General features: G+C 50.0%; 6 protein-coding genes, 2 long non-coding RNA genes and 2 pseudogenes across 27 annotated transcripts; 5 read left to right on the forward strand and 5 right to left on the reverse strand.

Moving 5' to 3' along the window:
* The first annotated feature begins 44,544 nt into the window (after positions 1–44,544).
* LOC147997052 (uncharacterized) lies at positions 44,545–53,515 on the forward strand. Its single transcript, XR_015655409.1, has 3 exons — positions 44,545–44,678; positions 46,044–46,186; positions 53,136–53,515. It is a non-coding gene; the product is annotated as an uncharacterized LOC147997052 (long non-coding RNA).
* A 20,385-nt stretch (positions 53,516–73,900) lies between these two features.
* On the forward strand, positions 73,901–74,768 carry LOC134483969 (S-formylglutathione hydrolase-like; annotated as a pseudogene).
* Positions 74,769–77,644: 2,876 nt separating this feature from the next.
* Positions 77,645–92,591, forward strand: Fads1 (fatty acid desaturase 1). 2 transcript variants are annotated; one of them, XM_087595266.1, is made up of 12 exons: positions 77,645–77,976; positions 79,617–79,727; positions 80,626–80,895; positions 81,480–81,581; positions 81,862–81,990; positions 86,939–86,999; positions 88,547–88,623; positions 89,511–89,608; positions 89,778–89,874; positions 90,069–90,148; positions 90,233–90,358; positions 90,603–92,591. In XM_087595266.1, the coding sequence occupies exons 1-12, from the start codon at positions 77,764–77,766 to the stop codon at positions 90,652–90,654; spliced, it is 1,416 nt and encodes a 471-aa protein (XP_087451392.1). In that variant the 5' UTR covers positions 77,645–77,763; the 3' UTR covers positions 90,655–92,591.
* A 2,397-nt stretch (positions 92,592–94,988) lies between these two features.
* Fen1 (flap structure-specific endonuclease 1) lies at positions 94,989–100,143 on the reverse strand. Of its 7 annotated transcripts, XM_087595126.1 has the most exons (3): positions 99,552–99,601; positions 99,403–99,476; positions 94,989–96,926 (listed from the first exon to the last, which is right to left on the reverse strand). In XM_087595126.1, the coding sequence occupies exon 3, from the start codon at positions 96,905–96,907 to the stop codon at positions 95,765–95,767; it is 1,143 nt and encodes a 380-aa protein (XP_087451252.1). In that variant the 5' UTR covers positions 96,908–96,926; positions 99,403–99,476; positions 99,552–99,601; the 3' UTR covers positions 94,989–95,764.
* On the forward strand, positions 99,589–103,497 carry Tmem258 (transmembrane protein 258). 2 transcript variants are annotated; one of them, NM_001401078.1, is given in 4 exon segments: positions 99,589–99,719; positions 101,899–102,008; positions 102,783–102,919; positions 103,396–103,494. In NM_001401078.1, coding segments are annotated over 3 exon segments (345 nt in total). In that variant the 5' UTR covers positions 99,589–99,611; the 3' UTR covers positions 102,910–102,919; positions 103,396–103,494.
* Positions 103,498–104,048: 551 nt separating this feature from the next.
* On the reverse strand, positions 104,049–136,069 carry Myrf (myelin regulatory factor). 11 transcript variants are annotated; one of them, XM_087548940.1, is made up of 27 exons: positions 135,860–136,069; positions 124,182–124,269; positions 123,814–124,077; positions 120,332–120,393; positions 119,265–119,544; positions 118,255–118,502; positions 118,050–118,173; positions 116,217–116,412; positions 114,889–114,965; positions 114,608–114,718; positions 114,141–114,231; positions 113,569–113,769; positions 113,252–113,363; positions 112,689–112,798; positions 111,893–112,053; positions 111,740–111,812; positions 111,385–111,473; positions 111,057–111,125; positions 110,563–110,643; positions 110,307–110,392; positions 110,037–110,216; positions 109,580–109,831; positions 107,941–108,028; positions 107,647–107,721; positions 107,211–107,316; positions 106,326–106,400; positions 104,049–106,231 (listed from the first exon to the last, which is right to left on the reverse strand). In XM_087548940.1, the coding sequence occupies exons 1-27, from the start codon at positions 135,903–135,905 to the stop codon at positions 106,151–106,153; spliced, it is 3,426 nt and encodes a 1,141-aa protein (XP_087405066.1). In that variant the 5' UTR covers positions 135,906–136,069; the 3' UTR covers positions 104,049–106,150.
* Positions 136,070–140,444: 4,375 nt separating this feature from the next.
* Positions 140,445–197,116, reverse strand: Dagla (diacylglycerol lipase, alpha). Of its 2 annotated transcripts, none has more exons than XM_087563570.1 (20): positions 168,757–168,822; positions 165,303–165,440; positions 164,669–164,880; positions 163,389–163,490; positions 162,859–162,997; positions 159,321–159,408; positions 157,426–157,560; positions 156,836–156,913; positions 155,034–155,158; positions 151,910–152,063; positions 151,363–151,446; positions 151,189–151,266; positions 150,522–150,602; positions 149,656–149,798; positions 149,287–149,355; positions 148,934–149,006; positions 147,422–147,621; positions 146,239–146,368; positions 145,575–145,762; positions 140,445–143,745 (listed from the first exon to the last, which is right to left on the reverse strand). In XM_087563570.1, exons 2-20 carry the CDS (start codon positions 165,395–165,397, stop codon positions 142,785–142,787), a joined length of 3,135 nt encoding a protein of 1,044 aa, XP_087419696.1. In that variant the 5' UTR covers positions 165,398–165,440; positions 168,757–168,822; the 3' UTR covers positions 140,445–142,784.
* Positions 182,172–190,805, forward strand: LOC148007860 (uncharacterized). Its single transcript, XR_015647858.1, has 4 exons — positions 182,172–182,708; positions 183,494–183,567; positions 184,890–185,090; positions 186,271–190,805. It is a non-coding gene; the product is annotated as an uncharacterized LOC148007860 (long non-coding RNA).
* Positions 197,117–203,441: 6,325 nt separating the features above from the next.
* LOC148007861 (large ribosomal subunit protein uL16-like) lies at positions 203,442–204,339 on the reverse strand (annotated as a pseudogene).
* Positions 204,340–204,434: 95 nt separating this feature from the next.
* On the reverse strand, positions 204,435–205,446 carry H3f3bl2 (H3.3 histone B like 2). Its single transcript, XM_087601586.1, has 2 exons — positions 205,179–205,446; positions 204,435–205,094 (listed from the first exon to the last, which is right to left on the reverse strand). The coding sequence occupies exons 1-2, from the start codon at positions 205,342–205,344 to the stop codon at positions 204,850–204,852; spliced, it is 411 nt and encodes a 136-aa protein (XP_087457712.1). The 5' UTR covers positions 205,345–205,446; the 3' UTR covers positions 204,435–204,849.
* Between the last annotated feature and the right edge of the window lie 73,978 nt (positions 205,447–279,424).

Here is a 279,424-nt window from a genome sequence, read left to right on the forward strand (position 1 = left end):
AGTAAAGAGAAAGCTCAGAGGAGAGCATTCGGCTGTGTTCTATCGCTTCTTTCCATTGTTGGTCAATATGGCCACAACAGCCCAGTCTTTAAAATTCTCCCTCACGTTGCCTGTTTCTCACATTCTCAACCCCCAACTCTGAAAGCTCACGTGTTATCTGATCTGCTGACTAGTTAACCCATGCTTGCTTTACCTCCTATCCCTTCTCAGGTCATGGCGCACTTTCCAATTCTAAAATATGTTGGTCAGCTTCCAGTGACAGTAACAAACCCCATCAGATCAACCTAAACCTGGACAGGGTTGGTCTGGACTCAACAGTTTTAGAAGCTTTGGCCCATGTCAGTTGATCTTGTTGTTTGTGGTTTAGCAACAGGACAGAATATGTGCAAGAAAAAGATAAGGGTTAGGAAGGGTTCCAGGGCTGAAAGATGGCCCAGTCCGTAAAGTGTCTGTCACACAAGCAAAGGACTTGAGCTCCGATCCCCAGTACCCACATGGAAGCTGGGGTAATGGTGTGTGTCTGCAATCCACTTCTGGGGTTAGGGGTAGAGAGGAAGATCTTCAGAGCTGGTAGCAGACTACCCAGTTGGTGAGCTCTGGGTTCGGTTAGAGGCTGTCTTAAAAGATAAACTGGAGAGCTATAACTGGTGCTAATCTCTGTTCTCCACATGCACACACATCCACACATATATGTATGCACATGTGCACCTATACACATGCACTCTGACACACACACACACATACAGAGAGAGAGAGAGAGAGAGATAAAAGAGAGAGAGAGAGAAGAGAGAGAGAAGAGAGAGAGGGGGGGGGTTAGGATTCTACTGTTTCCTTCAAGGGCATTATCTCCAATAATCAGAAGATAGTCCCATTAGGTTTCACCTCTTAAAGGCCTCATTGTCTCCCAATACTGCCACATCAGGCACTCTGAGGTCAGCATGGACTACAAGAACTTATCTAGATGCTGGGAGTGCTACCACACACCTTAATCCCAGGACTCAGGAGACAGAAGAGGGCAGATAGATCTCTGTGAGCTTATAGGTGATACACTCAAGATTTTGGGAAGAAGTGACTTTATTTTTATGTAAATTATGGTGGGATGCTCTGCTCCTACACAACAAAAAAAAATTGCACCTCTTAGTTTGAAGATTGTTGTGGTGCTAGAAGATGCTATACAAGCATCCGAGGGAGGGAATCAATCAACAGTCCTACCCAGCTGCAGCATTGTGAGCCAATGGTTATCCAATACAAGCCACTTAGCCCTGAAATCATAAACACACACACACACACACACACCCAAAACAGAGACTTAAGGTTGCATGTATATATATTTTCGTATACATACTTGTATATATGTTAACAATAGTAACTAAAGAAAAGCTATCAATTTGATAGGGAGCATGGGGGAGGGAACGTGGCTGGGTTGGGGGAAGAGGAAGGAGGAAAGTGATATAATTATATTTTTATTAAAACATAAAAGTATTTCAATCTAAAAAAATTTTTTTAAAGGAAGAGGAACAAAAATAATGAGCGAGTAACTGGGTACTAAATCCTGGAGTGCCAAGCTTGAAGAGGCCTAAGGAGAGAATCAGACGGACTGCATAGGCTTAGAGAGGCATCCTTTATCCGTGAGTGAGCACATCAAAGCATGATGGATAATGGCTGCACTACACACTCAGAGAGCCCCGGTGGGGGGATCCATACCTCGTCTGCAGTTCTCACATCAGACAAGATTGTTGCTTTTACATGGCCCGATGTCTTTGTCATGGGACAACATTGACATGATGGGCAGGCCACCGGTACCAGAGAATCAGACCCCTGTCTACATTCTGGGCCTTGTCCGACACATCATTCTGGACCAGATCACTTGATCTATCCGAGCCTCAGTCTTTTCAACTGGAAAGTGGGTGTAAAGCCTCTCTCATAGGATTATGAAGATAAAAATCAGACAATTAAGATGAGAATTGAAAACACCGAGAAGTCTACAGAGAACGCCATCGCTCACCTTGCTGCTGTTGCTTCCGTAGTCCTTGGCAGCAGGGTGTTAATGTTGGTGCTAATGTTTGCTTCTCTCATTAAGATTCCTTGGAACATTCACTATGCACCAAGGACTGTGTTCACAGCTCTAAAACACTCATCTATTTCCCTCAGAATAGTGCTGAAAGGCAGGACCCACCATTCTCATTTCATCAATGATGAAATAAGGCTCAGAGAGGCTGCATAGCTTGCTCAAGGTCACATAATTTCTAAGCATCGAGGGGATTTATAATCTACGCCATTTCTACCAAACCGTACTGCCCGAATGAATGTATGGGTCTAAACAGTAGGCAAATGGTTAAGCTTGAAGCTACTGTTTCAAGCACTCAAGGACATTTACTGCATTTCCAGCACTTCCAAGGGCAGAGTAAATAAAGGCAAGCAGCGTCTGTGGATGTAGCAGCCTTTGCTGGGAGAGAGCATGGCCCCAGAGACCTCTGGTTTTCATTTCAAGTGCATTAAGTTCACACAAATTTGCTCATGTCCAAATATCATAGCTTTTAGATCTAGAAGAACCTCATTTTAAGATGGCTAAGGGCCAGCACAGATGACAGGATTATCCAAGGCTAGATAGAGATAAAGACCTGGACAAGGACTAGAAAGTCTGAGTCAGAAATCCTGACTTAAAGGTCAATGTCAGGGGCTGGGGATTTAGCTCAGTGGTAGAGCACTTACCTAGGAAGCGCAAGGCCCCGGGTTCGGTCCCCAGCTCCGAAAAAAAAAGAACCAAAAAAAAAAAAGGTCAATGTCTTTGTATGAGTAGCGGGTGTGTGTGTGTGTGTGTGTGTGTGTGTGTGTGTGTGTGTGTGTGTGTGTGCGTGAGCTCACACACACATTCGTGTGTACGTGGAGGCCAGAGGTCTACATAACTTGTCTTGTTCGAGCAATTTCCATCTTCATTTTTTGAGACAAAGTCTCTCATTGAACAGCAAGCTTGCCATTTTGTCTAACCTGACAAATACGTGATATGTGGTCCAGAAGTCGTGACCCACAGGCTGAGAACCACTGGTTTAACAGGAGTTGCTGATACATCCTGGTGCTTCCAAAAGCCTCTGCGACAACTGTGTGACATAATGTACAATTATGTAAGACACATAGGGGGGCTGGGGATTTAGCTCAGTGGTAGAGCGCTTACCTAGGAAGCGCAAGGCCCTGGGTTCGGTCCCCAGCTCCGAAAAAAAAAAAAAAAAAAAGAACCAAAAAAAAAATGTAAGACACATAGTACGTACACATCTAGATAACAATACGTCCTGTGCACACAGCCAGCATGTTGGAGCTAGTAGCATTTTTAGCATCTAATCTAATCATTTGATTGATCAGATAGGAAACTGGTTTCAGGAAACCAGGCAACTGAGAATGAAAACCAGGACTTGGCTTTTAGTCCAGGGCTCTTTTCCCAATGAAACTTTGAGGAATGCAAAGGGTTAGGCACAAATATCACCCCCATGCTTCTGTGGCTCCTTTTTTCCACATATTTTATGAGACGGGACAGATGAGTTCTGGTACGGGGCCAACTTTGTGAGGCTCAGAGGTACTAAGGGAGCTGCAGGGGCAGAGCTAAAGCAGGGAGCTGTGGTCACAGACCTGGGGCAAGAACCTGCAAGGGTACACAGTGCAGCCAGGGCCAAAAAAGGCATGGTCATGGAAACTTAGACATTTACAACAGAGACTGGGGATATATTCAGTTGGTAAAGTGCCTTGCCATGCAAACAGGAAGACCCAAGTTTGGATCCCTCCTACCCACACATGATGTAATGGTGACACACACATCTGTAATCTTATGGCAGAGGACAGGAGGAAAGCAGGGCGATTCTTGGGGCTTGCTGGCCAGCCAGTCTACATAACTGGTGATTTCCATGTCCAGTGAGAGATCCTGTCTCAAGAAATAAGATGTGTGTGGGAAGGAGGGTGGGGTTGCTAGAGAGATGGCTCAGTCGTTAAGAGTACTTACTGCTCCTGAAGAGGACTAGAGTTCAGGTCTCAGCTCCCACATCTGAAAGCTCACAGCTTCCTGTAACTCCAGTACATCCATCCAATATTACATATATATATTCCTACAGAGAACGCCATCGCTCACCTTGCTGCTGTTGCTACTGTAGTCCTTGGCAGCAGGGTGTTAATGTTGGTGCTAATGTTTGCTTCTCTCATTAAGATTCCTTGGAACACTCACAACGCACCAAGGACTATGTTCACAGCTCTAAAACATTCATCTATTTCCCTCAGAATAGTGCTGAAAGGCAGGCAAAATGACTCATTTGGCAAAGGCATTTGCCACCAAGCCTGATGACCTGAGTTTCGATCCTCAGAACTCACACAGTAGAGGGAGAGAACTGACCCATGAAAGCTGTCCTCTGACTTTCACATGTATGTATCTGCACACGCACAGTAATAATAATAACAATAAGGTGGAGAATTGATTAAGGAAGACATGTGTTGGCCTTGGCCTCCATACCCATGTGCACTCCTGTATACATTCACTCACAGTCATATGCACGCAGACACAGACACAGACACACACACACAGACAGACAGACAGACAGAAAAAGAGACAGAGACAGGCAGATCATGGATCTAGTGTCTACAGCAGTTAGAAAATTAGAGAGGTTTTCCATGTCTAAGAACAGAATGATCTATTCTGAAGAGAAGAGGCTGGTGAGAAACAAAATAAGGATAAAATGGGGCAGGGACCTTCAGCCACTACTCTCTTACTGAAGAGAGATATGGATCCTGGGTAAAATACACAAATGCTGCAACATGCATCAGGTGCCAACTGATTCCGTGGCACAAAGGCCTTGTCAGATCTGATGACCTGTCCAGATCCCCATAGAGCCAGCTGCACTGCTCAGCTTCAGATCGCACCCCGAGAGGTGACAGCATCCTATCCTGGCCCAGCCATTTAATATCGTAGGTCATCTTCATCTGGAAGCCAAGTGGAGCTGCTGACAGTGAGGAGACCAGGGTGCTGTTTTAAGATGCCCAATGGAGGCGCCTCCAACCAGGCTCCTCACCTTCACTGTGCCTCTCTTTGCCCTTCCCTCTTTTGTAAACATAGTGGTGTTGAGTGGGTTACCTCTAATCTCCCTTCCCATCTGTGATTCTACTGGTGGCTTCAAATTCTCTCTCTCACCCCAAGCTCCCCACCCCCAGCATCTGCACCCTCCCTCCTTGGGTTATACATTCTACGTTGAACACTCACTGCCTGGTGCCCACCTCACTTCCATGGCTCCTTATTTCTTCTATTCCAATGCTCACCCTCCGGGCACATGGAGCTTCTCAAGTTCCACAGACATGGCTATGACCTCTTAGTCCTTAGTCTTACTCCTCCTGGCTTTGAAATCCAGTTCCTCCCCTGGCTATAGCACTCTGAATTACGGACCACATTACAAGCCTGAGGAATCCACTGGGGAATCGCCTCTATTAGATAAGTCCAGAGTTCCCTCTTGGGATCCCCTAATATATCACATGTGTGTGTATGTGTGTGTGTGTGTGTGTGTGTGTGTGTGTGTATAGTGTATATAAAGATGTATGGGTACACATGCATGTACATGCGTATATGTGTGGAGGTCAGAGGTTGATCATTCTAATGTCTTAATTTATCTATATCTATCTGTCTGTCTGTCCGTCTATCTATCTATCTATCTATCTATCTATCTATCTATCTATCTATCTATCTATTTCTCTGTCTGTCCATCTATCTCCATCTAATTTTTTTGAGACAAGGCCTTTTACCACCTTCCTGGCTGCCCCTTCAAGAACTGAGGTTACAGACATGCACTCCAGCATCTAGCTTTTATATGGGTGCTGGGGTTCCAACTCCTGTCCTCACATTTGAGTGGCAGGCACTTTGCCAATTGGATCATGTCCCCAGCCCTAGAATAACAAAACCTTTCTGTATATGGTATCAAGATAGCTTCCACATGTTCACAATCCACCTGTAAGTTCCTCGTGGGTAGAGGCTAAGTCTGACCCAGGGTTAAATTCTGGATGAGGATGCTTGTTAAATATTTGTAGAACTTGAGTGCAAAGAAAACCCTTGGAAAGAAACTGAAGCCATGCGTCTGGCACAGCAGCTGGGATGCCCTGGCTTGGAGGGATGTGTTTCCAGGCCCTCAGAAGTACATATAGTAAAAAGTCACACTGTTGGTTAAAAACATTCACAGACCAGACTCACCTGTCAGTTGCTGTGTGTTGCATGTTTATGCATGTTGGCATGTGTACAGGCACATAACCCACATGTGTGTCTATGCATTTGGGTCTGTGTGTCAGATAGTGATGTCAGGCGTCTCCCTTGATTGGTCTCTACCTTATATACTGAGGCAGGGTCTTTCACTGGAACCCAGAGTTCATTTCTTCTGCTTGTCTAGCTAGCCATCTTGTTTCAAGGGTCCCATGCCTCGGCCTCCTGAGTGCCGGGGTTGTATGAGAGCCACTGCATGTGTGCCTGGTCCACATATGTGAGCCAGAGGAGAAGAAAGCATTTATCACATAGCCAGGTCACCTCAAAGGTGGGAGCTGGCTTCTCGGTCTATACAAGGGCTTGTCTCTGTGTGTCAGCTGGGCTGCTGAGATAAAGAGCAAACTGGAGGATACCATGCCTCGGCCTCCTCAGTGCTGGGGCTATGTGTGAGTCACTGCATGTGCCCGTGGGTTTGGGGATCCGAGCCGTCTTCCCAGCTTCTATCCTTCTTACACACCCTTGGACAATGCTTCACTCTCATTCATTCACACGGCATTTGAGAGGCACCATGGTGGCTCTGGGATATGTCACTTTAGGTGATGTGACCTACATTTCTCAGAATTCCCTTGCTTGTAGAGTCCTGGGTTAGGGCTAGTTGTGCAGACATACGTGTAAGATTTGGAAGGCAGAAGTGAAGTCCAGCCATTTTGTTGAGCTCCGTAGGTTGTGCTGAACAGATGTTAAGAGGCATCCTATGAATGTCTACTTTGCAGGCCTGGAGCAGCTACTGGACCTACAGGTAATCTAGTGCCAGAACCATGTAAATGGGGCTCTGAGGTAAAGGACAAAGTTTACCTCATAGGTCATCTAAATTACTGAGATTGCAGGGTCTGGGGCCAGATATGTTATTACAGCTTTTAGGGTCAAGACTTAAGGCTATAGAAACCCTCAAAAGCCAGATTCAGTCACCCATCCCCAGTGCACCAATTAAAGAGACAGGCAGAAGTAAAAGCAGAGAAAGGAGATTTATTCAATGTGGTCACACTGAGAAGAGGAACTATAAGAGGGTCCAGCAACCCCCAGGTCGGTCTTCAGTGAGGTTTTGGCTTAAATGGAAGTCAAGAGGTAAGTATACTAACTAAACAATCTTGGTAAAGATGTGGCCCCACCCACTGCTGACCTAGCACTGTCTCTCCTGCAAAGTGGTCTGATAAGTTGTCAAACTGTGACAGAAAAGTTTCCGCTTGGCTGGCACCAGCCCTCAGCCATTCCCTACCCTCAGCATGAGATTTCTGTGGAATTTTAATTCTTTGGGGTTCATTGTTTCAACATACTGATAGCAGAAAGGCGGGGCACGATGCTCTTCCCTCTGTCCTGCCAGGGGTGTGACAGATGCAGCCCCAGTTTGCTCGTTACCTCAGCAGCCCACCTGACTCCAGGCCCAGCAGACACGAATATAAACCTTCGTATAGGCCAGGTAGCCAGCTCCCAGCTTCAAGGTGACTTGGCCATGGGACAAAAGCTTTACTTTACACTTGCCTTGTTGATGGACCTGTCTGTGTATATTCTCTGACAGGCACCAACTAAGTCCTGGGCATAAGATATAATTTTCTTGGAACTCATATTCCTGACTACTGAACCAAGCATGGCATAAGCCTAGAATTCCAAAACTCGATGGGTGCAGTTGTGAGAATCACAAGTTGGAGGTTAAGGTCATTTAGCAAGAGTCTGTCTTTCAAAGAACCACTGCCACAAGAAAAGAAAGAAGAAAACCCCAGCCTGGAGATATAGCTCAGACGGTGGAGTGCTTGCCTAGGACATGTAAAGTCCCAGGTTCCACCCCCAACACCCCATAACACACACACGGTACCACATGCCTATTATCCTAGCACCGGAGAGACTGAGACAGGACGATCAGGAGTTGAAAGCCAACGTGTATGGCACAGAAATTCTGATGTCAGCCCAGGCTTCGTGAGACTCTGTGCCCCCAAAATAAATAAATAAATAAATTCTGGGCAGGTGAAATGGCTCAGTAGGTAAAGGTTGCTTGCCACCAAGCCTGACAACCTGAGTTCAATCCCTGAACCCACATGGTAGGAAGAGATTTCTACGTGTGTGCTTTGTTACGCATATGTCCTGCCTTTCTAATAAATAAAGGTATATAAAATTTGTTGCTGTTTTAATTCCTGATTGCTCTGTCGGGTTTAATGAGAACCCCACGTGCAGCGCACAGAGCCTGTTTCTTTGTGCACTGACAGGCTGAGGTAGCTAGTCCTCTCATGGCGCAGTGAGCTGGCTGGCTACTGAGAGGATAAAGGGGACAGACAGGAGGACAGGGCAGGGACACTGGGGTGGGGAAGGAGTTATGAGCCACAGAAACAATGTTTGAAGTCTCAGTGAAACCCACTACTTTATATGTTAATTGGAAATAACAACAAAGCCACTTGATTGCCTGGGCCTTGGGGCTGTGTCTGCTCAGGTCTAAACCATAGACCTTTGTGCTCTGCGCACCAGTTGGCTCAGCCAATCAACTGAAAGTTATTTTTCTCTGTGTTAATTCTGAGGCCAAAGACCTATGATTGGCACAGGAGGTGAGAGGTCACGGCCATGAGAGTGTGCTGCTCCAACTGTCCTGGGAGAAAACGACAGCCATTTGAGTTTTAGTTTCTGATCCACCACAGAATGAGACTTTCTGAAATACGACACAAATTGTTGGTGCAATGTCATAGAAAATGGGACAGAAAAATGTCAGAAGAGACTTCAAGAGTGGAGAGGGGTAACACAGAGATTAGAGCACAGTTAGAGGGCTGGAGAGATGGCTCAGCTGTGAAGAGCACTGGATGCTCTTCCAGAGGACCTGGGTTCAGCTCCCAATAGGCATACCCACATGAGCGAGCATGTGCACACACAGACACAGACACACACACACGTGCACACGCATGCACACACACAGACACAGACACACACACGCACACACGCACGCACACACACAGACACAGACACACACACGCGCACACGCACGCACACACACAGACACAGACACACACACACGCACACACACACACACAGACACACACACACGCACACACACACACAGACACACACACACGCGCACACGCACGCACACACACAGACACAGACACACACACACACGCACGCACACACACACAGACACAGACACACACACACAGACACACACACACGCGCACACGCACGCACACACACAGACACAGACACACACACACGCACACACACACACACAGACACAGACACACACAGACACACACACACGCGCACACGCACGCACACACACAGACACACACACACGCACGCACACACACAGACACAGACACACACACACGCACACGCATGCACACACACAGACACAGACACACACACACACGCACGCACACACACAGACACAGACACACACACACACACGCACACGCACGCACACACACACCTGTAACTCCAGTCCCAGGGTATCTGACACTCTCTTCTGACCTCTTTGAGGTGCCAGGCATGCTCAAGGTATACGGACATACATAACCAAAGCAAAAAAAGAAAGAAAGAAAAGGAAGGAAGGGAGGGAGGGAAGGAAGGAAGGAAGGAAGGAAGGAAGAAAGGGAATAGCTGTTAAGGAGGGATTGATTCTCTCTGGAGCTCTAAGCACGGAATATAACCTGCATTTATCATATTCATCAAAATAATTAAACAAGAGCCTACAAGAGGACTTAGCAGGTAAACACACTTGCCACCAAGCCTGATGGCTTGAGTTCAATCTCCAGAACTCATGGTAAAGGAGAGATCCGACTCCCACAAATAGTCCTCTGGCCCCCACAGGCCTGCACTAACACATGCAGGACAGGAACACACACACAGTAGTAACGTAACACTATAGAAGATGTTGAAAGACAACCCTGAGAGTCCAAAGGCTCATAGTCTATAATGCTAATTGCCGTGATCTGATCATTACATACTCACACATATAGCATGCTGTCATATTGCATGTCGTACATGTATGCAAATACTGTATCAACTTAAAAAATTGTTGGTGTTTTGGGCAGAGCTTTTTGTAGCCCAGGATGGCCTCAAACTTGATATGTAGCCAAAGATGGCGTTGAACTCCTGGTCTCCTGTCTCCATGTCCTGAGTACTGGGATTAGAGGTGAACCACCACATTCGGCAAGTTAAGACATTTTTAAAAAAGAAAATGGAATGCAGAACCAATTCAGTATCTGAGCCCAGATTTTATTTGCATTCAGGTGTAAAATGAGTTCACCACATTGCTAGAAGCATTCCTAAACGCTGACTCCCAATTATAGCACTTTTCTAGTCTCAGACTGGCAACCAGCAATTTGTGGGAGGTGTATCGTGCAGACCACACTTTGAGGATGCCTGCCCATGCTGCCGCCCAAGACCTCGGGCTTCTGCCTTCAGCCTGCTACTTAGGTACTGCCACAGAGGGTCCTGCGTCTTTTGGTGCAAGACAAAGAAAAAAAAAACAAGCCACTGAACCACTCACTCAGTGACTTTGCTTCCAGACCAAGCCTCTCCAAGTCTCAGGCTGTCCATCTGTGGGGAGGAGCGCAGGCAGGACAGTTAGATAATCTAAATGACTCTAAGTGTTTTCCCATGATGCCTGGTCTCAGCCAAAGGACTTGTCAAGGAGCGCATTTTGGCCATGTGGAAATAGAGACAGAACTAATGGTGTTGTGTTGGGCTCAGCCTCAGCCAAAGGACTCCTGAGGTTTGTCTGACCCTAAGAACACCCACGCTGTCTCTGGCCTCAAGACACAGAAAGACACAGAGGGAGAAAGACTGGTCTCTTTTCTGGGAGACACAGTGCAGACCGGAGGCAGTGGGGTCTGCAGAAAGCACAGGGCCTTTCCTTTAGTCTCTCAAGGCTTCTGGGACAGGGTAGGGCTTAGACCTTTGGACATTTAGACTCCTTTGAAGTACTCAGCAGCAGGGCCAATGGTGTGTCCTGTTTGGCAAAGCAAAAGTAGATTTAAAAAAAAAAAAACCATTTGTTTATTTAGTGTCGGGGGCATGCACGTGCCACAGCATTCACATGGAGGTCAGAGGACAGCTTTTAAGTCAGGTCTTGGGATCTGGAGAGATGACTCAGCAGCACTGGCTACTCTTCCAGAGGCTCTGGGCTCAACTCTCAGAGGACACACAGCAGCTGACAATTGTCTATAATTCCAGCTCCAGGGAGATCCGGCACCCTCACGCAGATATGCATGTAGGCGAAACACCACTGCACATGAAATAAAAATAAATAAATCATTTTTTAACAAAAGGGTCAGTTCTGTCCTTCTACCATGTGGGATCTGGGGATTGAACTCAGGTCGTCAGGCTTTCGGGCAAGCATCTTTATCGCCTGAGCCATCTCGTCCACCCAAGACCACAGTGAAGAGGCTTTCTATGGGTCCCCTTTATAGCACGGGGAGTATCTTATCTATTAAATGAATTTCTAACCCCCAGAGGGAACAAAGAGTGTCCTATTTATAAATAAAGCACACATGTGGGCACACTATGCGAGCAGATAGGAAACAGATCTGATTCTTTTCCTTGTCTGTTAGTCCACTCACCTAGCTGGAAAATTCTAGAAATAAATGATCCACACATTTTAAATACACTTTATTGTAGGATGTCGACATACTCTCTCCATTTCATTATTAATTGTCATTGTTAGCCTATTACTGAGCCTAATTTATAAATTAAACATCACCCAAGTATATACATACAAGAACGATCACTAATAGGGCCCTGCACTATTGGTCGGGTCGGGCATCTGCGGAATGGATTGGTATGTATTCGCCAATGATCAGGGGGGCCTCTGCAGTGTATCTGTATAGGCTTGTGATTTAAAAAAAAGGGGGGGATATCTTTACGATGTTCCTTCAGGTTGTAATAATGGAAACAGCCTGAGACACACTGACTAGGGGCTCTCTGGTCCTGCCTTTATGCAGCTGGATGCCACAAGCCACTGCAGTTTGGGCACTGTGGACCGCTTCCACCTCTAGGCTCATGAGCCCTGGTCGGCCCACATGTTGCTCCTTGGCACACCGTGATCTCAGAGTTGTGGTGGGAAGCTGCCAGCATACCTTGGGCACCGCATGAGAAAGCCTGGGAGGTCTGGGGGAGGCTGTGGTTAGTCCACATAAACCAGCCTCTGCCCTGTAAGAGCTCCAAGACAGGATCTCAACCCTATGGCTATTTTGGACCCATTAGTTAAATGGAAGAAACTCCTCCCTTCTTGCTCCTGGAGCCAACCTCTCAGAGACCCTGGTGGCAGCGGCACCTCAGCGGTTCCCCTCACCCGACTCCAGCACCCCAAACATCTCCTCGCTCCCCATCCCAAGCCCACCCTAGCCTGAGCTGGCCCACTCTCTAGGAGCTTCCTCACAGGGAGCTGCTTTCCTCAACTTAAGAGATCTGAAAATGCAGGCTTGGTCCTGTTGCTGCTAAAGGCTGCTCTCATATTAAGAGTAATATAAACTCCTCACGGCAATCTATCCTGTGGGTTTAGAAAGTCGAGTTCATTCCTGCCTCATGGACTTGGCCTAGACCACCACCTGTGCCCAAAGTATTCCTCTTTGGCCCCTGCCCACGTTTGGCTCAAAAGTCATACACTGTAGCTTCCCCTCCCCACCCCGCCCTAGGCCACCCTGATTCCCTCTTATACTGCACATAGCTGTCGTGCTTTGAAATGGCTGGTCTGCTGGTTTATTATTATCTTTCTTTCTCCCAGAATCTTAATTCCTCAGGGTGGGGACCAGGTCCATCTTACCTACTGGTATATACTCAACCTAGCAAGAGCCTGGCACATGCTTGGCATCCATGTTGTTTGTTGGTAGAGTGAATGTGTGACAGGAGAGAGTGGGGACCAAGATTAACATGTGAAGGAAGGAAGGAAGATTCTAGTGGGGACTAGAAAGGCACCAAGATTAACATGTGAAGGAAGCCAGTTGACAGAGAACTGGAAGCCCTGTCTTTCCTGGGCTACAGTGTACAGGATGTGTGGGGAAAGCCTGAGATGTATAAGATGGGCAGGGGCAGGTGGCAGGTAAATGACGTGTAAAGGGTCATTAGATTCTCAGACAAGTACTTTTGGATATGTGCCTTTCACCAGCGCACTCGTTTTCTCAGGAATGCCTTTCTCTTTCCTCATGCACTGTCTCTGTTTTTATTTCCTTACCTTGTGTCTCTAGAGCCATCCTTTGTCCTTCGACACAGGAACTTGGAAATCTCAAGTGCCTCCTGGACTCTGACCCCTGCCTGTAATACATCCACACACGAGCTAATGCCATTAGGCAGAAAGGGCCAGGCTGGTGGCGACATGCATGTCAGGGGTCAAGGGGTCCAGAATGCTCCCCATGGGCCTCCCAGGTCAGACTGTCATTAAGGATCCTCATGGGTGGGTGATAAGAAGGGACTGAGGGTGTTGCCCAGTGTTCTCCAGGGGACAGGCCTTTCTCTTCTTGGTCACCTGTCTGTGGTAGCAGTTAAATAGAGGGATAGGGTTAAGCTTACACCTACTCCTCAGGCAGCCTGTTCCCAGAGCCAGAAGGACAGGTAATGGCAGGAGGGCAGGAGGCTTAGTCACCCTCCCTAATGTACCGGAAGTGTTGGAGGCACTGATGGGTTCCTGTCTACCCCTTATGATCAGGGTACTATCATAACTTCTGGATAATTTCCATGAAAAAAATGCATTTCCCACACACCTGATCCAGCACTAACATAAACTCCCGTGGGTTTTCATCTGCATGGAAATTTTGCGTTTTCAGTCTTCCTAACTCAGGCAAAGTAATCATACAGAGTGTGTTCTGGGGAAGAAAGTGTAAACAGTTCCAGAGACCCAGCATGTACTGGCCTGTGCTGGGTACTGCAGACCTCTCATCTCACCAATGAGCCACTGCCTGCAGAGTAAGCTTATCCCAATTTCACAGACTAGGAAGTCACTCAGAGGCAGCTGTTCACCTCACCCCACACTGCGGTTATTAAACGGAAACTCAACAGAGCAGCTCACATCTTCTCAGTCATACAGGTATGCACTGAAGGACCTGTCGTTGGATTACATAGAAATGTCCACTGTTCAATCCACCAGCAAGACAGGTTTCTGTGTGTCAGGGAGTCCTGGTTAACAAAGCCAAAGGGCAGTGGCAGGATAGCAGGAGGTCTGGGTTGTAAGAAAGCAAACTAGAAGAATTTCAGTGACTGAGCACTAAAACCTCACAGCCAGAGGGCCAGAGCTCTGATGCAGTTCATGCTCTGCCTGGGAACCTACAGGCAGTTCACTCTCCCCTCCAGACCTCAGTGTTCACAATGGCAAGGGAGAAAAGTTAAACACCCTCCAGGCTGAGCAGCCTTAATCCAAACCGTGTGGTATGGCTACTGTTGATCATTCACTTGAGATTTGGAACCACCTCGAAGACTCATCTGGGTGTCTGTGAAGGTGTTTCCTGAGAGGTTTAGGTGAGGGGGAAGACCCACACTTATGTGGGCAGCCCTGAACAGGCTGGAACCCAGGACTGGATACAGGGGAGAAATGGCCAAGCACCAGCATTCACAGCTCTCTGACTGGACTCCACATGGCCAGCACCATGGTCCTCCCTCACAGCCAGAGCCACCCTCACCGTCAAGCCTTCCCTGTCAAGATGGAGTGTGTCCACAAACTGGGAGCCCAAATATAACTTTCCTTCCTTCCTCCTTCCTTCCTTCTTCCTTCCCTCTTCCTTCCTTCCTTCTTCCTTCCCTCTTCCTTCCTTCCTTCCTTCCTTCCTTCCTTCCTTCCTTCCTTCTTTGGGTGGCTTCTGTCATATATTTAGTGATTGCAGCAAGAAGAGTAAGCACTGATGTGACCCTCACAAGCCTCCGGGTTTTAAAGCTGGGCGTGGTTCTGCATACCTGTAATGTCCTACTCAGAAGACTGAGACAGGAGGATTGTGAGTTTGAGGCCAGCCTGTCTCAAAGAAAGAAAAGAAAGAAAGAAGGCTAGATAAAAGGAAAGGAGAAAAGAGGAGAGGAGGGGAGGGGGAGGGGAGGGAGGGAATGAGGGAAAGGGATGGGAGGGGAGGAGAAGGGAGGGGAGAAGAGGAGAGGAGAGGAGGGGGGGGGAGGGGGAGGGGAGGGGAGGAGAGCAGAGGAGAGGAGAGGAGAGGAGAGGAGAGGAGAGGAGAGGAGAGGAGAGGAGAGGAGAGGAGAGGAGAGGAGAGGAGAGGAGAGGAGAGGAGAAGAATCTCCAGGTTTGGGAGCAGTTTGGATTTTGAATTTTCTGATTTCCTGACTTGGTACACAGCATTCTAAAATTCCCATAATCCAAAACCTGAAGCACTCGTGCTCGGAGCACTTTGGGTAAGGGAGATTCGACTTGTCTTACTTACAAAGGCCTTCCAAGTGCAGCTGTTTTGTGGCTCAGTCACTGTCTAGAGTGCAGTTAACTCTCTGGACATGCTAGCGTCGTTTTCTTGAATTCTCTTGTGACTGCCTACCACACTTTGGGCTTCAAGCCATGGAAGGTGAAGCCGTCCGTTCCCTGCTTTATCACATGCCCTGTGTTCTTTCACATCGTTTGAATTTCCTTCATCCAGCCTTTCCTGCCTCCCCCTTTCTGCCAGCAGCATGGTGACTCTGCTTGGAGCTGCTTTCCAACTCATCCCTCAGACTCAGTTCTGCCCCATCCCATGGATGCTACCAGAACCATCTTATTACAAGAGCATGAAGCTATTCTCTCTTCCAAGCCCTCAGTGGCCCCAACACTTAAAGACACCCATCACTCTATCCTCTACAGCCTCCTGGTCCTGGTCCCAACAGGCTCCCTGCCTTCCCTTATCATCCACACCTGCCCATGGATCTCTGTGTAGGTAAACAACCTGGAAGGCTCCAGAAGGACCGGCAGGACAGCCAAGAGTGACCGGATGTAACCAGATGTAGACCAGAATACCATAGAGTTCTCTGCCCTTTGGATGGTGACTTAATCTCTGTAAAACAATCCTACTGACTTTGTGTAAGATTTTTCCAATCCCTTGTGACCACCAGCCAGCCTGCTACCTCTTGTTCCGTAAGTCCCAGAGATGAGATTACTTTATGATGATCCAACAAGAATTACAACTGAGGTCCTCTCAGGCTCAAATGTCTTTTTCCTCTTATGTATTCTTAAGATGTCTCCTAAGATCTCCCCAAAGGAAACGCCCTTTCCCTGAAAGCCCTGCCCCTCCTCCTGAACACATACTTTGAGATAGTCTCACGTAGCCTGGACTTGCCTCACATTCACTCAATATGTGGTCAAGACTGACTGAACTTCTGGTCCTCTTGCCTTCGTTTCCAGAGTTCTAGGATCACAGGTGTGCATCTCTGTGACGGACTTTTTGTGGTGCTAGCGATAAAACCCAGGGCTCCATGCATGCTCAGTAAATACTTTACCAGCAACATTTTTAGCTTATCAAAGGGCTTTTTATATTAATGCTGAAGAGCCTGGGGCAAGGCTGCAGCAATGACTAGTTACAGTTCTGGAAGTTTCCAAACTAATATGCCTTTGACCTTGGAAAGACCAAAGGTCACCGTCCCCTGGACACAGGTCTTCCAAAGTGCTCTTTGTGAGTAAGGAGCAAGTGGGCAGTTTAACCTCCCTCTGCTCCACGCCTACCCAAGTCACCAGGCTCCTCATGCAAGATATCTCACAAGGACAGTGGTATTTCATTCTGGTGTGAGCCCCCCCCCCCCCGGGCTGCAGCATAGACCCTCCCTACAGCTCCAACTGCCAAGTTGCAGATGGGCTTGATCCTTCCAAGGTAGTTGAGGTCTAGGAGGACAATGCCAAGGGCATCTAAATGACATCAGCGAATCAGACACTGCCCTTCACTTGAAATGGCCTAGGAGCCTCTTAAAGAGGACCCTACAGCTGTGCCTTTGCCCTTGGCCCTACCTGGCACAGAAAGTGCCAACCTGGAAGAAGACTGCCCGCCCCCACTGTTTGCAAGTCTAGATGTTCTGTGGATTTACCACATAAACATAAAGGTCAGAGGTGAGAGGTTGTGGGTTTACTCAGGGAGAAGCTACAGGTTTCTGCTAATTACTAGGCTCATGTGTCCTGTGCCATGGAGCATGAAGCCTCAGAGGGAATGGCACTTTCTCTCCTTTGTGGCCCTAGCATGTGCCGGTAGCCAGTTAAAGCTCAGTGTAGAGGGTATTCTGACATTACGGCCAGTAGGGCTCCTGTAACCCAAAGTGGACTCTTTTCCCTGGGAGCCACGGTGTCTCTATCGGAGCACTGAGTTGCTTGGGACCTTTCTCATCTTTGGAACTCTCCAGCCCAGCTTCAGGGATGTGAGCATGAGTTCTGGGAGATAGTCAACATTACACACACACACACACACACACACACACACACAGAGAGAGAGAGAGAGAGAGAGAGAGAGAGAGAGAGAGAGAGAGAGAGAGAAAGGAGAAAGGGGGAAGAAAGGAGAGAGGGAGAGAGGGAGAGAAAGGGAGAGAGAGAGAGAGAAAGGAGAAAGGGGGGAAGAAAGGAGAGAGGGAGAGAGGGAGAGAGGGAGAGAAAGGGAGAGAGAGAGAGAGAGAGAGAGAGAGAGAGAGAGAGAGAGAGAGAAGTTGTACCCATAGCTTGGCTATTCCTGCTCCCAGCTTTTTTTTTTTTTTTTTTTTTTTTTTGGAAAAAAACCCAGGGAAGGGAGTGCAATGTGCTACCAGAAGTCTTGAGGACCCACTTCAAGCAGACTTTGCCAGTGTCATCTGTACACAGTAGGGACAGACCTGGGTTATCACTCATCCTGGATTCTGTCACCCCCTGGATCACAAAAATACACCTGCCTCCTCCTGGGCTTAATGATTAGCGTCAGGGGAGGGGGTCAACAGCCCTGGACTCATAGTCCAGGGGAAGCTAGCCAGGCCCTTATTTACAAAGTGCCTCCCCTATGTCATCTCTACATCAAAGCTTTGAGGGTAGCATTAGCTTGAGTTTGATGAAGTATTGGATAAGTGGTCTGAGGCCACGTAGCCAAGGTTCGGTAGGTCTGGCTCTGCCTCAGAGCTTTTCTATAGCTGCCAACATCAGTCCCTGGGCCTGTGCTGGGCTTGCTACGAATGGAATCAAGGTCCTTGTTCCCAAAGATGCTGGTTCAAAAACACAGGAATATACCATTTAAACGAAAGACTTCTTTCCTATGAAGACTCTTAACTTGTCCTCACCATTCAATTTTGGCTGTCACCAATGAAGACTTACATGTCAAATGAGTCCCATCTCATAGGAGAGTCTTAGGACTGTTTTGTATTAAGATGCATTGTATTGCACTGTATTGTGTTGTGTTGTGTTGTACTGTACTGTACTGTATTGTATTGTATTGTATTGTATTGTATTGTATTGTATTGTATTGTATTGTATGTGTGTTTGCATGCATGCGCATATAGTGCCCAAGGAGGCCAGGAAAGAACATAAGATCCCCATGAACTGAGTTTTTAATATTTGTGAGCTGCCATATGTGCTTGGAACCAAACCTAGGTCCTCTGCAAAAGCAGTAAGTACTCTTAACTGTGAAACCATGAGAGTCTGCGTTCTCAGACCCTAGCCATACCCATGCTCTCTGTGACAACTGTACCTTGAACTGCTGAAGTCAAGATCCTCCCCAAACACACTCTCCTGTCTTCTCCAGTTCTTCAACCACCCACCTTGTCTTTGCCTATGCTCACCACATTAAACTCACAGGTATAAGGGGTTGGGGATTTAGCTCAGTGGTAGAGCGCTTGCCTAGCAAACGCAAAGCCCTGGGTTCGGTCCTCAACTCCGAAAAAAAAAAAAACCTCACAGGTATATTAATAAATCATATTTTTCCAAGTCAGGCCTCACATTCATAATCCTCCTGCCTTTTGAATGTTAAAATTACAGGTGCATACCACCCCATTTGACTCAGCCAAGTTTTTAAAAAAAATCTATTTATCCATATCTGCTTTTTTTGTAGTTCTATAAGACAATCTTTACAAGTAAGAAAATATGCTATAATATAAAACAGAACTAACCACAGGTCTGCACAGGAGACTGGTGCCCACATAGATCTGGGAGCTGCTACAGTATGCCATAGGTCTCAAATATCCTGCTCTCAACACCAGGCCATTTCTACTTGATGACTGCCGGTTGGCCCAGCCTTCTCTGCTTTTGCCTCATTTTGCCCCTGGGGCATGTCGTATACTTTTGTCTATTCTGATTACGCAGACTATAGCATGACTTCCCCATCCCAACAGAAAGGCAGAAGTTGTGCTGGAACACTGAAGCTCTTAAATGGTAGAATCCACCTCCTCATTATCTCAGACGTAATCCTCAGGGCTTCTCCCTTTATCCAAGACCCAGTCTTTCACTTGTGCCCAGGATTCAGAGCTAGATGCCTGCAGAACTGATTCATCTCGATCCCTCAGGGCTGTGGCTGAAAGGGGGATCCCAGGGAAAATAGTTTCTGCTGGAAGAAGAACAGGGTGCTGCCTCTTGGCTATGTCTAGGAGGCCAGCAGAAAGAACCTAAGGGAGCAGAGCTTAGTGTTACTTCCACTGCTTGGGCACTGAGTCTGGGGTTTGTGCTGCTGTATTCTGAGACCCTGAGAAGCAAAGCTTCCAACAACTCTTGGGCTTGATGGTCTCAAGCTCAATGACACTAACTTCTCCTTTCCTCCCATCTGCTGGCTCACAAGAAGGCTGGCATGTGGGTAATGACTGGGGTCCTCGGGAATTCTGAGACCAGCCAAGAAGACAGACACTGTCAACCCATGTAGAGCACACGGAGGTGGAGCAATTGGAACCCCACGCACTGCTGATGGGAACGGGTGCTGTGAGTAACGATATTCCTCGAAGCTTTAAAAGCAGAACTACCGTATGGTCAGCAGCTCTACTTCCGGACATATTCAAAAGAAGTGAAGTCAGGATCTTGAATATATATACATATATATATATATATATATATTCATAGCAGTGTGCTGGAAATAGTTAAGAGATGGAAGCGGGCCAGGTGTGCATCAACAAATGACTGGGAGAGTGAAATGAGGCGCATGCACACAGTGGAAGCCTTAGCACTTACTCAGCCTGGAAAGGCATCGGGCTCCGCGGCACACACAGTAGCTCCAGCACTTAGGAGACTGAAGTAGAATTGTGGCTACATAGTAAAACCCTGTCTCAAAGTGTTTTAAAAAATATTATTTTATGTGCATGTGTGCGTGCCTGAGTTTATGCGTATGCACCACACTTCTGAAGGAGCGGCTAGAAGTCAGAACTGAGATGCAGGTGGTTGTAAGCCACTGTGTGTGTAGACTTGAACTTGGGTCCTCTGGAAGAGCAGTAAGCATTCTCAGCAGATAAGCCATTCCTGCAGCCTTGGGAAGATTTTTGAACTAAAGTGGGAGTGGTGTGCTGGGGAGGTGGTGCAGAGATGTTTGTCATGCATGAGAGAGGAACTGAGCTCAATGTAACAATTCAGCCATGGTTTTTCACATGCCTATAACCTCCAGTGCCCAGGCATGCACAAACGGGATGATCTTAGGGCTTCACTAGCTGCTAGTCTCGTTCTAGATTCAAGGAGAGATCCTATCTCAAGGAAATAAGACAGAGAGTAGAGCAGGACACTATAAAAGGCCATATCCTTCCTTCTCTGCTTTCTACATGTGTGCATACACATTTGCGCACACACCAAGGAAAGGGAAGAAAACTGACATATGGCCATAGCTACACATGGTTGAGCCTTGAGGATATTGTACTAAAATAAGCCAGGCACAAAAAGACAGATGCTACATGTTGTCATTTAGTGTGTGAGGTGCTTAGTCAAACTCATCCAGGGAGAAAATGAATGGTCGTTGCTAGGGGCTCTGGGAGGAAACAGGAGCTGAGTTACCTCATGAACAGATTTTCGGTTTTGCAGGAGTGATAGTCTTATACAATACCAACGTATCTCATGCTATTGAACAGTATTTTTTAATGTAAACAAAATGGTAAAGTATATGTTCTATTTTTTACAATTTTAAAAAAAAGTGGGGGGTTGGGGATTTAGCTCAGTGGTAGAGCACTTGCCTAGCAAGCGCAAGGCCCTGGGTTCGGTCCCCAGCTCCGAAAAAAAAATAGAAAAAAATAAAAAAAGTGGATGGTGCTGGAGAAATGGCTCATTAGGTAAGCATTTGTTGGACATGTTGAGGACCTGAATTTGTTCTTTGTTTGTTTATTGTATTAATCTATATTTTTAATTTTTAAAATTTATTTATTTTACATCCCAATATCAGTCCCTCCTCTCCTCCCAATACCCAGCTCTTCTTCCCATTCCCCCTCCCCAACACACACACACACACACACACACACACACACACACACACACACACACACACACGGCACATCAAGTCACTGCAGGACTAGGCAAAGAGGACCTGAATTTGGATCCTCAGAACCCAACTGAAAGCAGGGCGGGTATGATGGCCCCCTGTAATCCTAGTATGAGAGACAGAATCCTAGAGTAAGCTGGCTAGCCAGACAAACCAATTGGTTCAACTGAGAGACCCTGCCTCAACATATAAGGTGAAGAGCAATTGAAGAAGAAACAGATGTCAATCTTGGGCTTTCAGCTGTGCTCTCAGCACCTCAGGTTGCACAGCCCCAACTGCTGCTAATGACTCTGCCAGCGGGGCTCGAAAGCAGCTGTAAATGATGAACACCCATTTTCTCCTGGCTGTTTCCAATAAAACTTTATTAGTAGAAGCAAATGGAAAGGGAGCTTGGCTTGCTGGGATGTCTAGAAGCTGATGACTTGGGCTTCTTGGGTCTGTGGAGTGGGTTCTATGTTAATTTTTTCTGAAATATGATAATCTCAAAAGGTCATTTTTCCCTGGAAGACCATGCCAATTTTGAGACTTATTCTAATATTGATTTCTTTTTCTTTCCTTCTCTTGTCATCGTTTTGAGGCAGTCTTGAGGCAAGGCTTGCCTGGGACTCACTACGTAGCTAAGGATGACTTTGAACTTCTAATCCTCCTGCATCCACCTTTCCAGTACTGGGATGGCCGGTGCTCACCACCATACTCAGCGTCAATAACACGAAAACTCCTCTGTCAATGCTCTTCCTAGAATCCCCTCCAAGAGCTGTTCTTACTGTCTGGGTTCTCGTTCGCAGATCAAATAAACCCACAGTGCTTCTTTTTCTCATTAAAGGGGGCCTGAAGACTGGTGTGCGTAAAGGCTGCGCACAGTCAGGCCACAGCTGGAAGAGTGGCTTGGGGCTGTAATGGGAAGCCAACGCACAGGCCAGACTCACGTAAGGTGGTCCCCAGTGCAGGGATCTCCGACCCCATTCCCAAGGGCTGATATCTTCTGCAGCAAAGTCAGTCTCCAGTAGTACTGACAGAGAGATGATGGAAAGAGGTCCAAGTTGGTGAGCCCAGGCAGGAGGGAAGGCCCCTCTGCTGCTGCTGGTTGCTTGGTGCTGAGACTCCTGGGTACACGCCTTACTTCTGAACATGCTGCCATACTCCATCCCTCACACCCTTGCGCCATCATGGGCTTACACTATTACCGCTTTCTGCCTCAGCAGGGCCAATGGGTCCCAGGAAAGGACATGTCCTAGCTGGGCAGCCCTAGTATAGACAGGGTTGGTCCCGTTGTACTGATGATGCACAGTGCCAGAGGGAGTGACTTACACAGCACTTGGGTGTCACTGCAGGCTTGATCCTCCACTTCCTCCTGTTGCCCTTGGATCAGGACAAGGGGTCGTTCTTGGTGCTACTAGACTGATCAGGTACGTCAAACAGGCTTTGAATCGTTGACGTCTCGTTCCAACAACGTGTGTGGTTGTAAAAGGGCCATTTTGAATAGACTGCAGAATGTGTAGTGAAACTCCAGCCCCTTAGCCCTGCCTCAGCCCTCCTGTAAGCACAAACCTGACCTCATTACTTGGGGATTTCTGTGCCCTCTGTACTTGGATTCTGATTTGCTGGCCGCGGTGGTGCCACTAGCTAAGCGCGTATCTTGCTGGGACAAGGTCTTGTGGATTTGGTCCTGGCTTCCTGCTAATCACAGTTCATGCTCAACAAAGCCCCAAAGTCCTCCTCTCCACAGGCACAGCCCCTGGCCTGAGTTGAATGAGCCTGTCTGCAACCACGAGGGTGTGAATTCACTCTGGGGACAAGCCACAGTCTCAAATAAACAAGGAGGTCATTGACACGCCAGCCTGGAAATGCACCGTTCAGTGGCCCATGCTTAGAGCTCTTCAGGTCACTTCTGACTGCCGTCCCCTCCAGAGGGAGACTATCTGCTCGGTGGCTGACGCGATCCTCCACAAACACTCCACAGCTCCTGTGACTGCCTCTACAGCCATGGTCAGACAACTCCCTACAGGCTTTTCCCAATCCACCCTTAAGGAACAAGCCGTCAGCACCTTAAGGAACATGTCTATTTGCCCTGCACTTAGGAGACAGAGGCAGGAGGGTGAGGACTTCAGGGCCAGAGTGGGCTACATGACGCTCTATCTCAAATAATAGCAGCAGCAGCAGCAGCAGCAGCAGCAGCAGCAGCAGCAGCAGCAGCAGCAGCAGCAACAATAACCAGAAATTCCACTCCTACATTTGTCCATAAGAGAAATTCGTACAGGTGTCCACCAAAAATATGCCCAAGAAGGATCTGCCTGCTTTAGCCACAGTGTCCCCATATTGGAAGCGTACCAAAGGTCTGTCAAAAGTAGACAGCACAGGGGCTGGTGAGACGGCTCAGTGGGTATCACCGTTGCCACTAAGCTTCAGGGGATATCCCTGATAGCTACCTGGTGGAAGGGGAGACCTGACTTTCACAAATTGTCTTCTGATTCTGTTTGTGTATAGTGGCAGGGGTGCTCACCCCACCCCCACTCCCACATATTCATACACAAGTATAGATAGATAAATGTAATCAAATCTTCATTGGGGTGGTGAAGCTGGGGACAGAGATATGGGGAGGCATTTGCCTGAGAAAACACATGTATCCTCAAGTGAGCCTCTGCTTACCTGGATACCTGGATCTTCCTCTCTCTCTCTCTCTCTCTCTCTCAATCTCTCTCTCTCTCTCTCTCTCTCTCTCTCTCTCTCTCTCTCTCTCTCTGTGTGTGTGTGTGTGTGTGTGTGTGTGTGTGTGTGTGTGTGTGTGTGTGTACTGGCAAGTATGTTTGTGGACCATGTGAATGCCTGCAGGGAGTTACATCTCCTGGTCGCTTGTGGTTGTGAGCCACCGTGTGAACAGTGAGAATCAAACCAGGGTCCCTTGAAAGAGCAGTCAGTGCTCCTAACCCCTGAGCCATCTCTCCAGGCTCTGGAACTGGATTTGTATCAGACCCAGCCTGGAGTTCTGGTAGAGTGCACTCGGCTGCTGCTGTGTGTTTTAATCTACTTCCCGTAGTCTCCAACAAACAGATTCTCAGCCTTCTACACACAGTACAGGTATCTTTTTGATAGGGTTTGGACGTGGTCTTTACAAACCTCCACTGTTAGAAGTTAATAATCAAGATGAAAGCATTAAGAGGCAATGAGACGGTGAGTTCCTCCCTTACAAATGGAGTTAACGAGGATCCAACAGTCTCCACAGCTGTAAGAGATGCATCTTTGTCCCTTACGGTACCCAGCCCCAAGTGTCCTGATGTGACAGCACAGAATGGACAAAGACACAGTCAAATGTGTTTTGAGTGTTTATGATATGTGGTTTTTAGAAAATAAATCTCTGTTAAGTTGAACATCAACCTGAGGCAAACATTAACTTTAAAATAACATTAACATTCAATTGTACAGTTCAGTCTGAAAAGAGATTTTAAAAATTATAATGCAGAAATGGAATTTGTTCTTTAAAAATCAGAATCAGGGCTGGGTATGCAGCTGAGTTGGTTGGATGCTTGCCTAGCATTCATAAAGCCCTGGGCTCAGTCCCCAGCTCCTCATAAGCCCGGCATGGTGGCACACACCTGAAATCCCAACAGTCTGGAGTAGAGGCCGGAGAATTGAAAGTTCAAGCTTACGTTTGGCCAGATTGTAAGTCTAAGACCAGCTTATGACACATAAGACCTTGTCTCAAAAGCAAGACAAAAAAAAAAGCCCCAAGAAACAAAAAAAACTACAAAACATCTTCAGGGCTAGCTCTGTGGACACTATGGGTGCCATGTGCCTCTGCTGGCACAGAATCCTTGTCTATTGTGCCCTTCAGGACTCCTCCCAGGTCCTTCATACCACATGGATGGAAACATTGCACCTAAATAAGAGTGTCTACCCTGGTCAGAGTGCCTGGGGCAGGCTGGGGCAGACAGCCAGGTAAGTTTTCAGAGAAGGTAGGACACAGACCAAACCTCTTGGGCAGCTGAAGGTCTCTAACCCTGCAGAGAAATAGACTCATCCAGGTAGTTTTTCCAATGGTGCGCAGGGTGGTGGCACGAAGCCAGAGAGTGTAGGGCGCCTTGCTCCCGGCCCTGCCCACAGACCCAATGGCTACAGTGAGTGCTGACAAATGTTCAGAAGGTTAAGCACCTGGCTGGGGGTTGGCGTAGCCAATCAGAGTTAGAAAGCAGATCTTCCATCTGGGCAGCGTGGTGTACATGTGTAATAATCCCGGCATTCAAGAGGAGGCTGAGGCAGGAGGATTGCGGTCAGTCTCAGAATGAAGTCTAGGCTGTGTATAGAGATTCTGTCTCAAAACATAAAAAACTAAACAACAAAAATTCTACAGTAGGAATCTACTATGGTTGTGTGTGTGGTGTGTGTGTGTGTGTGTGGTGTGTGTGTGTGGTGTGTGTGTGTGTGGTGTGTGGTGTGTGTGTGTTTGTGTGTGTGGTGTGTGGTGTGTGTGTGTTTGTGTGTGTGGTGTGTGTGTTTGTGTGTGGTGTGTGTGTGTGTGTTTGTGTGTGTGGTGTGTGTGTGTGTGTTTGTGTGTGGTGTGTGTGTGTGTGGTGTGTGGTGTGTGTGTGTTTGTGTGGTGTGTGTGTGTGTGTGTGTGTGTGTCTGTGTGCATGTGTGTATGTGCATGTATGTGTGTTCATGGGCACACATGCACATAAGCCAGAGGAAGATATCAGTGGTCCTGCTTTATCATTCTCTGTCTTATTCCATTGAGACAGGCTCTCTCATTGAACCCAGAACTAGGCTGGTAGTCAGCAAACATGAGCAATTCTCCCGGCTAACAAGACAAAGCAAGACTCAGGCTGGAATTTGAACTCAGGTCCAAATTCTTTGTGTTTGTTTGTTTGTTTGTTTGTGTGTTTGTTTGTTTGTTATTGAGACAGGGTTTCTCTGTGTAGCCATGGCTGTTCTGTGACTTACTTACTCTGTAGACCAGTCGGCCTCGAACTCTGAGATCTGCCTGCCTCTGCCTCCTGAGTGCTGGGTGTGAACCGGGGCTGGGGATTTAGCTCAGTGGTAGAGCATTTACCTAGGAAGTGCAAGGCCCTGGGTTCGGTCCCCAGCTCCGGAAAAAAAAGAACCAAAAAAAAAAAAAAAAAAAGGTGTGAACCATCACTGCCTGGTCTGGGGCCACATTCTCGTTTACCCACTGAAGCATTTCCCCAGCCCCTACCCATACTATGTTTAATCTCCTTTGCTTACTGTTCTTTAGGTTTGATAACGGTCTTGGGTTTTTTTTTTTTTTTTAAGTCCTGTTTTCTTAAAGCTGCACAATGACATACTAACAGATGAAGGGATGCTATCTGGGAACTGCTTCAAGATACAACAGAGGAGTCATGGGTGGAGTGTGGGTGATACAGAATTCCCATGTGTTCAAAACCTGGTTCATGAGCTCAGGAGACTCAGCCAACTGTCTTCTCCACTCCATTTAGAGATTTTTTTTTAATAACAAGGAAAACAAAACTCTTCTTAGCCATCACTAATCTCCTATATAATTTCCCTCCAGCAAAGACATCCCATTTCTAGCCACATCTAATCTCATCTGTAAGCCAAGCACTGAAGTTACAGAAGGATGACTGAGAAAGGAAAGCAACTGAGAAACACCAAGGGGCCACAGGGACACCTGACAGGTAGCTCCTATGACTTCCTCTTCCTGCATAGCCAGAGGGCAAAACTGACATAAAACTTCAGCTTCTCTCATTTCTCATGACACTGCCCAGTGTCATGGTTTAGATGTGGTGCGTTGTTCAAAAGGTCTGTGTCTAGACACTTAATTCTCACATGTGGCAGTTTGATTGAGAATGTTCCCCTGCATAGGCATGGGTATATATGTATACATACATACATACATACATACATACACACACACACACATACATACATACATACATACACACACATACACATACATACATACATACATACATACATACATACATACATACATACATGGATGCCTGGTATGAAATTGATAGAACTGTTTGAGAAGGATTAGGAGGTGTGGCCTTGTTAGAGGAGATGTGTCACTAGGGTAGGCTTTGAGTTGTCAAAAGTCAACACCATTCCCAGTTAGCTCTCTCTGCCTTCTGCTTGTAGATAGAGATATAAGCTGTCTGCCATTGCTCCTGAGCCATGCCTGCCTGCCTGCTGCCAGGCTCCCTACTCACCCTCTGGAAGCCCCAAATAAACTCTTTCTTCTATACATTGTCTTGGTCAGAGTTATTGTTGTAGCAATTGAAAAGTAATTAAGACATCAGGTAGATTCAAGAGATGACCTCAGTAGGGTGGTCCTGGGTGGGTGCTGCTTTAAGAAGGAAATATTCTTCTGAAGGAAGTTGTTACACAGGGCTGAGTGTGACTCCAGTTTCCTTTTTTGAGACATGATCTCTCATTTCTACATGTTCTCACCATTGCTACCAACCATAAGGAGACACAGTCAAGTGGGAAGTCCTCACTACAGTCTGTGAAATCCTATTTAGACTTTCAGTATATAAAACTATGTGTCAAATAAACCTTCTTTCTTTATAAATTAGACTGCCCTTCAGGTATTTTGTTATAGCAACAGAAAGTAATACATACACATACATGCACACACACACACACACACACACACACACAGAGTAGCTAAACAATATAGGTGGAAGTCGAGGTGAGGGGATCACAGAGAGGTAGCCCTTTCTTGGGGGCTGGCTAAGAACAATTTTAGAACTTCTGAAAAGTTCCTGAAAGGATTAGAAATGGTTCAGTGCTGGGACCTCACCCTGATGGCTGATTGCCCCATGTTTGTCTGGTGTGTCTATAGAGGTTATCCAACCAAAGCCAGGAAGAACACTGAGAGTCTGTCTACTCACCCTAGAAGGTGTTCATAGTCGCCAAGGGAAAGAGAACAAAGTAATGTTTCTTTAGTCTGTAAAAAACTGTGGATTCGGATTAGGCTTCAAAAGAAGAGAAATGTGAATTAAGAGAAGGGAGGGGAAATCGGAATGAGGAATAGTGGCACACTCTTGTCACTCAGGGCCGTGTGCTGCACCCTTGGTGACTCCCGACAGTGGGCACATTAACACAACACTCATTACTTTCGGTTCTTGGGGGTTCTGTCCGTATCCTCCCAGCTTCCTGTTGGATGGGGTTCCCATTTCACTAACTCGTAAGCACACTACACTAAGTGTTAATTGCAACACGGTCAGGAGGATTGAGTGTCTGAGGCCTAAACTTCATACTGAGGCCTGCCTCAGAAAGGAGAGAGGCAGAGAATCAAAGAGAGATCAACCTAGCTTGGAAAATGTTGTAAGCAGAGCTGGCAAGATGGCTCCGTGGCTAAAGGAATTTGCCTTGCAAGCCTGGTGATCTGAATTTGATTTCTGGCACCCACTTGAAAGTGGAAAGAGAGAACCAACTCCTCGAAGTCGTCCTCTGACTTTCACAGGTACATTGTGGCATGTGCCCCACCGTGAATACACAATAGTAATAAATTTACTAAAAGAAAAATATCGTCAAGGAAGCTCAGTGACAAACAGCCAGAAGATAAAAGGTGTTACATTTATATTTAGTACAGAGCACCTATGAAAGGAGACTCTCGTCTCAGCAGAAAGCTGAAGGGATCTGACCAGATGATTCAAAAACTAGATGGAGTGAGCCATGTGCAAACTCACCCTCTGTCACAGGCCGTAAGCAAAGCCCTGCAGAGCGGTGGCCACGGCCAAGCGTATCCTTCCACAGTCTTAGACCTTGGCCAAGCACAGTCTGAGACTATGAGATGGAAATACGAAATTCTAGAAATAAACAAGTTCCGTGTTTTAAGTGTTGAGTGTCCCAGTGACGTTTCACGTCTGGCCCGTTCAGTCTCACCCACAATGTGAGTCACCCCACTGTCCGTCCTGCCCATGCTGTATTCACACCTTCTGGTCACGTGGTAGCCATGTGATTATCACACCAACTCTTCACTCTTCAAGTGACCCTAACAAAGTGACCTGATGCTCTGTCACTGTCGCTCACCTCTGAAGATTTCGTCACTCGAGTGACCCTCATCACAGCCACCATCAGAGACTAGAGACCATGAGTACATGCTCACTTGGTTCTGTGGCTATATTAACATTAGCCTGCTGCCTCTGAGAGAGCACCAAGCACTTTTAACTGACTGAGCCATCTCTCTAGCCCCCTACTCTACTATCACCAGCTATTGTTCAAGCTCTGACTGTGCCCCATGCATAATGAGGCTTTGTCAAGATGCCTATGTAGAAGAAACAAGGCCTATGTGGTATCTGGTACCATCTATGGCTTTAGGCATCCAGTGGCATAGAATGTGTCCTTCACGGGTAAGGGTAGAGAGCCATAAAGCATCAGTGAGAAATGTGTTTGGTCATTCACCCTGACCATCATCTCAGAAATGGATAATATTTAGAATGAGGAGTCGGCTCAGGGAGGGAAGCACTGACTGTGCAAGTGTAAGGAACTGAGTTCAAATGTCCAGATTGCTTATGTCTGTAATCCTAGATGAGAAACAGGTACAAGAGACTCCCCAGAAGCTCGCCAGCCAGCTAGTGCAATGCCCCAGCAGCAAAAGAGGAACCCTGTCTAAAATAAGGATGAGGAACTGACACCAGAGGCTGTCCTCTGACCTGTACATGTGCGTCATGGCATTCACATATCTGCATTCACATTGATAAACACACATACGTGCACATATATCATAAATACATATACACATGCACACACAAAAGAATAATATTCAAAGTCTGCAAGGATGCCATTAGCACTAACCAGTTGTCTAAACTTGTCAAAGACGGGGATTTGATAAGAGATCAATTAATCTAAAGTAAGTGGAGTATTGGATCCACTTATTTTGCTTCTAGGAAGTCATTCTCAGGAAGTGACAGGACAAAGGCCCAAGGGCTGTTTGTAGAAGTCACTCTATTATGGAGCACGTCTTAGGGTTCCTCCCACAGTGATGAAACATCATGACCAAAGAAACTTGAGGAGGAAAGGGTTTATTTGGCTTACGCTTCCCATTGAAGGAAGTTGGAGAGGATCTCAAACAGGGTAGGATCTGGAGGCAGGAGCTGATGCAGAGGCCACGGAGGAGTAAGGCTTATGGACTTGCTCCCCATGGCTTGCTCAGCCAAGACCACCAACCCAGGGATGCCACCACCCACCATGGGCTGGACCCTCTGACATCAATCATTAATTAAGAGACTGTCCTACCACGGGATGTACGGAGGCATTTTCTCAGTTTAGGTTCTCTCCCTTCAGATAACTCTAGCCTGTGAAGTTGACACAGAACTAGTCAGATAGAATAAAATGAGAAATTCTTAGGCCTCTGCCCCAAGTTCATGCACAGAGTTCATGTTAGAGTCAAATATTGCAAAGGTTTCCCTCTGTGTCCTCAGCTCACTACATCTGCATTCACCACCTGTCAGGCTCAGGTCACTAAAGTACAGGTTTGGATTCCACGTCCCCCACCACATGTAGGGGGAGAGAGAGAGAGAGAGAGAGAGAGAGAGAGAGAGAGAGAGAGACAGAGAGAGAAAGAGAGAGAGAGAGAGAGAGAGAGAGAGAGAGAGAGAGAGAGAGAGAGGTGGATGCATTGCAGTGGTCCTTTACTGCAAAATCCAGTAGATCCGTTCACAGCCTCTAAGAAGCCAAGAAATGTATTGCATTCACTGTTTGTTTATTCGAATGTGTGTGCGCATCATGCCACATGCATCATGGCACATGCGTCATGCCACACGCACATGTTTATGTTAGAAGGAAAACCCGCAGGAGCTGGTTCTCTCTTTCTGCTATATGGATCCCAGGAGTCAAACTCAGGTCGTCAGGCTTGGTGATAAGTGCCCACCTCACAGGCCCTCTAAGAAGCTTTTAACTCTCGTTCATATCCTCCTTGTCCCTTTACCCTGGCTGCCATGACCCGTTGTCCCCAGGTTGCCCTTCCCTTCCCATCTGTGCTTTCCTGGCTGTCTCTTTCCTCTCACTGTGAACTCTGCCTGGGGCTTGTCCCCGAGATTTCCTTCTCACTCTCCCATTTCCTTGTTTGGCTCTTTGCTCCTCAGCTTCTGGGCAAAGTGCTCTCTCCAGCTGTTGTTGCCTGGACAGCTCTGCTGGACAACATATGCCCTTAGAATACTAAAACCTTAACCATAATGTCCTCTCTGCCTGCCCTGCACCCCCTTCCTGCTGGTCAGGACCACTGCCTAAAGCAGAAGCCACCATTGCTTTCTCTGTGCATCTGTCACTCTGCATCCAAGGGACCCTTTTTAGCAAACCCGGGTCATAAAGCCCCAGACTTCTCACTCAGCTTAGGGTGACGACGGCCTGGTTTGGCTTCTTTTTAGTGGCTTCCTCTCTTTTCACCGAATGAGCTATTCACAAAACAGAAGAATGCTTGCATAGTTTGCAGAAAGTCCTGGGTTCAGTCTCCACTATTACACAAACAGTACAGTGGTTTATGCCTATGACCCCAGTGCTTGGAGTTAGGGATAGGAGAGTCAGGGGTTCATGAGATTCTGTCTCAAAACAAAGAGGGTCCAGAAAAATGGCTCAGAGGGTAAGGTGCAGACTGCTCCAAGGTAAGGAGCAGAGGTTGGATCCCTGACACCCACATATAGGACAAATGGGCACAGTGGTCTGCCTGTAAAGTCAGTGTTTAGAAGGCATAGTCAGGTAACCATAGGAGCAAGCTGCCTTGCTAGCCTAGCCAGCTCTAGTTCAAATGAGAGACCCTGATTCAATGAATAAGTGGAGAGCAATCAAGGAAGACTCCGAAAACCAGCCTCAGACATTCACAAGCATGTCCACACACATAGACCAAGTATTCACATACACCCATATACACGCAAACATGCATATACGCCAAGCACAGATACAGCAAAAATAGTGTCTAAAGAACGGAGTGAGTAGTTCGGAGTACTAGTTGTTTTTTGTAGAGGACCCAAGTTCAATTCCCACACCCCCATGGCAGCTAAAACCCATCTGTAACTCTAGTTCCAGTGGATCTGATGCCCTCTCCGAGTCTCCTTGAGCACTGCATGTACATAACACATGGACATACATGCAAGTTAAACATTCATATACATAAAGTAAAAATAAATCTCAAAGAGAACAATGTCATTCCCACCCATCCTTGGACGGTTCTAACAAACCTCATTTTCTAGAAACCTCTGAAGGAGAGAGACAGAGATTGAGATGGTCAGGGAAAAGGCCCCTCCCTAGCAGAAATCCTAGGCTATTTTTCTGAATGAGTGAAAATCGGGACTCCTGACTCTTTTCTGATTGCTAGAGATGGTTCTAAGGCTTGGGAAGGGGTCCAGAGTTGGGGATGACATCATCCTTCAGGCCTATTCATTTTGTAGTGTTCAGAGCCACTGCCATAGCCAGGGAAATGAGGAGCTAAGGTCTCCAGTCCAAGAACCACAGCAACTGTGTGGTTGCTAAGTTTCCCAAGTTCAATTACTCACAGTAGGCTTTCTCACTTACCAGCTATAGCTGCTTCATTTCCACTGCCGTGATGAAACACTTGAACTTTAAGCAGCACATCCATGGTCGGAAGGAGGGAGGGCTGAGCTCACCCATGTCAATCACTAACTTGGTATGTGTTCTCATCCAGGTTCTGCCACTCTTACACAGGTCAAGACCCAGCCCATGAAATGGTGCTATCCACAGTCTGGGTGAGTCTTCCCACCTCAAATTAACAGTCAAGACAATCACCCACAGAAATGCCCACAGGTCTGTCTACATAACTCTTCACTAAGAGCCCTTCTCCATGTTACTGTAGGTTGTACCAAGTTGACAGTTAAAACTAGCCAGCAACCCATCTAGATGGATTAGAAAGACCCACAGCAACCGTGAACCTCTTGAGTCCAAGGACAGAGTCTGTGTTTCCCAGTGGAGAGACTTTCAAGAATCCCCAGAGAGCAGGCTAATGGTAAAGCCTTGGCAACCCCTGGAGCTCCTCTGGGTGGGTGCAGGCCTGGTCGTTCTCCAGGGCCCTCTGGAACAGTGCTGAGTCACAGGAAAAGACTCCTGAGAGCAATACCACCTGGTCCAAGGGTCAGTGAGCCAGAACCAACATGATGAAACAAGTCTGACCCAAGGGTGGTGTCCGGTTTCCGGAGGAGCTGGGACACATTGCTCAAATGATGGTTAAGTTCAAGAATGTAGCTCTAGGGCCTAGGAGAGCCTCAGCTCAGAAGAGTGGTGAGCTATTCAGACCACCAGCTTTGCTTAGCTTGCCAGGGCCTACGGGTCTCAGAGAGGAAGTGGTGTGGCTGACTTGGCTTGAGCAGGCACAGTGTTAGTTTTAGAACTCTTCTTCCTCTAGGGCTCCTTGGAATCCTGTTAAAATTCATGGATGGCCTCTCTGCTATTTCCTGGCAGGGAAGCTCAGCCCTAAGATGGCTCTTTACACAGAAGAGTGAATAAGGGCCCCCACTTTACTAGCTGTGTGGATGGTAAATGAGTGTGTCCCTCATTCTCCCTGGCCATCTGGTGCTTACACATAAGAGTAAGAGAGAAAGTGGCTCTTTAAATTACAGAATGAATAGCTCCAAAGGGCAGTGTCATCCCCAACTCTGGACCCCTCCAAGCCCTGGAACTAACTCTGGAGATCAGAAAGGAGCTGATGACGAGTGGGTGCCAGTTGTATGAGGGAAAAACCAAAACCAAAACCAAAAAAACACTGCCTAGAATTTCTGTTAGAGAGGGGGCCTCTCCATGCCTGGCTCTATCTCTGTCTCTCTACGTGAGCTTCTGAGGAAATAATTTTTTTTTTTTAGGGATGGATGAGATTTTGGTTCTTTTTTTCATCTTAGAATTTCTATGTCATCCATAGCCATGGGATGAACTTGGCCCTTGAAGGAGAGGGGCTCTCCCTCATTCTCCCTGGCCATCTGGTGCTTACACATAAGAGTAAGAGTCTAAGAGGTGGTCACTACAGAGCTCCTAACAGGTAATATTCTTGTTAACCCCAAAAGCTATTCCCAGTGCTTCAGGGAGGCTTTGGTACTCACTGACCGATAACTGCAACCTCTGAGTTACTCAGAGTCAGATGTCAGCACATCTCTAGAATGGTCTGAATGGGTGATATTTCTTTCATTCACTTACTTTCAAGTGTTTGTGAGTTAGTAGTTTTAGAAATAGTGGTTAATGTCTTGAAACAGACTTGAGCAAGTGCTTCAAGGCTTCTCTGTTGCTATAGACTAGTGGAGGGAGACATCAGGACCATATATATGTTTCCCAGAGACTTCCAGAAGCTCAGGAAAAATCAAACACTGTGGTTACAGCATTTGGGAGGCAGAAGCAGGAAGATAATGAGTTTGAAATCAGGAAATAGGAAGAACCTGTCTCAACAAAAAAAGAAGAAGGGAAGGAGAGGGAGGAGGAAGGAAAGGGGAAACAGACGAAAGAAAGAAATGAAGAAAAGAGGGAAGAAGGGGAGACCCCAGAGAATAAAGGACTATAGCCATTTACAGTTCCAAAGCCAGAGCCACCATTCCTGGATTTCCATTCTCAGATTTTTTTTGGAGACAGAGTCTTGCTTTGGTGCCTAAGCTAGCTTCAAATCCATGATCCCCCTGCCTCATCTTCCTGAGTACTAGGATTATGAGCATGCAGCACAATGCCAGGCTGAGCTTTAATAAATTTATTTATTCATGTATTTCCTTTTAAGACAGGGTTTCAGTGTGCAGCTCTGGCTGGCCTAGAAATCACTATGTAGATCTTCAGGCTGCCATGGAACTCAGGTCCAACTGCTTCTGTCTCCTAAGTGCTAGAATTAAAGGTGTATGTCACCATGCCCACAGAGCTTTAATTTCTAAGCAAGACTCCACCCCAGGTATTTCCGAACTGAATATGAAATAGTTAGGACCTTAATTTGAGACTACAAAAAGAGTAAGCGCCTAGCCCAGGGTCACACGGATGACTGACAAGGATATCTTGGGTACCAACCTGTCCGACTAGAGGTTTCTGTCTCAGAGCCCTTGAAACACAAAGAAACACTGCCTCTTGACTTCTCTAGGGGTTTGGGGAGGGTGATCGTTGAGTTTCCTTTTGGGGTGACCAGATGCATGGGAACACAGAGGTTGCACAACACCGTGGATCCACCAAGAACCTCTGATTCTCGTATACTTTTCAACCCCAGCCTTCATGGGACACACTTTTTTTCTTGAGTAGACAAGAACTGAGGCAGCTTCTTTCCCTTTACCAGGCAGGTGGTGAAGCTCCTCCCTGCCCCTCATTGCCAAGATCCTGGATCCTTTACTAAGACAGCCTGGGCTTTGGATTTCTAGGACAAGAACCTCTCTGTTAATTTCCCCCAATAATCTCTGGAAATTGTCGATGAATGAGTCATGAACCTCAGGCCCAGATTTGTGGGGTTCTGGAGGCTGTAATGGGGCCCAGTTTGTATTGCTGTTAGTAGTGAGTTGGGGGGGGGTGGACTCAGACCCTCTCTGAAAAGTTTGTTTCAAAATAAAATACTCATTTGTACTCATGGGACTGAATTCCATGGATTTTATTCAGGATAAATCAGAAAAGCAAATTTTCCACTGCACAGGCAGACAGAGGATCAGACAGAGCGCTGCTTACAGATCCTGGTTCTTGGTTTAGGGAAGCATCCCAGGACCTTCAGAGGAGATGATGCCTTGTCGAAGGGGTGGAGGGGGAGGAAGCTTTGTGTAGCTTTGAGATAAAAGGACATAAGTCAGCTATGAGGTTCTCATCTGGTGACACCTCTTACTCCATTGGGTTCTTTGAGAAGGTAGGGGCTTGGGGGGAGAGGCTCATTTGGGAAAGTGCTTCCCAAATAAGCATGAGGTCCTGTGTTTGACACCAGTATCTATCTAAAAGCCAGGTGTAGCATGTATGTGTAATCTCAGTGCTGGGGGAGGGTTGGGGTGGGATGTGGAGACAGGAGGAGGATCCCTTGGCCTAGCTGGCTAGCCAGTTTACATAAATCTTTGAATATTCAAGTTCCAGGTTCAGTGAGAAACACTGTCTCAGAAAATAAGAGTTTCGAGAGCTGGTTCAGTAAGTAAATGTCCTTGCTGTGCAACCCTGACTCCAAGAGGTGTCCTTTAACTTCCACACACACACTCTGTGGCATGCAGAAACTTGCACACACATGCTAATAACACAGGATAAATTTAAATTAAAAAGTAAGGGGGAAAGTGTTGGAGAAAGACACCTGCTGTTGAGCTCTGGTCTCGCATACGTGGATACACACCTGCACACACACTTGCACACATCCACGGGAACATACACATTCTTCACATTCATGTGTGCCCACACAAACAGAAGAAATGTATTTGAAGCCAGGAGGTGAGGCTGGGGATCTTTCTGATCGCAGTGTCACCTTGGCAGTGAGGGTTTCCCTCCCAGGAGAAAGAAGGGTTAAAGGAGGCTGAGAAGTGAGTCTCCTTCCAGGGAGGGAATCGGATGGAATTTCAGGTTCTGGAGCTGGAGGAGTCACTTGGCCACACAGTACTTATCCAGCGGGCAGAAGGCCCAAGGTTTGATCCCCAGAACTACACACTGATGATGCAAATTCTCTGTCTGCGGGGTGCTTCTACCGGAAGCTGCTTTTTTATCTCAGAGAATTATGAAGATTGTTTATTTGTTTTAAATATGCAAGTATCTTGTCTGCACATACATCTGCACCCCACATGCATGCCTAGTGTTCACTGAGGTCAGAAGAGGTCACCAGATCCCCTCGGAACTGAAATTATGGTTGATTGTGACCCACCATGTCAGTGCTTGGAACTGAACCTGAATCTTCTGCAAGAACAGCCAGTGCTCTTAACTGCCAGGTCATCTTTCTAATCCCTGTGTTTCTGGTTTGGCTAATGATTCCGTTTGGGCAATCATGATCCAGGTGAAAGGGAGCTGTCCCTCTTCTGACCCTCACCTGCTCTCTAACCCTGTTCTGTTAGCTGAAGGATTGTCTTCAACTTCATCTTCCTGTGGGGGGAGGGTAGGGAGAGGGAGAAGGAGGGAGAGGGACAAGGAGAGGGAGAGGGAGGAGAGGAAAGAAAGAGGAGAGAGTCATCTTCACAAGCATCTGCTGTGGTTGATTTAAAAATGAAACAGAACGGGGCTGGGGATTTAGCTCAGTGGTAGAGCGCTTACCTAGGAAGCGCAAAGCCCTGGGTTCGGTCCCCAGCTCAAAAAAAAAACAAAACAAAAAAAAAAAAAAATGAAACAGAAGCTGGCAAGATGGCTTAGCAGGTAAACATGTCTGCTGTGCAAACCCAGGAGTTTCAATCTCTACGCTCCGTGTAAAGGTGGAGGGAAATGAGGATTCCATACAAGTTGACTTCCACACATGCGCCGTAGCACATAAGTGCCCACACACACCAACATGCACGCACACAGAATACAACAGTAATAAATAAACAAAAAGCTATTTTAATTTTATTTTGTTTGTGAGTGTTTAGCCTGCACATGTGTATGTGCAGCATATGCATACAGTGCCAGCGCCAGCAGAGGCCAGAAAAGAACATTTGATCTCCTGGAACTGGAGTTACAAATAGTTGTGAGCCACCATGTTAATGCTGGGAATCGAACCCAGGTCCTCTGGGAGAGCAGCTAGTGCTCTAAACTGCTGAGCTCTCCCTCCAGCCCAAACTAGAACCATTCTACAAATTCCTTCTCATACCTGTATGCATCTCACCCCCTTTTGCAGTGCGACCATACAACTCTCCATTGAGATGTACAATGTGTTTCTCTGCTGCTTAAAACTGGAGCGGCCGTGCGATTTGCTTTGACCAAAGGTTCATTAGCAAAGATGATGAAATCAGAGGTGTGGGGTTACTGCACTGGAGTGCAGCCCCTCTTATGCTGGTTGCTCCTCTACCATCGCCTGAGACTGGGGCGCTTGCTGGGAAGTATGTGGCAGTCACTCCACCTGACAGTGAGCCAGCATCTAGACATGTGAGGACCCCCTACTCCAACCAGCTTACAGGCAGCTGGTCAGGCCATCCTAGAGCATCCAGTCCCTGCTGAACAAACCCAGACCAGAACTGCTCAGCTGTCCCTTGAGCTGGTCTTGAGCAAATAAAGATGCTTGTTGCTGTCGGCCACTCTGTCTTGCAAAAGTCAACACACACATGCAGAGAATATCTCTGGAAAGACTTTGTTAATATTCTACATAGTTTCTCTGAAGGTAGAAAGCTTAGGTCAATGGCAAGAATTAGGGAATTTTCCTACTGTATTTCTCGGAGACAGACGGGGGTGGGGGTGTTTTCTTAAACAAAGTTCATGTAGCCCAGGCTGGCCTCTAGCCCATGACGAAGTTGAGGATAACCGTGAACTCTGATCCTCCCAAGTGCCAAGACTATAGGTGTGAGGCAACATGCCCTGCCTTTCTGTCCATCTTTAACCACATAAATGAATCTGCTCTAAAAAAATAAAGTTCAAATAATCGAAATCGTGAACGTCATGAAGAATGACTTGTAGAGAAAGGTAGATTTAGTTCACAAATCACACTTGTTATACTTCAGAAAATAACAACCGGACGACATGAATGTATGGGCCTCTTGTTCAGTTTCCTTGTCTCAGAATGATGCGAAGCCCTTTGTTCTCTAGCACAATGAAAGCTCAGTGTGGTATTTAGTGTCTGAGACAGCAGCCCAGTCTCCGGTCCACTCCACTGTACAGGCTGATGAAAGTGCTTGAGAGCTCACCAACCAGTTATAGCACGAGAGGCATTGTGCCACTGCCTTCCTGCTGTGATCTGACTGACGTTCTCTTCTTTGTGCGTGCGTGCATGCGTGCGTGTGAGCTTTTTTAAAATTTAATTTTTTTTTTGGTTCTTTTTTTCGGAGCTGGGGACCGAACCCAGGGCCTTGCGCTTCCTAGGTAAGCGCTCTACCACTGAGCTAAATCCCCAGCCCCTTAAAATTTAATTTTATGTTTTACTTATTCACTTTACATCCCACTTGCTATCCTCCTCCCAGTTACCCCTTCCCACAGTCCTTACCCTCATCTCCTTCTCCTTTGAGTGGGTGGGGGCCACGGGCTGGACCTAGGCCCCCCACATATGTAGCAGTTGTGCAGCTTTGTCTTCATGTGGGTCCCAACAATTGGACCAGGGGTTTTCCAGCACCGTTGCCTGTGTGTGGGATATGTTCTTCTAGCTGGGCTGCCTTGTCTGGCCACAGTGGGAGAGGAAGTGCCTAGCCTTGCAGAGACTTGAAGTTCTTGTCCTTTTATTGTGATGTCCTGCAACACTCATGTGTGTGCTCCCCAGTCTTTGATAAGATTCAAGTGGACTTACAAGGAGGAAAAGCTTCTAAAGGGTTGAGCAATCTAATTGTGGGGGTATGGGGGTGGAGGGGACCTCAACCGCCTTGTGGTGAATGGAAAAAACGCTGAGCCTCAGAGTTCCCAGCTTGCCTGGTGGCAGGGCTTTCTAATCCTTTGGAATGTGGACTTTTGCCACCTGCGATAGGTGCTGCCTTCTTCAGGATGTCTCCTGTCTCTTGACCGGAAGCTGACCTTAAAGACGTCCAACCACAAGTTTTCAGCAGAAGTTTTCTTCTGCTTCCAGAAAAAGAGCATATGCTAGGCACACACTGGAATTCCAGTGGTGGTGGTAGTGGATAAGGGGGAGGAGGGGGGGGAGGGAGGAGGAGAAGGAAGAAGAAGAGGAGGGGAAGGAGGAGGAGGAAGAAGAGGAGGAGGAGAAGGAGGAGGAGGGGGAAAGGAGGAGAGGAAGGAGGGGAGGGGAGGGAAAGGGGAGGAAGAGGAGGAGGAGTGAGATGGGGAGGGGGAGAGGAGGAGGAAGAAGAGGAGGTGGAAGAAGAGGAGGAGGAGGAAGAGGAAAACAGGTTTTAGAAATAAGACAGGCCTGGATCTAGGTCCTGGGGTTGCCATCATGATTGTGGAACCCCATCTTTCCAAGCCTCCATTTTGTCTTGCACTCCAGCTACCTGGCAGTGCTATTACAGATTCGAGGTGTGCCTGTGAGCATCGTCGATGTGGGCTCCCAGCTGAAGGCTGTTCATCGCAGTTCTTCTTGGAGAAACTGCGTGCCTTTCTGTCATACAAAACTTGTGGATAGAGCTGTGCTGTAGTTCAACCAAGGGCATTTCCTACCATGCATAAGGCCCTGAGTTCAAACCTCAACAGTGGGAAAAAGGCATTTGAACATAGAGTTTCTGCTATTTAGATACGCATTCATCAAAACACTGTGTGCTGAAGACTTGGGCCTCTGTCTATGGCACTATTAAGGAAAGCTAGAACCTTTCAAAGGTGGGGCCTAGTGGAAGGAAACTTGGTCACTGGAGGTATGCCTTCAGAAGTCTTTTGGGAGCTGGCAAGATAGCTCCGAAGACAAGGGTGCTTGCTGCCAAGCCTGATAACTTAACTTCTATTCACCAATCTCACATGGGAGGGGAGAAAACTGACTCCTACAAGTCCTTTTTCTACCACACATGTGCTCTAATCACACATGAATACATGTTTTAAGAAAGGCAGATATTGGGACCTCAGCCCTCACTCTTTCTCTTTTTCCTTGTTTACCAGCCTCACCCACCACGTGCCTTCTGCCATGATGATCTGCCTTACCACAGGAGCAAAGACAGCAGGGTCAAACGCCAGACACTAAATGCCTGAAGCTATGAACTAGAGCAAACCCTTCTTCCTTTTCACAGGAGTACCTCCAGTAGTTTGTCCTAGAACTGAAAACTGACTGATGCCTGCCGTCTCAGAATATGAAGGAATGGAGGAGACTTTAGATATGATTTACTCACTCCCAAGTCCTAGACTATAAACTGGTTATGTTCTCAACAACTAACAGACAAATGGGAGAAAAGGAAGGGAAGGGGAGGGAAGGGAAGGGAAGGGAAGGGAAGGGAAGGGAAGGGAAGGGGGGGAAGGGAAGAGGCTGGCAAGGTGGCTCAGGCAATGGCACTTGCTGTCAAGTCTGATGGCCCTAGGTCTCACAATGGTGGGAGTTATCATCCAGCCTCATAGAATGCCTGCCCATATGGTAAGTAAATAAAATGTAACTTTAAAAACTTAAAGAAAGCATTTTCCATAAAGTTAAGGTATTAAATGTAAAAATGTAAGTATTTATTAATGCCTTTTATTTTAAAATCAGGTCCTTATTTTCATGTACAAAATATTTTTTATAATAAGTTGGGGAGAGTAGACGGTACAGTAGGTGGCATGTTTGACACAATGACAAGGTAACCATGTTACATTGATTTCCATTTCTCATTTCTCCATGAAAAACACCTAGCTCCTCATTTTCCATGTACACATGTAAGTGTACACTTGTTCACGCATGGGGGTACGTGTGTGTGTGTGTGTGTGTGTGTGTGTGTGTGTGTGTAGGTCAGAGGTCAGCATTGGCTGTCTTCCTTATTTGTTTGCCTTCTTAGTTTTTGAGATGGAGTCTTGGGTACTTCTGCTCCATGTCTGGATATATGTGGGTCCTGGGATTCAAACTTAGGTCTTCGCATTTTCGCAGGAAGTGTTCTTACCCACCGAGCAATCGCACTAACCCTGCATGTCTGTGGCGTGTCCTCTCGTTCTTTCAACAGTATCTTTCACAGAACAGGATCATTTTTGGTCAGGGATTGTTTTTGCTTTGGTTTTGTTTTCTTAAGACAGTTTCAATGCATAATAAAGTCAGACCTGATTTTAAACTCATGATCCTCCCGCCAGTCTCTCAAGTGCTAGAATCGCAGACTCATAGCACCATAGCTATTGTAAAGTTTAAATTTTAATAAGGTTCATTTTATCAATTATTTTATGACTCACATCATTGGCTTTGTATCAAAAAGGCCAGCGTGTTCCCATGTTATCTTACAGGAGTTCTAGAGTTTGGTGTTTTATATTTTTGTATCTAATTCATTTTTATTTCAATTTATTAAAGACTTAAGACCTTGGCCTCTTTTTTTCATATGCAAAGCCAGTTTTTGTAGCACCACTTGTTGAAAAGATTAGCTCTCCTCTGCTGAGTTGCCTGGGATCTTTCATGGATGTTCAGTTGGCCGTGATTCTGTGCATCTGTCCAGAGCTCTGTGTTCCAGAGCACTGACCTATTACTTTCCTCTTTTCACTAACACCAGAGTCTTCATTACTGCAGTCTTATCGGATGCTTGAAGTCGTCGTTATTATTTTTTGTTTGTAGAAAAACAGGGATGCTTTCAAAACCAGAAAATATATATGAGCTAAACTATTAAAAAATGTTTTTACCTTACCTACACAGAAATAACTGCCTTTACTAGAGTTGGGTCTGCCCTTCAGGATCTCTGTGTGTCTCCGAGTCAGCAGAGGAAGCAGTTAATGCATAGCCATGTGTGCAAGACAGTAAGTTTGGTGGAGCAGAGGTCTAAGGGTAAAGGAGAAGCAGGGGTCATGGAGGGAAAAGGCAGGCTGGAGGGTTGCATGGACTGGAGGCTAAAGAATGAGGATGGTGCAAATGCTCCCACAGGAGAATCTAGGTGAGCAGGAGTACAGAAATCAGAAAGACCTGGGCAGCTTTTCAGATCTTTGAGGATCTGAAAAGTGTGCAGGAAGTCTGGAATGCAGAACCAGGAGGCTGCGGTGGGTTTGTGGAAGGGAAAGTGTAGGCGAGAGTGAGTGTGGGATGTAGCTCAGTTTAGGTATGTTATTTGTCCAGAGTGCTCAAAGCCCTGGGTCCAATTCCTAGCATCTCATAAGCCAATTGTATCTCTCAGAGCTCAGGAGGCAAAGGCAGGAGGATCAGAAGTTCAAGGACATGCTTGGTTATAGGTCAAGTTTGAGGCCAGCCTAGGATATATGAGATCCTGTCGTGGGGAGGAGGAGGATGGTGATGAGGAGAAGTAGGAACTGTTGACACAGGAGGAAGAATCAAGTACATATGGTCCAGAAGGAGTCAAGCAAGCTACTCTAAGGAGTTAGACTTTAGCCTAAGGTTGCTGAGAGGCCAAGAGATTGTTAAGTTACATTATGCACTCACTCATTTAGCAAGTATTTTATCTGTTGTACATCAAGCACCGTTCTACCCACTGGAAGTACTGTTGGTACTAGAAAGAAAAACTTCTTTTTTTTTTAACTTATTTTATTTATATGAGTACATTGTTGCTGTCTTCATGCACACCAGAAGAGGGCATCAGATCTCATTACAGATGGTTGTGAGCTACCATGTGGATGCTGGGATTTGAACTCAGGACCTCTGGAAGAGTAGTCAGTGCTCTTAACCGCTGAGCCATCTCTCCAGCCCTTCTTTTTTTCTCTCTCTCTTTTTCTTTTTTCTTTTTCTTTTTTTTTTTTTTTTTTCGGAGCTGGAGACCGAACCCAGGGCCTTGCACTTGCTAGGCAAGCGCTCTACCACTGAGCTAAATCCCCAACCCCGAAAGAAAAACTTCTTGATCCCCTAATACTTACATTTTATGTTGTAAATTTTATTTTCTTTATCATCACTGGGCATTGAAGCCAGACAGGGCTTCTCAGAGTCTAAGCAAGCACTTGGGTAACCACTGAGTTACCCAACCCCATAGTCGAATCCTAGCTGGGGAGATAGATTCGAAGATTGTGAAGAAAGAAAAATAGGGTTATAGAAAATGACAGAAAACAGGAAGAATTGAACTGTGTGAAGATACAGGTTGTGGGCTACGTGAGTAGAGTGGAAGCCAAGCACAGTTCACCTCCCCCAGATGAACATGGAGTCTTTCCCATGTCAAACACAGCTAAGAAGCGGCAGGGCTTGGTATTTATAAAGTTGCCCTTAAATGGAAGTAGCCAGGACTGCTAGTCCCACTCGGTGACGTAAACCTGCATTTTAAAAAGCAACGAGTGCTGTAGCCAGGATTTGGCTTTTTTCTTCTCAGTTCTGGCAGGACCTTCCTTTGTACCGAGGGACCAGAGAGCAGGGTAGGAGCCAAGTTAAATGGGCAGTTCTGCTTGGGTCAGGTCACACTCCCCAAGTCCTGTATCATTAGCTGCATTAGTCAGAAACCCACAGTAGGAGCTGTGCCTCGGATGGAGCGAGTACATCTTCTCCTTTCCGATCTCTAGTCTGATGTTTAACACCGGCACTAAGAAACCAATGGCCTCTCTGAAACAAGGGCATTTATTTCAGCTGATAACTAATGGTAAGAAGGAGCCAGAAGATAGGCGTTCTAAGACGACACAGTGAGGAGAGAGTGATTCACAGAGCATGTACCACACAGAAGGGCAGCACAGCTGGGCCGTGCAGTGAGCCGGTCATTTGCCGGTGTGAGCTGTCAGAGGGAAACAGCAGTTAGGTCACTCGAGATCTTAAAAGTCTTTTGAGATGTTTGGAATTATATCCAGAAACCACAGAGGGGTCAGCAGTATGACACAACTGTGTGTTGTCCACAGAGACTTGGCAGATTCAGGGCAATTCCTTCTGTTCCTGTGTCACGGGAGCTCTCAGGAGGAAGTCAACCAAATGCTTATCCTGAATGGGTTATGAAATAATCACAAGGCTTTTCTCCTTTGTTGCAGTAATCTGTTGACTAACTGCTGATTGATTTCCAATACCAGTCTTAGGTTCTTAGGATCAAGACTACCTCCCCATATATTGTTAATTTATTTTGTGTGGGTGTGTGTTTTATTCCTGTATTCTTGCACATGTGTGTGTACATCTGTGCATACAGATGTCCATGTGTACATACAGGTGTTCATGTGTATATACAGATGTTCATGTGTACGTGGAAACATAGATATACTGGGTGTCTTCCTCTGTTACACTACTGCCTTATTTTTTTTAACAGAAGGGTATTTATTTATTTATTTATTTATTTATTTAGTGAATGAATGAGTGGGTGTGTGGTGTGTGTGTGTGTGCTTGTGTGTGCTCATGTGTGCACATGTGTGGGCGTGCAGGTGTGTGTGCATGTGCATGTGCATGTTTCCTTATGGACCTGAATGTTGTTTTTTTCAATTTCTGTGAAGAACTATGTTATAATTGATAGGGGTTGCACTGAGACTATAGATAGTTTTTGATTGGAGTGTCATTTTCACAATATTAATCAAATCCATGAGCATGGAAGGTCTTTCTATCTTCTGGTGTCATCTTAAATTTCTTTTGTGTCTAAAGTCTTTCACTTGCTTAGTTAAAGCTAGCCCAAAACGCTTTCTTGAGGCTATTGTGAAAGGCACTATTTTCTTGGTTTCTTTATCTATTTGTCTTTGTATATAGAAAGGAAACTTATTTTCGTGTGTTTATTTTGTATCCTGTTACTTTGATGAAAGTGTTTATTACTTGTAGACGTTTCCTGGTGGAATTTTAAGGTCTTTTGTATATAAAATCACATCATCTGCAAATAATGATACTTTGACTTCTTCCTTTTCTATTTATTTCCCCTTGTTCTTCTTCAGTTGCCTTATTGCTCTAGCTAAGAATTTAAGTACTATATTGAATAGGTGAAGAGAGAGTGGACATCTTGTCTTGTTTCTAATTTTAGAAATTCTTTGTGTTTCTCTCTGTTTAGGTTGATGTTGGCTCTGGACTTGCTGCAAATTATTTTGAAGTATGTCCCTTATATCTTTAAGGACTTTTATTATAAGGGAATGTTGGGTTTTCTCGAAGGCCTTTCTGCATCTAATGAGATGGGATGAAGCCAACTTGATCATGGTGAATAAACATATTGATATAGTATTGGATTTGGTTTGCAAGTACTTTATTGGGAATTTTAGGGTCTATGTTCATAAATGACAGATGCCAAACCATATTACTATACCCAGGAAAATTATCATAATAGGTGGAGAAAGAAAACATTCCATGATTAAAAAAAAACAAATTTAAACAGGACTATCTACAAAACCAACTCTATAGAAAGTGTTAGAAGGAAGATTTAAATCTGAAGAGTAACCACACCCAAGAAAACACAAGGAATAAATAATCCCAGACCAGCAAGTCAAAAAAGGGAGAAAAACCCACATCATAACAACAAAACAACAGGACGCCTTTGTGTTTAGTGTATAAATAATCAGAATTGTAGTATCACCCTGAAAGACTTTTCTTTTAATGAGTATATAGAGTACTTGTCTGTTTCTTCTGATTAGTTTTGGTTTGAGTTTACTTATCAGATATTAAAATAGCGATACCTTAAAAAAAGGGGGGGGAAATACCTGCTTTCTTCTTGGGACTTTTAATACATTTCTCATCATTTTATCCAGAGGATAGACATCCTCAGATGTGAAATGTGTTCCTTGGATGCCGCAGAAAAATAGATCCTTTTTCCTTTTCTTTCTTTTTTTTTTTTTTTTTTTCAGAGCTGGGGACCGAACCCAGGGCCTTGTGCTTGCTAGGCAAGCGCTCTACCACTGAGCTAAATCCCCAACCCCTAGATCCTTTTTCCTAATCTAATCTATTAGCTTGTGTGTTCTTAAACTGATTAATATTAAGAGTTATACATAAGCAACGTTTATTGATTCCTTTTTTGTTGTTATAATGTAAGTTTTCCCCTCCTTTGATTTACTGGTCTCAGATTATTTATTATTTGTGTTTTCTTGTGTGTGATTACTCTTCAGATTTAAATTTTCCTTTTAACACCATCTGTAGAACTGGTTTTGTGGCTAGTACTGCTTAAATTTAGTTTTATCATGGAATATAATTTTCTTTCTCCATCTATTGTGATAGTTTTGCTGGGTATAGTAATCTGGGCTGGCATCTGTGATCTCTTAGAGTCTGTGGAACATCTATAAAGGCCATTAGAGCCTCCATTGAAAAGTCAGGTATTATTCTCTTTTTTTCATTAACTAATTATTTACATTCTGCTCTTCCTTTACCTCATTTCCTCCCAGTCCCTCCCTCTCATCTCTCTTCCCTCCATCCTCCCTCCCTTTCACCTCCTAGAAGGAAAGGCCTCTCATAGATATCAACTCACCTTGGTGTATCAAGAAGGACTAGGTTCATCTTCTTCTACTGAGGCTAGACAAGGTAGCCCAGTTAGGGGAAAGGAAACCAAAGGCAGGCCGCAGATTCAGAGACAGCCCCTGCTCCTGCCATTAGGGCTCCACGTGAAGAGTAAGCTGCATATCAGTTACATATGTGTAGGAGTTGTAGGTCCATCCCCCGTGCATGCTCTCTGGTTGGTGGCTCAGTCTCAGTGCGTCTCTGAGGGCCTAGGTTAGTTGATTCTGTAGGTTTTCTTATGGTGTCCTTGACCTCTTTGGCTCCGTCAATCCTTCCTCCCCATCTTCCACAAGAGTCCCCGAACTCTGCCTAATGTTTGGTTGTGGGTCTCTGCATCTATTTCCATCAGCTGCTGGGTGAAACCTCTTAAATGACAGTTATGCTAGGCTTCTGCCTGCAAGTATTGCAGAATATCATTAATAGTATTGGGGGTGGGCTCTCACAGGATGGGTCTCAAGTTGGGTCAATCATGGGTTAGCCATTCCCCCAGTTTCTGCTCCATCTTTATCCCTGAGAATCTTATAGGCAGGAGAAATTGTGGGTCGACAGTTTTGTGGGTAGGCTGATGTCCCCATTTCTCAATTGGAAGTCTTCCCTGGCTTACAAGAGGCAGCCATCAGGTTCCGTATACCCTATAGCTAAGAATCTTAGCTCGGGTCACCCTCACAGATTTCTGGGAGTTTCCATTGTCCAATGTTTCTAGCTCATCCCAGAGATAACCCCCCAAGAATTATCCCAGTTTTCTCTCCAAGTTCTCTTTCCCGACATTCTCTCAACACTCAATCCCTCCTGTTTATCTTCCCACCCTCTATCCTACCCAGTTCCCTCCATCCACACACCCCTGATGTGTATTTTATTTCTCCTTCTCACTGAGATTCAAGCATCCTTCCTTGGGCCCTCTTTGTTACTTAGCTTCTTTGGAACAATGGACTGTAGCACGGTTATCCTGTACTTTATGGCTAATATCCACTGGGTCTGGGTTATCTCACTCAGGGGGATCGTTTCTAGATCTTTCCATTTGTCTGCAAATTTCATGACATCATTGCTTTTAATAGCTGAATGATATTCCATTGTGTAAATGTATCACACCTTCTTTATCCATTCTTCAGTTGGGGGACATCTAGGTTGTTTCCAGTTTCTGGCTATTACGAATAAAGCTCCTATGTTAATTCTACCGATCCATGAGCATGGAAGATCTCTCCATCTTCTGATACCTTCTTCAGTTTCTTTCTTCAAAGACTTGAGGGTTTTTTTTTAATTTAACCTTTTACACTCCAGATTTTGTTCCCCTCCCAGTTCACCCTCTAACTGTTCTACATCCCATACCTCCTCCCCATTCCCCTATCTCCACACCAATGTCCCCACCCCCAACCCCAGACCTCTAAACTCCCTGGGGCCTCCAGTCTCCTGAGGGTTAGAGGCATCTTCTCTGACTGAACCCAGACCCGGCAGTCCTCTGCTGTAAATGTGTTGGGGGCCTCATCTCAGCTGGTCTATGCTGCCTGGTTGGTGGTCCAGTGTCTGAGAGATCTTGGGGGTCCAGGTTAATTGAGGCTGCTGGTCCTCCTACAGGGTCACTCTCCTCAACTTCTTCCAGCTTTTCCCTAATTCAACCACTGGGGTCAGCAGCTTCTGTCTGCATCTGACTCAGCTGTTTGTTGGGTATTTCCGAGGGCAGTCATGATAGGTCCCTTTATGTGAGCACTCTATAGCCCCAGTAATAGTGCCAAGCATTGGGGCCTCCCCTTGAGCTGGATCCCACTTTGGGCTTGTCGCTGAACCTATTTTTACTCAGGTTCGCCTCTGTTTTTTGTCCCTGAAGTTCTTTCAGATAGGGACAATTATGGGTCAATTTTGGCTATAGGATAGCAACCCCATCACTCACTTGATGCTGTCTTTCTGCTAGACGTGGGCTTTGCAAGTTCCCTCTCCCCACTGTAGGGCATTTCATCTAAGGTTCCCCCCACCCTTGAGTCCTGAGAGTCTCTCACCCCCCAGGTCTCTGGTACATTCTGGTGACGTCACCCCACTTCTACCGAGGTTGCCTATTTCCATTCTTTCTGCTGGCCCTAAGGGCTTCAGTCCTTTTCTATCACCCAATACCTGATCATGTTCTTCTCTTCCCCTCCCTGTCTCCTTTCCCACCCATGTCCCTCCATCCCCTCTTGTGATTCCTTTCTTCTCCCTCCCAAGTGGGATTGAGGCGTCCTTCCTCACTTGGGCCCTTTGGATTACTGACCTTTTTGAGTTCTGTGGACTGTATCTTGGGTATTCTGTACTTTTTGTTTGGGGGGGGGGCTATATCCACTTATTCTTGTCATACAGATCTTTCACTTGTTTGGTTAGAGTTACACCAAGATATTTCATATTATTTGTGGCTATTTTTAAGGGTAATACTTCCCTAATTTCTTTGTAGCATTTGTATGAAGGAGGGCTACTGATTTTTTTAAAAGTAATTTTGTATCCAGCTACTTTGCTGAAGGTGTTTATCAACTGTAGGAGTTCTCTGGTAGAATTTTGAGGGTCACTTATATATACTACCATATCATGTTATCTATGAGTAGCAATACTTTGACTTCTTCCTTTCCAATTGTATCCCCTTGATCTTTAGTTGTTTTATTGTTCTAGCTACAATTTCAAGTATTATATTGAAGAGCTATGGAGAGAGTAAACAGCCTAGTTGTGTCCCTGATCTTAGTGGAATTGCTTTAAGTTTCTCTCTATTTAATTAGATGTTAGCTTGTGTCATTCTGAGTCTGTCTTTGCATGTTATTTGGTCTTTTATCTTTGTAGCATTGTTTTTTTGTTTGTTTGTTTGTTTTTTCAAGGCAGGTTTCCTGGCTGTCCTGGAACTCACATTGTAGACCAGACTGGCCTTGAACTCAGAGATCTGACTGCCTTTGCCTCCTGACTATGGCGGTTAAGGGTCTATGCTACCACCACCCAGCTTCCTTGCAACTTTTAACATCCTGTCTTGCTTCTATACATTTAATATCCTTTCTTTGTTCCATTTGTTTAGTGCTTTGATTATTATGTGTAATGTGCACTTTCTTTTCTGGTCTATTTGGTGTTCTGTACACTTTTTGTACCTTGATAGAGTCATCCTTTAGGTTAGAGAAGGTTTTTCACTATGATTTTGTTGAAAACATTTCTGTGCATTTGACCTTGGTTTCTTGTTCTATTTCTTTTCTCTCTCTTTTTTTTTTCTTTTTTTCGGAGCTGGGGACCGAACCCAGGGCCTTGCGCTTGCTAGGCAAGCACTGTACCACTGAGCTAAATTCACAACCCCTCTTGTCATATTTCTAATCCCTATTATTAGTCTCAGATTTCCTGAATGTTTTGTGCCTGCATTTCCTTAGATTTAATATTTTCTCTGACTTCTACCTTGTCTTAGATTCTTGCAGGCTTGTAATCTGTTGGCGAGGTTACCTCTGGGGTTTTGTTTGATGTCTTAAATTCTTCATTTTCAGTTTTGTCTCAGTTTGGATTTTCTTTAGTGATTCTCTTTTCGCTTTCATGTCTTGAAATATTTTCAATATTTTATCCAACTGTTTCTTTGTGTTTCCATGGTCTTTGTTAAAAGATTTATTCCCAACTTTTCTAAGGTCCCTGAACCCATTCATAATCGCTGTTTTGAAGTCCTCATCTTGGCGCTTCAGCTGTATTGCGTTCCTCAGGCTCTACTGTAATGGGATTACTGGGTTCTGGAGGGGGCATGCTGTCCTGGTTATTCCTATTTTATTCTTGTTCTTGTGCTGTTGCCTAGGCATCTGGAGTTAGGTTTGAGGTGTTTCTCGGTGTTGATACCTAGTCTTGTCTTTACTAGATGTGTCTTGTGTTCTTTGGTGGTGGTCTCCCAGGATACTAAGATAAGTGAGGTGCCTAGACGTCTAGGTTTTGTGGATTGCTATCTTCTTCCACCTCATTTGGGAGACTATGGGCTTGCTTTGTCTTGTACATTCCTTTTTGGACAGTCTGGTCTCCAACGCAATATGTAGTCCAGAGTGGTCTTGAGGTGTTGCTGTATGCCTATAATCCTACCATACCTGGCTTATGTGGTGCTGGAAACTAAATTCTCTGCTCCTTGCTTTCTAAGTGAGCATTTTGTCACCAGAGCTATATCTCCAGTTCTGGTCATAGTTGCTATAGATTTTTTCTACCCTAATCCTTCCCTCCTCATGTTTTTGAGATTGCAAGTGCTTGCATACTAAAATACCTGATGGCGTCCAATGCTTACTTCCTTTTCCCAGCCTTTTCTGTGCACCCATGTGCATCTGTTGCAGTAAAAAAATAAAATAAAAATAAAAAAGCGGCGGAACCGGTTCCCGCGAGTTCTCACTCGGAGAGGATCCGTGGGAGCCACGTGCTCCGGCTGTTTCTCTGCCAGCTGCTTTCACACACTGTCCCCTTGGCGGGTTGTTACCACACTTGACACACACATCGTGTTCCTTGGGTTGTTCTAGAGTGGCACCATGACACGCTAGCCCAGGCATTCTATAGCCTAGCACAGCTTTCAGAAATGAGACAGGTTGTCTCTGCCCGCCGGGAACTTTGCTCACATCCTCTTGGCCCGGTAAATCAAAGTTCTAGAAACTCGTAGTTTAACAATTAGATGTATATGTTAAATTCTCAATCTATGATACATTCACAGAATAAATTCACTGCCAGTTAATAAAGATAGAAACCGCCCACACAGACAAGATAAAATTGACCTAGACCACCTGGATAGGAATCATCCTCCTCTGCTCCACCTTCCTCTGCTTGCTCCTCCTCCTCTCTCCTTTCTAGACTTTTCCCTGCCTACCCTTCCTTCTCATCCAATGATAAGCTCCACCTTATCCTGGACCCGCCCTGCTGCATAATGACATCATCCTACAAGCATCAGTCTAAACAATGTCATCTTCTCACGTTCACTGGTTTTCTGTATATTCCATTCTCCTGTTAAATCCCACCCACTGAGTTTTATTCCAGGCGTAGGATTACCAGTCTAGAATTGACTTTGTTTCTTCATTATTGACAGTGAGTGGTTACAGCTCACCATGGGAACTCGTTTACTCCATGTGCTAACTTACCCTTACTTTCTATTCTCACAACAGCCACTTAGAACTCACTGTGTGCCCTGGGTCAGTTAGTGTTGTTTCATAAATCTGTTTATAAATCCTATTTTTCTGTTCTTTCTGATACCTAAGTTTACATGTCATGGTAGACATTCTGATTACTAAAGTCTTTGGTGTCAAGATTTGGTCATGATTCAGAATCAACTCACCTGAGCCCATAGGGGCTCACAGAGACTGACCCACCAACCAGGGAACCTGCATGGGATTGAACGTGGCCCTTTGCACATATGATGCAGTTGTGTGGCTTGATCTTCTTCTGGGAAGCTAACAGTGGGAGCAGTAGTTGCCTCTGACTCAGTTGCCTGCCTTTGAGACCCTTCCCCTGTACTGGGCTGCCTTAGCCAGCCTTAATAGAAGAGGAGGTGCCTAGTCTTACCGCAACTTGATGTGCCATGGCTGGATGATAGCCACTGAAGTCAGTCCTTTTCTGAAGAGAAATGAGGAGTGGATGAGGGTGGGGAATGGGGAGGGTCTGGGAGAAGAGGAGGGAGGGGAAACTGCAGTTGTGATATAAAATAAATAAAGTTTTGGTTGTGATTTTTTTTCAGGCAGGCAGTGATTTGCTACTCCGGAGTCTTTTGAGCTTATTTTTAAGTTTCCTGGGAAGATCTATTTAGTCCACATTTTAGGACCAGAACAACTCTACTTCTGATACATGGCTTTTCTTCTATGTTTTTTTTAGGTTTGTTTATTTTAAATTTTATTATATTTGTTCAATGTGTTTTATGTGTGTTTTGCCTTCATGCATGTACATGCCGTGGGCTCAATGAGGTCACAAGAGGGCACGGAATCCCTTGGAACTGCAATTAAAACTAGTTGTGTGCTACCACGGAGATACTGGGACTTGAACCTGAGTGATCTGTAAGAGCAACAAGTGCTCCGGACTGCTAAGCTAACTTCCCAAGCCCAATAAAAGGTTTTACATCAATCGATCGATTGCGTGTGTGTGTGTGTGTGTGTGTGTGTGTGTGTGTGTGTGTGTGTGTGTGTGTGTGTGTGTAAAGTACATGTACCACAGCATGCACTCAGAGCTCAGAAGACAACTTGCAAGAGTCACTTCTCTCCTTCCACCATGGGGTCCTCAAAGATGAAAGTTAGGTTGTCTCGCTTGGTGGCAAGTACCTTTACTCACTTAGCCAATTCACCAGCCCAAGGCACGTGTTTTTTTCTAGAGTTCCAGTTGAATGATAATATAGTAAGGTCTTTTCACCCCAGCTAACAGAGGTTTCTAGATCACCCCCAGCATGGTGAGGCCCATAGCTACTCTCTGTTAGGCTTACAGAGTTTCACCTCAAACCAGCTTAAAAGTTTAGCATTGGCTGAATACTTAAGAACCCTATGGTACTGTGTCTCCATGAACCCTCCTTTCTCACTCACCCACCCTCAAGTCCCAGCCATGTGCCAGCCTTTGCAAGCTCTGCTTGGATTCCCTGTCACCGCAGCACCAGAAGGTGTGTTCAGGAGAAAGCCAGTGGGACAGTGGGATTCACTTTTCTGCTTCCGTTCTACCAAGGCTCACAGTTTCTCCCAGTTTATGTACGATGGCCGTCAATCGCGTCATACAGTTCGTCCAGTTTGATGGTGGTTCTGACTCTGAGACTCTGGGGAAGTTGTCAGCCATGAGAAAAGGATGTAGGGTGACAGCTACTTCCTCACAGAGTTGCCTTAGGAAGCACATGAGATGCTGTATATGAAATGCTTAGGAATCTCTTTGGGACATGATAAGTACTCAAAGTTGTGAGGGCTTACACTTATTTATTTATGATATCCTTACTGTTACAAAGAGCACAATAGTGAGCAGTCTAGAATATAATTTGTTTGCAATTTTTGTGTGAGCTTGTCTTTGGAGAGCTTGACGTATTGACTATAGGCCTTTTTGTTTATTTTGCTTTGTGAGTATTTTTTTTAATTGCCATGGATGTATGATGTGTGTGGCTGTGCACATGGATGTTAGATGACAACTCTGTAGAGTTAATCCTTTCCATTTGCTTTATATGTTTATATGTGACGTTGGGCTGGAACTCAGTTCATATGCATGTAAAGCAAGTGCTTTACCAGCCGTGAAGTCTTGCCAACCTTTGTTGTTATTGCTTCTTGTTCATTCATTCCTTTAGATCTATCCTTCTGAGACAAGGTCTCCTGTAGCCCGGGCTGGCCTCATATTCACTGTATAGTCAAGGAGGACAACCATGACTCCTAATCCTCCTGCCTCTACTTCTCAAGTGTTGAGTTTACAGGCACACATGACCACAACTGGATTGGTTCTTGACCTCTTACCAAATCTTTCTTTCAGCCCCAGTACATTTTAATGTCCCTGTTTTATGAGGAATGGTTTTTGTATTCTATGAGTTATGAATACTATCTGACAAGGAAGTGTGTTCATGCTTCAGTCACCAAGCTGGCGTAATAACTCGGGAACTGCCAAAGCCCAAAGAAGGACACTGTTCATGCCTGAGTACATTTCAGGAACAAAACAGGATATTTAGTCAACCACCAAGCAACCCCATCAAAAGCATCAAGCAGCTGAGTTCGAGTGTGTGGGTAACACACTGTTAGTGGAGTAACGTGTCACCTAACTATTAACTCTGGGTCAATTCATTTTGCTGTTGTATACTAACCAGAGAGACCAAGACAGATGGTCAAGTGACCCCTAAGAGCTCTGCACTTGTTTTCCTTCCATAACCTGCTTGTCAGACTGTTGCCCAGTCTAAGCCCCAACCTGTAAATGCTACCAATCTGATGGGTGTAATGGTACTTTTTAAAATTCCATTTAGCCTTTTTAGGTTACTTAACTTTTTAAAGATAAATCGTTTGAGCAGCCACTTATATCCATCGACTCCTTTGTTATTCCTATGAGCTCCTGTTGTAGTCACTCATTTTAATTTTAAAAAGAATTTTAGGTTTATGTTATTATTTCACGTTCATGGGTGTTTTGTCTGCAAGAATTGTCTATGGACTACATGCGTGCCTGGTGCCTTCAGAACTCAGAAGACAGTATCAGATCCCCTGGGACTGGAGTTACAGCTGTTTATAAACCACTATGCTGGGGGCTGGGAATTGAACCAAGTCTTCCACAAGAACAAGTGATCTTAACCACAGAGCTAACTCTCCAGCCCACTTTTGATTTGTTTTAATTTAATTTTTGTGTATGTACATAGACACCACATGACCCTGTCCTTGTATGGAGACCAGAGGACAACTTTTAGGAGTCAGTACTCCTTGCACAATTGGCTCTAGGACTGAAGTCAAGTCATCAGGATTGGTGACAAGTGCCTTTAGCCAATGAGCCATCTCACTGCCCTTTGTTATGTTTTCATTCCCCAAATCAATTATACTGAGTAGATATCAAAGACACAACAACAAATAAGACCATGCTCATGACATTTCTGGCCCATCTACAGAGACAGAGGACTAAACATGCAGTAAAAACAAAATGGCAATAAAATTATTTCAAATCCATTAAGAAGAAAACAAGGAGTCCAAGCGCCAAGGGCAGCAGGCACAGTGACTGCCACTCTCCCCCAGGAAGAGTGATCTTCAAGGAAGGAGCATCTGAAGAAATGTGGTCCAACTTGTGAGCAAATGGCTGAGAAGGAGACAGAGATCATTTGTTAGGTACAAGGAACTGCCACACACAGATCCAGTTCAGGAACGAGCTTAGGGGCAAGTAAAATGGCTCAGCAGGAAAAAGCACTTGCTGTGAAACTTGGCAATGTAGATCTGATCTCTATGCCCTACACGGTAGAAGGAGAATTGATTTGGGAAAAGAAAAGCCACCGTGGAGGGGGAAAAACACCCAAAAAGGTTGGAAGGTGGACAAGTACCACTGGGTTTAAGTTTTATTCAAATTCAAGATAAAAGAGTGGCATATTTTAAGCAGGAAGCTGATTTGAGTGTTAAAGATCTCTCCAAGGGGCTGAAGAGATAACTTAGTGGTAAAAGTGTGGCGTCTCTGGTCAGAGTTTCAGAGCAGTGCCTGAGAAATGAAACCTATTGTCCTCTGATCTCCACATATGCATACACTCACTCCAGTGAGTCTCTGTATCAGACAGACAGACAGACAGACAGACAGACACACACACACACACACACACAGAGAGAGAGAGAGAGAGAGAGAGAGAGAGAGAGAGAGAGAGAGATGCCTGTCCAACCTCTTTATAGAAAATGGATAAGGTGATTCAAATGTAGATAAAGGCAGGAAGGCTAGAATTAAGACAAGCAAGCCCAGCTTGGGCAGGAACACAGGCTTGCAGTCAGAAGGAAGTGACATTTGTTTCCAGGCGTAGAGCTAGCTGGACTTGGACTTGGTACTGAATCAAAGTGTGTGGTTGGTTTCTTTTTTTTTTTTTAATTTTTTTTAATTTATTCATTTATTATATATAAGTACACTGTAGCTGTCTTCAGATACACCAGAAGAGGGCATCAGATCTCTTTACAGATGGTTGTGAGCCACCATGTGGTTGCTGGGAATTGAACTCATGACCTCTGGAAGAGCAGTCGGGTGCTCTTAACCGCTGAGCCATCTCTCCAGCCCGTGGTTGGTTTCAAAAATGGCTCTTCTCTTCCTTGTGGCCCATACATATACAGCCACCAAACTAGATAAGATGGATGAAGCAAAGAAGTGCAGGCTGACTGGAACCAGATGTAGATCTCTCCTGAGAGACACAGCCAGAATACAGCAAATACATAGGCGAATGCCAGCAGCAAACCACTGAACTGAGAACGGGACCCCCGTTGAAGGAATCTTAGAAAGGACTGGAAGAGCTTGAAGGGGCTTGAGACCCCATATGAACAACAATGCCAACCAACCAGAGCTTCCAGGGACTAAGCCACTACCCAAAGACTATACATGGACTGACCCTGGGCTCCAACCTCATAGGTAGCAATGAATAGCCTAGTAGGGGCATCAGAGGAAGGGGAAGCCCTTGGTCCTGCCAAGACTGAACCCCCAGTGAACGTGATTGTTGGGGGAGGGTGGTAATGGGGGGAGGATAGGGAGGGGAACACCCATAGAGAAGGGGAGGGGGAGGGGTTATGGGGATGTTGGCCCGGAAACCGGGAAAGGGAATAACAATAGAAATGTAAATAAGAAATATCCAAGTTAGGTGTCCTGCAGTAAAGGCTGTTGAGAAGAAAAAAAAAAAAAAAAAGAAATATCCAAGTTAATAAAGATGAAAAAAAAGGCTCTTCTTTGGCTCAGCTTATCAAATCAACAGTGTTTATAACAACGAGGAACTGAGAAAGACAAAGAAAGGAAGGGAGTTTAGGAGCAGGGAGGAGACAGGAAACTCAGGCTTGGACATGTCAATCAGACAAGATATTCCAATGGAAATGGCAAAAAGGCACTGGATACATGAATCAAAGATCAAAGGAGCTTGGTGTAGAAGCATATGTGGCCAGACTTTTGGTTACTTTATGGGTTCCTTTTCCTACTCCTCTCTCTACCCCAATCCCTTTCAACCTCCCAATATTAGGTAGGAGAGCAAGAAGAATAGGAAAGAGGGAAAGGGGGTGTCTATCTCATTAGACTACTTTCTGCTGATTAGGGGTATTGAGTTCCTTGGGGCAAGCTTGATCTTTGTTGTCAGGATATCTCCAGCCAGCAGCCAGCAGCCAGCAGGCAAAAATACTTTTAAAAAAACTCAAAGTATCTAAATGTATGTAATTTTTGTTTTCTCTCTCTCTCTCTCTCTCTCTCTCTCTCTCTCTCTCTCTCTCTCTCTCTCTCTGTGTGTGTGTGTGTGTGTGTGTGTGTGTGTGTGTGTGTGTGTGTGTTCTCATGCCATGCCATGTATGTAGGGATCGGAAGATATCTTGAAAACTTGATTCTCTCCTTCTATCGTGTGGGTCCTGGGAATTGGACTCCAATCGTCAGACTTGGTAGTAAGTGTGACTAATGGCTGAGCCATCTTACTGCCCTGTTTTTGTTTTAAAAACAGCATCTCACATAGCCCAAGCTAGTTTGGAACTCTACATAGCCGACAATGACCTTGAACTCCTGAACCTCTTGACTCCTACCTTGCAAGTGCTAAGATCTAAGCATGGGCTCTATGCTCTGCTTTTGCCTACTGGAGGTCAAACTTGGGGCTTCATCCGTAGGAAGCAATCATTCCATCAACTAAGATATCCCCAGTCCCTAAATATATAAAATTAACTGGGAAGACTCTTAGTACTTTCATCATGAGGTCTGAGAGTATGGGAATGTGTAATAATAAGTTCATAGAGTTTTACATACTGTGGTGGTTTAAGTACGAATGGACCCTATAGGCTCAGATTTGAATGCTCAGTCACCAGAGAGTGGCACTATTTGAGAAGGATTAAGAGGTGTGGCCCTGTTGGAGTGGGTGTGGTTTTGGTGGAGGAAGTGTGTTACTGGGTATAGACTTGGATGTTTTAAAAGCCCACAAATGGCCCAGTGTTTCTCCCTCTGCCTGTCTGCAGATCAGGATGTAAAGCTCTTTAGCAAGCCCCCTGATTAAATGCTTTCTTATGTTAAGAGTTGCCTTGGTCATGGTGTCTCTTCACAGCAATAAAATAGTGATTAAGACTCAGATTCAAAGTAATGAGTCATGAAGCACTAAATGGATGGGAGTGAGGAAGCATTTAGCAGGGAAGGCAGTACTCCACTGCAGGAAAGATGCTGCAGTCTGAGCCTCCCCCATTGTGTGGGGTAGCCGCTATTGGACAGAATCACTCAACCAGTTATGAAAAACAATCCCATTCTCCTCAGTTCTTAAAAGCCCCTGAGAAGGGGCTTCTCTTTTCCAGGACTCCATGTTTAGCCTTTGTAGGTGAGGAGGGCATTAGTCTGAGTGTAGCAAATAAGTAAATGAACAGAAAGTATTAGTCCACTGTCTGTATTGACTGAGCTGCTATGAAACCACAGCCCTACAGAGAGAAGGCATCTGCTTGAAGTTTTAAGCCACTTCTGTCCTAGAACCATGTCTCAAAGGATCCGTATTCTCATGAATCTCATGTTGAACAGGACTTTAAAAATACATAGAAGCAAACAGGAAGGGGAAAAAAAAGAAATTGTGACTAACTCACCCAAGTTGTTTTCCAAGCAAGGTGACTGGCACAGACAAGCTACCTGAATGTCAGGGTTCTTGCTCTTGGTTGCTATAGCAACCCTCAATACTTTTAGGTTAAAAGCCTTGGACCATGTAGGAGGGAAATAGAAACACAAGAAGAAGCTGAATTGTGAAGCTGTAGGTTACTCTGGAGCAAGAGGGAGTCACTGTGGGATGGCGGTGGGCATTTCCTAACTGGACGGTGCCAGTTGTAGTTGTCATTTCGGTATGTCAATGGCTTCTGAAAATTTGACCTAAGTCAAGAGTTTACCTTCATTTCATTCTGGGATGTGCAAAAGCCCCTTTCCACAATGGTTCAATATCCTCTCAGTCTCATCATAACTGATGTGACTCCTTTTTCTCGTGTTCTTTATGAGGGTCCACATCCTCCCTTGTGTGTGTGTGTGTGTGTGTGTGTGTGTGTGTGTGTGTGTTTTGTATGTGTGTGCACCTATGTGTATTCATATGCATGCACAACTATGTTTGTGTGTGAGAGCCAGGGGTTGACATTGGGTGTCTTCCTCAATCACTCATCAATTTATTTTTTAAGACAGGGTCTTTCACTGAGTCTGGAGCTCACTGATTCAACAAGAAGAGCTGCCAGCAGCAGCCATGATCCCACCCATCCACCTCCTGAGTGCTGGCACTACAGTGTCCTGCTTTTTACACAATGTAACTCAGGTACTCAGCTGACCAAGCCATCTCCCCAGCTCTGTGACCCCCTTTTTGATCCCAATCTCATTTTAGGAACATCCTGTGTCAACATTTTTGTCAGTCACTCAAAGTTGGGGAATTTTGGACCTGTGGAGTGATGTCCACGTAGGAGGGACAGAGGAGCATGGGAGAGGAGGCAGAGTCATGAAACTACAGGTTACACTGGAGCAACAGAGGGAGGCCTGCGGGATGGCATGGTGGCCGACATCAAGTGTCGTGGAGTCTGGGCCACCCTAACGTGACAGAAGAAAACTGACAGCATAAGGAGTCTTGCTGAGATAAAACACCATGGCATGAAGCAGAGGAAGGCTGTTTCAGCTCATAGCAAGGGAAAGTAAGACAGGAAGAAGCCAGAGTCCTACCAAGTCTCTCATCCGGGACACGCCTCCAGTGGGCAGAAGGCATCCCACCTCTGATCTGACACATTTAGCTGGAACCTGACGAGTCATCTAATTCAAATGGAATTAGATATTAATCTGCTAATGCGATTATTCAGATATTGCACCGGCAGTTTCCCAAACTCTCACTGTGGAGTACAGAGCTTGTTCCTGAGTGGGGAGGCAGGTGACCAGGGATCTGCAGGGCAGCACTCCCTCTTGCTCTCAGGATCAGCTGCAGGGACGCTAAGGAATGTGCGGTGGGTGCTTTTTAAAAATCACTGAAATTTGCTTAGAAGCGATTTGGCAGCACAAAACAAGAGCCAAAAATGTGTTTTTATATGTGACTCACTCATTGCACATGCAGAATTTATCCTAAGAACATGCTTCAAAATACAAACCAACATCTGTAACAAAAGATGTTCATTATAGAATTGATACAAGCAAAAAGCTCTACCCAAAAGTCCAACAACGGAGAAAAGGTTAAATGCATTGTGTGTGTGTGTGTGTGTGTGTGTGTGAGAGAGAGAGAGAGAGAGAGAGAGAGAGAGAGAGAGAGAGAGAGAGAGAGAGAATATTCTATGAGATTATGGTGCTGCTGAAAGTTTTCTGTGACCTAGTAAGGGACAACAGATAACATTCATCTTTGTGGAGATGCTGGCGTCAGTAAGCCTACTGTGCTGCCCATTGTATCGAACTGTGGTTCATGCAGTTATACATGCTTGATAATAGTGACGTGAATATGTGCTATGGGTCACGTATTGCCTTTTATACCTCCTCCTGTTATTTTAGGATGTATTCTTTCTCTTATAAAAAAGAAAAGCTGGTCTACCACCAACTGAGCCATACATTTTACTTCACCCTTTTTTGCATTGTATGTGACATGTACGCACGCACGTGCGTTTAAATGTGTCTGGATACACATGTAGGTGAGCACATGCATGTGGAGGCCAAATGTTGAAATCAGGGGTCCGCCTTAATCATACTTATTTACCAAACAGGGGTCTCTCATGGAGCCCAGAACTCATCAATTAGTGATAGATTATAAGTGGCCCACAATTCTTACCTGGCTTTTATGTGGGCACTGGAGACCTGAACTCCCATCTGTGCAGCAAACACCTCATCTGTACATCTACTGACAGCCCAAAGAGGCCATGGCAAGTGACTGACCTATCTTGCCTCAGTTGGGTAAGGGTACTCAATGTTTGCACGGTGAGGAAAATGCTTAATTGCTCAGTGAATACATGTGTGTTTGTCTATGTGCCTGTGCGTGCGTGTGTGTGTGTGTGTGCGTGCGTGTGTGTGCATGCAATGATGACATGCTACACTGAAGAATCTCCACATTTTGAAATTCAGCTCGGCCTTCTTGCTTCATTTCTAAGAGATCCTGTGTAATGTTGCATCAAGATCTCTGCAAAAGCCGAATGTAGTAGTCGCCTTTACTCCAAGCACTCTGAGGCAGAGTTCTGTGAGGTCCAGGAAAAACAAAACTGCATAGTGAGATTCATTAGGGGAAAAAAGGCCAGTGGTGGTGGCAATGGCTTTAATCCCAGCACTGGGGAGGCAGAGGCCAGTGGATTTCTGAGTTCCAGACCAGGCTAGTCTTACAGAGTGAGTTCCCGGACAGCAGAGATACACAGAGAAAACCAAACAACAAACAAAAAACCTGTAAAATGTTTTCAATAAGCCTATAGCACTCCAGATCAGTCCCAGGAGCAACCTGAAGGCCTGATTGAACCTTGCTTCCTTCATTTGAGAGAGGCAGATGCACAGCTAGGAACAAGCGGGCAGTCAAAGAAGCCAGAATAGCAAGACTGAACCATCCTCCTCTCTGAACTGGGGGAGGGGAGGTCTTGTACCAAAAGCATACACTGAACCTGATGTCTAAGAAATTCTTCAGAGAGAATCTGAAGGTCTGGAAGGAGTCTGGGGCAGCCCCAGTTGCCAGTTTTCATGGGTGACTCTAGCTCCTAGACTAGACCCTCCATCACATTGTCTCTAAAAGAAAAGGCCAACAGACCTACCTCTTGGTATCTATGCCACAAATAGCAGGAGCTCAGTAGATAGATACCTCTTGGGTATCTATGCTCCATACAACAATAGCCAGAAGACTGTTTAAGGACTTACTCTGACTACTTTTTTCTCCACCAGATCCCTCTCAACCTTCTGCATTACTACAACATAGGAAAACAATCACATCCCTGGTTCTGTCTTTGTGACAGAAAATAGGTTTTGGGACCTCTCTCCTTGGCTGAGCACTGTGTGCCTTCGGGACTTCTCTCCTCAGTTGGAACACTGTGTGGCATGCTTCCCTGATAACAATCTTATTTGATGTTCATCTGTCAAATCATTTAGCTAACTCCTACTCTGTGCTCAGTGCAGGCTGGCAAGCCACCAGAGTTTATAGAAAACCAGATCCCTCTACAATGAATCTGATCTTAGAGATAAGAGGGTCTTGGCCAAGTATCCAGTCCTCCTCAAGTGCTTGTGGACTTTGTAAAGTATATGATGCATTAATGGTCCAGCAACTACAGGTACAACTCTGTCTAAACAGCACCCACCCCAGGCTATCCCAAAGACCTTCAGCAGTTCTATTAGTCCAAGTAGACCGGATTTGAATTGCTAACCAGGAATTAAGCATATGACGTATATCATGAATACTGAGAGTTCATTCAGGATCAACAGAGCCCCAGAAGCAATGGAGTGATTTACCTGGCCCCACACAGGCTTAGAAATAAGATTTATCTTTGTTCATCTGTGTAGGAGGGTGGGGACGTAAAAGTACAATGGGACTTGCAGACCTGTGTTTGTCTGGGTGGAAAGCACTGTACAACACATTCATGTGAGATTCCACACAGAACTCCCAACTAGGATGCCTTGATCACCACAAATGTGCCTCTAGGCAATCCCACCATTACAAGAACATCATAGAACCCACATGGTACAGACATGTGTATGTCTGAAGCATAGACTATCACTCCCAAGGCCATGATGGACAATAGCATGCTAATTAAAACAGGCGTAAGGGAAAGGATGCACTCAGGCCTTGGGTAAACATCAAGAGGCTGTTCCTGGCATAACACTGGGGCATTGTTTGGCAGTAAAACATATTTGAAAGCAAAACAGGGCATTCTAAAACAATAGTAAAGGCCTGCAAAATGGTTTGGTGGGTAGAGGCCACTAAGACTGACCACATGAGGGGCTGGGGATTTAGCTCAGTGGTGGAGCGCTTACCTAGGAAGCGCAAGGCCCTGGGTTCGGTCCCCAGCTCCGAAAAAAAGAACCAAAAAAAAAAAAAAAAAAAGACTGACCACATGAGTTCTGTCCTCCAGACCCACATGGTGGAAGGGACAGTCTGGTCCCCATAGGCTGTCCTCTGTAGGAATGTTATGTATATACAGGCAAGCATGAGCGCGCACGTTCACACGCGCGCGCGCGCGCACACACACACACACACACACACACACGGTGGGAGGGAGAGAGAGGGAGAGAGAGAGAGAGAGAGAGAGAGAGAGAGAGAGAGAGAGAGAGAATATTATAATAAAAGGGAACACAGCCGATACAAAGAAATGGCCAGAAGAAATAATTCGCAGCTCTTTTACTGAACCCCAGACAGTGACTTCCTTGTTTGCCTCACTTCTCTGACTTGACTGATCCTGGCCCACACAGTCTTGGACTGGGTGATAGACATTCCACAAATCTTGAATAAAATAATGATTAATATCTGGTAGGGGGAGTTAGGCAAGAAATCATCCTACTAGTAATATTGCTGTGCAGCTCAGGCTGATTGGGACTAGTAGCAATCCTCCTGCATTAGTTTCTTGAGTGTTGTGATTATAGGCTAGATAGGAACCACTACTCCTGGCTATGTTGGCTTTATTTTTCATTTTTAGAGTAACTTTATAACCCAATTATAAAAGTAATACATTAATTTTTAAAAATTCAGTATGTACTAAAAACTGTATAAATTATCTCTCTCTCCCCCTAGGCAATCACACGTATAATTTCTTTCTAGTTTCTTTCAGTTGAACAATTCATGCCAAAGATGAAATTCCATCATATCATTTTTAATATTCTTTGTCTGCCATTCCTTAAAATAGTGATTAAGGTATTTTTGGAATTTTGATGCTGTCACAATAAACATGTTTTCCTAATAAACATTTTCCTTTAAAAAAAAATACCCATAGAGATGACTCAGTGCAAGTGTGAGGTTGTGAGTTTGGATCCCCAGAAACTACATGAAGCCAGCTGTCGTGCTAACATATCTATAATCCCAGAGTTCCTGTGGCAGATGGGAGGCAGAGACAAGAGAATCCTTTACAGGTCAGTAAACAGCAAGAGATGCTGCCTCACGGAAGGTGAAGGACAAAAACAGACAACCAAGGTTGTCCTCTGACCCCCATTCACATGCTGTAGTGTGCATGCATGTGTTTTTTCCAAACACTAAAAAGGCATCTGCTTATAAATTGGCTATACCACCCTGAGTATTGACCCAGGGGCCTCCAAATCAACAAAGCAAAAAGATATCTGTACACTGCTGTTTACTGCAGCACTGATGGCGGTAGCCATGGTATGCGACCAGCACGGGTGTCTGGATAAAGGAAACGTAGTATGCACACACAAAATGGAATCGTTTTCCAGACATAAAGGACAATGAAGCTGTGCTCTTCTTAGGAAGATGGCTACAGCTGGAGATAATCATTTTAAGTGGCTTAACCATTCTCAGAAACACACGTCAGGTCTTGTTTGCCTCTCCTAAGTTTGATACAGTTGCATAAAATCATCGTTGGCACGGAGGAAACTGGAAAGTAGAGCCAAGGGCTAGGGTGGAGCTTCCATAGTGATGCGCTTGCCATGAAAGCTTGAAGACTGGGGTTAGATCTCTGGCATCACACGAAGCCTGGCCACAGTGGTCTACCCTCTGTAATCCCAGTGCTGGGGTTGGGGGTGAAGACAGAAGGCTCCCTGGGGCTCACTGGCCCACCAGTGTAAATTGGCAAGCTCAGTGAGAGATCCTGTCTCATAGAACAAAGTGGAGAGCTCTGACCCCCCAACCCCCACCAAATAAAGAAAAAGCTAAAGCATCTAGGGAAAGGAAGGGAACTAATTGAGAAGGCAAGGGTGTGCAAAGGGGGGAGGAGGGCTGGCAGAAAGTTGCCCAATGTATAATGTGTTCGTACATGAAAACTTCACAATAACTTAAAAACCTGTGATCCATAGGCTACACTCTTAGGCATGGAGGACATTTGTAAAGTTTTAACTATTTTTTTTCCAAAAACGTTAATCAAGACTGAGGATATAGCTCAGTGGAAGAACACTTGCCTACCGTGTACAACGCATGGGGGTCAATCAACCTCTAGCGTGGAAAGAAAAGGTAAGAACATTTTATCAAGGACTATGTCATCTTATGTCATTGTAACCCTGAAGTCCAGACTCCTCTTACTTCTACTCCTTTTGTACCTGTCAATATAGCTCACAGCCTGGCCAGTTAAACTTGTTCCTCGATTCTCATTATTCGGGCCTGTTCTAGAGAGTGGAGAGATTTTCTTACTGTCAGAACTTGGGGCTGTTTCCAACTTCTGCTATTAAGCATACTAATTTTTGCACCTTTGTGTAGTCTCTCCACCCCCTACTTTCCCAGGAGCACAATTACCCCATCAAAGGATCCCAGACCGATTTACAGCTCTGCCACAGCTGCCAAATTGCTGCTCAACAGTTTTTTGAAAGGTGTGCTGGTCATTCAGAGAGGTAGCTGCAGGGACCATCATTTTTTTTTTTTTTACATTGGTAGAAATCTTTATATTTGATGCAAAATTAAGGTCATACTAGTCACATTGGTACAAAATTTCATATATTGATACTGAAATTAGGTTATTTTTCATACATTGGTATAGGTCATTATATGTTGATACATATTTAAGATTATGTTTGATACATAGTATATATATATTTGAAAACCATATTTATATAATTCTTTTTTTGATTAGATATATTTCTTTTTTCTTCTTTTTTTTTCCTTCGGAGCTGGGGACCGAACCCAGGGCCTTGCGCTTCTAGGCAAGCGCTCTACCACTGAGCTATATATTTCTTTACTTATATTTCAAATGTTATTCCCTTTCCCGGTTTCCTGTCCATAAGCCCCCATCCCCCATCTCCCATCCCTTCCCCCTCCTCCATACGGGTATTCCCCCCATCCATCCCCCTTACTGCCCCCCATATTGCCCTGCACTGGGGGTCCAACCTTGGCAGGATCTAGGGCTTCCCCTTCCACCAACAAGGCTATTCTCTGCTACATATGCAGTTGGAGCCCTGGGTCAGTCCATGTATAGTCTTTCAGTAGTGATTTAGTCCCTGGGAGCTCTGGTTGGTTGGCATTGTTGTTCTTATGGGGTTGCAAGCTCCTTCAACTCTTTCCATCCTTCCTCTAATTCCCCCCAAGGGAATACTATGTTCAGTTCACCTCTAGCATTGACCTCTGTATTGGCCATGCTCTGGATGTGTCTCTCTGGAGACATCTATATCCAGTCCCTTTCAGCACGCAATTTTTAGCTTCATCAATCTTATCTAGTTTGGTGGCTGTATATATATGGGCCACGTGTGGGGCAGAATCTGAATGGCCATTCTTTCAGTCACTGCTCTAAACTTTGCCCATATCCCCTCCTATGGATATTTTTCCCCTTTTAAGAAGAAGTGGCGGGCTGGAGAAATGGCTCAGTGGTTAAGAGCACCGACTGCTCTTCCAGAGGTCCTGAGTTCAAGTCCCAGCAACCACATGGTGGCTCACAACCATCTGTAATGAGATCTGATGCCCTCCTCTGGTGTGTCTGAAGACAGCTACAGTGTACTTACATATAATAAATGAATAAAATCTTTAAAAAAAAAAAAAAAAGAAGAAGTGGCAGCATCCGCATTTTGGTCATCTTCCTTCTTGAGATTCCTGTGGTCTGTGGATTGCATCTTGGGTAATTCGAGCTTTTGGGCTAATATCCACTTTTCAATGAGTGCATACCAAGTGTTTTTCTGTAATTGGGTTACCTCACTCAGGATGATATTTTCTAGTTCACTCCATTTGCCTATGAATTTCATGAAGTTATTGTTTTTAATAGCTGAATAGTACTCCATTGTGTAGATGTACCACATTTTCTGTATCCATTCCTCTGTTGAAGGGCATCTGGGTTCTTTCCAGCTTCTGGCTATTATAAATAAGGTTGCTACGAACATAGTGGAGCATGTGTCTTTGTTGTATGTTAGAGCATATGGGTATATGCCCAGGAGTGGTATAGCTGGGTCCTCAGGTAATGGAATGTCCAATTTTCAGAGGAAACTCCAGACTGATTTCCAGAGTGGTTGTACCAGTTTGGATTCAACAACAATGAAGGAATGTTCCTCTTTCTCCACATCCTTGCCAGCATCTGCTGTCACCTGAGTTTGTTTGTTTGTTTTGTTTTGTTTTGTTTTCATCTTTATTAACTTGGGTATTTCTTATTTACATTTCCATTGTTATTTCCTTTCCTGGTTTCCTGGCCAACATCACCCTAACCCCTCCCCCTCCCCTTCTCTATACGTGTTCCCCTCCCCATCCTCCTCCGAACAATCACGTTCACTGGGGGTTCAGTCTTGGCAGGACCAAGGGCTTCCCCTTCCACTGGTGCTCTTACTAGGCTATTCATTGCTACCTATGAGGTTGGAGCCCAGGGTCAGTCCATGTATAGTTTTTGGGTAGTGGTTTAGTCCCTGGAAACTCTGGTTGGTTGGCATTGTTGTTCATATGGCGTCTCAAGCCCCTTCAAGCTCTTTCAGTCCTTTCTCTGATCCCTTCAACAGGTGTCCCGTTCTCAGTTCTGTGGTTTAATGATGGCGTTCGCCCATCATTCTTTTTTTTTTTTTTTTTTTTTTTGGTTCTTTTTTTCGGAGTTGGGGATCGAACCCAGGGCCTTGCGCTTCCTAGGCAAGCGCTCTACCACTGAGCTAAATCCCCAACCCCACGCCCATCATTCTTAAGCAAAGTGTCCATCTGTGGTATCTTTACAGGAAGTTGGAACATTGAACTTTCCCAAGGGAAGATGGAAAGTCCCCTCCTTGTTCTGAATCTATGATCTCATCAGTAGATAGGAGATGGGCTTGTCTGTGGAGACTGCCAAGCTTCTCCTTAGCCTGTTTTGTGTCCCCCTTTCATGGATGCCAAGGTCTCGGGTTTACATATGGTACTTGACTCAGTCATGTTTCTTCCATTTGGAATTGTTATGAGAGTTTTTACAAGTTGTCCAAGTCAGAGCCTGGGTCCTGGCAGCCCTAAACAAACCAGGCCAGCCATCCTACCTCAACAGGCTTATTAAATATACAACTAATAATGAAAATCAGACAAGGGAAATTGACTCATTGTGACCACACTGGGAAGAGGAAAAAAGAAATGCAGGGAGACCTACCCTCCCACTCACCACCTGCTCATCCCCCCCAACACTGCCAAATCCATCTTGGGGTCTTGACATGTTGTTCAGGTTTAAACAGAAGTAAAATTTATGACAACCAAGCCATCCTGGTCAAGGTGAGGCCTTGCCCATCACTACTGTCCAAACTCTGGTCTCTCTGCAGAATCACATGAAATTTGTTTCTGGAGACAAGCTCCTCCCCTGGATGGCACCAGGCTTCAGCCTTTTCCTTCTCCCAGGATAAGATTCCTGAGGGAGGGCTGGCAGTGGTGCCACACATCTTTAATCTCAGCACTCGGAAGGCAGAGGCAGGTGGAGCTCTGTGGGTTAGAGTCCACAGAGCGAGATCCAGACCAGCCAGGGCTACAAAGAGAAACCCTGTCTTGAAAAAAAATAACTACAACAACAACAGCAACAACAAAGAGGAAACACAATTTCTTAGGGTTAATTGTCTCAACAGTGTGCTAGCCCAGGCATCATTTTAAGACACTAGACACTGGGGTCTGGAGAAGTTGTTTCGTGGTTATGAGCACTTGTCGTTCTTGCAGGGAACTCCCAACACCCACGTGGTGGCTCACAACATCTCTAACTCCAATTCCAAGGGATCTGACACCCTCTTCTGATCTCCTCTGGCAACAGACACACATATGCTGGGTAGACATATGTGCAGTTGAACACATGTGCACATTCTATAGAGTACCTTTTAAGACAGACAGCAGACACTCTTAGGGTACCATCAGAGGACCCCAGAACTAGCAACATCAGAAAGGGTGGCAGCACCGAAGAGTTCTTCAGGTACAAATCCGCACTCGGCCACCTTAGCCCTGCGACACCACGTTCGACCTTACCCCAGCTCAGCTTCTCCCCCTGTAAGGGAGGTTGGGTTAGTTTTTGCCTCTGCAACAGGAAGTAAATGTGTAAAATGCTGAGAACCGTATTTGACGTGTAAGTACTTGTTACCAACAAATACTTTTCCTGGGGACCCACAAGTGTCTGTTCACCCCAGATAGGGCACCAGTGGTGACCAAACAAACAACCACACCCACCTATAGTTTAGCAAGTCAGCGAGCTTCCTGGAGTTACTTAAGGGAGCATGGGTAAGTGGGTGAGGGGTGACTTACAGGCACATGGACAATTCACGTAGCTGTACTACCTAACAGCCCACCCCAAGAGGCTGGAGAGGCGGCTTGGCAGTTAAGAGCACTGTCTGCTCTTCCGGAGGACACGGGTTCAATTCCTCAAGTCTACTTGGCAGTTCACAACCATCTGTAACTCCTGTCCCAAGGAATCCAATCCTTCTTCTGGTCTCTGGGGGGGCATAGACATACACATGCAGACAAAGCAGACATAAATATAAAATATTTCTTTAAATCCACCACAGCGTGGGTGATGACTCAGCAAAGCTGCAGTTACTTGTACTCTACACCACTTGCCAAGAGTCTCCTCTCTCTGGCAATGGCTTACGCTCATGGAATGCTCGAGAGGAACTGAGGATCTGGGAACGTTCTTGTGAATTTTATAAACCCGCTGCCCTGGTCATCTCATGAGGAAATACTTCACTGGGGGGGGGGGGGACAGCTCCACAAGTGTTCCCTAAAGTGCTGGTTAAGGAAATGGGGGTGGGGAGACTGGAGAGATGGCTCAGCGGTTAAGAGCACTGGCAGCTCTTCCAGCACCCACAGGGCGGTTACTGTTTGTAACTCTAGTTCCAGGGACTTCAACCCTCTCACACAGACATGCGAGGAAGCAAAACACCAATGAGCATAAAATACAGAGAAATAAATACCTTTTTAAAGAAAGAAGTGAAAGAATCAGAGCTGGAGACAGTGCCCAGTGGCAGAGCTGCTGCCTTACGGGACCCTAGAACTAAAGAGCCTTGAAAACGACATAAATGAATAAATGGTAAGGAAGAGAATCCAGCACCTCCACACTAGATCTCCTCAGGACAGCACCTTCTGAACTGACACACTCACTACCTGTCGACTGTGTTCCCTCCCTCTCCCTAAGGCCCAGAATTGGAGTTTTAGCTGCTGTTGCAAAATCTCCTGGGGCGGGGCAGTCTCTGGATGGCCTTTCCTTCAGTCTCTGCTCCAAACTTTGTCTCCGTATTTCCTCCTATGAATATTTTTATTCCCCCTTCTAAGAAGGACTGAAGCATCCGCACTTTGATCGTCCTTCTTCTTGAGCTGTGGTCTGTGGATTGTATCCAGCCCATATGCACACAGCCACCAAACCCAGATAATATTACTGATGCCAAGAAGTGCGTGCTGACTATAGCCTGATATAGCTGTCTCCTGAGAGGCTTTGCCAGAACCTGACAAATGCAGAGGCAGATGCTCACAGCCAAACATTGAACTGAGAACAGGGTCTCCACTGGAGGAGTTATAGAAAGGATTGAAGGAGCCAAAGGGGTTTGCAACTCCATAAGAACAATAATACCACCCAACCAGATCTCCCAAGGACTAAACCACCATCCAAAGAGTACATACAGACAGACCGATGGCTTCAGCTGCATATGTAGCAGAGGATGGTCTTGTTGGGCACCAATGGGTAGAGAAGACCTTGGTCCTGCCAAGGATCACTCCACCCACCCACCCCCAGTGTAGGGAAATGTCAGGGCAGGGAGGTGGGAAGGGATGGGTGGATGGGTGAGGGAGTAACTTATAGAAGAAGGGGGAGGGAGATAGGATGGGGGCTTATGGACGGGAAACTGGGAAAGGGGATAATATATGAAGTGAAAATTCTAAAAAATCCAATGAAAAAAAGAAAGTAAAAAAAAAATCTCCTCGGGCTAGAGGACAAAGGTTTGAAGTTCTGGGCTCTTCACTTGAGCTGCCTAAAAGTCAGGAGATCATTAGTTCCATAGGATCTCAATTTATGTAAAAAAAACAAAAGAGAAATGAAGACAAACAAGATTATAAAAACTGTGGGGTATTTTTAATGTTATACTAAGTAAATTACTAGCCACCACCCAATTCAATAAATGATATAGTTCACCAAACTGGCAAAGGCTCTCAGAGAATTCTTTTGAACAGCATAACAAGCCCAATATTTTAGACAGTGAAGCAATGGGGATTTTGATTTATGGAGGCTTGGCCCTGGACAGTGGTGCAAGTTTCCTTGGCTTAGAACTGGCTGTGCTATCCCTCCCTCACTGGAAGCCTTGCCCACAAATAGCCTTGACCCTGGGATGACCTCAGCAGCAGGGGTCGGGCCCCCAAGTCCCATCCCCTCACCATCAGCCCCTAAGCAGACTCTGATCTTCTATTCACCTGTCACCTGACTGAGCCGAAACAGAACTGAATACAGTCATGCACTGAGCCTAAGGGGGTTTATTCGTGTAACAAATAAGAGAATCTCAATCACATCAGCTGAACTTTCAGGCAATCACAGTCTGCAAATTGCCCAGAGATGAATGCAAATACTGAGATGTAAGTAACCAGGTTCTTCCTCTAGATCACTTCCTCTTCCTGTCCATAAATATCCCCAGCCTGCTTTGTTCTTGGAACCTTCTTTCTGAACCTTCTCTTGGCTCAGGCTACTCTCTGATTCCTAAGTCTTTTCTCAGCACAAATAAAGCCTGATAAATTTAATTAGTCTAAAGGTGTTTTCTTTTCTTCTTATATTAACAGATGGGTGTTGACTTAATTGTGTAAACCAAGCTTATGTTATTTTTAAAAAAATATTTATGACTGTCTTACCTGTATGTATGTATGTATGTATGTATGTATGTATGTATGTATGTATGCCATATATGTACCTGGTGGCTGTTGGGGTCAGAAAAGCATATTAGATTCCCTTGGAATTATAGTTAAAGATGTTTGTGAGTCACCATGTGGGTGCTGGAAACCAAACCCCTGGCCCTCTACAAGAGTACCAAGTGCTCTCAACTGCTCAACCTTCTCTCCAGTCTTGGGTTCATATTATCCTATGTAGGTTTACAGATAAAGTGAACTCATGGTCTAAAAATTTTCAGCAAAAAAACCCCACAATGATGGCTAGCGTTTTAACGTACCATCTCTGTAAGCCACGATGATGGTGATTCTTCATCAGTATCAACCTGATGGACCACCATCGCCTAGGAGACACGCCTCTAGGGATGTCTGTGAAGGGTTTCCAGAGAGGACTGCCGGAAGAGAGAAGGACTGCTCTGAAAGTCAGTTCCACAATTCTATGGGATCCTGGACTCAGTGAAGTGGGTAGAGGAGAAAGGCATCCAAATGTGAGCAGTCCTCTTACCTGTCTCCTGGCTCACCTTGCTATGACCAAGCTCGCAATGCTGTTGCTACTGCCTGGCTTCTGCCTACACCTATGCCTACACCTACCCTCACATGAGGAGCCATAATAAATCCCTCCTTCTTAAGCTGTACCCTGCCAGGTGTTTTGGCACAGCCATGAAAAGCAGCCAATGCAGCAATCTAAGCATTAATTGTTCAAACTTTGTGGTAAAGGGCCAGCGAGGCAGGCTAGCAGGTGAAGGTACTCGCTGTAAGCCTGATGGCCTGAGTCCAGTCCCGGGGACCCATGCGGCAGAAGGAAAGGACAGATTCCTGCAAGTCGTCTTCTGACATCTACATATAGGCTGAGGCATGTATGGTATTGCACTGACACATACAGGTAAACGCGTACCCCAAATAAATACATATGATTAAAATTTTCATATAAAATTAATACTTCTTATGCCAGAATGGTAGAGCACTGTTATCAAGAATAGAAAACTGTCACCTCACCAAAGAGAAGAATGGTGCTAAAACGGATTTCCAGCATCAGGTGCTTTGGCGGCCTCCAGAAAGTTTTCGAACACAGCAGCGTTGAGTGAAATGTAAAATGAAAGTGAGGAAAGTGCCCTGCACTGGCTTAACTTGCACAGAACAAAATTTCATATCAAAGTCTGGCTATCAGCAAGCTACCTCAGGACACCGTCTTGTGGTCATTGCTCCTGGAGCAGCACCCCTGACTCCCAAGTGGCTTCGATGTTAAAGGAGAAGATGACATTTGGGACTTTGGCACTGGTGCTGGGTTTTACGTGAATGCCACCGAAGATCCTTGGAACGCTAACTGCAGAATGTAGGCTTACATAACAGAGGAGCTTCCGCAAACTCATAAATGCCAATTTCCCGGTGGACCCACAGAGGTCACTCCGTGGGAGGCCACGGAGCTCTGATTTGTGCTTTGAGAAAAATTCTGGGAAATACAGATCTGTGTCAGCATTTCTTCCAATTTGCAACCCTGTGCTCTGTCCTTGGGGCAAAAAAGCTTTTAATGGATGTTTGGGACCAGATCAAAGTGAACGGAAGGCATAGGAGGCAGCCTGTCTCATGAAGGCCTATTGGGGCTCGCAGACTGACATACTAACTGATCAAGGAAAGATGAAGAGTTTCTCTCAGATGGGCAGTTACTCCCTGACAACTTCATCGCTGCCTGCACAGAAAAGAAAATCCCTGTTGATTTTAGGCTCCAAGAGGGTTATGATCATAGCTACCACCTCATTGCAACCTTCGTCAGTGACCACATCAGGCATCATGCAAAGTACCTGAGTGCATGAAGAGCTTCAGACAAGAGAGCCTCATCAGGATGAGAAAAGTTGGAATCAACAGGATTGCTGACTAAGAGATTTCCTCTCAAACGTCATGCTCCTGCAGTCCCTTTTCTGGATAAATATATCAAACTTTCTGCTTTAAAAAAAAAAAGAATAGAAAACTGAGGCTGAGGAATGCTGGGACAGACAATCTAGCTCTCACACTTAGCCAAAGCAAGAACAAAACCTCCTAGGAGGATAGAGGTGGAGTTCTGCTCCCAGGAAAGTTCCCTATTACAGAAAGGCTAACAATACACGGAATTGTTAGAGAACAGGCCCTGTGCCATTGAGAGGAAGCTTCTCGAATATAGATCGCTAGATTCACCAATCCACACACTGCTGGTGGATACCACCGCTGAGGCTGTGATACAAACTTCATGATTAATCGTGTCCTAGTGTCTCCTGACAATTAAGGCCGCTAAAACTGGATAATTCTGACTAATAACTAGTGACACACAGAGGTGGTGCCTGCCTGTGATTGCAGCACTTGGGAGGCCGAAGCAGGGTGATCAGATTATTACAACTTGGAAGCTAATCCGCTGATCACAGTGAGTTCCAGATCAGCCCGGGCTATGTCTCCAGGGACAAAACTAACCATAGTCAAACACAATATGGATCTAAAATCACTAGAAATAGTAGATGTTAAAACAAAGAAGGCAAGGCCTGCCTTTCTTCATTTTTATTTTTGTCTTTAAAGCTTTTAAAAGCTGTATTTTTCTTTGTTTATTGGTGTGTGTGTGTGTGTGTGTGTGTGTGTGTGTGTGTGTGTGTGTGTAGGTAGGTAGGTAGGTATGTAGGCCAAGATGCATATGTGAAGGCCAGAGGATAATTAACAAGTCAGTTCTCTCCTCGATACATGGGCTCCAGAGATGAACTCACATTGTCAGCCCCCTCACCGGGTGCCATCTTGTCAACCTTTATTTTTCTTCTTTATTCAAAGGTTATTAGAAATAGCATTTACTTTGTGGAGCATTCCTGAAGACATCAACAGCAAACGAGGAAGACTCACTTTCACTGAGCAAGTTGCAAAACGGCTTAAGGTACCACAAACCAAGGCCATCCATCAGACAAAGTGAAGTCAGATGGATCATCTTAATCAATGTTCCTGATGGCGATCACGTCAACTCCCACCGGGAAACACGAATCTGTGAATAAGGACTGAGAGCCATCTCCTAACAACAGAATCACTATAAACTGTCACACAGGTAATATGGAACCAATACCGCAGCATTTTTTTTTTAAACCAGGTACAAGCAGTACTTTGAGATCCAGCAAGTAATAGCACCCAGACCTTACACACGCTAGAACCTGGAGACAGGCACTTTTTAAAAATAACATCAGAAAAAGGCTGACCTTGAACTCCATTGGAAGGACCCTCCATGCAGCAAAATTTCAGAGCCTGTAATCTTAGATCCATATCATTCTATCCCAAAGGATTCCTTGGGTCTGGGAAGATGGCTCACTCGGTAAAGTGCTTGCATTTTCCTTTTAAAATGTTTGATCTGCAGAACCCATGTTTGACATAGTGGCAAAGTGTTTGGAATTGCAGTACTGGTGAGATGGAAATAGGGTCTTTTGGGGATCAGTGGCCAAGCACGTCTAGTCAAGGCTTCAAGCCAGAGACCTTGCCTCAAAGGAGGGGGATGGCATGCCCGTGATTGTTTTCTGACCTCCACACATACATGTATACCTGTGCGTGACCATGGGAACACACACACACACACACACACACACACACACACACACACACACGCTGCTCGCACACATTGTGGATTAAGGTCCCCAGACTCTTGGAATTACCCCTTTTTATCACTGAGTAAAGGTGATCAAGGACTTTGCCTCCTGAAGTAGCAGGCTCCCCAGACACAGACAAGCTTTCCCAAGATCAAAGGTCAGGAGTCCTTTGTCATCCAGAAGACTTTATTTCCCTCCATCTGTTGCTATCCTCAGTACCCCTCTTTCTTTTCGTAGGTGTGTGAGCATGCTTGGAGGTCAGAGGGCAACTTGTAGGAGCTGGTTGGTTTTCTCCTTCTACCATGTGGGTCTCTGGGATTAAACTCAGGTCTTCAGATGTCAAGGGCCTTTATCACACTGACACATCTCCAAGTTCCTAGCACTACTTTCTTGTAAGTCAAAAGTGTTGGCCAATCATAGCAGACAAGCCTTCTGTTAGCCTTGGTTTACAAAGTGAGCAAAACCCCGGAACTGTAGCCAGTCTATTTCTTTAGGTCAATCCCCTTTCTTTCCGCATTTGTGAACTGCCCACCTTGCTAGGAAATGGATCTCTGAACGTCTACTGGGCCAGGGTGCTGTTTTGTTTGTTAAAGCCACTGTGTTTAATTTGTCACGTGTTTCCTTGGGGCAGGAAATTAATAGAACATTTGCCTTAGCACAATGCGCTGCATAAAACAGGACGTGGGTAACTCGTGCCTGTAAATCCAGACCTCAGGAGAGTCAGAAGTTCTAGGTCATTCTCGGCTACACAGTGAGTCCGGGGCCAGCCTGAGCTACATGACAACCTGTTCCGAAACTATTTTCTCTTTTGTATGTCCACACCAAGATTCTATGCGCCCTCGGGGCCTCCGCCTTAGCCACAGCAAGCTGTGACTCACCGGAACCGTTATCCCTACCATTCTCAATAAAACCCCATTCAAAAGTGGAATCGCCTGGAGACCACTTTCAGGCACCCGCGAGGGGGCGCGTCTCTGCCGCCCGCAGTAGCCGGAGTCTCTCCCGGGAAGGGGTGGGGGTGGGGGTCGATTTCTGCTGGCCCCAGAGAGGCGGAGCTCGCTCCCACACCACTCGGCTCAGCCAATGGGAGAGCGCGCCGCGGGGCTTGGAGGTCCGCGCCAACGGTGCTGAAAACCCTGCGCGCGAACGGCGGTCTCCGGGAGCGCGCTCGCGGCAGCCCGACTCTCCCCTAGTTGGCGAGGCTGGCGTGCGCTGCCTCGCAGCCCCGAGCGCGCGCCTCTCCAGCTCCCGCTCCGGCTTCCCCAACCAGGCTTATTATGGCTCCCGACCCGGTGCAGACCCCTGACCCGGCCTCCGCCCAGCTCCGCCAAATGCGCTACTTTACTTGGGAGGAGGTGGCGCAGCGCTCCGGGAGGGAGAAGGAGCGATGGCTCGTGATCGACCGGAAGGTGTACAACATCAGCGACTTCAGTCGCCGCCACCCGGGAGGCTCCCGGGTCATCAGCCACTACGCTGGTCAGGATGCCACGGTGAGCGCGGACAATAGGCGCGTCTGCACCCTTGGGAGGGACACTGGCGAGGGGAGAGGCCTCTAGACCCAGAATGCAAGCGCCAGAGAGACCAGGGCTGCAGGCGGTGGCCAGAGACACGCACATTCAAACAAAGGGCTGGCTGCAGGTCGGTGCTTTGCCTCTGGAGTCTCAGGCACAGGTTGGATCCGGAGCTTGATAGAAGGGAGTGAGCTTTTGAGGTACCCGAACCACGGTGCTTGCAGCCTAGATTAGTGGTAGAAGGAGTCTGAGAAAAGAGTGGGAGTCGGTCTTGTCTGCAGGGCTGGGAGGGTGAACACAGCCTTGTCTGACCTAGAGAGCTAGCCCCAACTCAGGATCCGGAGCGGGAGAGGACCGCAGGCGATGGGGGTAGCACTGAGAACCCCGTGCTTTTGCATCACCTGTACATTGTGAAGACCGGAGGGTAGGGTAGTGAACCTGTGCGGGTCCAAGAAAGCTTGAGGTCGGAGTCGTAAAACTGTTCTCGGATTCTTAGTGCGATGTCACTTGGCGGTAGGCCAAGGAGGTCTTCAACTATTCCGAGAACAGGGCTCCCGCGTGATTAGACACTTCGCGGGATCGCGTCCCTTTTCCGCTGTAGCTTATTGAAGGCAGAGTCGGTCCGCGCCCCCAGCCTCTGTCTAGTAGCCCTGTTTTCTCTTTATAGACCACATCCTCCTGACTTACCCCCTTAGGACCCTAAAGTTGGGGCAGAGCATTCCTTGACATGATTGCCAACTGTTGGATCCCTACATTCGGGTCCATCTACCTTCTAACTACCTAATGCTATCCCTCCTACCTCTTATTCCTTGGCTGCTAGTCTCACTGGCTCCCGGGGTCACTAGGGTTCCTATTAAGTTGTCCACGGAGTTAGAGGTGGAGGGCACTCGGATTAAACACCAGCCTTAGAGACCAGGCTAGAATGAGCCAGTAAATAGAAGTAACCACTCCAGAATCCAAACAGCAGGGCATTCCTATACGGATTTATGAACAGATGGAGCAGACCTGCACCGTCTAGGCTTCCCATTCAGTGTGATTTGGGAGCCTAGGATTTCATAGCAAGGACAGCGATTGGTCTCGATGTGTGGTGCCATGCCCACAGACTCCACCTCCCCTAAGGCCCTCCCACTCACCTTGTATAACCCGTATCAACTCCTCCGGAGCAGGGAATGGTCAGTATTGGGGGAAATGGGGAACCCTGTCCAAAAGAGGAAGCAATGTGAAGAGTTCCCCAGCTCTGGCATAGGGAGTCCAAAGAAGGGACTTGTTGAAAGTGCTATAGGAACAAAAGCCTCATAGCCCCACCTATTCCTGCAAGCTGCTTCTCTCCATGCTAAATTCCTACACGAATGTCTGTAGACATGAAGCCAGCGTCTAAGGTCTTTCTGTGTGGCATTCAGGGGAGTCTTTCCAGTCTTTGGTGTAGTGTCCTTTCAATGAGAACCCAAATTCTGGGTGATCTGAGGATGACAGACAGCTGAAAGCCCAGTAGCCAGAGGAAGGTGGCCTTCGCCTCAGCGTTAATGCAAACCTTGTTGGCCTGGAGGATGATCTTTGATGTGAGGCTCTTGGGAGCCTAGGGGACAGGGGTCCTCACTGTCTTCTCCCTGTATTTTCAGGATCCTTTTGTGGCATTCCACATTAACAAGGGCCTTGTGAGAAAGTATATGAACTCTCTTCTGATTGGAGAGCTAGCTCCGGAGCAGCCCAGCTTTGAACCCACCAAGAATGTGAGAGGCCATGTTTGCTGTTTGGAGACTTGGTTGTGGAGGGAGAGGGGGAAAATGCCTGCATAGGGCATTTCCAAGAACAGGTGACAGTTCTTGGGCGCCTTGACTAGTCATGGGGTAATAGTAAGGCCCTAGGAGCAGGAGCCTATATTTCTTCCAATGCTGCCACCACTGATGCTCCCCACAGTAGTGCTCCCATCAGTAGTGCTCCCGTCATCAGTGCTCCCATCAGTAGTGCTCCCATCATCAGTGCTCCCATCACCAGTGCTCCCATCACCTGGACTCCCATCACTAGTGCTCCCATCAGTAGTGCTCCCATCACCAGTGCTCCCATCACCCGTACTCCCATCACTAGTGCTCCCATCACCAGTGCTCCCATCACCAGTGCTCCCATCACCAGTGCTCCCATCACCAGTATTCCCATCACAGTGCTCCCATCACTAGTGCTCCCATCACCAGTGCTCCCATCACCAGTACTCCCATCAGTAGTGCTCCCATCACCAGTGCTCCCATCACCAGTACTCCCATCAGTAGTGCTCCCATCACCAGTGCTCCCATCACCAGTACTCCCATCAGTAGTGCTCCCATCACCAGTGCTCTCATCACTAGTACTCCCATCACTAGTGCTCCCATAACCAGTGCTCCCATAACCAGTGCTCCCATCATTGACAGCAGACCTAGTTACTGAGCATTGTGCACCAAAGTAAACTCATAAAATAATCTTTACATATGTCTACATAAGAAAATAGGCTCACAGAGGTTAAGCTGCAGAGTCAGAAATCACACAGTGGAGACCCAGAGTAAGTCTGTTTAGCTGCTGGACATGAGGCCGTTTGTAGGCACTTCCTATCCTCTTTCCCTATCAGGGTATCTTTGCCTAAGACTGACCTTCCCACAGCTACCTCCCTGGGAGGTTCTCTTCAAGGGCTGGGGTGCCACTGAGAAGAATTCCAGCCCCTGTCTCCCACAGAAGGCGCTCACTGATGAATTCCGGGAGCTGCGGGCCACAGTGGAGCGAATGGGCCTCATGAAAGCCAACCATCTCTTCTTCCTGTTCTATCTGCTGCACATCCTGCTGCTGGACGTGGCCGCCTGGCTCACTCTTTGGATCTTTGGAACTTCCTTGGTGCCCTTCACCCTCTGTGCAGTGCTGCTCAGTACAGTTCAGGTGAGCGCCCTCGCCTGCTGCCTGTTCTTGGAAGTCCTAGTGAAAACACCAAGCCAAGAAGCCCTCCTGGGATCTGTAGACACACCGGACTCGGCCCGGGGAGAGAACACACACCCCATTGTGTGGCTTTCACCCGCTCTTTACCCACGGGCTTATTTTGGTTCAGTCATAGCCTCTTCAGCTTCACTTCCCTTTCCTCCTCTGAAATTTCAAGTTCAGGTTCTACCACAGGCCAAGTATGCCAAGAACCAACGGCTGGCCCCCTTCCCACCATTGGTGTTACCTAGCATGCTACCAGCCAATCACGGTCCAGCACCAGGATTTGGACTAACAGTCTGTCTACTGAATGTCAGTTTGTCCTAAGTCATGGCACTTCAGAGGAAAGAAGGGAGTGTGGTCTGCCTCAGCTTACCTGTGACTCGGGGACCAAGAGGGATTGGGACCTGGGTCCCATGGCTTATCCCAATGTCCTTCCTTTAGGTAGTGCAGCAGTCCAGTATGGAGAAGCTGAAGGGGCTGCCAAGGTCTGTGAGAAGGACCCTAGCTAGGCACAGGGTGCCCTAAGCCTAACCTTTCTCTTTTAGGCCCAGGCAGGTTGGCTACAGCATGACTTTGGGCACCTGTCCGTCTTCAGCACCTCAACATGGAATCACCTGGTACATCATTTTGTCATTGGCCACCTGAAGGTCAGTGAGATTATCGAGTTCCCCCAAATCCCAGCCATTCACAGTTGTCAGAGGGTGGGAAAAGTGCCTATGACCCTGGGTTTTCTTTCTTTTAAAAAATATATTTATTTATTTTATGTGCACGGGTACCCTGCTTGTGTGTATGCCTGTGTACCATAAGCAAGGGCATCAGATCCCCTGGGAGTAGAGTCATAGACAGTTGCGAGAGGTCGGTCGGTCGTGTGGGTGCTAAGAACTGAAGCAGGGACTCACACTGGGTTTTCGTCTGTACTCTCTGTAGGGGGCCCCAGCCAGCTGGTGGAACCACATGCATTTCCAGCACCACGCCAAGCCCAACTGCTTCCGCAAAGACCCCGACATCAACATGCATCCCCTCTTCTTCGCCCTGGGGAAGGTCCTTTCTGTGGAGGTGAGCTGGGTGTCAGTGCAGAGGGGAATGGAGTAACCTCTTCTGCAGGCTGAAGGGAAAAGTGCTTGTTTGCTCTTATCAGAGAAATAGGAAGGACATCGGAGGCTAAGCTACAGGGCTCTTACTTTCTGGAAGTTGTGGAGGGCAGATTAAACCAGGACTGTTTAAGACCAATCGGTCAGCAAACAGTTACGACATTAAACTAACCCGGGTACTCTGCAAAGGATTCAGTGGGTTACAGGGGAGTCTATGCAAGCCCCTGTTCATCTCTGAAGATGACTAAGATAGCTCTTTGGGGTGCTGTTTGACACCCCTGCTCCAGGAAGGCACCTCACAGCATTTGGTGTTTCCGTCTCTTACCTCTGCTGTGGTACAGCCTGCCTTGCTTAAGACCTCAGTGTCTCACATGTCTGACATCAGGGCCCAGAACACTGCTGAATACAGCTGGCTTCTGTATCTTTAGACTCTGATCAGTGGATTTAACCAGATAATCCGGGAAAAAAACCCACACCCATCCTGAACACGTACAGGCTGGTTTTTTTTTTAACATGATTGTGTGTGGGCACATGTGCTACGGCACATGTGTGGAGGTCAGAGGACAACCTTTGTGGGGTCACTTCTCTCCTTCCACCTTTATGTGGGTCTCAGGGATGAAACTCAAGTCACCAGGTTTGCATGGCAAATACCTTTACCCACTGAGCCATCTCACCAAGCCTAGTGGGATTTTTCACCTTTATTTTTGGTTGGGCGCCTAGCATGTAACAGCTGAACCATCTCTGCAGCCCAACTTTGTTTATTATTATGTGAGAGCACGTGTCAGAGACAACCTAGTGGAGACAGTTCTCCATCCACCTTCCCTTGGGCTCCGGGTTTGAGCTCAGGTCATCAGCTTCATCAAAACTGCTTTATCCTCTGAGCCCTCTCAGGAAGGCTTCTCACCCGGTGGCTCTAGATCTTCTTGATTATTAGTTCCTAAATAACACATTATAATAACTATTTTTATGTAGTGTTGACATTGTATCAGGTATAAGCCATCTGGAGAGGGCTTATTATATGCTGGAAGGAGGCTGGATATAGCTTAGTGGTAGAGCATTTGCCTGGCTTGAGTGAAACCCTGGGTTCCATACACAGCACCAAAAAGAAAGATAGAGAAAGAAAGATCAGGTAGGAGGGAAGGAACGAGGCCAGGCACGTGGCACATACAGGAAGTGGAAGCAGGAGAATTAAGAGTTTGAAGCTAACCTGGGTTACATAGCAAGACCTATCTTAAGGAAGAAAAAAAAAAAAAAAAGACCAAAGTCTCATCTCCCAGCCTTCAGGGTTAGGAGGGCATGTGTCAGTTGTTACATGTATGATGCCACTTTATACAGGGGACTTGGACATCTGTAGACACCTGGAACAAGTCTCTGTGAATACAGCTGTGCTTTCCCCCTCCCTCCTGAGTCCGGCCTGTTGCGATCAGCATTGGCTTGGATTAGTCAGCTGAGGCTGTGAGCTGGAGGAAGAATGTCCCAGGGTGGAGAGCTGGTGAATTGGCCTGGCATGAGCAATAGAAAGTTCCAAATGCCCAGCAGAGTTCCTTGAAAAGTTAATTAAAAACCCTCCCGGAGTTCTGCCAGCTCCCCTCCCCCCACCTAATGGCAGCTGCTTGAATTAAGCTGTTGAACACAGTTCATTTCCAGGCATGAGTTCAAGGTAGTCGTCTCTGGCTGAAATCTATTGTGGAAGAGCCTTGGCAGCTCTGGCTTTGCTGGCACAGGGCACTCAGAGCTCCAGACTTGGGCTCCATCTGTCCCTAAGACTCCCATTTTCACAGTTCCTGAGCACTGGCCTCTGCTGGTCTGTTCTGTGTGTTCTCTTTTGCCCCGTCAGCAGTGCACAGTAGGGAACAGGCCTGTGTCATTCTGAAACAGGGCAGACGGCTCATCAGGAAGAGCACCGGGCTTGAAGCACTTCTCTTGTCTTTAAGGAAAGGAAGGGAGGCCCTTGCTGGTTCTTGGTACTGTGGCTTTCAAGAAACTGTAGTCCACAAATATCAGAAAGAGACAACAGGGGCTAGGGAGATGGGTCCGTGGGTAAAGCGCTTGCCGTGCCAGCAGGAAGACCTGGGGTTTGGATCGTAAGCACCTGAGCACCCAGCAGCTATGTCTAACCCCAACAGCAGGTATAGAAGACAGTGTGAAAATAAGCACATCCTGAGGCCTCATTGGTCAGTCTAGACTAAAAAGAAAAAGGTGAGCTCCAGGTTCAGCAGGAGATTCCAGCCCAAGAAACAGATCAATAGAGACATGCAGAGCTGACCTCCAGTCTTCACCTGCACACGTGCATACACCTCTGCCCCGCCCCCCGCCCCCACCCCCACCCCCCCACCCCCGCCCAGAGACACACAATGAGAATGAATGGAAGTAGGAGGCTTGGCTTGGTCTCTCTGGGGACAGTTTACCTAGTGATGCTTGGCTTCGTGACGTCTGCCCAATGCCTCCTAATACTCTTGGAGTGGTACAGGGAACACTTTGCCCTTAATCCTCGGAACTCTTGAGAATCTAAGCACTGTGCGCAGATCATAATGTACTTGATCTCATTGTCTAAGGGGGATAGCAGGGGACAGGATTCTTTCCCATAGCAGTCCCCACTCACCCCCACCAACCAAGAGGGGTGCTTTCCTTCTATGAAATCTCCCTGGTTAATGTGTTGTATGGCTTCTTTACCTGTCTCCATATTATATGCTAATTTCATCAAATTATCCAGCTCCAGTGCCTCCTCTATCTGGTAACTGTAGATACCACTTCGTGTCACTGTAGCAAAATACCTGAGGCCGGGGACTTTATAAAGAAAATATATCTGCTTAGTTTATTGTTTTCAGAGACGGAAGGTTGAAGATGGAATAACCCCATCAGTTTGCCTCTAGGAAGAGCTCTGGGAGAGAAGCCAGACATTGGTGGGAGTGGCTGTGAAAGCGAGTGGGGTGAGATAGAAGCCAGATTAGTCTTGAAAACAACTCACTCTCAAAGCAAGCTAGGGTCCCATTGGAATCAGAGGAATCCCTTCAGAGGGTGATTTCATTGGCTCGCAGCAAGCTGTGCCTCTTGACATCACTGCATTGGTGACCAAGGATGCAGTGTGTGAATCCCGAGGAAACAAAGCACACTGAACCACACCCCCACGGCAGCACTCAGCCTGACCCATCTTCTGCTTCATTTGCCCCTGTAACTGTATCTGCGGTTCACTTCTGCTCCTCTGGGCAAAGCCACCACACGTAAAACACAGAGAGGGTCGTATGTAAGTGAGTCCAAGGCCCGCAGTACAGAGTAGGTGGCGGTCAGGCTTCCTGAAGGCCTGAGTAACTCTGTGGCCTTCCCTAGCTTTCGAGGGTGAACCTCCAGAACTTCGGTTCCAGCTCTGCCCTGTGCTTCGACCGCCTTTCTTTGGATTTGTGTGCACCTGCCACTCCCCATTATTTAGCTATCAGGTCCCGGGGAGGCCAGGCCTGAGCATCTTTGCCCAAATACTGCCTTTCTGTCTGTCCTGTTCTCCCGTCTGTTATCTGTAAATGATCTTTCTTTTTTCTTTCTTTTTTTTTTTTTTCCTTCGGAGCTGGGGACCGAACCCAGGGCCTTGCGCTTGCTAGGCAAGCGCACTACCACTGAGCTAAATCCCCAACCCCAATCTGTAAATGATCTTGAACTATACATTTATTACCCACTTCATCTCCTCAGTTGATAAGGCCCGTGTGGATGAGAATTTCCCACTGTTCACCTCTGTCCTCTCGGCACCTCAGACAGTAAACAGTGGGGTACTCTCACACCAGGGATGGTTGATTGACTCCATGAATGTAGAAAGATTGTCTCATCCAGCCAAACAGGCTTGCACAGAACACAGCTTTGATGAATGATTTATGGACACGGCTGTAGATATGTGTGAAGATAACTCAGAATGTGCCCTGAATTGAGCACCAAAACTAATTGGGGCAAGAAATGCCAGAGCCATGGAGTGAGCCCACGTGAGTGGCTCTGGACCAGTTGCATGGTCTGGTGACTCCCAGCCAATTTGTTCAGTAGCTTGGCTTTTAAAACAAAACAACAAAAACAAAACAAAACAAAACAAAAAAAAACAAAAAAACAAAAGAAACAAAACCCACCCAGTGGCCAAAGCTTTCCCCAAACCCTCAGATTGCTGGGTTGTTCTTGGTAGTCTTTCTACATATATTACTAAACTTTCAAGGGGGTTATGAAATTCATGTTGAAGAGTCTACAAGAGAGGCTGTAGAGATGGCTCAGTGGTTAAAAGCGCTGGCTTCCCTTCCAGATGACCTGGATTTGGTTCCCTGGAACCAGTTGGGAGCTCAGAACCATCTGTAACTCTGCTGCCCTCTTCTGACCCCCACAAGTATTGCATGTACTTGGCGCATAGACAAGAAAGCAGGCAAAATACATAAGATTTTTTCTTTCTTTCTTTCTTTTTCTTTTCTTTTCTTTTTTTTTCGGAGCTGGGGACCAAACCCAGGGCCTTGTGCTTGCTAGCCAAGCACTCTACCACTGAGCTAAATCCCCAACTCCAAGATTTTTTTTTTTAAAGAGTCCAAAAGATCATGATGGAAAGATTCAGGCTACCTATACAGGGGCAAAAATAGTTTTCTGTGACATCTCCGAGGTCCAAAGCGTACCAGAAGCAGGAGGGGGTTGGGTCTGGAAACCATGTGACAGAGTCTTAAATAGCTATCAGGAATCCTATACACTGCCTAGTGTATACTCTTGTGTGTTCCTTGTCATAGTAGAGTCATAGGTCACCATCCAAGGCCGGCCACTTGCTCCAGGCGTTAAGCCTGACAGAGACTTTCAATGGCAGCAGCAAGCTAAAGGCTCCGGAAGTAGGCCAGGGAAAGCCAGCGACCCGGTGGGACAAATGGCTGTCTGGTCTCCGCTGCTGACTTGCATTTGTTTCTTCACAGCTTGGGAAAGAAAAGAAGAAGCACATGCCATACAACCATCAGCACAAGTACTTCTTCCTGAGTGAGTGGCAGCCACGGGGTGGGGGCCATAGGAGGAGCGGACTCCCCTAGGAGAGGCCTAGGAGGAAGTGCTGTCTGCTGATACCCGTGACCCGGAAGCAGATGGCCGGTCCCCCTTAGTAAAGTCAATGGACTAAGGCTCAGGCAGTCATTTGTATTCAGGGACAAACTCAATCCTCCACTCTTTCCCTTCTTCCAGGAAAGAAGTGGTCAACAGGGGCCTCCTGGTTTAGTTTTAAGCCTTGTCTTAAACCCAGTCATAGAAAGGTGGGGTCCGTTAGGATGACTCCTTGGGCAGTGGGGTCCAGGAAGAAATTTTCTTGACAACTGAGCAGAAGACATTTTGGTTATATACTCCCTACTTTAAAAGCCTGCTGCATACGGCTTTAAAATTCCTTTAAAACCTCAAGTTTTGGGGACCAGTTCCTTTTAATGAGCTTTGAGGGTTCGCTTTTGCGTTTTGAGTGGGGTTTGAGAACTGGCTTCACACTTGCTCTGTAGGCACCTCTATCTATTTCAGGTTTTTAAAGGAAGGCAGGGAAGAATTGGAGGAATTTATCTAACTGCTTATTGCCAACTGCCCCTTCTCGAAAAAGCTGAACATGATAGAAGGCCTGGGTACAAACTTCTATAAGGAATAATTTTAGGCCTAGGGAGATGGCTCAGTTGGTAAAGGCTGGCTGTGATTTTAGATTTCTAAAATACACACACACAAAAAAAATCCAGGGGTGGCAGCACATGCCTGTAACCCCAGCATGGGGGATGGGAAGGGTGGAGAGGCCCAGGGACGGGTGGATCCCTGCAACTCATTGGTCAACCAGAATAGCTTCATATTTAATGAGAGACTGTCTCAAAAGCTAAAGACGGAAGGTCTATGAGATGGCTTAGCCGGTAAAACCCTGACAGTGGTGGAAGGAGAGGAAGCAACTTGTGTAAAGCTGTCCTCTGCCCTCAAAATGTGCGCTCTGGCCCACACAGGCCATACATACATTGTATCTATGTCGGAAGGGAGGGAGGAAGGGAGGGAGAGAGGGAAGGAGGGAAAAGAATTTTAGAGTCTGGGGCATATCAAGATGAAGAAGCTGTGGGTGGGGACTGTCGTGCAGTGGATGGGACAGCATCAGGTGCTCCTCAGGCTGTGATGGGTCAACAGAGTCCTTCCCCTGCCCTTTGACCTACATGGTGGAGCAGTAAGAGTATGACAAGACTGTGGGGGCAGGGCTGTAGTCCAGGCATCGTGGGAGAATTAATGTGCCCTTTTAAAGGCCTGGGAGGACATTCCATGCTTGAGACTTAAGCTCCCACATGCCCTCCTCCAGGAGGAAGGGATACAGCTCCCAGCCCTCCGCTTCCCTGGCATACTTCTGTAGAGTTGGCCTTCTCTAGGCTTGTGTTCCTGCCCAAGCGCCTATAGCTTGTGGCTGATGGAGGAGCAGTGAAGCGGCTAGGGGGTGACAGGAGGCAGTCCTGTGCTGGGGACCATCTCACCATAGCAGCCCTTTCCGACCCCTATCACTCACGCCTCCTCCATCTCCTTTTGTTCCCCAGTTGGACCCCCAGCCTTGCTGCCTCTCTACTTCCAGTGGTACATTTTCTATTTTGTTGTTCAGCGGAAGAAATGGGTGGTGAGTATCTCTGGCCCGCAAGTCTTGTGTGCCGGGTTCTCCAGTACAGAATGAGGAAAGGTGTGGTCTGTGGGGCGTGAAGACTGACTCCAAACCTAACCGAGCAGAGTAGAACCAGGGAGAGAGGCTCTTCTCTAGATGGGTTGAAATGGCTCAGGCTCACCGGTGCTCTGCCTCCTCCTGTCAGGCTTCAGGCGGCTGGGTCTCCTAGGGTTCCCGAGCTACCCAGCACTCCAGGAACTGCAGAGAGCAACGGGGCGGGGCGGGGCGGGGCGGGGCGGGGCAGGGCGGGGTCTGCGGAACACAGCAGCGAATGGTCCCTACCCTCCCGGAATGTAGGATGAAGCTGAAAGTGACAGGCCCATGAAAAGTCATGCAGTCCGAAGAGGCTTTGGGGGTCCTCAAAAAGGGTCTGGCTGGGTCTGCTTTTCCAACTACGTGGGCGTAGGGAAGACAGGCTCTGAGCAGACAAGCTGGGAACTGAGGTGTGAGCTTGGACATTGCTCTCAGTGTAGAGGACTCAAGTATTGGGGGAAGAGTTTAGGGCTTGGTTCACTGCAGAAAAGGACCCGGAGCTTCAATCAGTACAGTGGCATAGACAGAGCCTTGGTGCTGGAATGTTCATCTGGTAACATTTAGCTAGGGTAGGAAGGTGCTGTAGCCAGGGAGACTGCAGGGACCTCTGTGAAGGGACAGGCGGGGGGCTGGGGTACCACTGGGAACAGAAGGGGTGCCGTAGATGTTGAGGACAGGCAGCTAAGAGGAGCTGAGGATCACTGGGTGCCAGACGCCCACAGTGGGGAGGAGGTGCGGACTGCACAGGCAGAGATGGGGAGGGAAAGCAGTCGGAGCTGCTGGGCCAGCCCCCTCTCCCATTCCCACTGCAGGACTTGGCCTGGATGCTCAGCTTCTATGTTCGTGTCTTCTTCACTTACATGCCGCTGCTGGGGCTGAAAGGCCTCCTATGTCTTTTCTTCATTGTCAGGTATGGACGTGTAGTGGTTGGCAGGGAAAGTACAGGTGCTGGCTGGGTCTGGGCTTTGGGGGTCACTTGGGACATTGGCTGGGGAGAGTCACAGGCTGGTGTTGCAGCTAGGGAGTAAGAACTCCATGCTCTGCTTGTACTGTTTATGGCCATACGCCATATTCAACAGGTTCCTGGAGAGCAACTGGTTTGTGTGGGTGACGCAGATGAACCATATCCCCATGCACATTGATCATGACCGGAATGTGGACTGGGTCTCCACCCAGGTAAGGGGCCATCACTCGGAAGACCTAGACATGCCATAGCTACTGAAAAGGGTGGGTGGTGGACAGAAATAGCCAAATTGTTTCTTCAAACAAACCTTGTTAGCTTGAGACACCAGAGATAGGGGGATAGCTCCACACAGCCTCCCTAGGGAAGCCCGAGCCCTCTGACATGGAGACCTGACTTTCTCCCCTAGCTACAGGCAACCTGCAACGTTCACCAGTCAGCCTTCAACAACTGGTTCAGTGGCCACCTCAATTTCCAGATTGAACACCAGTGAGTAGGGAGACCTAGGAAGCAGGGGTGGTGGTGGGGAGTGGTTAGAGAGGCAGAAGCCTAACTACTCTGCTGTCCCTAAAGCCTCTTCCCTACGATGCCACGACACAACTACCACAAGGTGGCACCCCTGGTACAATCTCTGTGCGCCAAGTACGGCATCAAGTATGAGTCCAAGCCCCTGCTCACGGCCTTCGCGGACATTGTTTAGTGAGTATGAGCCCGGGAAGCCAGGAGGAAAGGCACGATGGTGGGCATGGAGTGGGGGTGGGGGAGGCCCCGAGGAAGGGTTCCTGGTCATCAGCAATGACATCACCTCGGGGGTGGCAGGGTGTGTTGGTCTGTGACCAGGCCAACTCCCTCCAAGCAAGGGCGTGAAGCCTCTGAGAGAAGGGGACCTATCTGCAGGTGAGTGGCTCAGCCCCCTCACTATCTGCTCGTACTGTCCCTACAGCTCCCTGAAGGAGTCAGGACAGCTCTGGCTGGATGCTTACCTTCACCAATAGCAGCAGACCTCCACATGGAGGAGGAAAAGGACGACTGGAGCCAAAGCAGGAGTTTGAGGGACAATGCCACTATGAATCTAATGTTTAAAGGGTTAGGGAACGTAGATATTTCTACTCACACCTGCCCCCTTGGCCTTCTAGGTACCAAACTTGAGAGCGGAGAACTGTTGGGGCAGGGATGCAAAATTGTTGTTTCTTCTACTTTGGTAGGGGCAAATGGTGGTACCTACAGAGCCCTGCACGAAGTAGGGACCCCACACTAGATATCCCCTCTTGTAAAGCACGAGCCCAACTCACTGGCTATCTGATTCTCACCCTCCTTTTTAGTCCGAGGAACAGTGTGACCCCTTGGAACGAGATTTAGAAAGAGGGCATTCATGCACAGAATTCTGGGGCCTGGCACAGCTCCCTGCCCAGGAGCTCAGCTTGCTGCTGAGGGCTGGGTGTGACCATGTCTGCCTCCGGCTGCTGGGAGAAGCTGTTTTTCAGTCTCAGAAGCAGGCGGGGCAAAGGCCAGGACTGTGGTTTGGGAGGCATTTGGCCCTGGAAGATCCTGGCACACACAATTCCTGAGTCTCATTCCATTCGGGTTCCAGAGAGAACATTAGATCTTTAGATCTTAGCTCTTGACAAAATGTGATGGCAGAGTTACCGGCCTTTGATTCACCTCTTCTAATCAGTCCCCAAGGAATACATAAACAAAGAACAAGAGAGGTCTTTCCTCCTAATGAAGACTCCCAGAGTTTCCTTTTGCTCCCCAACCTGTAGTTCTAAGTTCAACAAAACAGTCATCAACAAAAGTGACGGAGGCTTCCATCAGTGTCAGGGCTCTGTGCAGACCCAGAATCCCTGTTCTCTATGTCATGTTCCAGCATTGTATAGCACGGTTCCATGTCACAAACAGAAAGGTCAGGAACACTGAGGTCTGTGAATGTCACTGCTGCAGCGAGGTCATGTCACTCCTCTGTCTACTCTGTCAAGTGTCTTACTCTACTGGACGCCAGATAGAAACTTAAGGTAACTTCTGACATGTGTCAGTCTAACAATAAACTAGGGCTTCGTCATCTTCTGGTTGGTAAAAGATGTGGTCCAGAGAACGTAGGAACATGCCTGGAGAGACCTAATGTGCTCTTGTTCTGCAAACCCATGGGCATTATTTCCCTCTCCGCTCAAGAGCTCATACTGGAAGCATGCTGACCACCTGGCTGGAATTCGAAAACCTCAAGCCTGAAGGCAAAGTGCAGCACATGTCTGTGGAGAAATGGCAAGCGGTCGAGATGAGGGTGTAAAGGATATTGGGGTATGGCATAAAGACAGGCAGGTTGCAGAAAAGCTCAGATCTTTCCCCGTGGTTGACTGTGCTAGAAAAACTGTTTGAAGCAGGGCGTAGGGAAAAGCGGGATTAAAGAGTACTACCTTTATTAGCTCCTTCCCTCCAGAATAGGTGCAAATCCCTCCCCATGCCCATTTCCTGCCACCTGGGGTAAGGATGTGGCACTGCCAGTCTGTCAAGCCCACTGACTTTGAGTCTTCAGCTGCCAGTCTGGGCAAATACCAGCGAGCTCTGTTGAACCAAGACCAGGCCTTCAGAGCATCTGAACCACTGTGGCCTTCTCTCCTCAGCCTTCACTGTGGCTTTTGCCTAGCCACGGGGGACATGGAGCAACCAGACTCAGAATGTGACAGTGATGAAATGAGGTATCTCAAATCCACTGACAGATAAGAAAACAGGGTTAGAGGGAAAGTCACCTCTGTCACGTAGAGGCAGAATATATGAACTTAACTCTAGTTTCCATGTCTGTCTTTATTACCTTCATCTTTCTACTTCCTGGCCACAGGCATTTCACTTAATTGAGCCTAATGTCAGTATCTGTGTGTGTCAATGTCGTTACCACATTCTGATGAAGCTAAAAAATAAAATTTAATTTGGGCCAAAAGAATGTTGTTATTCATTTGAAATCTGTGCTGCTTGCTTGCACATGCCTAGCAGATGCCCTGGTGCGGAGAAGGGGAGCCGGCTCAGCTGGGAAGCACTTCCTGTCCAAGCGTGGGGACCTAAGTTCAGATCCCCAGGACTGATGTAAAAGCCAGGTGTGGAGATCTAGAACCCAGCACAAGCAGAGGTGTATCCTTGGAGCTTGCTGGCCAACAACCTTAGGCAAACTGGTAAACTTCAGACTCAGTAAAAACTAAGGTGGAGTGACTAAGGCAGCTGGTAGCTGACCCTCTGGCCTTTTAGACATTCAAACATGCAGGAATATGTACACACATAAATATACACCCGATTCCTTGGTGCTGCTGCTAAGTCCCTTCCCACCTGTGAGCTCAAACCCCCTTGTGTAACCTGGGCAGGACTGTGATTTGCCATGTAAGGACGGTCTGACAAGGCCAGATACCCATTTGTAGGTCAATGTACTCCTGGGGTTCTCCTGCTGGATCTCGTGGATGTCACGGTTTTGTCTTCACCCTCTGGTCCTTCAACGTTTTGAGTCATCTCTCCCTTTGGACCTATTTTGAATTTCAGCATGGTTCTATCTGTCTTGTTTGCCTTTCTCTCTGCCAATACTACCTCAATCACGCTGCAAAGCCAACTACTCTCATCTCTGCATACTTCAACTGCTGAATGAAACATCAGAACATTCACGGGGCCAAGCACAAATCGGTACACTCAGAAAAGGCTGAGCAGTTCAAATTTAAAAGAAGCAAGCCAGACTTCTAAATGCTTGCCGACCACCAGGCACACGCCTCTGAAGGCCACTGAGCTCAGGCAGTGCAGCCTTGGCACTTAGTTTACTGCCTCCGCACGCTTAGAATCAAATTATGGAATCAGGCAGGGGGAAAAGAATTCAAATTTAATCTGGCAAAGTCAGTTCCACTCATCAACTGCTGAGAGCAGAGAACAAACTAAGTGCTCTGCCCTCAGGATAAAACGTAATGTCTACATTCACCTAAGACTTCATTTGGGAAACAGGACGAATTCAAGGCTTCCTGGTCTACTGAGTTCCAGGCCAGGGCTATACATAGTGAGACCCTGTGTGTGTTGGGGGTGGGTGGGGGAGTAGGGGCCAGTGACCAGGGGAGAAATTGAAAACCATTGTGCAATGACATGGCAGGTAAGTTCTGACAACTTGAGTTCCGCCTCCATGGCATGCAGTGAGGAAAATCCCTGAAAGCTGTCCTTTGATGTCCACGCCCCCACCGTATAGTAGAATTCAAAGGACTTGAAAACTCATAGTACTAGTCTAATACTCAATCTGTCAAGGCCTTTTCAACTTACTCGTGTGCTGTTAATAACACAATTGTGAGATCAGAACTCAAACAAGCTAGCTGCCCACTAAGTTTCACCAGTTACAATGGCTTATCAACTTGACCATGCCTGGAATCAACTAGAAGGCAAGCAGCTGGGCCAACCTGTGCGAAGGTTGAAAAACTCACCCTAAATCTGGGCTACACCTTCTAATGGCAGCCCATACAAAGGACGTGGAGGCTTTGTTTCTTCCCTAGGATCCTCTCGCCAAGACATCCCTTCTCTGGTTCAGAGCTTACATCTTTGGCAGTCTTCACGTAGACTGAAGACCAGCTGAGACATCCCCTGAAGACTGAACTACTGAATTCTTGGCTTTTCTGTTAAGATACCAATTGCTAGACTAGCTGACCACACCCCGTAAGCCACTCTAGTGAATCTGCTTTTAACATATACATAACTTATTCCAGCCCTTCTGCTCCTCTGGAGAGCCCTAAGTGTACTAGTACTTAGAAACTTCCAACAGTTCTCCCTGATCACATGAAATCTCAAAAAGAACAAGGCTTCTTTTACTTACTTACTTGTTTTATTGGTTTGTCAAGACAGGATTTGTGTAGCCCTGGCTGTCCTAGAACCTGCTCTGTAGACTAGGCTGACTTGAACTTGGAGACTGACCTGTCTCAGCCACCTGGACGCACTGAAGGCGTGCCCCACCAGCACCTGGTGGGACAAGGTCTCTGAATGGCAAGTGTTTATCAAGTGACCTATCGAAATGCCTGGATGTTATGAGATAGTTTATCTAAGTAACAAGACTGTTCCAGGGGACTCCTTTATCTCAGACTGGTGAACATGTGAAATTCAGCCAAGCTATTCAAACTCCTGAAGTACGAAAGGCTGGTGCTACCACTGCTGCTGTGGCCACATGACATGGGTACAGCGCCACCTTGTGGTCACTCCTAAACAAACACTCGCTACCAGGGCAATCCCAGGCTATTGGGGATTTAAGAGGGGAAAGAAGACCATTCTATTTATTCTACAGGAAACTAAAACACTCAGGGCATTCTCAAACATTCAGAAAGCCACATTCTGATCGCTTTTATAATTTTATTGATTTTTTTTCTTCACATCTTTTAAAATAGAAACAGCCCATGAACAAGTTTTTTCTTCCAAAACCTCAATTAAATTGACTGCCTCAGAAAGGCCATCACTTGGAGCCTCAGAACATCACTTGGAGCTACAGGTCAGTGGTACACTTAATGCCTTTGCCCTGGGTTCAATTCCCAACACTGGAGAGGGGAGGCACAAAACCAAACACTACAAACCTAAACCTAAACACTGTGTTTTCACTCCCCTGAGCAACTACTGGGCTCACCAGACAGCAAGTCCACAAAACAGCCAGTCAGTATTAAATCTGTTGTCGCCAGACTCCTCTGTTTCTCTTTGCGGCTCTCTCATCAGCTAATCCCAGACTGATGGCTGTCTTCCAGGGCACAGTGAAATTAGAAAGAGCAGTCGCCAGCCGCGCTCTAGTCACCTGTCCCCCACCAGCTGGCCAGCTGGGAAATTACCTCCTACTCTCTCCCTGCCTTATCTTCTCCCTTAAAATACTGCTAGCAGTTGCACAGAGCAACGGACAGGGTCCATTAACCTGAGAAGTGGTTTGAGCCTGACATCTTTCCTGAGCTAAAAATGAGGAAAAGCAGAGCTACGGGCTTCCTGACACAGGGTCAAGCGAGGGAAAGCTCTGAAGGGCAGCGCTGGGAAGCAATGAACTTGTCCTCAAGATGCAGGGCGAGAGGGATGTGCTCTAGCTGAGGGTACAAAACACTGTCCTGGGGCCAAGGGACAGTGGAGGGAAGGACACATTTATTTTCCCCTTCTGAACTTTCCTGCTCCCCCAGTCTTTGCTTTCTTCTTGGCAGGCCCCTTGGGCTCTGGCTCCTTGCGCTTGGCTGAGGAGAGTGAGCCTGTCACCTTGAAGAAATCATCTAGGCGTCCCTGGGTGCTGCCTTGGCGGCTCTTATTCAGCCGTTTGACCCCACTACGAATCCGCTCCTCAGAAAACTGCTTTTCACCGCACATAAATTTGACCAACTCTTCTTCGTTTGGCTCACTCCACTTCAGCTCCACAGACTCTGGGTCCAGTACTTCCGGCTCCAGAAAGAGCTGCCGGGCTTCCTTGTGGAGCCAGTTTTCCGGAACAGGGTACTTGCTGGGATCCAGCCGCCTCACGATCTCCTCGATGCTCTTGTGCTTCTGGATGAGGTCCACAGCCCGCTTGGGTCCAATGCCACGGACACTCTCACAGTAGTCGCTACCCAGCAGGATGCACAGATCCACAAACTGCTCCTGGTTCAGACCCAGCTCTTGCAGGACGCGGCTCAGGTGGAACTCTTGGATGGGCAGCTTCTTGGCCTCACTGGCAGTTAAGTGTCGCATTAGCACGGGGCTGCCAAAAGTGAGGCAGTCCATGTCCTCCGTGGCTGCGGCATAGACTTTGCCAGCCTTTGCCAGGGCAGCACAGCTGGCCTCTGCCTCGCTGGGCGCATCAAGGTATGGGATGCCCATGAGGCTCAGCAGGTGTTTGCACTCATCGTTGTGTTGCTTGGTGACCTTCACAAGCCGCTTGGTGAACTTTTCCACCTCCTCCTCTGCCCCCGCCTCCTGAGCCTGCTGCAGCTGCTTCTCGGCCTCTGCGCGCCGCTCACTGCGTTTGGCCAGCTCCCCCGACTTCAGCTGTGGTGGTTTGCCATCAAAGATATACACCGGCTTGATGCCATTCTCCATCATGCGGATGGTACGGTAGAACATGCCCATCAGGTGGCTGGTGGTCTCCCCCTCCTCGTTCTGCAGTACGTCCCCACCCTGACGAACAGCAATCAGGAACTGGTAAATGCTCATGGAGGCATCAATGGCCACTTTGCGACCAAAGTAGCTCTTGATGTCATTCTCACGGATGGCACTGGGGGCCACATCAGCAATTAGTTTGGCAAGGCCTTGAATTCCCATGGTAACACAGGAGCAATGGCTAAAACAAAGAACAAACAACAACAACAACAAAAGACAAGTGAGAGGAGGATCTTGGAGGTACAGAAGGAACAAAAGTTTTAGGGTGCATTTGATTAACCCCATGCTTAATCAAATTTAACATGACACACAACTGGACTCTAAGTCAACAGAGCAGAAGATGCAAAGGGGAACAGAAGCCTCATTCAGGACATCTACAGTGCATCCAACTAACAAGCAGGCCTCCTGAGAACCAGAAGCTGAGCTGGTGCTTCGAGGAATGAGACCCTGGATGCTCTTGAATAACTCAAGGGCTCTGAATAACCCAACAGCACAATCTGTCACACAGAGTGACTTCAACTCTAATCTTCATCACGGACCCTAGAAGGCAAGAGTGCTTGGCTCAGCTTGAAGGGTCCTGAGATCACAAAGGCAGACGTGAGCCCTTAAGAACAGGTTAAGTACCGGCTATGCAAATATGACGTCTGACTTATTGTTTCTCTACTGATGCCTAACTGATGCAGCAGACCTGAGGGATACACCCCTGAACGAGGACCATCTCATATGCTGGTACCCTTCCCATCACCCTTAGTGCCTAAGGGTCTGTTTTTATCAGGATGTCAGGGGAGTTTTAAGTCCTCCTATTGTACTCTCTCTGAACTAAGACTGAAACATAAAGCCCATGACTTCCACCACATATCCTGATTTAAGGGCTGGCATTCTGGATTCACAGAGCCCAGTACTGCACATCTGTGGTTCAAGACTTCCCTCAAATTGTTCCAAGGGAAGCAATTCCAAAACTTCCTCACAATTTTTGGCTCTTCCAACTGAGACATTAATTTTCCTTTTATCTAGCCATTTTTCTTTAAATGGACTTTAAAGAAAAAGAGGTAAACAAATCCAAAACGAAACAAAAAACTAGTTGTGAATGATAGCACATCCCTTTAATCCCAGCATTTGGAAGGCAGAGGCAGGTGGATCTCTTGAGTTCAAAGCCAGCCTATTCTCATAGCAAGTCCCAGGCCAGCCAGGGTTACACAGTAAGACCCTGTCTCAAAAACAAACAAAAAATTAAGTTGGGAAAAGAGAATCAATCTTAAACAAAAATATCTGCATTGTACCAGTTATATCAATGTGTTAAATGTATAAGAAAAGAATTTTCTAATATATAAATTTATTAAGGTCATCATGCTTGCCCAGTGTGCGTCCACGCCATAAGAAAGTCCTGTCAGTTCCTCTTATTTGTTTCCAATCTTACTTCACTGTCTTTTCTGAAGCCCAAGAGGCACTATACATACAGTCCCCTTCCTGACTACAAACACCTCAGCATACACGGCACCATTGCCTAGTAAAAAGGCCCGCCTCTCTCTTGCTAAGCTGTGTCTTCTTCCTGCCATCCTTTCTTACTTCTTCCTGGTCCGGACTACTGTGGTTCCTTTAAGAATACAAACAGCAAACGCTCGGCCTTGGGGCTGAAGATTGTGGCTCTCACTAGTACAGTAGTTTGCCTAGAATGGATGAAGCCCCATGTCGAATCCCTAACTCAGAAGTCAAATAAAACACTCAACCTTGAACCTGGTGTGTTTGTGTGTGCGTGTGTGTACACCAATGGGGATTGACCTAGAGCCCTAGCAAGTGCTCTACATCTTCAGCATTGTAAAACAAGAGTCATTTCTGAGTTGTAAAATAAGAACGTTAATCATTTCTGCCTTGCAGAACTGGTCAACCAAAACACCAGATGGAACACACACATCACCAAATGCTGTGCCATGTTCCCTGGTCAACCACATGGTTCACACCTCACTACTTTGCTAGAATGAATATAGGATATTACCACCCATTAAGTCACACAGGGGGAAACCTGTTCTGTTCTTATAGTCTCGGTCCGGCCTCCACAGGACCTTGCAGATAGCAAAGCCTTAAATGAAATGGCTGTAGGCAGGATAAAAACACACCTAGCTTCCCTGCGCCCCGGTGCCCGAAGGCCAACTTATCAATCACCTTATTAACTGGGCCCCACTGTTCTGACTAATCTTCCAGGCTTCCCTTACCCAGAAATGTCCTTGGGACATTTCCAACACCTGCCTTAGCCAGAAATACAAAAAAGCACACACTGTCTATTGATGTCAGCAATAAATAGGAAAACCTCCCCGTTCCATACTCCTCACAAGGGCCCTAGGAAGAACCCGCTCTGATCTCTTAGTCCTCACGGGCAGGAGGGTATCACCTTCTTCCTACCAGCGAAGAGAGATGTTCGGATCAGTGAGAATAGCCCAAGCCCCGGGCTGCTTGGTGTTGCTCTCGCGGCCCTCGCCGCTCTCGGAGACGCTTCCGCGAGACCTCACTCCGCCTCGAGTGCACGAGGCTTCACCTAGCTAGCAGTGGTTTGGATCCCCAGTGTTCTGTGGACAGCCACAAGCCTGTTCTTACAATGTCGAGCCGAAATCGTTTCCAGCTTCGCCGCCTTCCAAAGCCCGCGCTCTCATCACGTGACCTACCAGGCGCGAACAGCCTCCTGGGAAGTGTAGTGTAGGCCGTGCCACGTCTGATAGCAGATTTCACAGCGGGCATTCTTTCCGGGAAAAAATGAATTAAAAACCTAAACTTTACACCACCCTTTCCCACAGTCCGACCCCATGATACTCACAGTAGGTCCCCAAAGTCCTAGTTTCCGTTACCCTGAAAACATGGGACTACAAGTCCCACAATGCCACGCGCAATGGACCACATCCTTTTCCTGTTGCTCAACGCGCTTGCTCCTGCCGACGTGTTCTTCCGGTGGCGATCGGTGGTTTATCCTGTGCGGGGCAAAATGGTGAGATGATGGGACTTGTGGACAGCGCAGTGGGTCCGGACCTAGGGCTCTTGTGTGCCCGGTCCTCACCGTGTTCTTCTGTAGAGGCCTCAGTATGCAGTGCCCGGTGGGTGGGGCGCCGCTGAAACTCTAGTTTGAGTTAGGGACGGGAAAGCAAACCCCTTACCATGTATTCCTCAGGGTGAGATTTCCATCACAATGCTTATGAAGTCATTGATTATAAGTCTCAAGGTCACAGGGTGCACTTTGAAAACCCTCGTGCTTTTGTTTCTCTTTTTTTATGATCAGTTATCATTATCTGGAAGGCTTCCCTTGCTGAAATCTTACTCATCCCGCAAGGCCCTTGTATAAATGTCATTTCCTGATAAAACACTTAAATCTCTCATAGGTGCTTGTCTGTCTTCTGGGAGCTCTCAGTCTATGCACACCTCTTGCCACGTTTCATGGACTTCTCTTTTTCTCTGCCACGCCTCCTAGTGACCACCATCTGACGTGCATCTAGTTCTGGGATGATGTCTATTCGTCTTTGTATTCCTGTTGCCAAACACTGGGCCTGCATTTGGAGGTTCCATAAATGGCAGCAATTGTCCTTAGCTCTTTTAGTGGGGGAAGGGGGACATAATTGTTTACTGAATTGAATTCCTGTGTCTCTTAGAACAATGGGCTCAGTTTACTTCTCTGGAGTTGTTATGTTCTGGACTTTAGAAACATTGGCTAGGGAGTGACAATGGAAGTTAACATTTGTACAGAACTTTACGTTTATGGCCCTTTCACAGGGATTATCTCATCGTCTTCTCTGCAACTTTAGGAAGGAAACAAATACCTATTGAGGAATTACTCTATGCTGGGCAGTAAGCTAGCTGTGTCAACATTCATCTTTCTCCAATCATGCATCAGCCTTGTGACAAAAATAGTGTTACAACTACTTAACTCAGACGCTGATGATTCACTAGGGCCAGAATTATCCCAATTGTCTTCTGCCAGGAGATCCCTGTGGCTCCCTTCTAAGGCAGTGAAAAAGAATACTCCTGAATTAGAATTTGAGCTGTCTGTGCTAGTCTAGGTTCTTGTTTCCTGCACAAATCAACAGCTTAGAGTGTGGACACAGATTCCATTCCAAAAGCAATGGAAATTGTGAGCAAGCTTTTTCTTTATGCATTTTCTCCCAGGCAGAGCCATGGCTTACGTAGCGATCATTAGCTAGAAAACAACCCTAAGAGCCATTTTCCTCTATCCCTTTATGTGCCTGGGCCTCTGACTCTTAGCCACTCTTATCTCACTGGAAGAAAAGCTGCTGCTGCCATTCTTCATTGTTATTGTCGTTTTGTTTCCCAGTGCTGGGGATCATACTTTAGACTTCATGCATGCTAGGCAAATGCTCTACTACACAGCCTTCCACGTCTCTACTTTAAGATGTGATAGAGGGCTGGGAGATGACTCGTGGGCAAAGGGTTTGCTGTGCAAGCCTGATAACTGAGTTGGATCCCAGAACCCACATTATTTTTTAAAATCCAGATGTGGCCAGGTGATGGTGATGCATGCCTTTAATCTCAGAAGGCAGAGGCACAGATCTCTCTCTGTGAGTTTGAGGCCAACCTGGTCTACAGAGTGAGTTCCAGGACAGCCAAGGTTACCCAGAGAAACCCTGTCTCAAAAAAACAAAACAAAAAAAGCCAGATGTGATAATCCCAGAGTGCACACATGGCAAGATGGAAAATGGATGGAGGAGAAATGCCCAGAAGCCTGAGGGCTAGTCTGGGATATGAGTCACAGTGACCAAAAACCAAGAGAGACCTTGCCTCAATCACAGCAGAAGGCGACTCTCAGAAAGTTGTCCCCTAATTTCCACCCAAATTTAAAAAGAAAGTGGGAAATGGCCTGCAAAATGGCTCGCAGGTAAATGCACCCACTTTCAAGCCTGGTGACCTGAGGTCAATCCCCAGGACCCACACATGGTGGAAGGAGAAAGCCAATTCTTGCAATTTGTCCTCTGACTTTCCCATGCACTCATTGGCACCTTAACCCACACACATACGCAGAGTAAATAAAGGTAATTAAATGTAACACACACAATGATTGTAATTTCTATAGTGACTCACTGGAAGGAGTTCTCAGCAGTACACAGCAGCTCTAAGGCCTCCCCAGATTGAAACTGAGACTGATGTGCTTTCTTCTCTAGGAGCTCGAGGCCATGAGTAGGTATACCAGCCCAGTGAACCCAGCTGTTTTCCCTCACCTGACTGTGGTACTTCTGGCCATCGGCATGTTCTTCACTGCCTGGTTCTTCGTGTATCCTTTATTTGCGCCCGGGGGCAGAATTAGTGACCATAGAACTGAGAGATACCACATTGGATAACTGCTCCTTGTTTCCTTTGGGGTGGGATTGAGACGAAGTGAGTTAGGAGGAGGCTGGTGCTGCCATGGACAAGGACAAGCCATGGCCTTGTTTTCCAACATCAAGTTAGTTCGGTTTGCTTTTCGAACTGAGGTTCGAAAGGTGGTGTGTTGGTATTTGGGTGTTTGGTTTGGTCTGGTTTTGAGACAGGGTCTCACTGTGCAGACATTGCTGATGTGAAACTCATGGTGGTCCACCTGCCTCTGCCTCCAGAGAGTGCAGGGATCCCATGAATGTACCATTACACCCAACAGAAAGCTGATTTAAGGGGTTGGGGATTTAGCTCAGCGGTAGAGCGCTTGCCTAGCAAGCGCAAGGCCCTGGGTTCGGTCCCCAGCTCCGAAAAAAAAAAAAAAAAAAAAAAAGAAAGCTGATTTAAACAGGGGTTTGCTCAGGCGTCAGGAGCTTGGCACATAGTCCTACCTGTACTCTGAGTGATACATGACTAGAGGCGATTGGCCCAAGTACTGTGGGCTTCTTCTCCTCATGGACGTTCAAGGTATGGTGTGGGGCATCAGTCAGTGCCATGTCTTGGGCCCCTCTGCCTGGCTGCATCAAGCCAGACAAACCTCCCAGGAATCCCTTAGCCTCTACGTCCCATGAGGGTTAATCCTAGACAGCTCCTGCACTGTAGCCCATCTTTGCTTCTCCTTAGCGGTCCCACCTAGTTACGAGGTCACCTCTACCAAGTACACGCGCGATGTTTACAAAGAGCTCCTCATCTCCTTGGTGGCCTCCCTCTTCATGGGCTTTGGAGTCCTCTTCCTCCTGCTGTGGGTCGGCATCTACGTATGAGTGTCCAAGGGTAAGCTCTGGGACGAGACGGCGCATGTCTGAAGAAGCCTCAGAGAGCCGCATCAGTGGGTCCCCTCCATGCAAGACTACGGTTCATGGGGACGGAAAGACTGGGGACGATCAGAACTCCCTCCCCACCCTTCATGGGGATTTGAGCCAAGTGACCTGGTGTCTCCACTCTGTGTTCTCCATATACTCAAGGGCTCACTCAAGCTTTGGGGTGTACTTGGTAGGGGTGTGGGTGAAGGCTAACTATGGTCTTAGCTCTGCATTCTTTCAAGTCACACACAGATGACTTAGAAGGGAACTGGGACTCAAAACAGATAATACACCAAACAGGCACTGAAGTCACTTCTGGTGACCCACCCTCAGTGATCGTTCATTCCTGTTGGCTCTTGGATAGCCCTTGCTCAAGGGGCCTAGGGTTACAGGGAGGGAATGCAAAACGTCATTGGACTCATTCTCAATTCTACTTTCCTCTTCCAGGTACCCACCAGGCAGCTCACCAAGTCTCTGCTTTTGTAAATTAATTTTTTACCATTGCTACATGTCCCACCTGCTGTTTACAATAAAGGCAGATGTGTGACAGGCCTGCCTCATGTCCATTCTGAGGGGAGGGAACCAGGGTTCCTTGACTATTGAAGTCCCTTTTCTACTTCCTAGCTGCTTTTCACTAGTACCTGATGCTAGAAATCTGTGTCCTCCCCAAGGGGTCAAGGGCTATGTAGCAGTGTCACCTTGTCATTAGTTTCAGGTTTACCTGTGGATAGGAAAGAAAGGTCCATGCCTACCTCTATGTTGTTTTAGAGCAAACTTCTCCAGGACCTAACAGCAGTCAATTTTCCCCTGGACCAGTCTTCTCTGAAGGCAGCCACTGTCTTTGGGCTGTGGTCCTCTAAGGTCAGCCTGTTCCCTCAAATGGATTCTTTTTGGATGGGCAGTGGCAGGTACATGGGGAAGGTCTTTTGGACGTGTGTGTGTCAGCCCAAGTCCAAGGATGAGGGACATAAAGATATGGAGTAGCTTTCTAATCTTTTTCTGTGGTGGCCAGGAATCCTAAGCCCCTCAGACTAGATTCTAGTCAGCTTGGTCTGAGATGACTCCCACCAGAACGATCTGAAGAAGATGCCAGAGGCAAGTGCAGATACAAAGCCGTATTTATACATTTATTTATATGTCTATTCACTTACGAAGAGGACCATTTGGGGGACAGGAAGCAAGTAGGCTGGGTGGCACCTCCCTGCCTTCCTCAGAGTCAGAGTGAGTACATGATAAATAGGAGTCAGAGCCATGGAGAAAAGGGAGTTAACCAGAAGGGAGACGCTCTATGAACACGCAGGCTGCTAAGGGGTACAGCATGGGCAGGGATCTGTGCTGCGGGCCCTATATACAGCTTAAAGCGAGGGGGAGATTAGCCCAGTGGCTATAGGAACAGCAGAAGGAAGAGAGGAAGGGAGTGCCAGCTAGGCTGTCAGCTTCCAGCCTGTGGCCCTTACACCTTCCCCTAAGCCCTTCTACATTTGGGGCTTAAGGCAACTTTGGTCCAAGGTCGACCCCCTCAAGCAGCTTGGAGCCCAAGTTTGGCCCCAACTCACTGAGGACCTCTTCCCAGGCATGCGAGCAGGCAGCTGCCAGTGGGCCTCGGGCTGGCTGTGTCCAGATGGACTCCAGGGGGTAGAAGAGGGTCACTTTCCAGTTAAGGACTGAGGGGCCACAGTTGAGGAACACTTGCCTCTCTTGTAAGGGAGCCCCAGCATGCCACTAAAGCAGTGAGGCTGGGCACTCTTAAGGTACCGTGGGCAGGACGACCTTGTGGGAGAACAGAACAAGGTCAGAAGGCAAGCGTGACCTGATGTGGGGAGTTGTGATGGCAGAACGGAGGAATGGAGCCAAGCTGGGGAGAAAGCCTGGAGGCAGGGCATCCCTGCTGTGTCCCTACCCTGAGGGTAAGTGCTTTGAGGTCCTTGGCAGGACCCACAGTTCATAGGCTTCCCAAACTCAGCTCCTGATAGAGATGCCTCCCATGTAGAGCTCAGAATGGGAGGCTGGAAAAGTAGGGCCTGGTTTCCCAAGAGCATTATTCCCTTTCCCACTGCTGAACCCAGGGCATGCGGTAAATGATTGGCACACTCCTTCCAGGAGCCTGCATGCAATCGGAATGCTGTAGGTGCTACCAGGAAATGCTGACGTTGCCACTTGAGTAAAATTTCTTAAACCCACCACTCCTTTCCTTGGGGTGGAAGAGGCAGAGATGAGACCCACTGGGCATGGACCCAAGCCAGGAGAGAGGAACTGGGAGTCCTGTCTGCTAGTGTCCTTCCATGCTGAGGCCCACTCGGCTTCCCCGCTCTACCCTGCTCCTTGGTACCGTGCTTTAAGTGCATTCAGTAATTACATCATTAATAAACGTTCTCTGCGTTCACCTTCCAGTGGAAACCTGTCTACTGCTTGCAGGGATTCCTGCTCCTCTGCTCGTCACCCACTCCATCATGAGTGTGGGAAACTCCCAGGAACAGATCTTGGGAGCTCACAGGGAGCCACTCCTTCCAGGGTACTCCAGGTTCAAGGGTCCATGGCCTGTCAGCCCCACTGGTTCAGCCCTACGAGGGTGGGTTCCATCAGGCACTAGTAGACTTAAGGCACAAGGTCAGCTTCTCCAGCTATTCAGGGCAGCCCTGACTACCTCAGGAATTCTTAGGAACTAAGCTGTCCCAGGGAAAACTCCTGAAACCAACCACACTTAAAGCTTAGAAATCCAGGTCTAGTGTAACAGTCAAACCCCAGGAAGTTACTACCAAGCTGTCCCTCCTGGGAACAGCATAAAGGGTGAGTTATTAACTCTGCATGGACTCATGGGGTCCAGCCAGGTGTTAGAGGTCCAGGTCCAACTGCTGTGGGTCTTCGCTCCACCACAGCTCAGAAGGGAAGGCAGGGAGAGTGGGAGTGGGCAAGCCAGCCCTCCAGGAACCATGACTAAACAGCCATGAATTAGTCCTGTGGTGTTCCAAGGAGATAGCCAGAAGGAAAAGCCAGGAGGCTGCCCCCTCTAGCCCTCTCTGTGCTGTGTGAGGGTGAACAGTTGGCCCAGCAACTCCAGTGTAAGGACTTCCAGTCTCCAATCAAGGGAGGCAGTGAAGAGCAGAGAGCTGGCCTGCAGCAGGCTCCAGTGTAACACATTTGTATCCAGTGTTGAGGGCCCAGGGACCCCAGTCCCGGCTGTGGCAGTGCCTTGGGAGGCAGCTCAGTCACACAGGCGGTAGAAGTGGAAGTAGTAGTCTGTGGCCGGCTGAACGGCGGCCTCTGAGCTGCAGTCGGCCTGACCCTGTGTGAAAGGAAAGTGAAGATGGGTAAGGTGGTTGCCCCAAGCCCCACACTGCAGGCGTGCCTCAGCCTCTGTGCTCAGCCTGTGTACTCACCAGCAATGCCACCCGGAAGTGGTATGTGAATTCACGGAAGGACAGGATGGTTACTGGCCACTGGTGAGAGGTGCCCTAGAGAGAGAAGAAAGAGAGGTCAAGGCAGCCTTGTCCTAACCAGCACTCCTCTCAGCGTGGCCGTCGCAGCCCAGCACTTGGAGAGCAGGGGTAGCCACCCTCCACAGACTGCCTCCCCTAGCCGTGGCCTCCCTTTGTCTGTAGCTCCTTACACTCGAGGCCGTGCAAGTATCTCAATATCTGTGCCCACAGCCACAGTGCAGTGCGAGCAAAGGTGCTGCTACCATCTGCAGCTGCTCGACTCCTTCACAAGGCAAACATGGCAGGGGTGGGTTCAACCTCAGGTCTTTACAGCTATCTATCACAGTATGGCGGCAGGGGCGTGGCGGTGGACAGCCACGAACTGCTTGCCTGTCTTACCTGAGGCCTCAACAGAAACTAGAACAAGTAAGTGAGCAGAAACCACCATGAGCAATAGAACCCACACTGGCCTTCCACCTGGAGCCCCGGGCTCCTGTAGCACCATCTGTCAATCACTGCCCCGCCCTGAGTATGAAGGCGCTGGACTTCACACTTGCTTCCTGGGAAGCGGGGTGGGGAGCTCAGCTCCGCCTCCAGTGGGCACTATGCTCATTCCAGATCAGCCCTTATAAGCTCCCCTCCCTGTGCACTGCCACGGGGATGCAGATGCCTCTCAGAGAATGGATGAATAAAGACCGACATGCATGTCCCCTCCCCCAGGCACAGGAGTCCAGCTTTCTGTGCCCCAGCAGACATAACTGCCCTGTGCTTCCCACCATTTGTGATCACTCTCCACAAGAGGAAGGTTAAGACCTGGCCGGCCTACAGCTTCCCACCGGCCCCTACCTGGGTGTCCTGATGGCTGTGGAGCGTCTGCAAAAAGCCTCCCTCCTCACAGGGCTCCTCCTTCGAAATCAGGCTGCACAGTACCACGGACACAGGGGTGGAGGAACTAGGGAATAGGTGGGTTCCCATTTGAGTGGCTGTAGCTCCCCCACATCCTTGTCCCATCCAGCCCCGAGACAAGCTGTATCTTCACACAGCCTGAGAGCCACATAGACTTGTCCAGGGCTTGGGATGAAGGAAACCTCTCATGTAGCCATCCCACGTAGTCCCCATGAAGCAGGGTCTTGTAGCCACTTAACCCCGAACAGCAGTCCCTCTCTAGCCCTTCTCCTGGAGGCCTGGAGCCTCCACATTAATTTAGAAATTTAGCAAACACTTAGCTTTGACTTTTCTGAGCTTCCACCTGGCTCCCTCCCTCCCCCACGCCAGCACTCACTTCATCTGCAGGGTCAGGCTGAGGTGCAGTGGTGTGCTGCTGCTGACAGGGATGTGGTAGGTGAAGTTTCCAAGCCTAAAGGGGCAAAGATGGACCCAAGCAAGGCTACTTTGCCAGTCCCCTCTCTCCTCCTCAGCCTCATTCTATATGGAAGCCCTCGGAAACCAGGAAAGGGGCTGCCCAAACTTATGGGAAAAGTTCCTCCCCAAAGGGCCAAGATCTGAGCATCCAAACTACTTGGGCTCATGGCACCTGAGGGGACCCTCCTCGAAGCAACAAGGGAGCCCACTGTACCTGCAGGCATCCTCTGGCACACAGTACTGGGAGGTGATGGGCATGGAATTCTCCAGCAGCTGGATGGAGGTCAGGGATGGCACTGGGTCTGGAAGAAGAGAGGTTGTTGGGGCGATGAGGAAGGATAAGGTAGAAAACAAATGACACCACACTTGGACTTTCATACCTCAGTGCAAGCGAGAGTTCTTTCTAGACCCTCACTACAGTACCCACCACACCCCTTTCCCAGCAGCCCTAGAACCAGCCAGTTCTCACGAGCTGCCTCTTTCACAAAACCCAGGCACTCAGAAGCAAGCAGAGGTCCTTCTCGGGCCCCTGCTCCTGACCACACACATTTCTTTCCCAGCCTTGGGCTCGGTGGTTGTCGCTGTGGCAGCAGAACAGCAGAAACCGGCCATGAAAGGATAGGACAGAGCACACCACTGGGGCTGCCCCCAGTGACTGTCATAGAGGTGCTGAGGTGCACCATGGGAGATGAGGTTACATGTCCATCTCACTATCTCAGGCCTGCTACTGCCTAGTCCCCCACCCCGGAAGTGTCAAGCTATGGTCACCAGCCTCTCAACATTTGCTTGACCACATACATTTTCAACTCTTTAAGGAACAAACTCAAGGTCTCCAGCAGCACCCAGAACACCCTGTGAAGCTACCTGATACAGAAAAGGTGGCTTTCTTTTTAGGCAGCCCCCCAAATGTCTTTCAAAGATGGCTCAATGTCACCTCTTCTGGGAAGCATATCCTGGTTGCTTCCTTCCTTGGTCCTCCTAGATTAAGTTCCCTTCCTACTCCTGGACCAGTCACTCTGGGCTGTCTTCGCCTGTGCACACTCAGGTAGAGTCATGTGTATCTAGAGCACCCATGGAGCTGAGGCGAGCTTCCACCCCTCGGAGCTGCCCCACCGCTGTGAACATCTGTCTGCACAAACCACACTTTCTAGGTTTCAGTTTGCTAAGCCACAAAGTGGAAGTGAGGAAGCCACACAGAGACACTGGTTACAGCTACCAGAAGGCCAGAGAACACAAGTCAGCCCGGAGAAAACCACAGCCATGCTAAGACGAGTTCTATCTTGGTAAGAACAAAAAGGTTTGAGGCTGAGGTCCTAGTATGTCACCTTCCCCACCCTGGTAGAGAGAGGAATAAATATAATCTGGAATTTGGCAAACTAGAGACAGAATTTTATCTGGACTGCTGCCGGGCTGGCTGTATGACCATCGCCTAAGTCTCCAGTTCCTCTTCTGAACCATGGCAACAGGGCTTTCCCTCTTTTGTCTGAGACAAGGTCTTTCATTAGCTGGAACTTGATCAAGTAAGCGAGGCTAGCTGTCCACCGAGCTCAAAGAATCCGCCTGTCTCCACCTCCATCTTGCTACCACTGGCATCACAAGTGTGTGCCACCATGCCTGATACATTCTGGGAATAGACCATTCTGGCCTTCGTGCTTTCAAAGCAAGTAGTGCCTTCTGAGTGACCTCCCCAGCCAAGTTGTGAGGATTCAATGGCATGATCTACGTGAGGCCTGATCCCTAGTCTCTGCTGACTAGCAATTCTGTGCCCAGAAGGCCCTACAACTGGGCTGAAATGGGACCTAGACAATAGGCCTGGATAGGCTGGGCTATGAAGTGCTGTGAGAGTCAAGTACCTAGCTGGCCCTGGGTCTGAGTGAACTGGGCAGGGCTTGGGCTGGGTTGTGGGGCTCCTCTGCGGGCGCGACTTTGGAGACTGAAGCTGGGGCTGTTTTTGGTCTTGCTCTGCCCTCCAGGAAAGGGGACCACAGGACTGGCTAGAGGTTCCAGGCTCTTGGGATGTTTGGAATAGCTGATGCCATTAGCTGAAATGCCCCAGGATTTGGCTCTGATGTTGGTGACTGGCAGAGGGGCCATCTGGCCAGGGCCTATGGACAGAAACAAGGATAAGCACAGAAAGCCTCCTGGTCCAGGCTTCTGTGAGCCTTCATGTGTTTTCTGGTTCCCGTGGGGGTGACTCCCCAAACTTCCAAACCAGGAGTCCCTCCTGCCCTCTCTCTGGGGCCTTTCTCTGGATGTAAATAATACCAAACACCCCTGCCAACCCTGGTCCTGTCCCCAAAACATCCGTACCTGAGTGCTTGGGGTTAGGGTTGGGGCTAGGGCTGGGACTTGGAGTAGGAGTAACAATGGGGCCAAGGCTGGGGTCTGTAGCAGGACTGGAGACGGGAGTAGAGCAGCAGACAATGGGGCAGGGCTGGCTGGAGCACAGGTCCAAGGCACGGAGAGCGGGACCTGAGGCTGAACTGGTAACTGAGAAAGCCAGAAGCTCTATGAGCTGGAGGGGGACACTGGAGCCCCACACCCAGCCACCTGCTCCACCTCATTCCTCCAGACACGCACCCAGCAGCAAAGACGGCTGTGTGCCTGGTAGTCCAGTGGTCATAGAGGACTGTCGGAGCTGTGTGGTCCCAAAGCTCTGGCTGGACCTGCTAAGAAAGGGCAGGCTGAGCTCAGAGGCACTGGGGGAGCCTTGGAGCTGGGGCTGGGAGTCCCAGAGAAGCAGGGTGGGCAGGAACTGATGGAGAGGAGGAATGTGGAACAAAAGCAGGAAGAAGGGTATAGCAGGAGGTGGGGAGGGATGCTTGGTTAGACATACCATGGGCACATGGCCACACTCCCCCCAGGGTCCTGGGGCCGGAGCAGGGCCAGAAGACAGGAAGTGGACACGGCAAGAGAGCTAGGAGACAACAGAGAAACCAGGAGGGAAACAGACACGGGAGGAGAGAGAAAAAGACACAGTCAGAGGTAACCCCATGAGCTGGGGTGTGACAGTGACAGAGAGAGCCAAAGGTCCTGCTCTGGTCCTCCTTCCCTGTACCACGCCCCTCCCCCCCACCCCTCACCCCCCGCTTCCTACAAGTGTCCTCCAGACAGCTACTGAAGGAATACTGAGCAGGCCATAGGGGCCTGTAGAAAGCACCCACTATCCAGGAGACCCACCCCCACCACCCCTACTATAGGGTGTAGTAGACCGTAAGACTAAGTCTGAACCCTGTTAGAGAGCTTCCCTGGCACCTCTGACCCAAACCACCCTCCCTTAGTCCCACCTGGCCTGAGGGCTTAGCAGTAGCCCAATCTCCACGGACATACCCGTCAGCATCCACCAGGTCCTCTTCAGAGCGCAGGCTCAGCACATACAGTGTGGACATGGACACCACGCTGGGAGCCACAGAAAAGGGTCACTGAATGCAAGCCACCACCCACCACCGTTTCTCTATGAGGTTCTGTGGGCTTCCCAGGTGATACCTGTATATCAGCCTTCCTAGACCGTGGAGGGGTTGACAAGACTAGGCAGCCCACGTTCCCTGATTTCAGCTGCTTGAACCCCAACTCCAAAGCCTAGACCCCAGGCACATCTGATTCACGGGGTAGCTCTATTCTCTAAACCAGCCTCCCCAGAACCTAAGAGACAAGTCACCTGAAGGCCATGACCACCACCAGAGCAATGATAGTTCCTTGCAGAAAGCGCTGACTGATGCAGGCCTGATCTGGGACCACTGGTGATGACTGGGGACCAAGAGGAAAGAACACAGCAGAAGACGCTGGACTTTAGGATGCCTACTTCCTTGCTCAACCCCACCTCCAGTCCCATCCCCATCCCATTCTTCATAGAGGAAGCAGAAGAGGGCTGGAAGGGCTACAAGGTCGAGAGGGGAGAAGGAAGGGGTTAGAGCTGGAGTCAGTGAGGTTGGGGTGGTGCAAGCTGGCAAGGAAAGGCCTGAGAGACGAGGAAGCCCTGGCCCCGTGAGCCTCACGACCCTGCACAGCCTCACCTTATTGGCCAGTTTAGGGGGCCTCTTTTTGTGAGGGACACTGCCTGCCCGGCTAAACTGGCTCCCCGCATGGCTGCAGTTAAGAGGACAAGGATCAGGGTGTTTTCCAGAAGGAGGTCTCTCCGTCCCCCCAGTCCCACCCGGTGCCTGCACCTGAACGCGCCCGAGCTGCCAGTTGACTTGAGGCTGTCGAGACGCCGCAGCTTAGCCAGCTTGTGGCTCCAGCGCTCCAGCTCATCAATGCGAGTCTCCAGGTTGTCTGTCAGCTTGCACAACTCCTTCACAGCCCCCACGTTCTCCATGAAGATCCGCTCCTGCCCCGGGGGAAACAACAGCCTTGAGGGCCGCCATCAGCCCAAGAAGCTTCCAAGCTTCAGTCTGGATCCAGGCAGGAGCAGAATCCCCATTCTCCGCAGCCAACAGAGGCCCTAGAAATAGTCCTGCTTGATCGTGCCCTCTGCTCTAGCCAAACTCTGGTTCACACAGCAGGCGTGCTGCCCTTGGCCTAAGCTGAGTGTCTACCCACACAGCCTTGCCTCCCTCAAGTCAGAGCTCCGTCCCTTGGACCTACTCCCTCAGGTAGGTAAAACTACGTCATGTGTCTGTTTCTAAGTACGTGTATTCAAGGTTCATGTAACTGAGTACAAATGTCACCTTCATAACAAACTACCTCTTTGAGTCTTGAGACAACAAGGTGACACATCTTGTTCCCCTCTTTAATTGATGGGGGTGGAGGGAGTGCAACCTCTGTGGGATTTGCCTTGCCCTGTACCAGCCTCTGGTGGTTAACTTGCCCCTCCATCTTGAATGCTGGCCCCCTTCCTGTATGGTGGGGAGGGGTTCTTGGAGTTACTAGGAGGAAGGCTGTCCCTTCTTCCCTCTCCCAGGCGGGGCCAACAGCTGGCCAGATCCTCTGACCCAGAGCCTCATTCCATTCCCCATAACTGACCTTGTTCACTACAAGGAAGTTCTCTATGGTTTTCCCATTGGCAAAGACTACATCCCCCGTGTCCTTCACAGCTTCCGGCAGGATCTCCTTCACTTCCTGGGCGATGACACCTGGGGAGGGACAAGCCAAGGGTGTGTGTTTGGGGGTCCTGTTCATAGCTTTCTGGAGACGTACCTGAGCATTGAGTTTTATGGAGCCCTGGAATAGGGACTTTCTCAGATAACTGTTCATAGCTTAAAAGTTCCCAGGCTCGAGCTGTGGAATTTGTTGGATGGGTAGGATCCTAGGGGAACCTTGGAGGAGGGAGATGGGGTTCTAAGAGGACACAGAATCTCTGAATGCTGTGTGATAGACTTCAGGTCAAGTGACTCTTAGATGATGAGTCCACGGGTAGAGATCCAGGGACATGAAAAGCATGATATTCCAATAGCGGAGGTGCAGGGTCCCAAAGGGTCAATATTTCAGAGGATGGAGCTCCAAAGGCCAATGCAGGGGTTTCTAGGAACAGGTCCCAGGAGTCAGGACAGACCGGCCAGAGCTTAGGGACACAGGTACATTTCTACCTGTCTCCGGTGCGGTAGCTTCAATGCCTGCACTAGCAGCGAACTCAGGCTTGTATCTGTAGTGTACCAGCCGCATCCGAGAGATCCTCTTCAGCTGTTCAGTGGTGTCCACCTAGCAGGGGATAGGGCCGAGACTGAACCCTCCTCCCCTCCTGCAGTCTTGCAGAGCAGGCCTCACGGGCTGCAGTGGGGAAGGGAGACCCTGATACAGAACCACAAAGCCAGCCTTCCCACCCCTACCCTGGCGTCCTGGTCCTTCCCAGTGGTCCTTCTCAGCACCCCCCAGCACTGCCCCTCAGCCATGACCGTTTCCCTACCTCCTGCACATGCTCCTTGGCCCGCAAATCTGAAGGGTGCATGAGCGACCCCATCACCTTGACGTTCCCGTGGACAACCAGTGCCTCATCTGGCCGGTCGGTGTTGATGCCCACACGGCCATGGTGGAAGACGGTGTCTGGCAGCTGTGCCCGTTGCCATAGCACGTCACTGTCACTTTCAAACTGGCCTGGGTTAGAGGCCTATGGCAAGTTGGGTCTGGATCAGTCTTGGAGGTAGGGGAAACTTTAGGGCCCTGAGCAAAGGGGAAAGCCCCAGAACAACTAGACCAGTCAAGTCTCCTTACCCCACCACGTCCAATAACCCATCCACTGTGACAACAGTGAGTCACCTGTGGGACCCAGGAGGCTTCTAGGTGTGACTGGTCCACCATGTTTTACAGTAAAGAAGGCCCTGCGGCCGAGACAGGGTGACAAAGCCCAAGGCCACACAGCCACTGTCCAGCAAGAGCTGCACAGCGACCCAACCCCATCCTATCGTATTTTTCCTGTAGCTATTTCTTCCAGCCTGGGAGAGGGGGAGGACATTGGCCCTGGGGAGGGATGGCTCTTACCCGAACAATGATGCGCTCTGAGATCTGGGCTGCCAGTGTGTAGTTCTGGTTCTGTGCATGTGCCTGGAGAGCCACCACCAGCATGAAATACCTGGGATACACCGGGGACTCAGTAACACTCAGGGGTGCCCCTAGCCATCCTCCCTGGCCCAGATGTTGGGGTACATAGCCCCACTCTGTCACGGCACAGAGGTGCGAGTTATCACAGTATCCCAGAGGAGAAACACGAGCCTCCACTAGGGGGCAGAATTCCTCCAAGTCCACTAGGAGCCCCAGAACTGTTTCTGATCTTAAAAGCCATTCTTCTGTGCCTGAGTCTCTAAATCTGCCAAATATTTTGAACCTCAGGTTCCTCCTCTGGGAAACAGGCCATCTGTGGACCTTGGGACTGGCACGCTCTGTGGAGGCCCCTTTTTGACCCTGCTCCTCAGAAGGGAGGGCTGCTGTGGCCAGGTTGACCTTCTCACCTCTGGTCAGGGTTGGGCTTGCCCTTCTTCCGCATGTTGTTGGCAGTGGTCTCACTGAAATGGAGTCGCCCCACGGTCACCTTTGTGACCTGCTCAGGGGGAAGATTGACCCTACAGAGAATGGGCAGAGTGCTCAGGAGCAGGAAAGGAAGCTGCCAGGAGCCGTGCTGCAGAGCGACTGCACGCGGAGGGCAGCGGGGGTGCCTGCCTGTCTCCCTAGCTCCCACGCCAGTGCTAAGATGGGCCCTTCCAAGCACCACCCCACAGGGCTGGATACTCACGTGACGGGGTTGAAGGGCCTCTTGCTCCTGTCTGACTGTGACTGCTCGATGTTGATAGACTGGTTCAAGGCCTCTAGCTGGAGAGGAATGGGGCCGAGGGCAACTCAGGACAAGGTTCCCCACCTGGTCTTCCTCCTTTGCCCCTTCACCCTGGTCCACAGCATAATTCTACCTCTACCTCACTTCCTCACAAGCTCAGGGGCCCCCACATCCACACCCCATACTCCCAAGCCATTTCAAGGGCACACACATAGCCTTTGGTCAGCTCACATTCACTGCCTCCCTTACTTCTGTATGGTGACTGTGGTCACCTCTGTGATGGCCTCACATCAGTATCATCTGACTCCATAACTTCTCCATGCACGCCCATGTTTTCCAGTTAGCCTGACCATATCCATACCTGCACGTTTTCTCACTTGCAGACAGCCTACACACCACACACACACACACACACACACACACACACACACTGCACCCCAGACACTCTCACATACCCACAGCCTCTCATCTCTTCAGAAACACTGGCTGAGTCATGCCAACATGCCAGGCCCAGCCTGTGAAGAAATCAGACAGACCAGGTCTTGTCCCCTGGGAGCTCATGAGCTCCAGTGTCTGTGCTATGGAATCCCTCAGTCACAAAGGGCCTCAGGGAAGGCTTCCCAGAGGGGCATCAGAATGGAGCTGGACAAAGTAAAGGGAACAGGATGCTGGGAAGGGACCCTAGGAGGGCATCTCAAGGATTGCAAATGTGGGACACAGCACACACAGAATCGGAGTGAATGGCTGGATTTCTAAGGGCCCTGTAGGTGCCACTTAGAGGACCATGGTGGCTTTGCTGGGAAGGCAATGGAGTCTTGGGAGGAAGGAGTGTACTAGAAAAAACGTGTGTTACAGAGATTGGGAGCAGAATAGAAGGTGATTGAACATTCAGACATGGGATGGGGGTGACTCTGGCCAAGGAAAGGGAGCCAAGTGTATGACAAGCTGAGGGTAGGAGGGCCTTTAGATATGTAGTTTGAGTGGGACAGGGGAGAGGAACGAGTGGTAGGGAGTTTGGTTTGTGTCTGAGAGCTGAGGCATCAGTAAGAGGTCCAGGAGATGGCTCCTGGATTGGAGAGGAAGACTTGAGCATGGGTTGGAGAGGGAAGCAGTGCATAAGGGTGAAGCTGAGGTCTGAGCAACCCTACATCTATGGGGCAGGCACTAGAAGAGGAAGAGGGGCGGGGCAGCCGTGGAATACAGCTTTGGGGTGGGTATTCCCTCATCACTCGAATCTTGGAGAGTCCTGGCCCTCCTGCTCTCCCTTTCAAGCCAACCCCCAAACTTGCCTTCACTCCATGCAGCTTCAGATAGAAGCAGTCCAGGGGCTTGAGGCCTTCCGGCGTCTTGACATACTTGGGCTCGCCCAGCATGCCAATGTACACGGTCACCTGGAAGTGGTTCTTCTTTTGGCACACAAAAGCATCGTCACCCACGGAAAAGTTGAAGCCCTTGTCTGCATCCACACGATAGGTGAGCATAGGCCTGAAGGTGGGGAGGGAGGGAGACTCACCAGTAGTCCCCAGGCTGAAGATGGAGTATTGCTTCCTTCTACAGATCCATACTCTAGTCCCATTACTTATGCTGTATCCCCCAAGACCCCCAGACCCCCAGGGGTCAATCTCTATTCCAGGTACGGACACTTAAACCTCGAAGAGGAACTGCACAGGTTTTCCATTATGTGCCTGAGGCCTCGCATTGTTCTGTGCTGGGATGAAGCAAGACAAGGCTCTGAAGGCCTGGGATGAAGTGAGGGGACTCAGAGGAGGGCCTTCACCATTCTTTAGTATCCTTAACCACTTCCCACACACTCCTTGAAGCCCCCTCCCTTGTGGGAAATGGGATGAGAGGACCTGCATCTGTGGAGACTCACTGTGCCTGACAGCTGGTTGCCATGGAAACGGTGAAACCAGGAGCCAGCTCTGCCTTGGGCCCACCCTGACCCACCCTGGCCCACCTCCTTGCTCAAGGCCCCCCCAGTGCCCTCATTCTGACTCCCCCAACTGCCCTAGAGACAGGGGAGTACTCCGAGTTTGTGACCTCCCCATCAGGAACAGCTGAAGCTTGCCAACTGTCACTGAGACAGTGTCTGGAGCCTTTAGGGCACCTCCAGGGGCAGTAAAGAGAGCACTTGTTGACTTATGACTTGTTTCATTCTCCCTTGGGTCACCATGCATTAGAGGTGCCCACCCACAGAAAGCTGGACAGGAAGAATCCTTCCCCATGTAACAGCAAGTACCAAGGGAAGACCTGGTTTCATTTTTCTTCCCTTACAGGGCCCACCCATCTGTCTGACCTAAGAAAAGTACCAGAAAATTCCTGGGTCACACTGCAGACCTCTGCTGCTAGCTCTCTGGCTTTGGGGCCTAAGTGGGGAGAGAGCAAAGTGCCCAAGGGTCAGGAGGTGTGAATAGAGGAATCTCTCTCCAGATCATAGGGACTAGATCCTACCACAATTGGGCATCCCACCCCATCCAGCCCTGGGAGCTACTAGATAGCCATTCCATAGCTCAGGAAACCCACTTCAGGTCGCCTGTCTCAGCCACTGTCCTGATGAGAGAGCCCCAGCCCCAGTCACCTAGTTCATTCTTGGCTAAGTCCAAAGTACTCGGACTTACTGGGGGGGGGTCACCCTTGGAGACACCCATTGGCCTTCTAGGGGAGGAAGAGGAGTGGTCCCCACTGGGCTTTTGGGACCTGGGAAGCTAGATCCATGTGGTGTTGAGGAAGAACCAGGGACAGCCTGGGCAGTCACAGCCCCCCCACCCCTCCTCCCTCCACAGGGAGGGGGCTGCTGTAAGGGTCCAGCTTATGCTAAACTTCAGACTATCTTCCTGGAATGTAGGAGAACATGAAGGAGGGGCCAGAACACATGTATCCGCCCACTTCTCCCTGACTTGGCTCCAACACCCCTCCCTGGAAGATACCACTACTTAGAGAGACTTAGGCTGACCAGAGGCCCTGGAGCCTGAGCCCTGGGCCAGATTCTTCCCTGAGCTTATTGGCTCTCCTGTCAAACATGATTCTCTTATAAGCAGGCTCCTTCTAGGCCCTGACCGAGGAGTTCAATGGGGTCCTAAGCTGTCCCAAGATGAGGTGGTTAAGTGGCACAGGTCACTCACAGCTCCTTGTAGTTGGCATCATATAGGGTCGCCCACTTGTTCTGCTGATGTGGCTGCCATTTGATAGATTGGTAGTTGGGGTCCAAATAGGAGCCACTGAGGCTATCACTGTCCTGCAGGAGGCCTGGAGAGAAGGAACACGGGTGAGATCTGGGCCCAGGACTTCCAGTTCCCAGCATCAATGGTCAGTCAGTCAGTCACCTACCTGGGGAGGGAGCACCCGGTGGGTGCCAGGGTGGAGTCTGGGCTCGGGCAATGCTGAGGGGCAAGGAGCCAGTGCCAGGTGAGAGTGGGCCCTGAGGCCACGGAGGGGACGGGGCTCTGGCAGGGTGTGGAGGCAAGGCTGTGACAGTCCCAGGTTCCTGCTTGATCATTCCATTCAGTATTTGGGCATTGAGGGTGTTGGGGGGTGATTCGGAGTGCTTCCTCTTCTTAGAGGGGTGTGGAGGGAGCCTGGGGGCACAGAGTTGAGTGCCATGGAGGCTGAGCCCTCTTCTTCTATGCAGTACCCACCCCTCTCCCTCAGGGAGCCCTTAGGTACCTCCCTGTCCTCTACCCTGTCACTCAGTGTTCCCATTCTCTGTCTTTGCCACAGCCTTACCCCTGTGGAGGCAGGCGGGGTCACACTTGATTAGTATGTGCTCCACAGAGCACCTGTGTCACACAGAGCATCCCGCAATTGTCATTCTTAGAAACCTAAGGATCTCATGGGGCGGGAGAGATGGCTCAGCGGTTAGGAGCACTGACTGCTCTTCCAGAGGTCCTGAGTTCAATTCCCAGCAGCCACATGGTGGCTCACAACCATCTGTAATGGGATCTGATGCCCTCTTCTGGTGTGTCTGAAGACAGTGACAGTGTACCCACATACAATAAATAAAATCTTAAAACAAGCAAACAAAACAACCCAAAAACACCCCTAAGGATTTCAGTAAATGGACAGAAAAGCATTGCAGTCTGTGTTAATTCAGTTCCAGGTTTAAGTCTTGGCTCTGCCTTTTCCTAATCCATTACTTGGGAAAAGTATTTTCCTTTCATAGAACTTCAGTTTACCCACCTGTGAATGAGGTAGCTGTCACCAATCAGCTATGGCTATAGGCCTCAAAGCATCATTCCAGTAAGGCCTCTGTTTTCTCTAGGGTCACTCCGTTCCCCCTACTCTCGATGCTCTGACTTCCACCCCACCTTCCCACCAAGGAAGTTCTACCCAAGTCTTACTCAGCTCCGTGCTGTTGCAGCAGCTGCTGTAGCACCTGGGTCTGCTGGGTGTGGTGGAGCTCAGGGGGCACCAAACCCGGCCCCATGGCAGCATAAGGGGGTACAGGGGGCTCAGCCTTCATGTAGATGTCCCGTTGCAGGACAGGGTAGTGAGGTGGGGGAGGCGGGGGTGGCGGGGGGCCTGGCAAGTGAGCTGGAGGTGGGGGCGGGTGTTCCAGGCGGGAAGGAACTCCCACGTGGCAGAGCGTCTCCGGGGTTATGGTGCGCAGAAGATGGGGGTCTGAGGAAGAGATGGAGGACAGGAGTCAGAGACCCGTCTCACCCAATCTCCCCAGGCACAGTATCCTGCTTCTGTGCCTCCTGAGTTGTGCCAGAGGCTGGGTGGAGAGACGGCTGGGTGCTGCCACTGAGCAGGGAAGCAGACTCTGCGACAGAGGCTCCCATGCTAGCCAGTTCTCTCCCCTAGGCTGTTTGGATGAAGCCCCTCAGAAGATCCCCAGTCTTAACTCCTCTGAAGCCTGAGGAGTCTCCTGGAGACCCTAGCCCAGTCCCCCCACCCAGCCTCCTCCATCCAGCAGCTCCACTCCCAGTTCCAGGGGCCAGTCCCCCAGCCTGAGGGGGCTGCAGCTCTCTCTTTGTTCCTCAGGAAGCATTCCAGGGATGTTTCGGTAGGATAAACAGAACTCTTGACCCCTCTTCAGTGTGCCCACGATCATTCTACTCTTGGCCACGTGGGGGCCACTGGGCCCCTCAGCCCCCTGTAAAGGTGAGCCCAGCAGCAGCCTTCCTCAGCTGTCCACTTACCGCCAAAGGGCGCGTCCATGATGGTGCAGGGGGGCCAGACGGTGGCATCACCAGCAGGGACACTTATTCTGAGGCAGGACCGGGCTCCCCACCCGCCCATTGGGGAACAATAGCCAGCGCCGAGGAATATTTGACCAGCGATAATCTGATCCGTTGGGCAGCCGCTGGCCCCCTCCCTCCCTCCTCCCTTTCTCCCTGATAAGGCTGCACCAACCACTTGCCCAAACCCAGAGGGGGAGGGTGGCACTGCCCAATGGACTCACCATTCACCTGCTGAGGGGAGTAGGCCTCAGAGCCTGAGTCTGGGGGCGAGTCTGGCAGTGTGCTGCAGGGGGCCGGAGGAGGGAAAAGGTTGGCCCAGCAGCTGAACCCCCAGACCCAACCTTCAGGCCAGGCAGCTCCTCTGGTGGGCAAGGTTGCCAAGACCCCACCGCCCCCATTCCGTGCCAGAGACTGAGACCATTGAGATCTCTTCGAATCTACCCCATCGCTGCCCACCTGTCCTAGAGCCCTGGCAGGATCCAGGGTTTAATGTGGGTGAAGGACTTCAAGATCCTGCCCTGGCTCTTCAGACCTAATAATGGTTATTTGTGGGCCAGTGGCCAGGTCTCTGGTGGTGGCACTGGGATTGAAAGACCCCACTCCCCTAGACCGAGGAGCTAGGCATCTGCCTCTCTTGAGCACCCACCAAAGCTTCCAGCTTCCTGGAAATCCTAGGACCCGGGGGCTGGGTCCGAGGAGGTTCGGTGGGTCATCAGGAGCTGCCTTGCCAGAGGCAGGTGTGGACTGGGCAGGCAGCCAGTAGTTCTGGGCCTGGGCTCTTTTTTTCTTGCAAGCTTTATTTTATCAGTGGTTCAGGCAAAAGAACAAACTCAAGCCCAGAGGTCAACACGTCCTGTACAAAACATGTACTTGCCGAGAGAGAGAGAGAGAGAGAGAGAGAGAGAGAGAGAGAGAGAGAGAGAGAGAGAGAGAGAGAGAGAGAGAGGAGGAAGAGGAGGGAGGGAGGAAGGAAGAGAGGGAGACACAGAGAGACCCAGAGGCTGCCCAGAGACCCAACTTTTGGTCATCTCCACATCTGGAGAGACTCCCTTCCATTATGCCCAGGGACCACCAGAAAGGCTCCAGGGCCATCATGGACACATTCCTGCTCTGACTGCTGAATTATACTGCATCCCTGGACAGGCAATGGCCACTTCTTCCCACCTCCTTCCCTTACTTGTGGAGGCCTCACTACATCTCTGAAATTGGTTCAAGAATAAGGACCCTGAGGGGTTGGGGATTTAGCTCAGCTGTAGGGCGCTTGCCTAGCAAGCGCAAGGCCCTGGGTTCGGTCCCCAGCTCCGGAAAAAAAAAAAAAGAGAAAAAAAAAGAATAAAGACCCTGAATCTGGTGCAGACATGCACCCCAAGCTACGCAGGAAACTCAAGACTGAGGGTCACAAGTTGAAGGCCTGTCTAGGCTGGTAAAACCGTCTCAAAAAGTTAAAAGATGGGAGGCTAGAGAGATGGCTCAGCAGTCAAGAGCACTAAACATTCTTCCAGAGGACCAGGGTTCAATTCCCAGCACGCACATGGCAGCTCACTGCTGTGTGTAACTCTAAGATCTGACATCCTCACACAAGCATACATGCAGGCAAAACAGCGCGCGCACACACACACACACACACACACACACACACACACACACCACACATGCACACACACACCCACCAGACAGACACACACATGCACACACATGCACACACACTCACATGCACACACACAGACACAAACAGATACACACACCACCCAGACAGACAGACAGACACACACACACACACACACACACACACGTGAGAAAAAAAGACCCGTGGTGTAGCTTGGCAGTTGAGCCCTTGCCTAGCATAGATGCAGTGCTCTTGGGTTCAATCCTTAGAACCACAAGAAAATATAGACCCTAAGCCTAAACCTGTGGTGACACACACCTTAATCCCAGCACTTGGGATGCAGAGGCAGATCTCTAAGTTTGAGGCCAGCCTGGTCTACAGACTGAGTTCCAGGACAGCTGGAGAAACACTGTCTCAAAAAAGAAATGTGACCCCTAAAACTAGGTTTTCTAAGGATATCATGGAAAGGTGACAGGATCAGGCCGCAGATCCATTGCTATGGCCCAGTCCCTGGGCAGACCCAGCTCTGTCCCACTCCAAGCCCATCCCCCACCTGCCCCGGGCACTCCTTTCCTAACAGTGTTCTTGGGCTCCTCCGATAGGTCAAGGTCTCTCACACCTGCCATAGAACATCCAGCCCACGTGACCCTGCATTCTTTCATATTCTCACCTGTTATTTCCTCTTTGGAGTGAATTATTTTACTTTGTATGGTGCTGGAGAGGGAATCTAGACCACTAAGCAGCACTCTCAGCCCTGCGACACCTCTATACCTCTCTCCTCACCCACGATGGGGCGGGCATAGAACAGAGCCTAGACAGGGTACCTAGACTCTGGACAAGCTCTACCAAGGCCACCTGGAGCTGGATCAGGGGAAAGCCAAGGAGCTCTCTTGTGCCTGCTAAACCTAAGCTATTTCCCCTCCACCCTCAGGCAGCCTGACTTTTAGAGACACCCTCAAGCAATCAAAGTTTGTCCCTGGCACTGTGTGCCTGGCCTCCAGTATGATCACCATAAGCCAGGTACTTAGGGGTCCCTGCTCACAGTGTTGAGTATCTACCCAAAACTTCCTCTCTGCTCTCTCCCACTTAATTTCCACCATGAATATGGGGCTCATTCTACAGATGAGGACCCCCAGCCTCTGGCATTGGTCACCAAGCCCAGAGGCTGGCAAATGGCAGAACCAGACTGATGCCCGCCCACTGCATCACCTATGAATCCTGTAGCTTTACTGTACCTAATGACAAGACCTGTGCCCTGCTTCACTGAGGTCTGTGGAGGGCCTGGTTAACCCTGGCTCTGGGTACATTCCCTTGAGCACTGCTCTGGAACAGTGGTTCTCAACCTGTGGGTCTTGGCCCCTTTAAGGGTCAAATGACCCTTTCACAGGGGTCACATATCAGACATCTGCATATCATATATTTACATTAAAATTAGTAATGGCGGTGGGATCACAGTTATGAAGTAGCAACAAGAATGATTATAGCTGGGGGGGGGGGGGTCACCATGACATGAAGAACTGTATTAAAGGGTCACAGCATTAGGAGACTGAGAACCACAGAATCTGGAGGCTGGCCGGGCAATGGCTGCAGGTGGTCAAAGCTAGGCACAGGATCAGCCCTGGGCCAGGACATCAGTGTGGTCTCAGAGGGATGAGGGAGCCCGGCAGGAAGAAGCCTCCCCAGGATGTAGCTCCACAAGGCAAGGGCAGAGCTGAGGTACGGGCAACAAAGTGTCGGCGAAATGCTCCATGGGTAGATGGGCAAGGAGTGTGCTTGAACGCCCCGCGACTGTGCATACGTGGGGTAGGGTTCCTGTGAGTGACAGTTGGGTTCCCAAGCCTCTCTTCTTCTGTCCCTACATTGCTTTGAGACTTTTCTGGCACCACCCTACCACAGTTCTCCTCTGAGCCCTGATCCTCACTGCCTCAGAACAAAACATGGAAATCTCTCATCAGCTTGCTGTCACCCCTATCTGAACCTAACCATAAAGGAGTCGTCATTTAAGTGCTTCCTACTGAGTCCACAGGCCAACCTCTGCTGGACAGTGGCCACTGTGCCCCTAAATCCTGTCCCCACCCACTCCCTGCCCCCACTCACCCTGGGGCATAGGGAGCCTTGGGCTCTGCCTTGATGGGAGGCCCAGAGCCCCCCAGGAAGGGCTTAGGGGCGGTGCCCATGCCGTTGTTGTTGTTGCAGTTGAGTGGGGTGCCGTAGGTCGGGGGTGGGAGGGGGCCATGGCGCCCAGGGGATGGTCCGCTCCCAGGGGGGCTCAGATGGTGGAGCCCGCTGGAGCCGGGAATGGCCGGTGGCCCGTGGGGGAAGGAGGCAGTGCTGGCTGGTGCAGAGATCTCAGGGAAGCAGCTGCGGGGAACGGAGGAGCTCAGCCCCCAGGTCCCCAGGCCTGAGGGGAAGTTCCGTCCCCTCCCTCAGGGAACTTCCCAAAGGTCTCAGATGAAGTGACTCACAGGTCAGAGGCGTCCTCTTTGCCAATGTACTCCTCCAGGATACTGGTGTCTATATTGGAGGGCTCCAGGGCACCGCTGATGTCGTGGCCTGAAAAGTAGGGGCAGCTGGTTTTAAAACAGCTCCCTGAAGACCCCAGGCGAAGGCCCACCAGCCTTCCTCAGGCTAGGCTCTCTGAAACCTTTGACCTAGCTCCCCTCTATGTATGGCCCTTCACTGTCCACCCCTTGTGCCCCTCCAAAACTAATGCCTGTCCACAAACCTCAAGGATACCCCCAGTTTCCCAGGCCAGGTGGTCAATAGCCAATGTATGGGTATGGGGTATGGGGACAAGAGAAGCCACTCTTGTCCTTTCTTTAGCCTCTCATCTGGCCTTCTACCTTACAGAGTGCTCCAAGAAGCAAGCAAGGTGATGCCACCCCAGGATGGACCCATTCGGACCTAGAATGACTTTACTGCCCAGGAGACCCAGCCTTGAACACACAGAAGCATGAGGCCTGGCTGTGCAAAACACACATCCTGGGGCCCAGGAATCAAGGAATCACTGATCCCCAGGCTCCAGCTTCAGGAAGAGCCTGAGATCAGGATTAATAGTGTCAGCAAGGCCCATCTCTCGTGGCTAGGCCGGCTGCCTCTGTGATGAGATGTGGTGCTCAGCTCCAACACTCCAGAGGAGAGACAAGGATGAGGGAGGGAGTTTGTCCTGCTTCAAACAGGAAGGAATAGTGGCTGGAACTCTGCTCCTCCACCTCCCCCTGATACCCTATTTACAACCTTCTCCTGGGCCCTTCCCCGGGCCTCGGCCCCCTGAGGGGGAAGGATAGAGAAAAGGCAGTCCAGGGCTCTAGGTTTCCTCGCCCAGGGTCACCTTGAGGGGCAAGGAGGGGGGTAGCCAGAGGGAGAAGTGATAAGGGGGCTGACGTGAGAGATGCGTCAACCCTGATAATGGAGGACACCCCACCCACGCTGCAGATGTGGGCTGGCCAGCTCCACTGAGGCAGGAAGGACCCTCTAGACTCTAAAGCCTTAAATCCTGGGTTGGCACCTGGAGTCCTCCTTTGGGGAGCTTGGCAACAGGGCTCCGACTGGTGAGGGACAAATCCCATCCACCTCCTGTTGTGTGACCTCAAGCAGGCCATCCCCTCCTTGGCCTCAGTGTCCTTAAGAAAGTGGGGTGAGCAGCTGTTTCATGGGGCGACTGTGATAGCTGCAAAGCTATAGATCACACCGCACCCAGCACACAGTGGGAGCCCTGCAAATGGAGGGGCTGGCTTCACCTCCCGAACCCCAGCACCCTGGGGTCTCTGAGCCCCCAGCCCAGGCTTCTTCCTGGCCCCAGTCTGGCATTTGAAGAATGCTGAGCCCCGCTTAGGTGATTAATGAATTAATGAGCATGAGCTGCTAAGCCTTCCTAGGAGTCACACGCTGCCTGTGCCCCTTGCTGACTCCCCCACCCAGGCTCACTCCGGCTGAGAACAGAGGGCACCCACCCACCATGGATGGTCTTGCTGGCCGTGCTCTGTGGGGCTGTACATGGTCAGTCTGTCTGCCCAAGTTCCAACCCCACCTCACTCGTTTCCGGTAGCCACAGATCCCAATAATTGAGGGTCTACTGTGTGCCACACTCATCACCCGGTTTATGATATACGAGGCATTCTGCCAACTTCGCACACACCGTGTCACATAATCCTACCAACCCATCTTACTAGGAAAATGACATTGTTGGTGATGGCAGGTCATAAGGAAGTGTCTAGGGCTGGAGAGATGGCTCAGTGGTTAAGAGCACTAACTGCTCTTCCAGAGGTTCTGAGTTCAATTCCCAGCAACCACATGGTGGCTCCCAACCACCTGTAAAGGGATCCCATGCACTATTCTGGTGTGTCTGAGACAGTGACAGTGTATTCATATAAATAAAAATAAATAAATCTTATAAGGAAGTGTCTAGCAGTCCTGAATTCACGCTGTGCTGGTGAGAGTGATGGAGACTCATGCTCGGGTAAGGCACTGCTTAAGTATTGACACATTGAATTTCACCGCTCAGCCATTCCCATGTGCTGGGTGCTACTATCTCTGTTTCTGTTGTTCAGAAACTTCACTCCTCGCTCTGAACAAAGCCACACAGGAAAAGGAGCCGATGTGATCCCACGGAAGAAGGTGTAGTTGCTGTTTCTGTGTCTTTCCCCAGCCTGGTCCCTGCCCCACAGCATTGCTGAAGATTTCTGAGGAAGGAAGGAGGAGAGCCTAGAGCCCAACCCCCACACTGCCCCAGCTGCTGAAGCTGCAGGTTTTTGAGACTGAACTTGGCACCTTGGGTGAGTGATGAGCTGATGCGGTCATGGGCTGCTGTTTATAACCATCCTCGCCCCTCCTCTTGGAGCTCCTCCTTCCCTGGCCAGGAGCACTCCTAATCACCCCTAATCCTGCTGTCCACCTCCCCCGGGGGATGGGGCCTTCAAGCCCAGGCATCCTGGGAGACCCTAACAAGAACCAGATGTGGCTAGGGGAGGAGGGACCCTCTCGTGCCAGGGTCCAGGAGGACGGAGGGGGGAGGAGGAGGCTGATGGCAGAGTGAGGTGGGTCTAGGGCTCTGGAAGGGGAGAAGCTGAGGCTTCCTAAGGCATGCAGGACCCCCCACCTCCTTCTCCCCACACTGCCCAGACTCCATGCAGGGGTGCTGACGGACAGTAGAGGTCTGTGTAATGGAGGGTTGCAGGGGCCTGGGGATCTTGAGGCTGAAACAGGGACCCAGGAGAGGGCACAATCCTCAAGGTACACTACAGAAGTGCTGCCCATTGCCCAAAGAACAGAGAAACACTGGGTCCCAATGAGGAGTTGCCTCAAGGCTGGTAGACTCAAGACCAGATCTCTCTAATCCTCAAGACCACCTGGACGGTGAACTTTGGACTGCCACCGGTCAGAGAGTGGTACCCCAGTGTCACCGAGCAGTATCTGTCCTCCTCCTCCTCCCCAAATCCTCCAGCAAATTTGCCCAGCAAATGATAAACCCAGAGCTCCTTTGAAAAGCCTGACAGTGTCCGTGTTCTGCTTTCCCTTAGCCTCCTCCCCTGTGGGCTCTCAGGAGCCAGGCTTCTACTTCCTTCCGGTAAGAGACAAACATACCACCCACAGGGACTTTGCATATGCTGTTTCCTTTACCAGAGAAAGCTAATTCCCATTCTTTTGCAAGTTTCTATTATCCAACCCAACCCCCAAGACCTTCAGGACTTCCTTTGTCCTCTTGTACTTTGCCATCAGGCTGTCTACCGCTCAGACTGGCTCATACCTCCCTGGGGAAGGTGGGTGCCCACAATCTGACGGCCACGTTCTAAAGAGCATCTCTCCAATAAAGCAGATGGTGCAGATGAGACGGCGGCCGAGAGTGGGTATCTTGCCTATAGTTCCAGGGCGGGGACTGGGCTACGGCTCCATGCTTTGTTTTGGATCCAGTATACCATAGTCATGGACAAAAACCACAGTACATGAACATGACGATGAGCCGGGGACTAGAGGTGACTTTGCCAGGCCTGGAGACTGTGGGCAGACCATGAAGGACCTACAGACCAGGGTTAGACAGGGCCTCTCCAGGTCCCACACTGTCCTGCAGAGGTGGCCCCCCCAGGAGCACCACACTAATTAGGGCCTTTATTACCTGCTAGAAACAAGCACCAGACTCAGAAGAGGCTGTTGCTTCCCAGGCAGGCTAGGGTCCAAGCTGTGGGAAAAAACGGTTTCCTCTTTTCTCCTCCTTCTTTTAAGACCACTCATCAAGGAGGACCAAAACACCCAAGCCAGGTGCAGCAGGCAGTGACCCAGGTGGTCCCTCCACCCTGAACCCCTCCCTGTCCCTGTCCCCCTTCTCATCCCCCCCACCCCCCACAGCTGTGGCTGCTGGCTGAGTCTAGGCCATTGTCCTGGCGGGTGGGGAGGGTGGAGACACAACACAGTGGGAGTCTTGTACCCTGCCTACCCCCTCCCCTGCCCGTCAATGGAGTACTTGTCAATTCATACCCCAAACATGGCGGAAATCCCGTCAGCCACGTGGCCATGGACAGGGTGGGCTGATCTGAACTCAGGGTGGCCAGGGCATCAGGGCTCAAGGCCCTGAGTATCAACCTCAGGTGTCTGAACCTGAGGATACCTTGGCTCCATCAGTGACTTGATGTCTGTCGGATGCTTGTCACCTGGGCATCCTTGTCATCCTGAGAGGCCTGGCTGCTAACATGGGCCTCAGCTTAATTGTAGAGTGACTCCTTGACCTTGCTGACCCTCAGCAGCCTTCTCCACTGAGTGTACATGGTAGCACCCCAGAAAGCTATCCCTTGGTCAACATAGCATCCTGTTTCTCCATTTCCAGTGTCCCCACTCCATTCCTGCCCTCCTGCCTCTGCTCAAGTTTTCTTGGTGCCTTTGAGCTCTTCTGTACCTTTGAGTTTCTGAAGGCCCCTGCCTGCCCCTCAGTCCCTGCAGGTGTGTGACCAGTACTAGTCTGCTTCTCCAACATACCCCAGTCGGGATGCCTTCTCTGCCTCCCTCCCAGCCTGCAGACAGTCTTTCCCGGTCATCCAGCCACAGAGGACTTCCAACGCTATGGTCTGTCTCCCAGGGTGAACTAAGGTACAAGCTCCCTCCAATCAGCCCACAAGGCGGTGAGACACAGTGGGTTGTCACAATTCTCTGACCTAGACGTTCTCTTTTCATTGATACTCAAAGCCGCTGGTTGACCCTGTTCAACCTTCCAGTTGCGACTAGGGCTTTCTCAATTGAATGCCTGCAGTTTGGCTGGGCAAGCAGCTCTGCACTGATACATCAGGTTCTCAGTCAGTTTGGGTCCCGCAGCCACACCTGAGAGCAGTGCAGCTCTAGTCCTAGCGAATCCTCAACCCCAAGTCACGGCCATCCGTGTCCCTCCCAGTTGCTCACCAGACTCAGAAGAGGCACCGTGGCCTGATCCGCAGCACCAAAGAAGTGGGTGTGGTGGAGCAGGCCTGTGAGTCTAGCACTCCAAAGGAGAGGCAGGAGAAGCACAAGTTCAAGGTCATCCCCAGAAACATATGAAGTTCAAGACCAGTCTGAGCTACAGGAGACCCTGTAGCTTGTCAGTTGACTTCGTCCCTTAGAATGTCAAATGCACGTGGCAGGAGGTGTATGTCTCTTGTCTCTGAACACTAGTACTGTGCTTGACGCACAATGGGGGCTTGAGGAGACCTTCCTGAGTAAAGGAAGGAGCTCCAGTAGAACATGCAGTGTATGCTGCCTGTCTGTTGGACTGTATTCCTAAGGGTCATGCTGGCATGTTAACACAAAGCAGCAGGAGTACTTGATAGAGACCCAAGCTTTCCATGCTGCGGGAGCCTCCCACAGTATTCGTGGTGGGTCCGCCCTGGTTCCTGTGAGAAAGGGTTAAAGACACCAGGCTGGGTTCCTCTTTGCCCTTGGAGTTAGAGCCTTGTGACCCCAAAGTGAAGAGCAAGCCTCTTAGAACAGTGTGGGTTTCCTAGGAATCGGCTGTAGATGGGTTGGCTTCAGGAACCTCTTGGTGCTGAGCTCAGATTAGGTTATCCTGAGTACAAGGGTTTGGCTGTGTGGGGATCAGGGGAGGATGCAGTTATAGCCCAAAGGTAGCTGAGAGTCTGGATCCCCTGGAAGAGCAGAGTTTCTGAAGGCAGGCTAGGGGTGGTGCAGAGGACTCTTCTGTTTCTGGTGTGGAGTTGGGGGGAACCCAGGCAACTGTGACTTGGACTTAGGGATTTGGTGGGGCAGCATGTGTATGCCAGCAAGGCAAACACTACCAACTATGCTACATCCCTAACCTTTCTGCTGCAGTTTTAAGGGCGCAAGGCAAAGCCTTTGGCACACGTCTATGGGTCCGAGTTTACATCTCAGCATACTTACCAAGCATGTCTTCAAGAGCTCACGCACACAAGTAAGACTGGCCCAAAGCAGGCTCCACCACCACCCCTCCCAGACACAGGTTCATATTTGAGTCAGGGTCCCCACAGTACAAGCTTCTGTCGTTTTCTTTCCTCTGGTCCCCCACGGTCCAAAGTCAGACCTTTCCATCGGCTGCAGCTGGACTGAGATAGGACTAAACACGTTCATGTCACTGGCCCAAGTCCCCCAGAAAGGCAGCTCCTTGCCTCACTTGGTGAGCAGTTTAGAGGCCACAAACCCTGCTGCTACAAGTAAAGGAAAGGCAAGGCACCAGGCACAAGGACAAGCTGAACATCATACAAGCCAGTGGGGGCTCTGGAGCCAACTGTCCCACCCGTGAGCTTTACTCGTCTGCCTCTCCCCACTCCTCCCTTCCACTTGGTACTCTTTGGGTCTCCCTGTTGGCACCTTGTAGCCTGGATCATTCAACTGAGGGCTGTGTGCTCCAGAAAGACCAAGGTCTGGGTAGACATCTTTCATGGCTATCATCAGGTCAGGCCCTGAAGTACAATGAAAACCCCTTCCCTACCTACCCCAGAAGAGCTCCGACTGTGGCCAGAATCCCATTCCTGCTTCTACTGCTACCTGCATAGTATGGTCCATCACCTTCAGCCCCTTCCTCTTGGAAAGAGGCTGTACGAACTGTCTTGGTACTGTGGTAAGGACTGCACATCTGTAGAATATTCTAGCCAGGATGCTGTACACAAAGACCAAGGGTGGTTTCTTTCTGTTTCAGGGAACAAGCTCCACATCTCTGGGATGGAGGAGGAGGCGGGTATGGCTGGTAGGACCGGACCAAGACCTGACACCAGAGGAAGCAAAGCTAGGTCTATCACAGTACGTTTGCCCTAGCATAGAACACACTCATCAGGTTATGACTGCCATTATCCCAGAGTAAGGATCCCAAAGAGGGTGAGGGTCTTTCTCAAAGCATACAGTGCTGTCAAATATGAGCCCAGGTCTAAGGCATCAACCTACAGGGTGAGTAGATTGACAGTCCTGAAGATGGGCACAGCCACCTGTCCTAGGCCATACAAAGGGTCTGTGCAAGCCCATGGGAGGTAGATTAAATAAGGCTAACATTCATGGAGCCATATACAGATCCTACCCAGCGCCACAGAAGCTCTGAGAGGTGACCATTAACTAGTTCAGTTGTGTGCCCTTTTGACAGCCGAGACAATAGAGCCCAGCCAACTGTACTGACAAACGCAAGAGAAGGGCCATGTGGATAACAGGGGCTAGCTGCAGACCTCTCTACCTACTAGTGTGCACACAAAATCCTCCAATCAACCATCACAGCTCCTGCTCAGTGGGCCACTGACACCCCATGATAATGGCCAGAGGCTTTGAAATGGGAGACTAGCCACCCCAACCGAGGGAAACTGAGGTACAGTGGAATGCCTGAAGCCTAGCTCGTGAGTAGGAGGAAGGGAAGGCAGGCTGCCTACTCAGGGCGGGGCCACCCCAGTTAATAATCCAGTTAATGATTTCTGCTTTGTTCTTATCAGGGAGGGCAAAGTCCGAGGGCAACAGCCAATCAGCAGCCTAGCTTGGTGGTTACCCAGTAGCTTCCGCTGCCAGCCCCCAACACCCCAGAGCTGTAACCCTTTGAGAGTTGTCTGAGCAGGTCTCCCAGGGAGATGCCCTTCTACCCAGAGTGGTCTGGCCCCAAATAGCCTTCTTGGCCTACCGAAGGCCTCCAGGGGTACACTATTCAGAATCCCCAGACTGAGGAAAGGTCTAAGGCCATATACATGGATAGATCAATCATGGTCATCATTGGCAGGGAACATTTCCTGCCTGCCCTGTGCTATGTGGCTCTGTGATAGGTGTGGAGAAATAGGGATGAGTCAGACCCCTGGACTATCTCTCCCCGCCTACCTGGCTCAGGGTCTGAAAGGGTGGGCCTAGCCATCAGCTTACTACAGCTACTGGGGCTGGACCGAAGACTGGTGGGACTGGGGGTAGGTAACCACATCCTCAGGGGGATTAAGAAAAGCTTACATAGGGTGGCTCCCCACCAACCTGCTCCTGGGTACATCACCAGTGACAGGTAAGTGACAGAGGCCATAGAGCCACCCCCATCTCACAACCCAGCTATGCAGATGGTGGGTGGCTTCCTCCCTTCTGAGTTACCAGGTAACCTCCACATGAGACTCCTGCCCTCTGGAAAGGATGAAGGATGCCATCCCCAAGTGGCTGTTCCTCCTTGATGGCAGAGGAGGAAGCTGGAGCCTGAAGTCAGTCTAGACTACCACCCAGCTAACCTTGTCTCTCAGAACCTCAGTTTTGGCCCCTGGGAAATGGATCCATTCCCATCCTCCCTCCCTCTTCCTCCCACCCAAAACTCTGTCTACCTTGTGCATCCCATCATAAACCATGAATTAATGTTAGTTGCCTAAGAATGGTCCAATTAGACCCCTACTCTAAACTGGGTGGTGGTGGTGGATGCCTTTAATTCCAGCTCTTGGGATACAGAGGCAGGTGGATCTCTGTGAGTTTGAGGACAGCCTGGTCTACAGAGTGAGTTCCAGGACATCCAGGGCTAAACAGAGAAACCCAGTCTAAAAGGAGAGGAGGAGGGGGAGGAGGAGGGGGAGGAGGGGGAGGAGAAGCGCAGCAGCTCCTACTGACTTACCCTACTAGGAAAATAGGAGAGTATCATTCCAGGCTCACCCTTGGGTTCAAAAAGAGTGAAACTCAGGCCTCCTCCTCCAGCCCTGAAGGCTTCCAAGGCTCGCATCAGTCCCTGACCCCTCAGTGGGCTATTCACACCTGATCAATCCCTTCAGTATCCAAACTACTCCCTACATAAAATTGCTCTGGGGAACAGTAGCTAGGCAACACGAACTGCTAGCATCACCACGAGCAAGCCTCCACCCAGAGTCCTCTGTTCATACTCTAAAATGCCTCCTTCCCAGGATTGGGACAGAACGCTATAAGATCTGGGGGCACCAATGGAGACCTCTGCCACTGACTTCTATGTGCCAGGTGAGAGAAAAAAAATCACAGAGAGGCTCTGCTTAGGATCACACAGCTCTCAGTGTCCCAGCGTGAATCCGTCTTTCGAGGTCTTGGTCAAGTCCTGACATGGTCCTGCTCCATCCCTGACTTAGTTCTAAGAGGTCAGGACCCCACTGATCAGTGGTGGAGAAATATACCATCCCCCATACCCAGTTACCTGCTGGGAGCCAATGCATCCTGCCTGGAGGGTCCACTCTACGGGGCTTGTGCCTCCCACTCTGGACTGCTGGTGCCTATCTCCAGGGGATTAACTGGGCAGTCACGGGGACCCAGCTGTACCAGCCTCCAGGGGGGACGCTCTGTCCCAGCCTCCCACCGAAGGCCCAAAGCGCCTTAGCCCCCAGTCTCACTATCCACCCAGAGCAGGGCAGGACCTGCCCCTGTGTGCTGAGCTAGAAGGAGCCATGACAGAACAGACTCTTTCAATTGCTCCTTCAGCAAGGGTCAGTCTGTCTCCCAGGCCAGAACCCAGACCAGGGAGATTTCTACCCACTGCCCTGAGAGACTGGCTGAGGCCATGTGGGAATCTGGATGAGGACTCAAGAGTCGCCATTTGAGTGTGAGAGCACACACTGTCACTGGGGGCTGAGAAATGACTCATCGACTCATCGCATCCATAAACCAAGGTTTCACACTTTCTCCAGGGGCAGGGTGCACTCGTACGCTTGCTCCCTCAGGCCTTTCACCTCACAGTGAGAACCTCCATCGTACCACCCAGTGGATTCCCTGCCAAGGCCTTCCCTTCTCAGACAGCCAACCTTACAGTTCTTGACCCAGGTGTCCGCCCACCCTGCCCCTATTCCCAGGCTCTGGAAGACTGGCCCTCCTGAGCAGGCCCCACACCCCGCCTGTTCCCCACAGACATTCTTGAGTCTCCTCTTATCTCTCTGGAGGGAGCAGCACAGCCTCCCTGCCAGGCAGCCGCATGGCTAAGCTGTGGCGTCAGCCTTCCATCCACCCCCCCCCCTCAGGCCAGGAGGGAAAGTTTGGCTCAGAAATGAGGAGCCCAGGCCAATTAGGCCCACCTCTGTGCCCAGAGCCCAGGTGGGGGGGGGTGAGGGGAGGGAATTTAGGGATACTTTCAGAAACCAAGGAGTCCTGCTTCACCGGTCACTAAGGGCACCAAGCAGGCACAAGGCACCCCAATCAGTACTTGTACCCAACAAGGACTACTAACTTCTCTCCTCTCCTAGGGTCTTTACTCACAAAGTCCCTGAGCATTCTTAACCTTATTGCACAATGTTGGGAAGCTCCCAGAGAGCTCCTAGGATAGAGGGGTGCTGTCTAGCACCCTCAAATGGCATAGCTGCCTCTGACTTGATCATTGAATCTAAAAGCATAGCATTTTGGGGCCTCAAGACCTGTTCTGCCTGGGTTCCGCATCCTAGAGTGAAGTTAGCTGAGACTTGGGGCTGTCCCCTCCTGGGCTGCTCAGCAAATAGGAGTGGACAAAAGTCCACTCTGTGGTTCCCCAAGTCACGGAAAGAGAAACAAACAAATCCTCCTCTTGTTCAGGAACTGGGAACTGGGCTTTAAACTTGGGTCTTGATTTCCATCCTGTAACTCACAGGCCCAGCCTGCTACGTCTAGGGCAACAGGTTCTGCTCATGGAAGCCTCTTCCAGTACTTTAGGAGCAAGATGTCAGCTTAGAGACTAGGATGAAGGTAAGGCTCCCAATGTAGTGGGGGCAGATACAAAAGCGGCTCCAGTGTCTGGCCTCATGCTCCAGTAAGGGTCTGAGAAACCCAGCAGGCTGGGAGATGTCAGCCTGCACTTCCCCTCCCCCTCCCACACCAGTCCCTTCCCTCCTGAACCCAGCTTTCAGGGGGGAGGGGCGGGGGCCGTTCAGGAAAAGCTGAGGCGGTATTTAGACTAGGAACAGACTCTAAAATCAATGCGGGGGTGAGGAAAATATATATAATGGAGCGTACTGGAGAAGTTCAAGTCAAAGTAAGGGGAGCCAGGTCAGCTCCTGGGTCAGGTGTGAGGGACCCAACCTTAAGGCACCTCATAGGGCTGATGGGGTGCAATTTACAGCACTGGAGGTCTCCTAGGGCAGAGGTAGCTGGTGGCAGAGACGGAAGTCAGCTTCAAGGGGGTTCCATCTCTAGGAAAGCATACTAGAGAGAGTCCTGCCCACGTAAGGAAGCAGTTAGCTGCTTAAAGGAGAATTTCAGCCTTACTGGATGGAGGAAGCAGCATTGCCCAAGACAGGTGACAGTCTGCAAGGATGTCTCAGGAAGCAGTCAGGAGGTCCCTGCTCCTAGGAGGTAGGCTAGGCTCAGGGGTCCCAGCCTTAAGGGACAAGGGAAGTCCCAGGATAGGTGGAGTAGCAGGCTGGCATGGATGGAGTATAGCGTCCTTAGACTACAGAAGTGTGCTGAAGATTGGAGTTATCATCACTCAGAGAGACTACAGGACCCGAAAGGCTTCAAGGAGCCGAGCACGGAAGGGAACCCATCCCCAAGGAAGTTGAGTGTTGGAGGCCAATTCGGGAAACTCAAGTCCAACCGGAGTGGGCAGACACTTCCTAAAGACTCCCAATCTCGAAGCCATTCATCTCGCTCGAGGTTGCCAGTCTGGGGTAGAGTCCCAGCCCAAAAGGAGGCTTTCTGTGGGGTCCTTGAACGGAGGAAACCCCATGGGAGTCCTGTTCTCAGGGAGATCTGCTGGCTTATCTCAGAGCAGAAGGTTGATCGCCTAGTCAGCCCCGCGGTCTCTTACCTTCGAAGAAGCGCTGCAGCGCTTCGGTCTCGTCCACCACCTCCATGGCCCGCCTGCCCGGCGCGTGCGCTCCGGCCGCAGCCCCGCTACAGCCTGGCCCGGGGGCGCGGCATCGCCGGCGCGGCCCGCGCGACAGTCCCGGCTGGGCTCCCTGTACAGTCCGGCCAGGCTCGCCTCACGCTCGCTACCCGCAGCCCTAGCCCGGCCTCCGCCTGCCCCGCGCCCCGCCCGCCGCCCGCCGCCCTCAGCGCCCTCTAGCGGTACGCCCGGAGTCGCAACCTCGGGCAGCAGGGAGCTGCGTCGCCTGCAGGGGGCGCTCGACGCGGCGGCGGTGTCTGGGTACTGCGTTGCTTTAAAGTCGTTGGGAAGCAACGCGAGGATCAGTCGCTTTTCATTCTTTGCTGGGATAGGTAAGGTTCCAGATTATGAATCTGAGGGTTTCCAGAACCAGATCTCAGAGATGGCTCCTATTCCTTTCGGGACTCACCCTATCCCAGAGAGAGCAACGTGCGGGCACCAAAAAAATGTATTGTGCTAGGCCTGCACGGAGTACCCTGTAGATGTTATTTCTGTTAATCCTGGCAGGTCTTTATTAAGGAGGAACATAGCCCCCGCCAAACGCACCAAATCGCTGTAGGTCTTGCTGTTCTGAAACTCACTGGTTTGGCCTTAAACTCAGAGAGAACTGCCTTCTTCTGCCTCCCCAGTGTTGAGATTAAAGGCATTCGCCACCTCGCCCATCTGGAAGGAACCATTACAATTTGCATTTACAGATGAGGAAACTGAGGCTTAACGAGTGCCCGGCTAGGGAAGTGCTTGTTTACAGAACTTTCTGGATTGATGGAAATACTCTAGGTGTTGTCATCAGTGGCAGTGAGCATCTGAAATGTGGCTCTGGCGACTGAGCACCTGACTTCCCAGCTTCGTTTTATTTTAATTATTCTGAGCTTAGTCACATGTGGCCATGGTGATATTGGGCAGTACAGGTGGAAAAGTTCAAGGTCAATAGGGTTCAGAGTTTAATGAGAGTCACTCTTTATTCCTCGAGTCACTTTTCCCCTCAAGACAGGGTTTCTCTGGATAGCCATGGCTGTCCCGGAACTCACTCGGTAGATCAGGCTAGCCTTAAACTCAGAGGTCTGCCTGCCTCTGCCTCCCATGTGCTGGCATTAAAGGTCTGTGCTACCACCACTCAGAAAGAGTCACACTTACTCTCTGCTGCCCTACCTGATGTTTAATCTGAAATCGTGTGAGGATGAAGCCATTCCCTCTTTTGTTTTGACTCTCACTTCCCCATTACCCAGCATCTCTCTTAACGATTCCTCTGCAGTTCTCCCAAATCTTCATAAAGCAGAAATCAGATCATACCATGCCTTCGATAAAACCAGTGGTTTCCCCTTGCACTCCAACATCTAAACCTCTTGCCCTGGTTTCTCAGACCTTCTCTACTTGAAACAATGACCTCAGCTTCAACTGCTTTCTCCGGGGCTCACTAAACCTTTGCTACCAAGACCTTCTGCCATCACCCAAACAGGCCAGGCACACATCTGCCACAGGGTCACGGCAAGTGTTAGCTCAATCTGTGATGGTCGTTCCCAAAAGGCTAGTTCTTCTCAGCCACCAGGCCTCAGTGCACACATCAGTATTCTATCCAAAGCAGTTTACTGCACCTCAGCCTGCCTCGCCTTCACTGGGACGGAGCTTTCCACATAGTTCCCACTATTCTCCTTGAGGAGGGCCTATGAGGGCACTGCTAACTTCAACACCAAAATAATAATAATAATAATAATAATAATAATAATAATAATAATAATAATAATAATATCACGCAGCACAGAGAAGGTGCTCAAAAAGTCCAAGTATGAAGAATGGCATCTGCAAACGTCAGAACCCTAGATCTAGGATTCCAGAATCCCAGACCCAGTAAATCATCTCACTACAGAGTGGTTTGGTGCATATCCTCAGAGAACCCTTAGGCATAGGCAGTCAGAACCAGAAAGATTTACCCTGCTGTAGCACTGTCTGGGAAAGATGAAACCGAGCGGCCTTCCACAGCATGGGGGACACCCCTGTAATCAAGGTACTGGAAAGGCTGGGTCAGGAGGGTTGCAAGTGCAATGCCAGTGGGGGTTACAAAGTAAGGTCCTGTCTCAAAACAACACACACACACACACACCAACAATTACAGCCCAGACTGCTGGGAAAAACTTACTATAAAATCAAGATACTAATCTAGCTAGCCTAAAACTTTTGACTCTTCCTGGCAGTGGCTGCCAAACTAAGGTGAGGTACAAGCCCAGCTTTGCAGGTAGTTGAAACCCCATGAGCTCTCCTATCGCCCCATCTTCCTCCCTCCTTCTCAGTGGCCAGCATGGGGGGAAGGGCAGCCAGAGCCTGAGCTCCAGATGTGGCCCAGTCAGCAGGCTTGTGGTAGCCCTCCGAGGAGGGATTGGGGGAGGGGATGCCTAGGCTGGCGGGTGCCTCACAATGAGGTTTTGTCCCTCTGGGGGCGGTTCTCAGAGCTGCCTCTCTTAGGTATATAGAGTGGGATTTTGCTGGAGGCCCAGCTGTGGGCACTAACCACAGCTCCCTCTTTCCAGCCGGGGCCCCACCGAGGGGGGAGGGGGCCACACTGAGCGCTCCATTCTTTTCCAGCTTATGCATCCAGAGGTTTGTCTCCTCTGCAGACTCCCCGAAGACAATTGTTATTCTGCACTCCAGCCCCTCCTCCAACCAGGGTCAGGCCTGCCTACAGACAATGTGAATACCCAGTCAGACCATGCAACTTTCAAAGATGAATTGATTTCCTGAGTTGCTTGGGACCACTAGAGAAATAGCATCCCTTTGAGACCCCAGCTACCCAAAGATCTTTCCTGCATACTTCACACCTGAGTTCCACACCTAAATGTCTACTGTCTAAGGGTGGGCTGGTGGCCTCAGTATTCATCTTGTCAGTTCCTCAGAGGCTGAGGCTTGAGGGGGGGAGGGTCTGCCATTATCAGGATGATGAATAAACACTTCTTTAAAATCCAGCGTAGCCCAGGGGTTAGTTAGACCAGGCAGAATGCAGGGCCCTTTTAATCTCAAGGAAACTGGTCCAACTCAGGGAACTCAGGCCCTGCCAACACCCCTATTCCACTAGGCCACAGACCAAAACAACAGTCATACCCAGGGCCTCTGGTGTCGAAAGACTCAGGTGAAGGAAGAGGCTTAGACGCTATGATGAAGTTGGGGTCCAGGCACAGGTGGGCCTACCGCACAGCAGGGAGGTGCTGGGCTGCTAAAGGAGCCTAAAGGAGGCTTTTGTACCAGATTTTGTCATCTGTGGAGACACTCATCAGCTCTGTGACTCTAGGCAAGCCACAGTATCTCTCTGGTCATTTGCTCTGCTTCTCCATTACGGCCAGGACCATTTACAGACTAGTAAGAGGGGACACCACTATTAGGTGAGGGTAGCAGGCTAGGAGGAAAAATCTCTGGATTTGGTCCTACATCTGTCTGTACCTCTGGTATAATCCAGAGCGGGCTGTTTCCTCTGCTATTCAGAGGTTGGGGCTTGGGGCGGGGGCATCAAGGTCAAGAGTGCTAGCCCTTCATCACGTGGACTGATACTAGACTTGGGGCAGTCTGAGTGGGAAGGAGCTCACGGCAAGGCTTGGCTGGGCATCGACACCAGGCTCTGCAGGCCAGAGTGGGACTAGTTGGAGAAACAGTGCCCCCTGCTGTGCGGAAGATCCTGGGCCAGAGGCTTGCCGGATGCTCAGCACTTCCTGTCTACCCTCTCCTGCCATTTCCCAGCCCCAGTGCTCAGGGCAGAGGTCTCTGTGGCTGCCCAGATGTTTATAGTCCCCCAGAGACATCCTTAATAGAGCTGGTGGCTTCACACTTCCATGCTACCTCCCTGGAATCCCCATTCCCGCCCTAGCTCACAGCATGGGGTGGGAGGCAGAGGGTGGGTGGACATGATGGAGCCTGGTATTCCAATTGCTGTCCAATTGCATCTGGGGCAGGCTACCTGCTTTTGAGTCCCAGAGTCTAGTAGGGCAAAGGGACTACATGCTTCAAGGGCACAAACCCTTCCCCAAAACATCTCACACGGGCAGGGCTCCACGAGTGTCTGCTCTCACACACGTGGGGACTTCTGCTCACTTGATAGAACTCAGTGCTGTCCTGGGCCTGGATACTGACATGGCAGGACACCAGTGAAAAGCACAGGGCCCTCCCTAACTTAGTGAATATCGCCTGTGTCTGGTTTTTAAGTTTGTATTGTGTTTGTGCACTTATTTGCGGGGAGGTGGTGCATGTGACAAGCATGCGGACAGTTCCCTGGGAGTCACTTCTCACCTACCATGTGACTTCTGGGAATCGATCTCAGGTGGTCCAGCTTAATGACGAGTGCCTTGACTTACCTGCTAAGCCATCTTGCTGGCCTAGCACTTACATGTTAACAAAACTTTGGGAACACGAAAGACTGATCCTCAAGTTTTCCCTTTGGCTTGTCTAGGAATGGTCGCAGAGGTGCACACTCCCTTACCCTGCTGCCTCCACCCCAGCTGAGGGAGAGAGACCACAGGAGACAGAGGCGTGCTTCTACATTCAGTTTATACACAGCTCTATACAATATACAGAAAACTTTATATACAGATATATTCATAGAATAAGCTATATTAATTTGTCTCTTCTCTTTACAGCGATATTAGTGTGGATCTTTCATACATTAGGTACAAAAAGGTCGTGGGAGAATGGCACGTGGAGTGCAGAGGGTGCATGGGGGGCTGGCTGTTCACTACTAGTTGCATATGGAAGTCACCCAGATCCCTGGGAGGACAGGCCAGCACACGGCTGGGAGAGCTTGTGCTGCGGGTCTGGGGGACAGTGTGGGGGATCAATCTGAACTGGGATGAAGGGGGTGGCTCAGACCCCCCCAGAGGTGGCATGGAGTGAAGGGAACGTGCATCAGGGAGGGAACAGGGAGGGGTGGGCTGGCCCTTCATGTCTAGGGCTGAGTCCAAGCCTGCCCCAGCCCCAAGCCTGTAACACAGTATGGCTGCAGCCTTGGGGGTGGGGGGATGTCCCTGATGGCTCAGTCCTGGGCATAGGGGCACACCCCAGAGGGACCCCCCCAGACCTACCCTGACAGAGAAAAAGAGTTAAAAGGCCAGACCCACAACTCTCCTTGTGCCAGCTGGGGTACTTGCTGGGTTATTCCTCTGATTTAAGATTTTTGTCTAATATTTGAGTTCTAAGAACCAGTGATTTTTTTTTAATTGTATTTCTGTGCTAGGCTGAGGCACTGCCTTGGCAGGGGACAGGGTGACCAGGAGTCAGTTGGGGATGGGGGAGTCACAGAGTAAGGGGAGGCCCAGCTCCCAGGTCTCTGGCCTCATCTGTTAGGGTGGATAGCTATCCAGGCCACCCCAGCTGTGGGGGTTAAGAGTCAGGACTCAGGCCCGGATACCAGTGATCATGAGGTGGTCAGGGGAACCTAGGCAGCTCAGAGAGGTTGGGAGTGGGGCTGGAGTGGAAGGGACCATGCTTCCAAGGAGACAAGGGCACAAGGGTGGGCAGTTGCTTGCCTGCACACCCCAGTGACTGGCTTGTCCCAAGTCTTCACTTCACAGGCTATATTCTTGTCAGGTTAGGAGGAGCAGGAGGCAGGCAGCCCTCTGCAGCCCCTTTCCTCAGGAGTGGTGCACATTCATGCACATGCACACACACACCTGACACTACCATGCACAACCTCCCCCTCCCCCCAGCCTGGGGAAAGGGCTGGGCTCCTACCTCCTGAACTGCTTCTCCAAAGCATAGGAAAACCTATGAAGGCCTCAGGCTAACCTGGGACAGCCCCTGAGTCCCGGACCCCTCCCCTTGGCAGTGGGCAGGGGTTTCCAGCCAGGTCCCAGAATACCCTACTCTTGGCCCCTCTTCTTATGGGCAGGACACAGTGGGGAGTTGGAGCCCAGACCCAGAAAGGAGTGAGGCAGCCAGGAGAGCAAGTGGGCAGAGGCGTGTTTGGTTTCAGACCCCAGGGCCCAGAGCTGCCTAGGCATGGTGGGGGGTTAGAAGGGGTCAGGCAGGACACCAAGGAGACAGGGCTTTGGATGCCTTCTTTCCTCCCAGGGCCCTGACTCTGCAGCCAGGGGTGATGTCACAGGAGTGTCCACCACCCTTTGAATGGTCAGAGTCCTGGGAGTAGAAGGTGAGCCAGGAAGCCAGGAAGTGGCAGGTAGGCAGGCAGGCCCAGTGGCCAGGACCCATGAAGATAAGGGGCACCAGGCAAAGAAGCGGCATCCCTGACCCCACCTCCCTTCAGGGCTCCTCTGGTCCTCAGGTCCCACTCAGAGGGGATAACTAAACACATGATTGGGAGTTGGGGCTTATGAGCTCAGGATACAACCTGAGCCAAGCCCAGCAGATTCTGTAAACATACCCAGCACTGCGGACCACCTTGGTGGGGATTACCCCAGGGGGCTGGCCTGCAGGCACCAGATCTGGGGGAGAGTGGCCAGGGCAAGGTGCCAACTTGAACTACATGTGAGGACATGTGGGGGTGGGGGCTGCATTCTGCCACGGTTCCAGGAGAGTAGCAGTGACAGGAAGCTAGCTTGCCTAGTGCCATACCAGAACAGAGATACCATGCTGCCCACACAGAGGAGTCAGGCCGAGAGGGCTGAGGACTGACCATCCAACCTGAAATCTCCTCCCTGTTACCGAAACTACCCCCGCTTTTCCCAGACATCTTGGTTCTGGGGGTCCTAGGCTGAGGTAGGGATGTGGACCCCCTGCTCAGCAGCAGTGCTTCAGGGCCTGAGACCATTTGGCCTCTGGGAGCCTCTCCCCACAGCTACTGGGCCCTGAGCAGCCATTAGGTACCCACAGGGCCTTGAGTTCTGGTTGGGGAGGAGCTGACGACCACTGCCAAGTGCTAGCGTGCTGAGATGACCAGGTCATCCTGCTTGGTAGGGCTGGCCCCATGGCCTGTGGGGGTGGAAGTCCGGATCTTGTCTGTGGCCAGACACTCCTGGCTGCTGAGGCCCGTGGGTGTCAGGTCCATGAGCTCCCCTGAGGAGCTGAGTGGGAAGGAGGGTGAGAGTGAGATGCCAGAGGAGGGTTCGGCAGATCCTGCAAAGAGCCTGGGGGGCTTGGGTACCAGATTGGGCTCAAACTGAGCCCGAAGCAAGATTTCCTGTTGGCTGGGGGACTTGGGGCCCTCTGTGTAGTCACTAGTGGGGCTCTCAGGCACCATCATGCAGTACAGGTCCTGGAAGGAGCTGCTCTTGCTGTCCAGGTTGAAGAGGCTGTCAATGAACTCAGCGAATTCTAGCACCTGAGGGCTGGGCGAATCCCCCAGGCGCCCATTGTGCAGTGCCAGCTCTCCTCGTGGGGCCACCCCACCACCCTCACTGCCACCGGCTGCCTCCTCCTCGTCATTGGCTGCACTTGGTGGTCGCTCAGGAGTCACACCCCCGCTGCCTAGTGCTGCCTCCAGGGGTTGGGTGTCCTGCGAGTGCTTGGACAGACTGTCAGCTGCCAGCAGCTCTGTGCGGGAGCTGAGGGATGGGTTCTCCTCTGGAATGGCTGGGTCGATGTAAAACAGGTGGCCCTCATCACGCTCCAGTACTGCATGGAGGCTGGGTGAGCCTCTGATGCTGCGGAAGCCTGAGGAACGGCGTGAGTCGAAGCTGTACAGTGACTCAGTGTCTGAGAGGCTCTCCATAGTGGCCAGTGGTGCCCGCCGGGACTGCAGCTCCGCGGCCAGTCGTTCCTGGGTGGACAGCAGCAACAGCTCTACAGGGTCTTGCCGGGCTGCTGAGGCAGCAGCCACTGGGGACAGCAGCCGTCCTTCAGAGAAGCCCTCTAGACTCATCTCAGACTGAGACTTGCTCCTACAGAACGAGCGTAAAAGAAGGGTAAGAATCAAACCGCAGATGAGACTTCCCTACTTCCCAGGCTAGAAGGAAGAGGGGACAAAGACAGAACTGCTGAATAGTTTGGGGCAGGGAATCTTGATTTGAAAACTAGCTCAGAGTCTGGAGAGATGACTCATTGCTGTAAAAAGCTCTGGTTGCTCTTCCAGAGGACCTGAGCTCTATTGCCAGCTCTGACATGGTGGCTCACGACCATCTGTAGCTCCAGTTCCAGGAGAGCCAACACCCTCTTCTGACTTCCAAGGGTACCAGGCACAAGAAGCACAGGCATACATGCAGGCAAAACACCATACACATTAAAAGAAATTTAAAAATACACAAAAATAAGGGTTGGAGATATGGCCCAGAGTTATGAGTGCTTCCTGCTCAGGCCTGGGTACATGAGTTCAGACTCTACCATCCACGTCAGGCAGCTCACAACCCCAGTAACTCTAGTGCCAGGGGATTCAATGCCCTTTTCTGGCCTCCATGAATGTGTGCGTGTGCATGCACATGTGCGTGCGCACATACACACACACACACACACACACACACAGATACATAGACACATGCACACAGATAAATAATAAAAATAAATCTAAAATATAATAAAATAAAACCAACTCATAAGCTAAGGTAGAAAACAAAAGGCAGAAGCTAGGTGGACAGATACGGAGTCTCTGAAAGGCTTAAAACCCCACCAAAAGCATTAAGATCTCTAGAGGACTCTGGGTCCTATACATCCATACCTATCATGGCATTAACAGAAGATTTAGGCATCAAGAGATTGGATGCTCTGGCTCAGTCAGGAGGCCACAGTGAATGGGAGACAGAGGGAAGGACAGAGAGACAGGGAAAGAAAGAGAACAGGGAGGGAGAGGAGAGATTCTGCCACTAACTGTCAGGCCAGCACCTTCCAGTGCCTCGTCCATCCCTTGCTCACCGCAGGCCCTACATCTCCTACATCACAGTCCCCTGCTGGACACTGGCAGCAAACTCTGGAGCTTCTTGATCTGTTGGGAAGGAGGGGCATTTGGGAAATGGGTGGTTGCCTCATGAACAATGTCAGGGACAGACACTGGGCTCTTCATGGAGACATGTAGCCACCACAGAAACACGAGAAATGTGCGGGCGTCCTCTACCAAGTAGTGACACCAACTCCTACTTCTCAGCAGCTGGATGCAGGGCCTGGGAGTCAGGGTCCTAGCAAGTCAGGACAACCTTCCCCTGGAGAAGCCTCCACTCCAGAACCTGTGATAATGTGTGTACACATCTGTGAGTACATTGTGTGCCTTGGTACCTGTGTGCAGCTGGACCACATGTACCTGAGTGCTGTGGGTCTGGCACAGGAATAGCCAATGCGTTTACACGTCTACCTGTCTGCATGTGCCCATAGCCAGTGTGTTCTGCCTGCCTCAGTGTGTGTCCTATGTGGAGTATTTTGCGTACTTACTAGTAAAGCGTGTTATAAACTCTAAATATAGGCACAGTGTGTAAACGCCTGGGTATATATCTGTTTGGACTAAGTGGGAATGGGAAAATTGGTGTTTGGGTCTGGTATTCGTAGGTCTGTGTATGCTTTGAAACCTCCTATCGTACTTGGGAAATTCTGAGCCACTGATTGCAAGGTGAGAGGCAGCAGCAGCAGAGTGAGGTCCTGAGTAGAGATTGGCTTCTGCGCTGAGCACATGGACACAGTTTTGGGAATAGGCATGGGCCCAAGAGGTACAGAGAACACATGGATGTACGCATACACAGCTATGCAGACCCTGAACTCCCTTGGGGCGCAGTGGGGACGCAGGGCGCACCTGACACTGCTGTTGCGATGCTCTGTGGCAGGCAGCTCCAGAGCCAGCCCAGTGGGCAGAGGTGGCCCCGTGGGCAGCGGCTGTTGCTGGAAGATGAGCTCAGGAGTGAGGTCTACCTCAGTGGGGCTCACCATGACCTTTGCAGCAGAGAGCAGCGCTGTCTTTCCCTTGTTGTAATTCTCCAGCACCTGCAAACAGGATACAGGGCCTGGTGGTAGAGGGGGTGGCCAGCCCAGCCCTGTGGCTTCCCAAACCAGTCTGATGGTTCAGTGGGTCCCCTTGCTACCTCATGGAAGGCCAGGCACTTTCTATGGGATGCTTGTCTTTAGAGAAGCCAAGTTGGAGCACTTTCCTCTTCAATCCTTCAGGCACCCATGAAGGTAGATGCTGTCCCCACTTGACTATACATCTGGTAATGGCCAGCTGGCCTTTAGAACCTCTCATTTCAGTCTTTCTTAGATATAGGCCCCTAGGAATCTTCTAAATTCCCTCCTTTCTATCGTGGGGTAACGTGGAGTGTGGAAAGACTGCAGGTCTTTCTTACTACCAGGGCCAACTGGGAACTGTGGTTGGGCTGGCTAGCATCTGAGTCTGAGGCCCCTGTCTTTCAGAAGGGATCCAAGGACTCAATCTGAGGGCACCCACTGGCCCTGCCTGCACTCACCTTATTGAGCCCCTCCATGACCACGTAGGGCAGGTGCTCATGGAGCATGGCTGGTGAGATGATCACCTCATTAAAGGCTTTGTTGTCACCCCAGATGGCAAAGTATGTGGGCTCTTCCTGTTCACAGCAGCTAGGACATGGGTAAGGAAGAAAGGGGTCAGGAGGCTCAGCTCTGTGCACTTGCTTAGGGATCGACAGGCTGGATTTGGAGGCCCCCTGTTTACTCTAGGCAGCAGGTGTGTGTTACCAGGCCTGGCTACTTTGCCCACAGCCTGTGAAAGGCCTACCTGGAGCCTCAGCTGCAGTCCCTATAAGGTCTCCCATCTGCTCTTGGTCTAGGCTACCTCTGCTATCCCTGGTAGAGCTCAGCTCCCCAGATTTCTGTCAGGAGGGACAGTCTGTGATAAGAAAGAGAGCCCAGGGGTTGGGGATTTAGCTCAGCAGTAGAACGCTTGCCTAGCGAGCACAAGGCCCTGGGTTCGGTCCCCAGCTCCGAAAAAAAGAAAAAAAAAAGAGAGAGAGAGAGAAAGAGAGCCCAGGGCCCAAGACTCTAAGAGTATGAAGCCAGAGGGGTCAACCTACTGGCACACTGTTCTTGTTCTTGCCTTGGTTCCCTTCTTGGCCACATGTGTCTGCCAATTAACCCAGGGACACTGAGGTATGAGCTGGCCCAGAGCCAGGTGGTTGCTACAGGTCATCTAGTCCCAGATGCTCCCAGAATAGGATGTCTGCAGCCTTGGGAGACACCGGTGAAGGGCTGACAGTAGGTGCAAGTCAGAAGTGGAACACACCTCAGTTTGACCCAGCTGAACCTGCCAGGCTTGGCTGCCTTTGGGTCAGGTCCCTGATTCTGAATCTGATGAATACCTGGGTCTGGCCCTGTACAGAGCAGACAGTGCTGCTTCCTTTGGGGAGACACAGAATCCTACATTCCTCCTGGAGATGGATGTGGACCAAGTGTTTGGTTCCCTTTCCATGGCTAGAAGCTGGGGGAATTTCTCTGGGGGGGGTGTCCTGCACTGTTGCCTCCATCTCTGCCCCAGTTGTGAGTGGCTAACTGAGCAGAGGCTAGTCCAGCTCTCAGCAGCCCCTTCCCTGAACCCACACCTACAGGTCATCTACTCCCAGATGCTCTCAGAATAGGATTTCTGCAGCCTAGGCCCAGACCTTCATCAGCACCTACCAGCACTGTTCAGCAGGGTGGTTATGGACCACATGGATGATACGGCCAGGTGGGTAGAGTGGGGTGCTGGCTGAAAGGGCGATGGTCAGATCACTGGGGTGTGTCCAGAGCCGTGTGCTGGCCAAGGCAGTCACTTCCACCTGATCCTCAGGCAGCTCCGACTTGGGGATACACTTGGTGGCCCCCACGATGATCCGCCACTGTATGGGACCATGGAGATGGGGACAGAGCTGAGCAGCTCTGGGTAGAAGCAGGGGTGCTTGCAAGGAAGGGCTCAACAGGTGAGAGGAGAGGGGTGGTGGTGGGGGCAGTAGCTGGAGCATTAAAGATATGTGCCCACCTGAAGAGGTAGTGGCTGAGGTGTACTGTGGGCAGGTGGCCACTACGGTGCCAAGAACAGGTGACACAGATTTGTTGCATTTCAGAGCTGGCAAGGGCTTGGAAGACTAGCCAAACCCTCATCTAGTGGGTAGGATACACACCTGGTGAGGGGAGGGATCTGTTCTAGGTCACTGTGCAATGCAGAGGTGAGGCAGGCTTAGTATGACCCAGCTGGACCTTCAGGTGATATGCCCGGGCCTGGCCCTCTGAGAAGCAAACACTGTTTCTAAGGACTAGGTTTTCAGGGAGGCAGTCTCATAAAGCTATGTTGACCCCAGGGTCCTTTCTGCCAGAGGGTCACAGGCACCAAGGCTATGAAGACTGCATATGGGCAGCAGAAGGAGGGTGAAGACCCACCTAGGGTTGGGGAGATGTCTCAAGCAGCACCCACTGATTGAAAAGGACCTCCTACGTTTGGCCTACTCCATGATGCTTGGCCATAAAACTTTGTCCCTGGGCTGGAGGGATGGCTCAGTGGTTAAGAGCACTGACTGCTCTTCCAAAGGTCCTGAGTTCAATTCCCAGCAACCACATGGTGGTTCACAACCATCTGTAATAGGATTCGATGCCCTCTTCTGGTGTGTCTGAAGACAGCTACAGTGTACTCATATACATAAAATAAATCTTAAAAAAAAAACTTTGTCCCACCCGACCCCACCTGCCTGGCAGTGAAGGTCTCTGCATAGAAAGGGCTCCTCGGGATTCTCCAAGACCTGCTGCATGTTAGAACAGACTGGCTCTCTCCTAGCGCCAGCAGAATAGCAGAACAAACTAAGCCAAACCCTCTGCATGGGGCAGCAGACTTCCACAGGTCTGGGCAACCTCAACAGGTCTTTCTGCAGCTCAAAGCTCCATGCCTCAGGGACTGCCCTTCTCACACCAGCTACGTGTGGGAGAAGCACCTGAATTTCAGTTATGACACCAGCATAGCTTAGAGCAAAGCTCCTTCCACACCAGTCACCATCTCAGTCTCCTCACAATGGCAAGAACTGGATGGGTTGAGCTTGGGTCTGATAGCACGAATCACCTATAGCACAGCTGTGGCCTCTTGCCCTTTGTCCCTGATGAGTGGGGAACAACAAGAGGGACAGCCAGGACTTCCCAGTGGTCAGGGAGCTAGTGGGAGCTCACTTTGGGCTTGGTGCTTCGCTGCAGGACATCCAGAAGCTGCCGGCGGAAACCTTCGAGCTGGGAAAGGCCGATCCTGTGGAAGGGGATGAGCATCAGCCAGGACCAGTCATGGACGAGGAGAGGGGCAGTGGGGGCACCTGGGCCCCGGGGAAAAGATGACAAGTCCACCTGGGGTCATGATGTAGAGGAAGTGTGCAGGTCAGAGAGGCCACTCAGGAAGGTATGGTGCCTGCACCAAGAATGGGAAGGGGGCACTAGAGTCCTTAGGAAGAAGGTGAGGGAGCTGAGGGCTGTGAGTGCTGAGGAGTGAGGTGAGGCCTTGCTAAGAGACTGCAGCAAGAGGATGAACTTACCTGGGAACAAGGTCTTTGCCCAGAACCACAGCAGTCACAAACTCTTTGGAGTACTCCATGGCATCCTCACTACAAGAGAAGTCAAGGGGAGGGGCTCAGCCTAGAGCAGGGCCTTGGTAGGAGCGGCCCGACTCTGCACTGGGTCTCGGTTTTCCAGGAGCACGTAGTGCCAGGCTGTGATGCAATTTCTGCCTTTTCTGCCTGTGTTTTACCATAAGACTTGGGGAGGGGGGTGATGTTAAAAGCACCATCCTACTATCGCAGTGCTGCCCTATGCCACCAGTTCCCAGTCCTGGCCAGCCCAAGTCAGCCCTTGACTCTCAAGGGTCCTGGTTGCTCCAGCCAGCTCTGAGGCCCCAAGCTGCTTACCTCAGCAGGCCTCCTGGAGGGGAGTAGGCGAAGCACTTGAGGGTCGGGTACTGAGGGCGCAGGAGGAAGGAGAGAATGGCGGCTGTGCCTGCTCCCAAGGAGTGGCCTACCACAATCAGGCCATAGTGTTTGGTTCCACGGCCCTGGGGACCAAGAGATGCCTGAGAGCCCTGCCTCAATTTCCCAATTGACAATGGGAGGATGAGAGGTCTTCTCAGTCTTGGGATCATGCTGTCCAGCATGGATGCTAGGGCTGAGGGAGAGTCAAGCTAGGTCCTTACAGAGCAAAGGCTTAGTGAGACTGTTTTCACAAACTCCTACTTATCTGCTAAAGCCTTGCTTAGGTAAGTTCCCTCCTCAAGGAAGCCCTCCCTGATTTTCCAGAAACATCTCCCTCTGTCTTAGGCATTGCCCTCACTCTTTGACCACTCTGGTGATTATGGTTATAATAATTTGTCTGTCCTTATTCCTCCAAGCTAACCACTAGCTATAGTATGAGACCTGGGAATGGGGGGCTGGCAGCACCCCCAGGAGTTATCAATATATGGTGTAGAGGCTGGGCTGACTCAGGTTGCCACCCGGATCAGGTGCAACCTTCTCCCTACTTGTAGCTGTTTTTGTCACTAGTCTGTGAACTTTCTTGTGACAAGTGGTCCTGACCACAAGGCTGGCAGAGTACACATTTGGTAACTGGGGTGCAGAGTATGGAGAAAGGATACTTTGAGAAAGGGGGCCTGGGAGGTAGGATGGGGCAGGGTGGAGCCAGCTAGAAGGAGAATGTGGGAGGGAGGGGCAGCACTAGTGTTTGGGGAAGGGGTGCCGTCATTCACCCTCCTCTCCAGGAAGAGATGTCATAGAAAACTCACCAGGTCTCGCCCAAAGGCCTGGGACAGGACCATCTCCTGCTCCAGCTTCTTCTTGATGTACTCAGCTGAGAGTACCATGCCCTGGGTAGGAGGAACAGAGTGGGGCTGTTGGGAAGCCTCGGGGACCAGAACAGCCAGTGATCTCAGCCAGTGCTCCTTCCATCCCTCAATGGATAGGCTGTGAGGGCCATTCCTTGGGTATTTCCTTGGCTCCATTTTCTTTCAAGATGTATTTATTTATTTTTTTATACAACACTGTAGCTGTCTTCAGACACACTAGAAGAGGGCATCAGATCCCATTACAGGTGGTTGTGAGCCACCATGTGGTTGCTGGGAATTGAACTCAGAACCTCTGGAAGAGCAGTCAGTGCTCTTAACCACTGAGCCATCTCTCCAGCCCCCTTGGCTCCATTTTCAATTGCATTTTCCAAATGAGAAAATGGAGGTTTGGAGGGATGTCTACCTGATAGAAACAGGAGTGACATCTCCCCAGCTGTCTGCCCAAATGCTTCTAGGGACAGCTCCTGAGCTCCCCAGGCCTTAGTGGGCAGGCAGACTAAACCACACCCTTCTGACTGAACTCTGACAACAGAAGATCCCCCTGCTAACCGCAGGTGCTGTCAGGGGTGGGGGCAAAGGTGAGGGAATCTCAAGTTGAGGTTGATACCTTGTGGCCCAACCAGGTGCCTCGGTGTCCCTCCACAGGGAGACGCTCAGCATCTCCTGTCAGGTCAGTCAGGGCATCCTTGGGGAAAGAAAAGGGCAGGTAAAGGGTGTTTGAGGAGAACAGGCAAGGGCCACAAGTACTGGAGCCTGTGGAGTAGACACATGGGCAGCTTACCTTGGGGGACAGTGTTCCCCGGATACTGATCACCACCTTCTTCTTGTCATGGTCCACAGCTACGTAGAAGGGAGTTTCATAGACCTAGGAGTATCAGCTCATGAGCCTAAGTGACCCCAGAATGAGGCCAGACCATAGTGACAAAACTCCCCATGGGCTACAGGGTCCCTAACACCTGCCAAAGCCAGGGTTTCTGGAGATCACTGAGGATTCTGTGGTACCTGGCACCACTCCACTCTGCCTCAGGCAGACCTGTGCTCAGTCCAGGTGGCTCACTGCCTCTTCCCAGCGCCTCTTGTCTCTTCCAGTCCCCTAAGGCTGGGCCTAGAGACCCTAATACTGAATGAGATTGGGATTGGCATCCATTTCTCCATTTAGTCTGAGGCAGTGTGGATCTCAGGCAACAAAATGGAGGAGACGATCCCTGGACTATCTGCTGGAGATGATTTGGAAACCCTAGCTAGCTCCACTGGCCTGAGGAGTGTCTTTGGTGGTCTGGATCCCCAGTGGCCTCCAGAAGGCCTCTGACCCCAGCCTGGCCCCTCACCGCATCATGACAGGAGGTATAGACGATGTCTACAGCAGTCATGTTCTCATCCAGGAAGTGACGGCGGATGGCAATTGCATTGCAGCCACAACAGTTGTCTTCCTCAATGGTGACCCCAGGGGCGAATCGGGGGCGTGCAGGGCAGAGACAACACCTGGAATGGGGTGGCAGAAAACTCAGGGCAGGCCAGTTGGGGTGACTTTTTTCCTTTCCATCCTCTCTGGAAGTGGCCCCCGTGTCTGTCGTCGTGAATCACCCTTGCAAAGCCCTGGTGACCTTTGAGTGGTCAAACCATGAACCAGTTCATCACAGTCTCCTTAACACGTGGTGCTGCAACCTGGACCATGAATCCTCCCCTCTTGGCTGCAGACCTCACTGCTCTTCTTTCTTCCCACGCTTGCCCTTGATTTCCAAGGTCCTGGGTCTAGCCTGGACCTCCCTCCCCTCTAGCAGCCCACTTCATGTGTTTTCCATAAGTTTACCTAGGACATCAGTAGACCCACTGCAGACCTCCAAAGGTGCCTTACGGATTCCTATACGGCACCTCCCTTTAGCTGGTCTCCTAGAACCCCAGCCTGCTCCCTGACTATCATAGCTCCTCCCAGTCACCCCCTATCAGTCCGCTTTGTCTTCACATTTAAAACCAAATCTGCCCACTGTCCTTCCCCATCCTCTCTGTCTGCAGACTGACCTCTCCCTTGTCCCCACACTAGCAACTCAGCACAGGGAGGGACCCTTTGAAGTCACATTGAGCCACGGCCATGTTTCCTCCGCTTTTCATCACAAAGGTCTGAGTCTTTGCCAGGCTCTGCCCCATTTGGCCTCATCTGACTCCACACACACCCCTCATCTACACCACTCTTACCTTTCCTTCCTCTCCCTGAATTCCCTCCCTCACCAGATTCTATGCACATAACACCCCCCACCATACTCTTTAGTCTCCATCCAAATGTGACCCTACCTACTCTAGGTACCTCTCTGACAGGGCCAGTCCTGACCTGCCTCCTGGTCTAGCACTCAGCTATGCCCATCCATGACATTCATGTGCTCTGCCAATCTGCCCCCAGAGTCCCTCATCTGTGTACTGCCATGTCAGGTGCTACACAGGGCAGGGTCTTCTCTGTGCTAGTCACAGATGCTTCCCCAATCACCTAGCCTGCCAGGCATACAGGAGGCTCCCCAGGGTAGACGAGCCAGGGCTGAACTGCTCACTCCACTGGGGTTGGAGGCAGGGATGGGTTGGAGAAAAATGCATCTGCTTCTCAGGCCACCAGAGGGAGCCAGCACCCAACAGTTTGGGTACCAGGAGCTAGGGGCAAGTCTGACCCAGCTGCCAGCTGTCTTGAATTGACATTCAGTGTGAAGTTTGTCTTCTCAGAGCAGTACCTGTGGGACAGTGACTTCCTAACAGGGAGAGGCGTCACAGAGAAACTCCAGAGTGAAGCCAAGACTTGAGCTTGCCTGAGCTTTGGGTCCAGGACTACCCCATACATAAAATACAACACCCAGGATACACCCCAGAGCTGTGCCTGGGGAAGTCACCATCTCAAGGTCCTACCTTCAAGTCTTCAGGAAGTTCCCCTCTTCCCTCAGCTGAGCAGAAGGCTCAAATGAGGTAGAGGAGCGACAGGACTTGGGTTCAAATCTTTCCTGCTACGTCATGTTCTATTTCGGTAACCATGGTCCAAATAAGCCTTGGCTTCCTCCTGTCAGAGTCAGCACTGACTGCTTCTTCCCAAAGCTACTAGACCTCAGCCCATTCCCTAGGCCATGTCCCTCGTCCTGCTCTACTATCCACACAAAATAGGCCCTTATAAAGTGGTGGTGTATCATCCACTGTGGCAGACAACCAAAGTTCAGGATCTGAGAGTCCATGGAAGTGACAAGAAGCAGGCAGATAGCAGATGCTAAGAACGGTGCCCAGCCATCTCTGTCTCCAATTATCCCCATACTTTGTGGTTTTGTCTCCACCCAACCCTAGGTTCGTTCTTCCAACAGTCCCAGACCTGATTGTGCCCCACCAAAGCTGAGGACTCTGTCCTCTGCCATTGCAGTATAGGCTCAGGCAGGTGCTTATATTCCCACTGATCCAAAACTCAGAGCTCCAGTGCCAATGGCTCTGTGATCCCACTGTCCTGTGGGCTGATAGCACCTGCTAGAATCGGGGAAACAGGTTGACCTAGAGGCTCCTAGCCCAGAGCTCATCTTGAGAATCTCTCCATCTAGACTCAGTGTCCCAGGAATGCAGGGGAAGTGACAAACATGGACTTTAGCAGAGATGGGAGGAGCACACAGTGACCTGGTCCTTCCTCTCTGATCAGCTGGGGATAGTGAGAACAAGGTCCCAAAAGCCACCAGCTTTTTCAAAGTGGAGGCACTATGGAGTGGCAAGGATGCTGTCACCTCTGGGAGGAGGCATGGAGGACAGAGGCACTCCCCACTAGGTTGGCTTTTCTGGAACAGGAGCCCAGGGAACTGTCCTGCTTCTTCCTGTCATGGACTGAGGATGGAGACACCATAGAAGGACAGGGTCCTTCCAGAGCCCTTCTCTGGCCCACTTAAAAGCACAGAGCCCCACCCCTCTTCCACAAGGGCAGGGCTGAGGGCAGAGCCAGTTAACAGGTCAGATCTGGTCTGGGCTTTTCCCTCTGCTCAAAACTTTGTACCAAAGTGCCTTCTTGGTGCATTTCTAGACACCTCCACGGAACGGGCTTACTTCCCAAGAAAGTTCATTCCTCCAAACAGGCAGCACACAGCAGAGCAGCCAAGAAAAGGGAAATGTAGGCAGAAGGGGGCAGAGGAGGGCCCAAAGAAAAGAAAACTAGCAGTGCAGACACTGCAGTATTGGATCTCAAGAACAGACGTATTAGCATCCCATTCCACAAATGTATAAAGTGAGCCTCATGGAAGTGCGCTGACTTGCCCAAGGCAGCAACTGAAAGTCTGCCTGTATAATTCCAGTCCAGGGAGGAAGCCAGTGGCCCAGTGACAGTATGGAAGAGAGGAGGACACAGGAGGTAGGGGCGGATCAGCAGTTTCAAAGCTCCAGGGGAAGGGGTACCAGTTCATCCTTGCACTCTCCCTCCAGCCTGTGAAGTGTGGCTGGGACTGGCTGAGTACTCACGAGCAGGACCGAGCCAGCTGGCAGAGGCCACAGGTGGGCTTCCTCATCAGGTACATGGGCCAGCCATAGGCAGCGAGGGCAAAGAGCATGTAGTAGCAGACTTCTTTGTAGCGTAGCATCTCGTGCTGGAAGACAGGATGCAGAGGGTGGTGACTTCTGCCCTTCCTGCCTGCTACCTCAGCCACCACCAGTTCCTGAGGTGAGAGTCTGCCTACCTGCTCCAGTGGGAACAGCTGCGGGGCCCCAAAGAGGAGCAGTCCCTCCAGACACTAATTATGTTTGCCCAATTATCTCCCTATACCCAGGCCAGCACGCTCATGAGATCTATCCTATCACTTGTCCCAGAATTTATGATTTGGGGACAGAAAACCCCTTGTTTACCCAGGAAGGAAGGGACATGGGGTGTAAGTGGCAGTCTGCCCCCACCCCACCCCCACCTCAGCAATCAGGCCTTGGGAACTTAGCCTTGTGCAACCTTAGGGCCTGAAGCTGGGAGTGTCTGTGGGCAACCAGATGAGCCACACTGGGCATGGAAACCGGTCACCAAATGTCTCTGGCCCATTAGTCCTCTCAGGTTGGACTCAGAGTCCCAGGTTCCTGAGGCTGAGGGGGGGCTGTCTCCCTGAGATTGCAATCATGTTAGAAAAGGATGCCAGTTGGAAACCCAGGAGTCTGCCGCCCATCAGCTGCCCTTGATGGTTGGTATCAGTGCTACGAGCTGTCCAGAGGCTGGGATGGCAGTGTCCCAGCAAAGCCTGTCAGTCAGTCCCCAGCCCCTGGGCACCAGGACTGCAGCACTTAGAAGGAATTAGTCACCTTGTAAAAGTTAAGGAGGGTGATTAGTCATCTTGTGAAGTGAAACAGGTAGGCCTCAATCAGCACCCTCTGCCTGCTCTTCAGGAACTCAGGAAGGAGCCAGTAGCTGCAGAGGCAATTACCCTGGGTGACAGGACAGGGAGGCGGGGTGCTGGTAGCCTCTGCCAGGTGGCAGGTGCAGACTTTGCACCTCCCCCCAGGGGGTGCAAAGAGCCAGCCAGGCCAGGCCCGAGTGAGTGGCGGACAGCTGGCTAGGGGCCTGGACTGTATATGTATGTAGCTGGTAAAATGCAGTGATGTCTGCTTTAAGGAGACAGATCCCCAAGGGCCAAAACTTTTCCAGCCCTGTCTTCCTTGGCACCAAGCTTCTAGCACCTTGCTGGCCTGGACTTAGGATGGTCAGTTCCTCCTACTGCAGCTCTGGGTGCAAGATATGCCTAGGGCATTCGTTGTATTTCTGTCCTGAAGGCTTTGAGGATGACAGGTTTCCTCCAGGTAGCAGGGAGAGGCAATTGAGCAGGGATGCTTGTAAATTAGTTTGCCTCTCCAGGGCCAGGCTGACTTCCTGATACCCAATGTGGTTCCTCGCACCAGGTTGGCCGCACCAGCCTGGGCTGTGCCTTCCTTCATACCCTGGGACCCACGTTGCCTATACACATGGGCTTTCTACTAACGGTACTTGAGGAAAGTTCCTATTGCTGAAAAGGCTTTCAGGTGGCAACAGCCCACCCGCTGCCTATTATGAGGGCAGCAGCAGCAATAACGCCCCAGCTCATCCCTGTAAAGCACTGTGTAATCTCCAGAAGCAGGGGTCAAATGTCTTGGGGCTTGGCTAAGAGATTCAGGGTCCTGCTTGAAACAGCATGATGTATGTGAGAGGTCTGGAGGACCTGGACAGTTGAGCAAGAGTGGTGGGGGTTGCCTCATGCCATGTCGTTGTGGGGAGGTACAGAGAGGCACTGGAAAAAGGAAGAGGCCCCACTTACCGAGTTCTTGAGGTCGAGGTACTTGGTGTTTCTGGTCACTGGCATCCCAGACAGGAAAGCCAAGATGTCATTGTTTGCCTGGAAAACAGGCGCGGTAAGATGGACAGAGGTCAGATGTAAAGCTGAGGAGGGAGCTCAGTTCCAGAGTCTGAAGGAACCACGTGGCTTGCAGCTCTTCTAATATCCAGCAGTTTTCCAAAATGACATTTCCCTGCATTTCTAGTTTTCTCCATTCTACCCAGACCTTCAAACCCCAAGGGATGGTCCTGAGCCACCAGAGGGAAGGGATTTTGTGCACAGAGACCAGAGCTAGTGTGTTGGTGGGGCCAGGGGGCCAGGGCAAATTTCAGACAGAGGCTGAAGCAATGGAGCTAGCACTGGTCATCGAGCCCCAGTGAACAGAACATCCTCGGAGGCTAGCCACGGAAGCAGCCACATGCGGTCCAGACAACTCTCCTTATCAGGAGGTAGTGCAATCGCTGGCAGAAGGGTTCAGCTAGGACAGTGGATGGTGATGAGCAGGGGGCCATGGGGAGAGGATGCCCCAGGATCTGCAGCAGGGGCCCATAGGAGAGCTGGTGGGTGCTTACCTCATCCAGCACCGCATTGCGCTTGGCTCGCTGCCGCTGCCTAAGCAGCACCAGGCCAGCAATGATGTCGGAGGGCACTATGTCGAGGTCACGGAAAAATTCAGCAAAGAGGTAGGCAATTTCTGAATAGGCATCCTGTCAAGCAAGGCCCAGGAAGGCGGGAGGCGGTGGCAGGGCAGCAGGAGAAAGGAGAGACCATGAGTGAACACCCAGGGCAAATTTACCAGAAACCTCCACAATCCTGGGCCACTTTACCCTCAGGCGTGCGGTACCTCCGGATGGCAGGAATCTGGAGACCCTGTGGGTTCTGTGTCCTTACCATCTTAGCTGCTGACCCTTCCTCCACCTTCCAGGCCACTTCTCTCCACCGGGGTCCTGAAAGGACCATGCTACCCTTTGCTCACAGGTGCCAACCAATGCCTTTACCTCTTCTCTCTCTAGATACCCAGGGTCAAGGCCCAGGCTGCTCTTCTCTAGAAGAGAAGCCACACAAACCATCTGGCTACCACTGCCTTGCCCCTGTGATTCTGGAAGTCCTGCTGAATCTCCCAAACCTCAAGCCTCCCCTGCTTCTCAGCAGCCTCAGCTCAGTGGCCCTTGGAATGCTTGAGAGGTATAATGTCATAGTCAGTGGCCTCTCTGGCTTCCGGTGGCCCTGGGCCTTGGGTGGAAAGGAACGGACAGAGGCAGACAAGCCCTGCTAGTTGAGGTCCTGGGTTCCCGCTGCCTTTTGTTGCCTTGAACCTATCAGGAGAGGGAAGAGTGAGAACAACTCATGGCGACTGAATCTGTCCCACTGGGTCTCATCCTTGAGTGCCTGGCAAGTCAGGAGTTAAAAACACCAATGGCTATCAGCTCAAACCTCTAAGGGCCACATGGAGCCGAGTACTGCTCAGCCGCCCAGCCCAGCTCAGGGTGCGGGTTTGTACAGGCATTTATGTAAAGTTCTCCGGTGTAATTCTTTGGCAACAACATGCAAGCTGGGGAAAAATCACTCCCCTGGGATCTACCCTGTGCTGTCTAACAGGGCCATGCTCCGGGTTCACGTGATCTCACAACAGCCCTGACCTGGGGAGAAGAGTATGCCTACCACAGGCCCAGGCAAGCCTGGTTTCCACCTCCAGGGCTCCATTCTCTGCCCTCTACAAGGCACACCCGCAGCCACACCTGGACCAGGATCTCGCAGGTATCCCTAGACAGCCCCACGAGGTACTCACCACCTGTCTAGGAACACTGAGGCTTCCTTTCTTAGGTACTCACTCTAAGGCCCCTGGGGGGTGCTGTTAGGGAGGGGCCACTCCAGGCTTCCCCAGAGTCTGAGGAGGGTACTTTGCTGTCTTCCCCAGGAAGGAGTAGTCTTCTGACTTCTCAAGCTCTGCTACTACCTAGCTGTGGGATACTGAGCAAATTGTTGCATCTTTCTGGGTCTCAGCTGACTGATCTGCAGAATGAGGGGTGGGGCTGGATGACTTCTAACCTGCCTACCCTGCATGGAGGGGTCCTATCTCCCTTCCTGCTCAGAGACAGCTTCTGCAGAGCTTGCTCTTCAACACACACCCCAGACTTCAGACGTGTGTAGCACCCAGCCTCAGGCTAAGCACTCAACAGCACCCCAGACCTTCCAGATCCATCCACTGCTGACCACATGGTATTTTTCTTGTAAACTAAACCATGTTCCAAGGGTACCAAATCAGACATCAAACCCTTTCTGTTTCCACAGTGAAACAGGTGAATGGCTTTGCGGGGTGGGGCTATACCTCAGTGAAAGGGTAGACTATCCCACAAGCAGGCAGTCACTCTGCTCACAATGCCCCACCCACTCGGCATTACCAGAGGAGTAAAAGGCACTTGCACAGCGGAGAGAGGACTTGAGGCAAGCAACTGTGGGTACTTACTGACTGGGAATCCTTTGTCCGGGTGCAACAGAGGAACACTTTTAGACGGCGGGACCAGCTGGTGGCCTGACCCTCCTCTAACCGATGCCTGTGAAGGTAGACAGTTGACACGTGTCAGGTCACGGGGTCTGGATTAGAGGAGCTGGCCAGATGTTATAGAAACAGGATGGCTTGTTCCCAGGATACACTTGGGGAGGATAAGCAGCAGGCTAGCTACAGCTGTGTGACCAGTGACCCAGCGGTCAGCCTGCCAGTGTATTTCTTGGACGCTCTTGCTAGCCAACATGAGGAGCTGTTGAGGCCCTCACACTCCCCAGCTGCTGTCTGGGTTGGGCAGGTACACTGCCTGCATGGTTGCCCCCTGTCCCTCCTGTTCTCCCTCCTCAGGTCACCTGGGGAGTCAGTGAGCAGAGAGAACAACAAGCTACTTTGCCACGAAGGCATCTCCAGCCTGGGCGCCTAGGAAGCTGGTACATTTTGACCACAAAGATAACAGAATATCTCTGGTAGCACTGGTCTTGGCTCATTTCTTTAAGCCTAGCACTTGGGAGGGAGAGGCAGGTGGATGGATCTCTATGAATTCAAGACTAGTCTGGTCTACAGAGCAAATTCCAGAAAAGTCAAGTTAGGGCTATACAGAGAAACTGTATTTCAAGAGAGAGAGAGAGAGAGAGAGAGAGAGAGAGAGAGAGAATAGTTCTAACACTAAACACTGTGAATTCCAAAACAAAGCCAGAAGAGGCCATGACTGGGTTTTGAGCCATGTTCTGTCCCCTTAAAAGCCTGTCACCGAGTCAGGGCAAAGGCAAGGTGGCACTCAGATGCATCCAAGTCACTTAACAGTCATCAGGAGTGACAGACTGGCTCTCGATGTGCCTCTTGGCTCTTAGGTGCAGCCAAGAACTACTTTCCATTCCTTTAACCCTGGTTACATAGGCAGCTGACCAAAAAGGAGGCACCGGGAGGGGCTAGGGATGATGTAAGAGACCAGCTGTCCTGGAGACCTGCAGTTCCTAGAAAATGGAACAGCCTTGCGTCCTACACCAATGCCTGCCACTCAGGGGCTGATGAAGAGGGAGAGAAGCTCGGTTCCCGAGGCATCACAAACATTGTGCTTTCTGATCCAACAGGGCTTTCAAATGCAGAATGAGAAATTTCCTCCCCAGCCTCTAGCCAGATGGAAATGCTCACGCCACTGAGAACCTAGAGTGAACGCCAGGGGGCAGTTGATCATAGGGTTGTGTGAGAGGCTGACAGGTTGGTCAAGTGCAACCACCCTTCAGGCTACTGGTCACGCCAGGGAGACACATACCAAGTCTGGACAGGAAGTTCATGGACCCCAACAGCCCTGACTCACTATGTAGAAGGGGGCAGACATTCCTTCTACAAAAACCCAAGGTCAAGGCTCCTGGGAAAGAGCCGGGAATAGCACCCTCCCCCGATCCCCACCAGACTTCACTGGGAAGAGAAAGGGCCAAAACTTAGACACACTCCCGGCTTCCAGAAACCAAAATAACAACCATGTGGCAACCGGGGTGTGCACGTCCCTGCCCTTGGGAGCTGATAGCTTGAAAAATGTCCCTGTAAGAAAGAATGTTAGTTTTAAAGCCAGTGGAGGACAGTCAGGCAGGTAGTCAGCCTGGCTGTGCTCTCCAGCCTTGCAGGAGACCTGGAGAAACCACAACAGGTCAAGGGCCTGTAAGCTATGGCCTCCGACAGGGCCTGGAAACCACAGGGAGCTTCCTAATTAAAATGGCAGTGAGCGCCAGCCCCTGCTGTACAAGCTCCTATCCCTGGAGCCCCAGAGGCAAACTCCCAGAGTCAGGGAGGGAAGGAGGTTTTCTCCAGAGCCCAGGAACCCAGAAACAGGTCGGGTGCAGCATGTGCTCAGAGCAGGCAAAGTGGGACAGGAGCGGTGGCCAGCTGCACTGAGGGAAACGGGCCGTGAAGCCCTGGCTCCGAGGCCTGACATTTCAGGCTGGGATGTGGCCAGACCAGGCATGGGTGTGGTGCTGGAGGCGGTGACAAGTTGGTGGCTGACATGGAAGGTCTGAGGCATGAGTTGGGGTGGGGTCAGGCCTGCTGGGCAGGGGTCTTGGCAGCCTGCTCCCCTGGGCTGGAGATGGATGCCACTCCACACCCCACCACTGCGGCTTGGGGCAGTGACTCCCTAGAAGGGGGTCTCACAGCTGCACTAGGATAGCAAAAGGACTGATTAATCACAAAGGGCTGAGCATGGGGCCTGCCTTCCAGGAGAAGTCCGATTGTGGGGGCTATGGTGACTCATCCTGGGAGCGTCCCTTGCTTTCAGTAAGGAAGTCACTATGGTCACGTTGGATGCCCTCATCTCACTTTCTCTGCCACCACCACTTGTTTTAAACACCAGGTGAAGTCTCCTCCAGGAAGTCTTCCTTGATTAACTTCTTACAACCTCTGAGACCTGGAGGCAGCCTCACCTAACTCTTAGGTAAAGGCTCCGAAGTGAGTCTGGGAGCTGGTTCCCAGCTTCACCACGTAACCAGGCAACCACTTGAACTCTGGACCTTGGTTCTCCACCCCCATTACAGGCAGGACCTGGGTTGTGACTCACCCTGAACAATGCTTGTGTCTGCTGCTGTTACCATAACTGAGTATGTGTCCAGAGGCCGCCGCCGCCACCAAGTGGCTTTCCATTAACTCAGTCTTGCCCAGTGTTAACAACTTGGTATGTATTATCTCACTTAAATCTCACAACGACATCCTGCACCAGCAACTGCTATTCTTACTTTTTTTCAGATTTTATTTTTTAATTTTTATGTCTGCATTGTGCCCACAAGAATAAGAACTAATAAAGAAAAAGATACAACTCTCACTTTTAACATTGGCGAATGAATTTTATCTCCTTTACCAGCAATACTGTCACAGGCAGGCTTTTGTTTTTGATTATTTCTTTTATTCTTTTTTTTTTTTTTTGGTTCTTTTTTTCGGAGCTGGGGACCGAACCCAGGGCCTTGCGCTTCCTAGGTAAGCGCTCTACCACTGAGCTAAATCCCCAGCCCCTATTTCTTTTATTCTTGAGAACATAATATAATTACATCATTTTTCTTTTCTCTTTTCTCTCTTCAAGCCTTCCCATACACCTCTCCTTGTGCCCGTTCTTTCTCCTTGCTCTTTTTATTAATTGTTATTATGTATCTATACACCATTGTGGTTTATACACACCAATGTACTTTCTTAGACATCTAAAATTTTAAAAAAAGTCAGAATCTCACTGTGTAGCTCTGGCTGGCCTCGAACTTACCATGTAGACTAGGATGGTCCTGAACTGGTCTGAATGCGTCTGCCTCACTACTAGTGAGTGCTGGGATGAAAGGCATTGCCACCACACCCAGCCTATTCTTACCTTTTCAAGAACAGAAGAGGCAGTGAGACTGTGAGGCCTTCACAAAGAGCAGTGGCTCAGTGAGGTTAGCGTGCGATTTGGAGGGAAGAGGACCCTCCTCTGCCCACCGGTCTGCAAAGCTCACTAGGGCACCGCCCACCCACCCACTCGACTAACCGCAGGTTGTAAGTCCGCAGGTTGCGCTGCCTCCTCTTGGTGGCTCTCAGCTTGACGAAGGTGCGGCCAGTGGGGTCAAAGACACAGAGGACAGTGATGCAGACGCTGAGGATGACCACCCAGTTGCAGACGACCATCCCTGTGGCGGCAGCAATGAGAAGAAAGAACTGGTTTTGGGTCCACCTTCCTGGGTCATGAGCAATGAACAAAGGACACTGTGGCCACTATGTCCCCAGCTGTTTCTTAGGCTCAAAAGCAAGGCTCGGAAGGCTGTGGTCTTCAAGGCCCACGCATGGCACAGAGCAGACTTTTGAGAAGGTGATGAGCAGCCGAGTGCTGCCTGGACAGTTCTATGTCTGCGGCTGTTCACCTGGTGAGGACCCCAAGTGAGAGGGCAGAGCACTGGGTGAAGGGTGCACTGCGCTTGGGTGTCTCCCTAGAGTGGTGCCTGAGCCCCTTTCTCTGCAAGCTGGGTCCTATTTCCTCCACCCCAGGGCTGGCTTCACTGATGGGACAGATGGGGTGCATACCGAGAGTGACATTCTTAGCAGTGAGGTCATTGCAGGAGGTGTAGTACTGTGTAAGCCAGACGATGCCCACGATAGCGTAGATGAACTCGATCACCAAAATGGCTGCAAGGAGAGGCAGGTTCTGACTAAAGGCTACAAGCCACTGTCTGCTACCATGAAAGGGCCCAAGAACCTCATCCTGGCTTCTGCTGTCTGACTTCTACATCTCACAGCAGGGATACACAGAGCCAGGTCTGTCCTCTTGCACAGGTTTGTCCTCTCGAGTCCCCACTGCCTCCCAGGACTGTGAGTGCACAGGTGAAGAGGGAGCAAGTGCTTCCCAGCTTCCTCACGATTTCACAGTTTCCTTCCTGCAGGAGCTCTGGGATCAGACTCATTGTAGGCAAGTTACCTAATCTCTCTGAGCCTCTATTTCCTCATCCCTATTAGAGACTGCTAATAACTTTATCACAGGACACTGAAGACTGGCACTTCTCAGAAGACTTAGAAACTTGGTTCGGTGGGGTAGGAGGATGAGAGGAGGCCCAGGATCCAAGCAATGGTGGCCATGTACTCAGTTCATCAGAGTACTAAGTCCAGAGCCCCAGTGGGAGTGGAAAGGAGAGAAGACAGCTGGCAGGGCCAGCAAAGTAGAGCAGCTAAGAGCCCAGACAATGCAGCTAAAACAGCAGGACGGGCTCAGATCCCAGCTCTGATTCTTCTATCTTGATTTAGCTGTGTGACCTTGAAAGAGCTAATTAGTCTTCCTGGCCTCATGTCCTCATCTTTAAAACAAAGCTAACACTTTCCTCCCCAGGAGCAGTGGAGAAGTTTGAGAGAAGTGTTCCCTGGGAATACCCCAGAGGCTGCTGGGACATGGCCCAAAAGTGATATAGGCTAGTCCTCTGGGGAGCTGGTTCAGCCTGGCCTCAGGGGTTTCCTGATCTGTTTCAGAAGGATCACCAAGCATTTTACAGACAGGCTCACAGTTTCGAATAGGGCTCAACTAAGTTTGTCTACAAATGGCCACAAGAGCAAGCATTTCAGATTCTGTGGCCATCCAGTCACAAAAGAAATTTCTCAATTGCCATTATGGTACCAAAACACAAAAGGCAACATATAAATAAGTGGGTGTGTTCCCTAAGGAAAAGATTCACAAAACAGCTGGTGGACTGGACTGTCAGTCCAGTAAGGTACTCCATGCTCCTCAGGGTTTGGCCAACCAAAACCTGAGGGAGTGAAAGAGTGCACAAGGGCATGGAGCCCTAAGAACAGTCCCGGCTCCCTGTAGGGTCCCTTACCCAGGCGCACGTAGAGCACGTACTGCATGGAGTCCCGGGGTTCTGTGTAGAGGATACCCCCACGCATGCTCAGCCAAATGATAGCCATCTCAGCAATCATACAGCTCAGAAGGATGCCCAGGTAGCCTCGGCCGTGGTCCACCAGGTTCAGGGAGCAGGCCTCGTGCGGGTTGTAGACCAGGCCGAAGAGCACCACAGACAGGATCACAAACCTGCAGAGCCGAACAGTGGACAGAGTGGGCTGCCTCTGTGCCTCACGCTGCCCTCACGCTGCCCTCACGCTGCCCTCACGCTGCCCTCACGCTGCCCTGGCCGGCACACTCGGGGCAGATCAGTAGGAGGAAAAGAAGACAGGTACCTCCCCAACAAGAACACTGTCCACCTGGCTCTGGGTGTCTCCGATGTGCCCGGCTGTCAGCACGGGGAGGCATCGGCAGTGACTACTACTCCACGGCCGAGGTCAGAAAGACCGCTGGCCAGGAGGGGTCCTGAACCCTGGGGGATACCTACCTGGAGGAGTGCCTAGGAGCAGGGCAGAGTCAGCTTTGGACTTGGCATGGAAGAACAGGTGGAAAGCTTCCTTCCAGACCTTCCTCCTCAAACCCAGGACTGTGGCCTCAGTGCTGAGACTTACCAGGTGGTGTGCAGCAGGAAGAGGAAGATAGCAGGCAGCACGAGGTCATCGCTGCCCACAGACCAGCGCCGCCGGAACACCACGATCCCGGGCATGGCTGGCAGCTCTGGGAGGCTCAGCGGGCCAGGCGCTCACCTCCTGAAAGCAAGAAGAGTACCCTGGAACCGTCTGAGCTACCACCGGGTATGCTCAGGCACCTTGGGTGTTGGCACCAGTCCCCACCCAATTGGCCTCCAGGCACTAGAGATGCTGACCCAGGTAGAAGCTGCCCACTGCCCTCTCAAGCTCCCTAACAACAAAGGTCTTGACAGCACCCTCAGCCTGTCCCCTGAGGTCACTCCTGCCCACCACCTGATTGGCACCTGCCCAATGGTCATTCCTGTAGTAACTGCTCAGCTCCACTGAAGACCTAGGCTCTGGTTGGCTGCCTGCACTTGGGAGACTTAGGACCATGATTCTGAAGGTAGCCTAGGTCTCAAAAAAAGAGATAAGAAGACCCTAAGCTCACTCTTTTGTCACATGTGGGATCAATGGGATGTTTGGCTCCCAGGGTCCTGTCTTTCCACAAGGAAATCTGACCAGTACTTATGGTTCTGGGCCGAAGCTTTCGGAACTAAGAGCAAGGGTCCCTGAGCAGAAAGCCCTGTGGAGTGGGAGGGACACGAAAGGCCTGGGGAGGCTGGGAGAGGAGTGTGTGAGTGGTGGAGGGTGAGGATGCCCAGCATGTCAGATCTTCTCCTTAAGGCTTTGCACAGCGAGGCCTTTGGTTTCTTGTTCACCTTTGAGCTGTGAGTGTGGTTTGACTCCAGCTTACAAAACTCTCAGCCACTGTCATGGTTCAGGTTGGGATTCTGGCTAGTGACATCGGCCCCTCACTGTGAGGAGGGCAGCTGCTCTAACACACCCTTGACCTGATAGCTTTCACTGCTTGATGCTTACTTCTCTGAGGTAGCTGGGTACAGACCAGCCACCAACAAGCTCAGGAGTGGCCAGGAGCTAGGGGCCTCCTGTGGAGCTGGGAAGAGCACTGGTAGCACAGTGGAAGGCTGGTCTGAGCAGAAACCCAGGACTTGGTCCAGGACAGCTCTATGTGTCCTGTGCAGAGAGAAACCCCTTCTACAGAGGGCTGGGCACCCCACGAGAGGGCAGCTGTCCCCCAGGGCCAGCAGAGGTTTACATGGCACCTGGTCCAAGGGTAGACAGCAGGTCCTCCTCTCTCTAGTGACAGGTCCAAAGAAAACACATGTATATGGAAGGAACTAGCCAAATCTTCCTGGACCTGTGAGCATAGCCCTGCCAGTGGGAGAAGGGGAACGGGGCCAGGTGGCTGGGCAGCATGTCATGTCAGGACAGGCTCCGCTGGGCTTATCTCTCAGGACCAGCCAGTGAACACTCCCAAGGAGTGCCCAGAAGCAGAGCTGGCTGCCTGAGCAGCGGCTGGGGTCGTGCCTACTCCCCCCACCCCCAGGAAGTGACATCATCCCACCCTCGAGGAGGAGTCAGGCAGATTGTGAGAAGCAGGAGAAAGATGCAGAGTGAGGAAGCAGCTGCTGCTGGGGTGGCTTGGGGGTGGGGAGGTCTACTGTAGACTGGAGCTGAGGACTGGAGCAAGATCCGGGACAAGGAGGCCTGAACACAGCTCGGAGTTTGGAATAATGAATGGGAAGGAGCTAGGGCCTCATGGGTGGCAGCAAGGCTGGGGCGGGCAGAGCTGCCAACAGCTGCTGTACCTGTTCCCCCCTCGTGTGCAGGTGGCTCAGAGTGGGAAGCTGGAGGTGGCACCGCTCTGCCCACACACATTCAGGGAAGTGGGGCGGGAGCAGCACCATCACCTGTTGAGGCCCTGCATTTTGTCTTCATCAGGCCAGGGGAGATGCCATGCTTACCCAGTGAGGCCGGTCAGGGAGGGTCCTACCCCTGCCAGCGACCTGGTGCATCACCTCAAGCAGAATATGGCCCTTTCACAGTCACACTGGGTGTGACTCCTCTCCCACCCTTCCTCAAGGAGTCTAGAAAGGCTAACACTGTAGCTCACCAGGTGCCCAGTACCCTGGTCCTTGCACTTAGAACCCTGGCCTGACCTTACCTTGCCCTCTCTGACCCCAGGTCTTGCAGCCATGACTGCAGGACCATGACACTGTTGGAATGACAGGGCCAATAGCACCTGTACTCTGCTGGGGCGGGGTGGGGGAGGTGATGAGCATCCATGGCTGCTGGGGCAGGGTGGGGGAGGCGATGAGCATCCATGGCTAGCAGCTGTGCTCGGCACCAGGGCCTTCCTGTGATATGGTAGATTTTGGAGGGCTGACCCCACACATTTCCTGTTACTGGCATTTGGGGTTCCATACCTCCCCAACATCCCCTCCAGCTTCCCAGCTTCTGCCCAGGGCAGCTAACATGAGTCCTGGACTCCGTAGGCAGAAGTCCTGACCCAGGAGTTATAAACCCAGCATCCACCATCTAACTGTGTAACTTACTGCTTGTACCTGTGGCATGTCAGTTATGTTTTCCTCTTAAAATTCCAGCCAGGATCCCAAGAGAGAAAGTCTGCAGAAGCCTCACAGTGCTGGACCAACGCCACAGCACATCAGTGGGGGGGGTGGGGGTGAAGGAGTGCGTGTGAACCCCTAGCAGCCCAGCTGCCCTCCCAGACGAGGCAGTGGAATCTTCGGCTGGTCACCACTGGGTCACGGGGGAGGGGAGGAGTAGGAGCAGGGGGCTTCCCCTGTACAGATTCATAAATCCTAAGGCTTCTATTTTTATGGGTCTGAAAGACGTCCTTTCTTTGGAGACCCCAGCCCATTACAATGGGGGGCCTGTTCCCTTGCTGGAGCTGTGATTTCATTTGGAGGAAATGTCTTGGAAGGGGGAGGGCCCAGCCACTTCCTGGCCTGGGGCAGCTGTAGAGCACCTCCTCAGTTCCCCCAACCCCATTCCCAGAGTGGCCCCTAAAGACTAAACTGTGGTGGGGTCAGCACTCTCCTCCCAGACCCTGAGGACTTCCAGGGCAGGCCACATCCACTCCAGCAGGAGCTTAGCTACCCCTACCTAGGCAGGAATGTAAGGAGTAGCAGGAGCCAGGGAGTGTGGAGGGCACCAGGACTCTGGAGGGTGTGGAGGGGCACCAGGACTCTGGAGGGTGTGAAGGGGCACCAGGATTCTGGAGGGTGTGGAGGGGGCACCAGGACTCTGGAGGGTGTGGAGGGGCACCAGGACTCTGGAGGGTGTGAAGGGGCACCAGGACACAGGTGGTTGTGAAGAGGTACCAGGCCCCAGACGGGTGTGAGGGGGTTACCAGCTCCAAGCAGGTATGAAGGGGTGCCAGGCCCAGGTGGATGTCAAACAGTTCCAGGTCCCAAGCAGGTGTGAACAGGTACCAGGAGTACCCTTCATGTGGTTGGAATGACTTAGGTAGACAGCCCTAAGGGGTCTCTTTTTCTGCCCCCTCCCTTACCATGGCCAGATTTTCCTGGTGATGATTCAGGCCTCTGGGTTAAATATTGACCATTCTGCGAGTTCCTCTTCCTAAAAATGCAAACTTCTTTTTAAAATGCACATGCTGCCTTCTCTGTCATCATCATCACTACCACCACCACCACCACCATTGTCACCATCACCATCAGCAACATCATTATTATCTGGTTATAGGGTCTCTGTATCTTAGGCTGGCCACAAAATATGTGTCAAGACCTTAAACCTCTACCTCCAGAGTGCTGGAATTACAGGTAATATACCCCATACCTGGTTTTATGTGGCAATAGGGATCAAACCTGGGCACCATCTTTGATTCCATGCACGGTTGGGGATGCACACAACCTGCCCTCACCTGGCAGGAACCTTCTAGATAGGGAGGCTCTCCAACACCTCACCTTCCACACATATTTGTGAAGTGACCCCCACTTGCCCCAAGCTTACTGCTCTCTGCAGAGGCTGTGATGAAGACGATGCCTTGGTTACTCTGTACTCCTGCCACACAAACTCATCTTTCTAGGCCAGACAAAGGCACCTCCCCTTTGAAGTCCTCCTTGACTACTCCCTTATGGGGGCTGCAGGCCCCTCAACCCAACCTGGCCCCTGACAGATTGCCTTAGAGTTAACTTCCTAAATCCTTGCTGCTGCCTTTGCCAGTCTCAATTGAGAACTTCAGGAGTTAGGATTCAGTAGGCATACAATGCCCTGTGACATCACCCCAAACCACCACTGTAACTCCAAGGCTTGCAACAGCCCTGTCTTGGTCAACACCTTGGCTCACACCTGCTCTGCTTACCAGGCAATGCCCCCTTGAAAGCTCGCTGGAGCCCCCTCCAACCACCTGAGCGGTGCTATGTGGTTTCTGCCTTTGTACAGTGGGATGCTGCATTACCAAGGCTAGAGTGAGAACGAATGGGTGCCAATCTACAGGGCTTGTCTTAGGCCTGACCATGGCTTAGGTCCTGGTGTGGTGTCACTGTAGTAGAACCTGCAGGTCTACTCACACCCTAGAGCGTCCAGGAGCCAAAGAGAGTGTCCTCTGCGTAGACTGAAGACCACGGAGAGGACCAACAGTAGCCTGCGTTGTCTGTCAGCCTGACACTGCCTTCTCAGGCACACAAACACACCAGGGCCATTCCTCCAAGAATCCCTGAGGAAGTATTGTCTTTCTCATTTCCAGGCCTACAGCCCACCTGGGCAGGGTGGCCAAGGGGCTGGCCTTTGAAGGCACAGGAAGGGTGATGGTAGCAAAGGAGGTGACAGAAAGTTGTGTGGGCTGAGGGCCGCGTGTGCCACCAGCCTGTGCCCGGGCGTGTGCAACCCAAGTTAGGGGCCCAAAAGCTGTTGCTTTTCACACATCAGCTGTGCTGGAGCAGAAGGGAGAGCTGAGTCTGCCCAGGGCCAGGGCAGAATTTCAGCAGGAGAGAGGTCCTCAAATGCCTGGCCCCGTGGAGCATAGACAATGTGCCTGGTGCAGCTAGACCGGGAGAGGAAAGCCAGTCTTCTGTCCCCCAGCCAGGGTCTGAGGCTAACAGACACCTGACACACTCTCACCTGCACCTATGGCCTCGAAGGACAGAGTTTCACATTCTCTACCCCTAGCATTAGGGGTCCTCACTCCATCCCTCCAGCTTAGTCTGCCTGTCTGCATCTCATAGATGGGGAAACTGGGGCTCCATGAAGTTAGAAATACAGCAAGGGGCAAGTAGAGGCAGGCTGTGAAGCCAGCTCTGTTCTGTTGGGCTTGTGACCAGAGACCTTTTCCTATAAAAGTGCCATCAGGGGGTCAGGCTTGGAGTTACAGGAATGGGGCAATGAGAAGGCAACCCTGCCACTAGGGTGATACCTGCACTGAACTAGATATGCTTCCAACAGTTACTCAGCCACGCGTGTTTTTTTAATTATGTAGTGTTTCAGACTGTTAGATGTGGTTTCAAGCAGTCACAGAATCCCCTTTCATACTTCTAACACTCGCCATGAACTGCTATTTTTCTCCCCATTTTATAGGCAAGGCTCAGAGGCTCAGAGAGGTTCAGGTAACTTGCCCAAGGTCCCTCAGTTCAGTTATGTTGGAGGCAGGCACGAGGCTCCAGAGCCCTGCTTGGCCAGCCCCTCCCCACCAAACGTTCACCAGGCTCCATGTATCGCCAGCTCCACTTCTAGTTCTCACGCTAATTATTTTCCAACTCCTCTTCAATGAAAAGAATTTGCCATCTGCCACCAGGCCCTGTCACTGACACCAGCCAACTCCCCAGGAATCAATTGGGGCCTTTCGCTTCCTGCTGGCTGTTCTGAGAGGGCTGCTGGCTGAGAAATGGGGAAGGAAGGGCCAGAGAGAGTGGCAGGACCCTCTCCCCACACTCTGTCCTGGGCAGGGGTTGTTCCTGAAGGTGAAAGGTCCCTCAGCTTGGCCAGACTTTCCTTCTGAATTCTTCCTTAGAGATCTTCTTCTCCCCATAGGCCTCTCGTACTTGTTCCATTCAGTTCTCTGGGCAGAAGTGACCTGGAGGGGCTCAGACACGCAAGCAAGCCAAGCCGTGCTGGCCTCAGGTTGCATTCTTCCCCTGGGAGCTGCAGGGCTGAAGCAGGCAGGTAGCAGTAGGCCTGCAGCCAGTCTCCTCCCATCCCTTGCAGTGCAGTTCACTCCACTGGATCTCCTAACCACTCCCTCCTTCAAGTACACAGAGCTGGAGGCTGCTCCAAGAAGCAGCCACCGCCTTCCTCCAGTTCTGGATCAGGGCTGACATGGTGCAAGATCTTGGTTCTGTTATTTCTATTGGCCTGTGACCATCACTTTTCTGAACCTCATTTTCCTTGTGTGCAAATGAGATAATGCATGAAGTCCCTCCTTGGAGGGGGACGGACTGTGAGGGGCAGCTGAGCACACAGAACGAGTAGCTCAAGGAAGCCTGGTTTGTTCCCACTCTGATGCATACATCAGTTTCCCTGCAGTGTGTGCAGGATCTTTACCTCTGCACCAAGCCTGCTGCCCTGCAGCAGACAGTCCCTGGCCCTCTATTCCCAGTAGCAGGCAGACCTGCACCAGCCCCAGTCCTTGAGTGACTTCTTCTCAGGTAGGGTTGGTGGTGCCTCTGATGAAGCTAGCAGGGTCTTCACTCCTTGGACCCACACGTCAGTGAGGCAGGAGTGCCATCTCTCTAGAGGGGACAGCTTGGGCCACTGAGCTCCTGCCCAAGGCCACAAGGCTGTACACCACTCCAAATCCATATTCCTATGAAAAAGCTGAGTACCTATCTGCCTTATCTGTCTGTGTAACTGAGTTTCAGGCTTTCCTACTGCAGAGTTCTTCCCCACCTAAACGCAACACACCCTTGAGGACAGAAGCCTCCACAAGCTCTCTCAGTCCAACGTAACTCCTCACACTGTTCTTCCCTGAAAGCCTCCCTTTTGCTGGGGCTACATGCTGGGAGTTCTTGGCTTCCTAGATGGGCCCCTGCAGGGAAGTTCACCAGATCTCAGCTGTCCCCCATTCTCAACTCCTGAGAACTTCCTCCAGAGGAGACTGTCAGTCTCTAGTGCTGGTAACACCTCACAGAGGAGTCAGCACCTCCCTGCTTCCTTAGGGGATCCCTAATGAGGTTGTTAATGAGGTGTTAAGTGGGCACACCAAGCGTGACACCTCCCCTCTGGGAACCCCCACCCCTTGGGCCCAGCCTACCCTGAGCCACGTTCAGCCCCACCTCCACAGGCAGTGGACCAGCCCTCGGATCTGGTCTGCTTGGGGTGCATGCTGCTCAGAGGTGAGAGAAAGCCTCCAGTTGAGTTATATGTGCCTTAGAGAGACACCTCCTGGGCAGTCCAGCCATCTAGGGCACAGGCCAGAAGCTCCAGCTCTTGGGTTTCAGCCACTCTCAAGTCATCTTCAAAGCCAGCAGGGATCAAATGACAGCAAGCGGAGCTCCTTCCCCGGGGAGCTGCTCTACAGAGCTCAGTGTCTCAGAGGCCGCACCTACCCTCTGCCCCAACTGTGGAATATGGGACCACCGACAGCACAAGCTATGGCCCAGCCTCTCCTTTGCTTGGCTCTCCTTCTTTCTGTGCTATTTGAGGGGAGCCCTGATGAAGGGAGGTGATCACAGCAGGTAGGTCTCTGGGGCCTGGCACTCCATGTCATTTAGAGCCAAGGTTTAACTGCTGCACACATTTCTAGGTTTTGGACTAAGTGCTCGAAAATGCCTGAGAGCCATGAGACAGAGGAGCCCTCTGGTCAATTCTGGCATTTAGGGAGACAGCCTTGGGATGCTGTTCAGAATCGGGAGGCCATTCCATATCTCCTCCATCTCCCGAGCTAGGAGAGCAGACCAGTCTACAGGAGAAAACACTTGACCTCAGGCCACAACTTCTATTTTCACACTCCCTCTTCCCTCTTACCCGTCAGTAGGACAAAGCTGGACTCATCACAAGTCACACAGGTCTCCAAGAAGGAGCAGTGCCTGGAAGGCCCCCACTGCTGGGTGGAGCACAGGCTGGACCTGGCACTGGTCCCAGGGACTTATTTCTCAGCCATCCACTGGGCGAAGACTTCAGAGTGCAGTGCGGGAGGGGCCAGCCACTTCCTATGATGAGTCAGATGAGTCAATGACCATTTCCCCATCAGTAAACGGCTGACACTGATGACAGTGCTTCCCTCATGGGCTGAGGGATGGTGGGGACAAAACCATTTCAAAGTTGTGGAATGTTGAGAGCAGGCTCTGACACAGACAGGATGCTTGGGTGCTTGGCAGTGTGAACTACATACACTGCTTAGGAACCGTTCTTTTCAAAAACCTAGCATGGGCCAGAGAGATGGCTCAGCAGGTAAAGACGCTTGCCACACAAGCTTGATAACCTGATTTGATGGAGCACGGGCAGAACCAGCTCCACAAAGTTGTCCTAGACTTCCATAGGCATGCTATGAAATGCGTGCGCCCTCCCCCATCACATACACTTCCAATAGTTTTTTTTCCTTAAAGCATATCATGGTTCCTAAGTGGCCTTTAAATAAAATTAAACTCTCGGGCATTGGCTCTAAAGCTTTCTACCAAGTGCTCAGAGCCCCTGCATCCTGCCATGATCACCAAGACCAACCTTTATATCCCAACTCTTGGTTCTGTGCCAGGCCCTGCTCCCCTCCATGGTTCCCACCAACTGCGCCTGGCCAGAGAGTCTGTCCTCTTGTGGAGGTCTGTTTGGGTGCCTGTCCCCACCTGCCCCCAACTCCAGCCCTGGTGGGAGGTGGTTCAGCCAGTGGCCTGCTTTCTGCAGGTTTCTGGTGTGGGCTTCACCTTCTCTATTACACTGCACAGTCCTGAGAAGAAAACTTAGGCTCTGCCTACTTCTGTCCTAGTCTGTGATGGCTTAGCAACCAGGAGGCCGAAAATCAGAGGCACTGGGGAATAAGGCTCATGCTTCCAACACAGAGCTGCCCATGTGGAATCTGGACAGAACCCACAGTCCACTTTGTTCAGGATAGGTTAAGGCTGAAAAGAAGCAGGGCCCAATCTGTTTGGTTTTACCTTCCTTTCAAGAGGCCTTGCCCCTGATAGGCAGGTGCCCAGCCTTGTCACACTGTCACTTCTGTGGTTTCACTCCCTTGGTGTAGCAGGAGGTGGAGCTGGGGCCCTCTGCTGCCACTTGGCAAGACCAGAGCAGGGGCAGTAGCAAGGGTTTGGCAGGCCTTGTTTCAGTCAACCTGGGGCTACTGCTCACTGTTGAGGGATGAGGCAGGCTTCTGTGCTGCCCCTAACCTGACTAAGAGAGAACCCTATCTTGGGGGGGGGGCAAACCTTTCAAGAAAAGAGTGACTGGCAGCATGTATGAAGACTAGCAGCAGGTGAGCGCTAATAGGGTGCCCACCCAGTATCTTCGGGCCAGACTAGGTCCTGGTGAGACCAGAGAGGCTGAGGCTCCGGCCAGGCCAGCACTAGTGCCTCATCTCCCTCAAGGCTCAGGGCGGTAATGTGACAAAGCCTGTTTCCTCAGCAGGCACAGTCCTTTCCTGCACATCCCAGGAAGGCTCTGGAGTGGGGGATGGCAGTGAGGGGGGTCGGGCCTGCGTCATAGCTCGTGCTGGCTTCTCCACCCTCAGTGGCCGCTGGTGGCTATAAATACCACTCCATTCTCTGGATGTTGCAGGAGATGACCTAGAATCGTGGGCTTGGAGGCCTCCAGGGGCCCCCTCCCTGCTCATTTCAGACACAGCCTGTCTGACCAGAACATCCTTGCAGCTGGAGCGTGGCCACCCACCTGAGGAAGGGGCAAGACTAGAGCAATGCCTCAGCCAGCATGGGGAACCCCAAACCCAAAGGACAGCACTTTGACTCCAAACCCTCTTCACAGGCCAGGTATTAAGGACACCAGGCCCCAACCAGCCCAAGAGATAACAAAGAGACAAGGCCACCTGAGACCTGCTGCTATTTGTACCACAGCCCCTGGCTTTGGGTTCTCTCTGGAGTCCCACTCAGAGACACTGGACCCTAAGCCTTCTTTTCACCTTCTCACCCCATAGTCTCTGCATGACTTTTAGTTCAAACTGGATTCCAAATATGCCATTGCCCTGGGAGCCTCTTTGGGACAAACCTCATTTTGACAGGTCCCTTGGGGTGTCAGTTGTTTATACAGGTGGTGGTGGCTTCCTTCTCCTACCTGGGAGCCTGCCACTGAGGGAGACCTCCCTTCTTAGAAGCCCAGGCCTGGCTGACCAGGAGCACAGGACAGAAAGCAGTCCCTAGACCTGGTAGAACAAGGACACTGATCCTCACAGTGGTAGACTTTGGTTCCAAGTTTTCTAGCTTGGGCCAGGGCAGGCTTTGAGGGGAGGTGAGAAACAGAGAAACAGAGAGAGAGCCCAGGGCTGGGCGTACACACATGGGATCTGGCTAAGAAAGTCTTTACTGTAGACATCCTCTAATCTCTGTGTGCCCACCACATGCCAAGGACCTAAGGGGTGTAAGAAAGACAAGCCATGGAGTGACGTGGGATCAGAGTCCCATGTATCTCCAACCCAGAAGAAAAGAAGGTAAATCCAAGCCACTCTACCTAAGGCAAGGGAAACTCTCCCACAACAGAGGTCACACAGACCTGAGTGTGGCTGCCCAGAGAACATGGAGCCAGAGTTGGGTCAAGCACGGCAGAGGGACCACTGGAGGGGATAAGAGGGACAAGCACAAGACATACACCTCACAGGTTACAAGGGAGGACACAGGGTGGGGCCAGGTGAGTAGAGGCAGGGATAGAAAGGAGGCTGAGAGGAAGACTGGTGGGGTGAGATGCTGGGACCTTGGCCAAAGTGGATGTGAGATGAAAGAATATGGACAGTCCAGGCTGAGAGTCGACATACAGAGTCCACAGTGATAGGGAGGGAGGGCACTCATGCGATGGGCCTTTAAATCACAGGCCTGCAGCTGCCTGGCCCCACACAAAAGCACCATATTTCCAAAGAGTTCTGATTCAGCTCCGTCCTGATTCAGGTGAACCTGTGCACAAGTACAAGGGAGCAGACCCATGACAGGAAACCCTCAGGAGCGGTCACTGGCTTCTAAAGTATGCTTGAAGTTTGAGGCTTTCCCCCGGATAGCCTGTCATCCAGTCCTGACCATGTGAGTTCATGTGACCCAGGCAGGGCTCTAAACCTGGGCTCCTCCTCATACGATGAAGACAGCAGCAGCCACTGCCTCTTTGGACACTGGGGAAAGGAGGAGCATCCTGAGCATTGAGCCTGCTCTCGGATGCTTTACTCATTCTGCCTTCCTCCCTGGGACTCTCAATGCTCTCTGCTGACTTGCTACAACAGAGTGCTATAACGGCCACACCCACTATCCCTGTGTGAGTGTGTGAGTGTGTGAGTGTGTGAGTGTGTGTGAGTGTGTGTGTGTGTGTGTGTGTGTGTGTTCTCGAGCACACGCATAAGACACATCCTACCACAGGGTGGTAGAGTTCACCTCAGCTCCTATTCCTCCTGCTTAGCCCAGCACTATCCCAGAGACCAGAGGAAGGGTGCAAATGAGTCTTCACCCTAAAACCTCTTACTCAGAGGCTAAGAGCTGAGGAAGGGCAGTTGGTTGTTGCTGGAGCTAAGACTGGGTAACAGCTGATTTGAAGGCCCTGTGGTCCATGGGTGCCAGCCCTTCCCCATCATCTGCACAGAGCTTCCTCATAGCTCTTCTGGGGCTTTGACAGGATGCATGAGATCACGTCTGGGGCTTCCAGGGAGAAAAGGCCGGAGGGATAGAGGTAGGATTAATTATGTATTAATGTATTTATTTTATTAGTGCTTCTGTTGACTGCACAGGCAGAGTGGGAAAACACAGGGGAGTTAGGGTCAGTCTGTGTGGGCTACCACAGGGCCTGGCCACTTAATAGGTCTGTGTAAGTTGCAGCCACTTTGAGCCCTGGTACCTGGAGAAGAGGAGTAACAGCTGTGGGATGCTGGTGGAAGGGCAATGCAGACCAGTTTTCTTACCTGTAAATGAGAATGCCAAGAGTCACAGTCCACAGGGCTGCCCCTGGGGAGGAGTCATGGCAGGCATCTGGTGCCAAGCTGTATATGGGTGGTAAACAGTGGGCATTTCTTCCTCTATTGGAGGACAGGTCATAGGAAGAAGGCCCCGGGACAGGCTCTGCAGTCCCCCTCCCCACAAGGCTAGCCAGCTGTGTTTGTTCCCAGGCCAAAGCATGGCAAGACAACTCTCTCCTACCCATGCCTATCCCTGAATCACACAGCTCTTTCTCCCACCTGCTTAGTCTTGGGCATCTGGGATCCCTGTGGCTAGAAGCCTGTCAGTCAGGCTGTTTGGTTTCTTACCCCTAGCACATGGGTAGTCTGAAAGTGACCAGGCAACCTCTTGCAGCTGTGCCCACCTGGAAAAGTTGTTATCAAGTCTGAGCCAATGTGTCCTCCTAGCTCCCCTCTGTTTACAGAGTTCTTCACCCATGGGAGGTATAACACAGCCTCTTGGTGACAGCCTGTTTGCCCTCATGGAGCATATGAGCAGGTACCGGGTGGCACAGAGGTCATGGGTCATAGTTTTGACTTTGTTAAAGGTGACTACACAAAGAAGAATGGAAACCCAAAGATGATGCGTAGAGTTCCCATCTTACAGGACTGAAAGTTCTCCACAAAGCTGGCCATAGGCAAGACTACAGGAAGTGAGGCATTCGGCTCCTAGCCTAGCTAATGCAAGTCCCACCTGGGACTACCAGCAAAGGGAAAAGGAGGGTTCTTCATCCTTGGGTCTAGCCACTGGTTATTTAACTTGTTCTCGTTGACATAGAGGACCCAGAACACAGCTTCTAGGAGCCACTGTGGACGAGCTGTCAGGCAGTGAGAGATGCTGGAACACCAAACCCATAGGAGGCAGCGCCGTACTGGAGAAGTTCAAGTTCAAGATGCTAAAGCAAATTCAGCTGAAAGGGGTGAAGGGAAGGTCAGGGATAGGATGGCTTGAACTAAGACACGCTCTTCTGCTAGGAGGAAGGGTAGAGGCCTGCAGACTGACCATTCCAGGACAGAAAGGACCAGATGTATCTGCACAGGGCTCCTGGCTTTGGCCATGTGTTCCTTTGCCCCAGCCACACAAAAGTCCCATTGATGCTGCCCCTCACCCCCGCACCCTGGGGCCAGTGCCCCAGAACAGGGCCCTGTGGGCCTCTCCTGCTCCTAGCTAACAGTCCAGCTGTTGCTGCTGCCGCTGCTGCTGTCCAGGCACGCCAGGCATGCCAGGCCTGGGCAATATGAAGTCACATGCTCTGCGCGGGCGAGGCCATGCCCTGCTGGGATAGGTCATGTGTAGTACAGGGCCTGCTGAAAAGCAGGGTGCCAAGAAGCACTGTTGTCTTCCTGCCACTCCACGCCCCCCAGTCCCGCCTATCTTCTAGGAGGGCAAATCCTTGGGCAAACAGTCAGACAGGTGCAAAAGACAAAGCAAAGGGGGAAGGGGGGAAGGGGAGAAGGAAAAGCAAACACCAAGGCCTTGGCTCTGCCTGCTGCCTGCTTGACTGTGTTATCGTGGCCCTGCCTATAGCGGCCACTAGTACCCCAACAATTTGCCTGTGGTATTTGGAGAGTCTAGAAGAGCAAATGAGTTGACTCCCTGCTATCCACTCCCCCAGAAGGCCTGACTATGAGGCAGGGGAGGCAGCAACAGGAAGAATGAATAGGGCCTGAGGCCTCCAAAGTTGCTTGCCAACCACCTAGGCCACCACACATGCTCCCTCAAGTTTTGTCTAGGGGACAGAGTAAGTGACCCCACAGATATGCTGGAGAGGGCAGACTTGGAGTCTGCTGAAGGACTTTGAACAAGTCCTAGGAGCTTGGGGCTAGTGATGTCTGTCACTCACAACCTTTAAAGTTAACTGGTTGAGGCCTGTGTAGGAGTCCTTGGTATACGTGTGGCAGGAGAGAATTACTCTAAAGAGAGACACTTGTGCCCTTCTCTTTGGTATCAGGCTATAGAAACAGTTGTCCCCAAAGAATTAAAAAAAATCTCACAGTGGGGAACAGAAAGGCTGAAGCCTGGTGCCAGCCAGAGAGAAACTTGCCTCCTAGGAAGAGGTCTCACACAATCCCCACCACCTTGTAGGACAGTGATCAGCAGGGGCCACACTCCTACCAGTGCTGTTTAGTTACACACACCTCTTGCCTTCTGTTTAAGCCTAAACATCATGTCAGGACCCTGGGGACAGACTTGGAGGGGTCGCTGGACCCTTCTATCTCTTCTTCCCATCGGCATGGCCACATTGCACTCTCTTTTTCAAAACTACTTGTCTCTAACTGGCCAACAGGGAACAGATGGTCAATCTTGTTTGTTGGGTCTGCTGCAGCTCAGGCTTTGACCCTAACAACTCCAGTAACGCACTTAGGGCTCAGCACACACAAGCCACTCACTATGTGGATGCTCAGCCTAGAGCTTCCTGTGGGGGTGGGTAGACTGGAGGCAGGCTCAGAATGAGGGGCAGTGCTGTGGGGTTGCGGGGGGATCTAGCATGCTTGCCCAGCTGTTCTTGGACCCCATGGGAAAACACTTGGTCACTGACCTGTGGCTGAAGGGCCTGGCAGAAGGAAAGGATAGGCCACATCTACTCCACAATCAGGGGCTGCTCTTGCTGGCCTCAAACCCAGGGTCAGAACTAAGAGAGACATGCGTCACTCCCTTTTGGGGCTTTGGCTTTGGGCTGATCCCAACCTAGATGCAAACAGAGGACAGGCTATATTCTAAGGGTCTAGAGGAGGTAACATGGTCTCCCTTTGCTCCATATGCCTCAGTTGGATATGCTGCAGGCCTCCTGTTTTCAGCCCACATTGCTTTCTTCAATCTTGCTGTCTACAGAGCTCTTCCCAGGATTAACCTAAACACTGCCTCCAAGATGTCACTGGGGTCCACCAACCCCTTAGGTGGGACAATTAGTTCTCTTCCATTCTGCGCTCCCCAAAGGCTGGGGGCTGCTACAGGGCAGGGCTGCACGCCCTGCATCTCCATGTCCTTGGCATCCAGCACAGAGCCTGGTGCCTAGCAGCTGCTCAAGAAATGTCAAACAAGGCCCCAGCCCAGCTCCTTGCTTCTCTCAGATTGCACTGCCAACACACATGGCCAAGAAGATTCAAAGTCAGCTAGCAGGAACCAGGGCAAGACTGTGTTCCTGAGCTGGGGAGAAGGTTTCTGCTCCCTCAGAAGGTGCCCACCTTGCATCACCCACAGTCAGAGGCATGAATGCTGCCTCCCCATCTCCAAAAGCAGAAACCAAAGTTAACAGGGGGTGAGCAAGGGAGGTGCACCGGAACTGCAGGGAGAAAGGCAGTTGTGGCTGCCATCTGCCGTGAGCAAGATGTTTGGAGAACATGCGCTCCTAGCTCTGAGGTCTCCCAGCCAATTTGGGAGGGTGGGGTAGCCCCTCTGCAACTCACACTCAGTCCCAGGATAGGGTGAGGGGGGCCAAGTCTGTACAATGTCCTAGAGCCAAGACTGGAGAGGCCATCAATGGGTGCCAGGGCCAGTCCTACCCTCCCAACCTGGCTGCACCTGGTTGACCTTCTGATTCTTGAGCATACGGGGGCCAGGATGCTCCTGGCTTTGGGGAGTCAATCCCACAATGAGACAGTAAAACTGAAACACAGGGCAACAAGGATGACAGTATCAGTTCATCAAGGCAACGTCCTATTGTCACCTCATTTCACCCTGCCATGCCCATAGGAGAAAGGCAAAGAGGATCCAAGAAAGGGTGGCCGGGTCCTGCTCCGTCCTAGAGAGGACCTGGCTAACTGTGATCCCCAAACAAGGCTCTGGGGTCCTTGACTAATTTTATTATTTATGTATTTTATTTTTTGGGTTTTTTAAAACAGGGTTTCTGTGTGTAGCCATGGCTGCCTAGAACTCACTCTGTAGACCAGGCTGGCCTTAGACTCAGAGATCTGTCTGCCTCTACCTCCTGAGTGCTGGGATTAAAGGTGTGTGATGTCACTGCCTGATCCTTTGAATTTTTTTTAGAGCTCTGGAAGCAATAAACAGAGTACCCCAGCGAAAAGGAGACTTCCAGACCACTGAAGACCAAGGATACATAGACCTGTCATAGGCCACACAAGTTCAGCAGCAGGCAGGAAGAAAACCCAGAACCCTTCCTGCTCCCCAGGTTCCTATAGCTTTGCACCACCCGGTGCAGGGCTGGCCCTACAGTCCTGTCCACAGAACAGCTTCACTTACTGTACAGGGGCACACTGCCCCCATACAAGTAGCTCGACAAATTTTCTTTAAAGAGAGCCTCCTGAGAGGTAAAAGACTATGCTAGCCCACTGGGAAGAAGCATCCTGGCTGGGGCCTGATGTTCCTTCATGCTGCCCATGAACGTTACCTGCTTAGAGGCACAGCTGGCGTGGTCTCTGTGCTCCTTTCCCCAGTTGTAGGCCAGGCTGAATACCAGGTTAGGCTTGTGGCTGGTCAAGCCAGGGCTTGCCAGCCTCATTCCTGCCTGGGACACCTTACCACTGTGCCTGTGTACAAGGAATCAGTACACTTTGGTCCAGATGTGCTGTGAGCATTCAGATAGCCTGCTTGTCAGAGGTGCTGGCTCTGGCACCTGAACAACACTACGAGACTCACAAGGCCGGAAGGATTGACCAAATATGCCAGAGGCGCAACTCTCACTCCTCGAGGCAGCCACCTCCTATGCCTCCAGCCCAGCGAGTCAGGGCGATGCCCTCTCCCACTGGTAACAGGAAGACAGTGCTTCTGGGGCTAGTCACTCAGAACTGCACATCCCCCCATCCCCCCCAGCTCACCCCACGCAGCACTGCTGCCACCGCCCCCACAAGCCTGCTAGCAAGCCATGCACTCCAGTGCTGTCTGCTCAGTCCTCCCCCGCCCCTCCCCACACTGTGATTGCGACACCTCTGTCCTACTGCTTGCTGAGGGAGGCCTGAGGACGAGCTCTGGGTGTCTGAGAACCAAGTACGCAGGACCTGGGGGGTTTTCTGGGAGCAGGGAATCCAACAGTGTTCTCCTTTCTCCCAGGGGTCTTTGGCCCCAACCAGGTCACTGGGCTGACCCCACTTCCTGCCTCTCACAGTCCTCAGCCTGGCTGCCCTGTTCTGTTCATGGGAAGTGTCTCTGAATCAATGGCTTCCCTATTCTCTAGTCTCTCGGCAGAGGCAGGACAAGGAGGGCGTTTGGCCCAGGAATCTTCAGGACCATGCTCAAGACCTGAGTCTTACTTGTCCCATGTTGGGAAGGAGGGGTGGCGGGCTCTCTGGAGGGCCTAGGGCACTGCACTGACTCTATCACCCTCACCCAAGCCTGGGACTGAGTGTGAGCCGTTCTCAGCACCCAGACACCCTCACAACTCCTGCCTCAGCAGAGGCACAAACAGGCCCAGGGTGAGTCAGCCAGGGAAGTCCCAGCACCAGCACCCACCACTGGAGAAGCTCTGCTGACACCTATGAGTGGGGTATGTAGTCCCTCCCGCAGAGGGTGAGAGGAACACCCGGGCTCCCCCACCTCCATTTCTGCTCCCTGAGAGGGGAGCCAGGCAGGTGGAGCAGAAGGAAGTTACACTGCAGGCAGCCCTGAAAGGTACTCCATGGGCACATGGCTACCCTCCTATGGCCCAACCCCTCAAGTTTAGCACGTTAGTGGAGAGAAATTCCTGACGGTTCCTGCCCTGTGTCACGTATCCTGGCTTTTTCGTTCTATGCTTTTACGGGTTTGACACCACCACGACTCCAGAAGATGAAGGGATGGGTACTCTACCTCATTACTGAGGGGCTTCCTCCTTGTCAAGCCATGATGGAGAGAGGACTGAGGCCCAGACCATCCCTTTCCCAGAAGGTGAGACCAAGGCCAAGCAAAAGTCAAGGCCAGGTAGACCCAGCAAGATGTCCTTCCTGTTCTGGAAGAAACAGGAGGAATGGCCAGGCCTATAAACCTACCAGACCGGTTGGTGCTGGAGGGCACTGGCTACCTCCTGCAGCTTGCCTGACAGTGTAGGAGAGATTGCTGGAACATCCGCCTCAGGACGCCTCCCCCCACACATACTCACAACTCTATCCCTTTCTGGTCTGGCACTCACCCAGGGAGGGCCCTCTACCTCTGCCTAGGTAAGAGAAATGAGGTAGACATGATGTTCTGGGCACGCTCCACCCCACAGCCTTGCCGGGTTCAGAGCCCAGGGCAGGGGACAAGATCTATGGCCTGGGAACTCACAGACCAGGAGTCATTGGCCTCACTCTGCAGGACCTCAGGAGATGCCACCATCCAACCTCTAGGAGTCCTCTGGTCAGATTGACAAAGAAACCCAAGGTGGGCAGGTGAGTGCAGGGTTACAGTGCAAGGGACCTTGGAATGGGGTCAGTGCTCAGTCAGGAGACAGAGGAGGCATCCAAGAGGGAAGATGCCTGTGTGGCTCATATTTCCTGCCCTCCATCCACCCCAGGAGCAAGTGGGAGATTCGTGATGCATAGGGCCCACTGTCCTGCCACTGATGCCAGGAGGCTCCTGAGCTGAGCCTGAGCTGAGCCTTCTCTTGGCCACATGCAGCAGCAGCTCCTCTGGGCTCTTGGACCAGGGTGCACACCGGAGAAGACACAGGGGCCCAGGGGCTGCTTCCCCAGCTTGGATCACATGCATGCTGACTATGGCAGGCCTTAGCCCTATGCATGGGCTGTGATTTCCAAGCTCCCATTTAGGCTTCAGTAGGCCCTGCTAGCTTTGATCTTCAGCTCCTGCTGGGCTTCCCCTTTCTTGGCTCTTCCTAAAGCCTGGCTCTTGCACTTCCGGGACAGGGAAGTGGGTGCTGGGGGAGATTCAGAAGCCTGTCCACTACTTTGAAAAAAGCCTGGAAACATGTGGCCACATAAATCTTCTGGGTTTATTTAAATGTCTTTCAAACAAATGTCTTGAATGGCTTTCTTCTACCCCCACCCCTCCTGGAACTGAGCCACTCAATGGAAAACAGTAGCTCAGAAGTCTTAGGGCTGCTGAGAGTCGTCACTCAGACACAAAGCCAGCACTGCAGCACTCTGGAGGTAGCTCAGACCCCACCCATGAGATCCAGGATGCCAACCTTTGGGCCAGGATCACTCAGGCACCCTGAGTTCTGCAGTCAGTGGGTCTACAAAGACTCCTACTACACAAGCCATACCACTGTGACCCCCAGGCATGGAGGCCTAGATATCACAGACAGACAGCCCCATTCAAGCCCTTCTCTAGCGGACCATGCAGCAGCAACCACTCAGAGATAGAAGGCTAGCAGCTGGAACAGAGAGGAGAGGTCTTCTAGGCAACTGAAACTGCTCAGAAAACCAGACAGTATAGTTGGAACTTACCAAAAGACCAGAGCAGAGCAAGTGGTGCTAGACTTAGAGTTCAGGCTGCTCCACCCTCACAATCTGTCGATGAAGACCTGAAGTCCACGGCATACACCGCCACGGCCAAGATCACACAGCTTTGGGTTTTGCCCTGCCAGAAATGCCACTCAAGCCTCATTTACTTAGCACAATCTATGAGCCTAGATTCTGGAGTTTATTTTGGGGCACCCGATGGAAAAATGAACTGTACCTCTGAAGCATTGCAAACTGGGAGAGAGGGGGCTTTCAGATGTCTCTCTCCGCGCTTTCCTTCCATGTACCAGACAGATATCCTTACCAGCACTAGAAGAAACAGACAGAGAGAAGCAAGGAAGCGATAGACTTTCTTCAGATCAAAACAACAGCAAGGAGCATCGGAACCTGGAGAAGACAAGGGGATCTGGACAAGGTTACTACAGCCAGAGTGCCACAGTCCTGGCGGATGAACTTCCCACTAGCCAGGGAGGCCTCTTGTCTCATGCTGGGTGAGTCTTCTGTGTGCCTGGGACCCTAGACCAGACGTGTTCATGTCACTATGTCACATTTTCCTCCTTCCTACGAAATTATGCTCTCTTTGGAAAACAGAAACCACCACCACTAACAATAAAGAAACCAGAAGCTGCCCCCAATCCCACTAGGAAAATTAACTATGAACCACCATCTAGTCCTTTGCTTCCTCTGTCCAAATATAGTGTGTGATGGTTACTGTTGACAGAATCTACCATCACCTAGGAGACAAACCTCTGGGCATGCCCGTGAGAGTTTGGGGATTGGGTTAATCGAGGTGGGAAGACCCACTCTAACTGTGGGTGGCACCATCCCATGGGCTGCAGTCACAGACTAAATAAAACTGTGACAGTAAGTGGAACACTGTCTCTGTCTCCCCGTCTTCTCTCTCTCTCTCTCTCTCTCTCTCTCTCTCTCTCTCTCTCTCTCTCTCTCTGCTTCCTGACTCTGGATATACGGTAACCAGCTGCCTCAGGCACTTGCTTCCATAAAATTCCTGACATGATGGTCTTGAACGGTGAGCCAGAGTAAACCCTTCCTTCCTTGAGATGTCTGTCCAGCGTCATAAATAGTCGTGAGAAAAGTCTATCGCAAGGGGCTGCTCTGTGTCTGCTACTTCTCTTTAGGCAACCGGAAAAGTGAGCTCTGCTTATCAAACGCTTTCACCTCTACCACTTCTCAGCACAGCAAATTACAGCATGTTATTGACCCAGTCCCTCAGTTCCCCTCTCTGCTGCGAGGAAGCCTCGGAAGCAAGCCTAGGGAATATACCTTTGACGCAGAACCCTGCTAGATCCTGTCTTTTTAACAGAGGAAGCTTTTCTGCTCCCTTGAGTTTGAGGAGCCGTGGTTCTGCCCTTCACACAGCTCTCAGTAGTGATTCCCAGAGATGTGCAAAGGAAATAGCAGCTGACTGATAAATGCAAATCCTCGTGTCCCTCCCACTTCCACCCAGCAATCCTGATTCAGTTGAAGGCGGGGCCCAAGACTGTGTTAAAGAGCACTGACTTAGAGAGTGGGCCACAACAGGGCTGCCACCTAAGCATGCAGAAACCATACATCCAGTGCTGGCCACTCCTAGTCCCTGGCTACCATCTTAGAGAACTCAGAGGATGGTGCTGTAGATCAAGTAACAGTCTGCTCTCTTGCCTGTTCCAGGGTGAGGCCACATTCCAGAATGCTGACCAGGACCAATGCAAGCACCTGTGGAAGTACTTGGCAATGTCAAGACAATCATCACACTCACTAAGGATCACACACTGCCTTTGCCACTCCTGGACCAGCCCAGCCCATTGGAGGCTAAAATCCCAACTTATTAGAAATACAGATGGGGTCCATCTGGCCTGAGCTACAGCCTGTGTCAGCAAGCTCCCCACATGACATGTGAGTGTCACCGTAGCGCCATACCCAGTCCTGGACAAGGGACTAGACAGTATATTCCATGTCTCCCTCCTAGTGTTCTCAGAGGTCCAGCCACGCCCATTCTATAGGGTTAAGGACCCAGAAGCTACAGCAGGACCCCCACACCAGAGCCCTCAGTACTCCCCAGGGACTCCCAGATCCACTTCACAGGTCAGACTGTGGCCCAGTTACAAGCCGTTGTCACAGCAGCAGAGGGGAAGTCAAATCAACAGCTCTGCAGCCCTCCCTGGACAGCGGAACTGTAGCTGACCCCCGCCGTCTGTCTGGAGCTCCGTTCTGTCCTGGCCCACTGTGCCTGCAGTCTGCAGCTCAGAGCCAGGTTGGATGTCCTGCCTCCAAAGCATTCAGTCTCTGCAGACACAGCTGGGGACAGGAAGTAGGATCTGGGGCGGAGGAACCAGGAGCTCAGTTTGGTCTGAGGACATTTCTTTCTTCGCAGCCAGACCCAGTTCTGTGTGCCTTTTGAAAGGAAGTAGAGAATAGCTGTGCTCAGCCCAATGAGGCCGGCCTCTTTCAACATTCCAGTTGCTGCCATTTCCAATTACAACTTCAGAGGGCTCCTATAATTTATACATCCCAGGATGCACTGCTCCAGCTGCTTTATGATGGGAGTTCATTACACCATTAAGGTTAAACTTTTATAAAGTACTGAGCAGGTGGTGGGCTGGGCGCCCAGCTTAGTTACCGCTCCCAGAAGCCTGCTGAATGGGGTTCACCTGGGGAAGGGAGGGGACAGGCTCTCTAAAGGGACCAAGAAACAGAGAAGGCGGCTCCTAAGGTGCCCAGAGCCTCCATTAGCCTGTTTATTAAACTGCATAGTATAGCAGGCAGGCAGCAAGGAGAACAATCTGGAACAGCTCAACAGCACTGGCAGGGGGCATGCGGGGTGAGAGGAACCATCCTGTGTGAGCCTGAAAGACGTTGCCAAGGCCAGGGAGGTGTGGGGTCTGAGGAGGACAGGGCTGGGAAGTTGAACAGCTACAAATGACAACTCAGCCTACACATGGGGAATAGACCTGGGGCTTCCTGGGAGTGTAGTGGAATATCCGAAAGGAGGATGGCTATCCAGGGGCTCACAAAGTCCTCAGTGGAGGTGAGGGCAGCAAGCAGGATGAACACCCTGAAAGTAGGAGCCACACTGACTGGCAGCAGATGTGGCTTCTACCATTTCCTGGACATTCCAAGGAAGCTGACGTTCCACACTCTCCTTAGCTGTGAAACACTCCCTGCTCCTTCTAGGTGCCATGGGACAGTCTTGAGTGCAAAGGGGAAAGTGTCCACAACTCAGAAGCTACCGATGCTCTGCATTAAACGTGACCCTGAGCCTGGAGTTCTTTGAACTGGGTCTGGAAGGATATCAGGGAGTATGTGTCATGTGTCAGCCACTAATCAGGAAGAATCTAGTGACTTTCCTCTTATGCCTCCCAGCTCCACATAAAAGTCCAATGATAGTAGGAGCTCAGTTTGATGGTGACCTTTTGTCAGCAGCCTGGCCCAAGCTGAAAGGACCCTGGAGAAGAATCCCTCGACTCAGCAAGAGGGAACTGTGGCTGGTGTCAGGCGCATGGGCAATCCTGGCCTTCTTCACACATCTTTATAACCGAGGGGGCTTCTGCCTGGGACTTCAAGCCTCAGAGGGTACGCTGTGGTACCTACAAATTGGGTTCACTTCACTGTCCAGCCACTGAGGAAGCTGTCGTGGCCAGGCCATGCTGTGAAGCCCAATCTGGTTTGCAGACCCGTCATCCATCATCCTACAGCCCCAGGGTGGCCAGAGGGGCCACAACACTTTGCTTACAGGAGCTCTGAGAGAAACTGGCTTTCCCAAAGGCCTCAGGAGAGGATCATTAAACAAAGGCAAGAGCTGAATGAAGGGGTGCCAGAGGGAAGCAAACCAAAATAGGAGAGGAACCAAAAGGAGCTGGGGGTTGGGAAGGGCAGCTTCAGAGCAGGCTGCGTTGTGAGCAGAGTGAGACTCCAGAGGGGACCAGCAAAGCAGTGCCAGCTTAGAGAAGGGGTCCAGCTGCTGGCAGGGAGGGATGCCCAAGGGGCGTGGCCTGTACTGAGGAAGGATCTGGGGTCATCTAGCGTCAGAGGGCGCATAGTACTGGGTAAAAGAGGGTCTTGGCTGCTAGAACAATGGTGAGAAATGATCATGAGAATTACTGAGAACACTTAGCCAGCACTGGGCACCATCATTCTAGGCTCTGGGCAGGAACGCCTAAGGAGGTGTCGTTTGATACCAATGTGCCACATTCCAGCAGAGCCCCATTCTCCTGTGTGTGTGTGTGTGTGTGAGAGAGAGAGAGAGAGAGAGACAGAGAGAGACAGAGACAGAGACAGAGACAGAGACAGAGACAGAGAGAGAGGCAGAGAGAGACAGAGAGAGAGACAGAGAGAGACAGAGAGAGTTAGTTAGTTCATGTGACCCACCCAAGCACCAGTGCACTACATACAGTGAAGCTCTGTCTTTAGGTAGAGTCCATGTCTGAAGTCCTGTGTTATTTAAAAGTAGAGAAGATGAACGAGAAGTAGAAAGTCAGTGGTAGGCATGGGTGGCGTGCTCTTAGAGACAGGCAGTCTCTGAAGAGCATGAAGCGGACAGGGTACTGGACGTCCCAGGCTTCTGCAGCTCAGGCTGCAAAGGCTGGGGCTGTTCCCTCAGCTACCAGCCTAGGACTGCCCAGCCATTCTGTAGCCTGCAGAGAAACTGCAGCAGGGCAGTTGTCCCAGGACAGTGAAAGAGCTGTGAGAAGTGGGAGTAGGCTGCAGGGCGTGCCAGGGGAGCCTGATGTAATCCCAGCCTGCAGAAGGCGGAAACTTGGGAAGTTAAGTGAATCGTCACCTAATGGCAGTCTGGCCGCAGATTTCCAACAAGCTGTGCCAGGCCTGCCTTGCCCCCACCCACAAGTCAGTCCTCTGCTCTGGGACTCTGAGAGGATCCTTCCTGAGAGAGCCCCTGCCAGGCACTGAGTTGATGGGTGCTGGGGAGAGCTGATGAGAAAGCAGAGGGGGAACCCTGCTGTGGAGAGTCAGGCTTCCGGGATGCAGGGCTCACCTCTTTCACAGACTTCTGTGTGTTTTAGGGAGGTGGGGTAGAAGAGAGCTAGGTGGCTACTTGACAATCTATCCCTCTACCTCACAAAACCCATCCTGAATCGACCTAGTCAGAAGGCACATGAAAACAGGGAAAGCAGGATCCACAATCCTGGAGAGCCTTCTGCACTTCATACAACCAGGGCCCAGGTACTTCTCAGCCAACCAGTAAACATAGCACAGGACAGATGACCTTTCTCAGGACCTCCTGCCCCTTTCCTGGCAGCTGTCGAGCTACAGGATTCTCTCAAAGTCTGTCTGGGAGGCTTGGGGGTGAGTAGACGTGCTTCATCCTGAGTTTGTGTCCAGCCTTAAGCACTTCTGGTTTGCCTGACAAACTCATAGGCAATCCTAACCTTTGTTTAGCACAGTGTCTGCCCTGGGCCCCTTCCCTCCCAGCATCACCTTCCAATATGGTTCAGCCAGGATAAATACCCTTACTGCTGACCTGCAAACAGAAAAACTGAAGCTCCGAAACTTATGCATAGATGCCCAGCAAAGAGGAAGAGAATCCAGGCCTAACTCAGCATATTTCTCCAAGAGTACCCACCCTACGGAAATGGGCACTCCTGGTCCTCACAGAGAAACAGGGGCCTGACGTAGGCCCGACAGGACATAGGGATGTGCTGTTTAATAAACACAACATACTTGACTTTAATAAACAGGGTGGGGGGATCCCAAGGAGACTTAAACACCCTTAAATCTGGCAACTGAATGACCGTTAGCAAGTTTTGAAACATCATCTAAAAAGGGGTTCATCTACCTGCCCCTAGAGTGGTGAGGAGGAAATGAACGAAGGAACCGACAGATGCCTGGTACTGGCATCTCTGACCAGCAAATGTTACATCACTGGTTCCTCGCTTTCAAAGAAGCAAGGGCGAGCAAAGGGAGCCATATACACTCGTAGGGCTAGTCTAGACAGAGTACACTTCAGTGGAGCATGAAGAAAGGCTTCCTGTAGGAAGAGGCTTGTGTGGAGTCTGGAAGAAAGGCAGGGCTGGCCTGGGACATGACAATGAATTCAGCCTGTTCAAACCCTGGTTCCCTACCTGGTTGCCTATGTAGACCTGAGCAGGTGATTTAACCTCTTCCAGCCTCCAATCAGATGGAGCTTAGGGGATGGAGGAGTGAAAGGGACACCTGCTGCAAAGAATAAACAAGATTCTCTATCTCTCAAGCTGTCATCCACAAGGTGAAAGCTGTTGCTGCTGTTGTTGTTACTGTTTACGTGGTTGCTTTGAGGTAGGGTCTATCTAGGTAACCCCAGCTACCCTAAATCTTGACATGTAGAGCAGATTGATCTCAAGCTTTCAGTGATCCTCCTGCCTCTGCCTTCTGAATGCTCAGACGCCAGTTGTGCACCACCACACTTAACTCCTTATTGTTATTTTGTGGCCCAGCAAATCCCTCTGCATACACACATCGGTATCTTCTCCGACTTCGAATATGAAGAGATTCACAAAAGTCAAGCATAGTCATGTCCCCAGAGGGACAAAATTACAGTCCGTGGAGCCCCCCACCCCTCGCGTGGCCTGTCCGCCAGGACAACGAGAAGGGGGAGGTGCAGGGTGTATGGTACATAATGAAGGAACATCAATAATGAATTAACCACAAGTGAGTCCAGGAACATCAATCATAAATTAATTAAATGGCTCCATGAGAGACCGTGACAAGAGCCTACTGGGGATGAATTAGTGTGGGAGTCCTATCTCAGCCTCCATAGCCAAGGCCACCTTCCTCAGGCCCTAAAGAGACACAGCAGCTCTTTGGTCAGGAAGGTTTCCAGGTGAGGGGATGCTTCTTAGAGACAGCCCCCCGAAACAAGTGCAGACAAGCCCTGTTCTCCCCCCACCCAGCCCCCAGCTTGGAGAACTCTCCAACGCTGAAAGGATTTTGATGAAACTTCCCAGAATAGTAACCTCCTGGGCTGAACTCAGGCAGGCGAAATTTCATGGGGTAATTTGGTGAGAAAATTATTTAAAAAAAAAAAACCTAGAAGTAAGTGCTAGGAATAGCAGAAGCCCTCAGTGGCTTCAGAGACAAGGGCAGCCTTGAGGACAGTGTCAACACCCTCATGGGGATCCTTCATAGCCTCTAGATTACACTCTGGCCTGGTGCCACTCTGCTGGGAGCCACCATCTAAAAGTCACAAGGGAAAGAGACTCCATGTCCTGTGCAGAAGGCCCTCCTGCCTTCTGCCCCTTCTCACGCCCATCACCTAGAGAGCAAACCCATAGATTTTGTGGCGTCTGCCTCCCCTCCACATTCCATTAGGTTCTGCGTCTCTATTTAGTTTCTCAGGGTTGCCACTAACCTTGCTCCAGTGCTATGACCTGGACCTTCTGTGTCCTTGTCCACCAGCAGCCCTTGTACCTGTTCCAGATGTCTCTTCCTAGGGTAGTGGTCCCCGGCCCCAGATTCTTATGCCATCTGTGATGGCCTTCTTTCAGTGATGGCCATCTTTTACATAGATGTACATCCAACCTGTGGCCCTACCCTCGTGGTCCTGGAGACCCAGCTCTTCCCTGCCCTTCCAATGACGACGGTCATTGCTTCTAGTTTCTTCTGGCTTGTGCACCCTGCTGGCCTTCCTAACTACATCCACTATTGTGGTCTAACCTCTCACTGGTCCTAAAGAGCCTGGGTTAAGAGCCAAGACCTTGTCCAAGTTTCCTTTAATCACAGCATTCAAACTACTTCTCCTCATTTAACCTCTTGAAGCATCACTTCTGGAAACTCGAACCCCCGAGGGTGGAATCTGCACCTTCTGCTCTAGGGTACCCGACTTGTTTTCATGACCTTCTCTGACTCCAACCCACAGCTGGTACTGAGGAAGTAACCACCTCCTCAGCCAACAGAAGCACCCCTAGAGTGATGTCACCGAGAGAGACTCCTCCGGGGCAGGATGGCCCTGCCATCTCTGTATCAGATATTGGAACCTGCTACTCCTCCCGGGTTCTATTCAGATCATGATGCCGTGCTTTTTGGTGGAATAAAATCTGACTACAGAGAAAGAAACTTAACTGGGTAAATGCTCCCTGGCTCCCATCGTGATCTCGGCTCCATGGGCTTTATAGGGTGAAATTCTTATAAGAGGTTTGTTATCTCTGTCTTGCAGAGAAGGGAACTGAGGTGTGGAAAAGTACCAGGGCTGAAATCTAGATGTCTGCCCTCAGACATACAATATCCACAGGCTGTGACACTATCTGGACTGTCCTCATTGGACTTCCCGGTGTTGGAGGAAGAGCTAGGAGGCAGGCGTGGATCACCACGCACACTCCTGGTCACACATAGGCCTTTGAGAGCCAGGCTCTTTCTAAAGAACACTGAGAAAGCAGAAGGGCTCCTCAGCAGACACCATCACAGAAAGCATGAAGCCCACCCTTCCATCCTGCCCAATCTAGAAGGCTATCCTGCTCATCGGGCCCTACTTCTTCCTCCTGCTTCAAAGTCCCACTCCACACACCCACCGACACCAGGCCAGGCAGACACCAGAGCCCACAGATTCCCACGCCACCAGCCGCTCACACCCCCTCAGCCCTCACTTCCCACAGACACACGTGGCTCCACGCATGTGTACTCTCTGAACAACCGTGGTGGAAACAGCCCTGCCCTGCTTTCCCCAGCCACAACCTGCTAAGCACCTCGTGAAAACCACACCTTTGCTCCTGGCTACACTGATCCCCACCACATGATCTCTCTTGGGCTCCTAAGCAACAAAGCGATCCCCACGAAAAATCAGTCCTCTGGGCCTCGGAAAGCTATACCATGCAGGTGCGCCCCCATCCACACCAACTCTAAGAGGTGCCGGTATGAAAAAAGAGAATCAAGATAAACATTTTTCAGCCCTGGCCTGTGGTAACCACATCGTCGGATGCCCTGGATTCCGCGGTTCTGAAAGACTTATCTTCCCCTGACCACACACTCATTGAGGCTTCCCCGAGCGCTAGTTGCCCAGTCTGCTGGAGTGTAATGTTATGCTATTCTGCTGAGAAACTGAACTCAGATGGAGAGCTTGCCTAACAGGTGATGAATGCAGAGGTCCCCACTCTGACCTGGAAAGGAGAAGGCAGGGGACAGAGTGGCTCTCGCAAGCAGGCCACACCTTTAGCTAAAGACTAAAGTAGTAGGCTCACCTGGTGCTCCCTCCTCTGATCAATAACCTTTGGTCAGTAATGCCGGATTCCCTGGCACCCCTTGGGCAGAGAAGCTGGGCACTGTGACTTACAGAGCCAAGGAAGGAAAGGCTGCCAGGAGCTGAGTACAGCAATTTTTAGAGAAACATGGAGAAAGAAAACGGGAGTAAATCTGAAGGCTGGAGTGGAAAACCTCAACTCCAACGAGTGCCTTGCCCTCAGTGTCCATGTCTGTGACTAGACTCCTGCCTCTGATGGATTTGTCGAAAGTCAGTATCTATGACCAAGGTAATCACCTGACCAGGCTCCCTAATATTCTCAAACCCTGGGATAGTGCAGAAAGCTCAGCCCTGCTTTGGGGAGCAGAGGCTAACTCCTCTCAGCATCTTCTGATCTATCCCACTTGCTGCCCAGCTCCACTGTGCAGAGTCCCAGCATCCCAAGCAGATGGCAAGGGGTGGCTAGAAAGGGCCCTGGAGCCCCAAACCATAAGGCTGAGCCACAAATCAGAACACACAGGCAGAGGTGTGGAAGGCAAGCGGAGGGGATGTAAGTAGACTGAAGGCTTCCTCCCTAATGGATCTGTTAGACAGAGCGCTTTCCAGGCAGGAGGTGAAGTGCCAGGCACTTCCTCCTGGGAGGTAGAAAGGCACTGCAGGAAGCATGCAGATAGCCAGGGACACCTCTCATGCCAGCCTGGGAACTGCCAAGAAAACACTCACCACACCAGGCTATGCCTAAGTGGTAGCTATTGGGGCAGAGTGAATCCCTCAGCATGGAGAGATCAGCTCACCACACCTTTTACCTCAGCTCAGCACTGCAGCTTGGACACGAGGCAGAAAACTTTATACCTCAGGGAGCAAGCTTTTGCAGTGAGTTGTTGCGCACAGCAGACACAGGGATGCTAGAGAAGAAGAGCCCAGAATGAAGTAATTTACAGTTCTCCTTACCTTCCCCACCTGGAGAGGGTGTTCAGCCAAGTTGAATCACATCAGGATAGAGGTCTTGGGACTTCTCACCATATTTATCTAGCCTTGGGGTACCTTAAGGATGCTCATTGACTCTTTTCCTCCTCCATGTGTCTAAGGCATTCCCTGTCCCCCATCCCTCTGCCATACAGCCTCAGCCTCCCCCGCAGGATCACCTGCTCTGAGCCCACTTGGTAAGCACCCTGACCCGGTCATTTTCTTTAGGCCATGGTCTCCAGAATGCCGACATGACTGCTCTCCACTCCCATTCTCAGAACCAAGGGAAATTCTCAAGAGAAAATACACTTTCCAAGTCTCCCTCCCACACAGATACCCTAGATCTGTCAGCCACAGACACCTTCTAGACCTTCCCAGATAATAAGGGGTGTGTGTGTGTGTGTGTGTGTGTGTGTGTGTGTGTGTGTGTGTGTGTGCAGCCCAAGCAAAGGGCTTCCTCCTGTGTGGGCCACTCCTGCAGAATCCATACCTGCCATGGCCAAGTCCAGAACCAGAACCGTCCTCGGGAGACCCAGGGCCTGGTTCCAGCTCAGTAGCTGACTCAGAGTGTCAACAGATCCCACATCCCCCAACCAGGAGCATGTATACTCTGGGCCTCTAGTTCCCCATGACAAACCTTCGACCTACAGTTCCCTTCCTCCCCAGTCACATTCCATGCCTCCATTTCCAACTACCTCATGTCTCTTGCCTTGGTCTCTTTACCTGATGAGAATCCCTGACTTTCCTATAGCCCCTTGCTGCTTATAGAATCCTCCATACGCAATCTCCTTTCATTCTCCGTGACCACTGGTACCAGTGTGTGAAGTGACTCTTAAAGGTAACAACACCTGCTCAAGGTCACACGGCCAAGACAGGAATTCAAGTCATCTGGCTCTAAATACAATGGACAACATGCCAGCTTTAGGGAACTCAGCTCAGGTCCCTCAAATGAGGAAGGCTTCTCCAAGCACCCATGTTGGCAAAGAAACACCCTTCCCATGAAAAGCTCAGCTCTTTGCTTCTGCTTCTGTGCCTTCCCCCGTAACATCCTGAAGTCTTCTTCAACATCTCTAGGGGTCTGCAAACTGATGCTCTGTGAAGTAGGACATCATGTGGCACTGAGAGGAGAGAGAGAGGTAAAGAGGAAGAGGGAAGAGAGGGAGAGAGAGAAATATAGGGAGGGAAAGAAAGAGATAGACAGAGGGGGGACCTTCCCCAAAGCTTCTCAGAAGACTGGTTAGGACATATGCAACCCCCAAACACTCCCAGTAGCCACAGAACCATCTTTCACGCATCCCAAATGATACAACTCTTAGAAACCCAGTAGCATCTCCATCAACCAAGTGAAAAGGAAGGGTCCTGGGACAACAGACAGATGGTGAGCCAGATGGCCCCCTGAACTACAGACATGGGCTACTTATCTGCACCTTTCTGAGTCTCTTATAGTCAGAAACAAGGACCACCAGTGAGAACTACCTATTTGTCCCATCTTCCCCAAAAATGGGAAGGACTCATGAACCAGGTTCATAACTGGGCAGAGCTCTACCTGGGACAGCAACCAAGACCTCATGGTAGACACATGGTGTCTCTTATTCTCAGTCCATCATAAAGAACACCAACCTTCTTCCAGCCTTCTGCCCCAGGCCAGCATACCAAAGCTGAGCCCCATAACAGAGACATTGCCCCTACTGATCTCCCTGTAAGGGTGGGTATTTACCCTCTGATCTACCAGGGTCTGAGGGCCACCAGGCTTCCCTCACAGTGCTAGTCATTCCAGGGCACTGCGCTAAGTCAAGGCCATTTCTCACAGCTGGGCCGGAGCCACTAGTCATGCCCAGGACACTGATTCTTCAAGCCCCCAGGACCATCACTCCAAACCATGTCAAGCCCAAGGCCAGAACCATGCCAACATCCAAGCAATGGCAGCACTTTCTCACACCCATGCCCACCGCACCATCATGGCCCAGCAGCACCAGCTGGCCACCCACCCGCACCAGCTACGTTGCATCGCCCTCCTGTACAGAGGGTGCACCCTCCTCACACCTGGGCGGTCACCGCTTCACCAAGGCGGGGGTGAGTCTTCTGACACCCTCGCCCGGAAAAATCACGCTGCCCGTGCTGTATCCACTTTGCCCACGCCCGTGCCACGCGTGTCACCATCCCCACGCCGGTGGCCCGGAGCTCCTCGGACCTCACACCTGCCACGGGCGCGCGTGGCAGCCGCACCTCCGCCCGCGGACCTGTCGGACCGGCCACGGCGCGCAATGGACATTGCCCAGCCCGCCACGCCGCGCGTAGAGCTCCCGCGCCCGGGGCTCGGCCCCGGCCCCCTTACCTCCGGCCCGCCGCAGGGCTTGGCCCGCCGCGGCCACTGCGACCGCCACCTCCATCCTGGGCTCCCCAAGGCCCCTATTCACTAACGTTGCTTCCGCAGGGCGCCGGCGCCGGCGCGAAGGCCGCCTCCGCCCCCCGGGGGACGCTGCGTCCTTTACGTAAACCCCACTCCGCCGCCAGCGGTGACCATGGCGACGGCCGTGGGGCGGTGGCGCCCCCTAGTGCCAGGGAGGGGAGAGGCGCACAGGCCCGAGGTGGCGGAGCCCCGAATCCCCGGGCGTGGGGGCGGTGGGCGCGGGGCTGAGGCCTCCACGGGGGCTCCGTGGGCAGACGAGAGGGGTTGGACCACAGGCACTGAACAGGGGCACGGAAGCTGCTTGGGTTCCCCTCCTTCAGGTCCCGCGTGACAGGGTTTAGCGTGGGAGATGAAAAATAGCAAGTAGGATCACCGGAGAACTGGTTCGTTTGGGGGGAGGAAAGGAGAGAGATGGGTTCCACCTCCTTCGGGGACCTAGCAGCGTCTTGAGGAGTTGGGACACGTCTTTATCTACGTTCTCCCCTCTTCTTCTACTCTCACCCTCCTCAACACCTAGCATAGTGCCTGCCAGCCAAAGGGGAGTTTGATCGATTTTGATTTTCTGGTAAATGAAGAGAATCGCCCCTCCTGTTCTCCTTCACACACGCCCATCCATTCATACGCAAGTCGCTCAACTCCTGGGAGCTGCTTTTTAGCAAGGGTACAGCACAGCTCTGCTGGTGTGTTGGGTTGAGTCTGGGGAGTGGGTGGGTTCAGGCTTGCCCTTAAGGGCATCAGGTCACTGCAGGAGGCACATGGGGCTAAGAGCTACAGCTGCAGAGGGTCATGGGTAAGAGTGGATCTAGAGGTCATGATGATGCAATCAGCCAAGTCTCAAAAGTCCAGCAGAAGACATGAGAGGCCAGAAGGAAAATAACACAGAAAAGCGTCTAAAATGTTGCCTGGGCCCAGTAGTCATCCTGAGAAATCGGGATGATTGATGCTTGTTCTGTAAGGCGTGGAGGCCATAGGTGGACATCTGGCTGAAAGTGAAACCCTGAATCCAGAACAGACTTCTCTTTGTTGCAGTAGTTCAGTCCCTCTTCAGGCAATTCCGTATCATCTACGGTTGTTTGCAAAGATAAGGTCTGGCTTAAGTAAAGAAAATGGATGGTGGGAACAAATCCGGGTACTTCAAGAATTCATGAAAAGGAGCTCCTGATGTCTCAGGAAATACAGAAGTCAGGGGAGGCTTTGATTATAGTTCAGGGGCCTTATCTCTAGATTGTCATGATTCATTCAAACCACACAGAGGTCAGATCTCTTGCTTCAAAGTTCCAGACCCCTAGAAGAAAGTATTATATTGGTCCTGTGAACCGTGGTGGATCACCTAATGGCAGGCAGAAAGTATTCTGCAATGTCAGCCCTTTTCCTTATTCACAGATGTTCCCAATGGAGAAAGCATGGCTGTGTGGCCATCATAGATAGTCTACTAGAGTCTACCCCTTAGCTGTCCAGCACACAGGATACCACACAAGCTCCTCACACACACACACACACACACACACACACACACACACACACACACAGAGAGAGAGAGAGAGAGAGAGAGAGAGAGAGAGAGAGAGAGAGAGATGTCCTCCTCTTCCTCTCCTCCTCCTCTTCTTCCTCTTCCTCCTCCTCCTCCTCCTCTTTCTCCTTCCCAGGGGTCCAACTTTCACTAAACCAGTTCTGACAATCTATAATGCAGGAGGCCAATATTATTGGGGATCCTCAAGATGATGTCCTAGTCTTGGTCAGCTGCTTCAGTGATTCCTGTGTAGGGCATTCCACACCAGGATTATTCACTGCTACTAACATAACCTTTGAACTCTTCCAGCTGGATATGCGACATGGGCACACCATGGGGAAGCTTACTAGGAGTTCCAAACCTCAGACCCAAGATCTCAGCTTGATTACAAAACCCTCAGGGGATCCCTGTGCATGTGAAAGTTTGGGAAACTGTCATTGTGAAACTGGGGGAAAGAGGAAAAGGGAAAGGTAAAAAAAGCATTTTTAATCTTGATCATTCCCATTAAATGCTAAACATTTGAGGTTCTGTTTTTTAGCATACATGAGATCCCAGGTGCAATCACCAACCCCCAAACAGACAAAAGGCATTGGTTAATTATTTAGAATTCATCACTGTGAGTGAGGAACAAGGAAACACAGGTCAGGCTGCAGGCATTATTTTTGCAGCTGGTTTTGAACTCCTGGAAGGACATGACTTCCTTCTTCTGACTCCTTATTCCTCTTTGCCTTCTGTCCACATCTCATTTGGCTAGCAGGCTGACCTAAGTCTTAACCCTGCCTGTCTCTGGAGTCTCTCTCTCTCTCTCTCTCTCTCTCTCTCTCTCTCTCTCTCTCTCTCTCTCTGTGTGTGTGTGTGTGTGTGTGTGTGTGTGTGTGTGTGTGTGTGACCATCCACCTCATCTTACTCTTTGCGACACTGTCTCTCACTAGACCAGGACTCTCTAAGTCACTGATTGGCTAGACACTGGCTGGCTATCGAGCACTAGGGGTCCTCCTGTCTCTGTCTCCCTGACACTGGGCCATTTCCAGAAAGGACCTCTCTATTTAGGCCTGGTTGCCCTAGAACTCACTATGTAGACCAAATTGGCATCGAATTTACAAAGATCTTCCTGCCTCTGCTTCCTGAGTGCCAGGATTAAAGTCATGTCACTGTGTCTGGCTTTTTACACAAGTGCTAAGGCTCTATCTAAACTCAGGACCACATGCTTGCTAAGCACTTTGCCAAATGAGCATCTGCTCAACCCTTCTACTCCTACTTCTGAGACCCTTGGCAAGGAACAGCCATGAAGGGCGGCTAGCTCTGAATACATACTCTCTGGGGTCTGTCCTGGTGGGGTTCCAATACCATGCTTGCTTTTCCTCAGAGTACCTTCTGTCTGGCCTGGTTCAGCTTGGTATCACTGGAGACAGTCAGCAGGGTTGTGAATGGACAAGCTGAGGATGTCAAAATGAAGCACCAGAACTAATGACAAGTCGTGGACTGGTCCTGGTCCAGCTGCCTAGCTGTGTTCCCTAAGCTTTGTGTCAAATCTTCTCTCTGGCCTCAGTTTCCCTCTGGGTCCCAGTGGGGATAATAACATGGCTCCTCCTCCCAGGGGGCTGTGTGGATTAACTAATTAATGAGTGTGACATCGCCTGTTTCCACAAAGGGGCTGATTAAATGCTGGGTGTTGTTATTAGAAGCGATGGAGGGTGTGTGACAGGCAAAGTCTGCTGGAGACGGATCCGCTCCCCTTTGTGTCCTCCCCACCCCCCTCCTCCGTCTGCCCCACATTCTGCAAGCTGAACATCTTGCAAGACAAAACCAAGATGATTTTTTTGGCACCCCCCAAAGACGGCGTATAACTTTTGCACATTTCCCCTGTGCTGGAATGTGACTCACGGCTGAGTTTCATAGTATAATTTGTCTCCAACAGCTGGCACAACTGTACCCTGCCCCAGACTCTCACAGCAGCTGTAGACAGGGATGCTTTAGCCAGTGACTGCAAAATTCCTGAGCTGGACACCACCCCTGTGGGTTTTTTTCTTCTAAAACTGTATTGGCCCTTGGAGACCTGGACTGGATGATCTCATCCACTGCACACACCCACACACCCAAATGCACACAAACAAGCAAGCACCATCACAACCACCACCACCAACAACAACAACCCACACACACACACACACACACACACACACACACACACACACACACACACAACACACAACACACATACCACACACAGCCAAAGGGAGAAAGTGTCACCAAGACACTCCTGATTTCTGCAAAGGCTTAGGAGAATTCAAAACACATAGGGCTTAAAAGTATAAAGTGTCATCTGTTCATTGCTGGGGGACGGGGGAAATACCACAACTACTTCTCCACTTGGATGCAAGGTATTAAATTACTGGATGAAATCACAAGTCTGGGGCATGGTGACTTCATGGTACCCAGTCCTGGATCCTTATAGCTGGTGTGAAAACTTTGACCACCTCCAGGGAGCAGTGCAGATCTTCCACCCCTGAGTATACAAAGTACCAGCTCTCCCCTGTATCCTGGCACCCCAGATGGGGGTAGGTGGGAAGAAATTGTTTGGTTGCCACCAGGTAAATAAGTCTGCTGCTGGCATCCCAAGAGGGGAATGTTGTTTATCCAAATAGCACAAACTCCACCAGCCTGGGGAGGAGAGAGCAAAGCTCTGGAGGCTGAGCTGTTGGGTTCCCATAGGGAGAGAGATTAGCCAGTTGCAAAGTCTAGGAAATGCATGTGAACTGGAGTATGGGATACCGGGAGCCAGCATCGTGTCTGGATTATCTTAGGCATCTCCGATTTAGCATTTCAGACCTTCCTGCCTCTGCAAACAGATGCTGTTCCTGAACTGCTAAACCTTTGGCCTCCCTGTCTTCCTTTGGCCTGCTGCTATTAAACAACAGGAGTAGATCTCAGGGGCTCCCTGGCTGGAGGTGGAGCCTGGGCTACATGACTCAGCTAGCATTGGAAGGGCTGGAAGATCAGCCATCATCCTAAGGAGTGAGTTCTTCCCTCCCATCAGGAAGGAGCCGCAAGCCCACATCTTTGACCTAAACTAGTTAGTTTACTAATAGCGGTTCAACGGATGTATGAGAATGTCTTAGTAAGGCTGGCAATGGTTAACACACTGGAGGAGGCCACTCTGATGATGTTTTGCTGCTAGGAATGATGGAGGAGACCAAGCAACCTTATGTCTCCCAGGGGAAGGTTTAGGAGGTTTCTGTACTCTGGCTTCATCCCTGTTCACTTGGGCATCACCAGAACCTTCCCCCCAAATGCCCAGAGGATTGAGAGATCCTCTCGTCTCATTAAGACAGCCTATTTGTAAGTGTCTGCTCCTCGGTGGGCATTGTAGTAACTAGATTTTTTTTCCTTGGGGCACTAGGGAATGACAGAAGTGTAAACACAGATGTCTCAGGAGAAAGTCAGTGTACTCACTGACTGGAATGATTCATCTGTACTCTCTGGACACCAAAAGCCAGTGTAGAAAGCCTGGCTACTCGAGGGTGTCCTTCCCTCTACCTGTTTAACCCACTCATAGTCCCACTCACACATCTATTCGTTTGCCATCCACCCAATGTGTCACTTCATCCCGCCCACCCACACATTCACCCATCCACAAACCCATCCAGTCTTCTTTGCTTTCACAAACCCACCCACACACTTATCCATCTATCATTTCTTCTTTCTTTTCCTCCACAAACCTATGCGTCAATCCGTCCACTCATCCATCTATTTATCTGTCCTTCCTTCTATCCACCCACTTATCCATTCTTCCATCTATTCTGCCTTCCCCCTGTTAACCCTGGCACTATTACTTATCCATCTACCTACCTCTTCAATCATTTCTTTATTTTTCCTTTCAATTTTTTTTGAAAAAAAAGTGCATAAGGTGTGTGTGTGTGTGCGTGCGCGTGCGCATATGTACTCATTCATACATTCCACAATACATTTGTGAGAATCAGAGGACAGCTTGTGCTCACTGGTCTAACCATCCACTATGTGAATTCCAAAAACTGAACTCAAGTCATCATGTTTAGTGGTAAGCACCCTTACCCACCAAGCCATCTCTCCAACCCTCTTCTAAATATCCTTGAAAAATCCATTTCTGCCCCTTTTGATCAGTATCTCCCAACAGGGTGCCTTTGACTGTCTTCAGGGCAGCTGCAGTGGCTCTCACCTCTCATCCATTTCCACCCAGCTGAGTGACCTTTTAGAAATGAACATCGAATTATGTCAAGTCACTGCTTAAACTCCAGCTGTGGTTTTCATGGCTCTAAAAAAACAGACTCCATTTTTTCCCTTGGATATGACTGGAGCGTGTAAAGGCTGTACCTTGACGGATCTCTGCTTATGTACTTACCTACTACCACAGCAAGAGAAGACGCAGAGCATTTCCAGTTTCGTGCGTCCTTCAGTCAGCATCTGCCTCCCTAGAAGTAGCCATTGTTTGGACTTCTGTCCTATAGATTGTCTGTCAATAAACTTCCTACCAATGTAATCAGAGGGGAGGTATTTCTGATGACTCTTCTAGGTTGTCAACTTGACTACATCTGGAATTAACTAAAATCCAAACGGCTGTACACCTATGAGAGATTTTTTTCTCTTTTCTCCTTTTGTTTTTTCTTTTCCTTTCCTCTTCTTTTTTCTTTTCTTTTCTTTCTCTCTTTCCTTTTTTTGTTGGCACTGGGTATGAGATTTATTACTGAACATGATATGGTAGGGTACAAGAGAGCACTATGGAAGTCCTTGGGAAATCAGGGGCTGTCATTTGTCTAGGGAACCACAACTGGGGATATATATGTGACCCCATAGCCTTCAGGAATGAGCTGCTTCTCAGTGACCATGTGTTCACATTTACCTGCATCAAACTTGGTGAAGCCACATTTCTTCTCATCTCAAAGAGCTTGAATTTGAACTTGGCTCTACACAGAGCCTCAATCATTTGTTCCTTACTCTATGTGGTGCTGATGGACATGGTGACCTGGCCAATGTGAACTCCTAGTCACTGTCCCCTGGGATTGTCCAAAGGCACCACACATACCTGTGAATCCTAGCACAAGACAACGTCTTGTTGATTCAGGTGACATGAAAATGGCGGAGCCTCATTCAAACATGAAAGCTGTCCTTGCCATGACTCTTTACCATGTACTTGTTGGCATAAATACAGGCAGCCCCCAGGGCTTCAGAAGACAGTTGCTCATATTCATCTGATACATGTGGTCACAAAGTGGAATTCATCCAACTTTGCCTTCTTCTGTCCCAAGTCAAAGATGAGGATCTTGGCATGAGGGATGCCTGGGTAAAAGAGAGATTTTAGGTATAGCTTCTTACCAGTAACACCCAGTGGGGCAGTGGCCCATGAGGACAATAGGATCTTCAGTGGAAGGCCAGAAAGAAAGAGTGGTTTAGGTTTTATGAGAAAAGGTTTCTCTGAGTAGCCATGGTTGTCCTGGAACTCACTTTGTAGATCAGGTTAACCTCAAACTCAGAGATCCACCTGTCTCTGCATCCTGAGTGCTGGCACTAAAGGTCTGTGCCACCACTGCCCAGCAAAGGTTTTTGCTTTATTTTGAGGGACTTTTCTTTTTTTTATATAGTTTAATGTATTTTAATAGCAAACTTACAGGAACAGCACAGAAGACAGACAACATTAAAAACATGTACTTGCATGTAGGACAACTCCGTTAGAAAAGTATAGTGTAAGGCCCTGGGTTCGGTCCCCAGCTCCGAAAAAAAGAACCAAAAAAAAAAAAAAAAAAAGAAAAGTATAGTGAATGGATGGAATCTACTGTATGATAAAATGCTACAAACACCATTTAGTTGCTGTCAATAAGAAATTTACTTATTTAAAAAAAATCCAAATGCTGGCATTGTCCAGAAAATTTTAACAGGTTTATTTATAATTGTTATAAAGTTGAACTGTTGAAATGTGTTCACTGGAACATTTTGCTTGCATTAATGCTTTACATCTTGCATTTATATTAAAAATTCACACACAAATGAACGTGGAGAAACTGCCAATACCTGATTCTGTCCCCTATGTTTCCACTCACAATCATATACTTAGGTACCTTTGACCCCCATGGAAAAAATATCTAACATTCAGAACTACTGATAACTGGAAGAAGAGGGAAAAAAATTTTTTTTTGAGAATGAAATGTTTCCCCTCATAGTGGACTCTTAAGCACGTTCTCCGAGTATGCGGCGTGCTAGCTGGATGTCTTTTGGCATAATTGTTACACGTTTGACATGGATAGCACACAGGTTGGTATCTTCAAAAAGGCCAACCAGATAGGCCTCACTTGCCTCCTGCAAAGCACCAATAGCTGCACTCTGGAAGCGCAGGTCTGTTTTGAAGTCCTGAGCAATTTCTCGCACCAGACGCTGAAAGGGGAGCTTGCGAATCAGAAGTTCAGTGGACTTCTTTTTTTTTTTTTTTTTTTTTTTTTTTTTTTTTTTTTTTTTTTTTTTTTTTGGTTCTTTTTTTCGGAGCTGGTCAGTGGACTTCTGATAGCATCTGATTTCTCGGAGTGCTACAGTACCAGGCCTGTAACGATGAGGTTTCTTCACCCCTCCAGTAGAGGGCGCACTCTTGTGAGAGGCTTTTGTAGCCAGTTGTTTCCTGGGTGCTTTACCACCAGTGGATTTGCGGGCAGTCTGCTTTGTACGAGCCATGGTATGAGCACCTCCTTACTTACCCCCCTTCTCCTTCGGCTGGAGCTCAGCAAGCAAGAGGCGGCGCTGGCGTTAGAGAGCGGCGGCGGCGCGGCGAAGGCTGCCGAGGGACTTTCCTTAACTAAGTAATTTGAAGTGGAAAGACCTCCTTCTACTCCATATCTTTGAGGTAGGAAGATATACCTTTATTTCTGACCAACCTTTAATCTGAACCACACCTTCTGGTGGCAGCCTATATAAAGTACGTGAAAGAAGGAAGCTTGCTCCTTTTGCCTGCGTGCTCTCACTCTTGCTAGCAAGTCCATTCCTACATTGGTGTTAGAGTTTACTTCTTTGGGAATCTGACATATACTGAAGACCATCTGAGACATCCAGTCTTGTGGATTGAGAAACTACTGAGTTCTTGGACAACTACTGTTAGACCAGCTGGACCACAGGCATTCTAATAAATCTTCTCTCTGTATCTTTCTCTCTCTACCTTGCTCTCTATATAATATATGTTATATATTATATATTATACACGCTCATACACACATATTCTATAACTTTTGGTCCTCTAGAGAACACTGACCATTACAGTATACTTCCATATCTGGTTAATCTTTCTCATTTTATTTCTATGTAATACAACCAAGAATTTGGTTTTCACATAAATCAATCATTTTGTGTTTGTGTGTATGTGGGAGTTCTGTATGTAAAGGCCAGACATCAGAGTCAGATACCTTCCTCAATCTCTCCTCCACAGTTTTTAAAAAAAATTTTAGGGCTGGAGAGATGGCTCAGTGGTTGAGAGCACTGGCTGCTTTTCCAGAGATCCTGAGTTCAAATCTCAGCAACCACATGGTGGCTCACAGCCATCTGTAATGGGATCTGATGTCGTCTTCTGGTGTGTCTGAAGACAGTGACTGTACTCACATACATAAAATACATATTTAAAAAAATTTTTAGACAAGGCCTCACTGTGAAGTCTTGGTTGGCCTGGACCTCACTACACAGACAAGGCTGGCCTCAAACTCAGAGAGCTCTGCCTGCTTCTGCCTCCTGAGTCCTGACCTTAAAGGCGCACCTACTTTTGACACAGTGCCTGCCACTGAACTCAGCACTTACCCATTTGACCTGGCTAACTAGCTAGTGAGCTCCAGAGATCGGCTAGTCTCAGCTCCTCAACACTGTAATTATAGGCACACTCCCCCATCCTTGGATTTTTATGTGGATGATCCACTACATAGAGATTTTTATGTGGATTTTATGTGGAGAGCCAAACTAGGATCCTTGGGCTTGTACAGCATGACTGAATCATTTCTCTGGGTCCCTGTAGAAGTCATTTATTCTTTTTCATTGCCATTCAATTTTCATTAGATGCATTTATATAACTTGCCAGTGTACTCTCCTGCTGATATATAACATTTTTTTACTTCAGAACTTTTATAGATATAGATCTGCTATGCTTTAAAGGTTTGCATTCCACTAAAATTTCTTTCCCCCTGCCCCCCTTCGGAGCTGAGGTCCACTAAAATTTCTATGTTGAACTTTAACCTCCAAGATGATGCTATTAGATGTCAGGCCCAAGAGATGCAGGAGTGACAGGTATGGGCATGTAGCTGCTGTGGACAAAGGAGAATGTTGTTGCCAAGGAGGGTTGGTTCTTGGACTTCCGGGAGGCTGGGGTCACTGCTGGGCATCCTTGCCCTGTAGCAGCCCAGGGGGCCTGTGCCATCACTCAGCCTGCAGGCCCACGGAGTCGTTGCCCTGCTGAGGGAAGGAGAGCTCAGGATGCTGTCCATGGGCTATAAACACAGTGGGCGTGCCTGAGGGACCAGTGGAGCAACCAGCACAGAGGGCAGGGTGGTGGTGCAGCGGCCTGGAAGTCTTGAGGGTCCTGCCCCTGCACACTGTCTGACTGAACAATGCACGGTGCCTGAGATGAAGAATGGCTTATCTTCTGGATTGGGTCTTTTTAAGAGACTTCCATGGTCCATGCTGCAGCTGGACTCCATCTTGATGTCTGTGGTCCATGCCGCCACTGGCAACCACGCTGATATCCATGCTCCATGCTGCTCCTGGCTGCTATGTGCAAGAAAGCTTCTTTTCTGTGGTGGTATCAATGACTACAGACTCATAACTGAGAAAGAAAGACGTTGAAGGCTTCTGTGACAACATCTCCACCCCCCCCACACCTCCCAAAAGAAACAGTCTAGACAGGAAGCTATTGAAGAGAGTTCTTTGAAAATATGATAAAGACAGTTGATGTCTCTAGTAGAGGGGTGTGGAGGGACTTCCGGGGGGCTGGTCACTGGGAGTTTGAGCATGTCTGGTGAATATATGGGGAGCACGAATTGGACTTGGTGTTTTGGGGGGTAGTGAAAGGGAGAGAGGATAGACCTGGGAGGAATGGGAAGCACGTGTAATAGGGGTACAGTGTATGAAATTTCCAAATAATTAGTAAAAATACATTGAGAGGAAAAGATGTGGGGCCCTTGAGAAGTGATTATGCCATGGACTTAGCACTTCGAAAAGAGCACAGGGGAACTGGTCAGTGCCTTGTGTCTTCTGCCAAGTAAGGACCCAGTAAGGACTGCTTTGATGGTTAATCTTGTCAAATCTTCAGGATTTAGCGTCATTTAGGAGACAAAATGATTAAGTATGCCTCTGAGGGAGTTTCTAGATAGGAACAGTTGAGGAAGGAAAGCACACTTGGTCTGAGATCCCACACTGAATAGAAAGAAGAAGATGAGTTCCTTTTTATTGATTCTTTATTGGTCTTGCGCCCCCCCCCCATGGCAAAACACCATGACCAAGGCAACTTATAAAGAAAGCATTTAATTTGGGGTTCACAGTTCTGAAGAGTCATAGATTCCACTACCAATATGGTGGGAAGCATATCGGCAGGCGGGCAGGCAGGCGGGCGGGCGGGCAGTCAGGCAGGCAGGCACTGAAGAAGTAGCTGAAAGCTTACATGTTGAGATAGCAACTATGAGGCAGAGAGAGAGAGAGAGAGAGAGAGAGAGAGAGAGAGAGAGAGAGAGAGAGAGAGCGCTAAGTAGGAATAGTATGGGATTTCAAAACTATAAAGAACACTTCCAGTGGCATGTTTCCAAAGCCACACTCCTAATCCTTCCCAAACAGTTCCACGAACTTGAGATCAAGTATTCAAATATATGAGCCTATGAAAGCCATTCTTATTCAGACACCACAGTTCACTCCCTGGTTCACATAGGCTTGTAGCGATATCATTGTGAAAATACACTTAGTCCAATTTCAAAAGTCCCAATGATCTCTCACAGTCTCAACACAGTTATAAAAGTTCACAGTCTCTTCTGAGACCCAAGGTGATCTCTTAATTATGACAATCTGTAAAATTAAAAAAAAAATGAATCACATGCTTCCAACATACAATGACACAGAATACACATTACTATTCCAAAAGGGAGGAAATGGGGCAAAGTAAGGAAATACGGGACCAAAGGAAGACCAAAAAGAGCAGGGCAAGCTCCTAATCCTGTAGTTCTATCCCTGATGTCAAAGGACTTAGATGGCTCTGCCCCTCCAGGTTTGCCTAGTGCAGCACAGCCTTTCTCTCCTGGGCTGGTTCCACCCTGCTGTGTGTGGCTCTCCTTGGCAGGTATTTCATGGTGCTGGAATCTCTTTGATGCCTTTTTTCTTTGAATTGCTTTTAAAATCAGAGGCTAGCCTTTACCAGACTCTGAATCTGATTGCCCTTGATCTTGGCCTTTCTTACGTTTGAAACTATGAGAAATAAGTTCAATTACATTATTAGAAACAAGCATTCTCAGTGTTGTACAAAAAAAATTACAAACAAAGCAAAAGTGATTTGGCAAGCCAATTTCTTTTTGTAAAAAGTGTGCACCAAAACACAAGTTGGACTAGCAAACACATTCTGGAAGCCATCACCATCCAAGGAAGAAGCCCTTGGAAAACCATCCAGATGGGCTGGGCGGTAAAGGTACTTCCCACCAAGCCTGAGTTTAATTGCTGGGCTCTATGTGATGGAAGGAAATAACTGATTATATATTTGTTTGTTTGTTTTGTGCATTGGTCTTTTGCCTGCATGTATGTCTGTGTGAAGGAGTCAGATCCCCTAGAACTGGAGTTGTAGACAGTTATGAGTTGCCATGTGGGTGCTGGGAAATTGAACACAGGTCCCCTGGAAAAGCAGCCAGTGCTCTTAACCCCAGTTCTTCAGCCCAAGAACTGATTCTTGAAAGTTGTCCTCTGACACCCACTTGAGGGTGTGCATGACTACACACACACACACACACACAGAAAGAGAGAGACAGAGTCAGAGACAGAGAGACAGAGACAACCCCATCCATGTGGTTCAGCTCAGAAGGAAATGGTGATCCTTTTTATGAGAGAAGCTAGTGTTCCTGTATAGACTGCTTAGTACAACCCAGCAATCTGGGACTCCTGCTCACCGACTTGGAAACAGTCACTTGACCCTTAGGGAGGAGGATTTTGTAAGTAGAGGGCAGGGTGGTAAGCTAAGTCCATTGTGTTGGAATCAGAGCTGGGACTCAAACTGGAACTCTTGTCTCATACCCAATGTGTACTGAGGCAGTCAGGGTGGCCTGCTTAGCAACTGCAAAAAACAGGGCAGTAACACAGGTCTGTAACCCCAGTATTGGAAAGTGGAGGCAGGAAAAGCAGGGGCTCAAGGTTGTTCAACATTACATAAAAAAATAAAAAGATTCTGTCTCTTTAAAAGAAAGGCATTTGGTTTGAATTTCAGATAAACATCATTTGTGATCCAGATGAAGTTCCCATTTAGTCAAGTGTCTTAGTTTTATCTCAGAGTTGATATGGAGTTTGATGTGTAGATCGGGGCTGACCTCTGCTTTCTGGGGTCCTACGCTGTCCAGAGTTTTACCATGCTTGTCCCTTGACAGACCAAGCTACCTTTGACCTGTTTGATGTCCTTCCTCCTTGGCTTCTACACATTGTCTGGCCTCTGGCTAGGCTGCCTGTCTGCAAGTTTATCCACACTGTCATCTGCCCTTCCGGCCAGATCTTGAGAAGGACACTTGATGTCTCTCCTCGGGTTCATCAATAAATGGAGGTGACAGCATCCCCAAAAGCTAAAGTTTCCTGGTACACTAATCTGAGGCAGTGCCTGGAGCACTTGCGGGACAGGAGCGCAAAAGGCTCCAGGGTAATGTCCACATGAACAAGCTCGTTCTTTAAGCCAATCCCAGACTGTCTTGGGTCTTTAGGCTGAGGGGCAGGTCTGCAGTTTCCTAAACTTCTCCCAGATAACAGTCTTCAAGGCACTGGCTCGACTCTGGGAAAAAGGGCCAGGCCTACCCTGTTCATGCCCTGTCCCCGGTGTTTGGCTGGTGCCTGAAGTAGGAGATCAGTTAATACTTGTGCAATCTGTGGGTGATCCCTTAGTAATCACAAGCATCAATCCCCATGTTGTACAGATAAGGGAACAGAGGCACAGAGAGGGAAAAGCACCTCAGGTCACACAGCATGGTGCAGGCTGGCCTAGGACCAAACCTGAGGGCTGATTCCCACCACAGGCATCCTTTTACTCAATGCTCTAGGAGGTATGTCCCTTCCCACAGTCCTCTACTCCAACCCATTCAAGTTGAACTCCCTCTATGAGGACTGGTTTCCTGTTTCTCATCTCAGTTTCCTTTCTGGGAAAGGGTTGGCTCACAAAGAGGGAGGAGATACAGGAAGTCACTCCAGCACCTTTAAACCTCCTCTAACAAGCTGACCTCTGGGCATCAAGCCCCTGCCACGCATAGGAAGGGAGCAAATGGCCAAACCAATAATCACAGACTTCGCCTCTCTTTCCTGCCTCTTCGTATAGCTAAGAAAAAGAGTATACCTGACAGGAAGGTCTCCACCAGCAATTCAGAACCAAGAGAAGACAGCTCTGAAATCTTCTCCTGCCTCATGGTTGGGGGACCTTCTTATAACCTCATTTTCCAAACAGGAAAGTGTGTTTACCAGTATCAGCCTCCAGGGTCAGTATGATGTCTAGGCACGGTCCTTGGTGCATGGCATGTACTCTGTCATAGGCCTTACCTGGGTCTGGGAACTCTTCTCAACTGAGCATGAGGACCAGACCTCCTGAACTGTCATACATCCCTTCCGACATGGCAGCCAGAGGTGGCTTTTGAGGTAATATGAAGGATGAGGACTTTGGAATGGGTCCTAACCTGGAATCCTTCACAAAGCCTTCCTGCCTTTTCAGATCAGAGTTAAGAAGGGAAGCATGTCTTTGAAGCCCATGGCATAGGAGGCAGGTGCCTATAGGGTCTCTCAGAATAGTCCATGACTCCAGGAGACCTTAGGGCCAGCCTCAGGTCTCAGACACCTGTCCCTTGGGAGAGCAGCCCCTCAGTGTCTACAGAGGATGAACACCAAGACCATAGAACGTAACAGACCCCACCAATGTTCAAGTGTCTGATACTGAGTGGCTAATTCAGGGAACTAGGATGGTAATGGCAAACACAGCCACCCTAGTCAGTGACTTCTGAGTTCATTGTCTCATGCCAGAGAAGATTAAGGAGCTGTAGACAAAAATTGAGAAGAGTGAACATCGTTTTATGAAGGAAAGTGAGGAACACCTTCAGAGGGTGGGAGGGGCTCTGAGAGAGGAGCCATCTTGTACCTGCTGGCAGGATTTCATAGATCCTATGGTAGAAAGTGGGTGAGACTGAGATCATCGTTATTGGGATTTGTCTTTCATTTTTCATTTTTCTTTTTTTCTCTTTGAAAAATCTCAGACTGAGCCAGTAAGGAGTCCACATGCAATATGCATATGCCCTTGGCCCAAAGCCCCAACCCAAGATTTATTTGTCCACTGGGGGTAAAGACATGTTCTAGTTCATGACCCACCACAGCTCTGCCCTTACTGACTAAGGGAAGTTGGCTCTTATTTCAAAATGGTCTCTTTCTCCCTTTCCTCTCCCTTCTCCCCATTCTTCTCTCTCCCCTCCCATGGCTTTCCCCTCTCTCCCCCACCCCTTCCCCTCCCCCACCTCCTCCTCTTCCTTCATCTTCTTCTTTTTCCTCTTCCTCCTCCATGTTCCTTTCCCCTCCTCCTTCCCTTCCCCTTCCTTTTTCTCTCTCCCTCTTCCTTTCCCTTCCGTCTCCCCTTCCCTCCTTTTCCTCTTCTTCCTCTTTCTACACATTCATTTTGTTAAGTGTACTCCTAGGGGCAGATGTTTGGGGTGTGTCCTGATCCATGTCTCCTGCTTTTCAAAGTGGTTTTCTCATTTTACTCCACCAATTACGCAAGAAGATTCTGGTCACTTCATATCCCTTGCCAGAAATCTTTTCAGCCTTAGCCAAATTTCCAGGCACCTTTCAGGGGACACGGTCCCAGCCTGCTTATTTTTCCATCTGCTGAAATGGTTCCAGTGGTCACAGCTGATTGTCTTGGCCTGGCTTCCAACCTGAAGGCGCTTTGCTGTAGGACGTACAGTGCACTCCTCCTGTGATCTAAGCCCTGCCCATAAAGCCTGGGGAGCGGCTTGCTAATGAGTGCCACCATGTCCTCTATATTAGTCTGTTTCTATTGTGAGTCACACAGGGAGTTATAAAGAAAGCTGGCTTAAGGGCTAGAGAAATGACATAGCAAATAAGAGTACTTGCCACTCTTACAGAGGATCCTGGTTCAGTTCCCAACATCCACATCGTCCCTCACAACAGTCTGTGATTCCAGTTCAGGTTATCCAGTTCACGCTCTTCTGGCTTCCTTAAGTACTACATGCTATGGTGTTTATACATATATGTAGGCACAGCACTCAGACACATAGAGTTTTAAGAAAGAAAGGAAGGAAGGAAGGCAGACTTATTTTAATTCACAATTCTGAAACTCTATCCCTAGTCAAATGTCTGCAACTGTTGACAGCCTTCTTGCTGGCAGCATCCTTAAGCAACATAGAACCTCATGTGGTGAGATGGGAGAGTGTGTGAATATGCGTGTGCCTGTGTTCATGTGTGTGTATGTGTGTGTGCACATGAATATGAGTGCATGTGCCTGTGTGCATACATGTTTGTATGAGTGTGCACCTGTGTGTGTGCGCGTGTGTGTATATGATTGAGTGTGTGTATATATATGAGTGAGTGTTTGCATATAAGTGTGTGTATATGAATATAAGTGTATGTGTATGAGTGAGTACACATGTGTGTGTATAAGGGAGTATGTATGTATATGGGTGAGTGTGAATGCCTGTGCATGTGTATGTATGAGTGAGTGTGTGTGTGTGCATGTGTGTGTGTGTGTGCATGTTCTTTGTGTCTTCTTGTAAAGCTAGTAGGATTTAATCTTCACCAAATGACTTTATCTAACTCTAATCTCCTTCCAGGGGTCACACCTTTGGACACATGGTCAGATTGCTTCCATTTTCTTAATGCAATGGGGACTGTTTGAGGACTTGAAACTGCAGAGAACATATATAAACCATATCCAAACTACAGTATGATTTAGTCAATGCCTAGCTCTAGATCCTGCACTGTCAAGGAATTAGTGGCATAGGTCAAGACTGTAGTAGGGACCCAGATTCTCCTCAGTGGGAAACCTGGAACCTGGGGAATTTGTGGGGTTGAGGTATCAACTTCCTGTCTTGGCCTTTCCTACTTCCCACCTGTGCCTCGTAGGCAGCCTCACTGGAAAGCATTTGGCTGCTGCAACACACAAAGGCTCTCAAATGTATGCATATGCCCCAGTGATTAATAACACCCATTCCCTGAAAAGCATTCCAAAATTTGCAGTCATCTTTTGTGCTGTGTTTTCTGAGCCAATGAATATATCAAAATTCAGCTACTCAACTAGTGAGACAGCTTGGTAGGTAAGGGCGCTTACCACCAGAAATGATGACCCAAGTTCAATTCTGGGACCTACATGGTAGGAGAGAACCAACACTTGCAGGTTGATCTCTGGCCTCTACATGGGTGCCATGACATATAAATGAATATTTGTAGTTTGATTCAGCTATCAGAGGCTGGGGAAAAGGCTCAGCTGTTAAGAGTAAATACTACATTTGCAAAGGACCCAAGTTTGGTTGCCAGCACCCAGGCCAGGTGGCTCACAACCATCTGTCACTCCAGCTCCAGATCTAACACTTGCTTCTGGCTTCCTTAGGCAATGCACTCACGTGTGCACAGACCCCACCCCATGTATGCGTGATTTTAAAAACAGAAACAGATTTAAAGTTCAGCTATTGACAAACAGTGGGACAGGAGAGATGGAAATTTAAGAGTTCTGAAAACACGAGGGGAGATGGGCCATGGATGTAAGTCAGAAAGGCTATTCGGGGTTTACATGGGACAGAAGTTGTCCATTCTCCATCTCCTGGACTCCCTCTCCCTGTGAGATCCTGTTAAAATGGCAGCAGAGTCCAGCGTCCTTCCTGATGTTTCTAAGACTCTCCAAAGGGTATTTACCATCTCCCACCCCATGACCCTGTTTCTATTTCCCCCAGGATGCTCCACCCAGGGTAGCATGAACCAAGGAGTGTGGTTCAAGGCCAGCCCGGGCTACACAAAACCATATTAAAAAAAATATTAAGGAGGAAGATTGCTATTTGATTAATGATTATCTATTTTGAGACAGGGCTTCATGTAGCCCAGGCTAGCTTTAAATGCACTGTGTAGTCAAAGCTGGCCTTGAGCTCGCAATTCCCCCAAGTGATGGAATTACAAGTGCGTCAACCAAGTCCTCCGCACAGATCCTGACCGGAAACTCTGGCTTTCTTTCAGCCTCAGCCTCCACTGCTATCTAAACCAGCATCAGCATTAACCTGGGTATCAGTGCCGGGCCAGCCTCTCTGCCCTCCCTTCACTGAGGATCCACTGAGTCCCAGGGTGTTCATCCTCACTGCCCTCATTACTCCAAAGAGAAGTGACTTAGTGATAGCTGTCTGTGGGAGGAGCTTCTGGGTGTGCCTGGCCCTATCTTTGGGCAAAGCATCTACTGATTTATCCCAAAGCAGCCTGTGGTATCCCCACTGGGCCAGAAACTGTGTAGTTTCGTAGACGAGTGTCAGGTTCAAGAATGGGGACATGCAAAGCCCCACTTGGCCTGGGTGTGTAGGGAGACAACTTAACCTCTGCCTCACAATGGTTCAGACTTGGATGGGAAGAGCTCCTTCTCTGGAACCTCTCAATTAGAACATTTTGCTCCACCCACCCACCCCCAGCAGCCACTTTTCCCTGGCCAGTTCCAGGCCTGGGTGGGAAGAGTTTTCTAGAAGTATCTTAGAGATGCTAGAACAGAATGGGAAGTCATGGGTACAGCCCGGTGGAGGTGAAGGTGGTGGGAGCTGGAGGAGATGTGGAATTCCAGAGAGAAGCGGTCTCAGCACCAAGGCAAGGAGGCTGGGTAGCAGCGCGTGAGAGGGACAGGCTAGCCAAACCACACGGCTGCTTTTTCTCCAAACCCGAGGGAGTCTGGAAAAGACACTGACTGACAGGAGTGGGCAAAAAGACCAGTCATGGACAATTCCTTGGGGGAGAGGGAAAGGCTCCATTTAACAGAACAGCAATGGAGGTAGACTCCACATCCCACAGGAGAGTGAACGGCTGAGTATTTCAGATCAGCAACAGACTTCTCCCAGCCGAAGGCTGAGGCTGAGGCCCATTCAGAAATGGGTCTCCTGAATTATACAAATCTGGGCTCTGGAGTGGTGGTTTGCAGGCCGGTGCCTGGCCGTGCTGACAAATATTTCCTAGTGTTCCCTTCCCTGAGTGGAAATGAAACTCATAAATAACCTAACCTGGGTGCACATATGCTTTTAAACAAGCGGGAAAAAAAAATCAATGTAATATCCTAACTACACCATGATGGGAAAAAAATGAAAAGTAAGTCATAATAAAACGATACGAATTTCAGGATGCAGGGTGCAAACTGACTGTAGGAGGTAGACAGGGTTTCACGGCCCCACATTTGCTCCTGGAGAAGCAACTGTGAGGACCACAGGAGCCACAAGGACAGTGGACACAGGTGGCTGTGAAGCTGACTCAGACACCACGAGCTGCCCTGTTGCCAGTGACATGAATTAGGCACCGAGTCCTGGCAGGACGCCAAACAAAACAAAGGACAATCTTCCCTCTGAATACACAGTAGTCTTGTTCCCAGAAAATTCTGTGTATATAAGAAGCATGAGAGATTACTCCGTGTTTATATATAAACAGGTCACACTCATGCACACACAGATGCACACAGCTATTGTGACCAAGAAGATGTCCTTGCAGATCTCCCAGAGTCCTCTGAGGAGCTGACTGGGACTCATTTGGCAATTGTTCTTTGAGCCATGTGGATGATGACAGCCACAAAGAGGAGAGGGTAGGGGCCAATTTCTAGTGGCTGGGAAGGGGGCGGGAAGACCTTGTGAGTGAGTCCTGGATTCACATGAGACGGGAGTTAATTGGCTCCTGATAACTTCCCCCAGATGTGCTAGGCAATACATGCTGGACAGAATGAAGTATGTGACCTGAGAGCATTTTGGAAGCTGGGCTATCTCCCCCTCTCCATAGTCACACCGTCCACAAGTCAATTATATACATAGTGAATGGCCAATAAAAACGACACTCATTTCTCTTAGTCACCAGGCACTGGGACCCACCTTCAACTCAGATAGCCTTCAATGAGCCCTGAGAGTCAGAGCCTGCACTCAACATCAGTTATAACAGAGACATTAGCAGTCTGGGGATGTGGCTCAGAGGTAGAGCTCTCTTGTTTAGCAAATCCAAGGCCCTGTGTTCGATTACTACCACCACCACCACCACAACAACAACAGAGCAACATGGGAAGTGGGATTAACTGAAGCCTAGAGAAGCAAGTCCTTGCCCAAGGCCAGACAGTTTACATTGGAAGAGCTAGGGATCAAACCCAGGGCTTTGGGCATACTGGATGAGAACTCTACCAATCAAGCCACACCCCCAACTGGTAAGTAAAATAGCCTTTTAAGGGCTGGGGCTGTCGCTCAGTGACAGAGCTCTTGCCTCGAATATAAAGGCCATGGTTTGGTCTCCTGTAACAACAACAACAACAACAAAAAAGTAAAATAAAGTACCCGGCATGGAACAAAGTCTGTAGTCTCAGTTCTCAGCAGCCCAAGGATCGCTGGAGTCTAAGTATTTGAGATCTCGTTTCAAACTAAAATTAACACACTTTTGCTATCCTGGAAGTCTAACATGCAGATGAGGAAAAGAAAAGGGGAACAAAGCTGTCATTCTGTGCCCCCGGTGAGTCTCAGGGTAAACATCTTATTGCCTGGCTTCTTTTTATGAATGCAAATGTTCTAATCAATATGAGATCCTACTGTCTGCTGTCAGTAACAGCTCCAGCCTCTTCCTGCCAACCCATCTATAGCTTTCTTCTTTAAAAACCATTTATTTGATTAAACATATGTATTTGTATGTTCACGTCTCCATGTATGTGAATCACATGTGCTTAGGTGTCAAGATATCCAGACAGATCTCCTGAAGGATAGACAGATCCTTAGAGGCTATACAGATTCTCTGGAAGCTATACAGAGCCCCTGGAGGCCAGACAGATCTCCTGGAGACCAGACAGATCTCTGGAGGCTATGCAATCTCCTGAGTCTGGAGTATGGAGAGCTGTGAGACACCTGCTGTGTTTTCTGGGAACTTTAACACTAGTCCTCAGGCTTAGGGCTAGTAAGGAAAGCAAGCCACGCCCTTCTCTAGCCCTCAGCTACATCTTTCCACTTCACAGTTCATACTCAGCTTCCTTCGTTGTCCTTCAGGCTGATTGCTGGAAATATGAGTCCTCTTCACACCTCAAGGCCTCCAGGCATGAGCCTTCTAGTCTCAACTTTACCAGTCCCTGTGTTATAACGATCTGGAGGACTGAGTCAGCTGAATCCCCTGGAAAATGGGTGTGTGGGCTTGCCTTTAAGGGATCATTCTGATTCTGTTAATTGATGTGGAAAGACCCATTTTGCCAGGGGCCGGGCCGTTCTGAGGCAGGGGTCCTGGACTGCAGGAACAGGGGTCTGAAGAGCAACACTCATCTCCATCTCTGTGGATGAGACGTGACCAGCTGCTTTGAGCTCCTCTGGCCTTGATTTCTCCACCACAGAGGATTATGCTTGAATTTCGGGCCAAGATAAACCCTGTCTCTTGTAAGTTGCTTTCGTTAGCATATTTTAATCAGTGACAGGAAATGACACTAAGTTTCACTTTGGGACTGACTTATTTTGTTCATTTTATTCCTTGTCTTCTACACTTACAGGCCAGAGCCATTCGGTGTATTGGTCACAATGCCAACATACCTGACAATTTAAGGGAAGAAAAGCTGATTTGGGCTCATGGTTTTGGAGGGTTCAGTTCATCGTGAGGTAAGTCAGGTTTGAGGCATCCAGAGTGTGTGATGGTGACTGCTGACATGGAACAGTTTGGGAAACAGAGAGAGCTAGACAGGAAGTGGGAAATCTTCAAAGACATACCCCTAGTGGACCTTCTGTCAGTCAGGCCCCACTTCCTAAAGGTGTCATAAAGCCAGAAGCCAGGGTTTGACCATCCAAAACATGAGGCTATAAGGAAAAATTTTAGATTCGGATACAGGTATAGGCCTGCTATTCTGGCTATGTGGGATGCTGCGTATGAGGAGCATAGGTTCAAGACTGGCCTGAGTAATTTAATGAGACCCTGTCTCTAGATGGAATGGTAAAAAGAGATCTGTGAACACGGCTAAATGCTTGGCCTGGCTTTCATCCCCAGGGGATGTGGGGATGGGGGAACCACAACTCCACATCTATATACATAACAATAGAGTTGGTGGCACCTCCTACTCACATTCCTGGGGAGGCTAGAGTGGGAGAGACCTGCTGCAGGACTGGGTACCATCTTGTCCCAGCTGTGAGGTCCTTTAAACTTCTTGCTTGGGTCTTGCAGCACAGAAACTGAGGACCTAAGAGCAGCCTCTAGACCATCAATCCTTGCAGTACAGCAAGGGTCTTTTTTCCCTATCCCACCCCCCACACAGAATCTGTGGGGAACATCTGTACAGGGCCAAGATGCATGAGAATAAGAGCCTCATGTCAAGAACACTGTGACTCCCAGAGCAGTGACCGGAGCTGGGACATCCTCTTTGTTTCCCCCTGAGCCTGGCCTCAGGGCTCAGCCAACCTTCCCTATCTGAGCATCTAGTTCGAGAGAGCTCTAGACCTGGCCTGTAGGCCAGCCCCCAGCCTCCTCCCCATCCCCCACCCACCACACTGTTATCCAGAGAAAGCCCTGTGCCTGTCCTTGCCTTTTAGAGAGACCAGCTTTGTACTGGCATGGGGTTGTGGACACAGCTGTCAGGCTCCCAGGATCTGCCAGCTCAGCAGGGCTCAGGGTCCCCCTGGGAAGGAGGGGCCTTAACAGGCAACAGAGGACACTGGGTAGGACGCTCTGACCCCAATTCTGAGCAGCATCCGTTTTTTTTACTTCGACGTAAACCAAGCCTCAGAATCTGGAAGGCCCACCAACCAACTCAGGGAACTTGCCCCTCCCCTGACATGTTTTTAATCTGCTTCCACCCCGCCATGCTAGCCTTGTACTTCATGACTGCCTGATGTGAGCCAAGCACTCACCAATAGGGACTGAAGACATGTTTCAGTTGGTGAGGTGTAAGCACAAGGACCAGAGTTCAAATCCAGAACCTACATTAAAAAAAAAAAAAAAAAAAAAAAAAGATCAGGCCTTTCTGACAGTTCTTACTTGGATTCCCAACACTGGTGAGGAGGAGACAGGAAGGCCCCTGGGGTTCATTGGCTAGGCTGAGTAACCTACCTGGTGACTTCCAGGCCAGTGCAAGACTCAAAAAAAAAAAAAAAGGATGGTACCTGAGGAACAACACCTGAGGCTGTCCTCTGACCTCTACACACAGGTGTGCGCGCACACACACACACACACACACACACACACACACACACACACACACTCACACGCATGCACAAGTGAGTAGCTGTATTATTTACTTTTCTGTTGCTGTGACAAAACACCATGACAAGTCAACTCACAGAAGAGGTTATTTGGATTATGGTTCCAGAGGGATGAGGGTCCATAATGGCAGAGCAGAAAGAAGCATGACAATGGATTACAGACATGGTGGTGGCGGGGACAGAAAGCTGAAAGTTCACAGACAGAACCAGAAGCACAAAGCAGAGAGAGCAGAGAGAGAGACTGGAAGTGTCTGAAGGATTTTCACTCTCAAGCCCCGCCCCCCCCCAATGATGTGGAGGTCCAGGCTGCACCCCCTATACCTCCCCGGACTAATAACTGGGAATCAAGTATCCGAATGCCCGAGACTACGGGACTTTCTCATTCAATCCACCATGGTAATGGAGACAAAATTGGCCAGTAGATCTCTCTTTACTCCAGCATCTAAGAATGTTAAGACTCTGGCTGTTAATTAAGAGAATTGTGTGGGCAGAATTGCCTGCTTCTCTGATGTAACTGTGGGCCACACCCTGATCTATCATCTCATACAGAGGTTATTTAATCTGCACGGCACAGGCAGCTCTTATTATTACTGTCCCCTTCTACAGATGAGGAAACTGCGGCCCAGAGACGTTTAGGGCCCTATCTACAGCCACATACATGATGAGACAGAGCTACATTGTTTCATTTTGAAGCATTGAGGTGAAGAATCTCTACCCTTAGACTGAGACTTGACTACCAACCCTCAAAATGCCAGATGTGATGACTGGACCCCCCACTGGGAAATCCTCTCTGTTCAGTCAGCCTTTGCCCTTGGGCTAGGCCTTTAAATTCTGAGGAGAGAAAAATCATTAAGCTGAATTTCTATCTCCAGCTTAGTCTAAAGACTGTGCTAGGCAGCTAATGCTGCATCAATGCTGCCTAGCCAACATCCCAAAGCCGGTTGGTTTAAAACAGCATTCCTGTGTTCTCACTCTCTACAGCACAGTCTTCCTTGGCTGCATGGTTGTGCTTCGGGAAGCAGATGTTTCCAGTTACTGTGGACATTGGCTCACGTGAGAAATACCTGAAGGACAGGTTCGAGACTGAAAGTTTCTTTGACTCATGGTCTCAGAGGTTATGGCTGGAGTCACTGCTTTGGGATCACAGGGAGAGATAACAACATGGGATCCATCGGTTATCTGGGCATTCCTTAGTCCAGTCCAGGGCACCAGACAATGAACCATCCCAGACTCAGGCTGAAGGGCAGCAGCCATATGGGGCCTGTTTAGCTTCTGTCGACCTCTTAGCTCACTGCTCAGTACAAAGTACATAGTGAGGTTACAGTTCAGGGGCTGAGGGAGCATTCAACCCTCCACAAAGCCATGGCCAAGGGACTAAGTGTAATGCAACCCTAGGGCAGTGGAGAATTGGGATCAAGTGTGCAAACTTCTATAAAAAGGTGTGCAGCTCAGCCTGTGGCCGAATATCAGGTGTGAAATCTCCAGAAGCTGATGAGGTCTTGGGTCCTGTGTTTGTGTGTGTGTGTGTGTGTGTGTGTGTGTGTGTGTGTGTGTGTGTGTGTGTTTTCCTCCTGAGCCCCCTGTCTTTTTTTTTTTCTTTTCTTGTTTTAAATGTGGGTTCTAGGGTTGAAAGTCACGCACTCACGCTTGTAAAGCGAGTGCTTTGGTGACTAAGCCACATCCCCAGCTCCTGGACACCTTATAACGGGAGAAGCTCCCAGGATATTAAAAATCAAGGCATGCTAACATGGTTTACAATAATTGCGGCATAGATTTAGATGTTTACATTTAGTAAATTAATGCTCTTAGCACACACGCAAATTGCCGAGCAATATAATTATGCTATTCACAAGAAAATTACAGGATTTTAAAAATTATTAATTACTGGTATACTCTGGGCAGTGGGGTCTAGCAACAGGCCACGGTATGATGTTTGCTGATGAACGTCTTCATTTATTCTGGTTAGGGTCCTCAGCCCAGGACAATGACCGCCTTTGGAAATGGTGCCCGAGTCCTAACCCCAAAGCTTTCCTTATGTGTTCAACATACCTTGGACACTTGTTTAAAACCTTGGAGCCTTCAGTCACCCCCAGAGCCCTAACTTAATAGGAAGATGGTCTTTTTTAAAAAAGAATTATTTATTGTATGTATAGGAGTACATACTGTAGCTACTGTCTTCAGACACATTAGATGAGGGCATCGGATCTCATTGCAGGGGGCTGTGAGCCACCATGGCTGCTGGGAATTGAACTCAGGACCTCTGGAGGAGCAGAGCCAACTCTCCAGCCCAGGAAGGTGGTCTTTAATGTGGTGCCGAGGTGTCACTATTTTATTTTCTCCAAAATTCACAGGGCGACTTTGATGCTTCATCAGTTGGGGTGGAGAACCATTGTGTTAGGGGATAGAGAGGTCTGAGGCACTCTGGGATTACAAAATGTAAGATGAGACTCATTTGTGTTTTTTAAGATTTATTTATTTATTCATGCGAGACACACCAGAACATCGGATCTCATCACAGATGGTTGTGAGCCACCATGTGGCTGCTGGGAATTGAACTCAAGACCACTGGAAGACCAGTCAGTGTTTTGTTTTTTTTTTTTTAAGACTTATTCATTTATTATATATAAGTACACTGTAGCTGTCTTCAGATACACCAGAAGAGGGCATCAGATCTCTTTACAGATGGTTGTGAGCCACCATGTGGTTGCTGGGATTTGAACTCAGGACCTCTGGAAGACCAGTCAGTGCTCTTAACCGCTGAGCCATCTCTCCAGCCCCTCATCCATGACTTTGAAGTGTCCATCCTCCTCGCTGGTGGAGGATAACACTAGAAAGCTCTACCTCTCTTTTGCTGGATAAGAGTCAAGAGGCGTTCTACCTGATGGCCCTGGTGGCCACCTCAGAGCCACCAAGGAAGCCCTGGGATGCAGAGGAAGGCAGTGGCAGGAAAGCCTTCATCACGCCACAGCGGAAGCCTACTCACCTTCCATGGGCAGACGACACTCCTCTTGTTGCATCTCCTGTATCTGCTGCCCTGGGGTCAGGTGAGGGGTTCCATGTGAGATGCTCAAGATGATAATTATGGCGATGGATGACTAGGAGGACAGGGTGGGAAGGACATGCGACCAGGCTTTCACTGTGCTGAGGAAGCCCCAGGGGCCTGCTACACCACAGTGTGGGCCTTTGGCTTGTGTATAGCAGGCACTTGATAAATATCTGCCCAGTGGGATGGGTGCTTTATGCTTTCATTTCCCTTTGCCTAATGCTCTGATCTCTACCAGATGCCAAGGAGGGAAATAATCTGATTATCTGATTAAAGCGATATGGCCCTCACACCAGCCGCTCCAGGCCTAAGCCAACAGGGCAGATCTGTGCGGGTTAAGAAGCTTATTATTTAAGGAGTGAAATAACCAGGCAGGGAGAGCAATCCACGAAGCAGGTCCCCCTCCCCCCAAGTGTCCGGTGACTCAAGTTCAAACCCTAGAAGCTGCGTAAGTATGGAAGGAGAGAGCCGACTCCACAAAATTGTCCTCTGAGCTTCATGTACATACTGCGCTGTGTTCTCTCCACCCTTCCCCTTCACACACAAATAACTTCTTAAAATTCTCTCTCTCTCTCTCTCTCTCTCTCTCTCTCTCTCTCTCTCTCTCTCTGTGTGTGTGTGTGTGTGTGTGTGTGTGTGTGTGTGTGTGTGTGGTCTGTCTGAGTACATGGCACATGTGGGTGCTAGCACCCAGCGATCCCAGGAGAAGGTGTCTGATGCCCTTGAAGTTGGAGTTGCAGGCAGTGGCGAGCTGCCCGACTCTAGTGCTGGGATTGGAACTTGGGTTCTTTGCAGTGCAAAGTGCTCTTAACCACTGAGCTATCTCTCCAGTCCCATAAATACAGTTTTAAAAGGGTTACATCTTAGCCTGGGTGTTGGTGATGCACATCTTTAATCCCAGCACTCAGGAGGCAGAGGCAGGAGGATCTCTGTGAGTTCGAGGCCAGCTTGGTCTAAAGAGTGAGTTCCAGGACAGCCAGGGCCATATGACGGAACCCTTTCGTAGAAAACAAAGAGGTCACAGCTTTTAGGATTCCACAAATCCACAGATACAGGGAGCATATTTGAGTGGCCCAGAACTTGGGGCGGAGGGTGAAGGGCACCTGTTAATGGATAGAGGGAGAAGAAGAAAATGTTCGTCCATCTGCTGGTGATGCTTTCAAAACCTTGGAGTTTTGCTGAGCTGTATGCAGTTACACATATTAAAGGTGTGGATTTCATCTATGAAGCAGTTGTGGGCTATGCAGGCTGTGGAAGGGTAGTTTTTGAGACAGGTTCTCGTTTAGGCAAGGCTGGTCTTGAGCTCCAGACCTTCCTGCCTCTGCCTCCCAAGGAGTGGGATTGCAGACATACACCATTTTTTCCATAGACGTCACCCTGAGCAGATCAGTGTTTTCATGCTGTTCTGTAGATGTGTGTTCATTCTGAGCTCCAGTCCTCATTAGAACAACCTGAGATGTCTTTTGAAAGTCCCAATTCTGGGGTGTGCTCAGACACAGAGAGCCCATTAAGTATCAGATACAGCTGAGGTGGGAAGGAGCACCCACAGTCCCTGCTCTGAGACACAGTGACCAAACAATAACAAAACAGAACATCTGGGTTGACCAAGGAGAGCCTGAGGCCCAGAGATAGGAGTACCTTTGCTTTGGGAGTCCCTGTTAGGCAGGCATATTGATTCATGCACAAGAGCCTGGGCTCTGGAGCTCGGTGGCCTGGGTTCAAATCTCCACTCTACACTCTATAGGTGTTTCAAGCACCTATGCTTCTAGAACATGAGCTGCCCAGTAAGCTCAGGGTCTCTACTGTAAATGGGAAGAGAGGCCACACCACACACAGAGCTTCTCCCAGAGGCTGGCACACCACAAGCACCGGCTTGTGTAACCACGAATCTAGGTGTTTCCATCATGCCTGCCGAAGAGGAAGGGAATATGACTTCAGACTCCACCTGTCAGTCAAGCTAGGTCTTTGAAAATCATGTGAGTTCAGATTCCTGCTCGTTCCATCGGTGACCTGAAGAACGTCACTCCTACAGGCCTGCAAGAGGATCTTACCCATGCTCCTTTTCTATATGGACATTTGTAAGGGTAAGAAGCAGAAATAAGATGGCCTCATCTCTGCTGCATCTGAAAATGGGTTCTTTAGAATGACAACCATTTCCTGTCCACACCTAAAGTTCCACCAATGTTTCCAGGACACTTTCAAGGCAAGTGCAGGACGGGAGTTTTCAGTATGAGAAGTGCAGTCTCTGATAAGACCACTAGGGGTCTCCACTCTCCACCAAATGGCTTCTTCCTGGACCCTATCAAGGGTTTGACTCCCAGCGTCCTTGGAACACAGGGCTAAATGGTGACTATTGTGGACCAGGGACTGCAGACCCTGGCCTCCCAGAGTGCCATCAGTCCTTCCTCCTATTCACAAGAATCAGGTTACATCTGAAGATGTCAAAGTTCAAGGTAATGTTAAGATACATCAGAGGTTTCTCTCATTATAAGAACAGTATCCTGAAATTTAGATTCTGTGCTCTCCCTTCTATACCAGGGAGCTGCTCTGGGAAGGGTCGTGACAGGATGGGTGCAGCTGGGACTCCAACGCTGTTCCACCCCATCCATCCGAAGCCTGTTCTCTTTCTGTCACTCAGCATCACAGAGAAAGGACACTTTGGGTTCAGCTTCTGGAAAGACCAACTGTCCCCCAACCCCCAACCTCCTACACTCAGTCACTCACAGACACCGTCACACTTAGGACACACACACACACACACACACACACACACACACAATCCCAGCAGCCCAGTAGAACACAATTCGAGCCTTTCACACCAGGCTTTCGTGGAGGGGGTGAGCCATGTAGAGACAGTACAGATGCGTTGTTCTAATCCAACCATCTTCGTGGCTTTTCTTTTCTCCTCCTTGAATGTACTTGCATCGGGCTGGGGGGTGGGGGGCTGTCTTCATGGTTCCTATGAGAACGGTGCTTTTTATTGAATAGAGGCTCGTGTATGGGTTTTGCCTGCTATTATAAAAGCAATCCTTGCCATTGGGGAAAACACAGAGACACCAGGAGAACAGAACCACCCCCGTGCCCACCCCCAGGGACAGCCCAGGCTGACACATGGGCACTGTCCTTCCCACCCTTTCCTCCTCTGCGCACCCTCTGCTACCACAGGGCCCTGGAGTTCCTGTCCTGTCTGGGTTGTTTTGGGTCATCATGGTGCATTAGGACAGAGTCCCAGGGACCTTTGCGTTTGCCTTCTGGGGCGGGCATAGGATGGTTTCTCAGGCTCTGTTGCAGAAAGCTGTCCCCCGAGAGTAACAGCTATAACCATATTCATCAGAGCAGCCGTGAAGACTCACAAGAGAGCTTCAGAATTGGCTCTGCCGAGAATGACGAGATGGCTCAGTGGATAGAGCACTTGCTGCACAAACATGAGGTCCTGAGTTCGGGTCCCCGGCACTCATAAAAAGCCGGGTGTGGCGGCATACATCTGCAACCACAGCCTTCAGAAGTAAGAACAGGAGGATGCCCAGAGCTTACCAGCCAGACAGTCTAGGCAATCAACCAACTCCAGTTTCAGTGAGAGACCCATCAGCAAGGGTCTGGTGAGGTAGCTCAGTGAGTATAGGCACGTGCCACAAGCCTAAGTACTTGAATTTGAGTCCCCGATGCCACAGTGGAGAGAACCAACTCTTGAGAGTTATCTTGTCCTCCATACATGTGGTGGTATGCATGTGCCTGTACCGACATACATACCATACGTGCACACACTGATATTAAAGTAAGGTGAGGATATTGACCTCTGCCCTTCGTGTGCATGCACATATGAATGCACACACACACACACACACACACACACACACACACACACACACAGAGAGAGAGAGAGAGAGAGAGAGAGAGAGAGAGAGAGAGAGAGAGAGAGAGAGATATCGGGCCTGTAGACAGTCCTTCATAGAAGAAGTGGGGAGGGTCCGCCCACCTGAGATTGCAGCTAGGACATCCTGAGCCTCCCCACCGGCTGCATGAGTTGCATGTGGTGTAGTGGTCTTAGGAGGTGCTGCAGAGTGAATGGAGAGTTACGAAAGACAGTGTCTTACTTCACGCTGCGGTGAGACTCTTCCGTGACATGGCTGTTTGGGGGTGTCATCACGTTCCTTAAAGTGAAACCAGTAAGCTCGTCCTTGGAATCATTGCTGCGGTCAGTCAGTGGTGACCTATCTGGGGTGAGTAGCCACTTGAGTTCACGCAGAGTTCACTCAGTGGGTCATGCGCCTTCACCTCACGGAGCCTGCTCTTTCACAATGGGTAGGCTAATGAGAGGGAAGGGAAGGCCAGAAGCTCCCACAATACACAGAATTTTACCAGAATAATCAGGAGATCAGGAGACAGAGCTGGAGAATCCTTAACTCTGCACAGCCAAATGCATCATAACAACCTTGGTAATCTTGTCTCCTCACCAACGCCAGCTATAGACTTTGCAGGCAGGCAAGCTCAGACAGACCCTGCTCATAGCCTATGGCTCTGTGGCCATTCTTGGAATTCTTATATTTATGTTTTAAAACATGTGTGCATGTGTGTGTGTGCACATGTAGAGGTCAGAGAACAACTTGTAGGGGTCAGTTCTCTCTTTCCATCGTGTGGGTTCTCGGGAGCCAACTCACGTCAGGGTTGGTAGCAAGCGCCTTTCCTTAGTAAGGCAACCTTGCCGGCCCCACCATTTTGGAGCTTTTAATCAGTTACGTGTGAGAGCCCCACATTTCCTTTTCCATTGAGCTCTGCAAATTATGTAGCTGGCCTGTTCCTAATAATAATACCAATTACTGACAGAGCCGGCTGCATGCTTGGCACCGTGTAGTTTTTTCTCTCCCATATGTAATTCACCTGCCCCTCACAGCAGCCAGGTGTAAATTGCTTCTCTTCAAAGCCAACCCACGTGAGAAGGCGCGCCAGGCACTAGGTAGTTCATATATGCTGGTGCCCCAAAGGCTCTCAGCGGGGCAAGAGGTACCATTACCACCCCCATTAGAGTCGGGAGCTGAAGTCCGGGAGAGGTAACTCACCACAGTTTGTAGCTAGGGAGGGTTCCAGCTGCTATTTCAGTCCCCACTTGTCACTCCTGTGCCTTCTACATTGTGTGGAAGCCAGCACATGCCCTGTCTAGTCAGGGCTTGTCTCATGTGCTTTGTACCCCCTGCTGCCCCCCTCTCAGCTGTGTGTGGGCACCCCACAGTGTCTGGGTGGGCAAGTACCTCTACCCACACTGTCAGTTCTCATTCCTGCCACCTCCTAGTGTGACAGCTGCTGCACCAGGCCCAGGTGTGCAATCTGTGCCCCCTCCCCCAGACACAGAGCCTCGGGACCAGAAGGTGTCACTTTCTATCTCTCCTTGTGGTGCTGAGCTCATGAGCCTCCCAGACTACAGCTGCTGCTCCTGGGACTGGAGCAGTGCCGGTTACTGCTAAGATGACAGTCCCAGGGGGACTGAGGGGACTGGAAGCCAGTCTGCAGGGATCCTCACATGCTCAGTGTGGCTCCTGCAGCTTCTTGTCTGAGAGTGAGGTGACGAGGCTGGGCTCCGCAATTAAGGATTTAGGATCTGGGCATACATAACCCTGAGTTCAAATCCTAGGTTCAGCACTTAACAGTCCCCTGGAAAAGATAAAAGAGCAAAACCATAGGTGGCCTGGGTGAGGTTCTCAGCCCTAACAGAGAGCCTAAATGTCAAATGACATCTTGGGCACTTACTACATGTGGGACACTGTACTATTCCAGGACTCACCCTGTGCCTCTGGGCTCTGTGGGGACTGAGCAGCCTGGTGACTGTGCAACCCTTCCTTGGTGCCCTGTAAGCCATTATGCTAAGTATGACTGAACAGGACTGCTACTGAAGCCTCAGCAGATTAGATGCCCTACTGGGAGGGTCAGAGACAGGGCATGGTGAGGGAGAAGGCCAAGTTCAGGGCCCTGTTTCCATAGCTCTGGGAATCTGTGGTTGAGGCCTTGCGTCTCTGGACACCAGGCTGGTGACTGAGGATCAGGAAGTGAGGCACCAGGAGGCTTTACACGAGGCATAGAACAGTCTACTTAAAGAAAGGCAACTCTGTCCATGGAGCAGGCCAAGCCCCATGTCAGCCTACGCTCTCTGCCAGTCTCTCGACCCTCCTGGCGTGGGGGTAAAGGGCAGAGCTTTGGGATCGGGTCTGTCTCCCCAACTCTTAGCAAGTCCCCTCTTCTCCATTGGCCCAGCTCTCAGGCCCTCTCCCCATCACTGTGCTCACCAGCCCCTGAGGAGCAGGCTAACACACTCATTGAGATGCTGCGGTGGAGGTGGGGCCTGAGAGGACTTTTGTAACCAGCTCCGAGGAATGCAGGACCACACACTCTGAGTAGCCAGCATTCAAAACGCCACAAAAATACAGGTCGTGAAAATTAATCCTAATTCGGGATGTTGGGTTCTCAGCCTGATCTGACTAGAGCAGACTTTGATGGCCTGTCTGAGAGAAAATTACCCTGCAGAGGTCACAGGAATCCTCATTCAAGGCTCAGGGTCACTAAAACTGGTTTTACCCCCAAGAGGATGAAACAGGGTGAGGGGGGTACCTTCAGCTTGGTTTCCAAACACGAGCTTGTCCCAGCTGCCTCAGAACTACGTGAAGATTGAGAAATGTATAGACTCCGAGTCACAAAAGAAGGAGAGTGAAGGATACCCTGAAAGGGGGCAGAAAGTACTCACTCACAGACAGTGAGATGTACGAGAGTGGGGCGAAGGGGAGGAGAGCGGGATGGGGGGTTGGAAGGCTCCGAGGCCCAGAGAGTCAGCTTTGCAGTATGGGAATGCCCCAGACATGATGTGCAACTGGATCTGTTTCCTACTAAACCGAACGCAGAAACAACGGGTGTCCAAAAGGCAAGTGCCACCAGCTGGGTGATTTCAGTTCAATCCTTGGACCCACATGGAGAGAGGAGAGAACCAACTCTTAAAAGCTGCCTGTCCTCTAATCTCCACACATACCACAGCATGGCATATGCCACATACAACCGTACATACACCACCCACCCCACACACAAATGGAATAAGTGTCGAAGAAGCGGTTTCTTGGTGTAGCAGTGCACGCTTGGATCCCAGCACTTAGGGGGCAGGAGTGGGTGGGTCTCTGTGAGTTTGAGGCCAGCCGGGTAACAGTGAGACCCTGGCTCAAAAACAAAAGCAACAAACAAACAAAAAGCAGTTAAAATTGAGGCTCAGCTGATATGACACTTGCCTACCAAGCACAAGGGCCTCTCGGTTCAACCCCCAGCATTGTACAAATCAAGCACAGTGGTCCATACCTGGATCCAGCCCAGCACTCAGGAGCTGGAGAAGCAGGAGACTCAGAAGTCCAAGGTCAGCCTTGGATGCACAGTGAATAGAAATCAGTCTGAGCTAATGAGACCCTAAAACACTCAGTATGATTCCAAGACAATGGTCCAGGCCTGTGATTCCAGCACTTCGGAAGATCTCTTGTTCAAGGCCAGCCTGGGTCCCGGGGCAAGGCCTTGTCTCTAAAGCAGGCAGGAGAGGGGCTGAGATACTAAATTTTACATTATGACCTTTTGTGCACTTAAAAAAATTCTTTACAACCCTGCCCCTGGCACCAAAGATCCTTTACTCTCATCTGAGGGATTTGATTTTTTTACTCTCCTGGTTGGGGCTAGGAGGTGGGGAGTCAGACACACGACTTTCTCATGCAGAGCCAGGCTCAGAACCCTCTGAAAAAGCAAAGGCTGTACAGCTGGCGGCGAGAAGCCCTCCCCTCCTCCCCCTGGCCTCACAGCCTCCCTGCCTAGCTATCATAGAAACCCTGTGCCCTCATCTTGCCTCTGTCAGACCTAGCGGACTTCTGAAGCACACATCCAATGCCGGCACGCGGTTCTGCAGCTCCGAGAAAACCCTCCCAGCCTCCTGCTGGCCTTTGTAAATACAAGAAGCAACTTCAACAGAGCCTGCTCAGGGAGGGACGGCCACACGCTGGGCCAGGCAGCCTCTGGTGTGGGCAGAGGTCCCACCAGGGTCCCAGCCCAAAAGACAGGACGGGATTGGGCTGCGAGAAGCTTTCAAAAGAGAAAGCTGTTTTGAGCTGAACCTTGGAAAAGGAGGTGGTGTTGGGTAGAGCCCCCAGGGAAGGAAAGAGGAGGTAGGACCCAGGGTAGGGGACAGCAGGGAAAGGAAAAGGAGGTACATCTCAGGGGTGACAGGCAATCAGGAGACCTGCACTGCTGGAGGCAGGAGTAGGAGGGAGACCATAGAAAAAGATAAAAAGCCAGTTTGCCTGGAGCTAAGGACTGGGAGCTCTCAGGGCTGCCTCGGTCTGTCCATCCCCAAGGCGGCTTCGGGTTTGGGATCTGGTTGCAGGCTCTAGGATGCCCCCATTGCTTTCCCTGCTCCTGGCTGGGGGCCTTAGGGAAGGTGGTCTTGTTCCCAGCTACCCGCCCCTCTAGGCTCAGCTCACCTCTCCTGCCAGCCTGTGGATCATGTCTCCTCCCAACAACACAGTTTTATCGACAGGCTTATCTCTAGGCACTCATAATAGGTGTTTAGTAAAATCTGGTGGCCCATAGCATGCATAGGTCTAAGAAGGAAACCCCTGCAGATTCCTAGACCCCAGCCCCACCAGGGCCCCTGGGTCTTCCTAGGACATCAGAGATGAGTCCGGGGGTCACTGTAAGAGGTCCACCCTAAGGGAGGTGGAGTCGCAAGTCTCACTTCTCTCATGTCCAGCCACCCCAGCAGGCTCCCAGGCAATCTCAACAGGTCTGGTCAGAAGCCCCCAGGCTGCACCACTCATTGTCAGCCTCAGCTGCACAGAGGAATCCAAAACTGTTCCCATTCCCAGCACGGATTTCAGAAAGCTCCCTTCCACCCAGAAGCATCAAAAGTGTTTTTACATTCACTGGCACTCACAGGGAGGCCTCTTCTCCCTACCCACATCCAACCATACAGCCTCTCAGCTAGGGCCCAGCTCAGCATAACAGCCACAGCTCCTGGAGGACCCCAAGTTCATCCCAGAGACCACTGTCTTGTGATCCCGCCATGGGGTCATTGTGATGTAGCTCATGCGATACTTCTGTTTTTCAGGACTAGGGAAAGCAGAGATAGCCCTGTGAACACCGGCAGAGAACTCATCGAATCGTTGTTGGCAGGAAGGTTAATTGGGTACAGATGTAAGCTTGTTCCTAGGACAGGTATGTTAATAAGAGCTAAAACTTCTAAGAAAGCCCGGAGGTGGAGGGAGAGATTAATACATCAGAGTCTACGGTCACAGTGAAACAGCACCCAGAGAGCACCCATCGATAACTAGGAAGCCCTGGCTTCTCACCTCCTCACTACCAGCACCTGTGGTCCCCAACAAATCTGTGCCCCTGGGGACCTGGGAGCCAGCACTGTGCAAGGCTGGTTTCCCAAGTCACGGATGGAGGCTTCGGTGTGATCCGTATGGGGTATCATCTCAGCTTAGGAGACTGAGGAAACCGAGGTTGGCTGAATGAGATGAGATTTGTCCCAGTTGGCAGTGAGTGCTAGGCTCTACATGGACCCTGCCTTCAGTCTCCGATTCTAGCCTGGACCACAGGATGGCCAGGAAGACGTTCTCTTGCTGTCCACGAGGAGGCGCCAGCTCTCCCTGTTGGTACCAAATGCCTTCAAGACCGGGACCCTCAGCCAGAGTGGCTTTCTTTGGTCTCTAAGCGTGGCGGGTTGGGCACTGTCAGCTCTTGGGATGTGGTCCAGAGACACGGCAATCCTTCCTTCAGTTTCTGAGGACTGGTAGGGAGAGTATGAAATCCACAAGGACCTGGGGGCCTATTATCACCCTCCTCAGGTCTCATGGGAACCCCAGTGTGTTAGATCAGAGTGGAGTCAGCTATAAATGGCAGAGGCTCAGAAAGGTCTGGTAACTGGAGGTCACAGACCGGGACTATGGGGTTCTGGCCTTTAGGGGCAGGAGGGTGCTGGTCCCCAGGCCTACGAGCCAGGGTGGTGAAAATACTGCACAGGGTGCTCCACTTATGTCTCAAACGTGATGAACTGAGGGCTCGCATGACGCAGCAAGGCCTGAGCCGCCAGCAGGGCGTCTGCATGGTAAGGGTCTCCCTGGTGTGGGTGCCTCTCTCCAGGGCATTGGCACAGTGAGGGGGACACAGGACTGCTTTGGAAAATCCCAGACTTCCCAGGCAGGTGACAGAACCAGCTCTCCCAGCCAGGCCCAGCAACGTGGAGGCCAGAGCCACCTGACTCTAACTATAAATAGAGAGATGACGGAAGGCTCCGGAAGCCCAAGGGAGGCCAGAGAAAGGGAGTCTGATTCTCCCTAGAGACTGAGGAAGACACACATACGAGGTACTCTTCTGTAGTGTGCCTTCAAGGTCAGCTTGGAGTCCTGCAGACTACCAAGGAGGGGAGTCTTAGCAGGCACTGGCCCAGAGGGTGGGGCAGAGGTGAGCAGGGCTGTGACAGATGACAGGTCCCAAAGGCCAAGGGGCTTTGAAAGCCAGAGGGAAAGGCTTTGTGCTCCGTGCAGAGTCGTGCTCTTACAGCCCTTCTGGCATCATGTTGGAGAACTGGATGAATGTCCAAGAACAAGAAAGGCATAAGAACAAAGAGCGAGTGATTCAAGGCCGCTGGGGGCACAGTGCCAGGAAACACAGCCAGCCTTCCTGTGGAACAGAGGCAGATTATGGGATTCCGGAGGCTGCCAGCTGTTTCCAAGCTAGTTTCCCACTGAACTCCTGATGCCAAGCTGGACACAAAGTCACCTGAAATGAAGACTGCATAGCCCTCATTTCCTTTTAAGATATCTATAGTTCTTCTGTGATGTATAAACCTCTTGGCCCTTCTTTGCTGCCTGCAATATGCATGTGCTTGTTGGAACTGGAACAGCCATTTGGGACCATGAGGTAGAAACCACACGACTTCCACTTAACTACTGAGAAACCAAGAGACAAGAGAAAATGTAGGTACCCATTTGTGGGACTGTCAGACCAGCCCTGAAGCAGATACCTTTGTTTACTTGGGAGAGAAAAAAGCACAGTATTTGGCCACTGTTGCGTTACTGTTGTTGTTATTGTTGTTTTAGCCTCTTTTAGATGAATATATTCTAAGTACATAGTGGTCATTCGCAGATCTCCGGAGAGCACTTAGACATGGGTGTTACAGAATGTCATTTCCCTGGGTCATATAGATGTACTAGGTGATTCTGCATGAAAAATTAGCAGATCCTTTCCAGAATCTTCCCCAGGGAAGTATCAGGGGAATGCCCGACCACGTGGCATGGGTGATATGGATAGAACTCTTTGTCAAGGCAGTCCTCCCTCCAGACAGCCTTGTCTTCTTACTTTAGAAGTGAGAGCCTTGAGACCACCAGGGTCCCTGAAACTTCTACCATTCAATGCTGGGCCAGCCTGGTATCTGCCACTATCCTGTGTATTCCAGGCTGGTTGGCCAGGCTTCCAGCTGATTCTTCCATGTCTGCCGTCTATCTCTGCTGGAATAGCTTTGCGTCATCCCACCCAAGGTTTTACATAGACCCCAAGGATCGAACTCAGTGTTACCAAGCCTCAACATCAAGGGCATTCACCCTCTGAGCCCTCCCCCCACACTCCTATTGGTTTCCTTTGTCCTTCCTGGATGGGTAGGATGGAATGGTCACCCTATGACAATACTAGTCATAAAGCCACCATGTGTCAAAGATCCCAGAGTGCCCCTTACAATACCCAGATTTCCTTGAGGGGACTGGACATGTCTCTTCCCCTTGCTGGGGTGGAAACCTAGTTTTTGCCCTTCACAGGAACAACTTTTCATTGTGTCACCTAGAGAGATGCTGTTGGAGGCTGGGGAGTGCACCTCTCTATGCACTGGGTCCCTTACTGGATGGTGAGCAAGCGAAGGAGCAGGAGGCAGCAGAGAACCCATTTCCTGCAGCCTGAGCTGCCTCTTCAGTCTCATATTTACTTTTTGGGCCTTTAAGGAGGGTTGGAGAGCTATAGGGGCACCCCACGCTCACGTCCCTCTTCCTAACATCCACCTTCCAGTGGACTGCACATCCCAGGCCTGGGGGAAACAGGCCACAGGGGTGAGGCAGAGGGAGCCATGGTTGGAGGTGAAGGGGTACAGGGTGAACAAACAAATGGATTCGGACTGCCTTGGGGGAGCCCCACTCCACCATCAGTTCTGAGAGGCCAGGGCTTTGACCCGGTCAGGTCTTCAGTTCACAATCATGTCTCCTACGGCATTGTGAGCAAGAGGTGACTCAACACGTGTCAAATTTTAGGACAGTGCGTGGTGCCCGAAACCTGCCCACAATGCATGAGCTGCCTGTACGTCATCAGCATTAAGAGCACGCTGCCTCAGGGAGTAACATCGTGAGTGAAACTCAGACCCACAGGCCTCCTCACGAAGGACGTGACCCCACAGGGGTGTAACTTCTCACCTCCTACTTTGTAAAGAGCACTCTCTACCTACCTGATGTATCACCTCCCACTCCTGACAGGGGCTGGGCGACTCCAGCTCAAGAGAGTAGTCTTCATCTTGCTCAGTGTCAGAGGCAGTCAGGAGTTTGGAGCCTAGACTCTGCCTGGGCTGGACCTGAGTCTGAAATCTCAGTTCCCTGATTCCTTTGGTTGGGACGAGCTGATGTGAATGCCTGCCTGTGGTTTAAACTCAACTCTGTGTGGCTGTTGACAGCCTGGAGTTGGTGGCAAGGGATATCTGGGACCAGAACAGTGATGGGGCAGGGGCTTCCCAGGCCTTCTGATGGATACCCCTGCAGGTTGGCACCCTGTGTGAACCAGAAGCAGGAGTACACGATGATGACATACTTCAGCTCCTGCCATGGGGTAGGGTATGGGGTGCACACCTGAGTATTGCTTTATCCAGCCACTGAATGAGAGGCCATGTCAGCTCAGAATGGAAGAACTGGTTCTACTAGCCTGTCTCTCACCATCTGCCTCCTGCCCCAAGAGGCTAGCTTTACTACCCAATTCTACATATGAGGAACCAAGATCTGAGACCCAGGGTTGGGGCTCCTTTCCATCAAGCCTGACCACAGAATCCCTGCCTGTCCCTACCATGCCTAGATGAAACCACTGCCAACACTTGGGGTGCACAGCTAGCAGGCACACATTCACTTCGACTCTCTGTCCAGCTCTTTCCAGCTGTGTCCTCCCACCCTTTTTCTTTTTACAAAGGTTGGTAACTTTGAACTCCAGTAACTCACAGAAACAACAAGTAAGTTGTCTCCTTCTAGACTTCTTGGAACTCGGGATAGAGCTTATAGCTGGCAATAGTCCTCTGCAGCTGCCTGCAGGCAGTGTGGAGGCAGCTGGAGGACTTCCTGGAGTGGGCAGCTCTGAGCAGGCCTGGAACTCAGGAAGGTCCTGCATTTGCAGACAGACCAACGACCGGCAGGTGATCTAGGGCATGGCAGTTCTCCTGCCTCTGCCCGTGCATCCCTGTCTAAAGCAGATCGTTGAGAGTCACACTGCAGGACTGGTGATGTGGGTCAGTTGGCAGAGTGCTTGCAGTTTAATCCCCAGCACCGTATAAACTAGATATAGAGTTATGCGTCTATAAACTAGATATAGAGTTACGCGTCTGTAATCCTAGCACGTGGGAAGTAGAGGAAGGAGGATCTGAAGTTTGAGCTGCATGGCGAGTGGCCACCGCTTGGGCTGCGTTAGATACTGGCAAAAGAGAAGGGGAAGGGAAACCGAATAGAGGAGTCCGGACATTGAGGACCCGCCCACTGCAGGGCCCGCCCACTGCAGGGCCCGCCCACTGCAGGGCCCGCCCACTGCAGGGCTAACAGGCGACATCACAGACCTTGGACGGACATCATGATTGGGCTCATCCATTTTTGCCTGGTGCTCTATGCTGTATCTGTGGTGTGTACTGGAACCTCACAGCCCCTTTGCCCAGCAGGTGCGCTGTGTTTGGATGAGGAGACATGCCCAGAGAGGCTGACTGACTTGCCGAAGGCGCCACAACTGGCAAGTGGTAGAACAGAAGCCGAGAGCTTGACACTGTCTCATTCAGGATCCTGCATCCCTAACACTTAGGCCACTTCTCCTCCTACACCTTCCCTTCCAGGCTTCCTGTCAGTGGGTAGTGCCATTTTGTTCCCTGGTGATTAGTGGCCCCAGCTGCCACCTGCCATGTGCATTGGGGAGGGTCACTCCTGGAGCTCAGTGCCCCCCATTGGCCTCTGCTATATTCTGACCCATCCCCAAGCTGATGAGAAGTCCTGCCCTCCTCGCTGTTCCCCCCTCCAGAGCGTGGGGTGGGGGAGGTCTGGCTCTCTGTCCCCTAAAAACAGGGTCCTGGGAGGGAGGAGTTTCATCCCCTGTGCTGAGGCTCTGTTGGCTAAATTTAGGTGCTGGGATACAGAAGGAAGATAGTAATTAAGGAGTGTTGTGTCACTTTCCCACTGCCTCTCACGTCCCTTGAGCAGTCACATGCCACTCACCACTTGGGGAAAAGCGGGAGGAGGCTTGGGGGGCCAGAAGAGAAGGAAGAAACAGATGGACGGCTGGGCTGGGGAGCAGGGATGTCCAGACATCCCCTCTGGATCTAAGGGTGCCACATTCTGAGGTGTGGGGGCTGCTGGTCTATTTACCGTCCTGGGGCCCTGGGACCAGGGGACCTTGCAGGAGAGGTTACGGAAGGATAATTTTCCACCAAACACCCCTAGGACTTCCTCCAGTTACCACTATTTACAATCCCAACCTAGTGCTGTAACCCCAAGAGCTCTGCATCAGGGAAAGGAAGGAGCCAGCTATTGATGGTGGGGAAACTGAGGTGCCCAGGTGTGCACAGATGAGTCCTGGGGAGATGGACGTGAACGGAAGCCGGACGGAGCTTAGCCTTGGTCACCACGGCCAAAATATATGACACATTCTAGAGGAAACTTTGCAGAAGAGATGAGATGGCAAGGCCCTGGATCACAGCAGCTGCCTTTTGAGGGTGTTGTGATTTAATTAAGTTGATGAGTTTACAGCAAGTGGGGAGCATTGCTACAGGCTGACTGGCTGTCTTCTTCAGTTGCTCCCGCCTTTGTTTTAAGATTAAATTTTTGTTACTTTGTGTGTGTGCGTGAGAGAGAAACAGAGACAAAGACACACACACACATCATACACACACACACATACACACACACACACACACACACAGAGAGAGAGAGAGAGAGAGAACACAAAGTAAGTAATTTAACCGCTGAGCCCCCTCTCCAGCTTCTCACCTCATTCTTTGATATAGGGTCTTTTCCTGGAGGAATGCACTGGTTTCACTAGGCTGCCTGGCCAGCAAACCCATGATCCTCCTGTCTGCCTTCACAACACTAGGGTTACAAACACGCACCACAGCTTTTACGTGGGAGGTGAGGACTGAACTCAGACACTAATGCTTGTGTGGCAAGCACCTTACTGACTGAGCCATCTCGTCAGGCCATCCCAGGCTGGCCTCAAATTCCATATATAGCTGAAGATCACCTTGAATTCCTGGCCCCCCTGCCTTCCACCTCCCAAGTTCAGGGGTTATAAGTGTTAATCACCACACCCGATTTGTGAGGCGGTGGGAGTCAAACCGGGGCTCCACACATGCTAGCTAGACAAGACTCCCATCCACTGCCTCTCTAAAGGGTAGCAGGTAAGTGTGACTATTCCAAAGGGCCCAGGCTGCGGGCAAAGCACTTGAGGTGTCTGTGATGGGGTCTCCCTGCCCATAGTTTTATCCCTGGCAGAATGAATGCAGACCTGAATCACCCAATTAAAAAATGGGCAAAGGATTTGAATACACATTTCTCCAAAGATCTGCAAATGGCCAATAAACACATGCAAAGCTGCTTAACACAACTCACCAGGGAAATGCAAATCAAAGCCACAATGAGAAGCCACTTCATACCTGCTAGGATGGCTGGAATATAAAGGCAGGCAGACAATAGCAAGTGCTGTCAGGAGTGGGAAGAGATTAGAACTCCTGTGCACTGCCGGTGGGAATGCAAGATGGCGGGGTTGTTTCGGAAATTCCACTTGGCAGTTCCTCAGAAAATACACCACAGAGTTACCATATGCCTCTACAATTACACTCCCATGTACATGCCTCAGAGAATTGAAAACATGTGTTCCCCAAACACTTGCACGTGAGTGTTCTTAGGAGTGAGATAAAGTAGAAATAATTTAGAAGTCTGTTATATGATAAATGGATATGATCACAGAGTGGAATATTATTCAGCAATGAAAAGGAGGAGGTGACATAAAATGAATGGGCATTGAAAACGTCATGCCAAGCAAAAGAAAAAAACAAATGGCCACATCTCATGTGATCCGTCAACAATACCAGGCAAATCCACACAGGCAGACAGCACACTCGGGATTTTTAGAAGATAAGGAACAACTGCTCACAGAGGTTAATGAGATTTAATTTAGGATTAATGTTAACTAAAGCAAGGCAGGAAATAGATTAAAAGTCATGGAAGCATACAGTTTAGAAGGGCAAGCACTTAAAAAAAACCTTAAATTTTATTTGTGTGTGTGCTTGTGTGTACATGTGTGTATTATGTGGTTCATGTGTGCATGTGCATGAGCATGTGTGCGTGTGTGTGTGCATGTGTGCAGGTGTGCATGTGTGCAGATGTCCATGCAGATCAGAATAGGTAGTCAGATTCCTTGGAGTTGGAGTCTTGGAGCTGGACTCTGAGTACTGGGGTCGGAACTCAGATCCTTTGCAAGAGCAGTGCACACTCTAACCTGCTGAGCCACCTCTCCCAGCCCCTAGAAGAACGGGTTTGATAGCATACGAATTACTTATCAATAAAGCTATTTTTTAAATCCAGACCAGCCTCTGAAATTTTTGGGACTGCAGATGAAGACCCACATACCATATGCTTAAATATTCCCAAACCAAACAAGCTGTTAAATAAAATATGTTCTCTTCTCCTACCTCGACATACACACCTTCACAGTGGCAAAACAGGAGTGTGGGTAAGGCCCTGGTTTTAAATGCGTGGAAACTGGTGTTTGGGTAGTCCACTGACAGGGCCGGCTGTGTTTAGACAAGCGATAGTGAGATACATAATTCATAAATTTTAATTTATAAAATGTCCGTGTATTCACTTCACCAAAAATGACTAATTTCCGAAATGGTTGTGATCCAAACAAATGAAAGGGAATCAAGTTTTACCAAAAGATAAGACATGAGGCTGGAGACGTGACTCGCTGGTGGGAGGCGTCCCATGCATTCTGTAGGTCCTGGGTTCGATTTCTAATAACTACAAAGATAATGAGGTGAATTAGAGCAAATGGAATTTTTAAGGATGCATTTAGTGAATGTATGTGTATCTATAGGAGTTTATGTGTACCATCTGTGTGCTGGTACCCGGGGAGACTAGAAAAGGGAGTCAGGTTCCCTAAAACTGGAGTTACAGGCTATTGTGAGCCGCCATATGGCTGCTGGGAACCAAACCCAGGTCTTCTGAAAAAGCAGTAAGTATTTTTAATCACTGAGCCATCTCTCCAGTAAACGAAAATTTAAAACATTGTCCCCAAAGATATTTTTTCTAACACTCAGAATCATTCATTGGCGCAAAGAGGTAAAATAGAAATTATAATTAATGTGACAGTTGACATCTTCGTTTGAGATCAAATCTCAATTAGTAATCGTTTTGAAACTTTAATAAAATTCTGTTAACCAGTTTTTGTAAAATGATTAGCAATTGTCGTGTTCAGCATCCATGAAGCAGTAGAAATTCAGTATCATACTTCATGCACATTATATTAGATTTATATATACAAATATAAGAGTAGTACGAACTGTTCAAACATTGAGAAAGGTCCCTCAGCCACAGCGGGCATTGCTGTAGATACTGCATTAATTCACAAGAAACCCTGGAACTGAGAGCTGACGTAATCCACCAAGTAAAGCAGGTAAAGGGACTCTGCCTAGAGAAGTAATTTGTCTTTCCCTTCAATATGTTAGCTTTCTGGTACTATAACAAAACACCAGAGACAATCAACTCGAGAAAAACTTGCTTAGCGCATGGTTTTGAAGGCGTCAGGTCAGGGTTGCCTTTGGCCCCATGATGATGTAACCCAGGTTAGAGTGAGCTGTTTACTTCATGGTGGTCAGAAGAAAGAGAGATAAGAGAAGGCTGGATTTCTACTCTCCCCTTCCAGGGCACACCCCTAATGACCTAAATATTACGTTAGGTCCCACTCCACCACCTAATAATGTCAAGTTGGGCATCAAGCCTTTCACGCACAGGCCTTTGATGTCTCAGAACTTGGAGGACACGTAGAACTAAACTACAGCCTTCTAATGAACACATCTGTTGCTCAAGACACACACCCCTACCCTCAGAAACAGGGTCCCCTTCTCATGTCAACAGTGACATAATCTATGAACAGTGATGCCATTACCTCTCAGATTGTGCTTTGTGATCAGAGCTTGGGCAAGAAAAGGGGACTCTCCATATCCCCGACAGTGTTTGTAGTTAGAGTTCATGTCAAGAACTGTGTGGAGCTGGCTTTGAATTTGGGGATGCCTAACCTCTTCATCCTCTCTGCCTGTGGTACTGAAGGAAACCACAGACCTTCCATGGTAACCACCCCACAAACATCTTCCTGTGGCCAACGTAGTCAATTTACAGAGTTGTTCTTTTTTTTGTAAAGATTTATTTATTTTATTTATATGAGTACACTGTAGCTGTCTTCAGACACACCAGAAGAGGACATCGTATCCCATTACAGATGGTTGTGAGCCACCATGTGACTGCTGGGAATTGAACTCAGGACCTCTAGAAGAGCGGTCAGTCCTCTTAACCACTGAGCCATCTCTCTAGTCCAAGTTGTTTAGTTTTTAAGTATAGACTCAGAGACCCAGAGTCTTGAGTTAGGAGAAGCTGAGGGATGCTGTAATTCTAACCAGTCCTGCTTCTCTGCTGGAACTTCAAGCCATTATATATTAAACCCAACATAGCTCAACATGGCCAGGGCCAGCTTCTCATTTACCACTAACTTCTCTCTCACCTGTCCCCCACACTGAGCCAGCAAGACCTCCCTACAGACTGGTTCCTCTCCGTGAGACACCCTCTTGGTTTATTTTATTTTTAAAATAAGGTCTCGTACATCTAACCCTGAACTTTTCTGACACTGAGTGTGACCTGGAACTTCTGATTGACCTACCTCTGCCTCCTGAGTGCTGGGATGTAGGGATGCACAGCAGACCTTCATGCGGTGCTGGGAACAGGGCTTCACACATGCTAGGCAAGCACTCTAGTTACCAAGCCACACCATCTCCAGCCTCCTCTCTGCTTCTTGCCTTTTTCCTCCCTCAGCTTCAACTCTGGCTGTTTCTTGATCTACCATGCTGCCTTTGGGTTTCTTTCCTCTGAGCAGTGAGTGCATGCCCATAGGTACAGGGACGACTGGCCTGATGGCTTCTCAACCGCACGACATTCCACTGGCCATGTTGGCAAGGCTGGCTGATGGAGTGAGAGCCTCATTCTAAAAGCTCCAGAGAGGATTGGCTATTATTACCTCTCCACACCCTCCTCTCTGGTCCAGCCTCAGGGGAACAAGCAGACGTCTACCCAGAGGAACTCTGCTGGGGACAGGAAGGTGGGACTTTGTATAAAGTCTGATCTCAGGAGCTGCTATCAGAAGCCCTGGATATGACTCCATGCAGACTGGCCACCATGAGCCTTTCGGCTGCTTTTTTCCAGATGCCCTCTTTCATCCTGCCTGGCTCCCCAAGCTGAGCACAGCTGCATGTGACAATCGAGACTCTGAAGTCCTCAAGGCCTCCCTGTTCAACGCCACTGCTCTCCTCCTTAGGCTCTTAGGACAGAAGACTTGTGACCAGGCCCAGCCTGGAGATTATGAAGTGGGCTGAGGACTGAAGGCACACTTGGAGGCCAACACGTTCAGGCAAGCCTGTGCTGCCACCTATAAACTGTGGGACCTATTTTTGGGCTTGGTTTCTGTCATCTGTGAAATGGGGGCAGAGTTCTGCTTTGTGGTGTCTCTGTGTGACAATGTAAGATGATGCTTCTTGTAGAGGACACAGCAGGTGTCCATATCAGTGACGTGACTATTACCATCCCCATGAACTTAGCAAACTTGGCCCTCATTTCTTCATCCAGTCAGCCCCGTCCGTGGGTGCTGAGTGGTGCCACTCTGGCACAGGCCTAAAGTGGCCTTTCATAGCCAAAAATGAACCCATGTCTTTGATCTCAAGTCAAAAAATACCTCAAAGCTGTGTTCTCACATAACAAGGGCGCTCTGCTGGCTTCGAGATGTCTCCAGCTCTGAGTGTTGGCTTTCTACCTTGCAGTAGCACAATGGCTGCTTTACCTGCAGGCATCATGTCTGCAACACCTGGCAAGAAAAATGGAGGTTGAACCCAAAAGGAGCCTACCCATTCTGTCTGGTGTGTCTCTTACTTTTCAAGTGTAGAGTTTCTCCTAAATTCTGCCTGGTCAAATTACAATCATTCGTGTTGGTCAGCCATGGAGTAAAGAGAAGGTGGGTAACTGGGAAAGGCGATTAACTGAGGCTAGCCCAAATCCCCCCAGGGTCATGGCAACCCTGTACAAACTGTAGGGTAAGTAGCATATGATGTGTGAGGTCACGGGTGTGCCATGGGTAGTAGAGAGTTTTCACCATCGCCCAAGGGAGGGAAACCTCCAGGCATCATGTCCTTCAGGCCACTGTGCCCAGCCCAGACCTATATGTATACCTAGCAGCAGTGTTTACAGAAGCAACTTGGTCACATACATAGCAGAACAGGAGTGGGGTTGGAACTCAAACCTTCTAAGGCCCCCAGCATGAGATGATGCCATAGTTGGCCAGCCCCTTTAGGACTGTACAGTGGACTCTGGGGTTAGTACAGGGACTATACCCAGATGCTGGACACAGTTGTCCTTCCCTGTTGTTGCCAACAACCCCACCTCCACCCCGGGGACACAACCAGCTCATCTGAGTGGCTAGCTGGCAGGCAGCTAATTACCCTTGTCACCCACTGTCTAGGAAAGACAGCTCTGTAATCGGCTTGTCAGGTGAAGAGAGGAGGTTGCCCCTTCCCCACCCCCTGCTGAGGCCATGCTTGACAGGAGGTGACAGGGCAGTCAGTGGGGGCCATGGGGACCAGCTAGAGGGCAGATGGACAAATGATAAAAGGCAGTGGAAACAGAGGTAGAGAAATTCTACTAGGCGTGTTATACCGTGGAGATAAACTGAGGCAAACTGAGGCAAGATCCCTATGTGTGTCCAAAGCTGCTGTCCCAAAAGGAAAGGGTGAGGTAACGGATATGGCATCTCCAGTAGATGAGTCTCCAGGCTGGGAGATGTTCCTGACAGATCCTGGTGTGGGGATTGCTGACCCAAGGAGCCAGAGCAGAGGATCGCTCCAGGTGGATGTTGAGGGAGAGCAGAGAATTCTGGGAAAGGCATCTAGTCAGGGGCACAAATAAGCAGCGGCAGAGAGACTTGCCAGCACATCAAGATCAGCCTAGGACTTAGCCAGCCTTCCCTCAACTATGGTGCCCTCATTCCATTCCTATCTCACATGTGAAGTACCAGAGTCAGAAGTCACATTCATAAGTGGCAAAACAGGTCTCCTAGCTCAGCTCAGCCTTTCTGCCTCACTAGCCACTGACTGGCTTTCTCTGTAGCGGCATCAGGGTGAGGAGCTGGTATGTGGGTATATTAAAGCGGGGTCCTTTGTGTGTCAGATGAAGAAGCTTGGACTTGGAAAATGGAGCCATGGGCAATCTCCTCCAGAGGAAGGTGTTTCCTGACAAGGTTGTATTGGAAAGAATACTCAGTTCTTTCTCCATAGATTTTAACCCCTTGTTGGCTTTTTTTAGAGACAGGGTTTCTCTATGTAGCCCTGACTGTCCTGGAGCTCACTCTGTAGACCAGCCTGGTCTCAAACTCACAGAGGTCCAGGTACCTCTGCCTCCTGAGTGCTGGGATTAAAGGCGTGCGCTACCACTGCCCGGCACTTGTTCACTTCTTACACACGGCATAGAGTAATAGTTAGGTGTGTGGGATCTGGAGTTCAAGAGCTTGGATTCAGTCTTCTCCTGCCATAGACCAGTGTGCACCATCAAGTTCTCAGCCCTATCTGTAAAGCAGCATCCTAGCATTGGCACGGGGATTGGTGGGATTAGGTGAATTCTGCCTGAAGACCTGTCACCAGCCAGTGCTGCGGCCCGCCTCTGCAGGCTCAGCTTCTTGGCAGGTAGAGTCAGGAGGGTCTGGAGCACAGGAATTCTGGGCTGGCCTAGGCAACACAGGAAGAAACAAAGAGAGCTGTAACAGTGCCAGGCAGGAGCAAACACGCAGGAAGCTGGTTGCTTGTTCACTCAGATTCCCAACCTGATGTGTTTCCACGGGCTCACCTGCATTGCAGCCGTCTCTCCCTTGTTCCCTTGGAAGCACCAGCAGACTGAGGCCCTTGTCCCTGCTTGCATTCCTGTCTTATGGCTGCTGTAACTAATGACAACATGGGTGCCTTCAAACAATAGTGGATTACCTCCTGGCTCTGAAATCTTCAATACAGACCTGGTAGACCCTCCCCCTCCAGACCTGTCCTGGGGGTAGCGGTGAGGGGGACAACCCCTCCTTGCCCCTTCTTGGCCCTCCTTTCTGTTCCCTGACTTGGAGCCTGGAGGCTTCAGCCTGTGTCTGCTGTTATGTGACACACTCTTTTCCCTCCTAAGGACACTAGGTATATTGGAGACAGGCCATTTTACCTTAGCAGCCCTGCATGGTCAACATCAATTTCCAATTACAATCTTACTCTGATGTATTGGGGGTAGGCACATCAACATATTTTAACAGGTAAATCAACCACTGATAATCATCAAGGCCTCCCCATACCCTGACACACACACAAAAGCACACACACACACACACACACACACACACACATCCTCCCACCACCACACAAAGCAAATAAGCAAAAAGATAATAAAATGTTTGCATTAAAAAAGAATGAACCAGGCAGACACTGTAGCTCAGTGCTGGAGGACTTACCTGGCATTCCCAAGCCCCTCGACTCAATCCTTAGCCCTGACAGAAAGGAGTCAGTGTTCTGTCTGCGTTCCTGGGGCTGAGGAGAGTCCTACTGGAGCTGGGTGGTAGCCTTTGGTTTTAGATTTGTAAGTGGGAGCTGGAGAAATGGCTCATCAGTTGAGCGTACTTGTTGCTTTCCTAGAAGACCTGGGTTTGGTTCCCAGTCCCAACATGGCAGCTCGAAACTGACTTAACTCCAATTCCAGGAGATTCAACATTGACTTCTGGCTTCTGTGGGTCCCAGGCACACATGTGGTACATAAACAGACATGTAGGTAAGGTGCCCATATACACAATGCACTGAAGTTTTTAAAGAAAGAAAATAAAGAAGCTTTGTATGTGTGTATGTGCAGGTGTGTGTCTCTGTACATAAGATCAGAGGGCAGAGGAAGATATCAGGTGTCTCCGGCTACACCTTGGGTATCTCCCAGGATTATCAGTGTCTGCTTCCCCATAGTGCACTCTACCACACCCAGCTTTTCATGTAGGTTCTGAGGATTCGAACACCCGTCTTTATGCTTGTAAAGCAAGAACTCTTCTGTACTGAGCCATCTGGGAGATGGATTTTAATTTACAAAAACCTTGTGGGATTTGCTCAGTCAGCTGGCTAGCCAAGCCACCCGTGACAAGAGTCCTTGGGGAGCAGGTGGGCTGGGGAGCCTGTCTATGCTCAGAGGTGCAGGCCTGACTGCTGAGCCCAGAAAAGCTGACAGTGCTCAGTGCTCAGCGCTACAGCCACTCAGTATAGACGGGGATTCCCCGGGGAGACGTCACAGAGGCCGGGGGCGACTGACGTCTCCTTGATATTGCTAATCCAAGGGCCCAAGCTGCCTGTGCATCAGTCAGTGACTCGCTGTGGGGGTTGGGGGTGGCGGAGGATCCTGTGGTTGTGGGGATAGTGGAGAGAGGGACAGCAGCTGATGTTGAGTCAGGTTATAATTTGACAAGTAAGGAGAGCATGCTAGGGGTCTGCAGGACATTTCCCAGGCCCCTTGACACCTGCCTATGAGGCTGGGGGATTGATGGCTAGCCTGGCTGAGCCCAGGAGGCCTGGAAAAGGGGCGGAAGTAACAGCTGTAAAGGTCAGCAGTCCTTGGGGCCAGGAACATCCAAATGCAAATGTGGAATTTACCCTCCTGCTATGCCCGCTGGCCAGCCAGCTGCCTGCCGGTTTGGGTTGCCTGTCTGTATGCCAACCAGCAGCCTGGGTTTGGCAGTCATAGCAGGCATCCTGGACCCTTCCAGGAGCTAGGTAGATCTAGGGATTCCCCTCTGCTTGGAACACTTCAGGAAGGGTCCTGGGTGTGCAAGGGATGGGTGAGACCTACCCTTGGAGGTACCAGTTGTCCACTCTAGCTTCCTCTCCCACATTCAGCTCTCCTGGCCCCACTGATGAAGGCCCTCAAGGGCCAGGAGACAAGGCAAGGCAGACTGACGGGGCCCTCTGATGTGCAGGTGCATTTCATCAATCCTCCAGCAACCTTGTCATTATCCCCCAGGACAGGATTTGGAGAAGAGAGTTCTTGACAAGATGGTACCCAAAAGAATGGCAGAGGGGGAGCTCAAACTGGTTACTATCACCTACACTACAGGGATCAGACCCTCGTCTCTCTCCAACCTTTGTGATCAGTTCGGGATGCTCCAGATGAAAGGCCAACCACGATCCCTCACACCAGACACCAGGCAGGCTACACCTCCTCATGTGTGTTTGAGGGCTGAGGACGTGTGTGTGTGTGTGTGTGTGTGTGTGTGTGTGTGTGTGTGTGTTGGACATTTGCTCCCAGCTTTTGACATATGACCCCATCGTGGGTCCCTAGGGTGTTCTGTCAGGGACTCTTCTGAGCTAACCTGTGCCAATTTCCCTATGTGCTTACGAACCTCCAGAGCAGAGGCTATCTCTTTCTACCAGTCCCCTACCTGTTCCTGACACCTAAAACCAAGCTTGACACCTTGGGGGTGTTTCATCCATCTTATTCTTGCCTGAGTGACAAACCTGCCACTCAGAGTCCCTGAGGATGCCATCCACAGCTTCCTGAAAAGGATTTCCAGGCCAGAATGCCTTAGTAGCTCAATCTTAATTTCCTCCCTCTGTCTACGGACCCATTCTACCTCTGTGTGAGTCTTCTCTGCCTTTCTCTGGTTTTTCTTTCCGCTGTCCTGGGTATGTATGTCTCAGGGTTCTAAATGTTTGTATCTCTCTCTTTTTTTTTTCTAAATGCTCTTTCTCATTTCTTGGCCTCTCGTGCTTTCTTTTAACTTTTAATTACATTTATCTAGCTAGCTAGCTAGCTAGCTGTTTATTTGTATGTGCCATGGAGTATGTGCCATGGGACTGCAGAAGTTAGAGGACAACTTGCATGAGCCGGTTCTCTCCTTCTGCCAGTGGGTCCAGGGATTTGAACTCAGGGGGTCAGATTTTGCAGAAAGCCTTTATCCAGCAAGCCATCTTGAATGCCCTCTGTGCTTTCCTTTTCTCTCCTCTTGGCTCTTCTGTCTGAATGGCTTCCCTTTCTCCTTTGTTCATCTCATAAGTCACCTCTCTCTCCCTCGCTCCCTCCCTTCCAACATTTGTGTCACTATTTGCCCCTAGCCCCACCCAATCCCCACATGCCCTAGGGAGTCCTTTCCCACTGTCAGGGTGACGTCACTTGTGTCTCCTGGATCATCTGAGCCTTTAATCGTATTGACATTCACTTAATGAGTTTCTCCCAATGTTGACAGAGTCTCCTGCCCCACCCGGGTTGGTCAGGATCAGAGTTCAGAGTTTCTGTAAAACCATTTGGGGTCATGAAGATGATGATGCCATGGAGTCACCTCCTGGGTGCCAGGAGGGGAACTCCTCCAGGTACCTGGAGTCTTCTCTGTTTCCCTGTGGACAAGGTCGGCTCTAGAAACAGAGTGGGTGCTGTCTAGAACACATAGTGTCATGGGGCATGAACTGTGGATGGACTGCTGGGTCTCAGGGCCTCCTTGGGAGGGCACTAGGGATGGCTCCAGAGAGGGAAGTCCTCAGTGACTGGCTGAAGACTTCAGGGCTTAGGAATGAACCTTGTAATTACCAAGGGATGTGCTGACCGGCCTGCCCACCTCTCACTGAGTCTGCCCTCTTTGTCCTGAAGACAGACCTGAGATTTAAGAGCCCCATGCCAGAGAGGGCCCCACATCACATGAAGCTGAGGGAGACCAAATCTTTGTCCACCATCACTCCCTGGGAGGAACACTAACTCTAGGTGGACCCTTAGCCCAGGGTACCAGAAGCCTATCACAAGAAGGCCATCTGGAACAAGTCTGTTCCATCAGGGGCTGTTTAGACCAGATGTTCTGGGTTTAAATCCACCTGCTCTCTGAGGCTGTGGCACCTTAGGAAAGTGCCTAACTCTTCTCAGCCTCTGTGTCTTCCTGTATGGAGTAGACGGCCACTCTTTACATCCAGTGGTCCTTCAGGAAAAATGAGCACCACGTCACGTGTGCCACGTGCTTGGCACAATGTGCTCCAGCTCAACAGACAGCCGACTGTATAATTGCCGCCTTAAAGTTTCTTACCGCACTGACACAGCCTTGTTCAAATATCAGATTGGCAAAGCTCGCAGTTTGATAACGTGCCTGCTGGCGAAGCCACAGGGGAGCAGGGTAAGCAGACAAGGTTGAGCTGGTACAGCTGAGGAACACCACTGTGGAAGGCATTGTGACCCTCTCCACCCAATCAGGACCTCAGATCCCCACACCTCCCCAGAAGGGCCCCCACTTGCAGGTTTACGAGCACCCACTGGAGCGGCACATGTGGGGGGTTATTTATTGCAACGTTTAAAGTAATTGCCGAAGGCTGGAGACAAGCTAAATGTGCATCAATAAGATCTGTTAAATAACTCCTGGCCGCTCCATATAAGGAAGTCCTGCACAGCCATAAAACAGGGATGAGGGCACTGTTTCCAAAAAACGCCTAGCAGTAACTAAGGTAAATCTGTCAGGGAGGAAAGGCAAGTAGGAGAAGGATGTGCACACATGGTCAAAGACGATGGGTGTGGACACCAATGAAGGTCATGATTCAGACATAATATATTTCAGGAAATAAGGATGTCTCTCTTTATAGCAAGAAAGTTGGGGATGGAGGGATGGGGCTGGTGGGACTCCTGCTGTCTGCTATGCATGTCTATATATGCGCGTGTGCACGTATATGACTGTACTCTCCCATGCCACAGCAAGTATGTAAAAGTCAGAGAACAACTTCTGGGTGGGGGGCTGTCAGCTCTCTCCTTCCTTCCACCTTGTGGGTCCCAGGATGCATCCTCAGGTCTTCAGGCTCAGTGGCAAAAGCCTTTACCCACTGAGTCACCTCACAGCCCTGTTGGGGAGTTTTGGAGGGGATGGTTGATTGGTTTGCGTTTTTCTGTTAGTTCATTGTCTGAGAAAAGATCTCCTGCTGTGTATATTGCAGACTGGCCTGGAACTCACAGCAATCCTCCTGCCTCGGCCTCTGGTGTTCTAATATCACGCACCATCATCCCAGATTATTTTTGTGGATTTTTTTTCCTTTTTAATCTTGAATTCTGAACCTTGTGCAGGTGACACTTGTTCAAAATAAAAACGTAAACTAGGCTGGGCAGGGTGGTGTATGCCTGGAATCCCAGAACTTGAGAGGCAGAGGCAGGGGAATCAGGAGTTCAAAGCCAGCCTGAGCACTGTACACCTGTCATACACCACCTGCCGGGTGCCTTCTCTCACCAAAAAGCCTGCCTCAAAATTAAAGCACACACACACACACACACACACACAATTTCTATTTATTTAGTTAGTTAGTTATTTAGTTAGTTAGTTATTTAGTTAGTTAGTTAGTTAGTTTTTTGAGACAGAGTTTCTCTGTCCTGGAACTCACTCTGTAGACCAGACTGGCCTCAGACTCACAGAGACCTAGCTGCCTCTGTCTCCTGAGTGCTGGGATTAAAGCGCCATCACTGTTCGGCTATTTTATTTGTTTTATTTCCAGACCCTCCTGCTGGCTGAGACAACATTTCAAATGTGCTTTTGGCTCCATGAAATTTTGTAGAGGTAGAAATGGCATGTGAGGACCCTCTCAAGGCAAGGACAGTTTTGGGACAGAGGCTGCATCTGCACCTGCGGAGCTCCAATGCAGGTTTGAACATTTATTATCTTACATTTCGTATCCTGTCCACTGAGGCTAGCCAAGAAGGGGCTTGTGCGCATGGATGTACAGAGGGATGTCTTAGGTGGAGCCCGCCACTTTCACCCACTTGAGAAGAAGCTGAACAATTTTCTTCCCAGCAGCCATGTCAAAGGTGCAACTCCCCCAGGTGTTCTGACCCTGCTGGTGGTCAAAGTGTTCGGGGACCCCACGGAGGGATGTTGTCCCTAGCATCTGGCACCTGCCGTGCACCTGTGCCAGGTGGCTCCTCTCGCCCAAAAGCAGGAGCCGCAGCAGCAAGGCTAGTCATCTCATCTGCCCCTGCTTTCCAGGGGGTTGCTGTGCCTCTGACAGAACTGAATCCCTAAACCCACTCATAGGGTCTAGTCACTCCTCAGTGGGTGTGGCCGCTTCAAACACACCCGTGCAGGGCAGGAGAGGTCTGCTGCCAGGAGACAGTCTCCCTGGATTCTCATCTTTGGGGTGGTGATGACAGCACTGAAGCAGCAGGGAGCCACCCACATTTCCAGCACCAGAGAGGGCGGGTGCTGGGCTCCAGATGATAGGGTGAGGGTTGTCCCCCACAACAGGTCACAGGGGCCGGCCACCTGATGAGCAATGGTCTCTATCCAGTCCTGCTATGAGTGTACAGTGAGGATAGGCACAGTGTGGATAGGATATCTTGAGACCCATTAAACCAAAAGGTCCTGGCTCTACTTCACAGGCAGAGGAGAGGGACCTCCTGACACCGGTCACACTGGCCGCTTACGAATCTACCCAGTTTAAGACCTTGGAACTTGGCATCAAAATCTTCAAGGGAAACTGGGAAAAGATCCCACTTTCAGAGACTGTGGCTCAGGAATGGGGGGCCCTTCACCCTACATCTGTAAGCCACGGAAGGTCCTTTTCTTTCCACTCTTCCCCTGTGCTTCATGAGTACTCACGTATCTGGGCCACATCAGGCATATAGGGCAATGGCTTTGAAGCGAGATATATATCATGGGAAGAGCCTAAGCACTCAGGGGTGGAACTGCTTAAAACACAAAAGAAGAGTGTGGACGGTGGACAGGCTGGATGGCTACTGTCTTTGTAAAACATAAACACAGGGGTGGTAGCGTAAGCTGACTCAGGGAGAGGGGTTCTGGGGCAGGTGTCATGAAGGTTGCCGTAGAAAGAGGCTTCTGAGACCAGGATGCTCAGACAGAAGCCCAGCTGTTCTGCTCACCAGCTGTGTGACCTGAGGTCACTTACTTAGCCTTTCTGGGCCAGTCATTTCATCTATAGAAGTAGTGATGACACACCAGCTCCCAGAGCTGTTTTGAGGACAGAGTCAATTCAAACAAGCCTAACACAGACCCGTACAGTCGGGACAAAGCAAGCACTAAGGTTCAACCATCTGTCATTTGTCATTAAGACTGCCACCCTGGCCCTCTACCTCCTAGCCCAGTTCTAGACCACTTGGATATGTGGTCTAATTCTACTGATTGGAGCTGAAGCAAAGACATGAAGCCCAGTTGGAGAGAAGAGACAGCCTTCTCTAAACAGAGAGATGTTCTTAGCTCTGCTGGCTTCAGAGCCGTGTTAAGGGACCAGAGTCTGGCCTCGGTGATGGTGTCCCTGCCACACCCTATCTGTGCATCAGCTTCAAGAATTGCTGTACCCACCAGGCCCCCCAAGGCTAGGCTCTGTGTCTCTAGCTCCCAGGAAGAGCAATGGGAGAAATGATGTGTCTGGGAGAGAGGCACGCCCAGGCAGCTCTAATGAGGCGTGTGGAGGCCAGAGACAGAGGGTGGACAGGAGGGCAGGGGTGAGGGAGGCAGCCTGACAGTCAAGCCGGATAAGCTGCCGCTGGCGGTTGCTTGGGTGAGCGAGCACACTCCCAGTCACTCGGCAGTAATAACCCTAATACCCTCATTACCACTCCCAGAGCTGATGCGTGACTCAGACCGGAGCTGCCAAGGGTCCCTGCCTTCTGAACCTTGTTTCCCACACCCTCCCCTGCCCCACAGCTGGGCCACAGCTGGGCTCCAAGGCAGCCAGTACCTGGCAGGCTCTGTCACCATCTGTTTCCCCAGAGTCAGGCTCCTCAGAAGTGGGTGCTGGGGTGGCTTGGGGGGACCTGAAAGAGCAAAGCAGAGCTCATGCTCCTTGTTCTAGAGTTAGGAGCTTCTGTCCCCACCCAGTTGTCTACAGAGAGGTGAGGAACCAGGCTGGGGGCTCCTGATGGGTCCTAAGAGATGTTTAAAAAAAATGGTCCTCTTAATACCTGAGTCTCAGTTTCTCCACAAGCATGCTGGGAAGCCTGCCCGATCAGCACCCACATGCTTCTTTGATCAACCACAGCTATCCAGGATCTGACACACACGCTTGTGTGATGTGGGAGGGTGCACATGTGTGTGCAGATACAGGTAAGCACATTCATGTGTAGAGCAGATTCTTAGGTCTTCTATTTTTTTTTGTTTGGGACAGGGTCTCCCACTGGCCTGGAACTGTACCATGTAGGCCGGGCCGGCTGCTCGGGGAGCTCCAGAGATCTACCTGTCTCCCCTCCATCTTGCCATCACTATGATGACGAACTCAGACGGCTGGACCTGGCTCTTTTATGTGGGATGTGAGAATGGAGCTCTGGCTCCCACAGCTGCAAAGCAAACGCTTTACCAACCAAGCCATTTCTCCAGCCTGAGGGGGCTTCTCTAAGGACATCTGAACTGCAAGCTTAATGGAGTATGGATGGAGTGCAATGGAAGGAGGAGGGGCGTGACATCGCTTCCCACAGCCTTCTATCCCACACAGCCCCGGGCTGCCCATCAATTTGGGGGTATATGATTTACTTTCTCTTACCCCTGCTAGGCTCAGAGATTTCTCTTGTATGGCTGAGGAGCGTTATCAGGATCCTTGGCTAGAATAACAACCAGGGCTCTCTGAACACCTTCCCGTCATCCTGAGAAGGCACAGTGCTAGAGCTAGATGCTGCCACCACAATCCAGTAGGTTGGCAGCATCATCCCCAGCTCATAGATGACACACAAGATCACATGGTTAGCTGATGATAGCATCAGGGCATGACCCAAGCTTTGTGTGATTTCAGATCCTTTGTAAAGCCATGGAGTCACAGGTGGCCCCTTTGCACAGTCTGGAGTCACAGGTCGCTTCCCTTCTAAAGGAGAAGCTGGAGAACTGACTGTACGCTCATGTCCCCACCATCTGGCCCATCAGTAGGCACTGACCATCGGCTAGTACACAGAGGAGTCAGCTAACAAGTTGGATCAGGTAGAAGAGTCAGGGTCCCAGAGGCAAATGGCTAATATCTTACCTCCCATACTCTCTCTTCAGGGAATGAAGGTGACATGGAGACTTCACTTGAGAGAAGGAAGGGACTGGCCCAGGGCTATCCATCAAATTGATATCAGAGTCAAGACTGTGCTTGTGGGCTGGTGAGATGACCTATCAGGTAAGTGCATTTACTGCCGAGCTAGATTATCCAAGTTCCATCTCCAGGGCCCAGAGAGTAGAAGGTAAAACTCCTGCAAGCTGCCCTCTGACCTCCACATGTGCACCACGGTGTGTACTTCCCCAACTTTATGAATAAATAAGTAGAATGTAATTAAAATAATAAAAAAAAGACTGAACCTGTGTGCAATCTTTTCAAGGATCACAGCTGGAGGCCCTGGGGACCCTGCCCTTTCTTGAGCCTTGCTGTAGGCTGATGCTTGGGGAGAGCTGGAGTACAGCTCAGATGGGTCCCCACTTTATGAGAACACTGGGCTCCAGAAGTCTATCTCACAGCTGGCTCCAGGGAGCTGGCTCCAGGGACAGGCTGTGTGTGCAGTGAAGGGCCACCTCATCCCCCATTGTTGACACACCAGGCTCTTGTTCCAATAGCAAACATTGGGCCTGGAGAGATGGTCTCATTGGCTGGCAGTGTCCTACTCTAGCTTCCCTCCTTGCTTAAACAGAAAGCCCTGTTTATCCTGCTTGCCCAGTCCCCAGGACTTCACTAACACCCAGATCCATTCCCTGTGGACAATTTACATCTCTTGTTGTAGTGGGATCCCCCTTCATCATTGAAGAAGCCCATAAAAATTTGAGACCAGCTTCAACACCCACTTCACTAAAGCACCACGTTGATGCTGCAAAGGGGGAAACAGAGACCCAAGAGGAGAGGGGACAAAGGTACACACAGATGGGCAGGCCAGCAGACAGCTAATCACTGTGATAGACAACCTCTACAATGTGGCATATGCTGTTGCTTTCGCCTCAGTGAAACCTGAGTCACCAAACAAATGGTACCCCAAATCACCCTATGACGTCTCCAATAGCTCACCCCTTATAAGCTCCTGGAGGCCAAGGTCTGGGGTCATTCATCACTGAGAGACACACACACTCCTGGGGTTTCCAACCCAAGACCCCCCAGAGTGATGTCCTGTCTAAGGATGGGAGATGAATGGACTTACTGGTCCTCTCCATCCTGGCCCGTCTTGGCTTCTCAAATCCCTATCCCTGCTCCTCTAAAAAAAAAAAAGCTGGGAGATCTTTGGGACCCTGTTCCAGCATCTCAAGAGGCTTTTGTAGACATATGTGAAAGCAGGTGTGTATGCTGGGGGTGGGGTGGGAGGGGGTGCACGAACACCTGTTGAGGTCCAGGTTGGTGTCAGCAGTCTTCCTCAACTGCCACCTTTCTCTGGCTCAGGGGCTCTCAGTTGATCCCAGAGCTTGTTGATATGATCAGTCTCCCTAGCCAACTTGCTCCAGGGATCCCCAGTCTCTACCTCCTGAGCCCAGGTATCACAGTCAGGTCAACGTGCCCATCTAGTATTTACATGGGTTCTAGGAATCCAAACTTCTGTTTACATGCATGTGTGACAAGCATTTTAACCACTAAGCAATCTCTCCATCCCTCCCCATTTTAAATAGGGTCACATGTAGCCCAGGTTGGCTTTAAACTCACTATTTAGCCAAGGGTGACCTTAAACTTCTAATCCTTCTGATCTTCTACCTCCAGAGTACAAGAATTGCAGCTGGTTATGAAGGGCTGGGACTCGAATCCAGGGCTTCATGCACATTAAGCAAGCATTCTACAAACGGAGCTTCATCCTAAGTCCTAAGGAGGCTTCCAAGACATGGTCTCAAACTGGAAATGTACTTTAATTATTACAGCACTAGTATTACTTTAAGTATTAGAATACTTTCTTAGCATGCATAGAGCCCTGGTACCAATCCCCAATAGGACATAAACTGAGTTTGGTGCTATACACCTAAAATGCCAGCATGCTGGTGGTCTAGACCACTAGGAGGATCCAGAGTTCAAGGTCGTCCTCAGCTACACAGTGATGCCAGCCTGAGCTACATGAGACTGTCTAAAAAATGAAAATGGCATGGTCTCCTTGAATCCATCCCTGAGCCCAGGCCTGACCAGCCTCCTCTGGGCTGTTGTGGGTGATTCACTGCAGGCTGTAAACAACCCCCTAAGCACCGGCTGTACCACCGAGGCCCTGGCACTCATCCTAGCCATGCCGAGGGGAATCTAAAAGAAGACGCTGTGCCCACGCACCCCCGTTGAAAAAGAGAAGGTGGAAGAGAAGTAGGGGGAGGCTTCCAGATCTGGATCCCAACACGTGCACAGGAGCCCATGATACAGCCCGGGTTTGCAGGGCCCAGCTGTACCTGAGGGTGGTGGTGGGGTGCACCAGCCAGGCTTCCTGGGAGAAGGGACCTGGAAGGGGGAGGTAGGATAGTCATTGGGAGTTGCAAACCCAGTAGCATATCTGAGCTCCTACTATGCAGCAGGCACCTCGGGGGACTGTAATGGGAAGACCCTAGGGGCCACAGAGGTGACTTAGTGGGTAGGGGTGCTTACCTCCAAGTCTGATGATCTGAGTTTGAGCCACAGGATCCATATAGTAGAAAATGACTCCTACCAGGTGGTCCTCTGACCTGCATATGTGTGTTTGGCACAGGCTTGTGCTTTTGTGAATGGTCGAGGTGCACACAATCACAAATGCAAAAACAAACAAAAAATTAACAGCCAGGTGATGATGGTGCATACCTTTAGTCCTAGCGCTCAAGAGAGTCAGGCAAATAGAGTGAGCTTGTGGCCAGCCTAGTCTACAAGAGTGAATCCAGGACAACCAAGACTACCTAGAGAAACTCTGTCTTGAAAAATCAAAATGGTAATGATAATGATAAATAATTTAAAATAAAAAACCCAAGAACCTATGCTATGGAGAGCAGAGAAGCAGGTGGTGGGGCAGTGCAGGGAAGATGACCCCTTCATCACAGAAGAACAGGACCTTGGAGACCTCCCCAATCATTTGACAAGTGGAGGAAGCTAAGGCACAGAGCAGACTGAAGATTTGCTTGAGGTCTCTCAAAGGGCAGGCATGGAGGAAGGTCTGAGAGCTACCCATGTGGGCTAAAGGTAAGGGTGACCTCTCTGGCATTCAGAAAGAACCGGAGTCTTGCCCTCTTCAGGATTCAGCCCACAAGCAGCCTCACTAGCATGGCCCTGGGTGCAGAGGCACGGGACAAAGGCAGGCTTCCTCCCTATATGAGACATGTATGAGACAGGTTCTAAGGTGCTTAGAGAAGTGACAGGGGCTTGTGGGTAGAGCCAGGCTCTGCCGTCACTAACATCTGAGTGTCATCCACCCCTGTCCTAGTTAGGGTTACTATTGCTATGATGAAACGCCATGACTTCTGGCACATACTTCCACATTGCCGCCCATCACTGAAGGAGGTCAGGTCAGGAACTCAAACAGAGCAGGGACCTGGAAGTTGTAGTTTATACAGAGGCCGTGGAGGGGTGCAGCTCACTGGCCTGCTTTCTTTGGCTTGCTCAGCCTGCTGTCTTACAGAACTCAGGACTACCAGCCTAGGGATGGTCCCACCCACAATGAGCTGGGCCTCCCCCATCAATCACTAAGTGATATACAAGGGGTCTCCTGAGGCGAGAATGGGGAAGAGGATCTGTGTAAGGGAAGACTGAGGGGGGTATGATTTTGGGATGTAAAGTGAATAAATAAATAGGAAGAGGAAGAAAGAAAGAAAGAGAGAGAGAGAGAAAGAAAGAGAGAGAGAAAGAAAGAAAGAGAGAGAGAGAAAGAAAGAAAGAGAGAGAGAGAAAGAAAGAAAGAAAGAGAGAGAAAGAAGGATGGAAGGAAGGAAGGAAGGAAGGAAGGGAGGGAGGGAGGGAGGGAGGGAGGGAGGAAGGAAGGAAGGAAGGAAAGAAGGGAGGGAGGGAGGGAGGGAGGAAGGAAGGAAGGAAGGAAGGAAGGAAAGAAGGAAGGGAGGGAGGAAGGAAGGAAGGAAGGAAGGAAGGAAGGAAGGAAGGAAGGAAGGAAGGGAGGGAAGAAGGGAAAATGCCCTACAGGTTTGCCTACAGCCTTACCTTGAGGCATTTCTCAATTGAGATTCCTTCCTCAGAGGATTTTAGCTTGTGTCAAGTTGACATAAAACTAGCCACCACAATTCCTGTCTACATCAGAGCAGCTGCAATTTTATTTTTCTCTGTGTAGCCCTGGCTGTCCTGGAACTCTCTCTCTCTCTCTCTCTCTCTCTCTCTCTCTCTCTCTCTCTCTCTCTCTCTCTCTCTCTCTCTCTCTCTCTCTCTCTCTCTGAAGACCAGGCTGGCCCTGAACTCAGAGTTCCCAGAGGTCTGCTTGCCGCTGCCTCCCAAGTGCTGGGATTAAAGGTGTTTGCCACCACTGACCAACCTGTAGCTGCAATTTTTGACTCCTGTCCATGCAGCAAACTGTCCATGTAGAAACTTTTTGCCTCTCTGGATATGGGCAGCTGGGGCCTGCTGACCTGCTCCAAACATTCAAGCATCTTCCAGCCTCATACCCCTACTCCCTATCCCTGCAAACTTGTGCCACACAGTGCTTCGTGCTCCTCTAAGTGACTCAGTTTCCCCAGCCTCAACAGCTTTGACAGCTGTAGGGACAGATCGTGGCACTGACATTTCAGAGGCCTGCGCTCTTGCTAAGTCAACATAGACACAGATAACTGAGCTGCTGAATTTGTGGCTGCCTCCTACATTGGATAAGCTTTTATTGTCACCTCCCCCTGATGCTGTATCCCTGGAGCCCGTGGCAGCTTATTTACCCAGAGACTGGAGGCTGCTACTAGGTAGGGAGAGCAGGACAAGAATGGCACAGAGTCCTGGCTCAGAGCAGCCCAGACACAATCCCTCTGGACTCTTCTGGAAATGGCTCTCCACGGCATGCATGTCTGAGTTTCCTGAACCTGTGGATCACTCATGGGTACAGATTTGTGCCCAAAGCAAAGCAGCATACTCACAGATCGCTAAGCCAGTCCTCTAGCCCTAATCCTTGCCCCCAATGATTTGCCATTCAAGGCCCCTGGCCTCCCTCCCTGGGAGGTGCTACTCCTCCTTCTCTGAACCCGCCCTGCACCTGTCTAGACTACACACATCCTGGGCCTCTGTGCCTGTCAGTGCTGGGCTGGGGTCCTGGCACTGCGTGCAGCTGATTTCTATAGATGTTGTGGGGTGTGGTATTGCACAGCTGTAACCCCAACATTTAGGAGGTTTAGAATTGGAAGTCCAAGGCTAAGGATGAGATAACAGTTCAGTTGGTAAAATGCTTGTTTAATATACACCAATCAGTTCAGTCCTCAGCAGCTCATAAACTGAATGTGACTCAAACTGTAGTCCCAAGATGTTAATGCTCATGCTTTACTACGTAGCCAGTTCAAGGCCAGACTAGGACATGGGAGACCCTGTCTCAGAGAGAGAAGGAAGGGAGGGAGGGTGGCAGAGAGGGAAGGAGGAGGCAAGAAGGTAGGAAGAAGGAAAGAGGAAAAGGGTAAGAAGGATGGAAGGGAAGAAAAACAAGAGAAAGAACTGGAAGTTATTTCAAGAAAAGCCTGGAAAGCTTAGCAAGACCTTGTCTCCCAGTAAAAAAAAAATTAAACAGGCCTGGGGATGCTGGAAAGATGGCTCAGTGTTTAAATGTATTTGATGATCTTACAGAAGACCTTGGTCTAGTGTTCAGCACTACACTGTGGCACACGATGGTTCTTCTTACCTCTATGAGTACCAAGCACGAACATGGTTTTACACACACACACACACACACACATACACACACACAAACACACACGCACGTGTGCGCGCACGCATGTGCTCACGTGCACGCGTGTGTGTACCAGCAAAATACTCAGGAAATAAAAATGAACGAAGGGGTTGGGGATTTAGCTCAGTGGTAGAGCGCTTGCCTAGGAAGCGCAAGGCCCTGGGTTCGGTCCCCAGCTCTGAAAAAAAGAACCAAAAAAAAAAAATAAAAATGAACGAATAAGGGTCTGGAGCTATCGTTCAGTGGTGGGTGGTCTAGCGTGTGAAGCGCTGGGTTCTCCCCATCCCCAGGACTACAAAGGTTAATTAGCATAAATAATTAAAAATTTTCTAAAAAGATGAAATAGCAGATGATTAGCAACCTAGCAGAGAGCAAGACTGCCAGAGAAACCGGGAAGGCATCATGCAGCAGACAGTACCTCTACTGCCCCAGTGGACAGATGGACAGATGGAAGTTAGCCAGACAGGAGAGGCTACTTGAAGCAAATGGGTAGAAGATAGGGGATGGATATGTGATGGAGTGCAGGGGTAGTGCCTTCTAGGGACTCACTGTACATTGCAGAGCTCTCTCTCTCTCTCTCTCTCTCTCTCTCTCTCTCTCTCTCTCTCTCTCTCTCTCTCAGTATGTATTTTATTTTAAGTGTGTGTGTGTCTACGCATGTGTGTACGTAGGTACCTGTAGAGCCCAATACAGGGTGTTGGATTCCCCTGGAGCTAGAGTTATAAGCAGTTGCGAGTTGTTGGATGGGGTGCTGGAAACTAAACTGGGGTTCTCTGCTGTTTACCACTGAACTATCTCTCCAACCCCTCTTCGCCTCTCTCTGATTCTTCCCCATTTGTGAGAAAAGAGTTGATCTGCTATCATCGAGTGAACATCCCAAACTCGAGGAGTTCAGGGACCCCCAGGTGACTTGGCACATACCTCAGCGTTCAGCCTTCCACTTCTCTGTTCTGAATTATGATTGGCCCAATCTGTTATATAGGGCAGGGCATGGGACACATATGTGCAAACACACACATGCACACAAATACATCTTAATATTGCGATTGACCTGGAATAGAGGAAGTCCAGCTAGCATTTCTCTCCCAGCCTGGAGTAGCAGCTGGGTTTGGGCATGGTCTGCAGCAGGCTAGTATAGAGGAGGTCAAGCAGAGACCAAATTGCAGACCCCTGTCTCAACTTCCTTCTTGGGGGTTTTTCTCTCAGTCATGTTAAACAGGGATTCTTTTTTTTTTTTAATAAAGAAATGAAGAAATGGTCTTACCATTACCTGGTAGGCATGCTTTTGATGAGAAATGTCTTTCCGGCCAAGCATGTTCTTCCAAGAGTCCTTACCACTACCCAACCCAACCTGCCATGATTCTGTGTGGTCCAGTTCATCTATTTCCACACCTCTGGTCTCCCCCTGCACAGTGGGAAAGGGCTAAGGATGCAAAGCCTTGAGGGAACAGATGGGTAAAGGAGACACCAGGACTGGGCGAGCAATGTTATTTTTCCCCTTCCTGTCTTAGTCACCGTTTTACTGCTGTGAAAAACCCACAGTGACCAAGGTAACTCTATGAAAGAAAGCGTCTAACTGGGGGCTGGCTTACAGTTTCAGAGGTTCGGTCCGCTATCACCATGGTGGGAAGCAGGCAGGTGCTGGAGCAGTAGCTGGGAGCTCTGCACACTGATCCTTAGGCAGAGAGAGACGCTGGGCCTGGTGAGCCTTGAAACCTCAAAGCTCACTCCCAGTGATACAGTTCCTCCAACAAGGCCACATCTTTCTAATCCCTTCTAACAGTGCCACTCCCTGGTGACTAAGCACTTGCAAATATGAGCCGGGGGGGGGGGGCATCGTTATTCAAGCCACCACACTTCATCATTCATAGGGAGATAGCACAGAATGGAGTAGAGTTTGTGATAGGAGACACTCAACTTGAGTGCGTTCTTATGTAGGGCTCAACACATTTCTACAGTTAGTCAACAGGGCTGAGGGAACTCGGGGTGGGGGGTCAATAAGTCCCATAATTGTAAAAATAGAGATCCAAAAGAGGGGCAGGAGCCTTCCCGATCGCATCAAGGTGGCAACGGCAGAGTGCAGATTAGAGATCAGGCCTTCAAATTCACTCTGGGTCTGAGACTGGTGTTGGAAATAGAACTCAGTGCCTTAGAGCAGTGGTTCTCAACCTTCCTAAGGCTAATCCAGTTCCTCATGGCGTGATGACTCCAACCATAAAATTATTTCCATTGCTACTTTATAACTGTCATTTTGCTTCTGTAATGAATCATAATGCAAATATTTGTGTTTTCCAATGGTCTTAGACAACCCATGTGAAGAGGCCTGAAGGGTGGTTGCAAAGCCAGACCAGGATGCTCACCAAAGGTCAAGGGCCAAATTTCTATTTCTCTGCAAGGCTGGACTCATGGGCCACCTGCCTGTCTTCAGTGGCAAGAAGTTAATTCTTGGCCATATGTTTCAGGGAGCCAGATTTCCAGGCCTGTCAACAGCCCAGACTTGCAGTGTTACAAAAAACGCTTGGACCCTACACATGCAGAAAACTGAGCAAAGGCTACTTACTGAGTGATTCATGCCTGCTTTTTGATTCCCAGGGGTTAAGAAGCGAGGCTGTAGATAGAGTCTGACATGCTAGGGTTTGAACCCTTACGCTAAGAGCCCGAATTGTTCCTTAGGTGTTTTCATCTCCAGAGCCTTGGTTTCCTCATCTGTAAACTGGGAATGGCAGCGACAGGGACCGAATTCAGCAGTATGGGTTCTAAGGGAAGCTTTTCATTCAGCACTCTTCCTGACATCTAGAACATTGCCGGGCACACAGTAGGTCCTCAGTAAGAGGAGGGGTCATTGTCACCCTACCGTACTCTGCTCATGGCTGGACTCCCTGAGCGAGCACCCTTACGTGACTTCCTTTATCTCAGTTGTCTGAGAGAAGGAAGACAAAGCGTCAGCAGGCTTGCTAGGAATGATGGCTGCACATTTCTAGGCTGGCCCCCTGTCTTCCTGTTTGGTTTGCCTCACACTGCAAGCAGAGTAGGCATGGCTGGGTGCTGCCCAAAGACCTCAGCATGTGGATTGCTCCTAGACCCACTGCTACAGCTTTCTTGGGGAGGAGGGCAGAGAGAGCAGCCAAGGGCACCTGAGAAGCAGCTCTCCATTAGGCTGTCTGCTTGCAGAACATGAAGTGACCTGGGCAGTTGGGCATTAGTGCAGGAGCCACCCTCTGCTGAGACCTGAGGCCGAAACTTCTTGTGAGTCCGCTGTTCATTAAGAGGTGAGGAGCAGGGCGAGGGCTGTGCTGGGCACTCTGTCTGTACCACCTCACTTAAGCCTTCCCACCACCTGGCACTTAGAAGCTCCTGCCCAGCCCCCCCACTAGGCCTTTGGAAGCAGAGGGAACATTGCGGCTGTTCTCCCAGGCCACGGAACCTATTCTGACCCATTAGTACTTGCTCCCTGAAGGCCCCTGTGAAAGGCTTTATTGCTACTTCCAGGCTGTGGGAGGTAGAGAGCGAACTGCTGGGAGCAAATGGCCCTGCTCTGCAAGTGTGCTTAGCAGGTAGCGAGGCAGGACCCTGAGGCCCCTCCCAGGGCTGTTCGCTGAAGTCTTTTTATGGTCAGGGAGCTAGAACACAGTCTTCTTCGATCGTCTTGCCCCTACATGCACTCATGCATACACATATATGCATAAATCACATACTCACACACATACACACAGATGTACACACAGACACACACGTATTCATAAACACACGCATATACACATATAACCACATGTTATATATATATACATATATATATATGGACACACCTTCATTAAAGTCACTCTAGGCTCTTAAGAGGGAATGCCACACCTATGCTGAACCCATGGAGGAAATGTCCCAGGGTGGAGAGGTGAAGGGTAGGGAGGCAAACAGGAAGGGCCAGGCTGGGGAGGAAGTCCAAGGGTGGGGTCTGGGGGAAAGGCTTCATTTCCCTGATCCTAGGAGCTCTTTTGGAAGTGACCAGTGTGGCCCTATCCTTTGTTCTGAGCTTACTGGTGGGTCTGTCCCCAGGATCCACACCTAACTGAGTGCTTTTCAACTCTCACAGTGAAGTAGAGTGCTGGGGCTCAGGGAATCGAAGTCCCCCCCCTCAGTTGGGGCACAGAAATGACATGACCCTCTTTGTTCTTGGCATCTAGGGACAAAGAACAAACCTACCCCATGCTCCTCCATTCTCCATCCTCTCCATAGGTAGCAAGTACAAAACACCAACACCATGGTCCTGGCTCCTTCCTCTGCTCCTGACTCCCAGACTGGAAGACACAGGGCATTAGAAAAAACAGAAAAAGGTCCGGATGCCCTTCCAACACTGGCTGCCTGATGACACGGCCTTGCCAGTCACTAGGATGTAAAAGACAAGGCTCATCTTCTGGTGTAGTCACAGGAATGAACCTTTTCAGAACTTAAATCTCGGGTCTGGAGAACTGGCTCAGTCAGTCGGTCCTTGCCAGGCAGGTGCAAGGACCCAAGTTCGATCCTCGGTAGCTTCACAAAAAGCCTGATGTGGTAGAAAGCACGTGTAGTCCCTGTGTTGGGGAGGTAGAGGCCGGTGGGCTTGGTCAACAGCCAGTTTAGCCTCCTCAGCAAGCACCAGGCTCTCCACAAACAAGGCGGACAGTATCTGAAGAGTGGCACCTAATTTAACTTCTCCTTTCCCTGAAGTCCAACACAGTTAAAGTTCAGCAGGGTCAGGGAGCTCGAGACTTGGAGATGAGCAGCCTGGTCTTGGAATGAGAAGCTTGGAAGGCTCAGGGCCTTGATCCCTTCATCCATGCCCTCACCATGGCTGGCCTCCTCTGCCCTTCCAGACCTCACTCAGAGGTTGACTTTATTTCCCAGGATTAAAGGCAATCCGATCAGAAGCACCTCCAGGTTTGCATGGGTGCGTTCCTCCTCACCAGTGTCCGCACCTTCCAGTATATCCCATCACACCCTGCCTATGACTGCCCACGCTTCCAGCCACTGAGACTCTGAACCCACACCTTCTGCTCTGTTCAGGAACATCCTGCCCATGTCACTGCACCCCCCAGCCATTCCCTCTGCACTGATTATCTCTCCACACACGAACCTGGTACTTTCCTCCCATCTCACTCAACACCCTGTATCCTGGCTTACCCTCTCTCTCTCCCTCTCCCAGCTACTGTGCATTGCGTGCCTTCTCTCCACAAAACCTCCTGCTAGTTTCCTCTATCAAAGATCGTGTCATGAAGATGTCCAACGGCCCCCACAGGGCTCTACCAATGATCAGTTTGCAAGCTTCCTACACTGGCTTTCTGGAAGTCTTTGACAGTCCCTGCTCGTAGGAGCATGATTTCCACTATGCTCCCAGGAGTCATCAGTTTCCCTCCCCAACTCTCCCTCCCCTCCCCTCCCCTTACTTCCCCTCCCTTCTCTTCCCTCCCTTCCCTTTTTCTTTGCATCTCTGGTTGTTCCTTTCAACTTCTATGCAGCTTTTCTCCCTTCCCTCAGATAACACTGGACACTCCAAGCTCAGCCTTTGATCTTGGTCTCTCTCTTCGTTTACTCCCCCAACAAGCTCATGCACTCTCCTGGCTTTAAACAGCATCTATACACTGATGACTCCAAATCCTCATTTCCAGCCTTGGACCTCAAGTATCTACTCATCCATTTGTGATCTCTGTACTGGAGAACTCTGACCCAACACAGGCAAAGCTGATCTTGGTTCTCCCTTCTTCTACTTGATCCATTATATATACATCCTCCAGGGAAACACACACACACACACACACACACACACACACACACACTCACTCACACACACACTCACACACATACACACACACACACAGAGAGAGAGAGAGAGAGAGAGAGAGAGAGAGAGAGAGAGAGAGAGAGAGAATCAGAGACAGAGAAACAGATACAAAAGTTGATTCTTGGAGGATGAAAATCATCTTATATAGTGCAATGGTTTGGGATTTCTCAAAGTATATTAACTTATGGTAAGTTTGGAATTAAAATTCCATAGGGGGAACAACTGGGGGAGGGGAGTCTAAAAAGCTCCCTTGGAGGTGGGCGATCTGAGAAAGGCTTGGGAAGGAGGGTAGCTGGAATGAAAATCTCCCAAGTCATCCACTGGCAATCCCACCCTGCCATCACTCAGGCCAAACCCTGCTGGCTGCCTCACCTCCTCTTTTTTTGTCACAACTCACATCCAATCCATCAGGAAATCCTTTTGGTTCTGCCTTCAAAATAGATCCACCTCCCCCATGGCATCCAACCACCGTCATTTCTCGCCTGGATTATCGCAACAGCATCCACCTCGCCTCCCTCTGCTTGCCCAACTCGTCTCCACAGCCACAGAGGCTCTGCCACCTTGGAAGCTATCTCCCACTTGTCCTTGCCCTTCACAGAGCACTTGGGGCCTTCTGCCTCCAGAGTCTTTGCTGTGAGGCATCCTTCTTACCCCATCTCCCTTTTTCTCCCCTCTCCAGACCACCAGTAACCCTGCTGACACTCTAATACTCCAGGCACCTGGGGTTGGGGATTTAGCTCAGTGGTAGAGCACTTGACTAGCAAGTGTAAGGCCCTGGGTTCGGTCCCCAGCTCCGAAAAAAAGAAAAGAAAAAAAATACTCCAGGCACCTCCCACCAGTAACCCTGCTGACACTCTAATACTCCAGACATGCTCCCACCAGTAACCCTGCTGACACTCTAATGCCCCAGGCATGCTCCCGCCAGTATCCCTGCTGACACTCTAATGCCCCAGGCATGCTCCCACCTTAAGATCTTTCCTGGCTACTCTCTATCGTCCGACCCACTATTACACACAGGGCCACAGGGCCAAATCTCTCCCTTCCCTCAAGTCTGTTGGCATGACCCTTTTCCAAGGCGACATGCACGTCCCCCTGGTGAAGCCTGCCATGGCCACCTCCCATTCCCACGGTGCTGTCTTCTAACTTATTCTGTATTCTCATGCTTAGTGCTGCTTGCTGTCTCCCCTGCTGGCTAGGGTGTCGGCTTTCCAAGGGCAGATATCTTTATTTCAGGCCCTGCTGCATCCTCAGTAGGAGAACTCTGAACATGGCAGGTGTGCCTGAGATGCCCTCATGCCCACCCCAGGCTCCTGTCCTATCAGGTTTCTGACTCTTCCACCCAGGCGCCATCACAGTACGAACCTTTGCCTTTTACCCTCTGTCTGAGTGCGCTCCCCATCACTCTTTGGCAGCTTTTTTTTTTTTGAGACAGTCTCTTATATAGAACAGGGTGACCTTGAGCTCTTTTTGTAGCTGAGGATGACCTTGAACATCCGATCCTCCTGCCTTCACCTCCTGAGTGCTAGGATTACCTGTAAAGGTGTGCATTACTACAGCTGGCTTATACGGTCCTGGGAATTAAATCAGGGCTTCTTATATGCTAAGCAAGCACTCGACCAGTTGATCTATATCCTCAGCCCTCTTTGGCAATCTGCAAAAAGACTAAGTGAAAAAGAGAATCTGAGCTTTTGCTCAAAGTCAAAGGACATCCATGGAAGGGCTCTGACCTGATGCTTTGATGCCATAGGTGACCATAGAGAAAGAGAGGCTGGATTGAAGGCTGAGTAGGGACTATGGAGCACGAAGCCTCTTGGAAGGGCAGTGGAGAAGGGCAGGGGAGGAGGACAGGGGAGGAGGGCAGGGGAGGAGGGCAGAGGATGAGGGCAGAGGATGAGGGCAGAGGAGGAGGGCAGAGGAGGAGGGCAGAGGAGGAGGGCAGGGGAGGAAGGCAGGAGAGGAGGGCAGAGGAGGAGGGCAGGGGAGGAGGGCAGGGGATGAGGGCAGAGGAGGAGGGCAGAGGATGAGGGCAGGGGAGGAGGGCAGGGGATGAGGGCAGAGGAGGAGGGCAGAGGATGAGGGCAGAGGATGAGGGCAGGGGAGGAGGGCAGGGGAGGAGGGCAGGGGAGGAGGGCAGGGGAGGAGGGAAGGGGATGAGGGCAGAGGAGGAGGGAAGGGGATGAGGGCAGGGGATGAGGGAAGGGGAGGAGGGAAGGGGAGGAGGGAAGGGGATGAGGGCAGGGGAGGAGGGCAGGGGAGGAGGGCAGGGGAGGAGGGCAGGGGATGAGGGCAGAGGAGGAGGGCAGAGGATGAGGGCAGGGGAGGAGGGCAGAGGATGAGGGCAGGGGAGGAGGGCAGGGGATGAGGGCAGAGGAGGAGGGCAGAGGAGGAGGGCAGGGGAGGAGGGCAGAGGATTAGGGCAGGGGAGGAAGGAAGGGGATGAGGGAAGGGGAGGAGGGAAGGGGATGAGGGAAGGGGAGGAGGGAAGGGGAGGAGGGAAGGGGATGAGGGAGGGGATGAGGGCAGGGGATGAGGGCAGGGGATGAGGGCAGGGGATGAGGGCAGGGGAGGAGGGAAGGGGATGAGGGCAGGGGATGAGGAAAGGGGAGGAGGGCAGGGGAGGAGGGTAGGGGAGGAGGGAAGGGGATGAGGGCAGGGGATGAGGGAGGGGATGAAGTTAGGAGAGGAGGGCAGAGGAGGAGGGCAGGGGATGAGGGCAGGGGAGGAGGGCAGGGGATGAGGGCAGGGGAGGAGGGCAGGGGATGAGGGAAGGGGAGGAGGGAAGGGGATGAGGGAGGGGATGAGGGCAGGGGATGAGGGAGGGGATGAGGGAAGGGGAGGAGGGAAGGGGATGAGGGCAGGGGAGGAGGGAAGGGGATGAGGGAGGGGATGAGGGCAGGGGATGAGGGAGGGGATGAGGGAAGGTGAGGAGGGCAGGGGAGGAGGGCAGAGGATGAGGGCAGGGGATGAGGGCAGGGGAGGAGGGCAGGGGATGAGGGCAGGGGATGAGGGCAGGGGAGGAGGGAAGGGGATGAGGGCAGGGGAGGAGGGAAGGGGAGGAGGGAAGGGGATGAGGGCAGGGGATGAGGGCAGGGGATGAGGGCAGGGGAGGAGGGAAGGGGATGAGGGCAGGGGATGAGGGCAGGGGAGGAGGGCAGGGGAGGAGGGAAGGGGAGGAGGGAAGGGGATGAGGGCAGGGGAGGAGGGAAGGGGATGAGGGCAGGGGAGGAGGGAAGGGGATGAGGGAGGGGATGAGGGCAGGGGAGGAGGGAAGGGGATGAGGGAGGGGATGAGGGCAGGGGAGGAGGGAAGGGGATGAGGGAGGGGATGAGGGAGGGGATGAGGGCAGGGGAGGAGGGCAGGGGATGAGGGAGGGGATAAGGGCAGGGGATGAGGGCAGGGGAGGAGGGAAGGGGATGAGGGCAGGGGAGGAGGGAAGGGGATGAGGGCAGAGGAGGAGGGCAGGGGGTGAGGGAGGGGATGAGGGCAGGGGAGGAGGGAAGGGGATGAGGGAGGGGATGAGGGCAGAGGATGAGGGAGGGGATGAGGGCAGGGGATGAGGGCACAGGATGAGGGCAGGGGAGGAGGACAGGGGAGGAGGGCAGGGGAGGAGGGCAGAGGATGAGGGCAGAGGATGAGGGCAGAGGATGAGGGAGGGGATGAGGGCAGGGGATGAGGGCACGGGATGAGGGCAGGGGAGGAGGGAAGGGGATGAGGGCAGGGGAGGAGGGAGGGGATGAGGGCAGGGGAGGAGGGAAGGGGATGAGGGAGGGGATGAGGGCAGGGGAGGAGGGAATGGGATGAGGGCAGAGGAGGAGGGCAGGGGAGGAGGGAGGGGATGAGGGCAGGGGAGGAGGGAAGGGGATGAGGGAGGGGATGAGGGCAGGGGAGGAGGGCAGGGGATGAGGGAAGGGGATGAGGGAGGGGATGAGGGCAGGGGATGAGGGAAGGGGATGAGGGAGGGGATGAGGGCAGAGGATGAGGGAGGGGAGGAGGGCAGGGGAGGAGGGAAGGGGAGGAGGGAAGGGGATGAGGGAAGGGGAGGAGGGCAGGGGAGGAGGGAAGGGGAGGAGGGCAGGGGATGAGGGAAGGGGAGGAGGGCAGGGGAGGACGGCAGGGGAGGAGGGCAGGGGATGAGGGAAGGGGATGAGGGCAGAGGAGGAGGGCAGGGGAGGAGGGAAGGGGAGGAGGGAAGGGGAGGAGGGAAGGGGATGAGGGCAGGGGAGGAGGGCTGAGCACAGTGGCAATGGGATGTTGTGAACTGAGGGAAACTATGTGGGGGAATTTATCACTTCTAAAAATTTTAATCTGAGAAGCCCTCCACAGGCTCATTTTAAAGTGCTCATTCCCCAGCTGATGATTTAATTTTGAGGACTGTAAAGTCTTTAGACTGTGGGACCTAGCGGGAAGAAGTAGGTCTGTGAGCCTGGTTCCTAGTTGCAGCTGCTCTTACCCACTGCCATGTGAACAGTCTCTCACACTCCTGCTGCTGCAGCCAGGGTTGTTCCGCAGCCAAGACTTCCTGGCTCTGATCCACTGAAAGTCCCTGAAACCATGAGCCAAAATAAATCTTCCTTTTCCACAGTTGTCTCTGCTCAGTATCTGGTCATAGTGAAACAAAAGTAACAAATAATACAACACCTGAAAAGGAGGTCAGGAAGGGACACTGTCAGGAACGCCAATGTCTTCTTTACAGGGTCAGGAGGTGACAATGCACTGACCAAGGGAAGGGAACAGACCCATCTTGAGGGTACACAGTGTTCCTCTAGAGGGAGCTTCTCTCCTGCTGTGGTCCCCACCCTTTCACCTGGGGATTTGTTACTCCAAAACTGTGTGGATTGGGATAAGAAAGCCCCAGGAGAGCCATACTGTGGACTAGGGACAGAAGGGAAGGGTCTATGAAAGGGTTTTTCTAGAAAACAGGCTCTAAGGAGTTAAGGAGATGGCTCGGTTAGTAAAGTCACTTACTATTACTGTGTAAGCATGAGGACCTATTTAGACCCCAGCATCCACATAAATATCTCTGCTCAGAAGCGCACATTTGTAATCTCAGGGCTGAGTAATCTCCAAGGTTTGCTGGCTAGACAGTGAGAGACCCTGTCTCAAAAACTAAGGTGGAGAACAATTCTGGGAGACATTGACTTCTGCCTTCCACATGTATGCACACCAGTGTACACATATCCAAGCACATATATAGCTATACACACATGAATAGAGACATACAGAAAAAAAGAAAAATAAAAGAAAGAAAAACCTCTAAGCCCATTCTCCGCCAAGGTTTACAAGGTTACTCACAGGTTTAAAAGACAAAGCAAAACAAAGCCCATGACCTTGATTGAGCAGAAAAATATGAACAAATAAGTCAGGAGGTGATCTTGGTGACACTATGTGGACAGCTCATCTCAGCCCAGGGTGTGGCAAGGAGGACAAAACAGAGAGCATATGTCCTGGGTAGATACTGTCCCTGATAGTATGTTACCAGCAGGACCAGAGAGCCTCAGGGCCACGCCTTCTCATGTCTTTACACTGCAGGCAGAGAGAGAAACTGAAGTCCAGCAAGAGAAGTGAACTACCACAGGACCTGGCTGACTTTCTCAGGGTTGGGGGAAACTGAAGTTTCATAAACAGAAGGACTTACCTGGTCTGCTGGGGACAGACTAATCACCAGTACATTTATTTAGCTTTCTTTTTTATTTTAAAAGATTTATTTATTTATTATATGCATACAAGTACACTGTAGCTGTCTTCAGACACACAAGATCAGGGCATTTGGTCCCATAATAGATGGTTCTGAGCTACCATGTGGTTGTGAGAATTGAACTCAGAACCTCTGGAAGAGCAGCCAAGTGCTCTTAACCTCTGAGCCATCTCTCCAGCTCAGCTCTCTTCTTGAGGGTTCAGAGTAGTATATGTCCATGAGCTCACCTCTCCCTCTGCAGCAAATGGCAGGGCTACTTTGTGCAGATGTAAAAAACACCCCGCCCCCCCATAACCTTCTCTTGAGTCTCATGTATGTTCTCTTTCTTCCTCAAATCAACATAATTCAGCAAAGATTTCTGAGACTCATGTTTAATGCAACACAGTGGGCACTTTTGAAGCTTTTGCATGTCCCCAGGGCTAAGGTCATTGTATTGTTTTCTCTCACCCAAGAGAACTTGACTCATACCTGCAATTGTGTACGCTGCACTGTTCATCCTGGATGGTAGGACTTGGTCTTACGTCAGCTGCATACCGTCACCTGAAGTCTGGCATTGCCGGTAGCTAATGGATGGAAAGGCATAGGTGAGGCAGGGCTATCAAACTGAGTGTACTAGGGCATCCCTCTGCCATGGAGCCAATTCCAGTGCATACCTGGCACCTAGAGGTAGCCCAGAGTTGGGCTTCTTTGTCCAATGCTTAGCATAAAGTAGCCACTCACCCCATGTTTGTTGGATGGATCGATGAACATGAGGATGGATAGTAGTAAGAAATTCTTGCATTTAAAGTGTTCCCACTGTCAGGTATGGTGGTGCCTGGCTGTACTCACAGTGCCTAGAGGTGGAGAGGGGAGGGTGGAGAAACAGGGAGGGGGGAAACGCAAGGTCAGCCTGAGCTGACCCTTTCTCAAGAACTAAAATAAAGAAATTATATAGTAGAAGATCTCCTGTGCACTCTAGGGTTGAAAGACGCTAACTAATCCAGGCAGTGGTACCTCAGGCCTTTAATCCCAGCACTTGAGAGGTAGAGATTTGAGATTCTCTCTGAGTTCCAACCTGGTCTACAGGTCCAGTTCCAGGAGAGCCAGAGGTATACAGAGAAACCCTGTCGCAAAGAAACAAACAACAACAAAAACAAAGAGGAAGGGAGGGGGGAGGAGAAGAAGAAGAAGAAGAAGAAGAAGAAGAAGAAGAAGAAGAAGAAGAAGAAGAAGAAGAAGAAGAAGAAGAAGAAGAAGAAGAAGAAGAAGAAGAAAGAGAGAGAAAGAAAGACAGACAGGAAGAAAGAAAGAAAGAAAGAAAGAAAGAAAGAAAGAAAGAAAAAGAAAGATGCCGAATCCTATTATAGGGCATACGTTTGAGCTTCAGAAGAAACTCTAAGGCAATCAGGGACAAGAAATGGATTGTCCAACAGGCCTTAAAGAATGGGAACTTATTGGTGGAAACTCAGAAAGATTTTTTTAGCTAAGCGTGGGGCACTGAGCCAGCAAGGGGACAGGATATAGAAGCCATACCAGTACAGATGCCTCTTGGGGCATCTCACAAAGCTTCGCATAACTAATGTCACTGGTAGTAGGGAGCCATTGAAGACCCCCAGGAGCTGTCGAACAAGAGGCCTGTTCTTGGTCAGAAAGTCACACTGGAAAAGGATGGAGAGGGAGGGACAGGTCAGGAGCCATGCCTGAGGTATGGGGTGAGAGGCTGTGAATGTGAGTTGGGGAGGTGGCTGCAGAGTCAGAGACAGGATGTGAGGAGCACTGCAGAGCTAAGAGGCTGACTGGCTGAGGGAAAGAGTTCCAAGAGGATCTGGGAACCAGATCTGGGGCTTGGGAGAGTTAATGAGGCCTTCTGGGGTGGGTGGCCTTGTGATCTAATGGGGGCTGCTTCCCCGGGGAAAGGAATGAGTTCACTCCACCTGGGTGGAGATGCTTCATTAAGAATGCAGATGCCAGGCTCAGGAGGGAGGTCAGGGCTCCAGAGACAGGGCTGGAAGCTGGGCTGAAGCAGAAGCTGAGGCTGTGGGAGTGAATGAGATCACAAGGAGAAAAGCAAGGAAGATGAAGGCTGAAGACAGCCTTGGGGGCCACCCACAGTTGGGGGGATGGGAGCAGGAAGACAGGGACCTGGAGAAATTAGAGCAGCCAAGAAGTCAGCGATAGAACCCTTTCTTTTCCCTCTTCCCACACCGCTGGGGGCCTCTGCTCCTCCCCCACCTCTGTGGGCAGGACACAGGTGGCTGAAGGGCTGCCCCTATACCTGCCCAATTTCACCTCCAAAGCTTCCCAGGCAGCACAGTCCACTCAGGTGACAGGCTCCCTTATCTCCTCTTTCGGGGCTGCGACCTTGCAGAGCAGCGGAGCTGCGCGGGAGGGGGAGGCACGACCTCGGAGGCTCAGCCTCCTCACCTTCCTAAGGGGATAACCACGGGATGGTTTCTATGTTGGTTGCTGTGACTATTAAGTGGGATAATGTGTGTTATGCATTTGGCACTCGGGCCAGGCAAGCCCTCAGAGCTCAATAAATGCTGGCTGCTGCTATTATGATTATCACAGTTGCCGGGACGGGGTTCTAGCGCTGGGTCTGGCACAGCCAATGTGCCCAGCAGCCTCTCTGGAGGCCTCAGTGAAGGAGGGGGGTCTAGTGATTTACACTAACCGGGTGCTGGAACTCATCCTAAGCCCAAAGCTAGGGAGGGCAGTTCCAGGATAGCAGGGCTCCCCTCGTGGATAATCATGTGATCTGAAGGACCCTCACACCCACTGCAGATCTTCAACTTCAGTAACAGCTGAGGTGGGCCTTGGGCCGAGGGTGACCGCTTTCCAGCATGTGATGCTTACTGGCTCTGTGGTTGGGTCTCCTCCTCCAGGGAGGGCAAGGTCCTGCGTCCTGTCCTCTCTAGTCCGAAATATTTGTCAGCTCACCAGCTCCGCCACGCTCCCCTTCACGTCCCCTTCGTGCACATCTTTTTGAGTTCCTGCCTGTCAGGACACTAGCCACATTCCAACACCGGGTTGGTCCAGGGTGGAGGGAGACAAGGAACCCCCTCTCTGGGTTCCGGTTGAGAGATGGCAGTCCAGGGCCCCACGCTGGGCCATTACAAGCTCTCCACTATTAGGAGCGAAGGAACCTAATTTCTCTCCTCAACCCTGGACTCTCCAATTCTGGATCTGAGCTCAGCCCAGAGGGACTTTGGAGATTGGGAATTACCCACTCCTGGAGCATGGAGATCTTGGGCTAGGGTTGGGAATGTCTGCAGTTAAAGTGTTTGCTGAGCATATATAAAGCCCTGGGTTCCAACTCCAGCATTACATAAACCTGGCTTGGAAGGGCTTGTTTCATCAGGCTTGGAATGATAGAGGCAGAAGGATCAGAAGTTCTTGCTAGTCCTTGACTATGTAGCCTGTTGGAGGTACAACCTGAGATACACTAAATGCTGCCTTGAAGGGGTTGGGGGACATGGCTGGGTAGTATGTTCTAGTTTCTGTCCCCTCACACATGGAACCCTGAATCTGGGACTGAGAGCCTCCGTTTCCTCCTTCTTGGCATCAAGCTAAGATATTTCACTAACCAAACCCTGAAAATGGGTCCACAGACTCCATGGGCCCTGTGGTCTCTCACTCATTCCCATCCAGACCCGAGGAAGCTCCCTGAAAGGAGCAGGACTTGATTCTCTGTCAACTAGACTAGGGATGAGGTCCCAAAACAGTCCAGCTGGGAGTTTGATACTGGGAGGACCCTGCTAACTAGGCCATCACTGGGGATGGGCGCTGGAGGCTGGAGCTGACCAGCTTGGTTCTCTGAGGGAGGCAGTGGCAAGAGCAAGGGCTTTGAACAAACCACAGACGGTTTCTGCAATATCAAAAAGAGCTCTTAGAGACTAATCACATAGGGGGAGTGGGGGAGCTGGCGAAGGAGCCTCTGCTTGATTCCCATCAATGAGGATCAAAAAGCATTTGGTCAAAGAACCTTTAAATACCTTGAAAGGCAGGTGAAGCCGGTTCAATGGGTTCCAAGAAGGATTAAAACATCAGTCCGAGCTGCAGACAGCCTGGCTCCAGCACACACCGCTGAAGGGAGAAGCCACAAAGACTGGAGGGAAACACTTTAGGAATAGATTCCCCCTAGCCCACCTCTCTCATGACCCAGAGTGATCATGGGGAAGGCAAGGAGTGCAAAGAACTGGGTTGAGACTGTTGGAAACCATCTTGGGAAGCTTCAGAACAAGGGATCTTTTACTGGAAACTAGACCACACACTTACTGATAAGCAAAATATTATTTGTGCCTGCATTTTTTTTCCAAAAAGACCTAAGGACACTATCAAGATGGTAAAATAGCATCCTTAGGGCACAGAAAAATTGAGGATCCTAATTTAGATTATTGAATTTGACATTAGCAAGCTAAAGAGTTTCAAGGGACCTCTGTCTCAAGGGTCTGGAGCAGCCCAAAAGTCAACACAGAGGCCCAACAACAAGCTTCTGACTAAGGGTCCCTAGAAGGGTTGACTAGAAGAAGGACACCTACTTTCAGCTTTGGGGGCAAATGTTACAAGAGCTGAGTCGAACATGGATAGCCATCAAGAGGACCACAGAGAAAAGAGAGACCGGCACATGAGATGGCTTGACAGGTAAGGCACCAGCGGCCAAACCCTGTGATCTGAGCTTGGTCCTGAGAACTTGGAGAGTAGAAGGAGAGAACAAGCTATGACATGTACACACACACACACACACACACACACACACACACACACACACCCTACACACACACACCACACACCACACCACACACACCACACACACACACACACACACACACACACACACACACACACACTAAATAAATGTTTTTAAAAGGACAGATGATATGGAGGCATGCGAATGCGTCTGGACCTGCAGTAGAGCCTTGAGGATTCTTGAGGGCCTGTAGCTATAAAAAGATCAGACTGGATCAGGGTTCTTGATGCTTTGGGGTCGCCCCCACAGAACCTGGAAAGACACCTTGCCATCTCTCCGATGTATTTTGACATCTCTGCAGGAGTATTTTAGCCCTACTATACAGGTGGGGAAACTGAGGCCCAGAGATAGCGAGCAAGTGACCAATGACCAACAGCTGAGAAACAGGCAGGAGGAGAGCACAGGACTAGAATTCTACTCTTAATACTGCAACATGGGGTTGGGGATTTAGCTCAGTGGTAGAGCGCTTGCCTAGGAAGCGCAAGGCCCTGGGTTCGGTCCCCAGCTCTGAAAAAAAAAAAAAATACTGCAACATGAACTCTCTGACTTTAGGACTCGGCTTCCAAAGCAGGAGTGCCACAGGGTGGGGCATGAAATCCAAAAGTACTGATTACATCTCCCTACGATGAGACAGGCACGGTGATAGCTGCCACCACCTTCTAGGCCCTTGCTGCCCTGTTCCTTCAGGGTAATGGTATCTGTTTATTGTTTTAAGATCGTTTTTTTAGCTCCGGCTAACCTTGAACTACTGACCCTCCTGCCTCAACCTTCTAAGTGCTAGGATTACAGGCAAGCAACACCACACCTGGGTTGCATGTTAATTCTATGCTTTTATCAAATCCAGACTCTGGGCCTCTGCAGAGCAGGAAGGGGTTAGCAGGGGGCGGAGGGGACAGGGTTGTGGGACAAATGTTTGCTACTGGCCTAGCATTGTTTAGGCTCTGATGTGGCTGTGCTAGCTGGTCTCTGCCTGTCACTTCTGGATCAGGCTTCTGCTCTATCTGAGTCTGTTGCCACATAGATTGTGACAAGGAGAGAGATGTGTTTGTTCTGTCACATGCACACACAAACAGCTTCCTCAGCATTTTTTATTAATAATTCATCCTGTAGCCTGGTAGGTGGGGGTAAGGGGACAGGAGCTGTGGGGAGGCAGCAGAATAGAGATCATGTCAGGGAAGAAGCTGGTGGACCCAGGAGCCCTGCCTCCATGTCGTGGCCTAGCAACACAGCCAGGTGGCCTCGGGGGCCCTGTTTGGGAGAGTGGAAGCCTGGCATCTGCTCCGGAGGGACAGAATGTCCCTCCCTGCTCCTACTCCCAGCCTGCAGCCGACCCAGGACACCTGATTTCAATGACTGCACCAGATGGGAAACAGGCCTAAGGGGTCCAAGGCATGCAGCAAGCCAGTCCTCAGAGAATCAGGTGCTGTGAATGCTTCCTGCCACGTCATGGAACCCAGGACACAGGGGCCTCCAGCATCATGGAAGAAGAGGGCATCTCCCTCTCCAGAGGCCCAGGACCTCTTCTAAGAGTCAGGGCCTGAGGGCAAGGAGGGAGTAATTCAGTCTTCTGGGTCCTCTGCCCAAAAACCTGAACTCTGTGCAGGTCCATTTCCTGCCCCTTCCCAGTCCTTGTGAGTGCTTAGAAGGCACGGACTCCCAGTCAGCTGGGCTCTCATGCTCCAGCAGGAGAGAGGAGCCCTCAAATGTAGCAGAGTGGTTTGAGGTTAGACTTCTTCTGAAATGATTTCTTCAACAAGCAAAGAATGGCGAGAATGGAGAGTATGCAGTATCTCTCTTAAGGATGAACAACAATAATAGGAATCAATATCAAGAATAAAACATATTAATGGCATCGGCACATTTAATCTTACAGAAATCAAAGAAATAAGAATTGCTATCCTCAATATAGAACGAAGAACCCAAGACCTTAAAACATGTGTCTGTGCAAGCTAAATACAGCTGTGAAAGGCAGAGCCACACGAATCTGTATTTCTTCCTCTTTCCAATGCCTCTGTTTCCCCTAAACAAAGTGCCTGAGACGGGGGTGGGGGGGTGGTTTCAAAGTCTTAGAGGGTTGAAGAGTTAGCTCAGTGGCAGAGTACTGTCCTAGCAAGCACAGGGTCCTGGGCTCAATTCCCAGTATTCAAAAAATAAAAAAGGAAAGAAATCAAAGCCCGCAATGCCCTGGAGTACGGTTGTACATAAAGCAATCTCATGGGGTTTTATCCAGCTTGTCTGGGGCACAGTCCATCTTGGAGGTTTGGGGGCAGTAGCTATCTCATGCCCACTGAGAGAGAGTGAGTTGAATTTTATTTCTTTAAGGGAGAGACTGCAAGTCCTGGGGTGGAAGCCAATGGAAGGGTCTACCCATGGACCTGCAGACCAGAAGGCAAAAGTCTGGGATTTAAACCAAGGATTTCTCCATGACCCCTAAACAGCTCCTGGGGTTGCATTTGGCTCCCTGAGTCCCTTCTAGGGGCTTGATTTTCACCATTTGTCACCTGAGGAGGTGACTTGTGTCATCTCTCTGA

This window comes from Rattus norvegicus, chromosome 1, assembly GCF_021556685.1.
Source record: "Rattus norvegicus strain SHRSP/BbbUtx chromosome 1, alternate assembly SHRSP_T2T, whole genome shotgun sequence".
Classification (NCBI taxonomy): domain Eukaryota; kingdom Metazoa; phylum Chordata; class Mammalia; order Rodentia; family Muridae; genus Rattus; species Rattus norvegicus.

What these genes read in the sequence shown, in the direction of transcription:
- Fads1 (XM_087595266.1), top strand. Translation starts at nt 77,764, where the DNA reads ATGGCTCCCGACCCGGTGCAGACCCCTGACCCGGCCTCCGCCCAGCTC. An exon ending in GGAAGGTCCTTTCTGTGGAG is followed by an intron (nt 81,991 to 86,938) that starts GTGAGCTGGGTG and finishes GTTTCTTCACAG; the next exon opens with CTTGGGAAAGAAAAGAAGAA. An exon ending in GCCTTCGCGGACATTGTTTA is followed by an intron (nt 90,359 to 90,602) that starts GTGAGTATGAGC and finishes CTGTCCCTACAG; the next exon opens with CTCCCTGAAGGAGTCAGGAC.
- Fen1 (XM_087595123.1), bottom strand. Translation starts at nt 96,907, where the DNA reads ATGGGAATTCAAGGCCTTGCCAAACTAATTGCTGATGTGGCCCCCAGT.
- Tmem258 (XM_087583786.1), top strand. An exon ending in TTCACTGCCTGGTTCTTCGT is followed by an intron (nt 102,009 to 102,782) that starts GTATCCTTTATT and finishes GGTCCCACCTAG; the next exon opens with TTACGAGGTCACCTCTACCA.
- Myrf (XM_087548940.1), bottom strand. Translation starts at nt 135,905, where the DNA reads ATGGAGGTGGTGGACGAGACCGAAGCGCTGCAGCGCTTCTTCGAAG. An exon ending in TCAGACCCAGGGCCAGCTAG is followed by an intron (nt 108,029 to 109,579) that starts GTACTTGACTCT and finishes CTCTTCTTCCAG; the next exon opens with ACCCAGTGCCATCCCTGACC. An exon ending in ACTTCCGGGTGGCATTGCTG is followed by an intron (nt 106,232 to 106,325) that starts GTGAGTACACAG and finishes CCTTTCACACAG; the next exon opens with GGTCAGGCCGACTGCAGCTC.
- Dagla (XM_087563570.1), bottom strand. Translation starts at nt 165,397, where the DNA reads ATGCCCGGGATCGTGGTGTTCCGGCGGCGCTGGTCTGTGGGCAGCGAT. An exon ending in GGCAAAGACCTTGTTCCCAG is followed by an intron (nt 149,007 to 149,286) that starts GTAAGTTCATCC and finishes CCCCTTCCACAG; the next exon opens with GATCGGCCTTTCCCAGCTCG. An exon ending in TCATGGAGGGGCTCAATAAG is followed by an intron (nt 145,763 to 146,238) that starts GTGAGTGCAGGC and finishes TCCTGTTTGCAG; the next exon opens with GTGCTGGAGAATTACAACAA.
- H3f3bl2 (XM_087601586.1), bottom strand. Translation starts at nt 205,344, where the DNA reads ATGGCTCGTACAAAGCAGACTGCCCGCAAATCCACTGGTGGTAAAGCA. An exon ending in CCGAGAAATCAGATGCTATC is followed by an intron (nt 205,095 to 205,178) that starts AGAAGTCCACTG and finishes AAAAAAAAAAAA; the next exon opens with AGAAGTCCACTGAACTTCTG.